The sequence below is a fragment of the Aphelocoma coerulescens genome, chromosome 14 (genome assembly GCF_041296385.1).
Source record: "Aphelocoma coerulescens isolate FSJ_1873_10779 chromosome 14, UR_Acoe_1.0, whole genome shotgun sequence".
In the NCBI taxonomy this organism is placed as follows: Eukaryota; Metazoa; Chordata; class Aves; order Passeriformes; family Corvidae; genus Aphelocoma; species Aphelocoma coerulescens.
The window spans coordinates 16545607-16821306 of NC_091028.1; the positions used below are offsets into that span (position 1 = coordinate 16545607).

The 275700-nt window shown below is 41.8% G+C and overlaps 4 protein-coding genes and 1 long non-coding RNA gene across 22 annotated transcripts; 2 read left to right on the forward strand and 3 right to left on the reverse strand.

Annotated features, from left to right (window-relative positions):
- Nucleotides 1–20896: 20896 nt before the first annotated feature.
- Nucleotides 20897–163705, reverse strand: LOC138118573 (uncharacterized). 4 transcript variants are annotated; one of them, XR_011155216.1, is made up of 5 exons: nt 163361–163705; nt 98568–98700; nt 36386–36487; nt 21983–22751; nt 20897–21873 (listed from the first exon to the last, which is right to left on the reverse strand). It is a non-coding gene; the product is annotated as an uncharacterized lncRNA (long non-coding RNA). The 4 variants fall into 4 exon arrangements; XR_011155214.1 differs by lacking the exons at nt 20897–21873; nt 21983–22751 and adding exons at nt 25235–33398; nt 37933–38121; XR_011155215.1 differs by having other exon boundaries at nt 20897–22751.
- Nucleotides 163706–169029: 5324 nt separating this feature from the next.
- NOMO2 (NODAL modulator 2) lies at nt 169030–193743 on the reverse strand. The gene is made up of 31 exons (XM_069030231.1): nt 193572–193743; nt 193201–193290; nt 191875–191920; nt 191342–191442; nt 191111–191217; nt 190845–190917; nt 190159–190311; nt 189352–189489; nt 188727–188816; nt 188025–188130; nt 187456–187606; nt 186187–186364; nt 185834–185975; nt 184825–184956; nt 183921–184057; nt 183553–183640; nt 183031–183094; nt 182154–182249; nt 179892–180101; nt 179516–179598; nt 178439–178598; nt 178191–178317; nt 177438–177551; nt 176662–176789; nt 175914–176055; nt 175018–175101; nt 174008–174118; nt 172574–172675; nt 172236–172355; nt 171616–171708; nt 169030–170845 (listed from the first exon to the last, which is right to left on the reverse strand). The coding sequence occupies exons 1-31, from the start codon at nt 193701–193703 to the stop codon at nt 170714–170716; spliced, it is 3630 nt and encodes a 1209-aa protein (XP_068886332.1). The 5' UTR covers nt 193704–193743; the 3' UTR covers nt 169030–170713.
- A 566-nt stretch (nt 193744–194309) lies between these two features.
- ABCC6 (ATP binding cassette subfamily C member 6) lies at nt 194310–217387 on the forward strand. 6 transcript variants are annotated; one of them, XR_011155326.1, is made up of 32 exons: nt 194310–194425; nt 194822–194998; nt 195346–195471; nt 196085–196222; nt 196472–196597; nt 197179–197240; nt 198013–198144; nt 198465–198677; nt 199503–199680; nt 200107–200268; nt 201783–201875; nt 202264–202467; nt 202827–202973; nt 203698–203785; nt 204079–204148; nt 204782–204908; nt 205381–205557; nt 206010–206177; nt 207165–207351; nt 207733–207796; nt 208283–208400; nt 209021–209228; nt 209913–210223; nt 210902–211101; nt 211208–211334; nt 211896–211997; nt 212729–212875; nt 213324–213482; nt 213717–213883; nt 214360–214554; nt 215082–216663; nt 216943–217387. XR_011155326.1 is itself a non-coding variant. In XM_069030225.1 (31 exons), exons 1-31 carry the CDS (start codon nt 194393–194395, stop codon nt 215188–215190), a joined length of 4515 nt encoding a protein of 1504 aa, XP_068886326.1. In that variant the 5' UTR covers nt 194310–194392; the 3' UTR covers nt 215191–217387. The 6 variants fall into 6 exon arrangements, 5 of the variants coding, with proteins under 5 accessions (XP_068886326.1, XP_068886327.1, XP_068886328.1 ...); XM_069030225.1 differs by having other exon boundaries at nt 215082–217387; XM_069030226.1 differs by having other exon boundaries at nt 207168–207351; nt 215082–217387.
- Nucleotides 217388–219329: 1942 nt separating this feature from the next.
- Nucleotides 219330–267702, reverse strand: LOC138118903 (multidrug resistance-associated protein 1-like). Its single transcript, XM_069030224.1, is given in 34 exon segments — nt 219330–219968; nt 221152–221346; nt 221905–222071; nt 223268–223426; nt 224387–224533; nt 225543–225644; nt 226019–226145; nt 226636–226835; nt 227690–228000; nt 228826–229033; nt 229953–230091; nt 231242–231326; nt 235547–235724; nt 236084–236251; nt 237318–237494; nt 238593–238719; nt 239547–239616; nt 240110–240197; nt 240570–240716; nt 243181–243384; nt 244665–244757; nt 245424–245585; nt 246322–246499; nt 247171–247398; nt 248409–248540; nt 249374–249435; nt 252410–252535; nt 253628–253765; nt 254162–254287; nt 255072–255248; nt 267373–267480; nt 267482–267556; nt 267558–267623; nt 267625–267702. Coding segments are annotated over 34 exon segments (4857 nt in total). The 3' UTR covers nt 219330–219859.
- A 1257-nt stretch (nt 267703–268959) lies between these two features.
- CEP20 (centrosomal protein 20) lies at nt 268960–275275 on the forward strand. 10 transcript variants are annotated; one of them, XM_069030044.1, is made up of 5 exons: nt 270921–271020; nt 271424–271621; nt 272197–272311; nt 273171–273313; nt 274838–275275. In XM_069030044.1, the coding sequence occupies exons 1-5, from the start codon at nt 270993–270995 to the stop codon at nt 274912–274914; spliced, it is 561 nt and encodes a 186-aa protein (XP_068886145.1). In that variant the 5' UTR covers nt 270921–270992; the 3' UTR covers nt 274915–275275. The 10 variants fall into 10 exon arrangements, with proteins under 10 accessions (XP_068886151.1, XP_068886145.1, XP_068886149.1 ...); XM_069030048.1 differs by having other exon boundaries at nt 272227–272311; XM_069030049.1 differs by having other exon boundaries at nt 272227–272311; nt 273174–273313.
- The last annotated feature ends 425 nt before the right edge of the window (nt 275276–275700 follow it).

The following is a 275700-nucleotide window of genomic DNA, read 5'->3' on the forward strand; positions in this document are numbered from 1 at the left end:
GAAATTTGCACGGAACAGGAAAGGTTTCATATTGCCCTAAATGAGTGAAATGTGCATTGATGATCATGTAGCTCCATCAGCCTTGCTCTGGCAGCACGTCCTGGGAGAGCTGCCAGGTGGCAGAGAAACCTACGGCCACTACCTGCTTCCAAACACCTCACATTGTCAAGGAAGGGCTTCATGGTACACCATTTCTTGGAGATGGGTTATAATGGTGCTTGAGATTAAGTAACATGTAATTGAAAAGAGAGAATAAAATTGTGGAACTTTTAATAAGTTGATGAAAGTTTTAATAAAATGCATGTCAAAAATAAGAACACAAATCTTGTTATAAACAAGAAAGCACAGTATGTCTGAACTTTATGCCCCTTATAAGCTCTTTTTTATTAATGTTTTCTTTACAAAGCTCAGCATGTCTTTAAAGCATCGAGCAAGTCATAGCATTCACAGTGGGCCCATATATTGGCTTAGAATGGCTGGTGAAGTGCTCCCTCTCTGTGATAGAAATCGAGATTTATAAACAAATAAAACAGGCAAAAAAGCTATAAAGTTCAACAAATTCCTGCTCCCTAGTTTATGCAGAGTTGGTTTCTGTGAATGGGCACAGAACACCAGAAAACTCACTCCCATTTATGCACTCAGCCCAGCCCACAGATCTGGCATTGTGCACTGGGAATCCCACCCCATTTCAGCTGGGCAGCACCAGAAATCCCCCTGCACTTCTGCACTCCCCAGAAGCAACTACTGCAGAGCTGCCAGAGGAAGCCTCAGACTGAAGAAACTCTCCCACATCTGGAGAAAAAGATCATAGTCCAGGATCTGTGGCTTTGATGAGCAAAATGCCAACACCACCAATGGAAAGAATTTATCCCCGTGGCACAGAGGGGGAGCGTGGCACGAATGTTAACAGCATTCCAGCACTGCTGGAAGCGTGGAGCTGTCACACACAGCCCTCCCCTCTGCAGCACACACTGACTGAGGTGCAGATACAGCCAGCATCTGAACTGAACTCACACAGAGCTCCAGAAGAGGAACAATTCTTTTAACCTATTGCATCTTGTACCTCACATTTAGTCTTTTCTGCTTCTAGATATATTATTTAATTAATAACATACTAATAGCCAAATTACAAACCTTACTATTTTGCTGAGCTGTCCAGGGTCAAAAACTATCCCTAAAGAAAAGCAACCTCGAGCTGCTCTCTGTATTTGGGGAAAATGGGCAGCAAAATTTAGCAGATGCCATGCACAATCCTTTTCATGTGAAGCTGTAAATTACTTTCCCAGAAACAGAATTCATTTGCTCTCTAGCAATGGCATCCTTTTCATGCCATTTATGAACTCAGTAGAAAAGATTTCAGAGAAACCTAATAGATACTAGATATTCTGTTTTGGGGTTCTCAAATGGAATATTTAAGAATATTGATTTTTGTAGTGCAGTTGCATTGTATTCCCGAACATAAAACATTAAAGTGTTTTTAGGCAGATACCTGAAAACAGACATAAAATTTCCATTAGCTATTTTCTCGTAGAGACCTTGCTTTTAGAAAACTGCTCAAGATAGTGAGGGACAAAAATCCTAAGGACTTTTAATTACATTTATAATCCTGTCTCTGTCTGCCATTTTTGAAAATAAAAAAAGCACAGAAAGACAAACAAAACAGCAACTCAGGAAGGGCAGCCCTGTGGTCAGCACTCTGTCTTGGCTCACTTCCCAAATCTGCCACCAGCTTTGTTTTTAGCTGTGGGCCACTAAATGTGTCTTTCTTCTCTCCTACAGCAGGCGTAACACTCTGATCAGGAAATACTTAATAGGCACATATGGGAAGAGGCCATTGTGCTGGTACAATTGTTATACACTTTAAAGGGTAAGAAAGACTGCTTTAGGAATCAAATAGCATATTTAAAAGTCCAGGTAGGAAAACCAGATAACTCCAAAAGAGAAGGTAGGAAGAACACATAGCCCCTCCAAAGTCAATGGGAGTTTTGCCTTGACTTTACTGCATTCAAGATTTCTGCATTAAACACACATGGATCCTGTATCCAGTCCCTAAACCTGCTCCATCCAATGCAGTATCACAACATTTGCACCTATTTCACAACATGTGTTAAAAGCAGTGTACAAGGGGAACACTGAAACCCTGCAGTCAGTGTGCTCAGAGGAGGACAACGTGCTGGCATGTGTGAATTAGGATTGTTTCAGTTTATAAAATCATCTTTTATAAAGACAGGAGGATGACTCCTACAGCATTCATATTTTTCAACACAGCCAGAATCTTTCAAAGCCCAGCATGCTCAGAATGAGATCCCAAGTTCCATGTATTACATTGATTTTATAATTGATTATCTTCCCAGGGTCAGTATCTGGAAACCTGTAAGACATAATTTTTTTCAACTGATTTGTCTCCCTGGACAGCTGCTGCTTACAACCTCCAACTTTCCAATAGATGATGACAGCACAGTGAAGGATGGCTCAAGTACCGTGATCATTCACTTCCACCCTGTGGGCTGAAATCCAAAACTTTCCTACACCTAATTTTTTTTTCATGCACTAAAACATCATTGGGAAGAAAGTATCTGGATTTCCACTAATGTGAGGGCATTTAGTTGCTCACCAAAATGTTGCGAGGGCTGATTCAAACACTCCTGGTGTGAAGCAATGTGTACACTCCCACTACTGACCCCGGTTCCCTCTGCTCAGCAGAAGCTCACCTGAAGACACGTCTTCCATTTGCAGCTCAATACTTCCAACACCTTGGTATTTTAAAGCCTGTCTTTCCAGGCACTTACTGCCTTGTAACGATATAGCTAAGAATCCAAAGCCCACTAAAATCAATGAGAGTCTTCCACTGACTGTGTGAACTTAGATTTAACCCCAGGAAGATTTGGCAATACCAGGCTTTCATATGGAAGCACTGTCCTTAAACCCTGACAGCCAGTCACTGATCTGTGAGGTCCCTTTATGGGTCACAGACACCAAGGACAATGGTGAGGCTGAGGATTGCCACTACTCCTGGCAGGAACACAATTGCAGGGAGCAAAATCATACATCAGGAGTGAGGGAGTAACTGCCTGCGAGTTGTCACCCATCCCTGCTCATCTCCCAAGGCAACCCGTACGGGCAATTCCTGTGAGGAATTCACTTACACACCCCAGCAAGACATCGCCAGAGCTGTGTGCAAGCAGGGGCCAACACCACTACTTGGGCTGCAGGGAAGGGGAAACAGAAAAACCATCCATGAAACACTGGGGAAAGCTAAGAATGCAAAGAACAACTCCTCTTAGTGGGGGCTGTGCAACAGCAGCATCCGCTCTCCCCTGGCAGCATGCTTGCAGCGGGCTGCAAAAGGAGCTGGCAGTGGCCCCTCTGGCAAGAACACCCGCCTTAGTGAGTCTGACTTGTCCAGAGATCCTGGGGACCCTGCAGACACAGAGTTCACTGGTGGGAGTCCTGCCCTCCAAGCACACCTCTGCAGGCAAGGAGGAACCAGGCTGGTGGTTCCCTTCCAGAGCACGGGCTCCTCCCAAGGAACGGGATTTGTGCCACCAAGTGCAGAGGGACCACGTCGTAATTTTTACTAAACACCACCACCCTAGCTGGCTTTAATTCCTGATTACTTCTTCAGGGGTTACCACCTTGCCTTAGCTGGCAATTATTTGGCTGTGATTAATTAGTGGTTTCAAAAGTACCAACTTCATATTTACCTGGCTGTATTATAAAGAGCATTAAACCTCTGAACCTTTGCATTTTATTCACAGTAGGACAGAAGTCCAGTTGTGGTCCTCTAGTGCAAAATGTATTATACAGACCTACCAGAAACCAATTCCTGCTCCAAAGACTTTACAATTTAAAGCTGTGATTGAACACTTGTTCACATCCTTATCTTGAAGGAGGTAGGTTGTTCCAAAGACTCCAAAGTGATTATTCATCCTATTAATGAATTCAAGAGCATGTGTATGTATTTGCACAACTGGAAAAGGCCACAAGAGTAGGAATAACAGCAGGAGGATATAAAGAGAGATAATTGTGACTAATGCAACAAGCAGTGGTTAGAGAAGAGTAGCTGCCAAGCTGTTGCTGAGTATTTTATTGGCACTGCACTAGTGGCAAAAGTCAAGGAGAGATTTGAAAAAGGACAATGTAGTATTTTGTTGGCTTTTAGGAGAGCTTTCTTGTGCATTATTATAGGAAAAAGCACAAAAATGTCTGATGGAGATTGGATTGATGGCTTCATTTCTAGGGAGTATTAAATTACCTGGCATATTATAGAAACATTTATAATTTATAAGCAAAATTTACATGAAGCTTAGAGAAATAGTCTAGACAAGAATTATTATATTGAAACCCAAGGTTCACACGTCAGGAGCGTGTTTAACACCCATATCCTGTAAGAGGATCCACCACACAGAGGAAGACATCAGTTTTCCTACTTTCCCTGCCTGCACCCTCATGCAGGCAGGAGTCAGGATTGAACAGTGGTGCTGGGAAGGAGCAGCCCAGGGGAGCCACTCTGCTACTGCAGGTGAATGCAATCCCACTCCAGCTGCACCCCTTGTGGATTGCAGAGCACCAGGAGCTGGGCAGGATCCTTCACAACATCATCCATCACTGAAATGCATTACAGAGATGGAGACTAGAAAACAACATAAAAATCTCTTTCTGCTAAATGATGTTATGGATTGTGGGTTTCCTTCACACGTGTCAGCATTTTACTTTTAGAGGGATGCTTCCCTGTTGTGGCTAAAACAAATGTTGCAAGCAATAAAAATAGTACAAGGCTAGAAAGAGCCATTCGTCAGCTTGCAAAGGCCACACAGCTGAGATCTGCAGGCACAGGCATCACAGTTAGCTCAGAATTACCTCAGGCTCAGGGATGGGGGTAGTTTCGTCATTCCCTTCTCTGCTGTATTGCCCATCGAACATTCACATTTTAAAATTCACTTTACTTCCAAGTTATCTAATTTCTAACCTTCCCTATTTTTAGCAATTATTTGAGATTCCCTCATTTTTCAGGCCATCGAGAGGTACAGACAACATTGCCTGCCCTTTGAATAGGCAGTCTGGGATCTGTAGCTGGAACTTTTGCCACAGAAAGCCAGCTCAGGGTGATGAGCATTGCTGATAAGGGGGTCTAACCATCCTACAGAGATAAAGGACAAGCTCCCAAGAGCCTGACTGGCAACAGGCATTATCACATAAAGAGCAGGGTAACTCTTCCTTGGAGGAGTGCAAGGAAGTCACAACCAGCCCCAGCTTCTCTGGGACACCACAGGGCTGCCTGCAGAGTGTGGCACTACTCAAAGCAAAGAGGGGGACAGAGTCTAGATGCAAACCATTTAAACTGAAGTCCTACTGTCAGAACATAAATTGAATCCTGTGCTCTCTCCACGCACAGAACTCTCTGTGACAGGTCAGGGGGCTGTGGAAGCTGGTCGGGTTTGTTGGGAGGTGCCTGTCCTGTGTTTGCTCTCCATCCCGTGCCAGGGAGATGGGGAGCACAAGGACATTTCAGACCTGCAGGTGCTGGAGCCAGACAAAATGCAGCACTGTCACAGAGCTGCTGTGAGTTAGGGCTGAAAGCTAGAAACAACACAGGAGAGAGAAGGAGGTAATAAATATCAGATGGCAAAAAATTTCCAACTGTTGGTTAGCTGGCGAAAAAAGAGATCAAAACTCTTGGGTTTTAACATCTTTATAGATAGCTGTGGCTAGGCAGTGCAGTTCAGGAGTTGCCAATACAGTTTATTTTTAAATATTCTAAATATAATGCTAAAAATAATGGAAAACTGACTTACAAGGAGTGCCCTTTCTAATAATCTTTAAAACACATTCATACAATGTCACTTTTTTCAACTTCTGCAAAATGCACTCAAGCAATGGATTCTGTGCTGCAGGGAGGTATTAATTTAGCATTTTAGTGTGAGTCTGTTTTTGCTCAGTTAACTTTAGGCTATTGATGCTTTATTGAGTGAATAAATTAGTCAGGTCCTATTTATTACATATCTTTATTTGGCTTTACATCTTTCTTGTGAGCACTGAGGGTGAGTGGAGGCAGCTGAGGCCAGAGACTGGTGAGCTGTTGGACACATCAAGACCTTAGACTCTTCTGATACACTGGCCGGAACCATGGGCATCATAAGCTGCATTTTATCCCGTAGGAAGTCTGTAATGTGCAGGGGAGGCCATGAACGTGCCTGATCCCACAGGAACACAGTTCCACTGAGCAGGACCTTACTGCTGGCTTGATAAGGGCTCTTCAGCATGAAGACCAAATCAATGTCCCAAAGGGAAGAAAGTCTCTGGAAGCTCAACATTAAAGAAATGTTGATAACTTTGAAAAAACCACACCTTTAAATGCTGAAAGAGCCAATGACTTTGCTCATTCTTTAAAAACCCTGGAAATTTCAGCAACATTACTTCTCTCTCCCTTGACCTAACAGTGATTTCACTGTCTTTGTTCCACACTGGAGCATTCCAGAAATGGAGGGAGCATTAAAGTGTTTGGGTGCCAGCAGCACACTGGCAGTACTGGGATTCAAGCATCTCCTAGCAACCAAGAGGGGCTGGTTATCCCCAGAACATTGTGTTTGTTTTGAGGAGGAGCCACGCTCTAGCTGAGCTTTAAATAGAAGGCCTAAGTAAATAATTTTACCTGTTTTGTAACTCCTACCATATAACCAAGAAATAAGCCTTCTCCTGTACAAATCCCGAGCTGAAGCAGCTGCTAAATCCCTCTCCTCTAACGACTTCTGCTGTGAAGCAAACTAATTGCTTTTAAATGCTGCTCAATACTTTGCAAAACTAAACTGAAGATTAATAGTTTATAGTTTTCATTTGTATTTCCACTAGAAACAAGAAAAGCAGCCAAGCAAATATCCAATTTCCCCCGTGTACATCTCTGGTACAGTGTGACCAATAAATGAGTTCTGTGTTTTTCAAAGAAAAGGAAAAAATCTGTCCTGCAACAAACTTGCCTTTACCTCTTTGAACCTTGGCTGCTGTGAATTCTCAAGGCAACAGTTTCCCTTTTGAGACTATTTCTGCTTGCAGGAAAAAGATCAAATCCTGGGATGGGGATATTATACACCCATCTTTTCCACAGGGTACAGTAACTGATCATGTTCTTCTGATGCCTCTGTTCAATAAAAGCTAATGACTTATAGATGTAAACAGTATCGGTTTTTTAGCTAAAAGAATTGTAATTCAGTACTGAGCAGAAGGTTTGGTCTCCCTGGCATCCAGCCAGCTTGGATTTGGACAGGGACAGTGTGCCTGAGTCACTCCAAGGTTTAAAGGAAACTTTCAAGACTCCCAATGAAAGAGTGCTTGAAGCACTCACGCTTGAGATGTCTCTGCTTGTGTGACAGGCCTGAGCACAGAGATTTACTTCCAGATGACATTTTGCCACTGTTTTACGTAAGAGACCAAGCTGGAAAAAACACAGTGCACACAGGTGACACTTCCTATATTTTGGGAAGATTTTAATGACTTTTTCTTCACTATATACTATTGGTCATGAAATTCATACAGGGCTTTGCAAGAAGTATTTAACTGCAGCTAACACAATGAGACAGGTGAGGAGATCCCCTCATTTCCATGCGGATGATGCTGAGCAGCTGCTTCACAGAAAGGGGAAATTTCATACAAACATCGTGATGAGAACTGAGCACAAATGGAAGCACCATTTATCCCCCTGCCCTGTAGAAACCTCCAGCAATGTCTGGCCAGAACTGGTGATCAGCTAAGAGCCCAGAGCCCTTGATGGCCCACTCCTACCCAGGACCCTGTGTCACATCTCTGAAACGCACCACGACCTATGGCCAGCACACAAACCCTCCAAGTGGGGGTTCAGGATGGAGGGGAACCTCCAGAGCTCCCTGTGAGGTCTCTGGGTTTCTTTAGGACTCCTGTCCCACAGCTGATGGGATTCAAACTCCAAACCTGGAAGACCTGCTTGGGTAGGTTTAAAGCTGTGAGGCTGCATTTGAACCTGACCAAGGGGAACAGGATGTGACTAAAACACAACAAAATACAAAGCTTTGCGTAAGATTTGCTACCCTCAACCAAAAGGTCACAAGAGAGGTGAGACTTGAATGAAAGCATGGCAGTTGCAGTTCTGTATTATTTCACACCAAAAGAACTCCAACATAACTTTGGGCATCCTTTCGTATCTTTTCCCTCACTATTGGTACTAAACTGCCAGGAACATTGGGACGTTAGGAAAGCGATTTATAAAACACCATCGCTATGGTCAGTGCAGCTGCAGTTACCCCACACAGCTGTGTATAACATACACCTTTACAGTTACCCAAGTGTCCTTCCCTCTTTCAACTCAAGCTGCCCTGCACAGATGACACTGAGAAATCAGAAATGCCTTGCAAAATAGTTGTGCAAGTTCATAGGTTAAAGTCTTCAGTATTTTAAAGCATTTATGGAGTAGAATCTCACGTTTTCATAATTTAAAACAATCTCAAAATATCATTTCTTGGCATTTACATTACATTTGAAAACAGAAACATACTATAAAATCATAATAAGACAGCGTTTTTCACTGAATCCTATGTTACTAAATGCATTGCTTTTAAAACCCTGCACAGACCACAGGTCTGCAAAACCTCCCCTCAAGGAGAGGGGATGCCCCAGGCTCTGTTTCTCTCCAGTTGTTCTCCAGAAGCACAAAATCTCTTCTGCTACTCAAAGAGCTCATTTCAGAGCCATGTCTTGGTGTAGCCATGGTTCCCAACACCTTACACAGTGCTTCTGAGAGAGACTGATAAAGGCAGTGGAAACAAAACAGAAATTGCAGTTTAAGATGAATCAAGGGATCGAGTTTCGGGGCCAGACAGTCTTTTTTTGTCTAGGGGTTGTTTTGGTCCTGACAGCCTCACAAACACCAGCAGAAAAAATTCAGTGAAACTGAAGTTTTGCCTTCAAAAAGAAACAAAGAACTTCTGTACAAATACTGAATTCTGTGAACAGATTCTTTTTTTATTACCTGCTTCAAAAAGTCATTTTACAGCAAGTGTGTTGCAGGAGCTCACAGTACCATTTGTCACACTGGACAATACCAATGCTGGTATCGACTTTGCCCCGCTGCTCACTGTAACTGTAATGAATGAGATGTTAACTTGTCCCATTTGAGTGTTTCTCCTGCTTTTACTCCACAAGCACAAATAGAGTTGTGCATAAATATGAACTTTTTGTTAAATAAAAAAAAACATTTTTCAGGGAGGTGGATCTGAAACACATCAGGGTCTGCTATTGCACCTACCATGAATTAACTGAATCATCTATTGAGACATTCATATTTTCAACACTTCAGCAATTACATCTGTGTATAATTACTATGCAAAGCACACTCATATCTGAGTACTTAAAAAGATCTTGATGCAACCACTTGGGAATCTACTCCCAAATGTGTGTGCAAGGGTAAATGTGAAAACTCCCCTGGCAATGTGTGCACTTTGGAGGCTCTTTTTAGTGGCCAGCCAGGACATGAGGCTCCAAGAAATGCACTCCTGTGACACTGATAGGTGACTCCAGGAAAGGACCAGTTTAGGCTCAGCACTGCAAAACTCCAGTGAAGTCTTTTTCTCAAAACACAGCTCCTAAAGCCCCTGGAACTGTTCTGAGAAAACAACAGAGCTGTAATGGAAGAAATAAGAAAATAATGAAGCCACGAATATGACACCTATTCACAGACAGCTGTAAAAATATTGAGCTATTATTACTGGATACATTTCTAACACAGTAGCAGCGTCTCTCTAACACATTTCAGGATTTCAAAAAGGAGTAGAATAATGTCATGTTAGTGCCTCTTGCAAATATATAACTGGTAAAAGGTGATGTTTCCTCTAAAGAGGGAGCAAGGCACCAGCTGTTGGTAGGTCTCTGAACCCTCCTACCCTGGGGTAATGCATTTTGGGGAAAGAAACTTTAATCGGACATGTAGATAAACTGCCTTTCAATGCAGGAATGTATGAAATTGTTTTATTTCTTTGATGCCAAGCCCTTCTCTGTGGTTATACCTATGCAAGGGATATAGGATGTAACAGCAAGGATATAAGATGCTCTAAGTGGAAATTGAAAGCAGTCTGTGGGTACAGAACAGAAGTTAAGAGCTATAGCAAGGAAGATAAAATCTGATTCAGGTCTGAGTTTTGGTTAAGCATGTAGGTACCACGTAATGGGAAAGGGTCCACTTCAACACATTGTCATCAGGAGTTAGTGAGTCATAAATGATGGAATTTGATAAGGAAAATGAACTTCCCAAAATACAAAGATTTCATTTAAAAAGCCCCAAACACCTCACACTCACTGACACTAAAGTAAAGGTAACTCACTCTGTGCATTAGGCTGGGAGGGAAGGAAGGTTTTAGTAAACTAATAAAGAGATAAAGATGATTAGGCCAATAAAACTAGAAAGATGGAGTTCCATTATCCTATCCTGTACTGCCTACTGTGCACTCAAGTGTGTTAAATGAAACCTTCAGCTGTACAACTTCAGGATGTTAAAAACAACATAATAACAACATGTACTTGGATGCTAATAAATGGCACCATAAATAGACATCAACTTTAGCAATCGAGGGAAATGCTCAGAGGTCTGTAATGGAACTCCCATGGGACTAAACCAAACTCCAGCCCTTAAAATACTGCCTAAAGTAGGACTAGGAAAGTATTTAGATTTAACAAAAGAATTCTGTATTCAAAAAGAAATTAGTTACTATGTGGTTTCACTTACACCATATTAAAATATATGGTGATAGGATTCTGTTATCCAAATGTAACTTCTGATACTAAAAAATTTTCAATACAAAAAAGAAATCTGCAGAATTATCATGCTTGGGAGTCTGTGCTCCTGTGCTCAATTCTTACCAGATTTACAAGGCATCAGGGATGCTACTCTGAATTAAGTACAAGAAAGCTTTGCTTCACTCTGCAGAACACATCACTAATAGAAAATGAGAGGCAGCAACACCACAAAGCCTCATAGAGGAAAATGGAAACACTCCTTTCCTATGATCCTTTGTAAATGGTCTTCTGCATTCTCAATCCAGCTCTGCCACTGACATTTCCAGCTTATTCAAAGTCTGTCACAAAAATTTTTACAGACAGTGCAATGCACCCATGGATGGAGAGAAGAGACAGGCTGTGCTATCTTCCACTGGCAGAGACTGGTAACTCCTCCTCCTAACACAAGCACCTAAGTGTGATAGCAGCTTAGGAGGTGTGAATACCACATCCCTCCCAAGAAGTTAGGACAACTGCTTCAACCTTTTTTTTTTCCTTTTCCCAGAATTGTAAATATATTTGGATATTCAGAAAATGCATTCTCTTACCCCTTCAACTGGAGCACTGGCAATGGCTGGCCACGAGGATGCCCAACAGTCCCTTAGAGGGCCAGCCAAGACCTCTCAGGGTGCCTGTGTAACCTGTATTTACTGCAAAGTGTGTTCTACAGAGAGCACACAGGTCTGGAAACATCAAAATGTGTCACTGAAAATTATGCAGCACAATCTGAGCGTGTAACAGTGGTGAGACCATATGGAGAACTAACAGCAAAGGTTTAAAGACACACAGCCTGAGTCCCCGGCTGCTGCAGGGTCTGACTCCCATATGGAAAGGGCACTCTGCTGCAAGGCATCTTCTCAGGGCACAGCCTCCCGTGGAACATGTCTGAAGTGAGAGTCAGTACTTCGAGCTGCTCTCCAGACTGGCATTTAACAAGCTGTCAGGATGACTTAAAAATAGCACAGGATCTAACTGCAAAACAGAGTTCTGGTTTGCTTGTTCTGCTTTCCCTGCTGTGATTTTATCAGGAATTGGCCGGCTTAATTTAGCTTTGCTAGTTGCCAGGAAATAGCATAATTTTGTCTTAATTTTGCTTCTTGGCTGGGTTTTTCCAAACGAATCCACCACTTATTGCCCCTCCATGAGTGGCTCCGGGAGTTTACAGCAGACCCCAGACCAGGAGTGCTGGGCCCTGTTCTTGCTCCCACTGCTGATGACAATGTGAGCACCAGGCAACCCTTGTGTCCCCTCATGCTTCCATGCCCACATTTACAAAAGAGAGTTACAGCTACTGCCCAGGCTGGAAAGCTGACACATTTATAATGCTCAGAACCAGAAATACCTCATTACAGCATTACTTTGTGAAGGTGTAAGCTTTTGGGTTGACTTGGAAGGAAGTGTGAAATAAAGGAATATAAAGCCCCTGCAACACTGACATTGAAGCTGAGACATCTTCCAGCTGGCTGTGACTTTGCATTGCTTGCAGGACTGAGATCCTCCTCCAGCTCAAGCAAGAGCTGTTTTGTCAGTTTGAAACTAACCCAGCCAAGGTAAAAATCAAGGTTTAACTAGCACAGATAAAATGAGAGTGATCATGCAGCTCTTCAAAAGGTAATCCATTACCTTGCTTAAAGCTTAATATTCAGACATAACAATAACATGCTTTTGAACAGGATTTAAGATTACAAGAAGTAGAGAGGTCATTTGGAAAATGTCGCAGCCTTGGTAAGCAGATCCAGGGATGGCTGAAAGTACCCAGGGGCACATCAAAAGATAAATCTTTCACATTGAGAATTCATCAAAACATAGTATGAAGATCTATTGGATTTCTGGTTTATCTGTCACTATCTTTCAGCTTGCCTTTTTGCATTACGATATTTCAATGTCTTGAACTTGGCTTCCTCCTTCGGATACAGGTGAAAACTATCCCCAAGGAATTTACAAAGTTCCTCTAGTTAAGAAGTGATAACTCTACTATCTGTTTGCAGAAAGACCTCAACACAGCTAGTCCCTGGGTAGCTTCCTTTTTCACTTTCCTTAAGGTGTTCTGTTAGAAAAATACTTTCCAATATTTTTGAGATCAAGTCCTCTTCTAACAATCCTATTTTTACGTTGCTTTTATGAGACTCTGAAGAACATTGCTTGGTCATCATCCAGAAATGTGTTTCTTTTCATGTATCAAATTCCATCTGTAACTGTTATCCAACTGCACTAAGACTATGCTTTAGCTAAGCAATCTAGAAATATTGCTTTTCCACCCATTTTCCTTTTCCAGTCTTTTCAGTTCTGTAACTAAGTCTTCCTTGGTAAAACTAAACCTAAAACTACCCCAGCCCTGGCTTATTTCTTGTCCCATCACACAGATCAAATTAGTAAAGGTATCTTCTACAATCAGAAACCATGAACTTGTGTTGCTGGGTTGTTATGCAAAAACCCAAGCCTGACCTTATTTCCCAGTGAGCAATTCCTCCACCTCCCACCTTCACAGGTGTCTTGCTCCCTGCTAGGCACTTTACTGATCCAGGACTTCCCGGATTCTGGCAGCAGCTTCCTACATTCCCAGTTTCAAAGACAGGAACCAAGATGTCCACGTGTAAGCCCCAAACATGACCTTGCTGCTCTGTCTGGTTCTCTGAAATCTGACCTGCCTAAAATCCCTGCAAGGTTCATAGATCCTGCTCCAGGTAAGCTTCTGCTGTCCCTTCTGCTCACCGTAATATACCTCAAACAGCAAACTTCTATTTGTTTTTGTATATTTGAATAAATCCCTCCCCAAAAAAATTCAAAGTCTTCCTGCATTACTGAAAAATTAATTTACACATGTGGAGGATGCTGCTGCTTTTAGGAGGTGCCTCTTGCATACATTGAAGAGGAATCTGGGAGAGTTGTCAGACATGAGTTTCTCTCTTCTTGTTATTCTCACATAACCCTCCCCAAAAGAAATAATTAGAAAGCAAAATTCTCCAAACTCAAAGTACAGAGAGGAAATGTGGGCAAAAAACCCATTTTTTAAAGGTTCCAAGAAAAAAAATTTGCATATCTTAAATCTGTAGGCAGCCCTGCAAACCATATTTCTTTCTCTTTTGAAAGCAACTACTCCCTGCATTCACAACTCAGCCTAATAAATTCCATAGCAACCCTGTGAAGTGCACGAATAATAGACCTCAGTAAGTCACAACAAGAACTTGAAGAGCCGAGGACAGAAGGAGGACCCAAAGCTGCTTTGAAACACCTGATTTCTCAGGACACATCACCCAGCACTGACACGGCCTCTTCCAATGCTCCAAACCCAGTCTGTGTCTCAGTTGCCTCCAAAGCCCATTCTCCTCTGCAGCAATACCACTCCTGCTCTGCAGGACTGAGCAGGCCCTGGAAGAGCAGGGCCTGAGGTCAGTTCTGGTGTCACAGCATCCTCACAGGCAGCTGTGTGCAGTGACAGGACCAACCAGGGGCAGGGAAGCACCCATCAGGAAGCAGTCCGTTGATGTACATAGTTTGTGGAGTAACACGAATTTGTGAATCCTGCCACAGTAACAAAAGAAATGCGTAAGAAGTTACATAAGATATAAGAAAAGCATTTTTTTTGGTTGCAGTAACTACTGAAATCTTTAGTTAAGAGTTACATGAATATTTATTCTCTCTCAATCTCTAGCAACTCCCCATTTAGCTGTAAGAAAGAAACAGTTAGTTAGATGTGCACATTATCTGGTCCAGCTAAGTCAAAGAAAATGAACATGAATAAAAACATTTCAGGGCTAAAATTATTTCTTAGGACATTCAAATAACTGATGGTTTCCCTAGAAATGCTGGGCATTGACAGTAATAAACCCAGGCAGGAAATTGCTTGGGTTTCCTGAAGAAAAGACCAGGACCTACTGTCCACTTGGGAAATTGCAGCAGCCTGGGTGCATCCATAGACCCTCATCTCATAAGGACTGAGTGTAAGGGGCATGGCAAGCTCTAGTAATGGTTTTGCTGGTGCCAGATTAGGAACAAACTCCACTGGGGATGCAGGTGAGGAGCTGGGAAGCCAGGGAGAGGACACAGCAGCCTGGCAGGCAGCCCTGGAGCCAGCCGGAGGGCACCCACGGCGGGGAGCAGCCTTCAGGGAGACTATGCCACGAGCAGACAGTCCCCAAAGCTGTTTAAATAGAACACAAAATCCTAAACAAGAAAAACACAACTCTCTGAATACAAAACACAAATCTTCTGATTTGAAAACAAATCCTGCCTCCCTTCCCACCACTGTGTCCTTGCAAAGTTGCCCTTCCTTCCCGCTTTGCTTTCAACACAAAAAACTGTGACTCCCCCACTCACGTCTCTTTAGGCCACTCCAGACCTTGTCTGCCTGCAGCAATCCCATTTCCCTTCTCCCATTGCCAGCTGTGCCCCGAGCTCATGCCCTGCGTGTTGCCTGCTCCTGGAGTTTCCCCTGCAGCACTGCGGCCGCGCCTGCTCCGAGGCCAGCGCTCCTGCCATCCCAGGAGGTCTCTGGCCAGACCATGGAGACCCATAAAGCAGTCCTGACACCACAAATGCTTGTCCTTGGAAAATTCAAAAGGGAGGAGCAAGAGCACCTCTCACGCTGTAAAGGACCAACGCAGTGATAAGAAACCCACCAGCCCCTTGCTTTTCCTGTAATGCCAGCACTGGCTCAGTACACCAAGCCAGAGCATTTAGGAAAGAGCAGCAATTAATCTGGAATAATGGCATGCAGGCAGAGACAGCTCAGAGGCAGCTCTGTGCATGCAGATCATCATGTAAAGTGTCCCATCACAGAAATAATCAGGGCTCTGCCCTCACAGGAAAATGCCAAGATGCACCTGCTGGGGAGTTTGCTCACCCTTCCTGCAGCTCCATTCCCACTCCTGCCTGGGGGAGTCCCCCCCACCCATCACCATCAAGGCAGTTGTGATAGCTTCAATGGCTAAACCACTTCTGGTTTACAGGATTTATATTTTTACTTTCTCTATTTATCTGAAAAACTGTCAAGATCCTCCTTCATGCGACCACCAAACATTTAGGAACACACACACATACCTCATGTTGGAAATATCTGAAACTACTGACTGATCTGCTTGAAACCTGATTGCTGATTAGCACTCTCTGAAAAGCAGTCCAGGATTTCTATCACAATCTCACTTTTTCCTACATCTCCTGGCATTACTATTTTAAGTACAGAACAAAGAATGGGAAAACACAAAGACAGAAATGAATATGCTTCCCAGAAAAAAAATCTGCTCTTTGAATTTTGTTCTAGGAGCCAGCAGAAGTCCAATCCTGTTGTGCTTTTATCTGTCATCTTCCCTAGAAGGTGTTATTAGTTCAATTAGCAGAGCTATCCATACTGAAATTTCTCCTTCTGTCATTACTTTACAGCTCTTGAATGTAAAATTCAAGAGGCAGGACTTTGAGACACAATTTATGGCAAGTTTGAGAATCTTTCAGTCTTTTACCTCATTGCCACACACTAAGCAGTGCATTTAACTCCTGTTCCAGGTTGTGGTAACAAACCTGTGCAGAGCTTGTCAGTAACAAGGGGTAGCTGCAGCCAGGCCACCCGACAGCAGAGCCTCCCCAGCGTTCAGGTACTCAGTGTCACTGCAAGGGCTTGGCAGCTCAGCCCCAGCTCCTGTCGGGGACGCAGGACCTGCACAGCTCGACTGGCCAGCGTGGCCACCAGCTGTGGGACTGGGCAGGTGAGGGAGGTACCCACACAAGAGCACACGGGCACAGAGACCACCTTCAAAAACAAGAAGTTAATGATTTGATTGAATGCTAATCCTGCCTTGCTGCAACAAAGTCATCTCAGGCAATAAGGCAGCCTTTTGTGCTTCTACCATTATTATTCTATGAACACGCTCTACCTTTTGTTCTGCCTGAAATAATATTGACTTATACCTTTCCTTAAGGGCAGTTTTAAGATGCGAGTGAAGTGCTATCTCTGCACTATCTGAAACAAAGCAAACCTTTTCTATCAAGTCTTCACCTCTTCAAGAAACACACACCTCCACTTGCGTGCATTCAGTGCTGTGCCTGGGAGGGATGCTCACAGTGTCTGGTTCAGCTGGGGACTCAAGAGAAGCCGATTCCAGGGGCTGCCTGCCATGGTCGGTGCTCAGCAGGAGCCAGGAGCGAGCACCTGACATTTCCAAAAGCTGTGCTTTGTGACTGCAGAAACCACGCACTCCTCACATCTTCCCGTAGGCCCAGCAGCAAAGTCAGAGAGCTGCCACACAGGAAAGAGTATTTGTTTCTTCTCAGTCTCCCTTTCCCTCCAGATCCATTGTCTCATTACTTTGTACCCTGTCCAGAACAGGAGGTTGAAGGATGCAACCCAAAATCTCCCAGTCTTAGGGTAGCCCTACAAACACAACTCCTACAAGAATTACACTTCGAGAATGAGCTTCCAGGAGAATTCCAAATGCTGTCAACAGGGCTGTTCAACCTGTCTGAAAGGGCAAAAATACTAATAAAGGAGTCAAAAGAGATGAATTATATGAGTCAACCTGGCCCTTGCAGAATACATGTGATAATTTTGCAGAAAACAATGCAAGTAGAGGGGAAGCATTCAGTAGCTTGGTGTAATATTGCCAGCAGTTGTTACCATCACAGGATAGTGGTCACCAGCAGGATCTGTAAATTTGTCTATCTTTAGAATAAAGAGGCATTTCAAATATTACAGCTGTATATGCAAACACTGACTTTCAACAACACAAACTAGGTGTTCTTTTTTATTTATTTATATAAATTCTTTATTTAATAAAGTCTAGTCCAAAATACAGTCAAAAGCATCTCTTTATCTGAAGTCTAAAAATCCTTTATTGGTAGACTGACATCACTGCTGTTTCTGTAAACTGTGAATCAACTTCCCACACCTTAAATCGGCAAATTACTGTATCATTTCTCTTACACTTGTCATTCAGAGCACTTCACCTCAAGAGGAAAGAAAGAATTTGTTTCTTTGACAGTGGCTGATAATGAATATATCTGTACAAAGGCATTTTATAAGGGTCAATAGCCTGCTACAGAGGGATTCTTATACAGATTTCATCACAGAGCAAATGAAGAACATGCTTTTGCTGCTATTGAGTCATATCCATTCCTGAAAATTACTGTGGTTCCTCTATTTACAGTGTGATTGAGACAAAGAAGGCAAAATATCAGGTCAGTGCTCACAGCACGGATCAACAAAACGGGTACTACAACAGCACAGAAATTATGAATATGATAAAGCACTAGAAAACATTATGTTACCATGTATCTCCCATTATCACCTGCCCCACTGGACCAGAAGGGAGGCAGGGCAAGGCTTCACGGCACTAAAAACATCAATCCATGGGTATCAGGCAATTTCTGTGGTACTATTCCAGCTCTGTTACAGCTTCCATAGGCTGGTCATGACCTTGTTTGAAAGGCAGGTATACATCTCTATAAAGGTAAGTAGGAATACTAGTCTTTCTTTTATATTTATTTCTTTTGTATTATCCAACATTTGTGGAATGTCTCTCATTAAACCATAATTCTGCATTGAAATAGGATTAGTAACTTTTCTGCTCCGAATCTTCTGGTTTTCCTATCAGCACTTCAACTTTCAGAACTGAATTTCTGCTTCTGAACCACATTTCAGAAGGTTATTTTTGCTAGCAATTTATATTGTATTATTCTTATTACAGAATAGGCTTGAAAAGAGAGCAATATCAAAGGCTTTCAGTTTCCAAAAGCTGAAGAGCTGATGGGAACAGAGGGAGCCCCATTTCTAACCCAGAAGCACAAACCTAAATTGACACAGTATGTTAGCAAAACAAAACAATTCAGAACAGAAATTAGAAAACATAACAGACAGAAATAATTGATTAATCCTATTGATTCAGAGCAGCATTGTGTGCATTTAACTCTATCTAGAAATAAGACTCTTCCTACTTTAGAATTTACACATCTGATGGAAACACCATTACATTAAGGACAATGAATACCAGGAAACAGAGCCACCACCCCCATCTCCAAACAGTACAAAAAACTTTCCAGCTTTAGGCCTAAGACAGCTGAGACCACACACCTCATGATAGAGAAGAATAATAACCTTATATGTAATATGGTGTCAGATGATCAGCTGATCTTTAGAGTCTTTTCCAAGAGTCATCTCCTTCACAACACCTCTGAGATAGATACATCTCCAAGGCAACTTTCTGGCTGTAGATAATAATCATTATGTGTGTAGAAACAGTGGACATTTAGTGCAGATAAGGACAGAACAAGCTCAGTGTTTGGTCCAAAGCTGCCAGGAGAAAAGGGATAATGAGATTCCAGATGACTAAATTGATTTTAAGCTACTTTCACATTTATATCTCTATCCCAAGGGCCCTTTCCTCAGTCACTCCAGCTCATGGCCTAGGATATTTAAACTGCCATTCACATTAAAATGTCAGACTGTGAATTGTAGGGGCAAGACAGATTCAGAGATTTGCCTCCAGCATCTCTGCTGCAGAGGCTGTAACCTCTGGCAACAGGGCAGAGCTGGAACCCAGGAGCAGCAATGGCTGAGTCACTGTTAACTGGGTCAAAACCTATACCCAGAATCATGACTGGTGTAAAGTGAGGATCTTGAGGATAGAGATATCAAAATTTAAGACAACAGGTATTTAAAGAAATAGAACTGAAACTGCAGCATCAATTCTCCACTAAACGTCTTGCTGTGAATAAAAATCAATGATAATCTTGTCTCTAACTTTTTAGGATGTGTTCAACAGATATATTACAAAGACTCTGAAAGCTAATGGAGCCTGGAATATGAGTTTCGTCCTTAAAACGATATGTAACGCAATTATGCATAATGTTTTACTGTGCTACAAATTTACAGGAGAAATTTGACTTCTGTATAATTGCTTATTTGACATTAGTGTCTGTGTAACTGAAATCACATTGAGCTTTCAGATTGTCAAATATTTTGTGCTTTTCCACCTGTGAAACATTAGAATTAGCCTGACTTTTCCACTTTAATCTAGCCCAAGTGAAATGTCCCTTCTGATCTTCTTGGCTTTAGGTATTGTTTGCAGCCACCCACAGCCACCTACAGTGTCCTCATGAGAAGCAAACGTCCTTCTCAAGGACATGAGGCACAATCAGTACACCAGATCCAGAAAAGAGAGAAACATGTTTCTCATGTTTCTCAGCATTTCCTGTGCCGTAGAGGAAACCTGATTACAAGCAGCAGTATTTACCCAATTCTAAGGTAAAATAAAGGTTAAGAGAGTCCCCCCTCTAGGACATAAGGTCATCACTCACATGTGAGTGACCAGCATCCATCCCCCTCTGCACGGGATTTCCACTCCAACACATTCTACTTTCAGTACACGTGTGACTATTTGGATCCAGCCAGCACAAAGAACCTGCAACAGACCCGTGCTAGGCAGAAGCTTGAAGCAAGCTAAAAGAGCAGCCTTGGCCTGCAATTAGCTCCTTCTCACCAAGGCATCTACTTGAAAAAAAAATTTGAGCTGAAGACCAAATAGATTGGCATGTTTAGCTGCAGTCAGAGGTGAACATATCCTCAGCACTTACTACAATTTTCCCTCCCAGTAACAGGTATTATAGCCAAGAGGCTCCAGGCATTGGTATATGAGCCCACTATAACACCAAAATAATCCGGCTGTAAGTATTCTAAATTCTTATTTGAATGCACTGCTACACTGGTAAGGGATTTCTATTTTAAATTAACAACAAGGACAATATGAATAAAGATGATTTTGAATTCATAAAGATGAATTTACTTGGATTAAAGCAATAGGCATGTAAACATCTGACAAAGCTAAGCTTCAGTTATCTTGCAGCAAAAACAAAGGCAACAGCACAAAACCACTAGAAATTAGGTTAAAAAAGACAGTGTGAAAAGAAGGTCGAAAAAGGTGAAAACCAACAGCAATGAAGGTTAAAACCCATTCCACATACTCTGCCTTTTCATACACATAACTCACTGCAAAGAAAAAAATATTATCTCCCACCAGTGGAATGGCTCATTGCCTCAAGGAAATGCAAAACAACTCCTGTTACAGAATAAAAAAAGACCATAGGATATGGGGAAGAATACCACCCCCCCCCCCGAAAAAAAAAAAACCAAAATACAAAAACAACCTTGCTGCATACAAATGAATGAAAACACACAGCAAAATGACATCACAAAACCCAAGGTGAAGTGGTGTAATACAAAGACTGAGTGTTCCCAAGAAAAAAAAAAGGAATATTCTTCCCAGCTTAAGTTTTGCCCACTCAAGCTAGCAGCCCATGCAAAAATCCAAGGAACATCTCATGATGCTCTCTACCTGTGCCTCACACAAAAGAAAATAATTTCATAATGCATGGCAACAAAGGAAGCACTGATTCTGATTTTTCATTGTTATTATAAAGTAGGAACTATTTCACAGAACCCACTGAATTACTGTACTGAGACAGAAACTCTGCAGATGTAAAATGAAGTTCAGGCTCGAGAGCAAATACTGACTCCCTATTTTTTAATCCTCCTGCAGCAGAAGGTCTTTTGTTATTAACACAAGGTAGGAAAACAAAAACAGCAAATCACTTTTGTCCATCTTTTCAGTTTATGATTAACATAAAACAATTTACACATCCTTTTTTTTTTTCCATCACTCTTTTGGTGCTCTTAGCATTTCCGTCACTGATCTAACATCATGGAATGAATATTTTACAGAAAAAACAACACAAGTGGCAGCACAAAGTTTGTTTCTCAGGCAGGCAAGCTGCCATCCCTCAGAAGACAGCTGAGTCACAGGGTATATAAATAACTCTGTCAAGAGAATAACTCAGTCTCACTGTGAAACCACTCAGCAGAGCCAGAAAGATGGGGACACAGAGGATGTTACCAGTGCTCAAGAGGTGCCCTTTCTCCCCACATCATCTGCAACAGCTTTTGCCTCTTTCCAGCAGCATGAAGGCAGACAGGAATGTCTTGTTCCCAAGTGGAGGCATCAGGTTTTGTGAGATTTCCTTAACTCTATGACATTTTACAAATCTTAACGGTGCTGGGAGGTCACTCGAGCGACCACGTGTCAATTAGAAACAGTCCTGTGAGAAAAAAGGGAGCCATACACAAACCTGGTGAGGATAAGTGGAGGGTCAGGTCACATCCCACCCAGCAGGAATTCCCTGCTCTCGGACACAGCCCAGCCTTTACCTGCCCCACCGTGAGCAGCCAGAACACACCGAAGAGAAACTCAAGGTCACTTGCACCGGTGGCAGCAGAGAGGCACGGATTCGCTGGCCCACGTTCATGGAAGCACATAGAAACATTTGCCTGCATCAAATACTGCTTTGGGGAACAGGCTTCTTCTAAATTGATAAAGATATACAAGAATTTTGGTGCATTAAACTATGTAAAACTTAACTCATGATCTCAGCATCTTACACAAAAATTTAGATGTACATACACACATTCTTCAGCTAAGACTTTCCTTGTACCTTAACTCTTTCTTCTTTACATCCAGAAGTAACAAAAAAGCTTTTAGGCCTATCCCTAGCACTTTATTTGGCCAAACCCCTGGTACAAAGTCTAGGGAAATCCACTTCATCACTGAGACAGCCATACCACTGACAACATTAATACAGTATTTTCTCATCTGTTGGCACGCTCAGGGACCCAAGGCTGGATGAAGATCACAATACTTTATATAACCTCATAAAAATATGCAACATAATGCACTAAAGCATCATTTTTCAAACTGCTTGGTCTTCTGTTCTTGATTATGTTTCTTCAGGTCTGCTTGAGTCTCAGAAATTCCAGTCCTCCAAAGAAATTCTGGAAAAAAGCCCCTGGCCTAAATGCAAAGTTATGCCATGCACTTCTGACAGGTAAAATATGAGGACTCCTTTGAGGCCCATCCTGAAGGCTGTGTGCAGTCACCACTTCCACTGACTTCAGGGAGAAGACTGATGGAAAGATGAACCTAAAAAGAAATGTAAAGATTCAAAATAAAGATACAATTCCAGATATACTTCGGCTCTAAAGACATGTTGTGTGACTTGAACAACTTTAACAGAAGAAATGAATTCATTGGTTCCTGGGCTGCCAAATTTTGTTCCAAATCTTGTGATGCAATATGAATAGCTGGAAACATCAAAACATGTTTTACTCTCAATCTGTAACCTGCCCTCCTTGGTAAACACCATTACAGACTTGAGTCCTCAGCTATAGCAATTTCTTATTTTTAGCTGGAGTAAATGTAGACATAAGCATAATTCATGGCCAGATATTATTGTATTTCATTTTCTTTTGACAACTAAGGTCAAGTCATCCATAGCCCAATGCCCTGTCTCAAAACCAAAGCTTTCTCTGGGTAGTAATGCTTATTATTCTTTTTTTACCTACTCCTTTGCCTTCCTCCATCCTCTCCATTTTTGCAGCAGATATTTCTCTATTTTCTATTTTATTTTACACTCATTTTACATCCATGTAATTCACAACCTCAGGTAAGGATCAGAAAAATTATACTGAAGACCTCCACACTGATGACATTTTCTTTCAATTTGATTTCTATAGAATGAAAAACTGAGCTTCTTCCTACTGTCATCACACTATCACAACACAGCAAAACATTTTTAGGCTTGAACTGAAAAATTAACTTCTCTCCTGTATGTTAGGAGTGACTGGTGACCTGGTGACAATCTGAATGCAGAGAGGGGCAGGCTGTGCTGCCAAAGTTGCTCGCTGGCCGTGGGACTGGGAGGTTCCTGGCTGCCACGCTCCAGCAGCAGGCATGATCCCATGCTGATCCCACCGGGAGAGCAGGATGGCCGGCAGCACAACGCGCCTTTCACAGTTATCTCACAGATGCCCAACATCCATGAATACAAATGAAGGGATACGATGAAAATAAGTTTGTTTGTCATTGAGAGTCAACTGTGAATGACTAACAATCAATGAATAACCCAGTGGGTGTTTCATTATATGGCCTGCATGTTAGGTTTTTGAAGACTAACCTCTCAAAACATATTTCCATCCTCTTGGCTCCCTATGAGAGGATAAACATTTCAAAGAAGGCACTGTCTCCTGCAGTATTTGTTTGTACAGTGCTCTAGCACAATGGGGCTCTGTTCTCCAAGCAGTTCTTAATGACAAGTTCAACACCCATTTCCTTTTATAATCACACAATAAACAGTTTGTGTTTAGTCTTCTACTTTCCTGGTAGGCAAAAGCTTTACTGATCAGATCTCCTGTTGGTTAGTTGTTCACCTCAGCAAGAATCCCCTTGCTAGGTAAGAGAGAAACAAGAAATTGTTTTCCTCAGCAGCTACATTCTTGCTTGTGTTCACTTCACACATAATTTCAGCTAAAGACTTTCTTTTTTCCTCTAAGAGAGGCATTTGTTCAAATTCACTTTGAGTGATGAGTTGAACTCAAGTGAAATTCTTAGAGAGCACTTCATCTGTGAATTCCAGTCTCTTTGCTTTGCACCTTTGAAGAGATGTCTTCCTGAGCTGCCAGTGATCAAGATTCCAAACTTACTTACTGTTAGAAGTGAGATGTTGTTCTAAAGAGTGAGCATGTCTGCAGCATTTCACCTTTGTGTCTCTTTATATGAAGCATTCTTAGGCAGGTTGACTCCCAGATGCACCTAGACTGTGCTTTGTCTCATCACAGTTTTTTGTTAACAAAGTGACTTAAGCCCTGCTTGTGTTTCTAGGCTTGGAGACCTGTTTTTGTCTAACAAAAACCCCCAGGAGCAGCTCCACTGCAGCAGCAAACCCCCAGAGAGCCAAGCTCCAGCAGCACCCACCTTTCCTCCGTCACAGGGAGGAACAGGTGATTCTCTCCAGCAGGGCTGGAAGAAGCTGTGCAGTGTTTGCCAGGGCCACCTGTAAACCCACCTCCTCTTCTGCCTTTTTTGCTCCTCCATCATTTTTGTACTGATAATTGGCATGGCCACTTTCATTTCATAGTTCTGCCTCATAATGGCTTAGTGCTAACTGGTGTTGGAAGGCAGATTAAAATCTTTAGATAAACTGTACCACCCTCCTACAAAACTGGGCAGTTATTTATTAATAACAAATGATGTGAGGCAGTAGAGGAATCTGCGAGATTTAAGACTTACGAACTCTGAATTTGTACCCTTTTTTTGACATATTACTGCTGGAAATCCTGCTAAATAGGAAAGAAATTCCCAACATGCACTGAGAAATGTGTAAGTTGAGGAGCAAACCTGAGAAAGTTAACTTTACAGAATGCAATAATGTTAACTTTCACAAACATATGACGGGCGGGGATGATGGACTTCCAGAAACGCTATCGGGCCACTTTTGCAAGTTTGAGAGCCTGGAAAGATTAATAAATGTAACTGGCTTACATGGCTGAAGGTGCTGCTACAAGTGCCAACTGATAATATAAAGGACAAACTACTTGTTCTAAATGCAGCAGAGGCTTTGGAAAAGGAAAAGGGGCTGAACAACATCTAAACAGTAAGGGAAAGGAGGGAGGCAATAGGGCAAAGAAAAAAAGAGAGGACACTCTCTATTTTGGTTTTGCCTTACACTGACTGTAATGTTTTTCTCAAGCTAGACCACTTGTCAATCTATCTCAAGAACAACATGAACAAGGCTTTTCAAACTATGGCAACTCATTGAAGTTGCACCTTTTACGGATGAGCGTCCATTGAAATTCCTCCTGGTGCCCACTGTTACACTTCACACCGGACCCTGCAGGACAGCATTGCCCCAGATGTGTCACAGCAAATTAGGACACCAGTGGAGAGCAATGAGCTCCATGAAACCAACACAACAGAGACAGAAATAGCCCCCTGATAAAGGCAACCTTCACTTCTCATCTGCCTTAGACTCACTGTCGAGCTGAGACAGCTCACAAAAGTATCAGTTTAATCACCTGTAAGGATAGTTTTCATAAAATGGGCAGCTGGTTACTCTCAGTGAGTCTGAACCCACCAATTTATTTCATGCCGCAATCAAACATTAATGGGTTTCTGTTCCAACCTGTTCAGAGCAGAAATGGTGACTGAAAGAGATAAAATTGCATTCCATCATGGGTCTGCAGAGCCAACGAGGTCCTTTCATCTTGCAATCACTTTTTTTCCTTTGTGGTAAAAGGAAAGTTGGGATCTGTAAAACTTCAAACATATTGCATTCTCCAAACAGGAACTTCCCTGTCAATTTATCATAGATTTCAGCCTCTTGATCTTTTCTATGTGTCTCATGATAAGACCCAATGCCAAGAAAGACTTTTCTTAAAGGGCCAGCCTATACAAATAAGCAAGGGGATTTTATTTCATACCTTAAGATTAGAAATGCATTATTGACAGGATCATTAATTATATATTTTGGAATTATAACCAAGATTTGAAAAAAAAGCACAATATTTGAACATACATAATTGCTATCACAGCATACAATCTCTTTTTTTTTATTAAGCACAGATCCCATTTCCTCCTTGTATGAATATTTTATTCTGAATACATGTTCCAGTTATTTGGCAATATCTCCTATTCAATTTCAGCCCTTATTCTGAAAGAAGGAAACTCAGATGTGAAGATTTCTTATTGATGTAATCTAGTTCTACTTCTAAATCAAAATAAATTTGAAGTGTGATGTCTTAAAAAAACCCAAATCCTCCCAACTCTCTCCAGGCCTCAGACCCGCAGGCTGGGGGAACTGCAAGCACTTCAGGCCCTGGATGCATCTTCCCAGACCCCTGTAAGTCACAGGGCAGGACCTGCCTTGCCATGGTTTGCAGAATTGCTGCCAGCACAGAACATCACATTGCTGAACGTTTTTGCGCGGCAGTGAGTTGATCTGCAGCCCTTGGGAGAGCTCTCTCTGCAGCTGTGTGTACATGTGCATCATCTTCTCTCAGAACAGCAGCAGAGAAGGAACCTCTACCAAGTTTTCAGCCACCCTAGGGAAACTGCACTATTTTCTAAGTGAAGGCTTTACCCAAGACTCCAGAGAGATTCATCAAAATATGAACCAGGCTGTTATAAATGACCCCGATCCGATATGGAAATGAGTTATTAAAATTTACTGAGAACTCAATAAAAATGGCAAAGCAAAGAGGGACAGCACTGGGAGCATGTCTGGGTGCCAGAGGCTCGCCCACAGAATGGCCATCCTGCCTTTTATACCCCTGTGACTGCATCAGCCTGATGCATATTTATTTACAGCTTTGCATAGTCTCACCCCCTTGTCAATCTTTTGGGAGCCCGCCCTGTTCTGGTGCTGTGGCCCTCAGGGTCCTCACTGGTTGGAGTCCCATTCCTTTTGTGGTGGTGCCTTCCAAGTCTGGCTGGCAACAGCCCGGCCCTTTGCACACCCCAGAGAACTGATGTTACAGCACAGCAGATCATCCAGCCCCTGTAAAAACCAACCCACAGCCAGAGCACCCCAGCAACCATTGAACATTTCAACATATCCTATCACCTTGATATTTCCCCTGGGAAAATATCATAATATCCAACATCACAACTCATAACTCATAACCCATAATTCATACAACATATGGTGAAAGCCAACTCTCAGTAATTCATCTATAACAATGCCAAGCAATGTAGATGTCCAAAAAGGAAGATTATAAACTTTTGTGGACATATGTCCCACCACGTTCCCCTCGTGTTCCCCTTGTGAACAGCTGTGGCCCAAAGCCTGGCAGGCAGTGACGAGCTGTGTGAGCCAGGGCACAGGAGAGGCAGCAGATCTGCAGGGCCAAGGGGCCGCGATTCCCTCAGCCCCACCAACTTCTTTGTTCTGTGACAAAAGGCAGCTCTCGTACAGTAAGGTGAACAATGGTGTATGTCAGGCTTCCTTCACATAAAATTAGTCTTGCATTAAAGGATCTTTGGGTTATTTTTTTCCTTCCATGGAATAAAGAAGCTGGTTGATTCCCACAAACACAGACACAACTTCCAAGCTTAGGCAAGTACAGCAGAGGTAAGAGATGATGACCCATGCTCTAATCTTGTCATTCATTCAGCAGTGACAAATATATATAAAAGCTTAATTTTCAGAACCACAGCTAAGGGTCCAAGCTCAGCTGACACACCTTGAAGATGCAGGTTCAATACCCCAAGCTACCACATGGGATTTAGAAGTGAAGACCTGATCTTCAGCCTTCCTGTTTCACCTCCCCACTGGTGTAACAGGGAAGCCACCAGATGCTGCACCAGCCTGGTCTGCTCAAACCAGGGCAGTGGAGCCAAAAGCAATTAATGACTATGGGTAACTACAGAAATCAGTTGTAACCAGCTGCTACATTAAGTAACTGAGAGCAGAGAATCTGATATTCTACTATTACCTTGCATTTCATTTCTCTAGGTATGACTACAGTATTTAATAGAAAAACTTTTAAAGTTACTGAGACTGAGAAAACAGGATCTTTGATGTCTTTTATGCTTACTTCATTCATAGCGTAGATGCTAAACCTCCTGCTTTAGAAACTGAAGACTGCTTCATTACTAAATGGCTGTGCATCATGGCCCTTACAAATCTCTATTAAACTGAGGATTAGGCAAAGGCTGGAACAGATAGACAGTATATTTTCATTCAATCTCCTTTAAAATAATGATGCATGGAACTTCATGTCATTACTCTTTAATGGTCTTAAGCCTATTTAATAGCATAGTAATATTCCAAAAAGGAAAAGGGAATTATTTCCACATTTAATTTTCATTGCAAAAGTGAATGTGGTTCTTTCCATGGCAGATAAGCAGCTAAAACTGCTTGGTACCTTAACCAGGGTATGACTGCATTAGCTCTGCTACATTACAGCTGGGCTAATGAAACAAAGCAAAATTATTAGCTTCAGACTCCCTGGAGTATCAGGAAGTAACATCTGCCTTGTTTCTAGGGGTGTCCATAGGGGCAATGGGATGTGCAGGTGATGCACCTGGATGAGATCAAGCTCGGCCTGTGCGACTGAGCTGGCTCCCTACACATCCTCCCGTGGCACAGGTCCTGTGTGGGGCTGCACAGGGAGCCAGGGACTGTTATGGCCCTGGCCACGGCGCCTCTCGTGCAGCAAGAGCTGGGTATTGCCAAGGGAACAGTTACCCTACCAAAGCTTTGTTCTGCCCTTATTTGCACTGATGGAACTCTGTGTGAATGTTGTAGATCCACTCCAGCTGCACCTCTGTAAAAAGGAGTTGATACTTGGGCTTCCCAGTTCCTGCATCTCAAGTGGAAATAACAAGTTTTTTCCTTCTTTAAAAAAAAAAAAAAACAAAAAAAAAACCCAAAAAAACCAATCACAATCCACTAGCTGTTATTCTAGGAGAGTCTCCTACTAGTTAATTTAACTCTAAAAAGATGGAGGTTGTGCGATTCAGAACACAAAGGGTATCTGAGTCAAGGTTCAGAATCTTTCTTTTAATGTAATAATGTGATTGGATTTTCCCCTCCTGAGGGGTGTTACTATATTCGTATTTCAGGTTTAATTATCTTCTCCAGGATTGTTAGTACTTCCACAAGTTCCTTTCCTCTAAGTTCTAATTATACATACTGGATAGATTAGACAGTGTTTGATAACCTTTTATAGCCAAATGACTTCAGCTTCATGTGTACAAAAATCTGAGCTGGGGAAGGAAGAGAAGTTGTATCAAATCACTAAAACCAAGTGAAGCACAGCAGCTCTGCCCCTGTCCTGGTACATGAGCTCCACCAGAGAGAAGACTCACATCACCCAGGCAGCATCAAAAAGCCTGCCTATAAACAGGATCCAAGAGATATTTCATAGATATTTAATATAAAGTTCTACTCTTTAACAGAATAGTTGTCTGTGGACCAAAAATCTAGGGTTATTTGCACTAGGGATATTAATCTAGGGTAAGTGGCACTGTAATCTAAAATATTTAAAGATTTTCCTTGCCAGGCTGCACTAGTCCTTAAAATCTAAGAGCATTTCATTGACTTTTCTCAAGGATTTTTCCCAAGGATTTAAGAATTCATTAATTTTTATCAGATATGCTATTTTCAGCTACGAAAATGCTAAAACACCTTTGAACACAAAAGAAAGATCATAAATGTACATAGAAACAAATAAAACTAGTCAAGGAACTTCACTATGTTAACACACTGTGACTGGTTTAATAAAACATGACTTTGCTCTTCATGCAAATAAAAATAATATTTGCATGAGGAGCAAATAAAATAAAATAAAATAATAGAATAGAATAAAAATCTGTTGGGGATTTTTTCCTTAACCATTAATTAACGAGGTTGCAACAGTATGAATGATTTACAGTGACATGCTCTGAGAGGTTATACATGGTGAGTAATGCCTTGTCAGATGCTTCAGTATTTATGTTGAGATGAATGGCACATAATGTGATGCACATGCTAACAATGAACATCAAAATTTAGTACTCCCAGCAAAGCCACTGGTATGATAAATTTGGCCTTAACTTCGTGTCTATCTGCAGACTTGCCTATCAGCTATTTATGTAAAGAAATATTTCCAGAGAACCCTTATCAAGTATATTTACACCTCCTCACTGCTTTGGCAAGAACTTTTACTTCTCCTTGGAGCTGTGAGCTCCACTCACCTCACTTTATACAAGGCCCTGAAGTCCATTGAGGCCAGCCAGGCTTGCAGCATCCTGATAAGAGCCCAACACACACAGAGTAACCAGCAAGGCTGCTGGGCAGACAGACACCTCTTACATTTATACACCTTGCTCTCCTAGCAGCTCCTCCACGACAGGGAGGGTGGACTTGGCGATCTTGAAAGATCCCTTCCCACCCCAGTCATGTTTTGATTTCCCTCAGGAAAGGCAATGAGACAGCAAATGCAGTTCTGATAAAAGCCATGGAAAAGGTACCACAATGCCAAGCACTATCACACAAATCAAGAGATGAAACATAGCTACATCCCTATCCATATTCTTCCTGCAGTTTTGTGGTGTTGTTTCCTGCCACCCAAGTCCCTTTCATCCTGTGATACATTCATGATGGTGCCATTCTCCGTGACTGGGCTCAAAACCTTACTGCTTTGTAAGGTCTGAACTGATCCTGTGAAGAATTCTTTGAAAACCACTATTAGGATGATGTATGGCCTAATTTTGGTTGCTATAGTATTCAGAGTCAGACTTATGACTGGGCAAACAATCTCCCACTCACTTGAAATGCAGGAAAAGCTTTCAGTGCTGCAAGAAAAGGCTTTCTAGCTGAAAAGTCATATTTTAAAGTTTACAGCTCCTGCTTCTGGCTCATAGCTGCTACAGCAGCACAGAGAGGAGAGCCAGCCTGGCAGGGCTGTGCAGAGCCCTGGCTGACACTACTCCAGAATTCTGCTGTAGCCGCTTTATGGGATGAATGTAGCAGCAGTTTATTACCAGAAGTACCAAGCTGCCATTTGAATTTGTCTACAGTTTTAAAAGCAGCACGTTTTTATTAAGATAGAAATGACTATGAGGAACCAAGTGCATTTTAACACAGGCAGTGAGATGTAATGCAAGAACACTGTGCAGGCCTTTATGGCTGGCAATAGACACCATTGCTATCAACCTTTTCTGCTGCCTTCCATCAAGTTTAACGTGCATAACCTTGGTGGCAGAGCCTCATCTCACACTCTCTGGCCTTGGGGCCATATAAACAAAAAAAAATCAAACTGAAGCCAAATGCCAAAGCAGACAGAAGAACCTCCTTTTCCCTCTTCCTTCTACGTATATCTGTTCATATGACAGAGGGCCTCAAAGCACTACTGAATATATGCATCATACTCTATGAAAACCAATACTCATTTTACAAATGAACATAGGACAACTGAATTTAAAACCTTCCTCCAGTTCTGAATGCTTCAGCTTATACACTTTAGCAGGATTTTACAAGTGTTAAACACCAGTTTCAGAAGCAGCTTATACTTCTACCTAGCTTCACTGCTATTCAAACAGACCTTTAGAAGTCATGAACTAGGTTCTCCAGAATTAGGAAATGGCTTTAAAACATGATTTTCAAGTCAAGCAAAATGCCCTATTATTAATAATGTACCTTAGACAAATCCAACCAAGCAAATCAGAATAACTCTCCATTGCTTGGATATGTGACAAATTCTTTTACATGCAGCCACGACTCTTCAGACTGAGAATACACACGCAAGTCATTTAGTTCAGCTTCACGTCCTTTCAGAACAGAACAGGATCTGGTTTTAAGAGCACACCTACTTATGACATACTAAACTAGCTAATGTGCTTAGCGTTGCTTCTGCAGATTTTCACCATCCTGAAGCATGCGGTACCTGTGCCTTACACAATGCATATGGTTAATGCAGTGATTTTCAGTGAAATCCTTAAATGTTTTCTTCAGAAATCCACAACACATTACCCAGAAGAGACTGTACTGACAGACTTCAACCTTAAGGACATTTTTATTTGTTTTTTTGTTTCTTCCTTGTTCTACTTCAGAGGTTTCCCCAGCAGTTCTAATCTGTAATAGAATATTAAACTGTATCTCCTGTAGCTCTGTTGGTCACAGTTACTGATAAGATTTGATTCCTACTGTTCTTAAAATGCAAGGGACAGGCTTTGCTGGGGTGTGCTTGACCTTTCCAAAGCCATGGCCTGGTAGGAATCACGTTGATTGCTCTAACCTGTCAATGAGCAAGAGCTGCAAAGCCAGCAGGAGATCACGTTCTGATGCCTCTAGTTAAATAACAGCACCTCAGGAGAGCACATTTATGAAATATCTGAAGGGCTGAAAGGTCACTCTCAACGAATCTCCCCTTTCGAGGAAGCAAGAGTTGCCATTTCCCTGCCGCTCCTCTGGCTGGGCAGGTTGTACCACAGCGGCCTGGATCTGAAGGGCTCCAGGTCACTTTAGAAGAGAAAGTATTGTCGTAGATACAAGCTTTTCTCCATTATGTGTCATGCTTAAAGCAACACTAAACTTCTGGCAGAAATTTTAAAAAACACCAAGGGTTGGAACTCTTTAAAGCGGCAGTAAGGCCCACCCGCCTTCTCACACAGGTTCACAGAGGTCTCCCACCCTCTGGGGCCAAGGGTCTCCAAACACCACCCACAGCAATTCAAGCTTTTATCCCTCAAACATCCCATACTTAGAGCTTGAAAACCTTCCAAAACTTATCACAACATGCCAGGAATCAAAGCATCCCTGCAAAGGTTCAACCAAGGCAGCTCTGCACACCCACAGAGCTCTCATCACACCACACTGCTCTGGCCCGAACCTGGCAGCCCCGGGCTCCTGCCCCACTCCCTTTGCTGCCAGTTCCTGCAAATCCTCGGCAGCTCCACGGGTGCTCCATGCAGCGAGTGAGTCTTCATGGAGCAGAATCCGACTTTCAGGAAAAGTGTAAGAGAGCAGAAGTCCCCAGCTGGAGTCATCTCTTGTGCCCCGAGCCCACAGAGCGGGGAGGCGAGCGCAGGAGTAGGAAGAGCTGTCAGACATTTCCGAGGCACCGCTCTGAACTTCCCAACAGCCGTCCCCACACAGGAGCCCTTGTTCAGCACCTTCCCTGCTGCCAGCCCGACAGCTCTCCACACACCCTGAGGGCCAGAGCATGAGTCCTCCTGCCTTTGCTTCTTTCTTTGTGTTTTCTCCCGGTTTCCATGCTGCACTGCTGCTGCTGTTGGGTGCCTCCATACCTGTTCAAATGACAGGTGAAAATCAAATTGATACCGTGCCTCTGTTCATACACACTCTGTTCTTTGGATACTTCAGCTTACTTTTAGAGAAGGTACACTTAGAGTTTCCTATTTTTAGTCCAAGTGAAGGGAGCTGGTATGGGTATCAGTCTCTAAGTCTGGTGTGATGCCTTTAAGACTACCCATCCATGAGCATAACAACAGGCACATCTAAAAGCTAAACAGTATTTTTACCATGAGCTGTTTTGTTGCCAGCTTAAAGAGCAAGTGTCTCAAAACTAGATCTTTTACTACAAACATCATGGGCTTGAAGTAACACAAATGTTTTACTTTTTAATTTTTTTTTCACTTCTTCAAACCTGGCATCTCTTGACACCTTCCCTGCCTTGTTTAAAAGCTTTTCTAATCCAGAATGGTATGAGAAACAGAATGCTGTAAAGTGCATACATTGAAGTCTGACTGGGTAATTTGGCAATAGTCTTACAATAAGTGTTTTTCCAAACCCACTAGTACACTTTCTCAATGTTCCAGTTAGTATATAAAAAATAATGCTTAAACTGTACAGCTTCTATAAAAACCTGGAGCAGGCAATGCACTCCTTGGCACAACTGCACATTTCAAAAATGGGATTTTTATCACAGTATTTCATTTCCAGTCAATCGAGGTCTGCATTCATAGATCATTTTGCACACACATTACTCAGCGACTGCTGCTTCTATCTCCAGTCTGGTAAATATTTTTGCCTTGTGCAAAGGATATATGAGCAACACAGCCAAGATGAATTCTTGCATTAGTCTTGCAGCCCAGATGACAGTGACATACAGCAAGATATTAGAGCACTATGGTATCAGAAATGTACAGTAAGCCTGTGTAAAGGATGCAGCCTAGAGTTTTATAGCGTAAGACCCAGGAAAACAAAGATAAAAGGTACACTTCCACTGTAACATACGGCCAAGTTTAGTCATTCAGAATAACACACCACATCAATTAAATTTAACCTATCAATTCTTCATCTTCCTGGAGCCAGCCCAGGTGCCCTCAATGACAGCTTGCCCTATTTCATGCAGTGCAATAGAGATCAATAAGGAGGTGCTACAGGGTAGTAGATGGTGCCCATGTGTCTAGCTAAGAAAAAAAATATGTAACTTAGTGTTGTTAAACTGTTTTACTGCTTCTAAATGGGCATCAGTACTCTATAACGTAATCCAGTAGTAAAGGAGTGGAGAAGTTTGGCTCTTGAAAGTGTTAAAAGGCTGCTGTGATTTTCTGACGGGCAGCAGGATATTGCTCCCAGCAAGTTCCCAGTTACTGGGAGCAGGCTGGTGTCAGTTTTATGGGCACACCAGAGGCAGTGCATAATCAGTCTGTCAGGAGCAAGGAAAGCTTTGTTCTTTTGTATTGATGGGAAATCTTCGTTTCTCTTTACAGGCATTAATCCACTGAAATCAGGCATAATTAAAAGACAGAGTTCAGGTTAAGCCATTCTTTCTACAGCCCAGCAGTACAGCACGTACAGCATTTATGCCTCCAGCCTTATCAGCATTCAAAGCCACATCAGTTTAGCTAACAGTACTAAGATTTTTAAACAGCTAATGAATTCTGAGCATGGCCAGCACTACTTTAATTCAAATTTGCTTTATATTGAGTTCTCTCAGCTCAGCAAAGAAGGCAGTTTAATGTGCAATTAAGGCTCTCTCTGCTATGTAAGCTGTTTTTATTATATCAAAAATCATAAATGAGAAGAATTAACACATTGGAGAGTCAGTCTAAGGTGATGAAGAAGAGGAAAGTTTATGCAAAATACAGACGGTATCCAAGTTTCAGTCACCTTGAAGACTATGGGAACACCAAACAGCTCATTTAACATCTTATTAGTCAGTTTGCTAAAATGATGCAGAAGGACCATGTCAAGCCATAGAGCTTTAGCCGAGTGACTACTGAAATCCCTTCATAAGTGACCTGTACTATCCTGTTCGTATTTGCAAATTTATATGAGATGTCATAAACATATATATAAAATAACAAAGAAGCAGTCAGGTGATAGTAAGTAATCCATACAAATTCTATCAGAGCAATAAAATCTCTCAGAATTTTATCCTCAGGGCTCCAGATAACCTCATCCAGTGAGGAATTCAGTAACTCCATCAGACAAGAACCAGAAAGCAGGGTGGTAACTGGGTTTGGAAGCAATGCTAATGAAACTCTACAGATGCAGCTTCTCAAACAGAATTAATTTGATGAGAATAGAACACAGAGAATCATTTCAGGCTCATTTTTTGACATCTTTCAAAGTTAGAATACTTCCAAATTTATATGCTTGAAACCCTAGCAACTGCCTCAATTTTCTGGTGCAGTATCTTTGTGGGTAGAATCCTGGAAGACAAAAATTTATTAGCACATGGCAGTATTATTTAATCTAACTTGGTCTGCAGGCTCAAAACACTTAATTTAAATTCCTACAGAATTAACCATATTTAGTGTTACTATGACTGAATTTTAATAACCCAAAATTAAAATAACTTCCAATTAAAATATGAAAAAAAATTAAAAGACCAAACAGAATGAGGCATGAAGAAGCAGCACTGCTTTATAAAAGCTTAGTGGTTTAATGCAAAGCATTCCACATTTTTTTCCCAGCAGAAATATTTTGAGGCACTCCAGTCCTGACAGTGTGATAGGCTTCTGTGGAAGTGGCAACATGGAAAATTTTCAAATAGGTGGCTCTCAGTAACACACTGGGAAGATGGAGAGAAAGGCTGAACGGAGGGAAGGATCTCTTAGAAGCCAAGGAGGTGTGGTGGAAGGACAGCCTGGGTCAGTGTTCAGTGCAAGAGAGGTAAGAAGTCAAGGAAAGCTGAATCCAGAGCAGTAGGAAGATCAAAGAAACTGTCTCAAAAGTTGTCTTAGCAACTGCACACAGTGCAGATCACTTGTGCCAGAAGACTCTCCCGTTTCAAAACTTAGACCACAATTATCTTTGCACTTACAGATTGAGATTAACTGGGACGAAGAGACTTTGTACATCAGGACCAAGGGGGATACAGCTGTCCTGGCTACTGTAATTTCTGCTGATAAGGCTCTAGTCACATCTGGTGAAAAAAAACACATCAGGAAAAAAATTATTGTTTTGGCATGTGATACTAAGAGTAAAGCGTCACAAGTTTGCAAGGGTGTGTTGCCATGCCAAGATGCAGAATCAAACAAAACGCTGTCTCTTAGAGAAGCTGCATCACTTCAGGCATTTATCTTTGTCCCAAATGGCCTGTGGGAAGCACATCTCTCACTTACTTACACAGAAGGACTCAGGCTTCTAAACGGAGAGGGTCTGCATCTCCACATCGACTCATGCTGTCAAACATAACCACAATAAAAAGCACCAACCTATTTGGATTTCTTATTGACCAGTGTTCTACTGTGAATGGCATTATTTTCTTCCTTGACCTCAGTTCAGGGAACAATTTAGAAGCTTTTCAAAATCTGCTTTTCTATTATTCAGAGAAAGATTTGAATTTATTGAACAATAACTGTTTTTACAAATGCTTTTTTTTCCTGAATTTTTTTTTTTCCATCTTACTTTTCTGTTCTCTCCCTCCTGTCCCAGGGTGGATGTGAACCTCAGGCTGCTGGAGTAGCTTTTAAACATTAAACAAAACACATCAGCTTGCCATGTCTGTCTCAGCAGAAAGTCAATATTCACTCCAGGAGCAATCAAGCACCCAAGCACAGAGGCTTTAGCAAAAGGCTGTAAAAAATGTAGTAACAATGCCTGAAAGTGCTTTGAGTAAAGGTTTTCTTGTAAACCTGCAGTTGAAACCAACTTTATCTAAGAAATTACAAAGGCCTTGATCAATCTGAACTAAATTTTGATATTAAAAACTCTATATGTGGCCAAGTGTAATTTTGCGCCACATAACACAGAAGGACCTTCTACCAAGTTTACTGAATTCTAGTAATAAAGTTCTTGTGTAAATTTTGCAATTCTAAACCTTTGATGTGCTCAGAATTTTAGCTAACCCACATCTCAAGATCTTTATTGCTTCTATAAATGCAAATAGCAAGAAAAATACTGGTTTTCTAGCAGTACAGCTTTGAAAATCTTTACCTAATAAATAAACTCATTTTACATGTGTCACTCATCATGCACTGGATGACAAATGCTTTTTATCACTACCAATCTCAAGAAGAGTTTCAATGAAGAAACACCTAAGTCAAGAACAATACACACTATAAATGACCATTTTTTCCCAGAACACCTCAAAAATAATGTAGTTAACCCAGCAAAGATTTTAGCCTTCGTCCTATGAAGGTAGAAGTGTTTTCTTTGTTGTGAAAAATCTGCATCAATAAAATGACTAAAGATTCTATAGACTTCAAAAAGAATTTGCATGTTATTAAATAGTCCAGATAAGTGCTACATTATTTCACCCTTAAATAAGTAATCTTGAGAAACATTTTGAAATCTGGGAATTGGGTGGTCACTGTCAAAGCTACATGCAGAGATGCAAAATGGACAGGAAATTGTTTCTGTGCTTACCCAATTCTTGCCACCGAAGGACACAAGCACCTGTGTTCTCGGGTACATGCCAAGGTACAAAGAAGTGATTTAATTTCTATTTAATAGCATTTTGTTTCTTCAAAGGAAATGGCAGAATTAATTCTACTGTAATTTATCCAACAATTCAGACTTCCTAGAATGCTTTCCATTCTCAGCCATGCAGTGCTCCTGGCAAAATGGGGGGAAAAGAAAAGAAGAAACTCACAGAAAAAACCCAAACATTATGAAGAACTAGGATTTCCTGTAAGGACTAAAAAAGATTTTGTAATAGACTAGCACCTAACAAAGTAATAATTTCCATACATCTAACTTAAAGGCCAAATCCCACCATGACTCATGAGCATTTTCAGCACTCCCAGCAGCTGAACCAAGTCACACCACGAAACAAAACAAGTGCTCATGAGCTTGTAGAGTAAGAGGCTTATATGATCAGATGGAACCTATTCAAATTAAAGTGGTGTGAGGCAGGCACCTGAAATGGGCAGGTAGATCAGTGAACATAACTGGTTTTCATTTTTCTAAAAAAAATAAGTCTTGACATTATAATGCAGTATTCAATAAAAGAGACAGAGACTAATCCTGGGTAACAGGAGTGGGAGGTGAAAACAGAACTTCTACCTGGAATGCAATCAGAATGGCAAGCATTCCGTTTTCCACTTGAAATTTAGAAAATAACTCAGCCTCAAATCTCTGAAGGTTTATTATATCATCTAAAAAGTACTCCCCAACACCTAGCATTACACTTGCTTTCGGAGAGAGCACTATCTTAATTTACAGCCTATTCAATAACAGATGTAAAGGTTAGGATCTACGTTCTTGCAAGACACCATTGAAAATCTGCCTTCGTTCATTTTTAGGAGATGCCTTTTTTCTTTTTTCACCATTTCCTCCAAGTCTGTTCTTTGCACAGAAAAATGAGTAGCATGTTTTAGTTTGATCAGTGGCTCATCCACCCCAGCTTTGCTTTACAGAATCCCCCAGGTTCTGAGTACAGGTGATCTCAAAGGGGAGCCAGGCAGAGCAAGGGATTCATCAAGGGCGTTGTGTGGGTGGTGGAGCTGACAGGACTCCTGGCCAGCTGAATGCCACCTCCAATGGAACTGTGTCACCAGGACTGACTGACGGGCAGATATGATCATGGCAAGAGGCATAACTCTTTTAAATCAACATTTTAAAAGATCACAGAATGAACTGAAGAATCCTCACCCGCCCATCAGCATCCCCAGTGCCACAAAATATATTTTTACTTGATAATGTTAATATAAACATTCTCTTGAAGACTTTTCAAGCTCAAGGTAATTGTGGGAAGTGCTGAAGGCCTCAGAAACACAAATCTCATTAAAATTTCAAGTAGTTGCGAAGAAAGGTTCGTTAATATGAGTTAGACTGTGAGGCAGCAGTGCTGGCATCCCTGCTAACACAACGAGGTGGTCTCAGATCAGAAGACTTAAATGTGGGAGAAAACAGCAGTAGCAGCACACTGGGTCTGCAGTGTAAACATTTATCATCAAGAAAAACTGATACTGTTCCCGACTTTCTGGGCTTTAAGTCTTATTGTTTGCAGCATTTGAACAAAAATGCTGGAAAAAAAAAGTCTAAAATAATGGGTTATGTGTAAACTACAAAGTCAAAACATTTCAGACAAGGAAAGTCATATCAAGGAAACACCAATTCCTCTTGCTTTCAGAATGTGTAAATATTTTACACTTTGCAAAACATTTAAATGCTCATAATTGCAATGGGTACTTATCCCCTGAGAGCTCAGTTAATTCAAGAACAAACATGTCAGCAGACATGCCTGTTCAAATATAGCTTAAAAAAACAAGCGAGAACAGCAGCTATCATGGAAACAGTGTTATTTTACAACAGGTGTCATGGAAACACTCATTAGCCCCAAACAAAGCCACACCAAAGAAGAACTTCAGCATCTTAAATCAGGATTTACAAGCAGTCCCAGGCTCCAAATTATGATTATCTGACCCAGATTTACACAGCCATCTTGCACACAAGCATGACTATTCTGAACTCATGATTTTTTTAAAGCCAAACTTCTGTCTTGGCAGCAGAATTTAATCTCTCTTATTTATGGCTCTCCCAATTCCCCAAACAATGAGGTCGCAGCAGAAAGAGGGAGGCACCGACAGAGGCTGATGTCTCTTCCCACACCAAGCGCGTCGGGCACTCCTCCTTTCTGGCACTCTCGAGTCGGGGCAGCATCGCAAGGTCGTGATGATTTGTAGCACCAGAGGATTGCAGAAGCCTCTGGCAATTGTCAGAAGCCTTGGCTTCCTACTACAGCTCACTGAATTATTTCCAAATTTACTACTACAGCAAACAGCTGCCAAATAATCTCAGTGCCCACAGCCCAGAGAGGCAGAGGGGAGTGAATTAAGTTCAGAGGAGATGCAAAGTTTCTGTCTACACAAGATGTCACCACCACATGCACAGGTTGATTTACTTTTTAGTGACCCAACTGCATCCTTTCAGTGCCTGATCATTCTGAAGGCCATGAGAAAGATGACACTTCTCCAATAACAGGTTAATTATAAACTTATATAGTAGGTGACAGAACACTGATGTTATAGATCAAGATTCTCCCTAATACTTATTCATAAGAAAAGAAAAAGTATTTCTGAAGCTTTAGTTAGCAACTGTTAAATGGGTGCAAAAGCAAAGCCTGAGTTAGAGACTGAGGGGCTGTGTAACAGAGAGTTACAGCACACCTGGAACCACAAACACCAGTGCTCAGTTCATGCTTCCTCTTACCTCTACTTCTCCTTACTCATCTCTAAAGCAGAACTGCCATTTCTTACAATCTTAGCTGATACATTTGGAGAATTTTGATATTTGAGAGATATTACATGGTACCAGCATGAGTTGTGGTTGTGACTGTGACTGAGGAACAGTTTGCCGAGTCAGGGAGTGGATGTGTCACCAGTGTGTATGCAATGGAAGCCAAAATGCCTTACTGTCCTTTCCCAGCTCATTTTGCTGCTGATGTAAGAAGCTGTGGGCAGCAGCCAGGGATGGTCCCAACAGGGGCCTTTGGAGAAGCCAGTGATGACCTGCAGGATGTTGGGGTCGGGGGTACAGGGGACCCAAGGCCCACTAAGACCCCACTGAAAAAGAGGTGTTAGCAGCATATGAAGGGGTTGGAGCTGCTTCAGAAGCAGTCCGTAGAGAAGCACAGCTCCTCTTGGCACCACAATGTTGAATTATTTGTTCCCAACACTTTTGGGAACAAATGGTTTGCTTTTTCCCTTACCTGCTCCACAGCATGCTCCCTTCATTACATCAAACTCACTATTATTTTTAAATAATGATCTACCAAAATTTTAAAAGGCATTTTATTTTATTAGGTATTTTCCACTGATTATGAACAACAAAACCAAAAAAAGATATCTTGAGTAACAATATACGTAATTTGGGTAGGTGATCCATATCTTCAGAAATGACAAACAAATAGAGAGCTTGCTAAAAGCCATGTGTAACTCTAAAAATGTCCATACTAGCATAAAAACAAAAGCAGAATGAAAACCATGTAATTGCTGCTCCTTAAAATTGTATATTTCTTTTAAAAACCTACTCTGAATGTTCATAGTTTTCTCACATTAAATCACTATATTAATATCACATTAAATCACTATATTAAAATATCAGCTTATATATATTTACATGCAGCTCAATGACTAACATGCACATAAAAATGAAAGTGCTTTGGTTTGGATAGGGTTTTTTAGAGAAGATTTTTTTGCATTTGGCAAGCTAAATTAGCAGTCTTCGAGAGAACATAAGAGAGCAGATTTTAATATGTGAAAGAAATTACTACAATTGTTAAGTGCTAAAATTACAGAATTGCCCGAACCCTTGCACCACCACTACTGCATTTCCTTTTGCAGCCTCCCTTTTGCAATAACCTTTTCTACTCTGAGATGGGCCTAATGAAAAAAGCACAAATAAACTCAAGTCCCTTAAGCCAACCAAAGTTCATCTCAGCTAATTCCCTTCCAAGCTTCTCGTATTTACCAAATTCAGCAATGCTGTGTACAGTGCTGCAGGAATAAAAATGTCACCTTTGGCACTTTGCTGCTGGCACACGTGTTATGTCATCCCTTTGATATAACATACTCTCCCTGCCTACAACATATTAAAAGTCTCTCCTACTGTTGCTATGTGCTTTTCCTCTTAAATGACGTGTATGAAACAAAAGACATCACTGATCATTACCTGGTATTTTTGCTTTCTCAGTTATGACAGAAGTTTTCCAATCTAGCTGCAATCTCTCCTCTCAGTAAGCCCAGCTCCACAAGTGAAGAAGCCAAACTCGTCTGTCATTCATTCACACTGAGAATTATCCACAGCAGCCTGGAAACAGCTCCTTCTCCTCCTCCCTCACCCAATTCTCTCCAATAGTGTTTGCCTCTTCCCTTTCCCTACTACTCATTTGGAGAAATTAACTCATTTTTAGCTCCACATAATTTCAAAAACCTTTTCATTTACCACACTCTGCCTGCAACCCAGTTTGTTCTTCTCTGGGAGCAGCAGGGAGCTGCACAGCTACTTAACACATGGGTTTACAGGCTTGGCTGTTTTCTCCTAATCTAAGGCAAAACTACCCAAAACCTTCACATGCTCCATGTGCCCAGCCCAGTTGCTCACTCCCACCACGGACACCAGCCCTGGGAGCCCTTTGCTGTTTTCACTGGCTACTCTGATCTCTGACTTTTCCTTCTAAAAGATAATCCCGCTCAGGACATCTCCCTATGCCTCTCCCTTGCCTCCTCTGAAGTGGTTTTTCCTCAGTTCCCTTCTCTGAGCGATCCAGGTCACTACAGAGCTGCTCCCAGCGTGGAAAAGCCCCACTCACACAACAGCCAGGGTCTGAGCTGGAGGCTTTGGAGCTCGACAGGACAGCACAGGGAGGAGGCACCCACACAGTCCTGGGGCTCTGAGACAGCCTTGCCTGAACTCAGTGACACCGAGGAACTGGACACAGAGCCCAGTGACTGCACATCCTGAACAGCCAGGACACACTCACCTGGTGGGAACACACCTTGAAAAGGCATTATCTGTCTGTAAAACTAAAAGGAAAAAATAAAAAAAAAAAAAAACACATTTTTTCCTCAATTTGTTTCAGTTAGGTGAGTGAACTCTAAATGCATCTGGACATGAGCACGTCTCTATCAGGCAAAATAACCTGAGGGAGATTTTCAAAAATTTATGAACAAAAGGTAGGGAGTATTTGCAGGCACTAAGGATGGCTCTGGACACTTCTGTCTTCAGAAAGAAGAACATTTAAACGGAGTGGGAGAGCAAGGGTCACATCCAGCAAATGAAAATATCTGTAATGATATAATCAGTCTGAACCAGGAGGCTGCAGAAATCCCATGCACAAGAGAACAGTTCTGGTTCAAATGACACCCTGTCAAAAAAGGTGCTGGCCTCCTAAACATACTAGAGAGAGACTTAGCTTTAAAGTTATTGAACAAAAAAAGGAGCCAAGAAGAGGAGAGGAGGCTGCTATGATGGAACACACAAGAACAATGGTCTTAGGGAACAGGTACCAGCTATTCCCAAGGGTTTAACAACTACAGCAGAGCCACAGTGACAGGCAAGGAGCCAGGTATGATAAGGAAGATAGATGGAAAACTTCCAAGGTCTAGTGGTCATGGGTGGTAGTATTAACTTTTAAATTTTCCTGAGGCTGCTATTTCAGAAAAAGCAATTCTAATGTATTAGGAATTCTTAAGAAACCCACACTTGAATGCAAATGATAGAAAACTGATCATAATCAACTGTTTTCTACAACAGTTGGGAATGGAGCAACAAACAAAGCATTTAACTCATGGTTAAAGACTGAGAACTACAATCAGCCCACAAACCACACCTGAGTAATTTTTGAGGAGTTAAATCACACAAACCTTAATCACAATTCACACTGAAATTCTGCAAGCTGAGCTTTGTAGCTCTCAGTACACACCTAAAGCATCATAAAACCTGTGAGAATCAGCAGTGAATAAATGAACATACCAATAATTGTTTGTATTTCTTAAACCAGCCATAAAGGATCAAAATTCTTTCCAAGCATTTAGCCCTTGGGTGGATGAGGCCAACATCTAAGATAGGAATATATAAAAGAAAAGCAGAACTAAACATCAAACTGCAGAACCCTTATAAGGCAGTACTACCTTTCCCCTTCTAAGAGGTCTCTAGAAAGAGAAGCCCATTCCCATCTTGATTCTTTGGGCCTGGTTCACACCACCATCACCCTTCTTTTACTGTGATCAGGTAGATTTAAGGACCTCATCTGAAAGCAGCCTTAATAAGGACCTGTCCTCTGTGCAACTTATCCGTCTACGTTCTCAAAGTTAAGTCATAATATTTAACACCTCATTCACACATAATGTCTGTGAAAAGAGATTAAAATAAACATCACAGAAGTGGAAAGTCTTACTTCTATGGCAGCAGTGATGGTAATAGAAACCTCAGAATGGTAACTTCATTCTCCTCTGCAAGGCCACTCACCAGATTTTGGGCTGCTATCAAGGACAAACAAATAAGGGAAACCAGGAGGAATCCAGTTCCTAAGCAACGCTGTATTTCTGTACCCCACTCAGGCTCTGGCAGAGGTTTATCCTGCTCCAGGCTCTGAAACAGAAAGGTCTGTGGTCTGTCTGGGATGCACAGTCCGGCTTCTGATGGCACCCTATTAAATCACACTCTTCTTGGGCTGTTATTACTAACCCCTGTGATGAAAATCATTGCTTTCCCTTTTTTCAAGCCTTTGTGTTTGTCATCTATCTACCCAACAGAACCATCAGGGCAGTGAGCAGACCCTTCTGTGGCTGCACAACGCCAGGCAACAGGAAGCCCTGAATTCAGAGGGAGGATCTCTGATGCGACTGCAATACGAAACATAACAGCAACAAGCAGCCTGGACACAAACCCAAATTTTCCTCCTGCCAGTTGCTACATTTGGTGTTTGTTAAGGTAAGGAGGGGGGAAAAAAATTACATTTTCATAGTTATCACTACAGTATTTCTTAAACCAGCCACAAAGCAGTGGCATAGACCACCAAAGCATCACTGTTACAGGACAACAAACCAAACAAAAAATCGTTTTTCCCTAGCACACAAACACACACAAAATGCATCCTCTGACTGCATAAAGCTCCATGAGCAATTCTGAAGAAGGATTATTTTGTCTTCGTGCAGTTGCCTAGCAATAATATTTGTCCATCTGTTGCAAGGCATATTTCCATATCCAAAGGCACAGTACACACTGCCGTGTGCTGGGAGGGATGCAGGGCTCTTGCCTTGCAAATCAGCCCATTGATCATAATGAAAAATGGCAAAATGCCAATAGTTCATGCACTGAGACATCTCAAGGATTCACAGCTGAATAGCTATTTAAATAATAAACCCACCCTACTTCAAGTCATACTTGGAGCTAAGTATCACCAGACTAACAACTTTTTCAGCAGTACAATGTTCTTTATAAGTAATAAGCAATGTAAATTTTTGCAAGCTGAAGCTTAAAGCCATAACTATACAAATAATCACTACATATAAAAGTAGACCTTTTGACCTCAGTACAGTTATTTCACTCAGAGGAATACTTCTATTTATGAAGGGTTTATTTGTTCTGGCCCCACTTCTAATGATGGTCTGCTATAATCACAAATGGATGTGGGGTTGATTTGAACCATTTCTTTTGCTCCTAAAATTGGTATTTACATCTAAGCATCAGTGCACAAAGTCTAAGTTGTTCCACTATATGACTTTAACCACAAGGAAAGGAGAAAATGCTCTCCAAACAAAATTTCTCCTATATATTTTATGTTTTCACAGCAGAACCACCCATTAGTAAGTGGAAATTATCACCTTCCTATTAAGCTAACCATTTGCCAATTACAGCAATTGAACAGATGTCATTTCATTAGCGAGCCTGGGTTCACTCTGGGGAAAGCACACCCGCTCCCTGAATCCTAGACACATGGCATTTCCGTGCTCACCCTGGTTTTCAGGAATCCCACCTACTCCTGCCTTTCTAAACTACATCAACAAAATGTTACAAGCATTCGGTTACAAGTGATTAACACCAAAGAAACACAGGATTAACCTTTGTGGAGATGCTTGCATCACAAGCAAAGCACAACACTCTCAGAGTTCACCACTAATGACTTTAACCCAGTCCAGATGAGTCAGTCTTCAAGTGGTTAAAGCTAATTTAGAGTAGATGCTAATTTAGGTCTGGGCCTCTCCTGTGCCAGATTGAATATGGTGCTCTTGTGATATGGGGTTACAGTCAAAAGAATTAAGGAGCAGCTACCTAATTAATTTCAGTTGATGGTATTTAAAGACATGCAGCTGTATGCAAACCAGCTCCCCAGCAGCAAGGAGTGCAATAACATGTCCTGCACAAAGCTACTGAGTTCCCAAAACGTGGCCACATTCCCAGGCATGCATTTGCCTATCTGAGCAGCACAGGCAGGTCCCTCGTCCCCTCTCTGGCACAGCGTGAGAGCCCATCCTGCTCTCTGCCCAGAACACTGCTGCAAGTGAGGAATGTAGGATGGGCAAGAAACAACTGCAACAAAATGTTAAAGATATTAAAAATGCAGTTTTCCAATTGCTTAGTATTTTCCTTCCAACAGCTCTACAGCCCCCTGCCCAGTGCAGGCCTCTGACACAGCCTGGAGGATTTGTTACTGAGCTGCATTTGGTACTTATAAACTTCAGAGAGAGCAGGCAGTGAGGCTCGTGGTTTATTGCTGCTTTAAGCCCATTGTAATCTACAAAATATGATCAGTTATTGTGGCAACTCCCAGTATTTACAGCAAATCCATTTTTCTTTGTCAACCACTTTATGTGATATGAGATGTTAGACACACAGACTGAGTCATTTTCTCATTAGCTCAGCCAAGCATATACATCTTTCCCCATCCACTCCTTGAATTTATGTTATGAAAAGATACATATTTTGAAGCAAACCATTTTCTCTGCATGTTAAAAACAAAACGAAGTTGGAGACTGAGAAGGGGAGAAAGGGAACAGCTGAAAATAATCTGAATCCCAGAACACATTTAAAGGGAAGAATAATGTATACTTCTATTGGGAGATAAGCCATATTGAGCTTATCAAAAAGACAGTCCTTGGATGCCACCGTTTGCATGTGGCTTGAAGATAAAGAAACAATGCTGCTTTCTTCTGCTTTCTAATCCTTCAAATGTGCAGCTTTAAAATATCCCACAATTTAAGTATGGATTTATGATCAGAAATCAGGTACATTCATTTTTTACAGCTAATTACATTCAGAGTGATTAAGAACCAATATATTCCAGTGCTTTTGGAAAATAAGTGGTGAAGTTCTAGGACTATTTCTGCAGTCCTGCTCACCAGGCTCATAGTCAGGATTACTGTACCCAACACAGCTTTGCAAAACTTTACCCATAGAGTTTTGCTGCATTCTATTTATTCAAAATGTTTTAATTTCATTAACTGCAAGAAACAGATAATAAATCAGGAACTACCTTTGTAACATTCAAAGACAGAAAACCCAAGGGTGTCTCAAAAAAGCAAAAGACTGAAATTCCAAATACCAGATTTCCAGCCTCTCCAACACCTAAGCAACTTAAATACACAACTCATCCCACTAAAGCCACAAGACAGCTGTGTTCTTGACTAGGACCACTTTTAGACAAATTGATCTACATGAACAGAGCTCACTCCTCTGACCACAGCCTGGGATGAGACTGGGGTAAGAACTTTTCCATCGAGTCAGTCAGTGCCCAGGTTTTCACTGGAAAATGCAGCACAGGTCTCTCAACCTCGAAGTGTTTTACCCTCAGTAATACACACAGCTGGGTCCCACACAGGCACAGCTCTACCCAGGGAAACACATGTGCCAGTCCAGTCCTTCCTGTCCAAACTGAAACAGGGCAGCCTGGCTGTGTCTTGGCCAAGCTGGAGCCACACCAGCACCCTGCAAAGCGCTGCAGGGACAGGGGGTGCTTTGTAAAACCCTCCTGCACTATAACATTTAGTCTTTGTTGTTCCACTAGACGTATCCCCATGCAAAAATAGTGCAATAGTCCACTCAGATGTACTTCAGATTGTGTTTTGGGGGAACAATAGCTTGTTATTTTTTAACATGTCAGAAGCAATAGAGATTTCAAAGCAAAAAGTGTATAAGCAACAAATATTAATGCCTGCTTGATCTGCTCTGTAATATTTTATCTGAGATCTGCCAAATTCTTTGTCTGAAATTCAGCTAAAGTTTGATGATCACAAGTAGAATGGCTATTTTTGTATCTAACATGCATATTATCAGGAATAAAAAGACAAATTGTCAAGTGAATGGCACTGTTGTTACAAAGGTGGTATTTAAACAATTGGAGAACTTAGAAGCAAATAGAAGGCAACCAGCCAATTCCACATTGCTTCAAAAGACATTTTTACAAAGCTCCATTTTCCAGTTATTTCACATAACGTGCTCTCCTCTATGGGTTTGGATCTCCAGAGCAAAGCTGCAACACGAACTCCACAGAGCGCTGGGAAAAAAGACTTCTCAGGCTATTTTGAAAAATACTTTTCTTTAAAGTAACTAAAGCCAGAAGAACAATTTTCATGCATAAACACAGCTTTCTGGCTGTTTATCACTGCAGTCAGGCAAACATTAGTTGTGCTCAGCATGGCATTTCCCCTCAGCTTTATTTTGTAACTTCCATTGCATACTGGAAACAGGGCTCACCAAGAAGAGTGTTTTTAAAAGGTTTATTGCTAAGGATAAACTAATTCATGAAAATTTCATCCACAACATTAAAACAATTACAATCTCACTTTCAATCCCATCTGCTTCTCCAAGTTTGGAAATGTACATTGTCTCCCACTTTTACATGACACTGCCAATACACACAGACTCCTATCACATCCAGTCCCTCAGGCACCCTGCATTTCCTTTTCTGTATTACAGTTAGCCCAGTATCTCATCTCTTTAAATGATATTTTAGACACCAACTGTCTCTAGATGCCCTATGCCCCTTGTTCTTGCTCCTGTCTCCAGGTGGTAGCAAAGTATAACCTTCTCACCAAACAGACTCACTAGGATAAGCTTCCATCTTCCATCTGGTTCCAACAGGAAATAGAGCAATGGATCAAGAACTCAATGATGATGACCTCCCCAGAATTATTAACTCTTCTAAAGTCCTTTGAAACAAATCAAAACACTCATGTTTCATTTTATTTATTAAATAGTACCTATGGCAATGTATCTTTTGCCTACACATGCTTGCTTTGGGGGTCACCAAATATTGAGAAGTCTCACTTTTCACCTGTGGATATTTTCCCCTCTTGGACTGACCTAAAAGCTGCTGGAGGAGAGAAAAAAGGAATGCCTGAGTTAGCAAAAGATGGTCTCTCTCTTTGTTCCATCATACAGACACACACATTTTGTTAGTAAAAACAAAAAGGTTTAAGTTTTGCTTGCTAAAACAGTGCTGCCACTTCCCCACCATCTCCCAACCATCTCTGCCAGCAGCAGATGGGTTCAGAAGAAACCTCTCCAGAGCAGCCATCAGGAGCATGTGCAAAGATTTGCTCCAGAGGAACACAAAGGGAAGGAGCTCTTCAGCAGCAGCTGTTCTGGGAACAGCCTCACCAGGTGACTGACAACAGCCTTATGTCATCTCAAACTTATCCACCACGATTTGTATTTTCCCTACAGCTAACCTTTTGAAAGAAGATATACACTAACCATGTCTTGTCTTCATTTGCTCACACCTCAACCTCTATTTTTTAAAGCTTAACTCGCTCATCTGTAACGTGCACAGGCTCTTTCATCAGCCACAGACTGCCTAGACAATTGCTGTATGACATGCCCAACCTGAGCACTTCATGCAAATATCCCAAATCCTGGTGTATTGTGGTCCGAGGTCGTTCTGGTTTGCATCTCTGTGCCTTCAGGCATCCCACACTCTGTGTCCCATACCTTAACAGTTTGCACACCAGACGTGAGTTTGAGACAATCTCAAGCATGTTCCTGTCAGAAGCACTGTAAGCTGGAATGCTTCTTCTGGCTTCAGTGACCCGATCTGCCTCAGTATTCCCTGGGAGACCTTCCCCTCCCGCTGTGTGTGCACCCTTTTCTCTTGCCGGGAGCACTGCGACTGAGCTCTTGCATTTCTTGTGCCTCTTTGCTTTATGTCATGAAGACACTGGTTTAATAAACAATATGAAACAGACCTGTGGTCCCAGACAGGTAAATTTCTGGCAGTATAAAAATATAACAAATCATTACATTCACACCACAGTAAGCTATTATGTAAGGTACTTGCAGCATAGAAATTAAATCGACAGATACCAAAATCAGTATTGATAGCAACAGCTTGAAAGAGAAAAAAAAATTAAAGAACGAGAAAAGAAAATCACCCGGAGATTTAGCTTCAAATGTTCCAAAATTTGCAGACACGCCTAGCTGCAGCAAATGGGATGTCCCGGGTGCTCCAGCCTGACGCTGTGACTCACCCAGTTCAAACCACTCTTACACTTTAAAACAGGTGCAATACTTCAAGTCCTTCCCCATGGAGCTGTAACTGCCCTAATACCCTTAAATAAGAATATTCATTTACTGACCAGCATCAGCCAGGGAAACCAAGCTGATAAGCACTGCATGCAGTTGCCATCCACAAACCCCAGCATTCCAGCTCCGTGAGCAATCCTCAACTCCCAGCACTAAAGGGACAAGTTCACTGTAAACACTGAGTTATTCATCCAGCCTGATCAAAGGCCTGCAGGCCACCTCCCTTGCTCATTCACAGAGAGTAGTGTGGTTTGCTGATTAAGTGTATTTCCACTCTCTGAGATGATGATTATGGTGGCTGGAAGTGACGATAGCCTCCCAGGACATTATCGTGATTCAAAGCCTGCTTTGGCAAAGACATTTATTTAATTATCCAAGGGGCATTTAGGAAAATGTTTTTGTTATATATATGTAAGCCCTAATGAATGAGCACTACACTGTGGTTATCCATAAATCAGTCAAGTGTGATTATAGAGGTGACTGCCACATTCTCCAACAATTTTTTAGAAATTAGGAAATGAGAAAAAAAAATCTTTAAAACCTCTTTTTTTCCCACCATCACTTAGGCAGAGGTAATTTTCATTATTCTGTAAATACCAGGTCTCCTCTCCTCTGTGGTCTCATCCTGTCTAATTATTACTATCAGAAGACTCATTTTAGACCCTATACCTAAACATTTCAGCAGAGAACCTAGGAAAAAAAAATACATTGCCAAGCACCAGGCTTATTTTTCTGCTCAAGTATGAGACTGCAGATGAATCAGACCATAAAACAATCATTCTAAGTGGATAGAAGTAAAAATATTGAAATATCTGACTGTGTATTTTAAATAATAGTTTATTATGGTGCCACAGACATATAGCCATAAGGCATATTCAGTAGGATTAGTTCAGAAGTATATTTAAGATCTTTATTCTAAAAATCTACCTTATTTCTCAAAGAGAACACACCACAGCCTCCCTTGCTTGAATACAATGAAATTTATGAATGTGGATGAGGATTCTCAGCAGTAAAGGCTTTTTAACAGGATCAGGTTTTCACCTTCAAAAAATGAGCAATTCATGCCTCCACTGCCAATCCCACATGGCATGGGAGTTATGCTGAATACTTATCAGTCAATGCTTTGATTTACCCTTGTACATATATTGAAGACAGAGCACCTCAAAATTTAATCTCTGGAATATCATGACATACACGGTAATTTAAGAGGTTCAAGCCTTCCACTTACTATCCTTTATTATAAAATATGGTTTTCCTTGTCAAAGGAATTTAGCAGGGTGTAAAAAATAACTATAATATTTAACACTACATTAACAACATGTTGCTACAACTTTAAGCTTAAGTTTTTGCTGTTTCATGCCCACTTCAAAACCCAAACCCAGCCTTTTAGCCATTTTCCAGCACTGACTTCCCCTGAAGGTGCTATGTCACTGGGGAAAAACATTTTTAGATTGCAGTAACTTTCTACCACATCTACTTGGACTGTACTTTACTGTAGTTAGTCCCAGCTTTCTCCTACTGCTTACAGACTGGCCTCAATTTTATTTATTTATATACCTACAGATATAGAAACTCACACATTTACATACCTATCTACATATCAAAAACATAGCTTATTGTTCCTGATTTTAATTATTTAGTTGAAATTCTTAAGGAGGCTTTAAAGGAATTATTTTCTGCAGAACAGAAACACTGAAGGAATCCTGCTCCTGCAGGCACAGAAAATTGCATTTGAGTGCTGAGCATATTCAGTAAGGCTTGAGTGACTCATACAAGGACATGGCTGCAGAATAAATGTTTTTTATTAATTATTCATCAATCTTCAGTGTTTTGGTGCCATACTGAGTTAGCATAACTTTCTGAATAAATTATTCAGCTTTTCACAGTTTGGCCCAAGCACAGCACAGCTCAGAAGAGATGACAAACCTGTGCCATATAGCACATACCCACTAAACCCCTTCCCTCTGTGAGCTCTTGATATTTTAATACATTTCTACTCAGGGATGCACTCCTTAGCATCATGCAGTGTAAATCAGAAGAGCTCAGTCATAAATACTACAGAAATTCAGCAGTCATTCCAGTTGTTGGCACAAAGGAGGAGGAGGTCCCAGCATCCGAGATGCTCCCACAGGCCAGCCAGGCTGGCTCAGGCTCCTGCCTTGCCCTGACCCTCCTGGCAGTCTCACAGGGACTGGGCAGAGCAGCCACTCACACTTCCCACCGGTGGGCAAGTGCTCCCTCATGAACCATTGTCTCGTGACCTGAGGCTATGGCATTTTCGTCATTTGCCAGATTCATGTTTTCCACACTTGCAGCTCTGAAGAATCTTGCACACACACGTGTAAAAGGCCAGTTTAAAATCTCACCAAGTTTATGGCCTAGGTGGTGTTGTACAGCCATGAACTCCAGAAGCTCACTGTGTAGTATGGTGCTTAAAATTAAAAGAGGGAGCCATAAAATGTCAATGCCTGAGGAAAAAAATGACCCATAATGCAATCTAGATGAGAAGGTTTTCGAGCATTTCCTTCTGCAGAGTTACCTTCACTGGAGCAACCTCTCCTGTTCGGTCATGGGGAGAACAAACCATGCCCCACTCGTTCCTGCAGCTCTGCAGATCCTGGCTGCACCCAGAGCAGCTCAGCACAGCACTGCAGCCAGGGCAGAAATTCCAATGCACCCTGCGTTGCTGAGTAAGGCACCTTCATCCACCTCCTGCAAAACTCAATCAATCCCTGATTCAATTTATGTAGGCACAGTCCCCAGGCAGAGGGAGGATTTGGTTCATCATACAAATTACTCCCCACAAAGGGATAAGAGTGTCCTGCTTGAAGCAAACAACAGGCTACACATTACTGGGAAAAGCTGCTGTCTTGGCCTCCTGAGATCTGAGATCCTCAAGAATGTGCCTGCAGCCTGGGATTTCTGTTGTGCCCAAGGAATCTCATGCTTCAGGCACTTTACTCTCCTCGGCTCCATTTCTGTGCCTCTGCCAAACAACCACCCAAACCAACCCCAGCCAACCTCCACTGGCAAAGCACAAAACCCAGATAAAGGGAGAAAGAGGCAACAAAAAAAAACCGAAACCAACTTCCTAATGGATTATAAATTATAGAAAGAACATTCTTTGCTATGTAATTAATGGAAATTTACTATTTTTAAGCTTCCTGAGGGAAATTGTCCATGTCAAATCAATTTGTAGGTAGGACCCAAGAGGCAGAAAATCACAACTACTTCAGTATGCTTCTTCATTACACTGTTGCTGGGGGTTTAATTTTCAGTCACATTCTTTGGTGACTTTGATCTTTGATGACAGTGTTAACTCTATTTGGTTCTCAGTACTGCATTGATTTTAAAAAGCCTTTTGAGATACCCTCACTAATTATTTCAGTGGAAGTTTAATTAAATCTTGTCACACAGGAATAAGCTGCTTCTTGGAATAGCTGCTAAACATTATACAGCATGTAATTGGAGAAAAAGGAGGATGAATAATTATGGTTGGACAGACAAGCACATGAAGAAAAAGCAGAAAGCTATATCTAAATATGAATTTAAGTGCAAGTGTCTGTGAACCTTCTCAGCCTCCTTTGTGCACAGAAGTAGCAGACTTCTTACATCTGTTCTGTTTTCCATCTAGATATTTCTATATCAACACTTCCATTCCCAGACATTTAGTCAAGAGTACCTCAGGAGTGGACATCTTCCTTCAGACAACTGGTCTGCTCATGTTTATTTTAACAGAACAGCAAAAGAAAAGTTGTAAGCATTTCTTTTTAATGAAATTCTTGTGCCCACAATTCCTCCCTGTTGATCCATAACTGCCTTTTATTTTCCATATGGAGTCCCATAAATTCATAAATAAAGGATATTAGATTGTAGCAGAGACTGAATTTATTCCTCAGCCAGATATACACAACAATGGGGTCTGTTATTTCTTTTTGTAAAAGAGTTCACTGTCTTTCTATTTCCTTCTCATTCTTCGATTCCCTAGAGCAATTAATAAGTCTTTTACTACATGTATTTCACCCAGCTCTAATGTTGAATGTCACATGTATATATTTCATACTGAGCCAGCAGCTAGTTAGTATTTTCCATTTGAAAAGCTCAGCAAAAAAAGAAAGAAATCTATATGCCTTAGGTTAAGCACATACTTTTTGCAAGCCAATATATTTTCATATTAACTGGTATAAATATGGCATTCATACATAAATACCATACTTTTATGATGATGCCAATATTTCTTTTTGGGGGAAAAGAAAGGTAACCTGATTCTGAATGAGCTTTAAGAACAGAAGAACCTGTTTAGAAGGTGTATCAACCAAAACAAGACAGCAAAAAGTAAAACTAAAGCTTAATGGTAAATGAAATGACACAGCAAAATATATTAATTTCCTAATCTGAATTTTAATACATGAACTGTGTAAGACTGCAGGATCAGACTTAAAGCTCCCTAGAGATTGAATAAAAGCCTCAAGAGGTTTGTATGATAAACAAAAATGGTCAAACTAGACTCAACAGAAGGAAAGCAACACCATCTGTTTTGAGGGGGAGGGTAACAGCAGTGGCAGCAACCAGCAAAGACAAGAGCTGAACAGGAAAGCCAGGCCTTGGTCTATGTTCTAACAAACCCCCTAAGGGAAATCAAGGACTTGAACAAGGCACTACTTTTAATCTCATTAATACATCTACAATATGGCTGGAACATTCAAGAACAGGAATTTGCTTTCCAGCCCTTCAACAAATGAGTGTGGCCATCTGGAGAGATTGTTCTTCATCCAAACGGGCTGGAAAGTCTCTGAGAATAAACACTCCTGCCTGGAAATTAAGAATAAAACCTCTGTCGTGGGCACTTCTTTGACACCATTCTCAGGTCTAGAAGAACCACCACAGAGCAGAAGTTTCTTTCTTGTTTAAAAAGAAGAGAAAAAAACAGCACTTCCTCATGTTACTTTTGAAGCATTCTAGTAAATGTGATAGGACTTTATCCCCTGTACAAAGATTTGGGGGCTCTCTAAATCTGCCCCCACCAAGGGTTTAATTATCAGGCTCTGCAGAACTACATCACTCTCTTCCTCATCTTCCTGCACAATAGCTTTTCTCTCTGTACATTAACTTTATTCTACTCCTGTTAATTATTATCTTGTGTTCTTACTATGGGCCTCTCACCTCTGAAATAAATCTAATAAATCCTTTACAACTCGCTACCTCTGAAGCAGCATCCAAGCTTTTCTGTCACACTCATCCTACCTGAGAGAGCTTCCAGCAGGATGTATACTATGGCTAAACTCAGTAACAAACCCTTCAGACCAGTTGCCCTCATATCTGATCACACCCAGTGGATTTTCACATCACAATAACAGAATTCAGTTGGTTTATTTCAAAGTAAAGATTCAGACCCCTGATCTCTCCTATGAGAAGTTTACTTTTCCCACATGTTGTTCTCAAGTTCTTGCAGGCAGTGTGAGGCTGATCCCGCAGAACCCAGCTCCCAGCCCAGCTCCAACAGCCACACAAGGCCAAGTCCCCCTGGCCATCACTGCAGCGTAACAGGGATGTTATCAGTGCAGTTGTATTGGAGTTATGGGTGTCAGGGGATGACACATGGACCATCTGCCCTTCTGTCACAGGGATCAGCAGACACGCTGAAGTTACTGATTAGGTCACCACAGCTGCACAGCTCCAGGCTGGGGAATCTATATCCTCCTTCATTCTCTGTGGTTTTGGAGCTTCCCACAGATTAATCTCTTCAGGCTGGGGCTGAAACATCCTCCAAACACATGCTGTAGCTGTACTCACAAGAGTTTTCTTGAACCGTTTTTCCCTAGCTCCCCTTTCCTTTCCAAGAACAGCCGGGCTGATACCAGCGGATCATTGTGTCCGTCAGCTGAGGAATAAATGGATCGGCGGATGCTGTGAAGTATCACTCTCCTAAACTGAAATCTGCCATACTGACAGCGTGACTTCGGGAAAGTCATTCACTGTGTCTCTGCCTAATCACCATTCTACAGAAAGTGCCATCATGTTTCACTCACACACTCAACTCCTGCGGGTAGGAGTCCCATCCTATGCGTTCCTGGGATACCGCCTACGTTTTCAGTTGTGGGTACTGGAGTTCAACTGTGTAGGGGAAATAGTTAAAACAACTGTATAGAAGGACAGAAAAGAGAAAATTGTTTTTATTTCTCTTAGCTATGTTCAACCAAAATAACTTCGGGTGTTGCCTTGTTTAAAAAAAAAAAAAAGCAAAATATTTCAGTATTTGCAGACAGGACGATCCTCAAATTGTGTCTCTCTTGTAGCATAAAGCTTAGCAAAACTACGGAACCAGACATCACTCCTGCTCTGACTGGGAAGTATAGTATAATTTATTTGTTTCTAACCTCCCTAAGACCGGCACTTCTTAATTAAAAAACAACTCAAACCAGAACAGTAATGGGAAGATAAAAATACCCCAAAGTAAACAGTTCAACCAAATCAGATATGAAAGGGAAGAAAAGTCTGCAGAGCTCTATTACGGAGCCTGATTATTAGCAAATCTATATGCACATAGAAAAGCCCTTCATCTTGATCAGCATAGGAAATAACACAGACCTCTGTAGAAATAATGCCAGAAGGGATTTTCCTCCACGGTTCTGTGGGAGCAGCAGGCAGTGACCCTTCACAAACTATTTGTTTGACTTCGCATGTAGTCGAGAACAACAGTCCCTGCAACATAATTTCTGATTTCTGTTAAACTGCTCAAGACCTCCAGAAGGACACTCAGCAATTTGTTCAGCTGAGCAGCAAACAACCCCTGCACACAGCAGGAACATGTGCAAAGCAAACTCCACCTGCATGTTCCTCTCCAAATTGCCAGAGGCTGTTAGAACAACTGCATCTCATTTTTTAAAAGGAGAAAAAAACCCAAACCACCACAGGAATATTGCATCATTTTCCAGAACAAGTTGTTAAAGCTCCCCATTAACAGAAAGTACCATCTGATGTACTGTCAATAGCTAAAATTAAACTCACATTTAACATGGCAATAACAAAGCAGGCAGGCAAGCCTCAGTTTGCTCTTTGCAAACATTTTTATGTTATAAGCTAACACAGGTATTCCAGCCCCTGCTCCTGCCTATGTTGTCCCTACAAGTTCTGATTTGTCACTAATGCATCCCACCAAGAGCAGCCACAGTCATGCCTGAAAATGTTTTATCCAGCATCTGTTGAAGGATTAAGGAAAATGTATAGTGTGTAGTTCACCAAAAATTAAAAAAAAAACAAAAAACAAAAAACAATTTGCATAGCAAAGTGTTCATATTGAGGAATTCTAGGATATTGTAGAGTTGAAAGACAAATTAATAGATTTCACATTGATCAGTTTTATTGTTCACAGAATTGCCCAAAGGTCCTTTGGAGCAATGGATAATAACTTATTCTCCCTTTAAGTGAATTATTTCCTGATGCTTAAGGTAAGTTTTTGCAGGAGATGGCAGGAGTCTGGAATAACCTCTGCGATCTGTGAGAGTGTGATATTATGATATGGAAAACAGGAATCGTGATATATCAATCACCTACATCCTGGATAGTTTGTTGATTTCTGTTAGATAACAGAAGAAATACGCTCAAAGAAATGCAGAGCCAAGAAAGTACTTTAAAAAGTGGTTTTCAATTATCCACTTTGTTACTTAAAAGGCATCTAAGGGGACTTTTCAGTCTACAGTCTCCCTTCTAAAAGAATTTTTTAGGCAAAAATCTGCTAACTATTGTATGGTCACAAACGGTATGATATTAACAAGGGGAAATGTACAGAAGGGCAGTGTTTGTTATCTATATGACTCTCAACAATATGGTTTACAAAAGAGAAGAGAGACCCCTACCTCTGTTACCTGTGAATTTTACTGCATTTCACAGAACCTTGCAGAGACAGATCTTTATGACTAATGACAAAATGAAATTATAGAATCATCTAGGTTGAAAAAGACTTTCAAGATCGTTGAGTCCAACTGTTAACCTATTTTTTAAATTTTTGCAGGCCAGTTGTTGGCCTGCAGCAATAGCAGAGATTATTATGGCAAAGATAAAGAATTCCATCTCAAAACAATTGAGTTGTTGTTCTTAGAAGCATAGAACCATTTAGTTTGAAAAGAGCTCTAAGATGATCAAATCAACCATTAACTGCCACATCCACCACTAAACCATGACCCCTTAAGTGCCTCCAGGGATGGTGACTCCACCACTGCCCTGCCCAGCCTGTTCCAATGCTTGACAATCCTTTGGGGAAGAAATTTTCCCTAATACCCAATCCAATCTACATACACCTACCCCACCCCACTCCAGCACAACTTGAGGCCGTTTGCTCTCATCCTATTGCTTGTTCCTTGGCAGCAAAGCCTGACCCCACCTGGCTCCAGCCTCCTGTCACGGAGCTGGGGAGAGAGGTTAATCCTTTCCTCCAGGATAAACACCCCCAGCTCCCTCAGTCACTGCTCATCAGATTTGTCTTTCCATTTAGAATTATTTTATTACCAATCTTTCTACACATTTGTGTCTACCCCAACCCAAGCACAGCATGGTACGACTCAGGAAAAAGCAAAACCCACAAATCTTTGTAACTGAGATGTTCTGTGGGAAACCAAAGATGCTTTGAAAGAAATATATCTGAGGAATAGTCTCTGCCAGAATCCTTCCCAGGACCATTTCCCTCCCAGGACATTGTAGCTCAGTTGCATCTAGATTTATCTGTGATTAATGAATTAGAAATGCCTGAAATGTATAGATTTACTGCTCATTAGTAGGGTGGTGTTTTAGTCTTTGTTGTTTTGTTTTTTCCAGAAATTGCTTAGCCATAACTTCCACATTTACTGAAATATCAATTTTATGTGGAAAAAAAATCATAGCAGCACCTCACACAGTAAATTTCTTAGGAGAGTCAGATAGTTACTTGCCCAAACACAATTAGAAAGAATACACACCTATTTTATAGAAGCAGAAAAAACATGAAAGAACCTGGTTTATTGTGTCGTAGTGTTAACCTCAGGGTATGCTGAGCTGAGGGACACTTCATGTAAAATCAATGCCTGTTGTGTACACACGGCCTTTTTCAAATATTAGTGTACAGACTGACGTGTTTTAATGGAAATGCCATTTACTGCATGCAGGCAGCCCTAATACTATTGAAAGATGATTATATTTGCACTAATAGTGTTACGATGCTGCAGGTACGGGCTTGTAATCTCAAAGCTGCAATGTCTCAAGAGCAGCAGCCTCCGACAGATGGAATTATATCAATACTCCTCTACCAATTAGGAGTGAGAGACCTGGCACCTCTGTTGTGCTGCAGCCACTGGAGTGTAAATCCTCCGCTCACACAGGCACTGGAGGAATACAAAGGACTTTGCAGCAATAATTAATTGTCCCATTTGTTACTACTTACCTCTATTCAGTAAATTGTGGGCCACACCTAAAGCCACTAAAGACAGCTTGTCCGGTAACACTTCAGAGAAAAGTAGTTGTTACAAGGCTAAATGCCAACACCGAAAGTGTCAAAAAGCTGTTTAAAACCAGCTTACACTCAGAGCTCCACAGCCTGCTGCCCTTACCAATGCAAGAACTCGGTGCTCAACGGCCTTCAGGAAGGATCTGCAGGATAAGCTAAACCCAGTTCAGTACTGAAGAACAATCTTAAATCAGAAAAAAAAGTTGAAGGAGGTTAAGCACAAATTCGAAGATCAATGCTCAGGCTTACAGATCCAGATGTTCCATCGGGACATTAATTAATGCAGCTTTTTTTTTTTTTTTTTTTACACAGCTGTAGAAGCAAACACGTATTTGTTCATAAAGAGACAGGGGCTGGTGCTGAATATTCTCAGGTGCCCTGAAAAGGGTGGTGTTAAAAAGAGATCTGTGATATACTGAGGAAAGCCTATTTTGCAAACCCTGAATTGCCCACAACTCTTTTCAATGTGTATAAACCTCCACGTTTTGTATTAAATAACACAGAGGATCAGTGCAGATCACAAAGATGCGCTTGTGCTGCTATTTCTCCATCTCATTTGCTTATTTGGGGCACACTTAGTCATAATTAACAATACTGATGGGATGTTTAAACAATTTCTGTATGGATTTGCCCACAGGCCTCCCAGCAAACTCTCTCTTCTTGTTCAAACGAGCAAAACATTCACGAGTTTTCACCAGACACACACATTTTAACTGTCTTTTAATGACAGAATAATGAATATTTTATGGTTGCAGCTTCTGCTTTAAATGAGATATTTTTATTGATGTTGGGATTGTCCTGTAACGGTTTCATTTCAAAACTGGTAGGATTATAATTAGGTATTTTTCTAAATATTTGGTACTTTTTCTGATCATTCTGATAGGTACAATTTTCTCACAGCTGAATATGCCAATCATTAAAATGACTCAGTTGTAAAGCAAATAGATCTGTTTGATCAAAAATGCAGTGTAACAGATTATGAATCTTTTAAAAATTGTTTTTCAAATGTGTATTCACATGTTTGAACATACTTTTTAAATTCACATTACAACAGAACCAGCAAACTTAGACTTTGAATAACATGTCCAATTTTTGTTAGTTTTATTCATGAAAACTTAGTTTTATGCCACAGAGAAAAACAAGGGAATTTTATAATGTCAATGTTCAGAAAAGATTCTGCATTAAACAACAGCAGAGCTGGCCATCTGGAAAGAAATGTACAATCTCCATAAATCTATTTAATTCGAGAAATGGGTGAGTTCTAGACACCGATATTTTTCTCTTCAGAATATCATGTTCTAACAATTTTGCAAGTACACACAGACATATGTCTGTCAGGAATTAACAAGAAAGTAGATTGTAACACTGAGATCACTGGACAAGGACAACTCCCTAGTTGGATGGAAATCCATATATACCACACAGGACATGATGGAATTTCTACTTGTAGTGTTAGGGTTTTATGAAAGCAGTATTTGTGCAGGAGAGTAAGGAGCTTGGGGATAGCTCACAAAATTCTGAGCTTTGCTCAGGTAGAGGTTCCCATTGCTATAATCACTGACATGGGAGAACAGTTAAGTCTTGTCTTCCCTTTCCACTTTTCTCAATGTCTCACTGTCTGTGATGTTTCCCCACACCCTATTTCCCATCAAGACAAATAACCAGATTCTTTTGAAATGAAAAAACCCCCCCAAACAACTCAGAATTATTCAGAGGCATAAAAAAGGTAATAATTTTTTTCCTGAATGAGTGATTGCCGGCAGAAAACCTGAGTAGCACACAAATCCTAAAATAGCTGTCTCTTGGCCCCAATCCTCAGCATGTCCCGATTCCTCAGTCTGAATGCCTTTATCCCAGGGAACATCTTGTGGCCATACTGTTTATCTTATTTGGGAAACAAACACAGATCTCCAGAAAAACTTTCCAAATGCCTGGCCATGTACCTTAGAGGTGCTTCAGAGTTGATCTTCATGTGCAAATGGTGAGTCAGGACCTGAGTGCTTAACAGTTCATCTCAACTTCTCTTTACAAAACCAGATTAAATTGATTAAGTGGTACAAACTGCAAACACCCAATACCCAGCATCTAAATTATCTCTTAGTTTAATACTACTTAAGGGGGAAGAAAACTGGCCTGTGGCCCAAGGTCTTAATTTTAAAAGAGCTCTTTGTTATTTTTGTGTCCATCCAAAGCAGTAATTGCAGAATTCCACATAGTAATAACAATCCTTCCTCAGTAACTGCTTAAACATAGAGCCTGCACTGCACTGAATGGAGGCAGCTCTGCAGAGCTCACTGCATCCTCAGCACTTCGTATGCCACTACTGCTCACAGCAGAATCAGTGCTGATCCTCCCCTGGGCCGTTCTTTGCACCCTTAAGTTACAACAATAAAAATATTTTTTAATCGGCATAGTACCGCACAACACACTTCACAAAAAGCAGTTCTCTACTCACAGTAAAGGGCAGGAACGTAAAGGTTTTACAGTCCCCAGCTTTGATCAAGCACGCTGTAATTACAGGCAAACAGAATGAAGACTAGTTAAGTCTCAGTGCAAACAGAATGTGTCAGATGACTCAAGAAAGAAGCCATCCAATTCGAGGTGGTTTTCTCCAGGACTACACTTCCCTGCTTCATTCCAAAGCACAGCTGTAAATCACCACCATGCTCATCCCTGCAGCTGTAAACCAGCACTGTGAGCACTGACAGCTCAGCCTTCAGGGCCTGGCATCGTCAGCATCAAAACCAGTGGCCAAGTTCTGCCCTGTGCTTTAGGAAGAAGTTGAGATAACGGGGTAAGATGGACAAACAAAGTTAAAACTGGGCCTTGAGCAAGAGCACAGCCCCCTCCTCACTCGGGGCAATGGGAGCCCCTGGGCTTAGTCCATTCTCCTTCCCCAGAATCTGTTGTTGCTTTTGACACCAAAGCAAAGCTCTCCAAGTGCCCTGAGCAGGCCATGCAGAGGTGACCAACTCCGAGACTGTGCTAGGAGCACTAAGGCATCAGTAACCCCCAGGGCACTGATGCTGTTAAGCTGGATGTGGTACAGCCCCAGCTGCTATCCCAGAGAGAATGAACCATTTATACCATACCTGAAATCCACAGGATCTTGTGAGAAAAAGATGTGTCACAGAAATGTGATACTAACAGAGGAATTGTTACTACCTGGCCACCAAACTCGATGTGGGAAAGGGTCACCAAGAGGCTCGACCTCAGCACGCCGATGTGGTCACTGAATACCTCTTACAGTAGCAGTCATTTCCTGGACAGCAGCAGAGCAATGTGACCCTTATTAAACCTACCCCAGCAACTGGAAATCACTACTACGGTTATGTGGTTATGATTATTAGGATAATTAAAATAAAACAACTCAGTAAAAGATCCCATCAAGGTTGACCTTGAATAATTAGGTTTCCAATGCATAGTGAGGCTACTCACAACATGAGAAATTCAGAAGTTTTTCTTGCAGGCAGAATTTAAAGGAAACACATTGCTTTTCAGTGCATTTAATTTTCACTATGGAGTCTGCAATGAGCTGCTAATAATCATGCACTATGCCATCGGGTTTTGCACCTATTTACATATAAATAGTTCAGACCCGACTTGGCTCCCAACAGTGGTTAATTTAATTTATTGTCCTTTGGCAAGTAAATAGTCATTGGTTTTCTAGCACTTTTAACCTTAGCAAACCCTTGGGAAATAAAAATTAGATTGAAAGAAAATTACTACTGGTGGAGAACAGCAAGAAAGTGACAGTAGTATATATAAACCTCAGGCAGCAGTGGAATAAAGTGTCATATTATTGTATGCTGTCTTCTAAAGTTCAATATTGCTTTCTTGATTTACACTTCTGTAATTTTTTCCAAGTAAGTCTTCTTGCTTTGGGGACTTTTGCATCTAACGTCATGTTTTTCAGCCAGGAAGAGGGATTAACCTACTTACCATTAAAAAAACAGAACTCATAAGCATAAGCCAGCAATGTGCAACCAACACCAGCTAAATAAGGTGACAGCTATTGAGCACTAATGACTGACTATCAGAGTAAGACTAAATGATCATCTCTCCTGTCCCACTTGTAGGACAACATCTGAAGAGCCAAGATCATGAGGAGCAAGAGTACAGCAATTGGAACAACAGGTACTGCAGCATTCCCACAACACATACTTTGGGGGAAAAAAACCAACATTTTGGAGTTCCTGACAGCGCCTATGTCCATGAAACTGCTGCACAATTCGTTTTCCAGAATTAAAAGAGTGAATGACTTCAGATGGGAAGGAAGTTAGGAGTTTGTTTTATGAAGCTCTGTTGTCAAAGCCAAACATATCTGAACTCCACAAACACGGCAGCAGGTTTAGAAAATGGGAAGTCCTGAAATGTGGAAAAAATTTAATACAGTTTTTTTGTCAATATATTTAAAGTAAAGTATTTTTATGTCAATACATTTTAGGTGAAGTATTTTTATGCCACAAGTGTGTTACCAGCAATGGGTTTTTTTCATCCCACAGGAGATTTTTGTTTTAGAAAAGAAAATCAATAACCATTGTTCAAGAAAATAAGTTCTGTTTTCAGCTTGGAAGTGATTTCCTTTTCTGCACTTCTCCAAAATCATATTTTGCTTCTCAGTCATCTTCAGAGAATAATTTCCAAAAATAAACTTTTATATTCCTGATGTTAAAAGCACAAACATGTTGTACGTACTTGGAAGAAATGAACCAGTATTGTGTGCCTTGACATGATCCTTACTGGTTTGTTTCAGGTGCTGTCAGCTATTTTAGCAGAGGATGAGTCACTGTGTGAAATGCAAATCCTGTTTCATTTCTCATCAGTCATGATTCACCCTAAAATTTATGAGATTTTAGCAAGTTGCTATATTATGCATTAGGTACTTAGGCTATTTGCTTCAATAATGCAGCATCACTTTATCCCTGAAGTTTAAGTGATTAAAACCCTCTGTGAAGCAAGAGAACATTAACAGTTCCCTTTTTGCTGGTGGAACTCAGTGCAAGAGATATTTAGGGTAGGTGCAGGCACTGCACCAGGAGGAAACGTGGGACACGTGACTTCCAAAGCATGGAGACTGCTCCAGGCTCCTCTGATGCAGCCCAGGGCCTTGGGGTCATTTTGCACATTTTCAAATACAGCCCTGCAGGATGGATTATGGCTGCACTGTGAGCCACGTCTCAGCGTGGAGCAGTTTGCTTTGCTTCTCAGCAGGCCCAGCAGGACACCCCAACTGTGCTGCTGCAATTTCACCCTGCCCAGCACCCCAAAAGCTTCACTTTAAAGCCAGCTTGGCAATACCCACACTGGGCTCAAAGCATTGCTTTGACTGTGGCAGTGCCATATTTGACCAGTAAAACCAGTCCAGTTCCTCTCGACGTTTGAACGGTTTTTGACTAAACACTTAATTTTCACTGAATCAACAGCTTTTCAGAAAATAAACATCTTCAACATAAAGAAAATCTTGTTTTGGAAAATCAAATTAAGCCTTTTCACCTGAAGCTAATGTGATGGTGACCTGTCATTGAACTGAACTGATATGCTTAATTCAAGATCAGCAAGTACAGCAAATATGACCCAACATGAGCACCAGGGAATGTGGTACTTTGGGCAACTGAATTTGTGTACTAAACTAACTTAAGAATAACTTTAATTTCATTTAATAAAATAAAATTTTCCTTGAATGGTAAATAGTGCCATTTCCTAATCTATTTTTAAACGTTTTCATTCTATTAGGGAAAAAAAACCATTAATTTTCAATCTTTTCAAACAATTGGGGCTGACATTTTTCACAGAAAAGAAATTGTACATCCTGGCAAACATTTTGAAAAGGAATTCAGGACTCCAATCCTACTGAAATTAGCTGAGATAATTGCCTGTGTTACTTTTGAAAATGGGAAGAAAGCTCCTGTCCATCCTAGACATTTTCTGTACATTTACTGCTATTGTGTACCGTGAGTTACACATTAAAACCAGAGCAAAGTCAACCACTAAAACCAGGTTTCGTGTCCTACCTCTGCTCTGAAATCTCTAATGACATTTCTTTGCTCAGGACCACCCTCTCTTAAAGACTGCATGGAGCTGAGCTGCTGGTGATGACTTCAGTCCCTTTTTGCTGAAGAAGCCATTACATTACATACAGGGGTTTGATTGCACCTTTTGGTCAGCAGACAGGAGTCCTGTTACCAGTCTGGCCTTGATACAAATGGTATGAGCCACAGCAGCTTCCACATGCAAGATTTACTACAAATAAGGATCTGAATGGAGTGAATCAAACAGCAGACAGAGAGGATTATGAGTCTGTGGCTATATTCTGACATGTATTGGATTATTAGGATTTGCATTCATTAGCAAAGTCAGACTGGCATTTGCATGAGCATGATGTATTGTGCAGTTCATGGAAGTCCTATAGGTAATAGGAGAGGGGTAATTATAAGCTGCCTTTTCTGATGAGCAGCTGTAGGGTTTGCACATGTTGCACACTTTGACACTGCTGGTGGCTTGTTCTGCCCAGCAGGGCTCTGCTCCTCCATGCACCCTCTGCTCCCAGAGGACACTGATGGGGTGTAGCTGATGTAGGGGACTCCCTGCACGGTACTTGGTAAAAACTAACCCTGTGTTATGAAAACTAAAAGTTTTCGTAATATATTGAGGGTCAAATCAGAGCTTAAGCTAAACCCCTGTGTAAAATACAATTCATACTGAGGTGCAGGGGTTGCAGCACTGTAATGACAGGCAAGGCTGTAAAGTGGAGATGTGATCTGCACTCTGTTATAGGCAGTTAAATCAGTGACTCAATAAATCAGAATCTATGGGAGAAGAGTCCTACTCTTTATCTATTAATTTGCTTGCTACATATTTGGATAGACCATGAAAGCTACTTAAATGGCCCCTGAAGTCCTTGGCTGTAGGCATCTTTAAGTTTGACTTGCACATAACAGAATTCAACATTGGGACCTCAAATGTGTTAGTCTTCAAATTAAATTCTGATGACAGTGATTTATAGCCTTGAAAATCCTTTCACCCCCACTGAGGGGCATGGCAGGCAGGTAGACTCAGAGTTCCTCAAAGAAACATGAAGTGCTTCCTGAGGAACAGCTGTGCTGTGCGTCCTGCCTGAGCGCTGGAGCAAGTGTGATGGTGCTGAAACAGCTGAGACAGAACAGCACAATGCAGGGGGCAAAGCAAAGGGGAAAGCAGAGAAAACAGAAAACTGGAACCAAGTTCTGGGGAAGGATTAGCACAGAGGATTATACTGCTAAATGCATTTTCAAGACAGGTGAATAATAAGCTCTTATTGGTGAAATGCTGCTCTTTTAGCCTTCAATATTTAAAGGATTTATGAAGGCTTATTATTAGGGACTGCACTAATAAAGTCTTCATGAGTCCACACTCCATCAGTCCATCTCCTGGTGTGGGCATTTTTACTTTCTTTTCATTCAAAGTTAGTAAAATAATAAAATAATAGAATCCCCATTTGCTTTACTGAGCTAAAAGGGTAATTAACTGTGGGAGCAAGAGGCAAGAAGAAAGAAACCTCAAGCTTAAGCTCTTTGATTGCAGAGAGAAGCAGGACTATTATCAGCATTAACAGAGAGAGATCAGAAGCCTCAATATGAAGGTATTAAAAATGCACACAATATTGATCAACAGGTTTACCATAATTATGTAGTAGAAGCCAATTCAGCCAACTGTGCTTTCAGACTTTCTGGGTGATGTATCTCCCAGCTCAGGAAATACAGACTGGTGCTATGAATCCTGACTGACAGCTTCATTTGAGTAATTTATCACAGCACACTGACGTTTTATTAAAGCTCACTAGAAGACACATTGACATTAGTGGGGGAGACTCCTGCTTTCAGCAGGCACTGGATAAAGTAATGTGTTACCTCTGATAAGATGGTGGGAGACCCTGTAAAATCCACAGTAGCAGCTTCCAAATTTCCAGTAAATGAAAATGAGTGGGAGTTGTGCACCTGAGCCTCCCTTTGCACTTTTGAGTGCTCCTCTTCTTTACTACACTAAACACTTGTCAGCACGGGATGTCAGGGGAAAAGGATGCAGGATGCTCTACCTCTGCTCTGATACATCTCCCCCAGTAACTTTGCTCTCTCTTGCTCTCTCTCTTCACTCTCCTACTTTCCTTTCTCAGTCAACAATTTTCCCCAGTCCCTCCTCCCACCTTAATCTCTCTATGGAGCTATTTCCTACTGTTTCCGCCCATGAATCCAGGAGCTATTGCCCTGCGAACCAAGATAAAGTTTCTCTCTCACTGTGATTCTCACTTCCCAGACTCTCCTTCCCAGTCTGTTCAGCTCTTAGGATGTGGTATTGTCTTTTCTGATTTTGAGTCAGAAAGTGAATCCCTGACAGCAAGGGAGACAGGCTCTCATCCAGTGCTTTGTCCACCCATACATCAGCCTAGAGCACCTCAGAAAAAATATTACAGGGAAGAGACTTGGGGTCCCTTAGTCCTGGGCAGTAATTTTCAGAGAAGTTGCATCTTTACTCTGCTAACCTGTAAGAGTCATGAAAGCCTGGAGCAGAGTATCAAGGAACTGAGCAAGCCATGGGGGCTCTTCAACCTCTCCCTTTCCCCGGAGTTTGGCTGCATGTGCTGCAAGCCAGCTTGGATGTGGTGCAGCTGTATAGCTTTGGGTCTGACTGATGTGTGCAGAAAAGCTGAAAGAAGCTTTGGTTGCCACCAGCAGCCCTGCCCTGCTCCTCACCCCGTGGGATGTGTCCCATCCATGTGGGCGAGGACGCTGCCCCAGCCCAGAGAGCCTGAGCAGTGCTGGCCTGAGGAGCAGCTCGGCACAGGTCAGCTCTGTGAAACCTGGCAGCTGAACACCTCATACCAGCACTGCACAAGCACCATTTATCAAAGGCTTAAGACTGAATCCATTCAGGCACTCAGCAAAAGGAACATCCCTAACAGCCTTCAGCCATTCACGCCGGTGTCCCAGAGAGCAAGGCAGCCAGAGAGCTCGAAGTTGTGTCAACAGACCCTTTGCCAAACAATACATTTTTCTCTCCCATTCAATTCTTGTGTCTTAACAGCAGTGACTAAAATAAAACAAAATAAATCAGCCTGTATGGTTCCAGTTTGCACAGTTTAACCATCAGGAGGGGAGCACTTGCCAGGAGGAAACAGAACAACACAGGATGGGCTATATACAAACCCAAGAATCTGTGATCGTTTTCCATTCCTATTTGGTTCACATTTCTGTTTACAGGAATTGCAACTTTTTATGCTTTTTCTTTATAGAGTTATTGGCCAGACTCACCTTTTGTTCCCTTTTATAATGCAGGTATGTGGTCCTGATCTGTACATTCTCCATCTCTTTGTGGCTAACAGTGATGCTGAAGTGCCATGGTTCCTTTCATGTAAAGCAAACTCAAGGCAGAACTTAAGCCCTGAACTGGACCCAGAGGCCACTGAAATCAAAAGAAATATTCTGATTCATCCCAGTGAGATCTGAATCTAGTCTAGTAAAGAACACTTCCCATAGAAGCTAGCATAGGATTGACTCCCTTATCAAAAAGGCACTCCAAAGCACATTTGTTATTAATTCTGCCTCCTCCTTAATCCCACCCTAAGTAGTTCCAGCTTCACTTCATTCTCTCCTTGAAAAGTTAAAACTTCCAGAGGTTTTGAAGACACCCTTTGTCAAAGGATTACTGGAGGCACCAGTGGAAATTTAGGCATCATTAATTAGACCAGGAGAATGAATTCCTATAAAAATTGCCCATCTGTGAGTGTTAATTTAGCAGCAAGTCGTTATTTTTCTCTGCTGGAAAGGTAAATCGAAAGCAAGCTGAGAAAATAAAAGACACATGAAAATAAGACAGGAAAAACAGTATGAAGCTTATCAGTAGAAAATGTTAATTACATTTTAAAGCCTTTAGTCACCTAAGCTTCTGTGTACAATAGAAACAGAACAGTCCAAATTATCTCTGCATTTTTAAAAAAAATGTGATTACAGTTCTATTTCTTCTTTTCTCTCATTATCTTTAACTGGAGAAATATCAAGCACCTCGAATTTCTGGATATTGTTTTGTCACTTTTAACCTAATTTCTTGTGTGTGCATTCTCATGAACACACACCCAGAGGTGTGTGCAGCCATGTGAAACGTGGAACCAGATGGCTGCAAGTCGCTGATGGCTGTTCAGCACTGATCAAAAGAGCTCCCACCAAAGTCTCAAGGCTACAGTACATCAGCAATGAATCCTACAATCACACGTTCCCCAAGACATCATTGCAGACTCCTTCAGAGTCAAGGCTGGTAAGGTGCACAGGGGGCTGAGCCAAAATATCCCTGCAGAGCACAATGGACTTCATTACTGCTGTGGGTTTCACTGACAGACAAACACTGTCTGCCCAGGAGAATAAAGGGAAGTCTCAGCATCATCTCTCTCTGGTTTAATCAACTCGTGTGGGCAGAGTTGCTGGACCCCAAAAAGCTAATACCCATTTGATGATTCTGTATAATAGCCTCAGCAATGAATATTTCTGTGGCAGTGGACAGAAATGTTGCACGCGTTCACTGAGTGAAACCAAGGGCCCTTCTGCCATAGGCTGCTGCAAGGATGTTGCATGAAATATTAAAAAAACCTTCATGCCTGGAGTCCTTACTGGGTCACCTCAGCCTTCAGCTATCCTGCCAGCACAGTCCTCTCCTTGGGATGTCGTTAAATAAGAGCAAAATGGTATGAACCTGCTAATGGCTTCACACTGCCCAGAAGGAACTCACTGGATTACCCTGGGATGCCTGCTCTGATTAGAAATAGCACTGCCTTGACTGAGGCACTTCATTTGGCACAGAGGCTAACAGGGTATGAGCACTGGAACTGAATAGCATTAAAGGGAAACCACCTCAGAATATGCTGCTGCAAAGAAGATTAGTGAAGGGTAAAAGGATCACAGACTCTACACCCATTCCCTCCTGAAAGACCTACAGACAGTCTGATCAGGCTGGCTGCTGTTTTGAGGTGAGCTGAGTGCAGTTACCTGGGGGTCAATCAACAGGGCCCAGAGCATGGACCCAGCTCTCAGGGGTAGAAACTACAGCTTGTTCTATCAACACAATTTGACATATGCTGTGAAGCCACTTTTTAAGTCAAGCTCTAAATATTTGAAAGTTAGCAGAAAAATCTCTCCTTGGGCAAGATTTATTCAACCTCTGCCTGTCTGCATCTTAGTCACAGGATCTCCACCCTCCTCAGGCCAAGCTTCACTGCTTCTGCCTTTGTTTCAAATCTCCATGGAAATCTCTACCAAGTACTGACTGTATGAGGCTGCAGTTTATCCTTAACCTGCACATGACTTCTGTTCCTGGTTTCCAGCATATGATCAGATGTGTTTAGCCCAAGCAGCTGCTCTCCAGAGCCCTGTGCTCCCGCCGTGCTGCTGCACCAGGACCACCACTGGTACCCAATCCCCAGCCAGATGGCTCCCTCCTCACATTTGTCATTCAGCTGTCCCTTTTCCTGACAGCCACAATTGGTTTTCTGGGCTGTTAATGGTGGAATTTGGTAATAAAGTGCATGTTATTTGATTCTGAACAGGCAATTGGACTTCCTCATTTCATTTTCAGGGCTTTAACTGCCTGACTTGACACTAATGTGAATCAACCAGCATCCCACTCTGCTGTGCCACTACCATTAATGCCAGTGCAACGTGCACAATAATTTTGATATAATATATCACTGGCAGCTCATCTCCATATCATTCACCTTTTTTTTTTTTGCCCCAAATTGGTCTTACGGTAGGATCACACATTCCCTAATTAACACCTTCTTTCCATGGTTACTAATGAGTCTGTTGATACCACTTCTTCAGGCTGCCTCTCTAATAATAAAGCCTTGTGGGTATATCCAGCTCCAACTGTCTGCTTTAATTAAGACACAGATGTCACTGACTTTCACTTAACACTTAACAGACACACAGTCCCCTGGATGATAAGTGAGGAAGGAAAATGCTTTGTCTTTTGATTGTTTCTTCACTGTGCATGGCAGGGCTCTGGGAAATGTCTTGGATAAGGGACTGGAAGTGAGACTGATAACTGAAACAGCAGCACCTGGCAAGACGTCAGCCTTGGACTTTTTTTAAAGAAAAATGAAGCGAAGGCAGAACACAGTGAATTTCTGGAGGCAAAAAATTGTTTACAGAGAAGATTTACCCAAATCACAGGAGAAGACAACATTCAGATTCAACAAGACTTGTCAGTTTCACCTGTGGCACTTTCTGCAGGTTCACCAGAAATTAGAAACAGTCAGTTGTGCTCATTGCATGTTTTGAGGAGAATCTGGTTCAAAACCTAACAAAGCAGGGGATCTTATTTAGCTTTCATGAAGTCATGGAATGGTTTGGATTGGAAGAGACCTTACAGATCATCTCATTCCAACCCCTCTGCCATGGCCAGGGACACCTTCCACTGGAAGGTTGCTCAAAGCTCTGTCCAACCTGGCCTTGGACACTTCCAGGGATGGGGCATCTCCCTCAGCCTGCTGGCCGTGGTTCTTTTCATGCAGCCCAAGATATGATTGGTTTTCTGGGCTGCAAGCACACACTGCCAGCACATGTCCAGCCTCTCATCCACCTTCAGGAGTAAAATTGCTCTTCTAGTGATAGTGCAGTAACTGGCTGATAAAAGCAAAGAGGCTCCAGACAATCCCAAAGGACCAGACTGAGATGGTGTCTTCCTAAAGCATTTTCCAGGCAGTTGAAAGAATGCAGATTTCCACACCCCAGGAAAGTTTACTGCCTTCTCTGGAGAGTGCTAAGCCTTTTTGGTATGACTTTTATTCCTATCTCAGGCTACTTCTGAAGATCAGTGTTTTTGCTGCCAGACTATATGGAATGGCAGAGATTTTTAACTTTTTTTCTTCAGATCTTCAAAGGATGAGACATCCTGAGCTCTCCATTGGCTTTATTTCCTCTCTTCCAGTGCCTCCACCAGGGGAAAAAAACAACCCAACCCAAAACACCAAAAAGATGTTCCACATTATCACAGCCCTTTGTGCCCATGCCACAGTCTCTTCACCAGACCAGCCATCCCTTTGGTTACACACTTGCAGGAAGTAACTCCTGGAAAAGGAAAGAAAAAGCTTCACTTTCATAAATAATCATATTTTAAAGGGACAGATCATCACATCTGGACAAGACAGTAAGTGACAGGGGCTATAAATGGGAAAATAAAAGATTTTGTGGCCTTTGTATCCTGTAGGCAGGAGAAATCCTTCAAATTGCACAAGATCCTGGCTAAAGTCATTACTTGCTGTTCAGAAGTCTTACAGCATTTTTCATTCTTTGCTAAATTTATCACACTAAATCCCTTCCCTATGATCAAAGTCTTCTGGGATGCAGAAGCTGAAAGATATAAAAGTGCTTTGATCCAAGGGGACTCTGATGAAAACAGGCTTCAGTAGTACAACCTCTTAATTGTTACCATAACTCAGCGTGATGCTATCTCAATGTCATCAGCAACAAAAGACTTCTCAACAGGAAATACTGATTTGGGGGATCCACCCATTATCTCATATGCGTTCACAGGTGTTGCTGAGAAAAGCAGCCTTGTTCAGAGCTTCCTCAAAATAATTAGTTTTCAAACTACAGATTCTTCTGTATTCCATCTCACCACCTTGACCAGAGAGTAAAAAACACCTGCACGGCAATACTTCACATTTTAAACAGTAAGGCTCACTTCCCAGTGGAGGTCCCGCTCAAAAATCAATTATATCAGTTGTAAACAACAGAGGAGTTAATGTATTTTTTATTTTCTCTGGTGTCCTAGAAACATTTAAGGAATACAATGTCAGCTGAGGAGAGAGAGTAGCAATCAACAATATAAAAATCAGCTTGTCAGTCTAAGATACTTGTCTGTCGATCACTTCCATAGCCAGACAATATATTCAATATCAAATACAAAATGGTAATTCAGATAGGCATTCCTCAGTTGTGCTATTGCTTTCCATTGCATCCCTGGCACTTTTAACAGATATTTTAATTCCCTAAATTTTGCAGGACTTTTCTACATTTCTGTGTGTATTTCAAACAGGAGAGACAGAAACATAGAGAAGTTTTTACTTCATTAGAAGATGGGGCAAATTTCAAGGTGGCCGATTCATTTCTCTATGGAAAAGCTAAAACTTTGCTATGGACCTACCAAACACTTGCTTCCATATCATTCTGCAAAGCTGCTCCCTGCACATCCTCCCCCCTTTCCTCACCAGGTCCCCGGGAGTCGGCACTGCCCATCCCCAGGGCCGCAGGGAGCCCAGAGCCCTGGGATATGAGACTCTCCATCCCCTGGGATGTGCAGCTGGGCCTGTCTCAACCCACCTTGCTCTCCGAGGACCTGCATGCCCCCGGGAGCCAGCCCCAGGGGTTCCTGCTCACAGGCACTGAAGTTTGCTGGGAAGAACGGGCTGAACACATCTCAGCCATGGACTTGCTTCCCTTCAACCCCTAACCTCCTGCCCATGCCAACAGAAGCTTCCTGGAATTCTCCCTGTCTTTTTCACCTGCACCAGCAATCCTTCTGTGCTCAAGTGACACTTTTTTTTTGTTAAAGCAGTATTGCTTTCTGATGGGAATATCAGGAGATGACATTCCCTGTGCCTCTTTCAGGTGCACATACAGAATGTCTCGTGTCAAACCAGCTAATTATGCCACTATTCCCTTGTTGTAGATTAACAGCAAAACTTCAATTAAAGCTTAGCCCCTCTTCATGATATACTTTCAGTGTAATTTCTGAACAACTGCATTACCCCAGTAAATGCCTGAGTTTGATGAGACAGAGGTGGGAATTAAAAAGTTTTTTTTTCCCCTACCACAGTGGGAGGAGGAAGCCAAACCTCTCTGTGCTGTGAAAAATCTGCTCTTCCTTTTCTGAAATGTGATCTCTGGGAATAATGCCCACCTAGTGGTTTCTGGATGCCAGAAGGAAAACAGTGAAGCATTTTATGAACGCAATTAGGGACACACACAGGCAGCACTGCTGAACCTTAAGGGAGGAATCAGAGCCTGCACTCCCAAAGTGCTGCACACCCTTTCAGAAAGGAGCTTCCACCCAGAAGCAGCATGAAAGTACTGAAATTCTTGTGTTTGAACCCATTTTCCTCTCACCAATACTTGTTAAATACTACAACAGAAGTGGAACTTTTGTTTCTTCCATCAGACTAAAGAAGTTTGTCATGACCCACTTCAGTCCCACTTCAGATCTGATTCCAAAGAGTGTGGAGGAGGAACATAGGTGAGATTTGGTAACAAACTTGGGAATGATGGACCAGCTGCAACAGCATTTTGAGCACAGAAACCCTCATAATGCTTCAGTAACAAACAATACTCATTTGTGGCAGCATTTTTCTGTCCTAGCTCTGAAAGCACTGTCAAAGGAATTATTATCCCAGCTTTGATTTTTTGGGAAGAAGTGCACTGAGTACTGAGGACCAGCGTTTCCAAACTGGCTACTGATTTTTGCAGTGCTCCTGTGTTTGCTGTGTTCAAGAGCCCAGCTGGAGCTAACAGACCTCATCTACCAGAAGCACCAATTACACACAAGCCCCACTGAATCATTAGGAGTTGAAGGTTATCAGCATTCCTAAAAAATTAATTAAGGAGAACAAAATGAATTTGCTGCAATAATCTGGACATGCAAAACTAACAGATTGCTTTGGAAAAAGCATGGCCCACCTCTCATCCAAGGTCACATAGTACATTTATTGCACAAGAGGGAACCGAGTCCAGGTTCTCTAACAGTGTACAAAGTGATATATTTATACACACATTTATACAGTAGAACTGTATGGAAACTGGACTAATGATTCAGCCCTGGGCTTTGCAGTATTGTGCCTCTTGTGCATAATTTAAATGACACTGATGAAGCATCATCATCTCTTCATAATCATCCCTACCCCTGTGGACTCTGGAGTACACCAGAGATATTTATGGGGCCAGTAAGGAAATACACATGGGCTCCTTGTCTGGGCTACAAAAATCAAAGTAACCACTACCAGCTCCTTTTTTTTTTTTTTTTTTAATCGTTTCTTTGAAGCATAAAAACATAAAAGGAGAAGAGACAACTTTTAAAGTAGGCTGAAAAGAGATGACAACATAGTTTACATACACAGGTATGGTTTTCTGGTAGCTAGCAAAAAAATCTCAGATTCAAATATCCAATAATCAGATTTCTTCCCCTTTGTGATATTTAAAATATACATAATATTATTTCCTGATGAGTCTACTCCAGGTATAATTGTTTCTACATAAGCAGGGCTTCTGTAAAATAGGATTTGCCAATCAGAACACTGATGAAAAGCAAAGCAAACAGTTACTGATTTTTTAAGTTCCTGAACCTGGCATTTTCAGACAAATATCATGGAAATTTTGAATGAAGAAAAATTAATACTAAAGGTCAGGTGCAATAAAGTAAACACCAGGAAAATGTCTGAAAATCTGAACATCAGTGTTTAGAACCCAAATAACCTTCCTCCAGCTGACACTCAATAGATCCACAAATAGATTTAAAGAGATTTCCTAATTTAGAAACATTGATATATGAGTAAAAAGGAAATGAAGGGGTTAAATGTAATTTTATTTTCCCTTTTCTATTATTCATAGTTCCTTTGCATAAAGCTGTTTACATGCAAGTCCTTATAGATTTTATACTGTCCACCATTAGTATTAAAATTGAAATTAATAACATTTCATCTCAGTTATTTAAGTTTTATCTAGAGTCCTACAATATTTGGGGCAGTTGTTGAAACTTTTTACTGAGACTGATGTAATTAGCTGAGAAATTCAGTTCCTTCCTTCCCAGTTTTTATCCCTCAAGGATGCTGAGAAAAGGTTACAAAGAAAACTCGCGTGCAAGCTAAAAGTTCAGAAGCAGAAAGGCTTATCGCAACCAGGTGAGCACTAATCACTGCCTGTAACAGCCCCCACCCACAGACTGCTCTGCACTCTCAAAACTCTCTGCAACAGGCAGAGCTGCAGAGACCAGAGGTTCCTGATTATTAGAGAGGACAAAGAGTGCCAATGTCTATTTAGCAGAGAAGCTGATTGCAAGTCAGTCTCAGAACTTGCTGGGCTGGAGATTCAGCTGCCCCTTCACTTTCTTTTTGCCTTCAAAGCTAACTCAAGGCTTCTTTTGATGTTTTGACAAAGGTTATTCCCTCTGGAAATCAACTGCTCTGCTGAAGCTGTCTGAGCAATTACCCTGGTCCTGGTGAGGACCGCTGGAAACCGCTGTTACTGAGGCTGCCTCTAAGATGGTTGCTGTGGTTTCCATCCCAAGCAAAGGTCTCGTTCCCTTTTATGTGTTCTATTTGCTCCCTCACCATGTATATCCACTTTTCTTTGCCTGGCAAAGTTGGTTTGTTTCACCACCAGTCCTCTGCCATTTGCACGTGCGTGTGGCTGGGAGAGCCTCCGGCTGTCCCAGAGGAGATGTTCCAAGAGTGATTCTAGTCAACTCTGAACTCACCTAAGGTTACCTATGACAGAAGATCAACATTTATTATTCTTAGAGGGAATTTCTCTTGCTGAAAACTCAGAGGCTTTCAAACTTTATTCTTCTGACCATTTGACCTTTTATATTTATTACACTGTATTTTTCATCTCTCAACCAGAGACATCTCTTTTCAGTCAATTCCTTGCAATACTCTAAAACCAGTAACAAAACACTGTAAATGACCCTTAAAATTACTGCCACACTAACTAACAAACGTTTTTACCTATGTCTGCAGGAGTGAGTGTGTGATCTTGGGAAGCACAGACAAACAGCCATACTCCTCTATTAGTTGGAATAAAAGTTGAAATGGCAATCGAGTCTCAAAATTCCTTACCAAAAAAAACAATCTATTTGCAGCTCCCTACATTCTATCTAATAAGCAAAATGTGTTCAACCATGTTTTAACTAAGTTCTCAGGCCAGAGACTGCTGAGAAATCTCTCATTTTTCACTGTACCATATATCCAAATTACGAGCCAAATGCAACAAGGGCTGGAAGCATCACTGCTGTCATCCGGGCAGCCCCCAGTACCAGAATGGATGTTATTTCAGGAATGTGCTGGCATGTATTTGAAAAAATGCTCCAGAAAGTGTGACCTTCAAAGTCCATCAGGTAAAGAGTCTAGAAAGTGCCAGGTTTTCAGATCCTGAAAGTATCTTCTAATTGCCTTGAGGCCCGTTTCTCTGCCACAAAGCCCAGAGGCCCGTGGCTGTGCAATAACCTGAAGGCAGCAGATGCTGCTGTATCTTGCCAGGTAAATTTTTCCCTTTTACATTAAAAATAGAAAAGGATTTTTTTTCTTGCACATTCTGGTACTATTTCATCCAAATAATTCTTACCATTTGGAATGCAGCCTCATGTGACAGGCTCATTAGCCTGACAGCAAAGCCAGCAAGTTCAGAATAGCACAGTGGAGCATGTGTTGCTTTTTTCTGCAGATGCTTCAAAAAATAAGTGACAAGAGCCCAAATCCTGACCCCAGCATGCATCCAAAATTAACTAAAGAAATCTTTCTCAAAAACAGAAGCTCTCGTATAGCCTCCATTCTAGGAAGAGATCAAAGCAGCAGATCAGTAATTTCCTCTGTTTTTGTTCTTGGTTACAGAGGAGCCCAAAAAAGCCCAGCAGAGGCTCAGAACACCTTTTCTCCTCAGCACCCAGAGGTGGGACTCCTGTGCATGTCCCTCCTGCTGCCACGTGATCCCCAGCAGAAGGGCATTTTTACATTTAAATTGTGGAACACTTTGTCTCCAAACTTGGGCTGTGTTTATCTCCTTAAAAAGTCACAATGGGAATGGCTGCAGCTGTCTGACGGTTTGGGTCGGTGGCATAGAAGACACGAGCTGGCTTGAAGACTGTGGTAAAAAGGGATTAGATGGTGTCTTCATTAATTACAACAGAATTAGTTCAAGGGATCACTGACTCCGCACAGGATAATTTCAGAAGATCAGATATAGAGTTTATCCTTGAGAATTACAAATAACCATAACATCTTTAGGCAGAGATTTTCTGATGCCTTAACCAGAAAAATGAGATGTAATGGTGCCTGGACTTGTGGAGAAACAGGGGTGTTACAGGTAATTATCATAATGTTTTAATCACTGTTTCCATCAGTGAGGTGAGGCTGAGGTTACATCCCTCTTTCTAGCCAATCTGTATTTGACTCCAGAAATAACCTACCAACATTTCCTTGAACATCCATCTAAACTTGCAGTTATGTTGGAGGTGGAAGTAAAGAGGTTTAAGAAAAAAGAAGAGCAAACATGCAAACCAACAGTCTAAGCTGCTGTAACAGGCAGGTTTTGGCAGGAAGTCTCTGCCCTTTCTCCGTGGCCTGAGGAAAGTTAAAAATGCCCAGCCTGGTGTCAGAATTTCGAACTACCACAGAGAGGGCTCACTGGCCAGGCCTAATGACTACAACATTCTTATACAAAACAGACATACAAAACAGTTTCTCCCAAATCCCTCACTGGAATGGAAAAATAAAAAAGGAAAAACCCCACCTGGTAAACTAGACCTGCCAAGAGAAAACACGCACACCTTTTCACTTCTCTGAATTTATTGATCAGCAAAGAATTTTTGAGGAACTGCCAAATTATACCTGCAAAAATAGACAAATTTCAAGATGTCTGAGGTCAAATGAAAGACTCTATATTGGTGGCTTGTGGCTCAGGTTTTTGGGGTATATTGGCCTAAAGTGACACCAGCACAAAAGCAGTAGACAAAAAAAGACAACACACAAAAAAACTCCCCAAACAAACAAAAAACCAAAACCACCAAAGCTCAGAAGTAATGCATTTTCTGCAAGACACTCGATTCAAAAGAGTGATTTGAACTTCTTCAGAACTCCCGTTTGTGAGCTGAGAAAGGAGCAGCCCTTGGACACTGCAGGTGCCAGAGATGCACAGGACCAGTACTTGCACAGCTGAACTCACAGGGTCACTGCACACTGACATGTTGCCAATTTGCAGCTGCTAATAATCGGCTCTATTTGGAGCATCAGTTACACACAACTATATTAAAATTCTCACCTTTTTGTAGAAGGAGACTGCTCTTAAACAAGGACTGTGCATAATATGATGTGTGCATTCCAATACAAAAATAATCACTGTGATTTAACTTCTGTGCTCTCTACCCAGAAATCTATGGCTTCTCATCCATTATATCTTTAATATAAAACAAACTATTTTCATTTTTACTGGCTTCCTCCACAAGGCATTCTATTTAAGAGGCAGTTTTAGACTTATAATTTAATCATATGAACAGATTTTGCCAATTTATGCTCAAGCCCCATGACGATATACTTTTAGACTGGAGCTTTAAACAGCTCCAAGAAATGTTTATCCTGACAATGAAGAGTTTAAGCCATGCACAATTTATTTTTATCTTACTTGTATAACAAGGGCAGGTAAAGGGGCTGCAAACCATTTTCACATTAATTATAAATACTGCATTACACACACAAGGCTGCATCTTCAGCCTTCCAGGGTCCCAAGATCTCCCTATGTGCTTGTAACCCAGAAACTTTAGCTTGCTTTATGTTGCTTCAAACCAATCTTATGAAACTAATCTTTCCTGCTTTCTTCTCTTATATAGGCTCCAATCACTCAAACAAAATTGTTTTCTTTTAGTTTATACTTCATCATTTACTATATTTGGATAAAGCCTATTGGGCTTAAGTCCTACAACTAGGATATATTATCTAACTTTACCAGCCCTTTTCCTCAGACTATTTCACATTGGAAAGAAATACTCTAGTTTAAGCACTCATTTCAGGAAGCTTAAAAAAGGGTATATTATACAATAATAATAAAATGTATCTTAACAGTTTTATGTTGGACAAATACTCAAAGCATTTATTCACTTTTATTATAATCCTAGCAATTTAGTGTTTCTGATTGCACTGGCTTTACTCAAACATGAGTTCTTCTTCTTCAAAAGCACTAGAAAAGGTCACATATCACATGCACCCCATCCATGTGTTCATTGGCTCTGGGAATATGTGGTATGATGGCTTTGAAAACCCAAGGCTCTTCAACAGGCCGTTTTCACAGCTTCTCCAGCATACTGGGACACTCACCAACACACAGATCATACCTGTATCTGCTACACACTGGAAAGTTTGATATCTAGGCAATTTCTCTTCACATTGGTACAACTATTTTTTTAAATCATACCCTCTGCAATTCAGTGTCCAGACTTTACCATCAGATGATGCTTTCACAGAGTTCTTGATGAAACTCTAGATGGTTCATGGCACAGTAATTTCTCCTTGTTAATATTCTATTCCCTTCTAGAAACCAGACAGTGCTTTAAAAAGAAATTAGCAGACCAATTTATAAATTCATGAATTAAAGCAAATCTTATTCTTTGGCACATGGGAAATAAAAGCAGCTGGCTAAAATCAAAGCCTTAATTTCGTATGTTTCCTCACTGTACATTTACCCATTGCATTATCCAGGCAATGCTTGTCTTGTTATAGGCAGGGTCAGAATAAGCTGGAAATCAAGGTGGGATCAGCTGCATGCAGCAGGACTAGTAGCTGTCACTTCAGCAAAAGTCCCCCTTCTGATGACACAGCACTTGAGTAGCTATGAAAACTCCAGTGTAAATGTCAGCCAACCTTCAGTGATTAGTAACTACTGGATTCTGTCATCAGTGACAGGGTTATGTGATAATGTACCAGTTTATCTTAGATGCCACATAAAAGATCAAAAGTCCATGGATTCTGATATTAGCTCATCAGTAAATTGTTATGACAGTGATACTAGGGAAAAAAAAAGATCCCACAAGCTTGCACACATGATAAGCAAGATGTATTTCCTGAAATTACTGTTCCAGTGAAAAATACAAGCAGTGAAGGGGATCTGACCTAAAGACATGTAACATCCAGTTTCTCTAACAAAGCCTTTGTTTTTCTTACTTAGCAGCACTGCATATAATTTCACCTTCGTTCTCCTTTTAAGATGAAGGGTGATGAATAATCACAGTGAGCAAAGAACAAATACATTCAGAGCCATTTCAGCCACTTAAAAGCCCAGAATTTTGCCCCAGCTGTTTGCTTTCAGCAAATATTTATGAGCACTATATTTTCTTCAGACAACTGCTTCTTTAAAGGAAAGCCTGGGACAGTATCTGAGACTCATTTAAACAACAAACTAAATTTGTTTGGGAAAATTTAGGCAGAAATCATTTACAAAATATGTACCGCAAACAAGGCTGCAAAACAGTGGCATTAGTTAGCCCATGCCCAGAGGCATAAGGAGCTCTTAAGGCCATCTGAAATTGAAAGTGATCTTGTGTAACAGGTGATTGTAATCTCGTTTTTGAGACAGAGCAATGAGTTCCACACATCTAATTTACTAGAGCCAGCTCAAGAATTTGGAGAAGCATAAGGAAATCTTTGGAGATACTTCCCCCTTCTCCAAATAGGGATTTACTGGGACTATTGTGCCAGGGAATTGCTCCCACCCTTGGGGCAGAGCAGGGTGGGTGCTGCTCCCCTGCCCTCCTCAGCAGCAGCAAGTGCAGCAAAGGATTTCCAGGAGGAGAGAGGTGATGGGGTCCTGTCTGCCCATCTGCAGGAGATTTGCTGCTCCAGGCAACAGCCCACTGTGCTTAAAGCTAAATATCATCCTGCAAGGAATAACATTTATTGCAGAAGGCAGATGGGATGAAATACCAGGTCACATACTTGCCACTCACCCACGTCTGCGATCAATACCTGAGTCACTGTACCCAAAAAACCTTAAAATCAGGCCTCTTTTCCCAGACATTTGCATACTGGACACTGGACTGAGATTTAGAAATTAGTTTACTGTCAGTCTTCAAAACAGCAACGTGAGATGGGCCTGCAGAGGGTCCCAGCCCCCCACACCAGTGGCCTGAGCAGTTCCTTGCCCCAGCCAAGCACGGCGACAGGCAGGCACTGCTCAGCCTCTGCCACCGCCTGGGCAAAAGCCATGAAGCCACAGAATGTGCCAGTTTGGTGCTGATATTTTCATTAATATCACAAGAGTGTACAAAGCAGCCATGGGTCACGTCTCTACAACACCGGGCTGCAGCTGCTCTGAAGTACAGAGCTGGCTTGGCCCAGAGGAAGGACCAAAAGGCTGAACTAATGCGTGCTTTGGGTTTGCCACTCGGAATTCCTGCACAGCATGTTGAAAAGCAACAGTCAGGAACAACTGCTCCCTCTCCTCTAACAAAAGCCAAAGCCATGCAGGGAGAAATACAAATGGGCTTCCACCACAGCCAGCTGCGCCAAGAGCTTTGCTCCCTGGCACGGCTGCTAGGAGCCCTGCAAGTACTGTCATTATCCCTGCACACAAGCTTTTCATGGGCACCTTGTCAGTTTTGGACACCATGCCCACAGCAGTTTTTTAAAATTTTGTTGGGGATCAAGAGTGAAGGAGTTGTTCAATATCGTTATTAACAAATCATCGATCCGGTTATCTGCCTTTCTATTTCATTTCAAATTTACAGTCTCTTTACTGCTTCTGTGACAGGAATAGATTTTCAGATGATTTCAGAAGTAGTTAGGATGACATTATGACTCAATGCATGTGATCAAATGTCTCTCTGAATGAGTCTGTTGGATTAATGAAGCCGTTTGATGAATTAAATGATATTCCAGCAAAGAACAGATGATGATATTTCAAAATGGCAAAGATTCTTTTCGCACATTCTGGTGTTTTCAGTGTCATTCAGTATTAGGGACAAATTCCAATTATGAGAGGATTTGAAAGTTCAAACACAAGGCTTCTCTGATCATCAGTGGGACTTGAGCCTTAGGGCCACTTTCTGCAGTCACAGCTGACAAGACAAAGATATAGTGCAGGTCAACCAGCACAGCCTTAATCCACACATAAACCAGAGCCAATACATGGAAAAAACCCAATAAACGTAGCAAATTATTCTATAAAAAGGAAGAAAAGATACAGATTCTACATCTCATTCACAATTGCTCCCAGAAGCACCTCCTGAAATGCAGCAGCTCTGAGCATAAGCTGTATCACACCGATAAGATTTGAACTTTGAGTCTTCTGCAGGGCTGGAGGAGGAGGGTGAGCAGTGCTGGGTTTGAGAAAGTTTTTTACCATTTCTTCTCAGCAATTTCCATAGACATATGCTGACAAACATCTTTCAACTCTAAATACCTCTTACTAGCTTTTATATTTTCCCCTAAAAAATGTAAAAAAACAACTAGAGACTGCACTCTAACAAGAAAAGACCAGATCACAATCTTAACACTTAGATAATTTAACACTGAATATCTCCAAGAACAGCCAAGTCGAGTGCATTCCATAATCCTTAGGTTACTTTCCCAACATCAAGCTATATATATATTACCCGAAGTGCTGGCCCCTCAGATTCACTCTCATGTTTTGGGTAGGATTTCTTTCTTATGAAATTAAATCTCCGGAGTTGCACTGTCCCAAATGTGTTGACTGTGTTACTTACACTATCTCATCAAAGCCCTTTACTACGACACGAAATGTATTTCCAAAATAGAATTTGAGATTAACCCCCTCAGATGTCCTTAAAAACACAGTGACAACAGTATGAGCAAGCCTAGGCTACCTACAGGACTTTTAGTAATTCCTATAACCATAAAGTTTGGGAAGATAAGACTGAATTTTAGGTCTGCTACAGAGTAACTCAGGCTCCTTTTGCATTTTGCTCCCCACATAAGCAGACGCTGCTCTCTCAAATAAAAACAAGCCAGACACAAACCTGGCCCAGACAACTAAAGCCTACTGTTTTTACAGGTGAAAACACACACAAATACTGAGATGAAACACACAAGATCCTGAAGCTTGTCCTCACTGCATTGCCCTGGCTGAGGGTGAAAAATGAAATCTGTCAGCACCACAGAGCAGCGTGGAGCCAGGATGCAACACTTCTGCCTTCTTTACACGGCACTATCCCCAAAATTAAAGAAGAATTTAATCCTCAGTGAAGAAAATAGAAGGGGGACAGGTCTTAATGTTCGGTTAAATGGGAAGAGGAAATTCCCCACATTCACACAGATTTGTATCTTTATGCCTCCAAGTACACGCTTTAAAGACCTCATCAGCTTTGCCCTAGTACTGAAAATATCCCAGCACTCAAAGTGATGCTTCAAGGCTGAAATCAGGAGAGACAGAAGGGTGAGACCAGACAGTTCCTTGAGCTTAAACTGGTTTTTTGTAACCCAGAGCATGCAACACAGAGAAATCAAATGAGTTATTGACCTACGTGGTACATCTTGATGGAAAAAGGTTTTGGAAGAGTTTGTACAGAGGTTTCTTGCACAGAGTAAGTCATCTAGCCTTTAACTCTTCTCTTACTGAGACAATCTAACAGAGTTAGGACTGTGATCTCCCATCTTCATGGGAGACAGGCTTTTCCATGGACACCTTCCTCTACATTCTGCCTTCTTTGTAATGCTGTCCTGAGAATATCAAGGAAGAGTTTCATTAATCAAATCACTGGAAATTCATGGTGAATTTTTTTCAAAACAAGCCACAAACTTTTGGAATTCAATAAATTGATTGTGCTCTTTAACTTCCTTTCCTCCCTGCTTTAGCATTTGAAGCACTGTTTTCTTTTGTGTCCGGCTATGTTAGACTAATCAATAAGAAATTATACTTCTGCTTTTTTACATTCCAGCAACATATTTCTCACTCATTCATATCGATTGCAAAACAAACCAGAGAAAACTAATGAAAATTTCTTACAGTGTTCTTAATGCTGCCATCTAGTACTGGAGAACTGCACTGTCAATGCTAACTTAATTTGTAGAGAGCATTATTTTTAAGTGTGTACATCTGGAGTTGTGTGAAGATATTTGTTGTCAGTAAAATTAATTATCATACTATTAATTTTACTTGAAGCCACTTTCTCAATTAAGAGTAAGAACCAGTGTGCTATTTGATTACCCCAGGGGATGACTGGCCAGCTGTGACTGCTTACTGCTGCTTACCTATGGGTGAGATGCATCTTATCTCCTCTTTTAAGTGACAAAAAATATAATTTTTTCCCCTTTAAACAGTGCTGAGCTGTTTGTCTTTTCCCTGCAACTACACATCTTTTACACATGCAAAGACACCTTTGCACTTCCAGTGAGGAACAAAATTCCAATCCCAGGAGGAGGCATGCCACCCTCCTTTAAAGGAAGCATACAGCACCTCCTCTTAATAATTGTTAGGAAAAAAAAACAACCCTGCACAGAAACACTGTCAAATACTTTTCACTTCTTCCCTTTCCTAGACTCCATTTCTTTCTAATCTACTTCTTGGGGAAGCACTTGCAAGTTAAGAAAAAAGTTATGTCTAATTATGCAACCAAGACACCAGCAGGCAACAAGAGCCTGCTAGATAAATAATAGCATTTCTGTTCAGAGTGTTAGCAATATACCACTGGAAAACTGTTTGTCAGTAGAGAGTGGAAGATGGGAGTGGGTGAAATGACAGCCAAACCATATTTTTTGAATGGTTTCCCCAGCAATTAATACATTGTCAAGTTAAGACTGTCCCCCTGAAAGGCTGCACCAAGCTAGAGAATTAAAATTTGAATTGCTTCATTCACATTAACATTACAGAGCAGAATTCATCCAGGGAAAAGGAGAAAATAATGAAAGCAACTGTTTTTTCCCATCATCATCACTTCAGGCTTTTTTATAAAAATAATTGTCTAAAAAATAAGTCAGAAAAAATAGCAACAGCAAATTTGCATCCCAGAGAAAAGTTAACATTTCTACTTGGCTAATTCATCACTGAATAATGAAATGCTGACAACACTGACAGAGCATTTAAAAAGTTTAACTTGCAAATGCACCGGCTCAGATTTCCAATTGAGCTGAGGATACTGAACACTTTTGGAAATCCTCGTGTCCCTTGTTTAGTGCTAATTTGCAGCTCAGCTCTTAGAAGTGCAAATCTGGTCATGGACCATCAGCAAAATTCAACACTGATTTCTTTTCCAAGCTCATTTCTACAGAGTGAACAGAGTAAAGGAAAAAAAAAATGAAAAGGAATCAGGAATTTCCTTCCTATAAAAAATGCACCGAGTAACAAATTCATCACCTTGCCACTTACATTTCCTCCTATCAAATGTCTCCTACATACAACACAAAGGGAAAGTCACCTAAATACCAGAAAGGTTTAAATCAGTGCAGTGAGAGCAATATGAAAATCAGTATGACAGTCCACTGCCTATATCAAAAAAAGATATGAACAGCACAAAAGGGTTTGAAATATGGCTCAAGTAGCATAATACAGATAGGGAATTTCCTGTAAAATTCTACAGTCACCTGGCAAGTTCTGCCTGGAAGAACATGACTGCTATTAGTAAGCCAAAGTACACTTGGACAAAGCTTTCAAATACAAAATAATGATTAACTCTTAGGGGGCAAAATTACAAGTTGCTTTGAAACAATTTTTACAGAAAAGAGTAGGGGGAAAAAGAATTTACAAATAACATGTATGCTTTGCTGCTCTAGGAGGGAAGCAGCAAGAGCCTCCTCTAGGAGAAATCACACAATTAAGACAGAGGCACAGACAACCAGAGGGGTCAGACCCGTGAGAGGGTATGACAGTGGTCACAAAACAAGAAATATATCCTTTATTTTCCTTTTGTGTTCTGTCCTTGGAGGCCAACCTAAAAATTGCTTTTTGTTATCTGAAGATGCAGATATTGATGTACCAAGACTGATCAGACAAGGCAGTAGCTCTCATCACCTCCGTGGCCTTGAGCCAAGCACCAGAGCTCTTGACAAGCCTGACCTCTCCTCCCCATAAAGCTCAAATGACACTGCAAAGTTTGGCAAAATGTTTGTACATTTCCATGCAGCAAGACAGACTTCCAGACTTTTTTCTTCTCTGTTTATTGTAGGTTGGTGTTTTGGAGTCCTTACTGTCCCTCAGACTGCTCAGATTGCATTCATGCATATTATTGTAACAGCAGCTTCTACATGTGCTGGTGAAGTTTTTCAATCCTTCTGCTCCACCTTGGGGCTGCTTGGCTAAAGTCAACTACTTCCTCACAGTGCAGCAGGTCCAAAGGAACCTGTACTGCTTGGGAGGCACACAATTTCCCCCAGTGGCCTAAATAATTCTTAACCAGTGTTTTGCCTTTTTATTTACAGCTGTGCTTGACTAAACTCTTCAGCAATGAGCATAAAAACACCTAAATAATTGCAATGGCATGCAGTGATTGCACACACACACTAATATTTCACCATAGCATTATTTTGTCCCACTAAGCAAAATGAAATTGTGGCAAGACATTATAAAAAAATCTCCAGAGCTCACATCTGCCTCTGGAACTACCACCTTATTCACCACTGAGCAGCCCCAGGCAGTGGTCAGCACAGGGCCACCTTTCTTTGCTATGAGGAGGTTTAGACACCTCTCTCTCCCCATAAACCTCTGATAGTTGCTGAGATGATTTTTTAAAATAGGTACAAACCGAGAAAACCTTCACTTGTGGAAAGTCTTTGAGAGATGATAGACAGGAGAAGTGGAATTCCTGTTCTGAATATTCCACAGCAACGATCAGAACAGCATGCAACCAGCCAAAAATAACTCACATAACTAGACAGCATGCACTTTTTTTAGCTTGTGGAAAAGAACAAATCTGAGGAAGCTGTCCTGCTCAATGTGCTCTGAAGTAACCAGTTGTTTGCCACGGAATTGCTGTCAGTAAGATTCATGCCCAGCCCAGTTTGGTGCATTAGGGTTTCTGCTCTGTACTCAGCCTGACCTAAACACAGCAGGGTCTAACCCCAACATCCAGCATTTCTCTCTTGTGGCAGGGAGTCCCTCATGCTTCTCTGGGAAAGCTTTCCACCAGTGGCAGAAGAAAGGACTGGTGTGGTGGTTTGCTCAGGAGCCAGATCAGCCCTTCCTCTGGCACAAGAGCCTCAGCCACAAGGTACTGAACTGGCAGCTATGAACAAAGATAGCAACACTTGGTCCCAAATCATAGGACACATCCCAGATGTGTCTGGGAACCAGACTTTGCTGTAAGAAATGTTTTTAACCAACTGCTGTAATAGTATTCTGCAGTTAATTTGATTTCCTTTAATATTAATTTACTGTACACATATTTTTATGCTTTTCTGGGTAAGACTTCTCTAAAGCAGAAAATTAAATTATTAGACCAATATATTGGCATGAGCATAGTTGCAGTCCATGTGCAAGTGGTTATAATTAAGCCTGTAACCACAATTATGGTTATAATAACTGTATTTCATGAAAACCAGTAACAGATTAGTATTGCTAAGGCCTTTTACAGTGATTCAAATTATGCATTTTTTAGCTTAGCAGGTATTTTATATTTGGTATAAAGCTTTTCTAACTCTGTATTCCTAAGAAACATGTAATATTTTCATTAACATTAATGTTTACTACAAACATTATCATTTTACAATTACCACTGTTGCCTGAAAGTTTACCTTCTCTATCTGGTTGCACTGCTTGGCCAAAAGATATAACTTCCCTGTGTGAACATTATATTTTTTACATCCTTAGAGCACTGTGACTGCAATGCCATTGCTATTGATTTAAAACACTGCTATTGCAGTCGTGAGCAGAATTCAACCCAGCCTGCGTCCCCATTGTGAATGATGCCATAAAAGCACATAAAAAATGACATTCCCTTCTTCAATCTCTTTTTATGATTAAAAATGAGCTTTAGTTTGGACCACTGGATTTTGAAAACCACCCTGGACTGACAGAATCATTTTGAATAAGGACTTGTCAATAGCTTCATTTCTTTCCAACCAGGTGTGCTAGAACTTACACCATCTTGAGAGAAACATTATGTCATCACTTGGAAAAAATAAATGGTCTTTCAGATATTCAGCACCTAAACCACCATGTATTACTTGAAAACACAAAATCATCCCCCAAAGTTCCACTGGTTTCTTCCAATTCAGATTAAAAAGCACTTATGTAATAAGAGAAGATAAGAAAATCATAGAAAGAATTGTTCTACCATCTTCTGGAATGGCTGTCAGACAGAGTTTAGCACAATGAATGATTCACAGGACAGTGAAGTCAAAGTGCCCATAAACTTTTACAAGAGTGGAATTAGACCAGAACTTGGTGTTACAGAAAATGTCACCCTGTCCACTTAATATTCTCTTGGGAACAACACTATAATAAAAGAAGAAGAGAATTTAGCATGCATGGCAAGGTATGTACAGCAAGTCTATTACTTCCAAGGATCTCCTATCATATTACAAAGATATTTCAGTATCATTACCCTTGGTAATGGGGAGATGTCTGGCAGTCCCAGGAAAGGCTGGAGACTTGCTGAAGGTCACACAGAAGTCAGCAGCAAGGTGGGAGCAGAGCATGTACCAAGTCCCCAGGTCAGCTGCCAGAAGGTGCTGATCCTCCTGTTAATATGGCACAATTGCTGTAAATGGGATTATCACCATTACCACATTAGAGAGATAAATGAACCCTTGAAAGAATTAGAGCTGCTGAAATGGCCATACATCATACAGCAACAGGCTTCTTCTCATCCCTTTTACAGAGGTAGAATCTGATTGTTACGGAGAGAAGTGTATTTAATTCCACACCGGGAAGTGGGAGGGCAAAGTTGAGTGCTTTTACATGCAAATATGAAGAAAACTTATCAGCTAGCATTTCCAAAGCTGTTGTTGCATATGCAAAAGCCATGATGATATTTTCGATTCTGTGTTACTCATCTCTCCCACCTTAATTCTAGGTTGTTAGAAACTCCATGCAGGGGGAGGAGAGAGAAAGCTGTGAACACATACATTTTGCAAAACACCATCCCCAGGAATAGAGAAGGCTTTTCAAAATTTGTCTGATAATGAAATATGTCTTGCAAGATCACAATCAATCACTGAAAGTACCTCATCTGGAAATCCAAGTGAATAGAGCCATGCTGCAAAAACTTCCCACCAACGATGTCCACAACAAACCAGACCACAAAGATTTGTGAGGATGCAAAACAAGTCACAATATGTTTCTTAAATTCCTTCCATCCATCTTTTGATGACATCTAACTCCAAACAGGTGTTGCACCACAAGTCTATCCTTGGCCTGAAAACTGAGTGCAATGCAGCAAGGAAATGTGCTGCACCAGCAGACTTTTGTCCCTTTTCTTGTACAACCCCTCAAAAACACCAGCAAACAGCTCCTCCCAGCACTCTGCTAGGAACAACATAGCACTTCCATACTCTCCAAGATGAGACTGTACAACTTGGGTCCAATACAGCTGCTAAAAGTCAATGGGCAGCTTTATATTGACCAAACTGCATAATTAGATCTGCAGTACACAATCTATTCTTACCAGTTACCATCCCTTGAAACAGAACAGCAGAACAGCATGTCTAGAGCTGTGATGGCAGGAGGCTCAGAACCCCTGGAGCATACCCCAGACAACCAGGGGAGCAATGTGTGAGCACACTCACAGCTAAGGATTGAATGGAAATGTGCCTCCAAAGCAAAATTCCAAAGGGAAAAAAGAGAAAAGAGATTGTAAGAGCATTTGCTGAAGTGCTCATTGTCCAGATGATTCTGCCATGCTGAACCCCATTTCCTCAGAAACTTCAAGAAACATCATAACAGGGCACCATACAGGCATCAGGACTGGTGGGGTTGCATATTTTGCCATGTCAGGTATGAGACCTTTGTGTTGGCTAAGTCTGTATTATACCCTTCTGGTCATACATCATTAACTCCAATAACTTTTGGAGTCGACTTCTAGGGGTAAATGAACCAAAACCTTCTCTTTTATTGCTTGTTAGAGCTCTTAGGAGATGAGAACTAAGAATTTTCTTTGCTGACAAGGTAGTACATCATTTCAACATGAAGTGTAACACTGAATAACCACCATTACTGTTGCCAGTAATCTCTATTTACAGTAATCTCTTATTGATTTAATTTTACTACAGTGTTGAATGTTCCATTTTGTTTTTCAAATTAATTTTTCTAGAGTAAGCATATTTTCTTAATTCCTTATTCAAAATAAGGGTACTTTTTAGTACTTCCAATTAATGAAATGTGAACATTCCTCTGTAAAATTAAGACAAATAATAAAGTCACTAAACCATATGCCTTTGTCAGACAGATATGAATGGTCCAAAATTACTCTACTGAACTCACTGGAGAATGTCTGCTTCTCTAAATAGGTAAAACTCAACACATACTGCAATTATATTCTTCAGAAAGTTAAACCTGTGGCTACTGAGAACATTTGATCAGTAACAAAGATCCAGCCAAAGCTGTGTTTGGTAGCACATTTATATTTAGTTGTATTTACTGGTCCTTCTTGAGTTTCACTTCCTTCTTCATGAGGTCTAAGAAAAGACTTGAGAAGCATGAATCAGCCCTTCTGGATTTCAAGAATAAATTCTGTAAATGATGTGACGTGCCAGTACACTGTCATTCAGGCAGTCTGATGCAACAGTAATTAAAACATTGTGAACCCAGGGTTCTGCATTTCCAGTCCTGGCTGCACTGAAAGAACAGCACGGAGCACAGTGCACGAGGGACACAGGTTTGTGTGGGGCTACAGGAGCAAATGCATCCATTCATGGATCTTGAACTGTTCCTGCAATCACCCACACTCTACCCGAGGCAGATAGGAAAAGTAAACTTTCATAAACACTTGGGACACTGGATTTTCAATTCAGGGAGCTAGTCCTGAACTGCCATGTGTGAAGAGCAAACCAGAAACACCTGTTCAGAAGCTCATAAGGATTAAAACCCATTGCTATCAGTAAATGTACATGTAAAACCACTCTTTGGTTTCTTGTCCATGAGCATTTCTGTATGAAAAGACTTGAAGCTCTTCATTCCCATCCAGGCAGGTAATTAGTAAACTGAGGAAATGGGTCCCAAAGGGAATCTGGTGTGCAAATGACCATCAAAAACAACGGACTGTCCTGTCTCCTCCCACAAAAATACTTATATTAAGTATAAAACACGCAGTGCATGTTCATCGCAGCAACCAAGTGAGAGTTTAAGAAGATGGCCAGACAAGGGAAAGCTTGTCAGGCAGGGCTATGAAACACAAATAAATTAGAGGAAGAAAGAAAATTAAATTACAATAGGCTTTTCCAGGGAGACAGGGGAAGGCTATAGAACCCAGAAAATTATGCAGAGAGATTCATTACAGTCTTCATTAGAGTCAATTAAAAGGGGAAAAATTAACCCCATGGTTCTGGTAGAATCTTGCCCAGTGGAGTTTAAACACCTCTCCAGTCCCTCCTGACAAACAAAGCAATACATTTCCTCGCAGGAGAGCTGACGAACTTGAAGTCTTGGTCTGCTGGAGACACATTTAAGTTTGATTCAGATGAACTTTCTGTTCTGGGTGGGCAGACACCAAGACTAATTCCTGCTAAAGACTAAATCACCCAGAGGACTAACTGCATCCCCTTCACCTCTGTAGGAACCATGGGCCAGGAGCAACCTGTTCCTTCACAAACTGTTTATTTCCTTCCATATTTTACTGTTTTTCAGATTTGCCTCCAAAGATATCAAGTGTAGGATCTGCCTTTTGTTCAAGAAGAAAATACTTAATGCAGAACCTGTGTCACAGATCGTTTCTATTTGCAAAGCACTAAGCAGTATTAATCACCCAGTCCCGCTCCAATTCACTCTCACCAGAATGGGCAGCACAAGGAATTTGGGGAAGAGGATGCTGGAAAAACAATTTCTCCTGGTCCTCATGCATGCCTCCATGTTCAATCTCACTGTTCAGCTCTGATAGACTTTGTCAGAGTCTTCCTAACTGTGCAATTCCTCCATTCTGGAGACAGAGCACTGATCCTGCAAAGATGTCTCCAGGCATTCGCGTGTGTGTAGACTCTGCTCACACTCTGCTGTGCTGATGGTGATGCAGACTGCCCCATCTCTGGGCTTTGCTGAAGTTCACCAAGGGGTAATGACTTCAGCACTAAATATCAAACTACACTGGAATAGGTTTAGAGACAAAATCATAAGCTTAACTGCAGGAAGGCTGGTGGAGCACTGACCTGACCACAGAACTCCTACCACTGGAAATCAGTGTAAAGGAGGCCTGGTCAGCAGCTACAGTGTTAACCTGCTATCAAGTCCTCCATTTCTCCTAATAAACACAAGATCCTGTCATAATTTTCTTTTCACATGTTGGCATTTCAAATGTGTTGCTTACAAAGGTCATCTATGTTTGGGGAAAAACATTTTAATTGATTTTATTATTGCAGAAAAATAGAATAAGCACTTGCAGCTTTGTTTGCAGATTAAAAAAAAAAAAATTAATGGTTGCATACCGCTGAATTAAGCACTTAAAGTTCAGTCTCTACAAAATGCTGACAGTGTAAGCTTAGATCAATACCAAAACAATTTACACTTTAGGAGCACTGACTCTGGCTATTAACTGGTAATTATGCCAAGTTTGCTGTTAAATTGCTTTAACTGTTTCCAAGGTGTAACTGAATTATGGAAAAGCTTGTTAACACTGTCAGAGTGGGAACTCCCAGCACAGTCCCAAGCATATAACACCTTCCACAGTCCCAGCTTTGGCTGGTCACTCCATTTAATCCTCCGCTCCCTTGACCTACTGCTCTCCTGCAAACCTCTTACATTTCAGATTCTGGGTCTTCTACACACTGCAAGTTATTCAGCAGGGCGAAGAAGCTTCTCCTGGATAAGAAACTGCAGCCAGCACAAGCCCCTGCTTACCCACATACTGGCCCTGAAACAGTACAGGAACTGCTAATGCTTTTCCAATATTTGCACAAGTTGTAGGGAATAGCAACTAAACCTTGGACTTCATCTCCAGACTAGAATCACTATCCTTCCCAGAAAACAATGTCTAGAGCTTGGCTTTAGCACACTGCAGGAAAAAATGTTTTCCTCAGCTAGTAAATGAAGTTCCCAAATAATAATGTGAAGATGCAAACATTGCAAGTTTACTCATACACAAAAGCAAGGTTTAAAGCCCCTTCACATCAAATTTCCTTTGTATCCTGCATTTATCCTGCAACGGCTGCTGAAATTAATCTTCTCTGTCATGGAAGGACCAGTTTCTCATTCACATATTACCCATGTGATGATGAAAAATACAAAAAGGAGTTATGCCAAAGACAGATAAAGCAGAGCAATGTATGAGGAAGTCTGCTGTTAATCGAGTTGGACCAGCAAGACTGGGAAAAGGAGAACTAATTGCCTACCCCAGGAACATGCTCTCTGTCCCCTGTGCCTGGCTTTAACAAAAATACATTGTCACACTAATCCTGAAAGTAACTGAGGAGTTTGTTTTAATAATGTATAAATCAATGTGTACCAAGACTCACCTGAGTGTACCACAGCATGTTCACACTATCATCTCCTCTAATTAATGACTCCTGCTGTGGGCTTCACCTCCCTCTACTTTCCACAATACTCCATCCTAAAAAGCAGCCAACACTATCAATAGAGCATGCACACTCAAAAGTCGAAAAACATACTTGCTGATTATCTCTATAGCTACATATTTGGTTTTCTTGTATGAAAAACTGATGAGAAAAAGCAACAACACTACTTTATAGACATCTCCCTCAGTTGATGAGTTACCATTATCCACCACTGCACATGGGGTTTTGACAGCTTATTAAGACCAGCTTTAAACAGAGAGAGGTAGTATAAGACATATTGATTGGGCGAATATGGCTGAATTAGGCCCTACAGAATTTCATCTGCAGTTATTTTTAAGCTATATAAAAAGCCTTGGTCATTTGCTTGCTGAAAAGGGAAAAGAGCTTCAGCCTGTTTGCTGTATTTAATCAGCCTGGCTTGTTGCCAAACAAATTATTTGAAGATGGCGTCAAAAAAAAAAAGACATCACAAGGTGAGCTCTCACAACACAGCATAGCTAATAACATGATCATTTTTTAGAGTGGAATGGTTCTTTAGCTATGGGAAACATGATTTTTGAGGATAAACACATTACCCAGCTGGGTACCTCAACTTAGGTGACTTTCCCTAAAGCATCAACAGCAGGAGGGAGTCACAGACAATGCAACAACAACTGAAGTACTTCTTTGCCAGCCTCTTGCACGCCCTGTCTGCACCAAGCACCAGCAAACAGAGCATTTAGCAGTTTCCTCAGTTGGACAGCATTAGAACAGTTGAGACTGACAGCACTGAAAATTGTAATTCCTCCTTTCGGCTTCTCTTTCTCCATCTCTTCCTTTCCTATGTGACCCTGATCTGCTGAAGGCCTGAGCCCTCCAGACCCCAGCAAGCACTCAGTGCCTTGAAAAGAAGGACCTTTTGCCCATCAAACTCAGAATCTCAAGACACAAACATCAGAAATAATTACAAGTAAAAACTTGCTGGCATGTCTCAAAGTGAAACCATCAATTCTGATTAAATCCCTTCTTTTGCCACAAATTTCTACCTCTCCTGAAAAATATGGTGTCTCCTGGCTCTTGTAAAATATTTTGACTGACAATACAGAAGCCAGAGAAATAAGGAACTTCTCTCACTCAGGACTTTTAAAGTCATTTAGTCTGAGGAAAATTTTAGAATACTGTTATAACCTGATAATTGCAACACACACTTTCCAAGCAGAAATGTCTCAGACATTCAAAAAAAAAAAAAAAAAAGGCAAACCAAATACACTGTCAAAAACATCAATTTCTTAAGCTGATGTTTTTTTTCAGAAACGTGACCAGGAAGTCCAAAACCAATATTGCCAAGTCGATAAGAATCCCAAATCCTATCTACTAAATACTATAAATTGGACACTTACTTGGGCTTCAAAGATAAAAAAAGAGGGTTTAGACAAGACAGATTAGCTTTGCACACTAGAATTCTTCCTTTACATAGAATAAATTATTTGATGAAAGATTAGGTTGTTTACGAAGTAGGAAGCACTTGCCTTCAGCATTTCCTCATCTGCTGAGCGCTGGGACAGCGGTGCAGGGCAGACGCGCTCCAAGGCTGGCGTCCATCTGCACTCCCAGCCACCCCACGAGCTGGGCTTTTGCTCATTCCCAGATTGCTCTGCTGGGGCTGCAAGGTCCCCAGTCTGACCTTACTGTGGCTGCAGCTCTGCTGGCACCAGGGGTGACACAGGGAATGTGATTTAGCAGGACTTCAGTCTTCTCTTTTTTGTTACCAAATGCAGACAGGCACCACACACATAGCTGGCATTTTCCAGCAGCAAACCACTTCTTGCCCCATTCTCACACAGCACTCCTCTCTTTGGAAATTAGGATTTCCCCTTGATGCTTCTTTTAATCCATGCAGTACTTGACTACTGAAAATCAGTAATAATTTAAAAATATCTGCCATGGACAGGGGCAAGGGTTAATATGCAGAACTACCAGCTCCCACCATTTTACCTCAGATTCCCAAAGGCTGGGCAATCTCTGCTATGTCCCAAACCCAGGAACCATGTGACTGAATCCCATTTTTTAAAAAACAAACAAACAAATTTCAAATTATAGCAAGACACTTGCAAACAGAGCTTAGCCTCAAATACTGCTGGGAAAATAACAAGTGCTTTTCAAGACTGGGGAGGAACTTCATTGTTGACCTTTTATTTTTGGAACTGGCAGTGATGAAATCACTTTTTAGTGGCTCCAAACATCACTACAAAGAGCAGAAAATAGGTGCATTTTGCTTGTTTTGCTCAACAAACTTTTCTCCTGGCTGGAAAAACTGTATTTGCCTAGGTCAGTGCTGTTCTGCTTTTTATTATGCCTTTTCCTACTCTTTCTTCACATTATTTTCCATCCACCTTACCAGAACTAGACAGAGGCAGTCCCATGTCTGCATATAATTGCCACGTACCTCTGCACATCAAGGAAAAATCATCCCTAGGCAGAGATGCTCCATAAGGGCCTAGCATGATTAAGTCTCTGTGATGGACAGATATTTTTAGGCGACATTTAGGACCTTGCCTGCATGCTGCAGATTTACAAAATCAGCAAGGCAAGCTCAGGAGGAGGAAGATTGTGCCTGGATCCCCCAGAGGGAAAAATCTTGTGGAGACAGAATAATTCATTTGCACCTCTTTCTCACTCCCTACCATTGACAACTTGCCAAAGTCACAAATCCCAGGGAGCTGCTGCCAAGTTGCTCTTTCTTGGGAACAATTTGCATGGTGGCTGAGGGATAAGCAGCCCTCCTTCCCTGGTGCCAGCCCACCCAGCTGCTTGGAGAAGAGCACAGTATGTGACGAGCCTGAGCAGGGTGCCACAGCCTGCTCTCCAGCAGAGCCGTGGCTGTAGGACAGCCTGTCTCCCTGGGCTTTCTCCAGGGAGCTCCTGGCTCTGTCCCACCTGCCTCTGCACGAGGTTGTTGCCTGTCAGCTGTGGCACTGGCACAGAGACTGGCCTGCTTCTGGCGTGCAGTGTGCCCTGCTGTCCCTCTGCTCCAGACTCCCTCTGCCTCTCTCCTCCCAAAGACCAGGGAGGCTGGAGCACGACACACAGCGCCAGCCTGAAGCTCCTGTACAGGCTGTGCTCCAGCTCACTAGAACATGCAAGGCACCAAACAGGCACCAAACTGCTTCTGCCCACGCAAGCAACACGCCTTACCTGCTCCAGCTCCCAGCTGTTCTTCCCAAAATCGCTTTCATTCAAGTGAGCCACTTACAGCACCAAATGCCTCAGAAACAGTGGGGTCCATCTGCAACACCTCTTCTGTAGGGAAGCGTGACTCCAAAGGTGTCTGGAAAGAAGAGACACAAGGAATGGTAAGAGCTTGTGTGCTTGAGCTGCTCTGGAGACCACCTCTCCCTCCTGGAGAGGAGCCAGCATGGGCAGCAGGAACAAAAGATCGCGCAGAGGGCTGGCAGTGGTCAGCTAGGCTGAATTTAGGGGGCCTCTCAGATGGCACATAATAAATGAACTTCATGAGTGATGTAATGTTCCCAAAGTATTCCAAATTACCCTCAAAGGCAAGGGTGACTGTGCTGAGCTGATCATTTACATCTATGTACATTAACTGCATAACTTAAAAAGTCAAACCTGTGATCAGCTCAGTTCAAAGGTCAGGTACATCAGCTCTTGCACAGAATGTGTCAAGTACCCAAAGCCTAATTTTTTTTTGTTATTTAGCATAAGGGAGGTTTGACTCCAAATGAGTCAAACTCCATTATTCATTAAATACACTTAGAAAACCTTCTTAAAACTTAAAAAAAAAAAAAAAAAAAAAAAAGTCCTGTGCCACATGTCTATTTCTCAGCTGCTTTTCCTGTGTGCTAATAGATAAGGATTGACTTTGTGGAATTGCTGCAGCAAGCTGAGAATGATGCATGAAGTGAGAAATTCTGCCCAATGCACAGAGAATATGGATATGTTACATTAGTTGCTGTGCATTGCACAGATACACAATATTCATCTCAGTCAGAGCAGCAGCCAGTAAAGCCTTCAAATCCCAAACAGTTGTGCACACCTGATGCAAAAGTCCAGCAAAGCTGATGGCTCACTCCTCATGGAGTCCTGCTGTCTCCTGACAGCAAAAGGAGGAGGTGGAAGAATGTGTGCAAATAAACAGGAGGGGAGGGAAAGCAGAGGGTCCCAGGGGGGCAACAGGGGGGAATCAAAAAACAGCATCAAGAGTATAAGCAGCTCTGTAAGAATCAAGTCTCAATCACGAGCACAGTACATATGTGGAGATGCACAGAAGGGATTAAGCTCCACAAGAGCACCACAGTGTGTGGAGAACCTGGGGAGTGGAGAACCTGGGGAATGGAGATCTGAGTAATGGAGATCTGAGTAGAGCACTGCAAAGGCAGGAAGGATGTGTATGTGGCAGGGCCATCAGGCCACACCACCCCAAAGGGCATGCAGGAACATTTGTAGTGACTTTAAAACATATCTAACTCTGGGATTTCCCTCCTAAGCCACTAAGTTGCTGCTTGTTGCTCTCAGATGCTCCCCATACGTTGGGCAGCATACAAGAGAGAACAGTGAAGGCACGAGGAGGATAACAGCTGCGTCCCGTGCTTCATCAAACAGTTAATCCATTTTCCCAGTGCTCCTAGCTGTGTAGGCATCTGAAAAAAAACCCACAACCACCTTTGTGGGAACAACCTCCTCTTCCAAACATGTGCTGCTGCCGGGTGCATCCTTCGTACTCTCCACGTTTCTCTTTTCTGCCACAAGAGCACAGACCACTGAGCTACCAAGCCAGCAGCTCTCCCCTTTTCCCACCAGCTCCATTTGCTCAGGAACAGCACCTGAGGCACCCCTGGCTGGCTCCTCCACCTGACCTGCATCTCTTATTTAAGGAGTTACTGAGCCTTTTGTGAAAACAGTTGGATTTCTACCAGAGAGGGGATTCTGTCTCCATCTGTACTGGGATTTTTAAAGTACATCTACACAAGAGCTCAAAGACATTATTACCTCTTTTTAAGAAGGATGCAGCTGCCCCTCTCTTTGGCCCATTGGTCCCCTGTAGCATCCTAGGTCTTCTTTGATCACTCCTTGCCCCACACCCTGCTGAGGCTCTCAGTCTCCAAAGACCAGACCAGTTTATTTTGCATTAAGAGCGTATTCTGTGAATGCACAGATCTGCTGCATACAAAAAGCAGCTTTGCATGGGAATGGAGGTGTGAAAGAACAGCACTGAATAATAACAGCCTAGAATAAAGTCCATGCTGACCTACAGCTGACCTTCCTGCTCTCAGTCACAGAAGTGAGAAGTCCCTTTGCAAATCCACGCTGAAATACTTCCTTTTCCAGGACCCAAAGAAAACATCAAATGTAGAAAAAGCAAAATCACATCCTTCCTTTCTTGTTCCTGCATATGCAGGACACACCCCGTGTGTCTTTGGGACAGTGTGTAAACGAGTCTTCACGTGCCCCTGGGAGCTTGCTGACCACGTCAGTGGTCCTGTGCTCAGTGCCATAGGCTACCTGACCTGCATTTCAAAGAAACAAAACAGCTTTGTTATTCCAGAAACTCAACTCATCATAGAGCACTGCACTCACAGCAATCTGTGAGCAGCTCAGCTCCTAGGGCAGATGGGAAGTCAGTGGTGCTGTACAAGTGATACGCTGCTTGCTGGTGATGCTAAAATTCTTGTGGAAAACTGAATAGCAAGACACGCTCAGAAGAAAAAGATCAAAACAACCCAACCAGATGAAAATTCTGGGTCTCTGCTCTAAATAATGCTAAAAAGAATTAAAAGATAACATTATGGTTGTTGGTTTTTTTATTGTCATTTTGCTAACAAATTACACTGGGAATTCTCCCCTCCAAAAACCATCTACACCACCCTTCATCTCTGATAAGGATTCCCAGTCCTACAGCTTTTCTCATAAATATCTGTAAGAGCTTTGCAGAAGCATTAGTGTGCAATATGGACCCTTTGGGAGCAGCTTTCCTTCCAGCAGCTCCTTCCCTCCCTCTCCACCAGCACTTGCTGCTGTCTCAGGATGGCATCTGCTCCAAATTCCTGGCCCTGCTGAGCACCCTCGGACACCACAGACAGCTCCATCTCCTGCCCAGCCTCTCCCCATGGCTAAAGATGGAGTGACTGCTTAACACTGCCAAAAAACACTCAAGCTGACAATGTAAACTTCATATCAGTGCTCCTCTAAAGGCATTTAAATATACATTTATTTATCTTTGTAAGGAAAGGAACGTGTCCAAACTTTTCTACACACTCTGTGCACCATCCCCTTTCCCCTGTAGCCCCACCAGGTGCAATTAAGACACTGACTAAAAATTAATCCCACTTTTTTTGGCTTTCAGGGAACAATTGGGGGATTTTTAAAACCTTAAGGCATCATACAAAGGTATCCTTTAATATTTACAGGATAAAAGGAATGTAAGGTAAAATACATTTTCTTTCCATTCATGCACAGTCTCATGGTCTTTATGCCTTTTCTATAGAAGTTGTCACAAACTCCTCTGGAGGAAGAGCACAGCTAAGGGAGTTCCTTGGTAGAAGATTTAGCATTAATTTTGCAGGCATGTTCACTCTAGGATTTGGAGACAGACTTAAAAATCTCTGGTCCAAAAGCAAAACTGAAGCTAGGCATTTAAAATATGAATGTTAGTATTAGGCAATTACTTTTCCTTCAGTTTTCAAAATGTTGCATAAATTGTTAATAACCCCACACTGAGGAAATAATTTCATCATATATGATTAGCTATTTTCTGAAGAAATAGCAGAGTGAAAAGTACAAATTAACAGAATTCTACTATTTTTCCTCTTTAGAGTTTCAGATCGACATATTCATCTCATCTTCTTCCCTCTCTAATTATCATGCAATGGCATGTCTTGAAGAAGAGAAATGGTATGTGCATTTCTGTGACAAGTGAAGCAATTCTCTGACATGTAACTACAAAATACATGGGAATCCATAAAGGACAAAAAATACCCAATACAAAATTTAGATAGCACCAGTTCTTCATGCTGACAGAGCCTAAAATTAAAAACGGAATGTCTAGAATAACTGCACAGAACCTACACATAGAAATGAAAGGCTGAATTGAGCACAGCTTCATCTCATTTTATATAATGGTTACTGCCATCCAGCCACCAGCACCTGTGATAGCCAGAGCCACAAGTTCTCAGACAGAAGTTACTCATTTTGGAATTCTCGTTTTCCTTAAAGGGCTCAGAGGAAGAAGAGTAATTCAACAGTTTACAGCAAACTGGCCACATCGTGAACAAAAGCATGCAAACACCATCTTAATTAACACCACACAGTTACCTCTGCTCATCTAACCTCCCAGAGCCTGATACCAGCCTTGACAGGTTTTCATAACAATAAAATGCAATAAATGAATTTATGTCCTGAAGGACTCTAAGCCACAATGTCACAAAGCCATGAAAGATAAATGATGTCTTAACTAATTTTCTGATTTATTATTCCCCCAATTTTGCTCATTTTGTGATGAGGAGAACTCATTTTTCTATTTGGCAGATAGCTGTGTCAGCCCTGCTAATAGCTACTATTACCATCACATGAGCATGTTTGTGAAAACAACTGTATTTTCATTCTGACACTGACCCCACAGCACTTCAGTTTTATTACAAGCACAAGATCTGTCAGTAACAAAAATTGATGCACTTATCCACAGATTCTGCTTGTCTGCCACTAGCATTTTATTCATTTTTCTTTTGCAGAAGTTCATCTTTAAGCAAGGGCAGATTCATGGTTTAAATTACTGTCTTGACACATCATCTGTTGCTTTGTAAATTCGTACAAAGAACATAATTTCCACAGTCTTTAGGAGATAAAGGATTACTGTTAACCATCACTGCAGGCACTGTACTGATCTGAATTTAACTCAAACTGTAAACCTAAATGGGCTTAAAAGTGGCTACTCAAAAGATTTCCTCATCAAACATTCCAACTGAGAATAATCTGAATTGAGTAACCCCATTCAATGCATAAGATGCTTTTAGGTGTCAGGACTCAACAGATGATTTTCAGGGTGAGACTTTCCAAACATCAACTGTTTTGTTTGAAATTGAGGACTTTTTAGTATTTAATGGGAGTAGGTTTATGCCTGTGGTTAGGAAAATACTGAAATTCTGCCCACTCTGTCACTTGAAGTGTCTATATTTAACTGTATTGTTCTGAACATGATTCTCATTCTAGATATCACTGATTTGGTGCTCCAATAAACACACATGTCCCTTCAAGAATTTTGTACCTGCTTGATGCCTCACAACTGGCTTCTCATATCCTCAAATACAATTATTTGTGGGCGATCTTGGTGATCATTCTTCTTGCCAAGAGGGTGGCTTCTTGAAGCAGCCAACAGAACTGAAGTCAAACAGGCACTTCTGAACTTCTCTGGTGGAATCTCAGTTCAGTGACCAACTAGACCACCCAGATTCAGATTCTTCCTAATTTAGGACTAACACATCAACACCTAGAAATTCTGGCAACTATTGTAATCCCACCTTTTCATGTACTAAAAAAAGATAGGAAGGAAATGAGCTTTTTGTGCATTGTCATTTCTCCACACAAGACTTAACCATCATACCCCACAGGATTCTCCCACAGCAAAGCTCCGTTGTTTTCTCTCGGCAAGAAAGAGCTACTGACTTTTCAAGACCACCAGCAGATTGTGTGGTACAGTTAGAAAGTCTTTGCAGCAGTTGGGTGAGGTTCTTAGAGTATCAGCTGTTAGAACAGTCTGCAGGAGCAGGAACAATCCTGGTTAATCTCCTAATGCAGGGAAACCAAACCTGTGCAAAGTCACCTTCCCCTCCCATCCTACCTTGTGCAACTGTGCTCAGAACTTTGGGCTGCATTATGCATGGGAGAAAATAAAACTTGTTTACTATTATGTAGCTTCTAAGGGAATGAGTTACTTGTGTTGTTCTTGTGGGGTTTTGATGCAACACAGCCATGGCAACTGTAGGGCAGCAGTGCCCTCTTGGAGGATACTGGGTGTTCTACCTCAACTCAATCCATCCCATCTTCCCAGAGGTGTCAGAAGAGGGGAAGAAAAAAAAAAAAAAAAAAAAAAAAAAAAACAAACCAAACTTGCAGTAAATCAGGTTAGTTGCTTTCTCAAGAGACAGTATGTGCCTTTAAAAGCCAGTAAGTTTTATCCCTCAGAGAGAAGGTTTAGTACACTTTTTCCATTTAAATGAGTATAACCAAACCAGCAAACACTACATTGTTCTGCTTAAAGAATTTGCTGTTTTACAAGGTGCACTTTGTTTGGGCTGTATTTTTCATATGTGAACAACTTGCTTGCTTTTTCAAACTAATTTTAAAACGTTTCTAATATTCCACTTTGCTCAAAAGTTGGTGTGAGCTGCCTACCAACAGGAGAGAGACATCAAGAGAAACAAATGAAACACAACAGCCAAAAGTCACTATCATCCCTGCAGGACATTCTCTAAAGCCAAAGGAAGCAGCTAACCATTGGAAACCCTTCTTTTTCCACAAAGGTATATTAAATTCAACATATGCACATGCAGGCCACTGTGGTAAGTGAGTGATTAACTGCCTTGTGCTGGATTCTGAAGTTTGTACAAAGCATTTTGCCTTCCCAGTTGCTTTGCAATCTATCCTGTTTAACTCTGTCATAAACACCTGCTGTTCAGACAACTGCATTTAAGGTGGGCTTAAACATCATAACATTGGGCTAAAACACTGTAATATCAGCCTTAAATTGGAGCCTGAGCTGAGCCCAGGGAAAATGCCATAGCATTGGGAGGCACATCACTGAGGGGCCTGGGGGAGCTGCAGGTGAGGGTGTTCCCAGACTGGGTTTGGAGAAGCTACTCTGCAGTGCGGGGAGCCTGGGAGATGGCAACTGATGTCCCAGCAGGGGACAACAGAATAATGCCTGGAGAGATGTGTGTGTGTTTACCTCTAAAGGAAAGCCAGGAGGAAATTAGGGTGAAAAGCATGACCTGTCTGCATGGCAGTGAATTGCAGAAGTCCTTTTATCCTGCAGGACTTGGGATCTCGGGAGGCAATGTACAGTTTGGCTCTAGCTGCTCAGGGACATCTTTTCTGCATTAGTACTCCCACAGACCCACTCAGGGGCTGTGACAGACAGCTGGTGCCAAGTGCCCAATGCAACAACTTCTCCTCTGAAGCAAAAGGCGTTTTCTCACCTGTCAGGCTCCACAGGGGTTAGTTCTATTAGGTTTGACATCTCCAGTCCCTGTATCACCCTTAGTTTGGACTGAGCAGCACATCTGCTCTGTTCTTATAAGAGATCTTTCGTTGTCTTGCACAGCAGAGATCAGGTTAAGCCTAGACTGACTTTTACTGCAACATCACCTTGCTGGATGACAAATCTTCTATCATGTACAGTATTAAAGATAGCATTAACATCCACGGCAGGAACGTGGGGCTGGGCGACACCTCTGATGTGAAGTTGGTTCATGCTCGTGCTAAGCCTGGGTCTGGTCCAGCTGACACTGTCAGCTAAGTTACTGCACTGCCAGTTTAATGTTTTGCCATCTGCTAACTGAGAGCTCTGCTGCCTGCTGGGTCCCATAAAGACTTTTATTTATTACATTATACATGGCAACATCTGCCACAGGATTTAGCTCAGCTCAGCTCCCTAATTAAACAAACAAACACTACATCTCCCATACATGACTGGGTCTAACTATTATTTATAAAATCTGAGATAGGTATTTAAAAGATATACATTGTCTGTTCCAGATGAATAAATACCCCTCCCACCATTTGGGGATGGACTGTTAGAATAAGCTTAAGGTTCTCAAACACTCCATTTTACTACAACAAAGCAACCAGAAGTTACTGCATTTGTTGTTGTTTTGCTTTTATTCGTAAATTATTCAATTTTACACTAATTAGAAAAATCAGATTATTTCAAATTCTTGTTAGCTCCTCTCCTGAGTACTGTCTGACTGTAAAAGCAGGGGAGAGTACAACAGACTCCCTCTGTGTTTGACTTCAGAGAAGAGAGAGACCCGACCTGAGCAACACTGCAGTGTTCAGCCACCACGAAAGGCACCACGAACGCACTGCCCAAGTGCATCTCAAGCTTAACTGCCAAGGGAGGAGTCACTGAACAACTATCACTGGCTATGCACCTACATCCAGGCTCTGTTCCAGTCACCTGCAGTTAAATCAAACTGGGAGAAAACCTGGATGAAATCCAGGCCTAATGAATTCAGTAGGAAGGTCAAGTTCTTCTTTTTTTTAAATCAGTCCTAAACAAAAGCTTGAATTTTATTTAAGCTTTAATCTTTCTTTGACCACTCTCTATTCTTTTAAAAAATCTCTTACTTTAAAGATTAATGGGAGGGTGTCTACAATTCCAAATATGCCAGCTCTCAAAATTTCCCAGGTTTAACTTTCAAAAATCAAAGGGACAGTATAGCAGAACTACAGTTGCATTTCCCGGTCTTCCACTCTTTCATCTGAGTTCTTGTTTACTACATTCAGTTGCAAAAAAAACAAAAACCACACCCAACTACCTAAACCAAACAAAAAATCAAACCACTACACAAACCTTCTGTAGGGGAAAAATACAAAAAAAAAAAAAAATCCCTGCTTGACTCTAATTCTTTAAAACTACGTTTATCTTGGTTTAATTTTTAACCACGTCCAGTTGCCCCGGTGCCTCTGTCACACCAAAGCAGTTCTTTCATTGTCTTAAAAAATTTTGCCTCATTCCTCCTTTATTCAAGAAAGTCATCCCAGTCAAGAAAGAAAATAATTGTTTCATTTATGAAAGTAGCATTGATTTTTTTCAGTTAAAATCATTGCCTTTACAATATTTTTGCAAAATCACTGATACCCTGGAAATTTTTCATCCCTACACTTGGTGCTCAGGATGGTGGCCACCCTCCCACCCCTCTGCCAGGCCAGGATAGGGGTCCACAGGCTTCCCCAGCAGTGCAGCTCCCTCAGGGGGCTGACTCAAGGCCACAGCTGCTCTCTGACGTGCCAAAATAGGGACCTCGACAGCCATGGCACTGCCACAGAAACAACCAGTACTACATAACACAGGCTGCCCAATCACCAGCTGTTAAATAGCTCCAGTCACTGAGCTATTCAGGAGTGACTTAACAGACTCCCCACCCACCTCAACCTTCCAGCATTACGGACACTCCTCACCTAAGAATATAAAGCTCCAACTGCACAATTCCTTCGCCACAACACAAATAAGACAAGATCATAATAAACAACTTATCAGCTCCATGATCCATAGCACCTATATATGTAACATTTATAAAAGTCTTTTTATTTCCAAGCCTGGAAAAACTGGCAGCTCTACATATTCAGATTAAATAAGATATGCTACAGAACATGTTTGATATAACTGCTTTTATTTAATTTTTGAGTGTAACATTTGGATATTTACAGGCTCAAGGAAATTATGAATCTTTTTTCTGTATCACTGGTACCTGCACAATGAATTATTTATGATTCAATCATCACAAACAGATGACCCCTCCCAACAACATGTGATCTTTATTATCTCTCTTCTCTAGTTCAAATATTGTCTGACATTGCTTTTCTGAAGACCCTGTGTTCCTCTGGCACAAAAAGATATGATGATAAAGAGGCAGAAGCTTAATTACTTGCACATAAAAATATCTGCCAGGTGCTGTCAGAACCAACAAAGATCAGGCTCAAACATAGAAATTGGCCCTTGAGATAACATTTCCCAGGTGCCCAAGGAGCACTGGGGGATATGGGAAAATGGGGACACTGCATACCTTCCCAGGTAGCCTTTTTAATTTAAAATGGCACTTTCCTACTAACCCTGTCCCGTTCTGGCCTCAGCCCTGGTTTTAAGGGAATTCCAGGAGCTCATGGCATTAGGGTGCCAGTGAGACCCTCCTGCCCCACTCCCCATGCCCTGAGTCCTGTACAGAAGCTGCCAAGGCAGAGCCCCCAGTTCACACCAGGAGCTTCCCCTGGTAGCAAATGATGCTCTGGAAAGGGGGGAGAGGACAGAAGAGGCTCCTGATGAGACTTTCTCCCTGTCCCAGGCAGGTGCATGTATCAGTGTCTGGAGGCTCTGTGCACTGAGCCAACTGAGTTGATGCTGGAGGAACAAGTGCCTGTAAGTTTGCAGTGTTACACTGCCTCTTAGCACCTCACACGTTGTGGATGAGCAGGAAATTTCAAATACTTAGGGAGATGTTAATGGAATTGGACAATTTGCATCATCTGTGTGTCCAGCCCTCAGAAGAATCCTGAGAAGAGGTTGTGACCACTCACACCGGTGCCCACAGAGAGCCTCAGCCAGGAGGGGAATTTATCTCAAGGCCTTGCCAATCAGACACACACTTCAGCAGGGGAATTACTGCTCCTGGGTGACACGAGCTGTACAGCAGCATTTGTCAAATTGACAGGCCTCCAGTTCAGTGGAGCTGCTTTTTCTGTGCACATTCCAGCTGTGGCTCCTGCAGCCGCTGAGTTCAGCTGGACCAAATCCCAGCCTTCCTGCGAGAATCAGAAGATTTTCCCACTGACACAGCAAATCCTTCTTTATGCCACATAATCCCTTGGGCTCCTGGGTCAGTTCCCAGTTCAGCTGGGAGCATATCCCTGATGTTTCCTAACTCTGTTAAAGAGAACAGCTCATTTCTGTTCAGAACTATTGTGGTTTAACCTCAGCTGGCAACTAAGCCCCTCACAGCTGCTCACTCACTCTTCCCCCACGGGATGGGGTGAGAGTTGAAGAACTAAAGGGAGAAAACTCATGGCTTGAGATGAAGACAGTTTAACAGGTAAAGCAAGAGCTGTGCACAGAAGCAAAGCAGAAGGAGGAATCCACCAGTGGCCATGGGCAGGCAGGTGTTCAGGAGAGCAGGGCTCCATCACTCCTAATGGCGTCTTGGGAAGAGAAATGCCATCACTCCAAATGGGTGTGTCTTGCCTGTCCTCCTCCTTCCCCCAGCTTTACACACTGAGCATGACATCGTAAGGTCTGGAACACCCCTTGGCTCATTTGGGCTCAGCTGTCCCAGCTGTGTCCCCTCCTGCTCTTCGTGCACCCCCAGGCTCCTCGCTGTGGGCTGGAAGCAGAAAAGGTCTTGGCTCTGTGTAAGTGCTGCCCAGCAGTAACAAAAACACCTCTGTGCTATCAACACTCTTTCCAGCACAAATCCAAAACACAGCCCCCTTATCAGCTATTGTGAAGAAAATCAAACCTGTCCCAGCCAAAACCAGCACAGAGATCATTGCTGGGAGATGTCCTGTTGACAGGATTATCCTCTCCTCACAGGAAGACCATTTCAAGAAGGTACACACACAATTTATTCTAATTATCTCCTACAGAAAGCATAAGAGATTTCTGTGTAACTATACAAAATTCTAGTCACTGCACAAAGAATTTTCTGCATTTAATACATTCCTACTTTTTTGCAGGATGGACAGTTACATTCAGTAGAGCTTTTTCACAGAAAAAGCTGTAGCTCTACTAAGTTCCTTTTGGTTCAAATAATAGAACTCGATTCCCAAACCCCTCTCTGACCCAAGGAGCCTTAAATCTGTATCATTCTGCACTTTTCATCCACAGATTTCCTTGAAAGCACTGACCTAGTTCTTCCTTGCCAAAATACTAAATAAGAATTAAAATAAAAGAAACAATCTATCAAAAAACATACTGAAAGTAACTGCTGGGACTTTCACTTCTGAAGTCACACAAGAATACAAGTCCAAAAAATGACTGAAGTGAAACTTCAGTCTAATTGAAGAGAAAATTGGCAAGAATAATGAAGTTCTCCCTGAAATGGCTGATTCAGTATGCATGGAAAAGCTAGATAAACATCACATGATCTCCCTGGACCCTCTAGACATAAACAATGCAATTAAAAAGAAACATTTACTTCCACTCTTGATGGTATTACCTGAGGGACAGCAGATGCCAGATAGTTCAGTGTTTATTAGAAGCAAGTAGTAAGTCTGGCAACTGGAACTGGCTCAACCCTCTCTCACATTTTTGTAATTTTACAATACCATATGGTCACTACAGATCTCTCTGATAATCTCCTGGTTTAAGTTCAGCTCTTTCACAGAACATATAAACTGAAGTTAAGCATATTGAAGATACAATGGTAAGCAACAAAGATATTTCGGGGAAGGCTGCAAAACCACTGAGAAATGCAGGTTGCTATTTGAATGACTCAGTATTTGTTAATAAAATGCTTAGTACCTTTGGGCTGTGGTGTCTGACAACCAGATTAGGTGTACGCTGAACCCCAACCTCACAAGACCACAAAAAGGCTGCTGGGCTGAAGCAAAGCATGACCCTGAGGTCCTGCTGAACCCCCTGAAGCATGGTGACACACCAGCTTGGAACATGAGCACATAGGTAGATCATATTTAAAGCTTTATAGAACTTAACCCCATCCTGTGCTGGCTTCAGAAGAAACCAGCAGACTAAATTGTGTCTGGTGTCATTCACCTAGGGGAAAAGCAATTGCATTTTGCTAAAGCTTGCAAGGATGAAAAAAGGCAGTACTAGGAGAGTCTCAAAATTCTCCACTGACATCACTTAGATTGGTTTTGTCCCCACGTTCTGCTACACTATGCAGACCAATCCAGTCTTTCCGTACCTCTGCCTTTCTGAGCCATTCCCCTCTCCAGAGCTGGGACAGTGCTAGGTACAGCCGTGCTGCTCCAGCAGCGAGGAAGGGAAAAGCTGCAAATGGGTGTAACAGTCCTTCCACTGGGCAGCAAAGCACCAGTGCAGAGGTGGGGTCGATATCCCCAGCCAGGGGCTGGTGAAGGAGTGCCATTCCCCTAGAGGAGTAGGGCAGGAATGGTATTCACACTACCTCTTACACCCCAGTCACCTCAAATAATTTGGCAGTTAGGAATTTAAAAAGCAATTCTGCCCCCACCTCTTCTCCCAGATACATCCCTCTGAAGTTCCCTTCAACCATGGCTCTGTATAATTTAATTACATGGTGATTCTTCTTAATGCAGAAACATTTGGAATCAGGGTCATAGAGAGATTGCAGGCTGTTGCTCAATTACAGCTGGTCCTACCCTTAGTAAGGTAGCAAAAAAAGCCTCACCTAAGGGCAACAGCCATGGAAGACCTAAAACTCCACAGGGTACAAAAAAATTGGCATAAAACATCTTGGACCTTTTCTAAACCACTTTCAGGTTCTGGGAGTTCAGAGGTTTGTCACTGCTCGTGCCAAAGGAACTACTACTCTCATTTCACTTTCCTATAGGGAGTACTGCTCCTAGAACAGCCCCTGCTAGAATGCTCCAGGTTCAGCTTCAAACATATGAGACTCCTAACCCTGCTGTCAGCTCAGGCCCTGCAACCCTCCTCGACTGAGACAACAGAGGAATGAGTATTGGAACACAGAAGGGCTGCTGTTTTGGGATGTTTTATGAAACTAAAGTGTAACTGTGCCTTCCCCTTCTCTTTTTGTTCTGAAATAAATTTCCATACTGATTTTATGGACTAGGTTTGGGTTTCTGTTTCTACTTCAGAGCTATTCCTTTTAACCTCTCCTCTGCTGCTATAAACAGGCACCTCTTGGCCCCAGAGAAAACCATCAATCTAAAGTTAGTTCAGCCTTTGCAAGTATTTAAACAAATACCCGAGGAATCCAGAACTTAGTTTCTAGCTTTAGTAAATGGCCTCAGCCACACAGTGACAGAAATCAGCCTGACCTCCACTGGCCCCATTTACATTCAGTATTCCAGTTACTGCTTCCAGGGAAATTACCCACACGCTGATGCTTAAAGAGATTGGCCTGCTCATAGCAGAGCCCTGCTCCTAAAACTAAATGTGAGCACTGATGCTGGCAAGAGGACAGGCAGCTCCAGTCACGGTCAATTGGCCTATTAGGTGCCAGTCAAATGCCACTGACTTCCCAGGGAATTGAGGGCAACTAGAGCTCCAGTTAATGAAGTCCTACATTTTACTGGATTATCAACAAAATGTATTTTCTAAAAATGCAATTGGTTTTGCTAACAACTTATTTAACTGTATAATTTATTGATGATATCTACAGCAAGGAAAAGTATTCACAAGTTCTTGCTCCTCCATGGCTGAAAGCATAAATATATAAATCATATGAAACAGAAAACTCAAGAGAGTATTTAAAGCCTGCTCTTATTTTAGCTCCACAGACTTAAACAACTTGACACTATGGTAATGCAATGGGTCTGGGCCTCATTAATTTTTAATCAACCTTTATCCACCATAGCTTTTGAAACGAACTGTTACTAATGACGAGTCATATGTCAGTCTAATGAATGGGATGCAAACTTCCATTAAAATAATGAAATTAGCTTGTTTGACTTCTGTTCCAGTTCCATGGCACACAGCCCCAGGTAATTACAGTTAGCACTACTTGCCCGTACTAAAGTCTGTTTATTTACTTAAGGTCTTTAGTCAGGACATCCCAATTTAGCTCATGTCAGCTGTTTTTTATGAGTCTAAGAGTATTTGTCTTATTAACAAAGAGATAAATACATGCAGGCAGTGCAAAGTGTTAAAACATCCATTATACACACATGGAACAGTGTGAAAAAACAGAATAAGCACACAATCCCTAGTGACATAAACACATCCCAGTGTTTCCCTGTGGCAGCAGCAATTACTTTTGGAAAATGGAACAAGGTCTGAAAGGCATCTTTGCTGAGTATAATTTGGCCTCTTCCAGAAACCTTTGCCCTTTAGGATCCCAAGTATAGGCTAAAATAAAAAAAAAAAACAAACCAAAACTGAATTTCCAAATATTATTATGCTCTAGAGTGCACAAGTCATGACACACTGTAAGGACCTTGTTTTTAAAAGTGCATCACTCTGGCTCCACAACGCGCCCCCGAGGAACAAAGGCCTTTCCAACTAACCTGCAATGAAAAGCTGTTATCAATATGTTGTTACATAAAAATATGTTACAACATCAATAATGTGAGAAGGTCATATTCCAACTTCACAACAGCTTCTTCCAAAGTTCCTTCAGCACTTAATTCAGCCAGTGGGCTGAACTTAGCAGACATGCATAATTACAGATTGCCTCAACAATTGTACAGAAAGATAATTTTGTGTGAAAAGTTGCTTAAGTTTTTGTTGTTTTTTGGGGGTTTTTTTTAGTAGAATACAATAATACATTTATGCATGTCCCTGCTCCATATTTACATGGGGTCCCATGTCAGTTTGAGCAGCTTCAGCAGAGCAGTAAGGCCAGTGCAGATGCACAGACACCCGTGGGGGCAGTGCCCAGCCCATCCCTTGGCTGCAGCTCCCCACTGAAACAGGGAAAATCCACAGGACTGGCCTGAGTTTGCAGGGCTGGCGTAGGCCTGCCTTGGGATTTCTGCCTCACCTTTCTTGCTAGTACTAACTCCCTAAATGCCAACCATAAATTTACTTAACAGGTTGCAAATGTCATGCTCATATTTGCTCAGTCTTCCAGAAGTTCCTGGGAACGCAAACAGTGTCGTTTTTATTGCTGCAACAAATAACAATTGAATTTCCATTGTTCCAAGACTCTGCCCACAACTGCTCCAGGCAGGCAAGCAGGTGCGTGTTCCACAGGCAACCATCCTAAAGCTCACAGCTTTTCCCAGCTGCCATCAGCCCAGGCAGTAATTTCCAAAGGATATTAGAATATTCATAGCCACTTCCAAGCAGATTAGGCATAGGCAGTAAACCATATGAGATTAACTTGGCAAAACATTTTTATCCTTTCATGTGCAGCTGTTCAAATTTCTGTAGCGAAGGAGATTGTTTTGTTCAGCTCTAATATTTGGATTTACCTTTGCAACACAGAGGTGTGAAAAGTATGAAGAGAGATCAAGAAACTCAAAATTTACCCAGTATGAACAGCTTTTTTTTATTAAATCCCTAAAGCACACAGACGTACCTGCATTATAGACATCCTCCCTGAAAAAGCAATGGGAAACTCCAGGATAAGAACAGACCAATAAACACAAGGTTAACAGCAAGAAGCAGTAACAACAACAACAACAAAAAAAGATGCTTTTTTAATTTTAAAACCTACACCAATAAAAAATGAAAAGGCATATGATAAGCAGGTATGGACTCCACCTGCCACATAAACACCAAACAGAAAACAGCAAGCACACTTAAAACTTGGATTCTTCAGATATTTCTTCAACTGGGTTTAACTGGAATAAATTCAACTGAGATTCAAATCCGAATTTTTATGACACTGTATTTTCTTAATTGAATTAGGGATTCACTCTTCTAGCTATTCCTAAATTTAAATACAACCTTCTGTGGACACGTGATGCCAGCTCTGCAGCTGTATGACTTGCACTGGTGTGCTCTGATACAATACAAGCCAATGAGTATCTTCTTAGACACCAACAGAAACATAGAGAATTTTTGCTCATTGATCATCCCATGCTTCCCACTGCACCCAACACAAAACAGACATGAATCTCTGATAGCACATCTCATGACTGCGAGTAACCACATAAAATGAACTCTGCTCTGACAATGAACTCTGATCAGCCCCTGCTGTTCCACAGCATTGACAGGTGCTGGCTGCACACTGCAGCTCTGGCAAAAGGTACTTGCTGCCAAGCTTCTGAATTGTGAAAATACTTGCACAAGCCACAACTCAACCTTCATGAGTCTACAAGGGTAATTCCTGCCCTTCTCACATTTAATGTGAAGGGAGTAATGAGGGACATTAAGGCAACACAAGAGCAGATACCATTTTACTTGGAAAGAATAAAATATGCTTTCAGGTTGCACAATCCCACACAGTACTTCCAGCTTAGCCATCTCAGTTCTCCTCAAACTTTCTGTGTCTGTGCATTAAGCAGTCTCTGTCTGAAGGAGTGTCACATACTCCATAGCTCATTTCAGGTTCAGGATACTCGCATACCTTGTATTAGAGCAGACTGGGCTACACTCCTGAAGAACCCAATTGTTTCATGGTAACATATGAAATCATCATCCTAAAGGCCATTAACACTCCAGCAAGAGCTTTTTCCACTGACTTCAAATATACTTTGGGTTGGGCCCAACAGGTGAATAGTAATTACCAAGATTTCACTAAAATAAAATAATTTCTTATCCTATCATCTCCCAAGTTCTCTTCCTTCTACTCCCTGCTGTCCTGCAGCTATCAGGATTGAAATGTGGTAGCAAACTCTTCCTCCCTTACAGAGACAAGCCCATAAAACAAGCACTTAAATGCTAAAACAAAGCTGTATTATGGTAATTTTTTAGCAGCAAGACGCCGTATTTCAAGTGCAAAAGTGTGCATAAAGATTAGAAAGCTGCTGGCTTTTCTCTACAGAAAAACCAAGATCATTTGCTGAGGCACTTTTTAGAGCAGAGAAACCAACACTTGAGCTCCTTTGCTTCCTCAAATATAATTACCTGGCTTTGTGAGCACAAACAAGATTTGTGCCAGTGAACAGAACAGCTCTTGAAGCCTCCGATTCAGGAGCCAAAGACTAACAGGGTTAATGAACTTGAACTTTGAGTCCAGCCAACATAAAATACAGAAGAATAGCAACATGTCCTGTAATGCCCCATGCAAACAAATTAATATTGTCCTTGTCCCACTTTACATCAGCCCAAGGCCACTTGTTTAGCTCTCCTGGGAAAGGCTGAGCCGGGAAGGCCCAGCAGGTTCGTGCTCACCCGGCTGCCTGGTCAGGGACAGCCTGCATACGAGTTCTGTGCTCAGTCTTTGTTAGCCTGCCTATTGAATTTATTCAAGGAAAAGGAGCTGCTTCCACTTCATTTCCATGACAACAACCCTGAGAATTTTGTCTTCATATAAGTGAGTTATTGCTTTTTGTGCTTCCATAGTCTAGGCAGAAAAATTAACATAATATGGTCTCAAGAAAGACAATCAAATCTTCCTATCCTCCCAACACTCCTACAGGCAGCAAATCCTTAGATTTCATTACCAGAGGTACAAATGGGTTGAAAAACAATCCTCATTGTTTATTATGGAGAGATTTAATTTCAACTAAAAACTTCAGTTAAAGAAGATTCTTTGATGACCGTGTTTGTGTACACATTAGCAGAAGAGAACAGCCTAGTGTACAGATAAGCAATAATAGTCTTTTGAAAGCAGCTTTGGGATGCTTATCCATAAATGTTGGTCGCTGTTCCTCTTCATAAATGATTTCAACTTTTATTTATTGGTGATGAATTCAAAATATTTTCAGTGCTACAAAACAAGTAAATATTTCTAGAACGCAAAGATCAAAATCTATACAAGACAGACATTTAAAGCATAAAAACACTGGTGTGTATCTTTGAAGTACTCAGGCTAAAACCATAGTGTGTGCACTAAAAACCCACAGAGTTAAGTACAAGGCTACAAGAATCATTTCCATTGAAACAGCACTGAAACCGCCCTCCTGTGAAAACTGGATCTGATTTGAGAGATCCTCGTCACAAAACGAGGACACTCCAGAAGAATCTCAAACTGAACAAATTGGTGACTTTGTTAAGAAAACATTTGAGGATATCTGTGAGATATTCTAAGCAGTCCCACCAGCAAGAAGTTGAATGTGTTTGCCTTGATTGTCATCATTCAGCCCACAGTCAAATACTTAAGAGATGTAAAATGAAGATAGAAAACAGCTTTTCAGGGAGGGGGGGAAAAAAAAGAGCATTCTCTTTCCAGTCTTGTCTCCTGATTACAAGAACCACCAGCTCCCCACATCATAGTGCTCTTAGCAAAGGACATAGATCATACCATGAATCAAACTAACACTACAGGAATTTCACAGCACAGCACAAGCAGGACACTTATCTCAAAAACAAGTGACAGGGCGAGACAGATCTCATTGTGTGCTACAAATTGTTGCAATTCCACTGCCTTCCTTGGAAGGCTTATTACACCAGCTGAAAACCTGGGCCCAGCACCAGACATTTTTATGGTTGTGGCTATCCTGGAGCTGACTCGCAAGGAGCAGCTCTGATGGATTCTGGGTTCCTTTCAGCACCTGAAGATAGATGGGTTCACAAGCATGGCATTTATGCTGCTGTCAGTGAGCACGGTAAAGCAGCCACAGAACAATGAATGTTTTAAGGTCAGTTGAGCAGCAGAATCCAACTCTGTAAACAGTAAGGGTACAAAGGTTTTTCTTCAATGAAAAAAGCACGTGTTGACTAAAATATGGTCCAAATATCGAAGACCCAGGTGAAGACACAAATGGAAGCTCTGCCAGGTACAGTGCTTGCAGCAGCTGTTCTGTAAAGTACATGCCTACTTGGCACAGCTGGGCTGGCACCCAGGAGCTGTTTTGGGTCTAACCCCAAACCTGGATGACCCGCAAGATTACCAGGATTATCAGAGCAAGGACACCACCCTAGAGGAACCACCAAGTCTGACCCTTACTCCTACAAGGGAGGGGCATAAGGGTCACTGAGGTAGTTGAGCAAGTCAGACCCACTTCATAAGGCTACACTTTCAAACCCAATGCCTGAATAATCCTGGTTAGCATTGGGAGAAAAGGATTGTTTCCATTTAACCCTCAAGCATGTAGAGTTCAGCACAATCTAGCTTTAAAACACTGATAAATTCTGAATAATACCAATAAATTCAAAAGGCAGTGTGCTCTTAAAAGGAATAGGAGGATACCAGGAATTGGCTGGTAATTTACACAGGAATAATAAATGGAAAAGTCAAACAGGATCTTCATTAGGAATCATTCTAGTCAGAAATGTAAGTGAACAAAGGCATGCAAACTATCACTCTGAAGAGTAAGAACTGATGTCTGTGGGGATAAAAAAGAAGATTAGGAAACCATGAAGTGGCAGGAACAGATGGGCTTTTTTGAACTGAACTTCACTTAGTTCTAATATCTTTCTAATTCCCATTATTATTTTTAAGCAGAAAAAGGATTCAGCTTCCAAACATAATTGCCTTGCTATTTTCTGTGGTATTGCAAGTCTCACATTGTATCCTCCATGTATTATTTTTGCTCCTACATTATTTTCTTTTTTATATAATTTACCAAGGCTGATTCTTCTTTCTAATCTATCTGCAGTCTCCTATTTCACTGTTAAAATGCTGCCTTGAGATGACTGATGACATGTTTGGCATTTACATTTTATTGGAAAGAATATAGATTGCATCTTTCTTATCTGTTCCTAAAACATTTCCTCCATTTTCTCACAACATGTTTTTGGGAACAATAGTTGCATCCCCATCAATTTTCTCCAATTCATTACATACGTCTTCGAATACTGACTTTTCAAAGTTTAATATTTGTGTGCCATTACTCTTTGTACATATTGTAGCCTCATGAATATTTCAAATCCAATAGCAGTATGATCACTCAACCTTATAAAAGCTCACCAGCATCTATCTTATTTATCATACAGGTCCTGCTTCAATTCCTGGGATTACATCCAAAATATCCTCTCAGATTGTTTTCTCTTATAATTTGTATAAGCAAGTGGAAAAACCTTTACACTAACACATGTATCTTTTCTCAAGCATTAAGCAATTATTATTCCAGTCAAACTTGAAGTAATTGAAATCCTCTGTGATCAGTGCTCCATCCTTTTTATGAGTTGCCACAAGTATTTCTTTATTTTCCTGCTTAGGATCACACCTTTAACCACTTCAGGACTCTATTTTAACTCCAGCATCTCAGGATTTTTCTTACCAACTGAAGTCCAAGCATCATACACCCCCTTATCTGCTCTTCCATTTTTCTGTGTACCCCACTGCTGAGCTCCAGCTGTAAAATTCTGCAACATTTTATTGACCAATATTCCTTGAAAACTTCTCAGGCCCCTAATTTACACCAAGATGTTACTTCTAGTGACTTGCAAACAAGAGTGAAAATTTAGAGGATTCTCTTTTCATGGAAGAAAGTAATTTAAGGTCCCACTCACTGCAATAGAATTTGTTTTTAAAGCATCAAAGGGCAGCAGCTCTTACTCAGAGCAGGCTGAAGTAGGTGCTGTTTGCCACAGGGATGTCACTCACTGGGGTGACCTGTGGAGCGTGGGCTGCTTGGTCAGGCCACAGAACTGTCCCTGCCACAGTTGTGGGTGCTGTGGATTCTGGCACAAGTCAAGGGTGCTGCATCCTGACTTTCAACTCACTCCTCAGCTCCAGAAACACAGTTTCCCTCCAGAAGCGGGCTGGGGTTCCTGCCACCCCTGGTGTCTGGCTGGGCTGTGAAGCAGGACCCAGCTGCTCCACACACGTGGTGAAAGGACCTCAAAACCCCATCCTGCAGGCTCAGAACCTCACCACAGCAATCAAGCTTATACCTGAATAAACTTGCTACAGCAAGATCAAGTAGAACATGAGTTATTTCCAAATTATGATGTTATTGTGTCCATCTGCCAAAATCGATGTCTGTTCACCAGAGAGTGCTGGCAAGAACAGATGAAGAACTGGCCAATAAATGAACTTCTCTGCACACATCTGTTGGAAAAGTACTGACTATTTTACCACCCGGATAGAACAGAAGTGGCTCCACTGAGGAGCCAACTTCAGCCATGTGAGCAGCACCTCCCAAGAGATCATCCAATGGATGGGTGCAAAGCCACTCCTGGCTTGAAAATATTTTTCTCAAATTTATTTCTTATAAAAGTCAGTCTTTATGCAAGATCCACAAGCTGCCATAGTATAGACATGTGCCCAGGTCTATATTGCTTCAAAAAGCTGCTCTGCAGCCAGGAGAGACACAAAGCCATACAGAATTTCAGAATATGTTGCTTTTCTATGTCTGTCTGAAGAAACAGCGCAGTAAACTATGACAGGACAAAGCTGTCACCTTGTAGATGAACAAGGCCATGAAAATTCTGAAACTTCCCATTGCATAGTGTGGCATAGGAAGCTAATGAAACAAGGCAAAAAACTTTTTCTTCCTACACACTTTCTTTCAGATAAACTAAGCTTTACTGACACTGAGTAAAAACCTCCAAAACAACCATGATCCTTGTAATAAAGTCAATTGCTGAATAGCACAAACGGAGGGCAAATAAAAACCATTTGGTTAGAGAATTCCACAGCTTCCAATACCTTTATTTAGAATTTTAATCCCACTAGGCTTCTTTAATTAAAATCAGATTAATTTCCAAGTGATGCCAACATCCTCAACAGCTCATATTCCCTGGGGATTGCCATCATTTCCGCACAGGCCCAGATCTGCCAGTCACCTCTTGGTGCCAATCATTTAAAACTATTCATCAAGATCGATCTCTCCAGGTTCACCCACAAAAATTAAGGCCCTTTACTCTCAAAGCTCTTGGATGTTATCCTCTATTATCCAAAGCTCCTCTTCCACAGTACTCCTCTGCTCTGGGATTGAAGAAAGTAGGAGCAGGGAGTAATGTGGGACTGTGTGCAAGTTTTTCATTTTCACACCACAGCCTTTTCAAACCCAGGGTGAATCCTTTCCTGAAGTACCTGGATATGCTCAAATACACAGAATGCACAAGGAAACAGTCACCCAGATGTCCACTTCCAGTTACCACAAGCCTCACAGTTCAAGACTGCCCTCTAAGACTCTCAGCAGATTAAACTGCTTTTCATTTGGTTTCTTTTCTTAAACACAAGGGAACCCCAGACTGCCTGGTGCGTTTTTGCATCTCCTTACGGAGGCAGCTCCATTTCAGCAGCATGTAAATCATCACTGCACATTGTTTGTGAGCTGTTTTCTCATCCTCCAGCATGAAAGTCACTACATGGTAGGCTATTATTAGTAACAATGGGGTGGCTATTTTAATTGTGTTTAAGTATCCCTCTCTTACACTACTCTTGTTTAAAAACTATGATTCAATCATTTAAGTTATTAAGGTAAGATAAAAAAATCAAAATAGTATTTGGGAAAACTAAACCTAAGTACAACACTCACAGGCTAAGGTGGGTATTTTCTGGGCTTTAAACAAAAACCAAAGCAAATCAGAGCTCTAGGAATTCACATTTAACTGAATCTCAGGGTTGAGCAGCCACAAAGTTTTTGAGCATCCTTTGGATTCCAGCCCTCTGAGGAGCACCACAAGAACACACAGCCTGCAGTCACTGTACCACACTGTGTCCTACAAGGTAAAACTGATGGTGGTGCAGTAGAGGCAGTACGACAATGATGCCCCTTAATAGAATTTTAAAATAAACAAATAGTGTTATTAATAGGATTTCAGTGTTTGGGGTCTTGGGCTCGTTCCATGGACAGAAGTTAATTTCTCCATAAGAAAACAAGTAGCATTAAAAAAAAAAAAAAAAAAAAAAAAAAAAAGGGCATCAAGACCGCAAAAAGGTATTTGTTGGCTTGCACCCAGCTGAAACCGGGCTCTGCTTTAGCATACAACATTCACTTTCTGCAAACTACTCAGATAAACAACTACCTTACTCATCCATTCCAGTTCAGGTATCTGTTCTGGGTACATTTGGTCTGGAGGCTCTGTGAAGAATGTTATTGATCCTTTTAATGGGTAAGGACCTTGCTAAGTGATAAACTGTCCACCCACTTTCCCTAATTAAGAAAAATCCAATTACCACACACAGGTGTAAATTGTGAGACTGCAAATACCCCATCAGTCCTGAGGAGTTGGTACAACTGGCAAGATGTTCCCAAACCATCTGTACAGCAAAGAACTCATTAAAAATGGCTTGACAGCTCCTGGACTGGATTGCAGGACAGCAGCTTGACTGAAAAGCATAAGCCTCTGGAAATGGCTCCAAAGCACCTCAGAATCACCTATGCTCTCCTCAGGAGAGTGGCTGTGCTCATAGAGGGTTCCCAGAGTCGGAGGCAGAGAGCTCTCCTCTAAGTTCTGTGAACAGATCTCCCCACACAGAGCAGCCCTGCAGGACACAGAACCCACGGAGCTGCCGGGGCACAGAGCAAACGAGGGCTCCTCCCTGGACGTGATGTGACACCACACCTTGGAAACCAGACTTCTAAAATGACACTTACAGGGGCAGAAGCCATGGGGAAGGAACAGATCTGCAACATAAAAACAAGATTTGGGGGGAAAGGCAGGGATTGCCAGTGCAATGAACAACATAAAAAACCTTGAAAAATAATAACAGTGGAAGAAGAGATCCTCCTAAATTCAAGCAAGCCCTCCACTCCTTGCTACAATGCAAATCAAATTCAGGGCTCCGAGCAGAGCAGGGCCTTCTTTCCGCTCTTACTTCCATTCCTGAAGTTCAAGAACATTGCAATATGATGGTAAAATTATTCTGCATTGATCAAAAGAACCTTCTGAAGGAGGACTACAGAAATTTAGATCCTCCTCACTGAGGATACAGTGAATAAGTGCTGCCATGCCTGTCATAGATTACTCTAAGAAAAATACAAAAATAATTAAAGCCTGCTTTATTAAAGAGGCAGAATTAACATTTATTTTAAAATTTTTCTTTAAACCTTAAGAACAGCATAAAGGAGGAAAATTACACTGAAAGGCAAAACATCCAGTAAGGCAGACAGAGACAGTAATAGCAAGACTAACAAGCAAATCTATAAATGTGAAAGATGATACCAAAGGAAGTATAGGAGTCTTAAGTGATCAAAAAGATTCAGAAGACTGGATAGTAATAGGAAAAAAGGGGAAAGTGGCCATATTTAAAAAAAAAAAAAAAAAAAAAAAAAAAAAAAAAAAAAAAGAAAATTTAAAAATAACTGAAAATTCCAGGGCTAAAAGCAAAGGGTAGGAAAAAGATACATCATAAGGGAATTACAGGTAAAGTTGGGATATGGCCTTCTAGAAAACTGCATTAAACTTGTACCAAAGTAGGAAACCAGAATGCCAGGAGGGAGATGAGGCCTTAGGGAATGAGAACTCCACCAGACAATGTCACTGTAAGGTTGTTACTCAAATGAAGGCTACCATGAACTGCTGTTACAGCCTCACTGCACAGACTGAGACAGAGCAGGGAAGGTCTGGACAAAGGCATGCAAAATAGAGATAAAATGCATCACTCTCTTGGCCAGCTGAAGAAATTGATGAGAGTTAGAAAAGAAACCTATCAACTTCCATACAGGTTCTACATTATAAACCCTTTTCTGAACGTGAATAAATGCTACAATCTATGCCCCAAACTGTGTTTTCCTGTGGTGTGTGAACACACCACAGGGGTGGGTCAGATCTTGTGGGAGTTCGTGGCACCCAGAGGCAAGATCCCCTTGACACACAGCTGTGACCACTGTGTGATCCTCCTAAAAATATTCACATTGTGCCAAATACAAACGTGTTCCCCTTGGTGTTTATCTCCTAGACCACAGGAGTGCTCTGCATGCCGTGGGATTCGCAAAGAACCGAGACACCCAGCAAGGGAAAACACAAAATTAAGAAGAGGCAAGAGAAAGATGCTTCAAACACCAAATTTTCATGTCTTGATTACACAGTGGACAAAAAGTCATTCACCAATACCCTTTAGTCCCTTGTCTGCATAACTCAGTACAAATAATACCAACCGAGGTGATTTGCTAAGCTAATCTGTATCTTGCAATACGGATGGTGGATGCCATGCCTGTCTTACAAGGGTCAGCTTCATTTCCTTTAAACTTTGAACACAATTCACTTCCTTTGAACACTGCAAGTGCATTTCACTGAATGGCTGAATTCTAACCGACTGAAAAAACACCTATGTAAGAACAACTTGTCCTGCACACAGGATTCAGCCCCCCTACACCTGAGCCAGTCCTTACCAGGACAGGGATGAAGGCCAGAGACACAAGGGGGGTCTGGGCAGGGTGTAAGCAGTGGATCAGTCCCCGTGTGTTCCATCCCCAAATTGCCTACACATGGTAAGTTATCAGCATTCCCTGCCCGTGTGCTGCCTGTCAGGGATGGGCTCGGGAGCGTGGCTGGAGGTCAGCGAGACAGGACTCGGAACTGATGGCTGCACCAGGCAGCCTGGATCAGAATTTATTTCCTTTGCTGGCAAGCACTAACTGCTCCTTCTGCTAAAGAAAATAGTAATGGAAATCCTGCCACCACCTTAATTATAACATCTCCAGCTTGGAGCCAGATTAACGAGTAGCTGTAGAATAACATTTTTAAAGTTTGACTAATGATGATGTAGGTAATGGCTGAAGCATGAAGGCATCTGCACCCAGAAATGCTCTGGGTTTGGACAAATCTGTCCTGTTATATCTGACAATACGGCAAAAAAGAAAACAAAAAATTGTCACTTGGGAATTTGGAAACTGATTTAAGGCGTTTTATTTCCTTATGATGATCACATATGGGAAACCACCAACACTTAAAAGAGAATATTTTTAACCTGAAAAATGCTAAACTCACATCTTACTAAGAAAGTGCAAATGGACAATTTAGGACACCAATAACCACGCATAAATGCTCTCTATTTCTGTGCAAACAGTGAAATAAGGAGGAAGCTTCTGACACTACATTACAATTCTATTTAACTTTTTTTTTCAGCAGCACCAACTTCCACCAAAAAATGAAAACTGAATGGGAAAAAAGGCTTCTGCATAAAATGAAGATACACACATGTCTGTGAAGTAAAAACCAGAGGAAAATGACATTAGAATGCTTTCCCATGTTCAAGGGACAAGTCCAGCAAAACTAAGGAAGATTAACTGCTCCAAATACCTCTATGGTCAAGAACCAGGAAAGGAAATAAACAAATGCTTCCAGCTCATCTCCATGCATCATAAAACAAATTAAATTAGGTTTTTGTTCACTGTGTTGTGTAAAAAGTAATTTTATCAAGAGTCATTGTGATCAAGTCAGGCTGCTTCTCAATCACTGCACAAACAACTTTTTTCTCAAAGGTTATCTTCCAAGGATATTTAAAATACAAATATATGTACCTGAAGTTTATGCCTTTCATACCTGGCATGTTTACTTCAAATGTGTGCTGGCATACTAAATCTACCAATATTGTTGATATTGTTCTAGTTTATACATTTTATTAAAACTTAAGCTGCAGGAATTCTCACTGGCATAAGGGAAAGTACACCTTTTATGGCTACCTACTGGCAGCATTAAAAGACATTTTGAAAAACAACCAATAAAGCTACAAATAGGAATTTTGTGTATTAGCCCACAGTTTCATAAATATAACGGAAGAGTAGATATCAAGGTGATATTTACATCTCTTCAGTAAAGCCAGAATGGAAGAGGTAGAGGTAACTCAGGCAGTGCTTAAAAAACTTCAATTACGAGTTTACCAGAGTGACAGACTCCTTATGAACTTGTTCCATGTTCACTTAAGGAAGATGCAAAGTTTTTCCTTTTCTCCAGAAAATAACATTTTCAAATGTTTGCTTTATTCTCTATGTAGATACATTTCATATTTATAAAGTCCACAACTTACCCTGACAAGCTTTAAGTGCTTTTATAGGTGTAGTAAGCGGGTAAAATAGTTGCCATGTTTTCAAAAGAAATGCAACAGTAGATGCAGAAATACAGGACCAATTTTCAAGAGGAAAGCTATGCTGCTAGAAATTAGTTGGCACAGATAGATAGATATGACTAGAAAAGTAAGACTGATATATCTATATTAAGATTTTGCATTTTGACAGTAGGATAGAAATATGCCAAATGATTTAGAATTTATTGGGAAAACATATTTGCAAGAGAAGCTTGCAATAAAAACTTCTCTCCAAGAGAAAATCCTACCAAGCAAAGATGTCTGGGAAAATTTTCAATTACAAAGTTGAGGAGGGGGAAAAAAAAATTATAACATGGAAGTGATTTACTGACTTCAGCACAGGCAATTAATTAACAGAAAGCAAGCTTTCCACCTAATTCAAGCTTCACTTTCAAAAGGATATATAGTCCCATGGCAAGTATTTATTTAACCAAAGTTGCTGCTGAGTTAACAATAGATGTTCTTTAATATGCTCGATGTTACCTCTGCATGTTACACTAACAGCTGTTTTGAACAAGGCAGCTGGAAGGTCAGGGCATGCACACGGGATGGAGGAGCTGCTGGACTCTGCCTGGCACGCAGGTAAAGCTCAGCATTCCCACCAAGGGGTCACGCCCTGGTGGTGATTGCCTGGTCCGCTATCAGCTGAGAGCCTGGGGACCAACCCACACGATAAAGGGCACTGCTTTCTGCAGAAACGGAGATTTGTGCTGTTACCTTACTTCCTCACAAGCAAACAGCACTGGATTGCTTCTCACACTGGCAATAAAGAAGAGTTTCTGGGGACAGAACCTGGTCTGACACTGCAGGCCAACGATCCCCCTCTTGTGATCCCACCAACCTGCAAAGGCGAGCCCAGGTACACACACCACCACTGGAGCACTCCTTCCAGAATTATTAAACTGTTCTTACATTTTACTTTGTTTCAATTATTAAACTGAGCTCATCTACAGCCATGAGTTTTACTTCTTCCACACCCAATTCTCCTCCCCTAGTGGGGTGACAGGAAGGGCAAGAGGAGTGAGTGGCTGCCTGGTATTTGTCATCTGGGGTTAAACCACAACAATATCAATTCCTGAAAAATTTTCAAATAAAAGGTGCACTTTTTGTTGGTTTTTTTTTTTTTTTCTTGGATAGATGGATGGCACAGATTTAGCCAGACAGAATGAAGACCTAATAAATATAAAAAATTGCATTTACAATTACAACCAACATTTCTAACTATAATATTGAAATTATCCTTGGGATACTATGGAGTTGTTTGAGAACGTAACAGGTTTATCCTAATGAGACAAAAATGGACCAACACACATTAATGTCAGCTATAGACAGAGCTGCCTTTGGTTTAGCTTGTATGAATCAGTACAGCTCCAGCTCTCATCCCTTCTGTGCACACCCTGGCTGCAGCTCCCACTTCTGTTAGATGGACTCTGGGAGTGAAGACAAAGCTGCTCCCACTTCAGAGAAGTTCCAGCATATCACAGGTTCCCATTTCCAAGGTCTGCACATACCTTATACTTCTCCTCTCTGCTTCTGCATCCTATTACGGTGCAAACATATCTTTTCCCTCAAACCCAAGTTTGGTGGGAGAGGTTTCACTTCCATGAAAGCACTCCATGTACAGTAGCACACAAATTGCATGTGTGTATTTGATCACCACTAATGGCTAGTCTTGCTACAGAACAGACAAAACAGTAAGTTAAAAATCACTCAGTTTTAAAACAACAACAAATAACCCCACAACCTTAAAAGTTAAAACCTTAAAAACTCATCACTTAAAAGTGAGGATTTCAAAGCACAGGCAGTTATCACACAGTGTCTCAGGGAAATGTGATACACCTTTTTTTCTCTCATGCACACAAAGTGAGAGCTCTGCCTCCACTGCCAAAGCATTTTTGCGACAGCTGAAGCTGGTGAATCCTCTGGGTAACACGCAGCCTGAGTGAAACTGAGTGTCACAGGCTTTGACCTTCAGCAATGTCTCTTCTCTAATTAGAAAGCATGATACTGGGAAATGGAAAGAATTGTTTTGTTTGCAAGAAAAAGACAATTCTGGCTGTCTTTCCTGAAAGAGGAATATTTTTGCACATCTCTTCAGCTGGCAAAATAAGCTGAACAAAGAGCAGTGTTCGTAAGATAATTGAAATTTATGGTTATAGGCAGAGACAGACAAAGGTTAAAGACATAATTTTAACAATAAGTTGTACTTCACATACAGAACCAAGTGTGACACCCTCATCTGTTCACAGCAATCTCTGTCTCATCCCAGACTGAACAAACAACCAAACCCTGTAAATGTATTGCTGCAAAAAGCACAAGAGAACACTACAGCAACACAGTATTTCCACCAGTTAACCACACATTTGCTCTGTGGTGACCCACTTTCAAATCACCTTGGGATATGCAGGAAAGGATTTTAGTTACAGATTGCTAACAAATGAAAAAATAAAGGTTAAATGAAAATTTGAGCCCTATTTTTGTTTGTGCAAAACAGCCATTACCCAGCTGAACAGACAAATGAAACTGTCAAGCATCAGTTAGAGATTCACTTATAACTAATGGAAAAGGTCTAATATTGGAAGCTTTAGTGTTGATTCCCCTTAAAATTTGAGGATAATGGCTTTTAAATTGTTTGTGTATGCAGCCAGTGCTGGAATTCACCAGATGATGGGAGAGCTGTCTAGGTTTTCCCAGCTGAGCACAAGTGAGAGCTAGAAGGTATCTTCAAGGATTACAAAGAATTATTTCAACATTCACAGTATTTAAATTAGTAACAGCTGAAAAAGCCCAGCAATCAGATGCCAAAATTTCTTCCCCTTCTTTTCCCTTGTCTTGCAGTATCATGATAAACAGAGAATGTGCCCTTCACCTGAATTAAAGATAACTTGTTTAACATCAGAAGCAGAACAGGATACAGGTTTAGATTAGTTACAAAACTACCTAAAAGTACAGTCTAAGCTGTGGCAAAAGTCAGTAACCCTGTGAACAAAATGCTCAATTAACATTAAAAACAATGCATGTGTTAAGAGCTTGAGCTAAATTAATCAGCCACTTCTTCCATTTCAAATCTGCATTTACATATGTAAACAGTGCAGCACTCACGGATTTATCTGAAATAAAATGAGAAAATGGGCAATTTCCCTCTAGAGGGGCAGATGTTTAATGTTCTTGTGTTTTTTCACAGATGTTCCCCTCCCAGTATATTTAAAATGGGATTTCTATCTCTGTTCTGAAAATCCATGTTCTCATGCCAAAATGCAGGCAGCTGCTATAGGCTGTGTGCACATTTTGTGATACCTGCACAGCCAGAACCAGAGAGGAAAGGACTTCTGCATCCACATGTACCCACAGCAGGTTCCCAGTGGGATGTGCCCCACCTTGGCTTGTACAGCTTTTCTGTGGTAACTAAGGACACGACTAATTGGTCATCTCCATAAAGACTGAAGATTGTGTGATTTATTACAAATATTACAAAATACCATGAGGTCTCAGAGCACAAGGTCTCCTTGTTCTGAGCATTGCACGGTCCTCAGCAAGGAGCTTGCACCTGCTTCCAGGAGGAGCTTCCAGGATAAAAAGATAAGACTAGAGGCTGGCAGTGTCCCTGCTGGTGTTCCCACACTGGCACAAGGGGAAAATGACACATTCTTGGGGGTTTCAGATTGCTAACAAAAATGCTTAATGCCATTATCAGAGCCACTGCTAATCAGCAACCCTTACTGCTCTTGCACCCTAAAGAAGAAAAGAAAATTAAATTATCAGTTTCAAACATGATAGAACAGAAGGGGTAGAACAACCTTCTTCTGGAAAGTCCAAAATCAAGGAGAGGAAATGAAGGGAGAAGGTGAAAACCTCTCCAAGCCTCCTCTGGAAAAACATTAAATAAGTAAATAAATAAATAAATAAATAAATAAATAAAGTCGAAGGGCAGCCTTGTATGTTTTCCTTAAATTAGCTTCTTCACAGACTGGGGGCAAGATCAGAGGGGGACCACACTCTTCCAGTGTCCAGTTTATCCTGCAGGGCACCTGTCACTCAAACAGTCTTCCTGAAACCACAGACATTCCCCCTGCCAGGCAGGTCAAAAGAACAGAGTGAAATGAAGCAGCAAGAGTATCCTAAGCAACACAAACCACACTTCAAACCTCACTGCAGTTTTAGGGCCTGATTCACCTGCAGAGATGCTAATAAGAAATACCATTACTTAAAGTTAATGGCAGGCAGTGAGCAGAGAACAGGGAGCACAGCTTTCAGGAAAGTGAACCCAAAAGATTGTTTTGTTGGCTTGTCTTTGTCTTAGCAGCTCCCAAGCTCTGCAGGAGTCAGAACAGGAGCCCAGTAAGACATCAAGACAGAGACATGGGCAGGAAAAGCTCCTACAAATCTGAGAGAAATAAAAACGTGCACTTCCTAAGGGGAAGTTCAGGAATGAGAAGTGGGTGTCTGCTGCAATGCATTTCAGACTGTCTGTAACCTCCGTGCAGGCAGAACCAAAGCAGCCAGGACCAGACTGTCCCATCTCATCTCCTGCAGGTTCATTTCGTTCACCAGCAGACAGGTAGGTTTGGTAAGTAGCAACATCCCTCCTTCATTTGCCTTCTCTCCTCCCCAGTCTGAGTGGATCCATCGCAGGGTGCGAGCGGCAGTCGATGGATCTGGCACAGATTCCAGGTGTGAACTCTCCGTGGCACCTCAGGCACCGGGGGTGCCTGGCTCGACAACCATCCTGGGGCAAAGGCTGTTTAAAATACCCACCCTGCTGGGAACCAAAGCGTTGCCATCCTGCTTTTTGCAGGCCCAGGTGTTCATGAGAAGGACAAGCAGGGCTGGGAGGTGTTCAGGAAGGGAGCCCAGGGCTCTCATAAGCAGTCAATGCAAACAGATAAATACGTGAGAACCAAGACTGCAGGAGATTCTTCTCTGGGATTTTACAAAATAATTCAGTTGTAATTGGAGAAACTGGGATTCATGGAACATTTTCCTTTCCACCAGGCAGATGAATCTATGATTTGTATTCTCCGATTTTAAATGAGATTCTCACCCATCTTCAGTGGATTTGATTGATACAGCACATGAGACCACTCAGTAAAATGACACAGTGTAGATCAAAGCATGAAAAATAATTTTCCCTGAAATGTATGTAGCTAAGGGTAAGTTATGAGTCTTTGTTTCACAGTTTATGGAACACAATTTCATTTAAAGCCTAAATCTGTCATTTCAGTATTGTTTATAAAAATGCATCCAATACCCCTCCCCCAGAAGAATGGTGTCAAGTCAAAGGCAGAAAATCAAACCTGTACAAAGACATTATTTCAAATATTTAACCAGCTTGTGATTTGCATAAATATTATCCACATATGATGCATTTGATGGAAGCAAAAGTAATTCATCTGCAAGTTAAATATCCAGAGTGGCAAAAGGTGCTGTAAAATTTATGACAGAAAGACTACCTATATATATATATGTATACCTAAAGATGCTATGAACTGCCTTCACCTGCTTGTATATCTGTATTTCATCACTTGGGTTTTTGTCATGCAGGAACTGAAGAATATTCCCAAAAATGTTCACTTCTAATCTTCTTTCTTCATCACCTGTTTTTTTTTTTGACTCACTGGCACTCTGGGAATAGATTTTTTCTCAAAATTATTTCACTGCCAAATTACTATGTGCAACATAATTAAAGCCACTCAATTTTGGAGGATTTTTTTGTTTGTTTGGGGTTTTTTTATTACAGAAACACGAGGATGGTTGGTTCAAAAACAACCTTGCAAACAACCCTGGCACTTCCAGTCCTCCTAGTAAAGCTGAACCACCTCTTTGAGTAAATGTTTACGAACTTGATAGGCTACAGTGAATTTGGGAGAAATTCCAGAAAGAAAAGAATAATTGTAAGAAAACACATGGAAAGAGGAAGAGAGATGGCAATGAAAACAAAATTCAAGCTATTCTATGCTCATATTTTAATTTTTTTCTCTACTGTAAAATTTTTTGGTGTATATTTAATTAAGGACACCCTTTCTGCAGAGCAGTAAGCTTTTGTCAATCGCTTCAGCCCTGATGCCACCGAGATGGAAATCACATGCCAAGTCTGTCTGCTCTTATCCCTGTGAATCCTTGGATCCTTCAGAATTACATCTGTGCTCAGCCTGGAGCTGTTCCACTAACACGTACACAGGTCACAGATTAAGGATGACTGAAGTCAGTCATGCTTTGATCTTTCCTAAAGAGCAGCCCCAGGGGATACCTCGGCTGTGGTCAGGACGCTTCCATGGCTGTAGGATTTGTTGTGCCTCGGCAGAAGCACATCTGCAGAGCTGTGAGAATATATGATGTCTTCACTTGTTACAGGTACAAACAACAACACCACGACGACGACATATTATCAAAGATGTGCTGCTGTGGTCTGATCCCATCCTGCCAACCATTCAAAAGCCAAAAATCTCTCATTGGATCAACCACCTCCCACGGACAACAGCTAAGGGAGCAGGATCCAGCAGCCCTTCTCTCTGTGAGAAAACCTGGGCTTTCACAATCCAGCTACACTCACAGATGTAACATATTCAGTTAAAACATATTCAAACACACTCGTCCTAAAACATATTCATATTCAGTTAAAACACTTGCTCATGTCTTCAAGCTCAAGAGCTAGACACTGAAGTCGACATTAAGCAATTAAGTTATCATGCAGAACCAGCAGCACTCAGGATATAAAGGGACAGAGGACAGATGCTGCTAAAAAGTGCAAGACACACTTCAGTGCACTCATATCGTTAAGGCTCACAGAAATTCAAGGAGTGTACAGCACATTTTTGAAACATACTGTTTAGCTGCCAGCCTTGGGGGAATCGGCAGGCAAGGGCTCCCAGGACTCTGAACCAGGTCATTGCTTCTCCTCCAGCAGAGGCTGCCCAGGTCTGGGAGCTGGAGAAGGGCAAGGCAGGCGGGGGCTCTCCCTCAGACACGGCTGTCTCGGGTCTGAGCTTCTCCCACACCATCACCTCTGCCACTGTTTCCATTCCCCCTAAAGACTTTCAGTGAGGCTTCCATGAGGAGGGAGGCATTTCAGAAAGTTTAGGCTGAGGCCCCTGAAGAGATGGCCTCCAGAGAGAAGCTCTGCCTGCTCTTTACCTCTTCCCAGCAATGGGCACATGTTCTGGAAGAGCTTTGGGTAAGGGATACACTGAGGTCCCTGTGCAACAACTACCAAGGAACATTGATCCTGTACAGCAAAACTCTTTGCATTTAACACCGGTATCTAGACAGGAACCAGGTGTGCTGGTGCCAGAAGGAAGTACAGACACATACACCAGAGTTTGTGTGCCAGTCAGACAGGTAACACAGCCCTTAGCTGTGACACATGGTGTTCAATTTAGTTAGGCTTTAGGAAAGGTAGAGATAAAGAGAGAAACTCAGTGACCAGCCTGTGTCATTTCCCTCTGCTTCAGCACCATGGCTCTTTCTCCTTTCTGTAAAAAATAAGCAATTCCCTGGCTGAAGCATGAAAAGGCTGAACAAACCCCACACAGAGCCACAAGAAATACACTGCCTTTGCAAGAACTTTTGAGAGGGGAAAAAAAAAAATAAAAGAACAAATTTTAGATCCACTAAAGTACTGTGATTAGTCTATTTGCAGACTCTCTCGCCCTACAAGGCAGCCTGCAGGGGAGTCAGCCAGCCAAGGTATTCAGGCAATATATACCAGAAAACAGGATTTTTTTCTTCTTACATAATTTGTCAATGAAAACAAATTCATGTTATTACCAAGCATAAAACCCTGCACGAAGCTATAAAAGCAGGGCTTTTGTTCTGCTGCACAGGAGGAGAATCGGGTTGCTTACTACCCTGTGAGAAATGCCTACAGGAATCCTGCAGGAGGTTTTGTTAACAATACACTGCTTTAACTGTCAGCAGAGGGACTTCATTTTAAATTTCTACTGAATAGGTTTATCAGATTTCATAATCAGCTAAAAAAAGTCATAAATGGCCATAGCTCTTTCAGCTACTTAAACTAGACAGAAAATTTTCCCTTATCATAGTTTAATAGCAATACATAAATAATTAAATCTAAGTCAAAACAAAATTAAAGCTAGGTAAGAGATGCACATATTTTCACCCTTCTGCCCTATGTCTATAGATGGAAACATCACAAGGGATTCCTGTCTGTGGACAGAAAAGGCAGCCATATTTCCAGACATCACTTATTTTTGGTGTGGAGCCACACCAGGTTGGGGTCTGAAGTGTTGGATAACATTTGACAGTCCCTCCCCCATCGTTTCAGCTAAATCTTAGTTGCTTAGTTATGGTCAACTTCTCACCTGCACCTCTGCTAAACCCCCACCAGCAGGCAGGAGTGGTGGGATCAAAGAGGGGCCCAGAAACACAAAATCTCTGCACAGCCCTGGAGGAAATGCCTGGTGGGATGTTCTCCTCCACAGCAACCCAGTCCTGCAATGGAACAGTAACCCTCCCTCACAGCTTTGGCACCTCCAGTCCTCTACATTATCTGAAGTCTACATGCTAGTTTGAATTTTTTATTTTAACCTCAAAACATTTCTCCTTTCTGCTTTCCTTCAAATATGTCAAAAAAAGGTGGAAGCTTTTTGGGGTCTATACAAAGCCTTTGAGAAAGTCCTTTTTTTTATAGCTGGAAAAGTGTTATGAATGCTTTTGGTTCCTGACCATTTCAAATCTCAGATTAGCCCTATCTACTGAAATGATCATTGCAGTGCTAAAAAGTCAAAAAACCCCAACTCTGTGTTTATTCATCTTCAACACATTCAAGAGGTTCAGGTCCAAGCTGCCTTGCACAAAGGTTAATACTGTTCAGCTGGACATTCCACTTGTATTTGGTCCAAAATCTCTGCTCTATTTCTCATACTACACCATACAAATGTACATCTGCATGGCAAGCATCAATCTATAAAGTCTTTATTATCTGTCACACAGTATCCTTTGATGTTCAAGCAAACATTTACCTTTTCTTCTTACAACAGCAGGCTGTACATGCCAGCATGAGCATCTACATCACACCTGACAATAAATGGGAGCCACTCCTGGGAAATCCAATGGTCTAATTGAAATAAGCAGGCTGTCTTGAAAAGCATTTATTATTCACTGTGGCTCCATCAATACTGTATGGCACAGAAGTGATCATATTGAAAAGGTTACTGTCAGATGAGTAAGGAATCTCTGTGTCAGTACAGGAAGGTCAACATCTAAGACTGGGACTGAGGCAAATAGTCAGTCATTTATACACAGAACGATGAAAAATGACAGACCTGGAGATAGACCCACCACTAGAGCTTCACTTTGAATAATTCAGTAATCCTTCTGTTCTTCTCCATGGAACCTGACAATAGTTTGCATATTTTTAAATTGCCCTGATAGGTCCATGAGAAATGTTCTAGTGATAAAAGTGCAGAATACAAATTGGTGCTGGATTTATTTAACTGCCCACAATAGATCATCCTGACATACTTTTCCCCTTAAGCAACAACATGGAGGAAAAATAAGCAAGCAGAGTTTCGCTTCCAAGGGTGTATCAGAAAAATGTTTCTATTTCAAGATAAAACATGAGACATAAGAGAGGAAAGGACAGTCCTAGAAGGAAACCTTTTACATATGTGCAAATGCATGTATTTAAAAAAAAAGTCTAAAAATTCAAAGTAATTTCATTTCTTACATTAATTCCTGCAATAGTAAGAGATGACAACACACCCTTAAAAATGGTGGGTGAAACTATTTAAGATAGGGAGATAAGAATCTGGATGGAGGATAACTATACCTTCCTTCTCCAAACTCCATTGGGATCCAAATAAATTCTGAGGTCTCTACACAAAATTCTTCTTTCCAGACAGGGCACAATACAGGCTGTGAAGGATCTTTCCTAGAAGCATTCCAGCTCACACTCACTCCCAGTACTCAGGATTACTGCAGGAGGAAGCCAACATACCTTGCAGAGGGTGGGTTTTCAGCATGATGATGTTCCCTCTGTCTCTGGCCTCTCTACCCCATGTCCCATTTTCCCAAAACCATCCTCAGGCTGCATCACCTGCATGAACTGCACGAGGCAGATCCAAGCTGGGAATTCACTGTTTTCACCCTTACCAAATCTGTGAAAATCTTGCCAGTGGTGCATTCACTTTAACTCCCAGGAAAGAGCAGTTTCCCTAGATTAACCTGTGATTCCCCTGGATTAACCTGTGAAAGCAGGGAGTGGAGGGAAGGGAAACCTAACATAAGGGATATGTTAGAGATAACACCTAATCGACTAACTTTCTGATAATTAATTAAAATGTTACCAGTTCTCTAATTGAAAAATGTTGAATGTATTCCCTAGTCCCTTCCATTATTTTTTTCCAGTAGGTGAATCATTAAAGGACACCCACTACAGATTACCCCTTTCAAACACAATCTTCTGCGAGAGAAAGTCAGTAATGCTGCCAAGGTCAAATGCCCAGCTAAACAGAGAGCAGGCAGCCAGTGATTAGAGTGCTTGGTAAGATTTAGAAAATGTCAAACTGATAAATGATGGCTTTCCAGATTTAAGGCAGAACACATGCAGTGTAGTACACAAGTCAATACCTTGCCATGAATAATGTATTTGCCTTGTGGGGTGGTCCACACACAGCCTGATAGCTCTCTACCACCTCAAAGGAATTAACTTAAGCAAACAAGCTTTAGGTAGGATCTGTTTAGACAAAATACAGAAGGAAGGGGGTTTATCTTCTTTAGGTGACAGATGTTCCATAACACCTCAATACTCTTTTTTTTTGTGTGTGTGTTACAAAGATTTTACTGTTTTTTATTAATAGTGGCTTTAAATATACACTTAATATCAGTGCACTTCTACTCCTTTTCAGATGCATAGAAACCATCACAACATGAATTCATAATCACCAGAACCATGAACAAATATTTTTCACAAGCATAAATTATTTGTGTAGATGGTGCAGTACAGGAGTTGCCTGTGATTTGCTCTTAATTGATACCGTAGGAGATCAGGGAGGGGGGAAGAGACTGCTCTGAAGTGTGTTCCATCACACCCAGGAAACAGCTGGCATCGCTGATACCCCTTTCCTTTTTTCTACCTGCTTCATCATTTTATCCAATCAATATGAATGGTCACACTCTGGTAGCATTATATGTACGAGGTATTTCACTCACCCTGAGACACAGGAGTCATTGCAGAGACAGAACAAGTCTACAGCCACAATTTAGGGCAACGCAGCATGTGGGAGGGGTGCTCATGATGGAGCATCCACATGTAGAGATGCAGCCAGTGTGGCATGGAAAATGAGATCTAAGGGAGGAGCACTGGGGGACTGGAGCTCTGGAGGAGCCAGAGATTGATATCACCCTCACCCCTTTATAAAGAAAATTAGGCAGACTGACAGTGAGAAGGTACCTGCTGCAAAATAACATTTAACACTAACATTTTCCCGAGGCAGAGCTTTGTGGGGAAAGCAATAATTAATATCATCCTATGCACAAAGGCAAATGAGGAGCACAGGACTCAGAGCCTGCTGGCAAACATGCTCCTTGAGACAGAGGCTGTCCAGGGCAGAACTGGGCTGTGAGTTCAGCTGAGAGCTCTTGCATGGCCAAGCTAATCATGAACTCCAGCATCTTGTTACAGCAGAGCCTTATTATTTATCGGGCATCCCCTGCTTGGATGAACATAACTAGGCTATGTCTTCTGAGCAAATTATTGCCCATCTTCGTTGTTTTAAAATAATTCTTACCCACAGAGAGATTATTTCAATGAGTCAGAAATTAATAAACAGAAAGAAGTGACAAGCCGTGTTTGCTAATGGCACATCTCCAGGCACAATAGGGACTCAACCCTTGCTGGCACCTTCAGCTGTTAAGCCCTATTTGTTAAAAAAAAACACAACTAAAAATCAGGAAATCAGATGAAGCTTCCTATTGACTAAACAAATTATACTACCTATAAATTTTCTCAAAAATGGGTAATATTTCTGCTACAGGGTGCACAGGAATGGAAAATATTTCCTCGACCAACATGTCATTTTGAAGATACAACAAAACAGAATATAGATATACATCTTTACATCACCAGGTTCAGCCACTGACAGCCTGCCTGTCTGGGCGTTGGCATCTGCTTTGATTTAGCAGTTTGGCACCCTCTAAACCCAAGGCCTAGAGCCTTGGAACAGCTCCATGGGAACAGGAAACAGTGGAAACAGCAGCTTATGGACCCCAGCCTGTGTGGTGGTGAAGGAAGGATAAGCATCAGCAACTTGATTTCCATGAGTAGTTCCAAAGGAGTTCAGGTCTTCAGCTCACTGCTATTCCAAAATAAAACATCAAACATGCTACTTCAACGAACAGTGGATGCAACTTCACAGAACCAATATTAAGTCAGTAAACTGAAAAGAAAAAAACAACCAAACAAAAACCCCACAGTTGTTTGTTTCCTTTCCTAAGCTTTAAGGAGATCGGTCTTACAGCTGTGCTCTGGGTACTGAACATGCTTGTTCAGCAATGGTTTAATGGGAAAACCTGTACAAACTTTTGAACTGTGATTATGGTGGTACTTTAAGGTTTTCAGTCACTGGAGGAGTTTATGGTCCCTGCACATGTCACACAATATATGGCTTGCCTTACACACACAAAGCACACACCATAAGTGCAAACACTTGCCCATGGGACAGACTGCTTTATGGCTTAATATGCTTATGGTTGTAATAAAATTTATTTTAGGAGAAAGCAGTAAAACAAAATTTAGAGAGTAGAATAATGGGATAATTATGCTCTAAAACCAAATGGGCTTTCTTTATGTCACCGTTTCATAAAGTCCCAACAATTTATTACAGCAGTACCTCAATAACCTCACTACCTGTTGGTCAGTTGCCACTTCCATTATAAATTCTGCTTTTCAAGACCTTCATAGAGTGCTGCAGTTCCAGCTTGTATTAAACTAAAACTTGCCATATCAACAAGTTATCAGCACAAATGCAGTTCTCCACACCTCAAATGGCTAAAATCCATTTTTAGGATCAGGATATATTTGGGGGAGACAGTCATGGGTAGAAGGTTTGCTTCCAGGAACACCAGGGAACAATAAGACAATATTAGCTATAGAAATATCACAGCCTTTTTGAGGTTCTCAGTGTTTCTGACATTGCAGGGATAAGGAATGGAACCTAGATCCTTAGGCTGGTTAAAGTAAAGCCCATGGAGCCAAAAGTAGGGGCAGTGGAGAAGAGGGAAGAAGCCCAGCTATTTAAGTACTAGGAATAATGCAGTACCCTGTATTTTACAGCTTCAACAGGGAGGCCATGCCCTCAATTCCCCATATGTGCAAAATTTTTATTCACTACAAGTTGAGGAACCAAGAGCAGTTTCGTAAGTGAAAGAGGAGGCAAATGAGGCAGGGAAAAAAAATAAATTAAAGAACCAATAGGCTCTCAGCTCCATATCAGTATCTTCACATAAACAGTAATCTCATAAAAATTAATATCACATTTTTTCAAGAGAAAGTTAGGAGCATTCTGCGACACTTAGCATGCAAATGAGACAGTAGTAACACATGCATTCAGGCTGAACATTTGATAAGTTCCAAGTTTTTGAAATGAGTCTTACAGAAACAGATACTGTCATTTCTCATTCCTCCAGTTGTTCCTTGCTCCTGCTTCCTTTAGAAGCAGCCGAAGGTTCAAAGTTAGCTCTGGGATGCCTCCCTCAGCACAATCTCTTTCCCTGTGCTCTTCTCTTTTGGGCAGAAGCAGCCCAGCCCAGGGCCAGCCACAGCTCATCAGCCTTGGGATGGCAAAACGCAGATTGCCCCACAGTGCTGGGAAGTCCTGTGCTGGCCCTGGGGCAGGAGGAAGATGCTGCTGGTGATTTCAGCAGTGCCAGTCAGAGTCCAGCCACCAACTGAGCTGCACATCTGAGAGCCAGGAGTGACCCTACAGTCAGGCAGAGCACCCCTTCTCAGGATCCAGCAACACAGCAAATCTTTCAGGCAAGAAGAGATGTCATGATTCCATTTCAGCAAAACAATTTACAAGTCTATTCCACATATTACCTGTAACCTTGTGCATACTTCTTTTGTGTCTGGCTATTAAAATTGAGTTGGCACCCAGCACCTCCAGTATTAGTCAGAAATCAGTAACACTGTCCTGCTGGAGACATGCTACAGAGAAGAATGGTACTACAGGATCATCTAGAAAATCACTACTTCCTTCCCCATACTGTGGCTGCAGGGAAGTCCACTCAGTCTAAACTTCCATATTAACTCTGAAGCTTTCCAATTTACACTTCTTCACATCAACTATAGATTAGTTTCTTTAATTGCCCTGTATAAATTCATAGCTGAAATGTTTGACATGCCCAGAACAAATTGTCTGTCACAATGATGTTTTGCAGCCAAGCAGAGAGCTTAAATGGATATTCAACTTAACTGCAGGCTTTGTTTCTTCATATTTCTAATCTTATTCCTTAGTGTTTGCTGAATTATGCATTCTGAACACATCTTTAGATTGTCTGACTTCAAGTAAACGTTCTGTTATTCTTTGAAAAGAAACACATTTCACTGCTAGCTTCTAGCTCCCTGCCATTCCTACATGATTTTTCCATATTCCAAAAAACCCATGATAGGCAGGTCCCTTCAGGACATGAAACACAAAACAACTCTGCTGTCTCCAGTTAGCAATTGGAGAATTACAATCTAGAAATATTTATTTGCAGATGAGAAATGTCCCCAGCAGTGAAGCAGGGCACATCTGGAGGGAGCACAGATCTGCAGAGGTCCAGCAAGTGCAGGCTAACTCAGCTGACAGAGCAGGATGCTACCTAAATCTGCTGCTGCTTACATAATTCCAGACTTCCTATGTCAAGAAAGTTTATTTATGGCCACAAACTTTAGAGCTCAGTGGCTACATCAGCTCTTCCACCTCCTCACACAGAGCCAGAACCACTGCACACCTACACACACAGGCACGCCCAGCAGGAAGCCAAGCCAGGGAAAAACAGTGGGAGCCAGTATTTCACCCTGTGTCTCTGACTTCCCCATGGAGCTTTCACCAGGAAAAGCAAATTGTCATTACAAATCCCAGCCTCCTTTTCCCTTTGCTGCTATCAGGGTCTAGAGAGTGCAGTTTATTGGCAAACTATGAACCACTCACAGTCCATACAACACACGACCAACCCAAGCTGCCAAACCAGATTCAACAGCCCATGTTATAATCAAAGGAGGAATCTCTGGAATGCCCTTGCTCTCACCAGATCCTTAACATTCCCCTGATGAAGTTTTTCATATTTTTGTGTTATGTTAAGTGCATAAGAGAAAACAGAACATATACTCAGAATTGATATCCCATAGCATATGGCAAATTGGATCAAGAGCTTAGTAAAATGAATAAATTACATAGATTGGGATGCTTCTGATTTTATGATCAACTTTGTCTTTGGGCAGCTGTTGTCTTTGAAAGCTGCACAACTTTTGCTGATAATGGCCTCCCCTCTCGTGCTTAGCACAGTGTATGATTCCATAGTCTAACTGACTGGATGTTTGCTAATGATTTTTCAACATCACTTATTCAGATATTATTGATTTTCAATTGCATCTAATTGCATGACATTCAGAACTCACAGGTAAGAAACTTTGTATTCTGTGAGATGAGGTCAAAATAATAATGTTGAAAGTCCAGCAAGAGTCAGAAAACCCACTCCCATGTCTTATATGCATTTGTAAGTACATAATACTTTTAGTGCCCCAAGTAAAGCCAACCAGCTCACAAGTGTTCTCTGAATGACATCCTAGCATTAGGTCTCACACCGGGATTTACAGTCAAAGCAACACTGGTTCTGCCTAGGACAGTCTACTGAAATCCATCCAGGACTTGAAAGGCATCTGCTATGCTGATTTTTTCATTTTTATACCTTATTATTAGTAATGACCGGATAACCTTCATAACTATTTCATAATTTGCTTTTAAACAAGGTATACCTCATATTTTTATTTTACTTCATTACATGACAGAACTTGGCCTTTTTGAAGAAGTTCATTGCAATTCAATTTCTAATCTCTTCTTCAGGACAGGAATACAGATTTCTGAGAATATAAATCAATGTGGAATGAAACAAATCTGCTCTACAGAACAGGATACACAAGAGGAACTGAATGTTCAGTTTAAGTATGAAGGCAACTTTAATTTAGCTGTAAAGCTGCATTGCATCCTGCTTTGATAAAAGCCTTGCACTGCACATAATACATCACTCGAAATGCCCATGTAGTTAGAAGAGGAGCAGATATGGTCTTATCCGTTCAAAAGCATCTGATGAAGGGAACCACAGTCTTTTGACCAAGTTATGATAAAAATTAATAATGAGCACCTACTGAAACCAAGACAGAGAACATTATATAGAGTAGATGGTGAATGACACTATATATATACACACACACAGAGAGCTGAGATGTTGCTTTTTAAATAGTTAATGAATAATTAATGGTTCAGTTGATGAAATAAATTTGCTTATTTTCATAATTTCCATACTGTCAAACCCTTTGCACCTACATCAAAAAAGGGACAGGAGAAGGAGAAGAAAATGGCAATTTGTGTGAAAGCCTGCTTCATTAATATTCAAGATCATCCATTTTAAAGCAGCCATTTACAAATCAAACAGTCAGTGTGTGCCATTTTGCATACCAACGATATTATAATATGAACAACATCAAATTTCAATTACAAGCACATGAAGCCAAAATCAGCTCTCAAGCAAAAGCAGGATAGATGAACAAAAAAGCTCTAAATTCTTAGTGTAGGACTTGATAGAACTGTTGAGCTTTCTCTCTGCTCAAAGCAAATTATTCCTTTGTCCTGAGCATATCCTGTCTCTCAATCTGGCCACAGAAATACCCATCACAAGTGTTATGTAGAAACACTGGCAATTAGTAAACAGAGAATCACCATAATAAGCTAAGCCTAAGTACAAACTTACTGGTAGCTCTTCATTTAGTTTAACATATTTTCCAGCATTGTCAGTATTTGTTAACGAACCAGCAAAGACAGAGATGCATTCTTAGATATGGGAGCAAGACTAAAGATCTCTCTTTAAATCCAGGTAAGAAAACACAGAGCTTTGCAAGCTGTAAATTGAAGTGAGCTTTCCCTCCCAGCAAGGCTCTGCCAGAGTTTGGCAGGAGTTCCAACTCAGTTATAGTCCTTTCTGAAACTAGAAAAAAATTTATTTGAAATAATTGCAAGCTATCAGAAAGTCACCTAAATTTCAACTACATAACAAAAAAAATGCCTGGTGCTCAAGCATGTTTCCTGAGATTCGGGCTCACTGCCAGTGTTAAAAGTGCTGCCAAAGCACCACAGACAGAAGCCAAAAAAAACAACAAACATCCAGTCTACCTGCTGACATAGGAAACCTTCTTTCCATGTGGGTTTTGCCCCAAATCCATTACTACAGTGTAAAACACATCAGTTTCCAAACAGAGGCTTCGGGAGACTGACTCGGTGCATGTACTTGAGGATCTGCACAGCGCATTCACACCCACGGCCAGGTAGGACAAGGCTGCAGTCAAATGAATCTGAAGAATCAGGAGTTCTGGACACAGCAGTAAGTTTAGTGCCTAAAATGTCAACAGGAGAGGATGGATTAAAACATGCACTCTGTTGGTAAAGGGCAAAAGGAATCTCAGTGGCCTTTGTGGCACAAAGGTGCAGCTGGGATGTGTTTGTGTACCCTGGAAGGGTTGGTGTGGCCAAGAGGCTCTGTTATACTGATGATGCACAAAAGAAGTGACTCACACAGCATTTACAGACTGGAAGCAGCAGGACACAAATGCTAGCAGGTAGATCAGAGGAGATCAGAGGAGATTATTAGGAGGAGAAAAAAAACCAACATTACGATAAAATACCTTCTAACCCAAATACTTCATTGCTGGCAGGAGGGAGATGCCTGGATATCACAACAAAGGACTCTGCTGTAGATGCTCAGGACAGCCACCCACAGAGGCCACTGCAGCAAACTGATGAGCTGGAAGAGCAGAAGGGCAAAACAGTGAAGATCTGAGCTACAGAGCCTAGGCACCCAGCAGGGAAGGCTGAGGGATCAAAGGTGCAATTAAAAGTCTGCAGACAGGAATAGAAATATTGACCAGCAAAGTTACAGAGCTTCAAATGTAGAAACAGCAGGTAATTCCACAGAGGGTGGGAGTTGCATTAAGGTCAACCCAGGCAGGTTTTCAATCAAGAGGAGCAAGGTTACACCTGGTCAGAGGCTGAGAGAGCATGGAAATTAATCTCTGAATGCTGCAGAGGATCTGAGCTGCTGAAAGAGGAAAAGTTGGGTCCAAACTGGACAAGTATAACAGAGCAGAATAGCAGGTACAGTAGACACTCTGCATCAATAGACTTGACTAACCCTGGGTAAATATTTTTATTAGATGAATACCTGATTGCTATTTACTACTTCAGATAAAGACCAGAATATTGTAAGGATGGTAAAGACAGTTTTATTCACTCAGCAAGAACTGCTGACGTGGAAAGCACACAGCCATCACTTGCATACCTGAATCTGGTGTGGGTTAACTCTCATTCCATTAAAAAAGAGCTGCCAACTGATTTTTTGTTACCATTAGCAGAACCCATGTTTTACTAGAATCTCTCCCAGAAAAGTAATTTGGTCCTGTTTTAGCAAAGAATTGAAAAAAAAATACAGTAGTGCCCTGGTTTTTTTCTCCTATGATGCCTCTCTCATGGACACAAATGTGTTTCCTTTCCATCTAATGTGGATTTATTTGACTCTGGTTTCAGCTCCCTTTCCACACTCTGTTACAAACACTGTATCTCTGCACTAATTTCCAGAGCTTTTAAACACCCAGTATTTTATCCCCATGAATGCCTTTTAATCAAGCGACTTTTCAATCTTTTTTTCATAAACTAAGTGGATTGAATTCTTATGTTTTTCACTTGAAGACACATTCTTAAACCTCTGAAGCATTTTTTTATGATCTTTTTCCAAACCCTAGAATTTTGCAACTTCCATTTTAAAAGTCTCCAGGACTACTGCAACAGATATTTGCCTCTTGTTCCTGCTCTTTATTGCCCAGAGTGCCACATGTTCCTGTGGCTCTGGGGTCCACACTTCTTTTGATTGTCCAGGATATTCGCCTTCCAAGAGTCCCTAATAGATTTTTTTTTCCCCAGGATAAACATTTCATTCAGCATCTCTCACAGCCCAGACCGCACTGCATGTAACAAAAACCAAGCTTTGTTTAGCACAACTCACCTGTCACATCCAAACAATATTAAACTTTTACGTTACTTTGTGATCACTGAATAAACATCAGTTGTCAGGTCCTGCAACAGGTCCCACAGAACTCTAGACCAAGCCAATGATGTCCTATTGGCATCTACCTGTGAGATTTGTCAGTTTGCCCATTCCTAATCCATATGCTCCAGAATCAAAACACTGCGGATTTCTAAATCAAGTATCTTCAAACAGTTCACGGAAGTTAAATTAGTGCAATTATATCCAAATTTATAATCTCAGCAGAAAGCTCTAGGCTTGCCTAGGGTTTTTTCCCCAACAAAGACATGTAGATGGACTTTAATTAAATTCTTCTACTTATAGAACTGATATTTCCCAAGAGCCTTTAGGTTTTAAGCTTCCTTATTAAAAGTTACACACATTTCAAAAACTCTGCTTACAACTGTTCCTTTCCTAGAAACAAAAATCATGGGTTTTACCACCCCCCACTCAAGGACTCTCCCATTTTGCTTGTATTTTCCCTTCCACATTCCCCCTTAAATATTTTTAACAGTTTTTTTAACCTTTAATTTACATTTATCAGCTTGAATCTAACTGCTGTACCTAAGCATATTCAGAATTTATCTGTAGTTTCAATTTAAAAAAACCTGAGAGTTGACCTACAAAGGCAGATTTTCTGGAAGAACAGAAATTTCCTTTTTCAACAAAGTTCACTTACAACAGTTTCTTCTTTGGTCATGCAAGCCCTTTCCAGGGTATCATTCTCCACAGGCTGAAACATGAGGAGCCTTTCTTGCTGCATGAGTCACTTCCCTACACCAGCATAAAAACCTCTGATGTTACTCAGGATGTTCCTTATAATTATGTGGAGATGCAGATCTGCATGAATAATGTATATACTGGGTCGGTTACAGAACCAAAATATATATTAGAAATTCATTTGACTCATACGAAAAGTAGAATGTTAAGGCTTTTTAAAGGAATACAAATGTAAATTCCCTTTTTAGATCAACCTCTGAAGGATTTTTGAGGACCAGAAGTTTAAGAACAGCCTAATTGCAAATACCCATTTCAAAGGGTTAACAACCAACATTCCTGAAAATTTTCTGCCACTTTTGGAATACTGGATTATCTCTGAAAAAGATGCAACCCAAGTTTAAGAGATCTGTCTCCTCAAAAAATTCAGCAAATTTCTTCTCCAGAAAAAAAATCCCCCAGTCCTAATTGCACATAGATCTGCTTGAGTCCCTGCTTTTACATTTCAGTGCACAGGTAAAAGATGAAATGGCAGTGTGGACTCCCAGGCTGGCAGGAGCTGTGGGTGTGGGCTGTGACCTCGGGCTTGTGTCTTACTGTGGGACAGATGGGAACAAGTGACCAAACCTTTCTTAAGCAGCAGCCTGGACAAATCCTGAAGCCATGCAACAGGCTGGGAAGTTCTCAGTCTTCATGTACTTTCATAAAATAAGATACAGCTGAATTAGTGCCAGATCAGACTCTTTACACAGGGCATTAAAATCATCTCCAGTCATACAGGGACACTCAATAAAACTCTGCCCGTGCACCCACGTTACAAAGCTCCTCGCGAGTGCACAGCTTCATCTAATCCCACACAAATCTGGTTATCAGCAGAGTCTTCTCTGGTACCCTGTTTCAGTCCATGCAATTTTAATTTTGGATAGCTGGATTTTCTAAGGTGTCTGTTATGAAGAATGCTTACGACAACCATTAGCTTTCAAAGCACATTTAACTAGACAGGGCGGATGCATTTGCTGCCTGTCCACATTCTGTAAAGAACTAAGTACCCAGGGGTAGAAGGACAGTTCAAATGCCACGAACAGAGAAATACATTTTTTACAAATGGGAGGGAACTATGAAAATGCACTGCTTTGGGTCACCAGCTGTACTGCAGGGATGAGACCTGAAACTTTGCTGCCTTCTGCAGTTTCAGCATTGACACACCAAAACTGCCAATCAAATCCTTAAATCTTAAGTGTGCATTTATTTATAGATAAATTATAACACACATAAAATTTAAGAGATGTGGTTCATTACAGAGCTAAATCTGACTGGGCTCCTATGAGCTTCATAGAAGCCACAGTAAAATCTTCTTGGAATAAAAATAAGTAATATAAAATAAATGGCTGAGCAGAGTAGATTTCCTGGTGTTTTATCTAATTAATCCACCTCTTAACTCAAATTGGTTGGCTTTTTAATTACCAGTTAATCTCATCCATACAATAAGGGCTTTTCTGCTCATACCTTTTCTTTAAAGTTTGCTATGATTTCAGTGGGGTCTTTGGGTGTGTGGTGTTATGGGGTTATTGTTTGACTCCTTTTAAATAAAGGGTCTGGCTTGTTTACCTGCATGGGCATAATACTGGAAACAATGACAATATACCCCCCCTGCTTAAAGGTATTACTTTCTGAGAACAGCAAGACCAGACTACATTTCTAATGCCTTGTTCCTGGTGTGAAAGAGCAGCATAGAAATCTTCCAGGTTAGCTATTGACCAACTCTGCTGTAATGCAGAGGATTCTTCATAAAGCTTACACTGGGATGAAATTGCAGATCATCATTTTTGGATATTACACGAAGAATTTTAAAAGCAAACACAACATTTTTTACTTACTTCTAATATTTAAGCCAGAGATTTTAAATAGTATATTTAAAGTGACCAAAATTTAATCTTAAAGCCAGAAAGCTGTTTGAATATGATCTATACCATCCATCTCTAAACACTCAGATTCCAAAATGTTGGTCTGTTGAATTGATGTCTTGCCAATACAAATCACAGTACTATTCTGGGTTATTTATGAACAAAGGGGGAGTGCAAAGCTCATACTTTTAGCAGCCTTCATTCATTTTTAAGTGTCTCACTCTTGCAAGGAAATTGCATTTTGTCACCAGAAACATAATTCACAATGTTGTTCTCCAAATCAACTGCCACCTTGTTTGGTCTAAAATGCTTCAACCAAAAGCAAAAAAAATACAACTTCAAAACTGAAATTTAAGTAGTATAGGGAATTTTCTTGGTCATCCAAGAATGTTTCACAACATGAATTCCCCTGTATTTACACATCTGTATTTCCTGCAGTTAGAGTTTATACCTCCCTTACAGCACACAACCATATCTGTCAAAGTCAGTCAAACACAGAATCCTACTTCTCAAACTTTCCTAACAACACAACCACAAATCACAAATTCTGCAGACAAATGAAATTCATTAAACAGTTTATGCTGCTCTCAAGGAGCTCCCTGTACAACCCCCTCTGTCCTACATGGCTGCAGGTAGAGAAGCAAAGCATATTAACTGCTGTGGGTAGAGTACATTTATTGGGCAACCCAAACATCACACAAAGATCTCACATGTTTTTTCATTTAGAGAAAAAAAAACAGCATTCAACTGGTTTTCCACCAAAAAAAAAAAAAAAAAAAAGGAGGAAAACAAGGTAATTGCTCGATGCATTTAGGTGCCATTGAATTATGTCATTTTATGGCTGAATACCTTATGAGGTGACACTGCACAGACAGCACAGCTGTCTCCTGGCTACATTGCACATCCTGCTCCCCTAAGCCAGCTGCAAGGTGCCACAGGAATCCTGAGCACCTGACATTTCTTGCCTGCCTGTCTCAATCCAGACTGTACCCTGAGCCAGTCTGGGATTTTACACCCAGGGAGGGGCAGCAGGGGTGGCACAAGGGGAGTATTCAGATTTCCAGTTCTTTTATCTCCATCCAGGAGAGTCATGAGGCAGCACTAGAGGGCTAAGCATTATTTATTCTAAACATCTCATGGCAAGAGACAAACACAACCCTTGAAGTGTAATTAAAAAAAAAAAAGGCACAATTTAATATAACCTCAAGATTTCTTGTATTCATCAAAAATTGAGAAGGAGGCACCATTTATCACAGTCTGGAGGCTGGGAAACTTCACTGTATGTGCATTTATCCTGACAGTATCTCTGATATCTTATATTTCACATCTTGAAGGGCTGGAGCTATTTTATACACACAGGCACTCACCAGTAAAATCTGACATCAAAATTAAAATGCAGTTGTGTAAGTGTAAACAACGTCTCAGAGTCAAAAAACAGATGGGGTAGATGTTAGCTCAAGAGCTATATAAAAAGGCAAGGATAGCTTAAACAGGGAGAGACTGACATGAAAAAATCCCTTTAACTACGTTCCTACTTTACCTTAGGAGGCATTTTGACAGGATTATGTAAAACAATCAAGTTTTCCTGGGAAACCATCCCAGCAGATCACAGCAATATGCTCAATCTGATCTTGCCATCTTTTCTGGGCATTTATATGTCAGTCTCCAGAGAGCCATGAGGTGGCAGCAAGATAGATGCAGACATTTCATATATTTTCATAAATTTATTGTAGGCAAAGATTAATCCAACAATGTACAGTCACCAGAGTCTGACACTGTAAAGTCTGCATCAGTGGTTGGGATTTAGATGCACAGTATTTCCATTTTAGTCAAACCCTAAGTGTCCCTGCCCATGGCACAGGTTTGGAACAAGATGCTCTCTGAGCATCACCTTCCAACCCAGATCTTTCTAGAATTCTTCAGCTGTCTCACACTTCAAACCTATCATTCAGATGGGTCTTACATATTCCCTCCCAATTCTCTTCCTCCTGCTCCAACCTCTGAGCCTCTGACATCTGCCACATCTCTGGAGTCACTGCCAGATCCAGACACTGTGAGGCTGAAATGCAGGAGATCAGAGAAGCTGAGTTTCTTTTAAAGGTAGGGTAATGAGAACAGCTGGGTTCTGCTGGATTACATTTCCCTGCATCAGTGACAAGTTTCAGCCAGACGGTTTCACTTGCTGATACAGCAACACCAATAACTTTAATCACACCTCTTCTCCTCAGGGACTGCACAGAAAAAGGCATGGTGTGAGGAAGAGGGAGAACAGGCCAAGCAGAATGGTGTGTGCAGAGCCAGGGTATGTACACAGGGTGCATCATGGAGTAGTATAGGTCATAAAACCTGATCCTCTCAGGATTAACCTGTGATAATCTGTTCCCAGAAGAGTTTCGTGATTAGTATGAAATTATGCAGGGCAGAACTCTTAATCCACATTAAGGACACAAATGCCACAAAACTTGACACTTGAATTACATACACTGAAATCACTGAATGTCGCCTGTGCCTCGGTCATAAAAATCCTGGAAAAGGAGAAGAATTATTTGGTGTGCATTCAGTATGATTCACCTGGGCTTAGACTGCTCCAACAGAAATATCTTCATTCTGAAACTCTCATATATGAGATTTACCATCAGGCCCCTCCCCATTTAGAAGACTCGAGCAGTCCCTTCGCAGCAGCTGTCTCACTAGAACTATACAGAATTTTGTAATGGCTCTGCTGAAGAGGAGTAACATTTGTGTTAATACTCTGCAATATTTCATTTGTCATAAAAATCAATAGAAATTTTCAGAAAGGGCATTTTGTGCTCTGAATGTGCTAATATGACATTCACCAGACCAAATTAATTCTCCAAACAACAACTGGCATTTTGATTCAAAACAAGAGTCCAGTCTTATTTCTCTCTTCCCCCACCATCTGCAACAAGGGAAATTCCACCCTTGGTGATGTGCAGAAGACAGCAAAGAAGTTATGACAGCTCCACTTTAGATTTGACATCTTTGTTTCAGTCACACGAGTTTGAGTGTGACACACGTTTGAGTTTTGACTAAGACACACCAGTTGGTTTCCTATGATTCACTCCCCACCATCCTCTCCGTGCATGCTAGCACCACATCTCCCAGATCCTAGTGGGCGTTTCACACACTTGGGCTGTTATGTCTACAGCCCCATTCAATTTCCATGCTGAAAACTCCGCCCTGGACAAAACCTCAGCCACCCATCAGGGGTTTTCAGGAGTCCCATCCATTGATGGGATCTAGGAGCAGGAAAAGGACCTTTGATTTGGTGAATACAAACAGTTAAGAGAATGGGTTTATCACAAACCCAATGGCCCTGGATCTTCAGGAGAAACACGATGACTTCAGAGCCCTGCCCCTCTGCCAGTGGGCTTTGGCAAGTGAAAAACCTTAACTCCAGAAGACGTGTAGGTTTCCAAAAGGAACAGCAACAACACTATGTCAGAGCTGAAAACAAATATCTTTCAAAAGGCTCAGAGGATGCAGTGACAAGCTAGTAATCACCAGCCGGGCTCTGCTAAACATTGCTCAATACAAACACAATAAAGATCACAGGTGAGCCCTGAACCAACACCTCAGAAAGCCTTTTAGATCTCCTTTTCACACCATTCTGCCCATTTTGTGGGGCCATGTCCTGCCCTCAGAGGGTGCCCACTCCCAGCTGGGTCTCTGGCTGGTCTGTGTCCAGACTCCACCCAGGACCAGTTGACAGCTCCCTGCCTGCCCAGTACAGTTCAGCAGTTGGGTCTCCTCAGGTCCAAAAGCACAAAGAGCATCCAGCTCTTCCCCAGCCAGCCCTGGTTCTGTCTGCAGCCACCACTGGGTTTAGAACCAGAAGCTGGCAGGGACCCCAGCAATCCCTTTCACCTCCAGTGCCCTATAGTGCAGCTCAAGAAGAAAAAAATCCACAAAAGCAGCAAACATCCACTAGCAGCAACGTTTGCTGCAAATCATCCCAGCTCCACTTTCCATCTCCAAATGGACCTGGCCTTTCCTTGGCATTCTCCTTCATACACCCCAAAATCCATGAGCACTGCCTTAGAGGATAAATTACCTGAGGTACAGACAGACCTGAACTGAAGCGAGAATCGGAGAGCACCCTCTGCCAGGGGACAGAGCAAAAGGCTCACCTGGGTCCCCCCAGAGCAGGCTCCTTGGCTGGCCAGAGAGAACAGCCTCCTCCTTGCAGTCTGTCCTCAGACACCAGAGCAGTGCTGGAACACCATGGACATCGGCTCCTGCCCAGAGAGGCAGCAAGGGAGAGGAAACTGCCCTGAAACCAGAGCTCAAGGAACAAGAACATCTTGTTCCCCCCCTCCAAAAGGCAGAAACCCTTGTGTAATACTGTAATACTGTACTGGTGCCCTCCTTTTGACCATGGTTTACTGAAAAAGGACAAGGATTTTGATCTCATGCTACATCATTGTTAGAAAAAGTGAAGGGCTTTGGTTTAGTGTTGAAAAGCTTTTAGAGACTAAATATTTAATTCACCTAAACAGTATCTGCTCCATCAGACACAATTCTGGACAGGTTAATGGCAGCCTGTCACACTTTTCGATGAGCAGCATCCTTACCTTGCCCATATAATTCAAATATCATACATAAAAAGCAGTGAGGAAAAACCTTGAAAGATGGAAGAATGTTAAAATAGAATTAAAATGTATTTCCAGTCAAGAATGCAAGTGCTCAAAAAATGGCACACTACAGCAAAGCTGTACAAGCAAATTGATTATTTTGGTTCACTAACAGAACAAAAAACCCCAGCTTTTACTTTACCCATCTGAAAATAGAGATAGAGACATTTGAAATTAAAAGTCTTCTCAAGCAAAGAAACCTGGCCCCAGGAAAAATGTTCAGTCATTTTAGTTAACCAAAAGTTTTATTAATAAAGCAGTGGATTGAGCACCTTCCCTCCTTTAGGTCTCAGCAGATCCAACTCCACTGCACATTCACAGGTGTCTGTTGCTGCTTCACAGCTGCAGGAGTTCATGTAGGAACACAAGCATCTCACATACAATTTACTGCCTCTGTGGATACATTTTGAGGACAAAGTACATTCATACTTTCCAGGTTTCCTAAAGAGACCTAAGGCTTAGAAATACATTTTTCTTTAAAATGTCTTTATTTAGTGTAAAGAAAATTCTATTGTTGGATGGGGAAAAGAAGTAGCAAATTTAATAATGAAGTTCAGATGTCAAAGCTAATCTGTTATTCTAAATTTTAAATGTGACATTTTCAAATGGGACTAACATCAAACATATTATTTAATTTCAACCTCAGTCTGGAGGTTTTATCTTCCATAACTTTACAAGTGTACTGCAGAACACCTATTTCACATAGAGTCCTTCTGCATCCTTCCTGAGTTACTATAAATAAAACACTCCAAAAAATCTCTATTCCAGTGATTCTCCGTTTTCCATCACAATTTGCCTGCAGTGTTATTAAAAAAAAAAAAATCTATCACACAACAAAACCTAAGTGGAGCTCATGTGTTCAATCAGCACTCCCACCTCACAGGAACAAATTGTTTTCAGTAATGTTAATTACTTTTCTTAGCAGTCCTCCTCTTCTGCATTCTCAGCTCCCATTTTAAGCCACTGTATAAACTTCTGCCAGGGCAACCCCTGTTTGAGACAGATTAACACAATAAAAGTATTTTAAATTGACTGGTTTATGATTTATGAAGAATCAGAGCATTGCTGGCAGTCAGTGAGTGCGTGCCATTTAGGAAGCAATCTGATGTCTTGGTATGTTTCCAGTTAAAACTGTTAATAGTCCATGTTCATGCAGTGGTTTGGGACTCTTCTTCCTCAGTCAAACGCTCAGATTTGTTGGTGGGGTGATAGTGCCTTGCATCTGAGATCCTGCCTAATGCTGCAGCAGCAGCACAGCTCACCCTGGCACCAGCACGGCGCTGGGAGAACACCTGACCCCAGCCCTACTGAAAGTATTGCTGCCATTCCAAGGCAGCCTGGGGTTTATGTATCCTCTAGTACTAAGGCAAACTTTCATGTGAATTTCTAGAACCCAACTGTTTTTGGAGCTCCAGCCCTGCTCTTAGGGACACAGGCTCAATATTGAATCCCCACTCCCAAAATGGGAGAGCTGAGGCTGCTGTGACAGAACCCAGGATTTGGGGGAGCAGCCAGGTTTCAGTTCAGGTCTGTCTCTCACTGCCACAGTGCTCTGTACTGCCAAAGAGAGGAAAAACTAAATGGGCAGACAAAAAAAACAAAAAAAACAAAAAAAAAAAACAAAAAAAAACAAAAAAAAAAAAAAAACCAACCATGATCTAAGAATCTTAAATACTTTTTTTCCCAATGAAATATCCAAATTGTTCTTTTCCTTCACTCCAATTTCACACAAATCCGTTGCAATCAGGAATTTCAGGATATAGAACAACTACATCTGCCACCCACAATGGCGACTGGCTGGCCAGAAGGGGGTAAGACTGACCCAGTCTATATTGCCCAGTAAACATCATGTGCCTTTTGAGCAGCCAGGAGGTTTTTTTATTCTCAACTCTACCAATGAGTACCCTAAAAAGAAATCATGCCCCTTTTTTAGTTGATAATCCCATGTGTTGAGACTGACACTACAGTGATCAATTACTTAGGAAGATCTTATCTCTCCCTGGCTTTATATGCTGAATAGTTACTAACAACTTCTTTTAATTCTCATAACAGATTTAACTGGGAAGGGGGAATAGTTAATCCATACCTTTTAAAGGCCCCCATAGAAATTACAATGTAATCCATAAGGGACTATTTATATGCTGAGAGAAGAGTTTGATATCTAAATGCACTAACGATGAGAAAAGAGGGATATTAACGCTTATTTTATAAGTGTCAAGTTATTTTTCTAGCTTTTAGAATAAAGAAAAAATTGGTGGATCTGAAAACTGAGCCAAGTTGGACTATTTATTTAATTGGAAGAACATCCTTTCGGTATCAAACTTGTGCACAGAAACAACTTTGTCACCACCACATGCTTACCAACTTTTTTTTGCAAAATTAGCCTACTAGCTCCAGAAAACTACCCAGGTGAAACATCCTTCCCATGAAGGGTAACTAAGCAGAATTATGAGCCATCAGCAAAGCTGTCTTTTCTCCTCACATAATCCCACATCCAGAGACGGTGAACACATTTTATTTAGTTCCCTTTTACACCATCCCATTGGCAGCAGCAGACACTGGATTTATGGCTGCACAGCAAAGAAAGGCTGTGTTATAGCCCTCAGCATTATATCCCACTATATCACATCTTTTGCTGTTATTGACAAACTTGGGTGCCTTACTCCGTTTTGTGGTCAATATCATTTCCAGCTGAAGACAGCAAAAAGGTGCTGTTTTTAATAAATAAAAAAGCAGATATTAGATATTGATGTACGCTTTTAACTCTGTAATTCAGTAGATTAGCAAGGGTGGTATTCTCATTTCCATATGCATTCTTTGTAATGTGTTCCAAGTACAGTTATACAAACTGCTTAATATTTCTGAATTAAGCAAAATGAGCCTCTTGTGGCTAGAGATATTATTCCAAGTTGTTGGGGCCCTCCCCCTGCTGTGGGGCCCTGGGAGAGGGGCTCTGGGGGAAGGCACAGAGTTCCCCTGCCCCTGGGCAGCCTCATTCCCCCTTGGTTGGTTTGTGTTCCCTGGGTGGGCAGGGACCCTCGGTCCAGACTGTGAGAGTTCCTTGGCAGAGCTCTGGCCATGTGGCTGGAGAAATAAACATCTCTGAAACATCTACCAAGAATCTGTCCATATCTTTCTTTTCCACGGGCCTCCTTGTCTGATACGTGTGTTGCAGTATCCCCACTGTAACACCAAGTTTAGGTTGTTAGGTTAATTTCATTTGGATTACTGTCCACTGCTTGATGCCCTTAATACTCCTCATTGATATGCCAACACTTTGTGTATCAGCCAAGGAGTTCCTCCCAACTGTGTTTTGCTGGAAGCACCCAGCATTACAGAAGTCAAATCCTTTAACTTTGCTGCTGCATGGGCTGCAGTATTTGTGGTAATAAACATTTGTCACTAAAAAGGTGACTGGGGAAATCACACCTTATTAGCAAAGCAAGCTTCTTGCTCTGCACTCAAAAAAGCATCAGGTCTAATTATGAATTTTACAGGAGCTGTGTGATACAGTAATTGGGATGAATTAGCAGTGCCTTCAGCAAGCTCCATTTAAAGAAAATTAAGATAGTCAAAAGTAATATTCATTATATTTTGCCATTAGTACATATTTTCAACTAATACAGTAATGGGGGAAAAAAAAACAATTCCTAGAAGAAACACTTCTGTGTTTCCTGTAATTATTGAAAATCAAAATATATTTGGTAGAAAGCAAAGTAATTATTTGCTTGCACTGACAAACTTTGCAGCTATGCAGGGTTAGGTTTTTTCCCCAGTTAATGAAACCTTGCTTCAGGAACCAAATTCATTGCTCATTTCTTTTCTCTACTCCTATTCATTCCTTAGACTAACAAGCCATTATTCTAGAACCAAAACATTATTCTACGAGTGTGTAACTCTTAACACTTATTGCAACGATACACTGGCATTTGTAGTGCTGCACACTTGCAGTAATAACTTTGGAATTTGCTGCTCCTGCATCAACAACCAAGGACAAAAAAAAAAAAAAAACCAACACAAGGAACCACCAGTTCCAATAGGAATTGCAATAGGCTACAGCGTGCTCACTGCTCTGGTTTAGCCCTTACTGCTATTTTCATTCAAGAAAAAAACAAAGCCCCCAGCAAAACTAATTCCCACTAGCTCTTTCGATTCAGATTTTTTTAATTGTCATGTCTAGTTTGTATATTAGATGCCAGATAAAGTAGCTGTAGCATCTTGTGATAACATCACATACAACAAATAGCATCATCATAAACCCAAGCATTTCTTTGTCTGTGATATGATTTGTACATGTTGTCCTTTCAAGTGTAAATTACCTTCTTTGCCCCTTTGTTTTTTGCTTTGCAACTCTTATCACTGGAAGGTCATCAGTACCATTCAGAGAATGCCAGGCTACTGATAAGGCACTCAGTGAAGCCTTCCATCTCTCCATCTAAGGACTGGGGGGAAGAGGGGCGCTAGAAGAGGAATTGGCCATTTGAAATCATAATTCAATGGCAAACTGGCTTGTATGCCACAGCATCTCAAACTTGTGGCTCAGGTGTTCACTGTGCCATAGCTGCAGCCCTAGAGACAATCACAGTTTTCATCAGGTTCTAAGAATCCTTTCATTCCATCATGCAAATTTTAATCAAGTATGTTGCTGGGACATCAGATGTGGCTAAAAACAATCTGAGGCAGATTTCTCTGATGGGATTTTCAAGGGCTCCAAGGAGTCAGGCACACACCTTCAAACAGGATTCAGTTTTATTAGAAAAACACCGGCCTCCCTCCCCAGCTCCAAATCCACACCTGCACTCAAAAGTTCCCAGGTGATTGTCTCTATGCTGCCATCCCTTTACAGCAGCTCCTTCTAAGTGGAGTGGTTGCAGGCTTAGCTAGAGGCTGGAAAACTGAAGCTCAGCTTTATTCCTGAGGTTTAGGTTATCTCTACTGAAAATGAAATGAAGGAGCCTGAGAGTGCTAAATGTGCTAGGAAAACATGTACCCAAATAATTATAACATGTGATTAATAAGGATTAAACATTAATAAAATTACTTGCAGAGGGTTCAGCCAGTTGCTGGTATCTTTCATGCTAATTGATACTTGGCACTTTATAAATACTCAGCATACTCCATTACAGTTGTACAAGACAGCTTCCAGAGCAATTTTAGATACCTGCTAATGAGAAAGAATGGTTGTCTGAGCAAAGCACTGGACTCAGCTGAAGTACAGAGCTTTGTTCCAGAGTGTAAGAGGTGCCCATGATTCCCAAGAGCATGTCTTTCACTCCAACAGTTTTGATTCCAACCCATACTTAGTGCAGATTGTCAAGCTTCTCCAGGTACAAGAGCTCCACCATACACATCCCTTTTTTTAGGACAATATCCTGCCTTGGGATTAGCCCCAGAAACATATCAGTGCTGTGTGTTTGAATATATAAATCTCTCTGGTGCACCTTTTCCACGCCTCAGAAAAAGACCGGCTTGATTCATTTTTCAAGATCTAAATACAAATTTGTGCCTTCTCTTCACACTAACGCTGGAATGAGTTTGTCTGGCATCCTCATCTCTCAAGGATCACCACAGCAGTCCCCATTTCAGCACAAATCCTTTCCAGAAGGGACAACTGGTGCCTATTTAGCTTCAGTCTGGCTGTGTGGAATAATTCACTTGGACAGTCAATAATGCTACTCTCTAAAATGCCAACCAAACACTACCAGAGACAGGAGAAAAGGCCTTCAGCCCAGACTAAAACACTGTGCACTTCAGATGCTCATTTAAATAGCAATTAGGCACCCTGCAGTGGGCTTATGGTGGCTGCAGGATTATCTGACCTGTCAGGTGGGAAAAGTTGTCCCGGCTGACCCTGTATCTTCACAGCTCCAGATCTCCCCATCACTTGGGAACACTGCCTGCTTCTGTACATGGAAATCATCCACTGACATTTAGCATTTCATCTGTTCTTTTCCCAGTTACTCTGCAGGTCACCTACTCACTTTACCAAGCTGAAACAAACTGCCAAAGTCACACAATAAACGGGAGAGGGGCAACACCCACTCCTCCCCCTTAAAGCAATAAGGTGTTTGCTGTAGCAGTAAGATTTCTGAAAGAAACTTGATGCTCCAACTCATTGTTATTTTCCCACTAAAAATTTAAGTGTAAAACTCAGGTCAGGTTGGCCTTAGAGGCCAGTCAATGTGCTCCAGCTTTATTTCTGCAAATGCTAAAACAATCGTTCATGCTGTAAGAAAACAACCATTCCTTGGTAAAGTAGAAAAAAATCACAGCTTTTCCATATCCTCTCTAGATCATCAGGATTTTTTCTGGTCCTGCTGAGCTCAAATGATGACAGTACTAGACAGGTTATCATCACACTGTCAGAGATTCTTCAAGCTGTCAGCTGCTGCTACTTCAGCCTATTTTTCAATAGCCACAGCTCAGCCTGCTGCCTGCCAAAGCTCCCATTGCTGGAACAGCCACTGCCAACTGGCAGGATTGCTTCAGGGAGGAGAAAGGCTTTGTTAATATCTGCTTCCTCCCCCCCCCCCCCCCCCCCAAGAGGAAGTGTCACTTAGTGACAGGTCCCTGTCAGCCAGGAATGACTGGCAGGTTACTGGCATTCCTCTTGAGAACACATTTGGTTAATATGTGCTTAAAACTTCTAAAAGCCCACAGGTCAAAAAAGCTTAACAGTAGTTCTCTCCAAGCAGAAGGACGACTTAAGGTTAACTGCTTCCTTAATGTGCAATAGTAAAATAGATTTACATAGATAAAGTCCCTTGATTTTAGAGTAGCTCTTTTTCCTAAGATGGCTCCACCACGGAGGAGACATGACCTTGTTCAAGCATCCCTTTGAACCAACAGCACAGGAAACCTTTCAGGTACTGCTGCTCCCAGGGGCACAGTGCGAATTGGCAGCCTCCAAACCTGTCTTTGCTGAAGGGCCTCGGTGATTCTCTCAAGGGCTTTTTCAGCCAAGTACCAGTTTCCCAGATTCAGCTCACTGAAGGAACTTTCTCCCTGCAGCAGGGAGGAATATCAAACATTTTGTTACAGGGTTTTGCTCAGTGATGAACAGGTTTGATGAGCAAGCACAGAAATCTTGGCTGGGACTAGACTGCACTGGTACAGCCCACAAGGAAAGGAATGGAAGGAAAAACACCACAAACTTGCAGCAAGCAGGACAGCCCATCTTAAGCAAAACTCCATGAGACAGAAACACTTGCAAGGATGTGGTTTACTCACAAACACCAATACTCACCAGGCAAAGCAATATATCAGGTAAATGTCTGCAGTCTGGCAGGACACACTGGATGCTGCAGAATAAATGCCAGGATAAAACAGGAATCCCCAACCAATTTAAGTATTCTTAGCAATAAAAGCATCATTTTAGGAATAGGTTAAGGAAAATATCACACAATAGCCCTATTTGCAAAGCCCGAAGGGTCAGCAAATGCCTTAACAGGTATGTACACTGCACAGAGGGCTGGCAGCCACATCTGCCCAAGGACAACAGCAGGGACATCCCAGGCATCTTGTGGAAAGCAGCAGCCACACTGCAGGGAGGGTATAAACCTGAGCAGAATATGCTTGGGGATGTCCTGTGCAGGGCTAAGAGTTGGATTCTGTGTTCCCTGTCAGTCCCCTCCAACTCAGAATATTCTGCAATTCTGTCCTTTCATGAGAGGGGAAAGCTCACATAACCTGGAGCTTGCTGCTTCACCTGCTGGTGTAGTAAGAGCTATCATCTCTCCCTACAAACCTCACTTGAAACCAAACCAGGCTGTCGTTCTGATCTGTGGGTCCCCGACCCCACCCTGCTGCCACCCTCCTCTGGCAAGGGCTCTGTGCTGGTGTCCCCACCCGGTGTGTGACACTGGGACATTCACAAGGCACCCTCTAAGTGCTTTAGACTAAACCATTAATTATTATAGTCATTAAGATCCCACTTCAAGATTTATCTTCTTCCCATGTCTCCATTAAAGAAATTTGGTGTTAGTTTCCAGTTATTTATTTTGCAGAAGCAAATCCATCAGGGAACTAACACAGTAATTTTACACATTAACTCCACTCCTACAAGACAGATTTTTTTTCTTTTCTCTCTCTCCAGTTTTCACAAAGAAGGGCTGCTCAGCCATGCAGAGGCACTGCTGCCCAGGCACTGGCGTGGAAAGCAGACCCACACCAGGAGCAGTGTGGTTTGAGATCAGATCCTGCACCACAGCAGGAGATGCATCACCAGCCAGCTGAAAGTAAAAGTGACCTAGAGCCACTTTTAGGAATCAACTCTTTGCTCAAAAGCAGGGACCTCTGAATGGGTTTTCTCACACTCTGAGCCAGAGGAGAATGTGTCTTAGAAAAACCTGATCTGTACAACAGGTGGAAGTTCCACCCTGCCCTCAAATGCTTCAAACATTATTTCCAGCTGAGTATGACGATCATGATGGGTGGGGGAGTACACTGGACATTCAAATTTCCAGTTTTTTCATCAATTTTCCATACAATTAATAATTTACTTTTAATAAACTGAATACATTTTTGTTTATGCTTCTGATTAAAGACTGCAATATTCAAGTGCCTCAGAGCAGTTAAAAAAAAAGAAAAAAAAGAACATTATCCAACATAGTGAGACAAAACTCAGGGAGGGTAAAGCATAGGAAGGGAAAACAGCAGACAGAAGTCAAGGTGCCAGTTGAGGTTATATGGGAGAGCAGAAATAAAAGCAAAGATCTTTCCAAAAATCTGTGTCCCTATCCTAAACTCCTAATGAACCTGCCTCCCTTTTTTCAAGCCAACTCCTTCCTCCACTCCTAGAAGAGGAGGAAAACACCACCAAGTGGCAGCTCTGAACTCTTTTCCTGTTTGTTTCCTTTATTTAAAAGGATGCATTCCAGTAACTCTGCATTATTTCCGATTGCACTATTTGCCTCTCTTCAAAAGTGCATGAGTAGGAGAAATTCTACCGGCTCCGAAAAAAATTAAAAGCCACATTTATCATCCTCTAAAGGTTCAGAGCTTTCAGTCCAGAACATCCAGAGTAATGAGATCTTGGTATCTCACTCCTTTAAAAGCTCTCCAGCAGAATCAGGGAGGGGAGAGCCAGTGGCTCCCCATGCCTGTCAAGTCAATGCCCCTCCTGAGCTGATGCACACTGAGGTTATACTCAAGGAACTCTACTCTTCAACAGAAAGAGAATTGCATCTCCATTAGGATGAATTTCCAGACTAAAGGATGTGTCTAATTTTAATTTGCTACACACAGATAATTGACTTTATACTGAAATTGCTGTCATTTAATGTTCCTCATATTCAGATCTGATGAGCCACCTGAGGAGCAGGAATTAATCTTCTCAGGTTTGATTTATTTATGTTCTCTTTTCTCCTTACTACAAAGAAAAGAGAAAAATGTTTGGTCCATTCCCAGGATGCACACTGAGTCTGTTTCATGTGTGACACAGCAGGAAGTCACATGTTTGTACATTACATATCTGCAGAGATATTACATTATTGCTGCAATGGGTACTTTAAACAGGAATTCAGTGATGCAGTTTTTTGCTTTGCCTCCAAATTAATCCATTCTTTGGCTCTTCACTGTAGCTCATTACACTGATCTACTGCTCTTCATCTTTCTGCTCTGCACACATCAACACTGAGTCATCAAAAGCCTGCACAGCGCCAATCTGTGCTCCAGCACAGTCACACTCCAATATCCCACAGCTCTTCCTCCTGCTTCAGGAAAGATCAGATGGGTTTTGATACTTCAGTTCCCATTGTATCAGCAAGGCTTTACTTGAGAGCATCCAACCCCAAATACCCTGCTTGGCTCCCAGCCACACCTTCTCAGACTGCAGTCCTGAGAGGGAACATACACACTAAGGATTATCCAAAGCAACAACAGAGAGAAGAGTTGCTCTAGCTCACGTGTGACACACAGGAGATGATCTTTCTTTAGATCACAGCAGGTCAAGATGAAATATTAACTTTCATGTAGAAGTTAGTTTTAATGCTTGTGTGCTGCCTGGGATCCATCCATAATTATATCCTACCAGGAGTCCTCTATATTATCAAATAGACCTAGTTTTGTTTTCTGTTTTGAGGCACATATTATTGGTGTGCCTATTAAAACAGCTCTTCTGCTGTTTTAAAAGAAGAGGGAGGAGGTAGAAGGCAGAACATCTAAGAGATGTCACAAAAAATCCTGAAGTTATTGCATAGCAATTTTGAATAGTAATATTTACAAAGACCTACGGAGTACCTATACATGCTGCAGAAAACACACAGGGTTTTGGGAATGGCACCGTGGCTCAATGCAAATTGAGAGCCACTTGTTAGTACTTCCTGCTGGAGGGCATATGTCATCACCACATGGCAACTCATGGAAGTGTGAAATAGGATCATTATCCACTCCTGCCCCCCATTCTGAAATAATGATAATGAAAACAATCTATTCCTCAGTCCTCCCAGGAACAGAAAGACTTGGAGAGGAGCAAGAATATTAAAACAAAAAATACCAGGGGAGAAAAGTGCTTTTTCAAAGTTAACTCCAAAGCAGTCTACAAGCTCAAGCACTTCCCTTGCAAGTGCATTTTCAGTTTAGTAATAATTAGATACCCAGCCAAAAGAAGCAGTGCTCAGAGCAGCACTCATTTACAGCAACTGCAGCACAGTGCAAAATAGCGCCTGAAGAGCCCAAACTGAGCAGTGAGTTCAGAGCTGAGCAGAGGAGACCTCAGAACACGTTAACCATGAGCAAGCTTTCCTAGTCTTACACAGCCCAGGAGTTTGCTACAGGCTCTTCCTCGCTTTCCAAGGAATCTCCAAACAGACACAGCAGACTCCTGGAACAGGGCAAGTAAGACATGCAAGACTGCAAGCCTGTACTTCGCTATCCACAGAAGAAAGAACCCGGTACCAGCGAACACCATCACAGCAGCTGCAGCAGCTGGAAGCCAACCCTGCCCCTGCTGGCAGCTGCGCCTGCTCCCACACACAGGAGCGCTGAGGCACAATGGTATCCCCAAAAATGATGAAGCTCCTCGTGGGAGAGCTTACCTTGCTGTGCAGGAGAAAGGTTTGTAGGTTTGTCTCCTCACTGCCTCCTCCTCTGCAATCTCAGTTTGCATTCCAGCCTTCCAAGGTAAAGCCTTTCTTCAGGAGACGCAGATGGAAAACATCTCATCTCACAAGATTTACTGCTTGGCTGTAAGGGGTTGGTTTTTTTTTTTTGGTCTATAGCTTTATGTTCCTAGGGATGTAAGCATAGTCTCCTGCCATAACAGGGGAGCTTCTCAGCACCTCTTTCTGCAGGGACTTTAGTCATAGCTGGGTCCCTCCAGTGCAGCAGACCCCAGCCATGCCTCCTATCAGCCTTTCCCCTGCAGGCTTCTCTCAGCAGCTGACCCTAATCCTGGCCTTCACCCCTCTGGGCTGGGCCTTTTATCCCAGCCCCCAGCAATCATCTCACTAATGAGCCAAGCCTGGGAGCCTCCTGCCCTGAGCCACCCCCAGGGCTGCTCAAACCTGAACTGTCCGGCAAAGCTGCTGCTGCCAGCATCGGTTTAAACTGTAAAGCCATATATAAGAGAGGTTATTTTAAAAGTGAGGAAGAGGAGGGTACAGGGGATGGTTCTCTGAGATAATCAGGGCAACTCTTCTGAAGCAGGGAAGGTGTATTGTCCTTGCAATGCTGACACTGGCAGCCAGATCTCCCTGCTGCCTCACCTGCACTGCGCACACCCTGTCACAACTTCCCAGAAGCTACAAGCACCCACGCACTCAGGAGCAGCCTGTCTGCTACGTACATGTTTTGAGCTGCAATAAATCTGTCTGGCTACTTACTTCTTTCCCTGGTTAAGACATCCTTGTGGCTCCAACTGGTTGGGCCGTTCAGAGATTTGGAGTTTGCTGGTCCTACCCCCAGCTGCAAATACTGCCTGGGATTATTGTCACCTGCAGAAGATATTATTGTTGTCAGCTGAGGGAATGCTCACAGCCAGCTGACTCCAGTGTGCCTCAGCTCCCTAAAACTACTTCCCTTCAGTGCTGGTAGCTTTTTAATAGGGTGCTGTGAAGCTCCCATCCCCAGTTTATTTATTTAGGTTTTTCTGTGCTGAGTTAAATGCTGCAGCAGCCGATTTACAGCCCAGATCACTGTGTCTCCTACCCTTATGTTTAAAACACCTTCTTGAGATGCTGAGATCCCCTTCACATAGTCTAGCAGGGAGGAGTGACTGGAATCTGAGTGATGTCCTTCTCTCCAAATAAGTGCTTCAAGTGACAAAGGGGACTGAATGTAAAGGAGTGGAAAAGATTTCAGGGAAAAACTGAGAAAGGTCTCATTTATGTCCTAGCCTGGAAAAGGAATAAAAAAAAATTCTAAGCTTCAAACCACTTCTGGGATCTGAAAAATTCCACGGGTGGGGCAGCCACAGCTTCTCTGAGCAACCTGTGCCAGGGCCTCACCACACTCACAGGGAAGAATTTTTTTGCTAATATTTAATCTAAACCTACCCTCTGTCAGTTTAAACTCATTCCCACTTGTCTTGTCACGTTGCCAAAAGCTGCAGGATTCTTGTAGCCCCTTTAGGCACTGGAAGATGCTGCAAGGTCAGTCCAGAGCCTTTTCTTCTCCAGGCTGAACCCCCCCAGCTCTGTCAGCCTGGCCTCACAGGGGAGGCTGATCCCTCCAGCCCTGGGATCAGCCCAGTGGCCTCCTCTGGACTTGTTTCAACAGATCCACGTCTTTCTTGTTTCTTTTAGATTTTTTTCTGTTATGAAATGAAATGAAATAACCATAAAAATCAATTAAAATAATTTAAAACCAGCAATTTACAGAAGTCATTTTAATAAATTGAAAGTTCTTGTTCCTTTTTTTAACATTATAGTATGAAATTTACTACAGAAGATATAATCAAAATTATTTATAAGAAAAATATTATCAGTATGTTTCTGTATTTCTAATCTTTTAAAATGTGTTTTTATTGAAATCAACACTTCTTTATTATTTTAATTCATCACCAATTTTTTTAGATTATTATTATTCCCAGTGATAACCAGAGTACTCAGCTTCTGGAGTAAAAATGTGATTACATGCTATAAAGTCACCAAGTATTTTCATCTGGAATATAAATGGAAGTAACCTTTCCAAACAGAATATATTAACATATGCCAGAGAATCCATTGGTTATTCTGAGACCTCTTTCTTTCAGTCTTTAATCGCTAATGCTATAATTTTAAAGTCAGTTTTACAAATGACAAAAGGACCAATAGCTCTCCTGAGAATGTGAGATTTTTCTCAATCCAGACAAAGTCTCACAAGTGTGTTATGTTCTAGTAACTAATTTTTAAGCAGAAATGTTGTCCCATTCCCTAAAATGATAAACAAAGCTGATTCTTCAGAACTGTATTAAGCTCCTTGCAAATGAAATAATCCTCATCTGAGAAGTATAAATATGCAGATGGCCTCTTATGTCTCATTCTTTCAAGCAGAAGGAAATTAGAAGGAACCAGAAACTAACAAATATCCCCCGGCAAGGTTTGCAAGACCCTGAAGAAAATGGAGAAGCACATCTGTTGCTCTTCATCTCTTGCAGTATAGAAAACAAAACTGATACAATACACCTGAAACAGGGTCATGAGAGGAGAAAGGAAACAGAGTAAGTTGTCAGATGCTCAGGAACTGTATGGTCATGTTGTCTCAGAGACCAAATCTCTCTGATCTATCTTCTGTCAATAAAGCTCATGTTCCTGGCTTTAGGAGAAGATGCAAAACTAAGGATTTCAGTGGCTATATATGGTTTCTGTCAGTTCCTTTTTCCAAGAGGCCAGAAGCACCACGCTGTCTCCTCGAAGGTACATCCAGAGCCCCTGGTAGGGAATGGAGCACATGAACACACAGGAAGGCTTGGAATGGGAATTGTTTTACCACAACCCTATGCTCAAAAAAAGTAACTGGATTTGCTGTGATGAGAGAGCTGTGAAGAAACTGGTCTTAGTGATGGGGATTTAATTATTCTGGTATTGACAAAAATGAGAATTAAAGGAGGAATCAACCTGCTGACTTCCACAGGCAGTAAAAAACAAGTTTATCTTTCACTGTGTATTGAGCTCGTAGCTATGATAAATTCAATGATGGTCTGGTGGGTGTTTAGTGCTTTATGATAACATATCATTTGGCTTCATACAATCATGGTCTTGGGCTATGAAGCTAACAAATAAGACTTCAGACAGCATCATGTTGCTAAGCTCAAATATTCCCAGAAATGTGGCATGAGAGGAGGGGGGAGAACAAGGAAGAAGTGATATTTAAAGCAAACAGAGTAAGTAATGCAATCAGGTTGATCCCAGCAACAGCAAAACTAAAAGTGATAATGGAAGTTACTGGAGTAAAGCAACAACATATCAAATATAGACAGAAAGCAATTACAAAAGGTATAATAGAAAATTGAAAGTACAAGCTGACTGATGTAAAAAGCTCACAAAAGCTTTGTAAACATTCAAGGGGGAAAAGTTGCTAATAATAACCCATGAAGGCTCAGGGAATACTAATCAGCCTTGAGCTGTTCTTCATTTGTACAAGGACATATGGGCCCATTCCAGGTTTAAATAAATGACTGAATGACAGAGATTAAACACACTGATGTTCTTTTAAATGTTTAAAAAAAAAAAAAGAAAAAGGTAAGAATTCTGGCATCAGTCCATGACTTACCACACATAAGGTGAACCCACCACTGGGTGTGATGTGGGCCAATGCTGTTGTGCTCAGCTCAGGAAATTTGCTGCCTTTCAGGCCTTTTCTACATCGCTCATTTTACTGCATTTACCTTTGCAAGAAGTCCAATTTAAATTACTTTCAGTGTGGACAAAAATAGAAATACAGATGCTGTACAAAGCAAGGAATACTGAATAGCAGGGAAATTTTCATCTCAGGGTTCAATTCCACATTCTACCTTAGCTTTCCTGGACAAGTCAGTTACTTAGATTCTGGCAGGATTTCTAAAGCCACCTCACCTTCAAAAGCATCACTGCTTAGTCCATATTTCCTCAGCACAGGGCTCAGAGGGGTACTCATCATTTATTAGAATTGCTAATTTTACAATTGTACTTCCAGTATCTGAGGAACAAAATTCACATGAAGAAGAAGAGCAGCAGGAATCAAATTGCTGTCTCAGATGGGCAATGCTGAAGGCCCACAGCTTTGCCTATTTATTTTCCCAGTATGGACATTTGCTGATACAAAGGAAAATACATAAGGGTAACACCACAGCACTGAAGTGCCGTGTCAGAGGATGGCCTGTTTGCTGTCAGCCTCCACTGACTTAAAACCCATCTCTTTCTTTCCCTGCTGGGTTCAAGAAGCTGGCAAGGTTCATATTCTGCTGAGTAAAAAGTAACCTGGTAGGAGGTGGGGAGCCTCAGTCACCTCAACAGCACAGAAAGAAGCAACTTGAGATATTTCCTCCTGAAATCCTACCCTCAGTAGGAAGGGAAGCACTGAGCTCTCTATTTTAAGTATTTGTTTTCTTGCTTTTAAATCACATTTGGGTTTTTTTTAATTGCTGTATCTTTAACACTGTTGCTCATGCTAATCAAAAACACTTGTTCTTGGAGTGTGACAGCGATCTAATAAAGAGAGAAATTTAGAAATTAAGCTGAACCATCTATAAAGAAATTGTAAAACTCAGTATTAATGATCCATTTCAATCTTAAACAATAGTTTTGTGCATCATTGATTAATCAAATATATGTAATATTCATTGTTACTTTTGACAGAAAAAATAAGTAACATGCAATGCTATCTTTATCCAGAGGGCCTTACTCTCATTTCCCACAGAATTCAGTCATTTGCCCATATTTAGCTCATCAAGCAAATGAATTAATCATTTTTTATTGTGCCTGCAAAAAAGAATAATAAACACTGAGTCTTGAGAGATTTCCAGTAAGTCAACATATTATGTTAGTCCCATCCTGCATTTATTCTCTGCATTAACATAAATTAATGAAAGATGCAACAAGCAGCTTTAACTGACATTTTCAGTAATTTGGACAGGGCCAGTCCAACGAGTACTGAAGTCTTAAGAGCACAAACTCAAACCTTAGATGTGCAGAGTAAGTGATACCTAAGCATTCCCCCCAGGAGAGAACAGCAGGCAGTCCTGGCCTGAATGCACCATTTCTGCACTGAGTGATGCTGTCCAAAGGAGAACCTCTCTATCCTGCAGAGCTCTGCTCACCAGCAGGGCAGAGCCATCTCCCCAGGGCTGTGGGGAAGGGCTGGGAGCACTGCAGAGGTGCCAGGTACAGCCCCTGAACAGTCTCTACAAACCCTCTGGGCAGTGCCCATGGACACAGACCTGTCTCCCTGTCCTGCCTCATGCTCCTGGCTCTGGGCATTGCAGAGACCACACTCGTTTTTCTGCTTGGGCCTGTGTATCTGATTATTGGTTTCTATAAACAATTGAGGATACTGATTTCTTGGCACTCAGTTCTGCTTTAGAAAATTCTGTCATGCTTTAGTTTTCCCTGTTTTCTCAAAGAGCACAACTTCCCTGCCAAGTGAGAAACTTCAAGCTGCAGTTTTGTTAGGAATTAACACTTCAACAGTAGAATAAACCTCAAAACATGGGACTCATAGTCACAAGTGTGATGCAGAAGGCAAAGAAAAGACAATCTTGAGAAGAGACACTGGGCAAATCCTAGATTTAGAAGCAAATTAGCAAGAATTAACACTTTTCTTTTTTTCTTTTTATTAACAGCAGTTCCAATGTTTAAGTTCAATCATCAGTCAGCCTCACAGTTCAGAGATGAGAGTATCTGGAACTCCTTTGAGGCACATGGATATGTGCATTTCTTCCTCATACATTCCCCAAAGTAGCAATAACTTTCTTAACATTCACTAGCTTAAAATAAAAATGTACTGAAAATGTACAATTTATTGTAAGTCTTAGAACACCTTGTCTTTTCCCCATATATTTCATCACAGCAGTATCAAATTCAAAGTCATTAAGTAGAGAGCATGATAATTTATTAGAGCTTCATCTCAAGCTCTATACATAATGCCTTTTCAACATTCTACATTCTTATTACGGTCCTGACAAAATTTCCCTCTGAGACATTAGAATCATCACTGAATTAAGTTATAAGTATTTAGGCCCAAACTCTTGCAAAGCGCAACAAAAACAGTGTAAAACCTTCAGCATCCAAATTTCTAAGAATAGTAGGGTTTGTAAGCTTAAACATTTAAATCTAAGGGGACTTTTATTTCAAGTACTGTAAAAGAGAAACATTGCCACTTACTGGCAGTACCAATGTCTTTGCAATATTTGTAGGCATTTAAGTGCATCTTCAAATGCTCTGTTAACCTTTATAGTATTTGTCAATAAAAAGCCCCATTAACATTTAAACTGTGTTAAGTCCAACTACCTACTTCAAGCAGGAATCAAAAGATAGCCTGTAAGAAACAGTTATTTATTACAGACTACATTATTGGGACTGCACACATTGGAGATTTAAAAAAGGTCACATTCCTTATAGTTAAAAAAACCAAAAGGTAAAAAATGGTAAAAAAAAAATCAGTCATTAATTGGGAAAAAGGCTGAGCATGGCCTGAGCTGGAGATGTGACCATCATGGCTGAATGGGTATCACCAAAAACACAGAACAGCTTCGGAAAGAGTAGCGCAGCCAGCTGGAGCCACCTCAGGAATTCTGGAGGTCTACAGAGATCACACTGGATAGGAAACTAAACTTGAAACACTGCTTTTGCAGTAGGAACATCAGAACTTACCTGATACTAACAACTAACCTTACATGACATTGAGAATTTGTCTTCATCAGACAAAAACTTAATCAAAGATAACATTATCACTGGACAAGAACTGAAATCAGACAGATTCTTCAATCAAACTGCTGAACTGGAAGTGGCAATGATATAATTCACCAGTCCAGCTATGTACCCTAAAATTTTATTTCAAGCAACACTGATTTAGTAGAATCCCTGTGTGCTACTTCTGTGAAGTGAATATTTCAAAAAGTAAGGAAAAATAATCCCAGAATCTAGAGACTGAAACTGAAATCAAGTAGTCTACTACCACTGCTTTAAAAATCATTAATAAGGACAGCATGACCTGCTCCAATGAAAAGAAAAAAAAATCATTAATTGTCTTCAAGTATGAGAGATGCACTCACAGTGACAGTGGAGGCATTAATTTAATCACTTTACAACAAGGAAATCTATAGACTCCATAGAAAATTTACAACCAAAATGGAGCTAAGGTGACAAATGGTGCTCATGTAGCAAAAATGAAAATGTCAAGTCTGCAAATTCAACAAAAACGTGTTTTAGTGGCTTTGCCTCCTCAGGCTCCAGTTTGACAGAGCACCACTTCATACAATCCTTCCTTTCATCTCATGTCCGTCTCGCCTTCTGTTTCTTTGTTTGCCTCTTTGCATCCTCTGAGCCCCCAGTGTCAGAGCCTGTCTGTCCAAGAGCACGGACACCTTGCAGTCGAGCTGTCAGCTGGAGCAGTAAGGGAATAAGCTGGGGAAAAATAAAAGGGGAGCAAGTTGTGCTTACAATGGTATGTAAGGTCTGAATGGTATCGTTCTTTAGACATGTAGCCCCTAACAAACAGATTCTATTGCATAGATGGCACATCTACAAAGACATCAGAATATGGCAGCAAATCTCAGGGAGGAATCAAACCAAACTTCTGGGAATTTCTGATAATCAAAACCTAAAGTGATTGTTTGAGAGGAAATCAAACTGCACACACAAATTTCATTTCTCTTCTTGGTAGAACAGAAATCCAGTCATATGAGGAAAGACTACAAGAGCACAGCTTGTTAACAAAGACAGAGGGATTTATACAGCAGGTATTTGTATTCCTCTTGAGAGCTTTTGAATGAGGGAGGGTATAAAGCTAAAGAGACCAGACTTGAAGACTTGCAAAACTTTTTCTAGTCTGATTGCTCCTGAAGCCAAAAAAATAATTATTTTCATTCCTATTATCACTGAATCTGGTTATCTGAATTTTAATGATGCTGTATTGTTTTTTTTCTCAGACCGATCAAATGAGAAGCCAAAATTCCACCACGGCACAGGAACTCACCTTCATGCTAAGCTTTTTTTAAAGGTAATTGTCCAAAACCATGGATACATTTTGGCTTTTCTTACAATATGTCACATAAGGGGATTGTGACTGCATCCCTCCCTGGATAACAACCCAACAAAGCCTCACTTAGCACAGTACAGCATATTCATTGATAGGACAATAATATTTGGGTAAGAGCAAAGCCACCCTGACCCACCTTATCGTGGTTGTAACCAGCCAACAGCAGGAGCAGCGTCAGCGGTAACGCGATGTAAGAGCCTTGGGCAATATCTTGTTCAGGCAGCTTTCTCTGAAAACAGTGCACATCATGGATTTTATTTTTTTTAAACAGTTGACTATGAAATCCCTCAGCTCTAAGGGATCTCTAAGGGAACTCTAAGGATCATGAGGCACATCCAGCTCTTCTCATCTGACTTCCTTCCAAGTGCTGTTCTAGGATTTACTTTACCTTCCACTTCAAAGCCATCCTCTGGGTCACTCATGCATGCCCCCTTCCTGAGGCGTGCTGCTTTGTAAAGCCAATTCACTGATGGTCAGTCTCCACTGACAGTCAGCCTGGTGTGCTTTGCTTTACCTGTCCCACACCACTATGACCCCACTACAGCAGCCAGCACAGAACCTTTCAGGCACATCTGCACCCTTCATTTCCAACTGCTGTTTCATGTTTCCCTCCTGTTCCACTGGCAACTGAACACACAGCAAATCCAAATTAATTGTCACTTTAATGCCACTCATAAACCTCTTTATATTTACACTGATAGAAAGCTTGGCCAAGAGCACAAAATACATGCAGGTTGTAAAGTATTTAGTACTTACAGTGGGACTGAAGACCAGTGTAATGTGTTTATGATATCCAATGGCAGTGAAAGAAACTTGAGGCAGGGTGTAGTCATACTGTGATTTAGACAATGTAGAATCCAGAAGCACCATGTAATTCTGTGGGTAAAAAATACGCTCAGGCTACAGCATCAGGAGCAGTCTGAGACAAAATCACATTTAAGGGCAAAGGTCAGTCAAACATGCTTCAAATCTTCCAAGACACTGGTTAGTCCAGCATGAATACAGCTCTGCAGGCACACCACAAATTACACTTCAGTGTCCTTAGAGGAAAAAAAATGAAGTGATCTAAGCTAATTTTCCAGCAATATTCTTACCTCTCCATCTCGCAGTAGTGGTGGGAAATGAAAAAACAGGGATAGGCCTAAGTTGACTGTGTGAATTGGGTTGTCAAGATTTTCACTTTTGTAGAGCTTCACCTGTAAATGAAGGAAGAAAGCACAAACCAGGTATTTCCAAGCCTGCACCACAATAGGTATTGCAGATATCCCACATCTTCAGGGATAAAAGCACTTCAAAATTCATCATGTGTTTATAAAAACAGAAAGTTGTCAAGTAAGAACACCTGGAAATGTCCTAATCTGGGATGTGAAAAGTCACAGAAACTGTCTTTTTATAGAACTTGAAATAACTTAGGAACGACTGTTGTCTGACATTTTCACATACCTAGTGTATGAGAAGCAGTCTGTGCTGTGGATCACAAAACTGCTCTCACTTGTGTCTGTATCCAGCCTTAGCACATCTTAGCACACTGGAGGCCAGGGTGACGACGGGCACCCATCAACAGCTCACGTGTAGTACATGCAACACAAGACCCTACCTAATATGAAGCAAGCACAGGCTTGGATAACTTCCACATAATCAAATTTTGACATCAATTCCTATTGCTTAGGCTGAACTGCAAGGGTATAAATCTCCCCAGAAAGATGGGACGCATGCCCAGGGGCTCTTCAGTAAGGTGACACATTTTGCCTTCACACCTGCTCTGAGTGTTGGATCCTTTGGATGTCTCCCAAAAAACCCAACAGCACAGCACTGAGATCTTGACAGGTGAGATGCATAACGAGCCAGTGTGAAAGAAATCCAAGCACTGCATTTATATTTGTAGGTAACATTTCAAGGAGCTTTTAAATCTGCAAAATGATACTGTAACTCCTACTCCGTCAACACCTCTTGCAGACACTTCAGCATTTGCACCCTAAGCCAAAAGGATCAGAGGTTTTTAGCAAGTTTTTGCAGATCATAGTGCAATGTTTTGAATTTTGAAAATTTCAGCTTTCCTATTTGTCGCATACTGTCTATTATTATGTACTTTTAAATTCACATGTCCTGTGGTATCACTGCATTCACATGGTATCTTCAGGTTTTGACATATAGGACAAAAATTTCAGGTGTTTCAGGAATTAATGCAGTCTCTAATACAAAGGACTCATTTCACCCTTGCTGCCTTGATCCCTCTACAGACAGAGCATCCCTAATCAGGGAAGCAGATCCCAAAATGCACAGGCCAACCAGAGAAGGTGTTTCTTAAACATATTCCCATGAACAATGGAGACATTAAAGCAAAGCAGTCAGGAACACTGTAATCTTCAATTTATCTGGAATTCAAATTCACCTTCACTAAACTATTAGTTCTAATTTGAATTAAAAGTGTGCTCTGGATACTGAACCACTTCCAGTGACCCCGCAAAAAAAATCATTGTGAAAGCAGTAACAAATACACTTGACCAAGATGAAAGGCTTGAACTTACACATAATGTGGAGAGATATTCAGAAGCTGTAATTACATTTCCACTTAAATCAAATTGATTAATTTGCCGGAACGCTATAATATTAACGTCATCAATGTCACCGTTCCCAACCTGCAATGGAAAACAGACTCGGGTTTTTACCAGGAGAGGAACAGTTAACAAAGGACAGTAACACAACCATTAACACAACACAAATATTGCTGATCATTTTTAAAAAAAAGTGAATTTTGTTCTGTACTAAACACATGGAAACTTGAAAGCTTTCCCATTGCAAGTTCCTGTTCTCCAGAGTGCACCGCTTGCAATTGCAGACTTGTGCATTATCAGCATGAGGCTCATGACATTAAGCTAAACTAAAAATGGAAGTATCAAAAGCACACACTATTCTAGAAAAGGCTGAGGTACATCCACAGGGCTGCCTGATCTCAGAACACTGGTCTCAGTATTTTGCATCTGTGCTGAGAGATGCACAGAGATGTTTCTACAGTTGATTAATGTGGAATATTTAACAAGATTCCACCAGTTTTCAATCCAAAATTATTACATTTTATAAAAATAAAACTGCTAGTCCAAATTACAATTTCACCAACATCAAGACTGCATGATTTGGACCCAATAACACATAACAGTATCTCTCAGTCCATAACTAAATATAACAATAGGAGAATATGACAATTTATGATATCCTGAAGTTACTACTGCGTTGTTCCATATTGTAAAGAAATGTTGAAAGGTATTCCATACATTTATTCTCTTGTTTCTGGATGCATAGTTTTCATGACTGTGAAAGAATCCTTTTCACTTGTTTACTGTTTGGGCTTTATCTCACTTCAGTTTTGAGCTATGGTGCTAACACACAATATGGGACCTGTTTTTAAGGAGATGACTTGCTGAAAGGCACTTGTCTAAACAGAATGCATTCACTACATTGCTGCTGATAGAACAGACAGAATGCCTAGACAGATCCATTTCATATTTAAGTGATGCTACAAAAAAAGAGAAAAAATTACCTCAATTGCCCGATGCTGTGGTAAAGCTCTTTCAATGTGATCATTGCCTTCAGCTTTGAGTTGGACATGATACACACAGCCAGGCTGAAAGCAACATTCAGATGATCAATCCCAACACTGAATAATACATACTTTAATTTTAGAGAGCAATAAGAGAATTTTCTAACACTCCATTCAAGATATGCCACCCAAACAGATTTAACTCTATGCAGTTACATAAAGTTTTACTTATCTCAAATACAAAATTCAACTCAATAGCACTATTAGGAGTGTTTACTGTCAGAAAATAAGAAAAGGCTATACAGAACTTTCATTAGTTTGTTACATCACAGTATTAAAAGAAATCATCTGCTGTGATGAAGGAAAACACAGGATTAAAACCTGATCAAACATTGCCTTCTACTTCAGCAAATTGTTGACTCTTTACACAATGGTGCCATAAATTCAGCTTCCCCATTCCCTGAAGAACAGCTTACTTCACATACATGCTGTGCAATCAACATCATACCCACAGCCAGTATCCTGCTAAAAATAGGCTGTTGATATCTTCACAAGAGAAACTAAACACTTCCCCGAATTCTTTTGCCTATGAAAATTCCCTGCTGGTCACCCAAGCACTGACCAGGGGCTGTGTCATGTCACAGCAACTGCTCAGTGTTTGTGGAGGCCATCACAGTATGCTGCCAGCAAGTTCACAGACATACACAAGTTTTCCCCTTTTTATCAGACTGAATGTTCACTACATGACCATGTCTCTTCACACAGAGACTCAAGGGAGTCTCAGTTAGCAAACATGATGGGAAAACAGAAACCAGTGGCTACTGAAAAGAACCCATTTCATTGCTCCATCATCAACTGACAGAAAAGTAAACGACAGAAAGCCTCCTACTCCTTACCCGAAGGCCACGGAGCCTGAATTTGCCCTCTTCATCAGTTATTGTGTCCTCTCCATAGATGCTGCAATCCTTCTGTCCCACAGCTTCCACTGAGACTCCCTGCTCAGGCTCTCCATTTAAAGAGGAAACTGTGCCGTAACAGCTAGAGGTATAAAGAGAACCAGTAGCTACAGAGGTGCAGATGCTGTTTTAATGCCATATTTTGAAGACATTTTATTCTTACAACTGATGAAAAAAGTACTTACTGTATTTACCATAGCATGGAGAAGAAAAGGGGTGTTTATAATGTGTGTGTAAAACAGTTTAAATCATCAGAATTCGCTGCAGTTCAGAGTACAACTTTAAGAATCCAAGTTCCCTAAACTCCATGGACAGCAGCTCACTCTTACCCCTCAGGGTAAGGAAAGCAAGGATCTTCAAGTCAGATATCTGAATTGGTCTACCATACCTAGAATAGTCCACTCCTCTCCCACAGGAGGCAGCACAAGCCACTTCCAGTGCCACTGAGACAGTGCTTTCATAGCCATGTTTCCTCCTATAGCTCTGCCATCTGGGCTTAGCTATATATCCACATCCATGAAAAAAAGGCCAAAAGTACTTACACACAGCATAATTAAGTTAAACTGAGACTTGAAAAGTCTTCTCCAAACCTGCAAGAACAGAGGTGTGCTGGGAGGAAACACGTATTTGGCACAATACATCCTGATATAGCCCATAGCATTTTCCATGGCATTCCAGCTCCACTGACCTGTAAGCTGTTCTGTAACCAGTTATCTGGATTTTCAGATTTTGTCCTTCCTGCACTTCAATCATTTGTGATGACGGTTCAAAGCGAAATTCTTTCATCATGGGTTTAAAATAATACTGCCCTGGGCTCTGCAAAGAGGCACAAAATAAGATGTTTACTCATAGTGGTGCAAAAACTCACCAACTCCAAACAAATATGTTTTGCAAGAGCCCTCTGAAGAGCTGAAGTCCTCTGTTCCAACCACAGGTTAAACTGGTCAGAAAACACGAGCAGTGAAAAACAGGGAGCACATTAGACAATAAACCAATGGAATTCCACCTGGTGACAAAGTGTTAAGAGAGGAAGGAAACTGCAGCCCTAAAACCTTACCACAAGCCCTCAAGGACAGGAAAGTGACCACAAAAGAAGGATGTCTGCAAGGAAACTACTCAAGCATGTCAACACACATACAGATCAATAATGTAATTAGATTTCCTTCCCCTAAAGACTCTCCAATGATCATCAACAAATTGGCTTGTTTCATGTTTACAGACTGCAAATTAGTAACTGAGATCAATCAACATCATCTACGACCTGTTGGGGAGAAATCTCTTGCCATGTTAGATTTCCCATTTTTCACTTGCTAAGATTTTAGTGCCGTTTATTCTCAGGGATCCACATCTCTCATCGTGGGTTAGGTTTCAAAGGACACCTGCCACTCAAGAGAGCCCTATTTGGGAGGGCAAAGTAACACAGCCCTGCACAGAACCACATTCAGATGAATCATTCCAACTTACCAGATTGGAAAAAGTCAACATGCCATTATCCTGTGTGAGGAGGTTGGACCGAAACACCCCTCCACTGAGAGACAAGAGAACTCCAGCAAGAGCCTGGTCATCCTCTGACTTGATCTGTTTTTGAAAAAACAGGAATTTTAAGTGTAAGTGAGGGTTTCTTTATGGAGAAGGGTTCAGTTGAGAAGCCCCTTGCAGAGTCCAGGTGGGCCGGCTCTGAGCACTCAGCTGCAAGCAGAACTAACCTCATCTGTACTGCCCCTCCTGCCAGACCACAGGGCTGCAGAACCCTCTGCTCCCAATCCCAGTCACAGCCCATGGCACATCATGTGCCACCACAGCTGCCATTCTCTACCACTTCATAGAACACACTGGAGGGCCAGAACAAAGAATCCCAAAGTCTGGAACCAGGCACTAGTTGAACTAGACTACACCTACACCTTGAGGGATAAAATTCATCAAAAGAGGGTGGTCCAACTCCACAAAAGCAAATAAAGCCAGTCTTTTGGACTGCAGGTTCTAACTTTTACTCTATAAACCTTGCAAAGTTATCTTCTGCATGGCAAGTCATGGTCTACAACTGAGCTCATCCACTGAGATTTGTCTCCTCACAACAAAGATTATTATCCAAGTAATAATAAATTATCCCAAAATCCCACACCCACTTGTCTTTGCAAGACATGGATTAACTTTTTGCCTGTCCAGCTCTAACTGCACACACTATTCATTTAGAACCCAAAGTGTTCAGAACATTACCTCAAATGTCACCCCAGCAAGAGCAAAAGCTTTGAAGTCTCCAACTGTTCCTTCTACTGCAGTCAAAACAAAACCTTCCTTCTGAGCAGTGATTGTGTATTCCAAGTCACTGTGGAGTGGCCCAACACTTCAAATAAAAGGAAAACAGAACTTGTTTCAGAAAAAACACTTGGATACACACACACTGTCAAGTAACCACTGCATTTTAACTAAAGAATCCAAAGGTTCAAAACAAATCTGTTCATTACCTGTAAGTGCCTTTGTCATCAGTGAAAACTGTGATAAGTGGGGAAGTTGCTCCCTTCTCATTAATGACAATCTCAACACCTTCTAGTTCAGGATGAATTCGCCCTTCCAGAAATAAGCCTGCTTTTCCATGAATCTCTATCAGCTTCCCAGGACAACTCTCTTGGTCATTGTGAAGGGGATTTAAGACAAAGAAAAAAGTCAAAAATACACTTGACACTGTGATTTACAACAGGAGTTTAACTACTTCCAAAGTGATCAGCTGGTGGCCTTTTACCTTAGAACAAGAGATCAATCCACACAATTGCATGGCCTCTCAACACCTCTTAAAACATCTGAACAGTACCAAAATGAGTAACTACATTCCGAAGCTATAAGCACATCCCCAAAAAAACCTTATGGATTTCTGAAGTGGTTGGAGGTCTCAGTGAGGTACAAATACTGCAGCCACATGGAGATGATGGCAATGATACTTCCTTCAAGCCAGATTACACTGAGCTTTGACCACATTTTTTGAGTTCAAATTCAGGTCAGCATATGTCATGTTTAATGACATTAAGCAAAAATTTATTTCCTTCCCTCAAATGCATTTAGAATATGCAAACAAAGAGGCACATGAAAAGAGGCACTTAACATTTCCCAGTGATCTCAAACAAAGTTTGTTCACTTAAGAACCTGAGGACAAGATGGACACTGAACCTAACAAGTAGCATCATTAACTGATGATAACCCTGACAGTTTGCTAACAAATTCAAAATAGAAAGCTTGTTTTTGCACAACTCTTTTTCTAGGTGATGGTACTATGAACAATTCTGAGAATCTGATGTAATACCCAGAAACCTAGCCCTCCTCTTGTGCCAGGTGATTTTTCAGCACTTCGAAGAATATTCTGATGATAACTATACTTGCATCATCTATCAAATAGCTTCCAAATTTCAGAATGAAACTGGCCCAAAGAAATAGCTGCAACTGAAACTTTCCTAACATTACCTTTTTGAGTTATTCATGTGTTTATCTACACAGATACATTTCTACCTTAAAAATCTACTCCTTTCAAACCATAAATTATTTATATTTACCTCCACTAACAACTGCTTCCACATAAGGTGGGTAGAAAAGCAGCTCTTTTGATGATGGTGTTACAGTAATCTTCTCTCCAGACCTGTAAAACACAAGATATAATTAGAAGAAAATTGAATTAGCAGCTCTCATGTAGAACAGAGTACGGCATATTGACGCAAGAATGCATCTAAATACTCCAAGAAAAAAGTATCAACAACCTAAGCAAAATTCTTACTATGTGGTACTAGGTTTCCATGCAGCTCAGAGTCACCAAAGGCATGGGCACCCAGCCAGCAGCTCTGTCCTATCTGGAGCTGTATCACTATTCTGCTTGGCAGAAACACCACACAATAGCACAAAGAATACACCTTGCCCACGGGAGCTTGGTATTACCTTGCCCAGTAGGAAAATTCATATAAGAATGGTCCTTGGAGCTCCTCCACCATTTCTTGCACTGGTGGCTTTGTTCCCTCCTCCTCTTGACCCTTCTTTTCTCTCTCCTGCCGGCGGCTCTCAATTTCTGCCAGCTGCTGCTCCCGACGGAGCTCCTGAACAGATTTCAGGGGCCCCAAAACTAAAGCAGGTTCACTGTCAATGGATGACCTGAAAATATGGAGAAAAAACAAAAATCATCTCCTTCCATATGGAGGGATAAGAGCTTGTCGTATCTGTTAATTACTGCCTTTATAACACCACAGACAAATCCCACCATATTTTTTAAACCCATTTCTTTTCAACTGCCGTGTTCATTCTGGCAAGAGCACAGGAGTGATAAATTTTTAGGCCAAAGGATCAGTTTGCAAGAGTACCTTTAACAAAGCCCTAAACTAAAAAAGAAAGGCTGGAATATCAAACCTGAGAACAAGCTTAATACAGAAAGGATGAGTTATACAAAAGAAAGACTGCTAAGCTTGCTTTTTTTCCTGAACTATAAACTTCTGCCTCAGAACCTACCTCCCAGAAGCAGAGAATACAAGGAGAAAATAATTTCTATCACACATAAATACTTCCAAGAGCCAGCAATTCCCAGGAAAAGCTGTGAGTTCTCACCTCTCTGCCCTATACATTTGAACTACTCAGCCATCTTGTCACTGTCCACTGAACAGATTGCTAGATAAGTTCAACCAAGTTCTTAGAATCAGCACAGAACTATGCATTTTGTTTCACTCTCCCTGATCTTGCATCCTCTCTTTTCTAGCATTTTCTTCTAGACTCCAATCATCCCTTGTATCTTATCATCTGTCTCTTCTCCAACAGGCTGAATTCTCAGTGAGGACAGAACCGAAATGATCACGATTACTTTTCCTACAACCACTTTAGATTACCAGGGTAGTTCTGTCTCCTGCTTCAATCTTCACATACATTCTAGTTTGTCTTTTTTAAGACAAAAACATAGTTACTATTGCTCTATCACACTAAGTTTCATCAAGGCTTTATATTCCTTCTCTGCAGTCCAGACAATACAGAAATATATAAAGGTTTTTTTGGCTGAAAGCCTATTAAAAATCCGTACAGGCACACACAATCTCAAGATATTCATAAAAATTACTACAGTCTTATTTTTAAAACATACCAAGCCATTATCAAAAACTGGTGAGAATCAGCCTTGCTTTTGGTTGAGGTTGTTTGGGGTTTTGTGTTAACTGAAAGTTAATGGGTCACAGCCATGGATCTGGCACACAGACTTGTAAAACCCAGAGTTGTCCCCTTTATGTTGATGGCACTTCACAAATTGGACTTCAGCCAAAAAGCTTGAGGCAGAATTGATCAGAGATATCTGTGGCAACTGAGCTGCCTTCAAAGCACTTGCCAACTCTCAAAAAACCCAATAAGCTGAGAATGTTGGTACAATATTCACCTCCTCACTAAGTTGTTTTTAAAATCCTAATGGCTCTCTGCTGTCTCAATGTCTCCTTTCCAGCTGCTGGAGTTGCCCAGCAGTTGCAGTGATAGGGTCATTAATCTTTGAGAACTCGAGGCAATGCTCTGTAGGTAATGTTCTCTGAAAAGATCTTTTCTGCACTCAAAAAAGTTTGAGAACTCATAGTCTAGAACAAGTAGACACCGGCAGAGTATCAGTAAAACACTCATCATTATCAGACACTTTCAGGCAGATTTGGCACCTCATACAATTAAAGCTGTTCACAAATCAGTGCTCCCTAGTGAGCTGTCTGTTCAGCTAAACACAAATTGGTGCATTAGTATGTAATCACTCTGCATGCTTTTCCTTTTATAACCCTCTTCACACCAGTAACAATGCTCTAAAGCAGCAGATTCTCATTCTGGGGAAAGAGAAAAGGAAAAAAATAGATGCCAGTGCCTAAAGAGCTCAGACCTAAGCTAAAACAACACCCTCTCAATTCTGAAACATCAGCTCATTAAAGTATACAAAAACTCAGAAAATAATTTCTTTTTACCATGACACAAAAGGAGGGGCAATGTTGAAATGATGAGACAATGCTCAAAATGAGGGCTGGATTTAGCTCTCTCCAAAGAACTCAAAGCACATCTTAGCATAAAAACCTCTTGCAGCCTAGGCTAGGATGCCATCCCCTTAGAAAGCAGCCACTGCAGCAGTAAAACTGGAGTAAAGCTTTATGAGAGAAATGTCTTTTTCTTCCACTTTTTATAGCCTCACAATTTCTTTGTCCTTACTTAATGGTAACAGTCACATCCATCAGTTTATCAGTTACAATCGTGCCAAGGACATGGTGTCGAACTGCAGTGAGTGTCAGGATACTGGGAGATGACCTGAAAATCAAAGGAACAGAGACATGAATTCAAGGTCCCCTTCCTAAATAAGCAACTCTTATTTAGCAGAGTCTGCGCTCCCACCCCTGAGATTAAAATGCTTCATAAAAGACAATACAGGAATTGCTCAGCAAAGCTGTAGTGCTGGGATGGTCATCTACTGGAAAGGGAGCTTTTCCCAGTTTGAGCCCCAAAGCAATTCCTTCCTTGGTGCCTTCTGCTTCCTCTCAAGCTAAAGCTGATTTGGTTGATTTCGTATGTCGAAGTGTCATTAAACATGTCACCAGACCATAATCTATAAATAATTAATTAAACTTGGCTGACTGAGGAAGATCAGCATTACTTACTTGTGATAAGGGTGAACATTTATTCAGCTTGCAGGAAATGGGGTGAGCAGAATCACCAGAAGGTCATGGCACCAGTGACATGCAATAGTGGTAAGTGCCTCTTAGTAATCTTACTATCCTATCTTTTGCATTTCAGCTCTCAGAAGTGACCAATGGTTTTCAGTGAAACAACTCTTCTCTGTTACAAAGCAAACCCAACGCTAAACAGACAGAAGGCTGACAAAAATACCCATCTAAGTAACTAGAGCATCTTTAAAGCCTATCATTATTTGATTGTTATTATTTTTAAGATAAAAAGGGCAAGAAAACACATGTGATACACCTTGCTAGAGCTTCCCTCTACGCCTCCTGTCCTGCTGAAAGCAAGCAGGAGAAGGAAGCTTTGTGGAAAACCATGCTGGTAGGTGTAAGGTCAGGAACAGTGGCACTCTTACGTGTCGTAGGTGTAATAGTCGTGTTCAAATTGGTGGCAGGAGCGCGGGGTCACTTCATACACACCTACAAACATTAAGGCAAAGAATGACCTGCTGAAAAAATTTAAGTTGGCTGAATTCTCAAGATCACATGAGAGCAGAGGTATAGAAACAACTGAAAAATTTGACTATGTATCTGCTGTCTTTCACACAGACACTTTCTGATGTGTCTGACAAATAGAACCCATATAAATGACATTATTTTAACATGATCTTCATTCATCAAAGATGGAATACTTCCATGACCAAGAAAAAAAATAGTAATATTTTATTTCTGGAATCTAGATTTGATGAAGGACTAAATAGCAGAAGAAATGGAGAGTTCTAAAAACTTGGAACAGATCATTTATATACAGATGTAATTAAAACAATGCCTTTCGGAAGCCTCAGAAACCACAACAGATTTATGGTTTTTTTAGTTCCCAGCAGTATTAGCTAACTGGTTATTTTTCATTTTTAAAACTAATATTCTACAGCCATTACCTGGCTTTGAAAGACAGAATCTATTAACTCCTTTGGACAGGTTATAAACACCAACATTCTCTGGTCCATTTCCATCCTGATAAAATTCCTGTGAACACATAGCACAATTCACTATTAGTAACTACCAAACAATAAAATGAAAAGGGTATTTACCTAAAGATACATCAATGCCCCATGTCTTTTATAACAGCTAGTATCACAAGACCATTTTACCAAATTTAAAAGACAAATCTCAAAGCACTCTGAACATCAATGCTCCCATGCTCTGTGACCCTCCAGAGACAGGAGAAAGCCTTGACTCCAAGCATAATCCAACCAGCCTCCACAAGGTCATTAAAAACATACAAGAAGATTTATTTCCTACGTACCAGTGTGATTGCATGAGAAAGAGAACACCTCAGCATATATCCAGTCTGCCTGAATTCTACTCCTGACACATCTTCCTCCAAGACTTCCAATTCCAAAGACTTATTCTTCCAGCACCAGTCTTCATGTACAATGCTTACTAGAATATACACCACACAAAGCATTTTAGTAAGGTAAAAATGAGTAAATAAGGGCAGGTTTTGTGATATAAAAAGCCTGGATTACTCTAACTTCCCTGACAATAATCTTCGAAGATAAATACCCAACAATGCCTGTAATAACAGACCTGGCTCACAGCACTGCAGCATCACCAGGAACCCAACACATCTATCAGGAAAGCTGTACTATGAAAAGGAATAATGAAGCCTGGCCACCCTGGAAGGCTCCTCAGTGGGCACTATCACTGTGACAGGCAAAGCAGCCTAGAGGCACCACAACCTAACCCCAATTTAACCTGGTGGAAAGATATTCCCTGTACTCCTGTACAGAGTGCCATCTAATATACTCCTTCTACACCTTTCCCTGGAAAACAATTTATTTTCACAGGCCACGGCAGGCTGGGCAAAATACATATTGCTCTTAGGAGCAGCACTCTGGAAGCAGAACTACAGTGTGTTCCTGTTCTTAGGCTTGGGACAAGCCAGTTCATGATAAAGCCCACTTCCCCCACACCAGCCATGCAGACCCTGAAACTCAGAGCAGCAGTAACCTTTGGGCTGACACAGGGTTAAACATCCACCATTAAGAAAAACCTGATGCACTGTTGTAAGGTATTTTTCCAGATTCTCTCAAGTTTCACAACTGTGTTGGGCATACTGTAAAAGGCATCCATGCTAACAGAAGTGCTCAGATTAGGTCACAAACTGAGCTCCCAAGGTGCCCCACAAGCAGCTCCCCTGGTCCTACCTTTGTACTTCCCCGGGAGCACCCCCTCGAAGGTGAAGGGCACCGAGTCCCTGCTCCCTGCCAGCTGCAGGCTGCGCTTCTCTCCCTGCCGGTTCACGGACTGCAGCGTCACCACCAGCTCACCACACGCGTCTGGGAGGCAACACAGCTCGTCAGGCTGCACCCCAAAACCCCTCCAGCCACGCCTCACGGGTACTAGCATTCAAATGATTGCTCCCTCCCAGTATGTTTCCAATTAAAACTTCTTTCTCAGGCACACATCTACCAGTGGTTTTTTGCATTCTGCAGGACTTCGAGACTGTTAATCATAGTCTTCCATCTAATGGCAAGAAAAAACCTGAGATCAACATTAAGTCCCTGGGTCCATCTCACTCTGCAGACACTAAAGAGCCCAGTAAACACCTGAGAGACAGAACAAAAAGTGCAGGGAGGATTCAGAGAGAAAAAAAGGAAGGGTAAAAAATGACAAAAATCAGCCTCCAATCATCATCTGCTGAAATCAGTGGGTAATCAAGGAAAATAGCAGGAGAGAGGAACCTCAAGGCTAAAATAAAGACAAAAAGCTTATGAAAAGAACAGAGGTTGAAAGCTTCTGCCAACAGCTTGAGCATCTATCCTACAGTTTTTACACTCACTGCTTTTTTCCCTTTTTCTTTGTAAACTTCTTTTTCACCTCCAGTACTTCTCTGATGGATGTACAGTATCCCAAATGGCAGTCAGGACCATTTCCTTCCAGAACCTACCCATCCTCTGAGGAAGGAATACTTGCTTATCGCTAGCAAGTATTAAAAGTAGGTGCATAACTTTATTCCAAACTTTGGTAAGGTACCTTACTAGGCCACAACGTCCCCCAAAAAGAGCTGCTTTTTCCATGTGCTGGAAGTTACGTTTACACATCTGCTGACGGGACTAACCACAGCAAGTGTCTTGGTCTCAACAACACTCACTCACACATGCAGTGCTAAAGTTCTCCATTCCCACTGCCATTTCACCTTCACAATGGACTTACCTAAACAAGAGATCTTCCCTGAGACAGATGCCAGAAACTGAGAGAAGGTCACATCCATCACTGGTCTGTCAGTAACAGTGACAGGGAACATTCTGGGTTTCAAAGCCAATCCTGCTCTGGTTTCAGCCTCTGGAATAATTACCTGTAAAGTATATGACGTCAAGACACCGCCAGCTTCCAGATACCAGTCCAAATACACTCACTCTGCTGTCTTCAACGCATTTATCAGAAATAAGAAAATGGAAATTTACTGGAAATCCCAGGCAAAGCAAAACCAGCCTCTCCAACATGCTTTCCAAAATATAAAATCTTCTAGAACACCATGACAGTCCTACAGTGAAGCTCATTCTTACCTGAACATTGTATGTACCCGATTTTGCCTTGAAACAAAATGCTCCATGAGGGTCTGTTTCTGTTGTAACCAGTGATGCTTTGTCTTTGTCTTCAGGTATCATGGTTATCTTGTATTTACTAATCTGTTTGACTGTGTCAGGGAAACGAGTTACTGAGATGTGGCCACACACACTGAACCTGTTAAATAAAAGCCAGTCATCAGAACAAATAGTTTGATTTGACAAAGATCATACAAAACCACTTGTTTTAGAACTTCCTTAAAAAGTAAACCGCATTATTCTGAGGTAATAACACCTAAATTGAAAATGATTTCTCCTGAAAGAGAGATTTGCAAACAATTTGCTTTACTCTTCCCTGCCACTTCAAGCCTTTTTTTTTTTTTTTTTGTGCTAGGCAATGGATTTAGGACTTTCTCCCCACAGGTTTTAAATAATTTCAAATGTTTTGTGTCAAAAACCTCGAATATGATAGGTAATCCACTGGAACACAACCTTGGTACACCTACACTTGTGAAAGCACAAGACAAGATGACAAATTAGAAGCTGGTAAGTTTTGCTTAATGCCTTCAACAGCACAACATAGCTAGTTATTGAATAAATTACACCCCATCATTTAGCAGCACAGAGGGTTTTTTCTAATTGCCTGGCTATGTCTGTAGGAGCTGACTGCTATTTGACTCAGTAAATTCCAAGTTTTCATTTCTTCAGAACACTGCCACTATTTTCTTCTCTGAAGTCCTGGACACAGAACCATGACTCTTTCATCTTCCTCAGCTCACACTGTATCTCCCACCACCACCCAGCCTTAGACTCACAGTCAAGGCATCAAACAAGAAAAAGACAATTCACGTAAGGCAACGATGACCTTGAGAGAGAGGAGTAAAATGCAGAGGTTTGGTACAACACTGCACTACTCAGCTGTGTGACTCCAGATACCCTCCTCCTGTGCAAGAGTGAAGTGGCAGGAAGCTTCTCTGACGCTTTCTCGGTTCACATACCATTCTAAAATTCTTAATTTGCCCATGTCTTAGTGTCTTCGTTTGCAAGGGAGAGCTTATTAAGAGGCTGCTCTAAACCTTAACTATTATTGAGCAAAATACTGTGCAAAAAACATGCACTCATGCTGCCCTATTTACCTTGAACTTCTTCAGCAACATTTAGCTCCTGACAATACTACACAAGTCTGGGCATGGCATGGGAAAGGATCACCCATTTTCACAGCCTCATCCACACATCAAATTGCATTTTCATCCTGATGCCAGTCCTTACCCTGTTGCAATGATGTTTGCCAGCTGAGGTGTATTTGGTGCAATCTTCACAGTAATAGTATCAAAAAACAGGTGTTCTTTCCTCGCATGAATTGTGTATGTACCTGTTGTTATGTTCTCAAGGCGGAAAGAGCCATCAGCTTTTGTCTTCACTGTAACAAATAACAAGAGTTAAAAACCAGGGCACATGTTGACTGTCTGTCCTTATGTATCAACAGATCCAGAGGGCATGCACTGCTTTAGGCTATCTTTAATTCATATTACACAACAAAGAAATAGTATTATGCTTTTTTACTAGATGAACCTTCATTTCTGGATTTCAAAGTACAATCTGGCATATGGTTGAAAGAAATTAAGAAATTTTCAACTGCCAAGCAAATGAACACTTAATGCTCTCATCTAAACCAGTAAATGCAAAATTTATCAACTGCATGAAATCCACTTTAATATTTCAAATAAATTGCAACAAAAGCAGTGTATTATGCTTAAGGGTTAATTCCACATCATACACTAGCCCTGTACTTGCATTTCATAAATGCTTCCCTGTAGCAACAAAGATCAATTGCATACCTTTAATCTGATTGTTCAGAGTCACAGTGGCATCAGCAACTCCTTCTCCTTCAGGACGATTCAACACCCTGCCTGTGACAGAGAAACCCATCACATGGAAAACAGGCTGAAATGGGAAAAAATTAACATCAGTCTTTACTCAGGAAATGCAAACACACACCTACAGCAATCAATGCCAACTGTTCTCTCTCCACACACATACAAAAGAAACTTATTTCCAGCTCTAGGAAAAAAATGTACCAGGATAATCACAGTGAAAGTACCAACTGATCTCCAGGCATACTGTTCCTGTAAGTACAGAACACACATTCTCCATTTATCTCCACTGGGCCCCAGTCACAGATCATAATGCCAGACACAAGGAACTCTGCAAACCAGAAAAACCTACAGGCCCTTCTCCAGAGATGTGACAATCTCAACGAGGAAATTTAAGCAACCTGGAAGATTACTGCCAGTTTGCAACATGGACATGAGGGTGAACATAGCAGACAGCTTTGCCCTATTTTGTTTCTTCCTAGTAATAGGGACCGAAGTATAGAAACACAGCACGGTACTAGAAACTGTCTTCTACCTGCTGTGCATAAACACGTGTCTTCAACTTCTTACAAAGCTTTTCCACAATACAGCTGCTTTCTGCTAAAATCACTTAGACTTTTACAAGAATGAGTGGCACAAAAGGATTATTCCCTCTGAAGGCCCTACCTCGATCTGTAAACTGTCATGCTCTATAAGGAAGTCCAATCTAGATGGAGCAACATCAAAGGTGATTCTCTCTCCCCTGTAGAATGGTATCTGAAAAGAAGACACATGGCTTTGACTCCTAAATTGTGATGACAAAATGGTTTTCCTTTACCATTTTCCATGTTCTTACCACCACCAGACACCTCTACCAAGGGTCAAATGAGCTGCAAACCTCCTGGAAAAAATAGCTCAGAGGGATGGAGACACAAATATGGGCAGTATTTCAAGACTGATGGAAACCATTAAATTATCAGAAAAGGTGGAAAACTAACCCCCTACTCAGAATACAGCAAAGGTATTTGGATGTGCAAGAGCTTACAGATAGGAGACTATATGCCTGCTAGAAGTACTAAAGGAATGAGAGAAGCCTGAATCCGATGCGTAGAGCACACAGACTGAGAATGCAGGACCATCACTCCAGGCAGTGGCCAGAGAACATGCTCCCACACCATCCAGATGTAAGAAAGAGAATGGGAAAAAAAGGAAACAGCTTAAAGGAGAGAAGGGGGCAACACCACACTCTGGTTTAGAAAATGAAAGTTAACAATGCACTGAATAGACAAGCAATGAATTTCTAGTCACTTACCACAGTGTATTTCCCACTTGGCAGAGAAAGAAAGCTAAAAGATCCATCTTCTTTTGATACAACATTGCACAAATAGGATAAAGACTCATCTCTTGATTGGAACCCATCCACAGGAGAAATATTGCAGCCTACAACATCCTGTGGTAATAAATGCAATACAACCTTTTGTCTCAAAGAAAAAGAGAAAATCATTTGGGAGGGGGATACAGGAGGGTTCAAAATGCTCAACTGTGAATGAATGATGGGAAATTTAAAACCATTTTAGAGGCAAAGTTTGACAACATGGCTTAAAATTCAGGTATGGGTAAAACAGGAAAAAACAGCAAATAATCAACTTTATGGTAAACAAGGACAGAACATCCAACGTCCCCAAAACTCCAGCAGGTGTCTTAACTGACTTCAGTTCTGTGGACAGGGTTAACATTACAGAACAGAGCTCAACTCTGCATGACCAGATGTCTCTCTCATTTCTTAACACACTTGTAAGGTGGCAATAGAAGCTGTTGAACTTTGTCTTCCCATCAAGCAGGCAAAGAGTAATTGAGATCTCATGCTGAAGACAAATTACAGCCACTGTACAATGAATCGTGAAATAATTCCATGGAGGTCATGTTAGATTTCAAGGGCCTTGTTGGGAAAGAGAAAAAAAAGAAATCACACAAAAGAACCAAACACAAAAATACAGTTTGAGGGGTTGTACAAACCAGTGAAGGACAGAGATGAGTATCAGGGCAATATGAACCTAGAAGCTATTTAGTTCTTATTTATAGCCATACTCATATTGAAAAGGTACTGATCAACCATTACCTCTTTAGAGACTGAAGAAGAGAAAAGGAGAAACATGACCCCTTTCATGGGTTCTCCATCACTCCTCACAGACCCAGAGACGTTGTAGCCTGCAACAATCAGGGGGCTGGCAGCATAAGCATTGGAACTTGTCACCCGCACCACTGTCTTCGACTGAAATACAGAAACAAATATTTTCATCAAAAGCAGGCATTAAATCTCATTTACAGCACCTAAGTAACAGTCAGAGGCTGTGCATTCAACAACAGGAACAGAGGCCAGAGCAGCAGCACTCAAAGAGGGTCCCCAGGCTACTCAAGACACAAAGACACTAAAGCAAAGATACCTTCTAGAACAGTATTTTTCCTGCTTTAGTGATTTAGGAAATGGTCAGGATATCAGAGCTCCTCAGAAAACAAGCAGTCTGGGAGGGAAGAATTAGAGCATCTGCTACAATTTTCTTGCAAAATGTACAGGATCAGAAGATGGAAAGCAAGAGCTCATTTGCCAGTCCTTCCCTGGCTGGCTTCACTATCCCCAAACTGGGTCTGTACGAGGCAATTTCTTGACTACCTGAATTAGATGTAGAAAAGCTCCAGTAATCCTGTCCACCCACAAAGCCCCTTCCTCACACTAACTGATCCAGACAAGGTCTAACAGATCCATCCTCCCTAAACAGGCAAACCCGAACTTCTGTAGGTTCTAACCTCTTTCAACATCCAGGTAGGATGAGATGCAAAGATTTCATATTCGCCTGGAAGCACTTTAAAGAAAGCAAACCTGCAAGGCAAGAAAGGGATTATGTCTCTTCAGAAACAGCCACTGACATTTGTTCACAGAAAAACAATTCACACTCTATTCACATGTTAGAAAAAATATTTCAAAACTCTTTACAGTCCCAGTCAGTATGGCAGAATTGAAAAGATTTTGCGGAAATGAACAGGTAAATTAAGTATATACCACCCACACTCACTTTCCTCCAGGTTGTGTAATAGTTGTTTGTATGTTTATGTCACTGCCAGCATTTCTCAATACAACCTGAACTCCAGCAGGACCTAATGTCTGACCTTTGCTGAGAACCTGTCAAAATAAAAAAGAAACCAAAATATAAACAAATAAAAATAACTTGTAGAGTAGAATTTGAATGTTTTTATGAAGGTTGAATTAGCATAAGGTGGAATAAATAAAGATAAAGGAGTCTAACCTTTCCATTCACAGAAAATCCCGTGAACACAAAGTTAATATCACCTCCCTTTGTGCAAATGTCATTAATGCCATCCACGTGGATGTCTACACTGGTTGGTTCTGGAAGAGAAGAAGATGAAACAGCATGGTAGTTAGTGAGAGAGCAATCACAAAGAAACTGCTTCAGCTTTACAAAACTATCACAGAAATTTATTAATTCAAGCATGCCAAGTGTTGCTCTGGAAGTCTTTCTTCAGCAAATTTAAAGCACCCCCAAATCCCAATGGTGAAAATCCTCTTTCCCTCCTCCTGCTGCAGCCATTTTTGTCAAAACCCCACATTCCTTCAAATCAGTTCAAGAGTTATTTTGTCAGTGTCTAGCACATAGCTTTACCTTCCCCTGGTACAGTAAGTACATTTCAGTTACTAAACCATGCAGTATGGTTTATAGGTTTTGAAAAGTGCTCCATTTTCCCTGCCAGCTGCAAGTTAGAGATAAGTCTGACACTGCAGATACAGTGTCCTATTGTAATAAGGCATACAAGCACTTACCAAAACTCCACCCTAGGGGAGGCTCAATTTTAAGAATGAAATCCCCCTAAAAAATAAAAAGCAGTAACTGTCTTCATTGATCTAAATTCAATTTAGCTAAAGGATGAAAAAGAAAGTCAGAACACAAGCATCATGCTGCGGAGAGGAACACAAGACTCCAGTGTACCATTCTCCTTTCCTCCTGCTTATGATACTCTGTTCAAAGCAGCAATATCTACCCAGACAGGCTGGGATGCTGGGCTCACATCCAGCCAAGAGCAGAAATTAAGTATCACCATGTTTATACTGCTTCCAGCACAAACCTGGCTCACAGTCGAGCAGCTCAGTGCTAGAAACTGTTCAAATCTATCTCTATTCAAATCAAATCTACCTGCCCCAACAGATGGGCTCTAAATCAGCCTTTGATATTTCCACTGGGTTGTATTCAACCATTCTGCCCAAACACAGGATAACAAAATTCCAATCCTTTTAAAAGCTCTGATCCAAAAGGGTATTAATCAATACAGGGATCCTCTTTATATCAGAGAGCACCACGTGTTCTGCCACATACATTCTGGAGTTCATCGTGGAAAGGCTCAAAGGCCTAAGAATGAAATCACCAGGATCAGAAAGCATGTTACAGTTTTAGACTGGGAAGGGAAGGAATTATTTGGTGGCTGGACTAGATGACCTCTAAAGGTGCTTTCCAACCCAAACCATTTTGTGTTTCTACTTCTGATCCCTAAGTTAACTAGCTCCTTAAAAGAGCAAACCATTTTGACCATCCAAGGGCAACTTGTATTTGATTTGAAACACCTTTCCAGTCTAGTAGACATCAAATTACTGATACATTCTGAGCTTCCTTGATCATTATTTCCTTAAGACATTTTTAATATCTGCAATTAACCACTCAGGTTATTTTCAATTCAGTCATACCAAAACACCGTCTCATATACATTTATTTCCATTTCTATGGGTAAAAAACTGAAAGCTTTGTCTGTACTCTGTAGGAGCCTGTACTTTTCATGCAGTACCTGTACAGCTACAGCACACAGCTGCTGGCAGTAATTCAGGTTCCCAGTGCTGCAGTCATTCCAATAAACAGCACAAATGCAACTCTGCAGCTACAGTTACCTGGCTTTTCTCTTAAGAATTAGCACTGGGAAATGAAGTAGTTGCACTATAAAAAGAAACAGTTTGAAACTTTGATCCAAGCCGAACTAAATTATATCCTGTTTCAAATGTTTCATGGTGGGTGTTGTTCTGAGATTTAATCTGCCGGCAGATCGAGGTGGAGGCAGCTGCTGCCTCCAGCACAGAGAGACAGCACAGATATTTGTGTCTTACCTTGTCATAGAGGGGAATCATGAAATACCCATTGTTCGGAGCACAGTCTGTCTGGTATTTCAGAGTACCATGTTTTGTATATAACTTAATCTAAAAGAAGCAAACAAAACAGACACAAAGATATCTTAAAACAGGGCGAGGAGCGCTGGAACCAGGCACTCTCTAACCCAGTGCTGTCACACAGCAGCAGCAGCAGCAGCAGCAGCCGTGCCCAGGCAGCAGCGGCACACGGTTTATGGCAAGCAGGCTGCAGAGTGCCAGGGTGAAGAAGAGCCGCACTTCCACCGCCACCTGGGACCGCGGCCCGGGGCAGCGCTCGGTACGCCCGGCAGGCACGCGGGGCCGGCGGCGGGCGGGGCGGCGGCGCCCACCTCGATCAGGGAGTAGTTGATCTCCACGTCGGACTTGACGAAGCCGCCGCAGCCCACGACGATGTCCTCGGAGCCCCGCGCCAGGGCGCAGCACAGCGCGCAGAGCAGCGCGGCCGCCGCCCGGGGCCGCATCCCCGCACCGCCGCCACCGCCCGCAGCCAGCGCCGCCGGAAGGGCCGCGCCGCGCCCGCCACAGCGCCCCCTGCCGCCGCGGAGGGGCCCGGCCGCTGCCCGGGGCCGCCCCGCCGGACGCGCCCCGGCCCGGGGCTGCCGCCAGCCGGGATTCTCCGGCCCCGGCTGCGCCCTCGGCCCCTTTGTAAGCGTAGCTGATGCCAGGTCACTTCAACAAAAAAGACTGTCGTCTTCAACCTGTATGTTCTGGCCATTCGTGAACGTAACTAAGGTCAGATAATTTCTACAACGGAAGTTGCTCAATAAAGAAAAGAATTTTGTGTTTCAAGCAGCGCGTTAAATTACGCCAGATATATAAATATGCATCAGATAGGTGGAGAATATGTCTTAGATGGGCGCGTACCAGAAAATGTTATTTTTACCCCCTTGGCGTGCTGGATTTGTGGAAAGAATAAACAATGTCTCCTTTCTATACTAGACCCTGTGCTTAGAGAGCGCCTAAAGCCGGCAATCCCGAGGGCTCCGCCTCGGAGCGCGCTGCTGCTGCCGCCGTGGCCGCGGCCGGACTTTGGCCGCAGCGGTTCGGGGCGGGCCGGGGCTCTGCGCAGTCGCTCCCGCGGCCGGCGGGATCGGAGCTCTGCCCAGCGAGGAAGCGCCGCCGGGCACCGGGCCGGGGGTCCCGGCGCTCCATGGGCACGGGCACGGCGCTGTGCGGGCCCCGGGTGAGTGAGCGATGGAGCCCCGCGGGGCCGGAGTGCGGGGGCGGCCGGCAGGGGAGGCGGCCGGCGCTCCGCGATGCGGGAAGCCGTGTTCCCGTCGGGGGCTGCTGGGTGGCGCGGACTTTGCCTCCCCGGGACGAGTGTTCGCCCGGACAGACTATTCAGCTACAGTAAACGTGATGAGCTGCGAGCTGCGGGCCCGGACCCACTACAGAAATCCCTTTAAAAGAGTTCTAGTGAGTCGGTCAGTCCGGATTCACACAGATTTCCATCCCTAAGGTTGATAAACTCCCGTAATGGTTTGCGAGCCATTATCTGCTTCCTCTTTCTGTCATGGGATTCCTTTCCCCAGCCTTGCTCTGCATCATGTCCTTCACTTCTGCATTGTTTCTGTTTCAGGACTGGAACCAGACATGGCCTGCAAACGCCCCACGACTGACCTGGTGCTTCGAGAGCTCCATCATTGCCTGGATCCCTTGTGCCTATCTTTGGATCTGTTTTCCTTTCTACTACTTGTATCTTCGACACAGAAACAAAGGCTACATCAGGATGTCCCACATCTTCAAAGCCAAAATGGTAAGGGTGAAGCATGGGATTTGGTCCTAACATTGTCACAACCTTGATGCAGAACTTAACTTTTTAAAATCATTAATTCTTTCCTGATGATCCATCTCTGTGGGTTTTTTTTTACTTTTACCAGCTCAGGTCAGTATAAATCAAGTAGTGTTTTAGGAAGATCTGTCATAAGATCTTCTCCCCTGTACTTGCATTTGATTCCCTGACACTTCCCATAACATTCTCTGTCCCAAACCTGATCTTCCACCTCTCCAGTCTTACTGCCCAGGCAGCTTGGATCATTCAGTTTGGTTGATTGTCCCAGCATTTCAGTTCATTCCAGTGTGTGTTTTCTGTCTCTGCCCCAGGTCCTTGGATTCATCCTGGTAATACTGTGTTTTTCTAATGTCTTCTTCATGGTGTGGGAGAAAAGCCAAGGGATCCCACGGACCTCAGCATTCTTCATTAGCCCTGCTGTGACGGGAATCACAATGGTAATTCTTCCCTTGTTTGTCTGCACATAGCCAAGCTTAGCCCTCCTGGGACTGATTTTGTATTTCCTGTGGTTCTCGCTATCTCTCACTACAAGTTTGGCTGATGGGGAGTAGAACGCTGGGGATGCACTTTGTGCACCACTGCTGTGTGACACATCAGGGTGTTGGAGTTGGGGCAGACCTGTGGGCAGAGCACACCTGGCAGGAGGTTTCAGTCGGGTTTAGAAAGAGGTCTCACAACAATGAGACAAGATTTCATTTCTCATAATCATAGTATGTGATTTAGTGTGGTTTAGAGTGAAATGCGATTTCTGTTCAATAAATAAGTGCCTATTCTCCCCTTCTGTCATTGCATCTGCATAACCTAAATCCTCCCAGCCTGTTGGCCCCATTGTAATTTTCTTATTTGCCTTCTCTGGAGACATTCTTGACTGAAAAATTGCACATAAAGCTTTTCAGTTTTAGCCTCTTAGGAACAATACTGCAACTCTGAACATCTTGAAATGTTTGGGCAAGAAGCTAACTGATTTTTTCTCTATTGTATTCATTGATTTGATAACACTGACATTCCAGTACCATGTATTTATTTGGACTAATCTGTACTTCCTCACAGGTCCTTGCCTTGTTCCTTACCCAAGCAGAAAGAATGATGGGCATCCAGTCTTCAGGGGTCCTATTGATTTATTGGCTGCTCTCATTTGTGGCTGCACTTGTGATGTTTAGTTCCAAAATTCAGCATGCCCTGGAAAAAGTAAGTGAGATCACATTCCTTCAATGTGCAGTGCTACAAAGTCTCTAAACAACAGGGATATTTTTGTCTCGTTGACTGCAAGGGGGAGAATCAAATTCCTCTTTTAAAATATGTGCTGAGAAAAACGATTGACGACACTTTATATTTGTGATGGATGTTTATTTGCAGAGGTAGAACATGAGAGGCTCTTTCTCTGCTGGTTAAACATGAAGGTTCCTGCCTCATTTTCACCAGTGTTCTCTTCCTTAGGGCTTTCTGGAAGACCATTTCCACCATGTTACAACTTACCTTTATGCTGGCCTGGTGCTAGGAGAATTTGTGTTATTCTGCTTAGTTGATCACCCTCCCTTCTTCTCTGAAGCTGACAACAATCCTGTAAGTAGAACACAGCTTTTCCTAATGATTTGCTTCATTGCTGCAACAGGATTTTAAATTTATGGGGATACACAGGCACATGAGTATCTGGGTGATGTAAGACGCATCATTCTGTAAGAAAGCTGACAGTTGTAAAAGGTAACTGGCAGAATTTGGGATAGCAGTGAACTGTCTCTCTATGTAAGTTTTTCAAAACTAAAAACCTTCTATCCATACTCATGTTTCTTGTCACTGAAACCAGTGGATAGGGCTCCTATTACTTCCCCTGGTGCTCCTCTCCTGTGCTGCAGTACTCTGTTGGTGGTATGAGTATAGAGAAGCTCTGTGCTTAAGAAAATAAATGTCTTTGGGTATGAAGAATTACATTCTTTTTTCTTACATCTGAGACATAATGCAAAGTCAAATTCTCCAAAATCTCCCAATCCCATTGAGCCTCCACAATACACTTACTCTGGTTCAATGAATAGGGAGAGGGGATAACTCTGATTGCTTTTCCTGGGGAAGCACAGAAGGGAACTATCTTCATCTGATGCATGCCCTTTTCTATATATAAATATCACACATGTTTTCTCTCCCATCAGAATCAGTGCCCAGAAGCCAGCAGCTCTTTTCTTTCCAAAATCACATACTGGTGGTTATCTGGGTAAGAAAACAGAAGATGTGGTTTTGCTACAATATCAGAAAAAACCAACAGCATCAGAGATGAGAGAGGATGTAGATGGTAGCCAGGAAATATCTCAGCCCCTGAGTTAGCTTATGGAGTGAGGATTTAAATTATTTCTCTAGGGGCTTGAGGTATTCTCATAAAATCAAATTATAAAAATTTAACTTACTTTTCTCAAAAGAGTTTAAAATGCAGATTTGTGATTGTGGATAATTCTCTGTCTCCCAACTACCCATCCAGTGCCCTCCCAATCTTGAAATAGATCTCATCAATTTCAAAAGATCACTGTACACCAACCACAGCCCTCTCTGCCTGCCAGACCTTGCTGTAACAAATGCTGGGAAAGGGGAAAATAGTGAAGAGGGCATAGGGCCAGCGTGCTGCTGAGCATTCAGAAGTAGAACAATCACATTCTTTGGGCCTACTGTCACTGTGATCAGGTCTCATCTGCATTTCATGGAGCCCAGAGAAAGTTAAACTGAATTTTGTCCTCCACTACCCAAGGCTCTCAGTATGGACTAGAAATTAAAGCTGACTTGCAAATCCCCATTGTGCTGACAGAAGGTAGCCTAGGGATTCAAAGCAAAACTGCTGTTCCTGGACATTCCTGTTTATTCTGGGACAGGACAGCCCTGAGTACTGTCAGGCTGTCAGTGCCTGTGTGCACTGCCTTAATGCCCCCATGTTCCGAAAGTGTTACGCACACCACAGATCCTGCTGTGCTCCCCTGACTGCACTCTGTGTCCTCCAGGCTCCTCTGGAAAGGCTCTCAGCAGGCCTTGGGGGTGCATGACTTGTGGCCAGTGAGGAAACAGGATTCCTCTGAAGAAATTGTTGCCTGGGCAGAAAGAGAGTGGAAGAAGTGTCACAGCAGAACCCAGCAGTGAGTATTTGCTCTGGAGAGCACACCATGGGCTCATCTGGGTAGTTCTAGATGATCTAAGCAAATACACTCACAGGTACTGGTGTGTGAGTGCCTTTGTGCAAAATCTGATTTTAAGGTGTGTTAAAATCTGCTAGAGAACATCCTTCCATTCTTGGAACCATAGAACTAACTTTCTGTGAGAGGAATCAGTTTTTGATGAGCATTTATACTGGACATGGTATGAGACCCAGTGTGAGATATTTAGTGATTTTTTGAAAGTACAAAATTCCCAAGCTTTCTCCAGTTGTAGGTAGCTTTCCCATTGTTTCTTCCTTCAGGAAAATGGAGTCTGCTACATTTAAAAAGGGTCAGAAAACTGAAACTGGCATAGCAGAAGCTGAAGAGACAGAGGCTCTACTGCAATCAAAGCACAGTCAGAGCGGGCCCTTACTGAAAATGTTTTGGAGCATGTTTGGAACTTACTTCCTTCTCAGCACTGTCTGCTTAGTTATCTGTGATGTCTTCCTGTTCTCCACCCCGAAGTTACTGAGGTATGTGCACATTTATAATGTATTTCTATCACATGTACAAGATTGCCGTGTCCACGAGCTCAAAGATATGTATGTCAGCACCCACAGACACACAAACACTGACCTTTCAAAATCTTCTCTTGCTGATGGAAGGAGCTCAGGTGTCATTCGTGCTGAGCCCTTTGTCAAGGCAGGAGGAAAAGACACAAAGCCACTGTGTGAAGCTGTACACACTGTCTGCACTGCTGTACTCCAACAGTGGGAAGGACAGGATGCACCAAGCCATTTGACAACTTTACTAGAACAGGAGTTATTTGATGGTTCTGTATATCACACCACTTGCCACTTGCTGTAGTCTTAAGACTCTATATTCCCTGACTAATAAAGAACACAGCTGTGCATCCTACACATCTTAAATAGCTTTGTTAGTTGATAAAATGCTTTGTGGGCTCTGTTGGTACAACACCAACCTGTAGTACATTATATTTTCAAGGGCAAAATCTCTTCTCAGTCATTAAGATTAGAAGTAGTTCTGGAAATGTCAATGACTCCCTTAGATTACAGCTACCACTTTGCATATTTCTGACAAATTCATGAAAATCAGGCGCCATCCTTAACACTGAAAATGAGGTTTACCCTGAAAGGATGCTGAGATCAGAGATTGCTTCAAAACCAAGAGTGGCTAGATTTCAAAAATCGGGATATTATATGTTCCAGTTCTTCTGCTATCTACTGATAAACCTCAGCCAGAGAGAATACAGAAAGATCTCCAGTATTTCTGCCAGTTTATTTTTTGTGTCTGATAATTCTGTGTGGATTCAGCAACATTTTACTCCTGTCTTGCAGCCTTTTCCTGAAGTTCATTGAAGATCAGGCAGCACCGAGCTGGCTTGGTTATTTCTATGCCTTCAGCCTGTTCCTGCTGGGTTGTCTCCAGACTGTGTTTGAGCAACGTTATATGTACATGTGCCTTGTTCTGGGGCTGAGGCTGAGAACTGTAGTAACAGGGCTTGTGTATAGGAAGGTGAGGGTGCAGATCCTTTTTTTACTTTTGCTTTTTTTCTAGCTCTATATTAGTAGTTATGATGTACATTGTTCATAGCAATATCAGGGGAGATGTCACTAGAAACTAGTTTTAGGCTGTAGCTGTCCTGTATTCATTTCTGAACAGTACATGGCAGATACATTTTTCAGAGCTTCCCTCTGAAGGAAAAGCCAAGAAAAGGAAAGCAAAAATCAACATAAACTTTCTTATGCTGTATATGATGGTCGGGGAAAAGGAGTAGATGCTTCATCTCAAAGTGAAGTCACATGGCCCAGGCAGCAGCATGGTTTCAATACCTGGGATTTGATATTTTTCTCCCTCTTTGTTCTCTATGAGGATAAGAAAGTTGTTTGACTTTTGGACCAAAGCTGTTGTTTGATGATGTCTTTTCTTTGCCCTGTCTAGATCCTAGTTATGTCAAATGCCTCAAGGAAAGCAGCAACCATCGGTGAAACTGTTAATCTGGTATCTGTTGATGTGCAGAAGCTAATGGATCTGATTATCTATTTTAATGGGACCTGGCTGGCCCCTATTCGGATTATCACCTGCTTTATCTTCTTGTGGCAGGTAAAATATGACAGTATTTATCAATCCCTTTCTATTCTAAATATGAAAGGAAAAAGGAGATTTCAAAATTCTATTTACTGGCTTGAATTACATGAAATTGCCATATTTTTTGCAGCTCTGTAGCGTGGTGCATTCACTTTTCTTTCTGAAAAATATTTTTATTGGTATAGAATCCTTGCCTGATCCTTCAGTTCATCTTCTCACCTGTGTATTCAGCATTCACTCCCTTTTAGGAGACTGTGAGTATAGTTAAATGAATATGACTGATAAAACTTCTGCTTCAGATTTTCCTCTGTCACCTCTTGGTGGCCCAGTGCACGCTGAAAGTCCAGTGCCAGCTCCTTGGCATAGTTCCAGGACATAATGGGAAATGCTCTGAAATAGCAACTTGACATACTTCATCCTGAAGCCTGATTACCACAAGATCACTGAAACAGCTTGAAAAGCAAAGTTACATGACATTCAAAAAGGGTATTGGATACTTTGAATTTCATCGGTATTAAGGAATTTAGCAAGGAGAGAGCAAAACCTGAATTAGAAGTAGTGGATGGTAATCTAAAAGATCCATTTTTAATCAATGTGTGGCATTTTCTCAGCAGTACAGAGCCCTATTTCTTAGTCCCTGTTTTTGGTAAATGGAAGAATGAGCAGTGTAGAGACAGGTGATTCACAGGAGCTTTCCAGAGGCCTTTGAGACTTTCCTGTATTACCCAGGATGGACTGTGCCTCGTGCCTGGCAGGATGCTGTGACTGTGAAAACCAGTAGCCATGGTGCAGACTGTTGAGAAGTCATCATCCCTTTCCTAGTGACGGTGACAAGTTGAATGTGGTTGGAGCATAACTACACTTTGTTTGCTGGTGTTCACAGACCGTTTGTGTAGACAATACCTGTAATGCTCTGTGTACACCAGCATTCCCCTCTCCAGCCATCCCTAGGGAGACGTAACCAACCCATGAGAAACAAATTTTGATACACGATTATTGTGAACCGTGGGATCCAAGAGCTGTCCCAAGTTAATGGCACAGGATAATGCCACCATTTCATCTCACCTTGGTGTAAATGCAGACAAGCTGGGTTATTTATGCTGCAAGAATATTTTGTTGAGGGTTTGGGTTTGTTTTTTAAGGAAAACCTGATATTGTCCAGGGTCACTTACTCAGGGCAGCCACAAGATGTCCTGAACGCATCCAAGGACGGTTGGGAAGAGCCGGGAATGGCTTGAATTGCCAGCGTGCCTCTGGATTGCCTTCAGCACTGATCTAGTTCCTAACAAGGGAGCAAATAAATTCAGCACAGCCTGATGACAGGCGTTATCCTGCCTGGAGAGTTAACAATCCACAGTGCTTAGGGAGCACAACTCCCAGGAAAGGCAAAGGCAAGATCGGGGAAAGGCTTAGCCAGAGGGATGTTATGCACAAGCTCAAATAGGAGGGAAGGTAAGCACGGGGAATGAAAAACAGTTTTTCCTAGTCATCACCAGAAGTTTCTTCTCTTTCCATTTCTCTCCTGGCAGCTTCTAGGACCATCTGCCTTGACTGCAATTGCTGTATTCCTTTTTCTTTTGCCTCTGAATTTCGTGATCACCAAGAAGAGGAGTCAGTTTCAGGTACATTTTGCTTTGTGAAAATTAAGTGGGTTTACTGAGTTATGTGATGGCTTATATTTATTATTCATGCTTGACTGAAGTAACATAGGAGGATTTGAAGCTTGCTAAGTTTCTTGAAATTTAGAGCAAGGTCTTCCATGTTCAGCCTTTTACCATGTTTGCCCTACTTTTCTGTTGTTTTTATGTACTGCCAGTAAAAATAAAGCTCTGAAGATGAAAAGTAAAATATTTCCCAGCCTGAAGATTCCTAAGCAAAACAGTATACACAGCTCAACTGCAGGGAAATTTATTCAGGATTTGGAGGCAGGAATAAGGTATTTTTCTTCAGAATAATTGCACCATTAAACATTCAACCTATTAAATGGTAAAACTCAAACATTTGTTACAGGAAACCCAGATGAAGCATAAGGATGAGAGGGCCAAACTCACCAATGCCATTCTCAGTGACATCAAAGTAATCAAACTGCATGGCTGGGAGAAAACCTTCATGGAGAAAGTGCTTGGAATCCGAAAGCAAGAACTTCAGGCCTTAAAAAGATCTCAGATTCTCTTCTCAGCATCCCTAGTTTCTTTTCATTCATCAACTTTCCTGGTGAGCAGATCACCTTCCTACATAAAACACATGCTGTTACTTCTATTTCTCTTTGTACTTCTGCCTGGACAGATTTTTCCTATGGACAGCTAAAGATTTTATCTGCCTGGAGGAGCTGGAGGTCACAGGAGTTGCTGTGGCTGCCACACCAAAACCTCCTTAAAGCAGAGCAAACATCAAATGATGAGACTTGGTTCTGTCAGCAACATGCCAGACCTCTGCCTGTGGTACCTGCAGGACAGGCACCTAGAGGTGATAGCCTGGATTTGACCAAATGGGCCCCAGAGTCTTGAGGAAGGGCCTGTCACCCTTAGACCATTTTGAAGCAAATGGTTTTCTTTTCCTTTGCTCCCTTTCAGATCACATTTATCATGTTTGCTGTCTACACCCTGGTGGACAACACACACGTGCTGGATGCTGAGAAGGCCTTCGTGTCCTTAACACTGATCAACATCCTCAACACTGCCCACTCCTTCCTGCCCTTCTCCATCAATGCTGCTGTCCAGGTTAGCTGCAGGCCCTGTTTCTCTTCCTTTGGGCATAGAGATTTCTTTACATATCCCCATTAACAGGTAAAAGTAGGGATTTCTTAGGGCTCTGTACACCAGCTATTTAATTGCCACTGTGAAACAGTGAAGTCCAAAGGCTTGCAGCTAAAGGTACTTTGTGGCATTGCTTTTCAGAAGGGCTCCTTTATATTGACAACTTAGTCAACAAGAATTACTCCTAAGTCTTTTCTAGCTCAGCACAAGCACCATTCGATCTCAGAGGGGCTTCCAGTTCTGTTTTTAATCACAGAAATCAGAATAGATGGAGCAAAATCTCCATAGGGGATCAATGGAAACCCTGTTAGTCCAAGCCAGAAAGAAAAGCACTTCATTGTTCAGTAAGAAATTAGGAAATTTATTTCCCTCTTACACTCCAAGACTGTCACAGATTTTCATGTACAGAAGCAATCACTGGAAAGCCTGCAGGAAGAATTGGATGAAAAACTACCAATTTCACTGAACCAGAAGCACAGGGAAGGATATGGGGTTTTTGCTAAGCTAAGTGGAAATAAAGGCAGGTGACATAAGGAAGAGCTGCCTTTGGCCCATCTAAGCCTACAGCATCTGCAGCATAGCACCTACTCAATATTCTAAGTGAGTCTTCAAGTTGAGCCTTCACTTTGGGTTTTTGCTCCCTTTCTACTCTAAATCTTACTTTCTTCTATGTGCTGCTTCATTTCAGGCCAAAGTTTCCTTAAACCGCTTAGCAGCTTTTCTGAATCTGGAAGAACTGAGTCCTGAGAGCTCTCGCAGGAGCACTTCTGGCAGTGGTGAGCTTTTATGTTAGTGCTCTTGTCTAATAAGAGGAGTAGCTTCCATTGTTCAGCCTCTACTCAGGGTGTCTACCATAGTCAAGAGAAAAATATTTGCCCCTTACTGTCACTATCTCTCTAGCCTCATTATTTCTAACAATGAAATCTAGTCTGGTAATTTACCCCTCCTTTTCATAATAAAGGTTCATTTTATGTAACAAATACACACTGAAACATAAAATCACATAAATTCGGACATTTCTGTAGCTACCTTTGCATTTACAAGTGGTCTGTCTTTCTTCATGTTTTAGCACAGACAAGTATCACCATAAGAAATGGGACTTTCTGCTGGAGCAAAGAAACTTCTCCTTGTCTTAGAAGGTACAGACTTACCCTTAGTCATCTGTCAATTCTGTAGGTCAGGGGATGCTGAATGAACTAATTCCTCAGAGCCTAAGTGAAACCAGGGTGGAATATCTGGAGGCTTCTGAGTTTGCTTCTTATTCAATGTTGAATTCTGAAAATTATAAAATCAGACAAAACATAATCTTGCTTTTATGTGGAGGAGCACATAAATGGGAAGGTGCCTGTATCTGGATGTTGCTGTAATACATGGAGACTGTTTTCTTTATACAGTTTTCTTGCCCAAATATGAAATTACAGTAATTTAAGTGAAAAAAGTAGATGGAATGCAGATGTTATATATGACATCACTACATGCTTATTTCAAAAGGCATTGACATTTTAGAAAAGAAAAGCTTTGAAAAGTTCTGGTGTTCAGGAATGTTCTACATCCAATGCTTTGGGCTAGCCTGTCTCCAGAGTGGGGATCTGGGTATGAAACTCAGATGGGAATGTGGATGAAGAAGTCTTTCTGTTTGGAGGTGTCTTTGAAGGGATGAAATTAGGGTATTTACTTGATACATACCTGACAATAGCAAGAATTTTGATAATAATTACATTTATTTTCAGGAAGTGTATCTAACATGTAAGAGCCTGATCTTCTCCCCACAGCATAGATCTCACCGTGCCCCAGGGCTCTTTGCTGGCTGTGGTTGGGCAGGTGGGTGCTGGCAAGTCCTCCCTGCTGGCAGCATTACTGGGCGAGCTGGAGACCACAGATGGCTGCGTGACCATGAAGGTGAATTTTGCCCTCAGCATTTGCTTCTCTAATTAGGTTGTTTTCAGGAACTGTAAGGTATTAAACACAGCATCAGGTACCTGAGGAAAACCCATTTACTGCTGAATTTTAACACAGGCTGTATGTATCAGTCCACATTTAATTATCTCAAGGTGCTGCAGACCTCTCAGATGTACCTGAACTTTGAGAATAGGAGCTGGAACAGTACTCCATAGATGCAGTTCTGTTTCCCATTCTGATAGTGAGCTGAAGTGTCATCCTGGTAAATTGCATCCTGTACTTGTACCTCTGTTTACTCCCCTGTAAGGCAGTAACAGTGTAGACTCACATTTTGCAAAGCCTTCTGAGAACTGTCAGTGGTGATGATTATTCCAGATTTCCATAACTGAGAGAGCTTTTCTTCAAAGATGGATTCCCACAGTGTCAAGTTGACCTTATGGAAAAGTTTGCTAACATTCTTCCACTTCTATAGGACACTGCAGCTTATGTCCCGCAGCAAGCTTGGGTTCTAAATGCTTCAGTGGAAGATAATATTCTATTTGGGAAAGAGATGGATGAAACATGGTTCAATAGAGTGACAGAGGCTTGTGCACTGCACCCTGATTTTGAGACCTTCCCTGCAGGGCAGAAGAGTGAAATAGGAGAAAAGGTATTGGCTTGGGTTTATGTTTTCGCCAACTTTTCCCTGAGTAGCTACAAGTTCAGGTGTCCTGCTTAAAACATCTACCTCTGAGTAGCTACAACTTTGGGAGCCCTGATTAAAACACAAAAAACCTAAATTCGCAAGAGGCAGGTGCTCAGGAATTTCTGGGAAGTTGGGCCATGATTTAATTTAGTTTAAGTCCACCTTCTGACAGTTAGCCTAATCAGAGACATGAGAGATGTTTAAAATCAACACATCCAGGTCATTCTTGGGTGCTCTTTTGCAGGAGAGAGGAGCTGTTCAAGAGACTCTGCCTCTGCAAGAGCCCTATTTGGAGGGAGGGAGGGAGATGCACTGATTTAAAAATAAGGAAGTCATAAAGCCTCAGTGTAAAAGGGAGTCAGGAGTTGGGAAATATGCTGTACCTTTGGAATAAATAGAGTCAATACATTTTCCAGGGAATCAATCTATCTGGAGGGCAGAAGCAGAGAGTGAACCTTGCTCGGGCCGTGTACCAGAAGGCTTCGATTTACCTGCTTGACGATCCCCTGTCAGCTGTTGATGCCCATGTGGGGCAGCACATTTTTGAACATGTTCTTGGACCCAATGGTTTACTAAAGGACAAGGTGTGCTATAAACATCAACTGTAAACAATTGCACAGTGTTGCTAATTAGCAGAGCCCTGAAATGTTTTCAGCAGGGTGGGTTGCTCAAAGGCTCACAAATGCTTTTTTACAGTGGCAGCAGGGCACTGGGGAGGCCACACACCTCCTCTGCAGGCCACACAGCACCTGCAAGTCCTGCAGGGATGCTCACCCAGGAGAAGGAAGGCTGGCTTTATCTTCATGCAAACTACATGCCTAGTGCCAGCCTTACTTTCACAGCAAGTTTACTGTTCTTTGGTCTTCTGTTGACATCATCCTTCCCTCCTTTTGAGATTTACTTCTAGCACAGTTCAGAAGACCTGCCTGATCTCTTCCAAATTCTATCACCATGATGTCTAATCCTATCACTTTTGAATAGGTCAGTTGCACCTTTACAGTTCTCATCACCCAAATGTTCATCATTTAAACACTTCTCCATTCTTTTTGCATTGGTTGCATTTTGTTATTCCTTGATATTTCTCTGCTGTCAAGCAATCTGGAGAAGAAAAACAGTTACATGAGAAGGGATGCTAGGGCAGCTCTACTGGATTCATAATATAAATTCAGTTTCACATTACAGAAGGAAAACAGGAAGCAGGTAATTCCTTGCATTAGAAAGTCCAGTTAAAACAAATGTATCTGATTATAACCTTTCTCTCCATGAGGATTGGCTGCAAGTATCAGAATATAATTATGTATTGAAACACAATGACTGGCTAAGAAGAATGTAAGGTGTACTCAAAGGCCTGATTGTATATTAGAAATGCAGAATATGCCAATTTATCTAGGGAAAAATTACTTTAATGTCCTTTCCTCCAGTTATCTGTGCAAATATGCCCAGAAATGTAAATGAAAGGAAATGCCCTCTAATTCCATTCAGGCTGATGAATTTTTGAGGCCTAAATTTAATCCCGAAATACTGATACCAGTACTGACAGAACAATTTTAACTGATGCCTTTTTATTCAAGCAGACTCGTGTGCTGGTGACCCACACAATTAACATTTTGCCTCAAGTGGACAGCATTGTTTTTCTGGTGAATGGAATGATCTCAGAAGCTGGTTCCTACCAAGAACTTCTACAGAGAAACGGGGCCTTTGCAGAGTTTCTTCATTCGCACATTACTGCGGAAGAGAAGCCATGTGCTGGGTTTCCAGGTAACCCAGATGGGTTGCAATCATTCTTCCTAGGTCTATCAAGTCAATTGTTTCCTTCATTTCCCATTTGTTTTATTATGGACGTTTAAAGCAGAGACCAAATCACAGTAAGGTGTTGTTTTGTGTGGGGAAAAATATGCCTGTCAAATTATCTGACTCATCACCTCAAAATTGGTTCTTGAATCCATGTTAGGAGACACTAATCCTGCAGTAAACTATTACCCACTATTATGTGCTATTCTTCAAGCCTAACCTTGATATTTCTACCTTTAGAAACAATATTTTTAAAGAATCTTTCCTCTGTATTACCTGTCTTTCAAAGGCTATACAGGACAAAACAGGATTCTAAAGCATTTAGAAAAAACTACATTTGTTTCACAGCTTTGGGACACACCAAAGGCACTATCACCACTGGAAATGGTCCACCTCAGGAGAAACCCCTTAGGTAAGCTTAAAGCAGTCTCAGACACTGAAGAACTTACTCCAAAAGCCCCTACAAGCCTACATGGAGGCTCTTACTGCGTATGATACAGGTTTGGGATTGATCTGTAAATTAATAACGAGCAAACAGGCAAAACTCAAGAATAGGTAAAAACCTGCTCTTGGATGTGGAAGTTGACTGATATTCCTTCTGTGTTTCACAAGAAGCCAGACTAGAGCTCAAGTACAGGCACACCCTGATGCATTTGGTTGCTGATGACTTTCCAGTGGGGCTGTAAGGTCAGACTCATCCCAAACCAGCCTCAGAGTGTGAATGCTTTTAAGCCTCTGCTCCTCAGTGGCTTGACAGAGGCCAGTCACTGTGACAAACATGGACAAATGGTTGGGGTCACTCTGGAGGGCCCTGAAAACTGCAGCCCTCAAAAAAGGCATGAATTTAGGGATGGATAGGTGACTAAAAATTGAAAGGATTTTTGTTTTCTTAATGAAGTGGTGGTTCAGTAAAATCTGCTGTGGGAAGGGAGACTATTGCTGTGAGTCAAGACTGTACCAGTGCTGCAGCCACCAGTGGAGGATTAACCAAGGCAGAGACAACTCAGCATGGCAGGGTAAGCACAGCACCTTCCTGTAGAGGCAAGGACACATTCCATGGGGATATCACACATGACAGGCAGGTCAGCTCCCTGCCTAAGCTAAACCACGGCCAGGGAGTTGTTCAGCTGAGCTGTACAAGTTTGCCCTATAACTCAGACAAGGACATATTATACTGAGAAGAAATGAGAGTAAGAAGTTAGAAACCCCAAAAGGAGCAGCTTTTCCTCTAGGGAAGCACAGCACTAGCCAGACAAGGGTCTCCTCACCTCTCCTGACCAGCAGGCCCCCACACAAGCACCCCGTGTGAACATGAGAGTTCTCTCTCACACCAGGAACACAGAAAAACCTCTGCCTAACATAAGGAAAGCCTTATGTGCATTCCAGAAGTAACATGAGCCTACTGCATAACATTCAACAGTTGATTAATGAAATCATTCATTAATGATTTCTTTAAGTATGCCTTTGTTACTCACCCGTGACAAAAACAAAGCATCGAAATGGTTGCTATGGCTGTGACATATAACCAAGAAATGCCATAATAAATTATTCCTTGCTTTAGAGCTGCTTTTTTTTTGCTAGCAAGCTTGATCCTCCCAACCTCTCGTCCTCTTTTTGCCGCCTTGCCTCGCTGCAGGTCGGTGCTGGGGTGCATGGAGCCTACCTGAAGGCCACGGGCCCGGCGCTGTGCGCGTGCGCTGTCCTGTCCTTCGCGTGCCACCAGGCCGTGGCCTTCTCGCGGGGCTACTGGCTCAGCCTCTGGACAGATGACCCTGTGCACAATGGGACACAGCAGCTCACAGAGCTCAGAGTTGGAGTCTTTGGTGCATTAGCAGTGGTTCAAGGTTCGTTTCAGTTGCTCACCTAATTCTTCTCTGTATTCCCACCTCCCTTCCCCATATCCAGGATGTTTTCTCAGAATATAAACAAGTGCATACCCTTGGGCTTCAGCCTCCTGGGCTTTTGGCATCAACCCTAAAGGTTTTTCTTCCTTCTTCTTATCTCTTTCCATCCTTCCAGCATAAATTAATTGTATAAAAGTGCAAGTGGGGGCTCTTCTCCATGCTGAATTAAATCTTGGCTTAGGTCACGTAAAACAGAGAGAAAAGAAGATAAACTCGTGGACTTGTACATTTCTTTATCTTTTTCTTTTAGAATAGCCACAATTCTTTTGGTCACTCTATTTAAAAAGAAAAAATATCACTGAGCAATTTAAAGTAATCCCAGTCAAGCTTATTTTGTGATGAATGAATAATTTGTCCCACATATTTAAGTTGCTGAATCCATGGCCCCATCAAGCTGGTTTAGAAGGTCTTTGGCCACTCTGTAACTAGCCTACAGAAAGAGTAGCTTACTCTGCAACTCTGAGGCTTGGTTTAATTCCTGCTAAAGAGAGGTTTAATTCCCATTGCACCTTCCTGAATGCACACTGGTGCAGCATTCACAGGACTAAGTGTAGATCACAATCTTGCAAAGGAGAACTCCAGGGTGGGTTTGTTCAGACCTAGTAATAAGAGTTTCTTTTACAGCCCTGGGCAGGTTTGCCTGCACAGCAGCAGTCCTCCTGGGGGGCGTGTTAGCTTCACACCAGCTCTTCCTGCAGCTGCTGAGCAGTGTCACGAGATCCCCAATGCTCTTCTTTGAGCAAACACCCACTGGACACCTGCTGAACCGCTTCTCCAGAGACATGGATGCTGTTGATTCTGTCATCCCTGACAAGCTGAAGTCTGTGCTGGGATTCTTGTTCAACTTACTGGAGATCTACCTGGTGATTGTGGTGGCTACACCATGGGCAGCAATGGCCATAGTGCCCTTAACTGTTCTTTATGCAGCATTCCAGGTAGGAGCTCACAGATACACACGCAGGAGAGGCTGAAGCAGCACAGCCATGTCCTTGGAGAAAGCCTCCTTCCATTTCTTAGGAGTGAAGGCATGCAGAAATTAGTTTCATCATCTCAAATTGCATTTGAGCAAGAGTAATGTCAGTCCCTTTCCCTCAGCACCTCAGCTTTCCAAAGCACCCCAGCGCCCTCTCAGAGGCTTGTGCTTTTCTGATGTCTAAATCAAATCCTACCTAAAGCTGTATCCCTTGTCACCATTAGTGTCAATCCCATGAAGACCAAAAGCATTTTTCCTTTCCTGCAGAATTCCTACACTACTTTTCATATATCCATGTTTGCCAGCTATGACTGAGCATGAGGGAAGGGCAAGTTCACCTCTGTTTTCCATCAAGCAAAGGGCTTAGCTACAGGAGAAACTGCGTGTAGAGGTTTTGTGGGGTCAGCACCCTGGCTCCTTTGCCCCAACCACAGGGTTATTCCTAATAAAGATAGGACATAACCAAGGTAGGAACACTACCTCATCTTTTAAGGGCATCTCCTACCTGCACATAAGGTTTCGTAACACGAGGATAGTACATACTGTTACACTTGTTGAGCCCGCCCAAATTTCCTGTGGAGCACCTCCTGAGTGGCATGAGCCCTCTAATGTCTCTCCCTTCCATTTTCCCTTGTACCAGCACTTCTATGTCACCACCTCCTGCCAGTTGAGACGCATGGAGGCTGCCAGCAGGTCTCCCATCTACTCCCACATCTCAGAAACTTTCCAAGGCAGCAGTGTGATCCGTGCTCACAAGGACCAGCAGAGGTTTATTTCAAAGAGCAATTTCCTAGTGGATGAGAATCAGCGAATTTGCTTCCCTGGAGCTGTTGCTGACAGGTACAAATCTGCCCAGCAGCTCCATGAGTGTTCTGTAAAGTAATCATGTGTTGGGAGAAAGGGAGAGGGCACCCAGCAACAGCCCTGTGCTCTTCTCCTCCTGCAGGTGGCTTGCTACAAACCTGGAGTTCCTGGGCAATGGCATCGTGCTGGTTGCAGCCCTGTTTGCAGCCATGGGCAGGACACAGCTCAGCCCAGGAACTGCTGGCTTCTCCATTTCCTGTGCTCTCCAGGTAACCCAGTGTGGAAATAATACCATGCTTGCCTCTATCAAAAGCAACTGCATTTTAATTTCTAAGAAATTATGAACTATTTCTGTGCCTTTCTAGATGCCTTTTCCTACCAAATACTGCTGTCATTGCTAAAATCCAGAGCATCTGGAGCATGTGGCCCCTTAGAGAATGAACCTCATAAATGCACACACGGGCCATCTTCCTCCTGCACCTGAACTTATACTTAAGTCAAAGCAAGCCCTGGGCAGCTGAAGCAAGGTCTCTAGCACCTGTCTTACGTGCTTGTAGACCAGATGCACAAGAACCTAAGAAACAGCTACACCATGTTTTAGCATCCAAGTCAGTAGCACTTAACTCTCTATAAACTTGCTGAAGGGGGCTATGGCAGGAGCTGGCTTTCACTTCAGCATTTTAAGGTTTTCTGATGTAATCTAATTTCTGATATAATTAGCTGCTGAGGAGATCTTTAGAAATAAACACTAACACAAAGTACCGGGTAACTCGCAAGCACAGGTCAGGGCTCATTTTATCTGCCCCAATGCTTCTCTTTCCTTGTGGCAGATAACTGGTGTTCTGAACTGGATGGTTCGCTCCTGGACAGAAATAGAGAACAACATTGTTTCTGTGGAGAGAGTGACAGAATACCTGAGGACTCCTAAGGAGGTAGCTAATCCACTACTGACCTTATTAGAAGGGGCTGAACATCTCTGCAAACTCAATGAGTAACTTTCCTCTTCCACCTGAAAAACCTCTAGTTTTCCCCTTCTAAAAGGCCAGTCATGTTTCCTTTAAAGAACTGCAGCATTTGGCTTTTATCCAACTGACTAGACTTGTTTTATAACCTCTGATCATTATTTTCTCAAGAGAGTTATGCATTGGATTGCCATTAAAATAGCTTCACTTGGTAACACTCGTGGAATGAGACATTTTCTGCCCATATTTGGAGTATTTATTATGTGACTTCAGATGCAACTCTCTGATAACTGCTGGCTCCTAGATAGCCTTTTAGCTGCTAAAAGTCTCCAGTGCAAAAATTTTTGTTCTGTAATCATTAAAATTATATCTCCATATGCTGCCCTGAGAGAGGAGGCTTTCACAGTCCTGTTTATAGGGGCATATAATTTTTTTTTATTGAACCACTCAATGTCAGAACTCTGACTTGCAAGCAAATATCCCCATTTTCAGTAAAGAAAATGTGATCGGCATCTTTGGATAAAGTAAAAAGCCAGCATCTGCAGCATGAAAGTTAGAGGCCTTTTTCTGGTTTGGAAATAGCAAAGACATTGGGAGGGAGTTGGCACAGATGTCTTCATGAGCTTCCCATTCCAGTATGGCCACTTGATTGGGTAATTTAAATCAGCCTTAAACACTGCTGTTTGCTTCCATCTCTTCAGGCACCCTGGACTCTGAATGGCAAACTCCAAGGGCAAGTTTGGCTCACTGAAGGAAGGATTGAATTTAAAAACTACAGCCTGTGCTACAGGCCAGGTTTGGAGTTAGCACTGAGGCATATCAGTGTGACCATCAGTGGGCACGAGAAGGTAGGAGAACCACTCCTTTAGCAGTGTGAGCAGTGCTGGGCAGTGACCAGATCCAGGGGGATACACCCCCCACCTGCACCCAGCTAAGCAGCCTGGCAGCTGCAGGAAAGCAGGAGCCCATCTCCCCCACTGCACACCTTGTCCAGCTTATTACAGCAAAGAAATTCCACTTTTTCATTCTAGGTCCACATCAAGGCCCTGTTCGAACTGTTAAGTCTTGTAATTATTCTTCCCATCAAAGGTTTTCGTGATTCCTTTTCACACAAAACAATTGTGAACTATAAATGCTTCCCTTTAAGAGAGCATTGCCAGGCTATGCCAATCATGAGCAGCCCTAAAGATCTGATCCATGCAAAGCTGTCTCTCATCAAAAGACCAAGAGCAGCTACATGACATGTTTGTCCAACTGTGGGAAAACCATCAACATCAAAACCATTGCACTTTACAGATTGGCATAACTGGCAGAACAGGAGCTGGGAAATCCACCCTTGCAGTGGGATTGCTGCGACTGGTGGAAGCTGCAGAAGGAGCCATTCTAATTGATGGACAGGATATTGCCCAACTAGGCCTCCACGACCTCAGATCCAAGATAACTGTCGTACCCCAGGTATGAAACTCATTTCCAAAATCCTTGAGCAGGATCTTGAACAGCTGGGAAGGGTTTATAAAGATTCAGTGACAGGAGGAACATTGAGCAATTTCCATGTTGGAAGTAACCTCTTTGCCATGTTCATCTGCCATTCAAGATAACATCAGTCACAGATTCCCACCCAGCAGGCAGGACCCAAAAGCTCATTTTTATATTCATTTCAGGAGTTGTTTGTACTGTCTCTGTGCTCAGGATCCAGTTTTGTTTTCTGGCTCCCTAAGAATGAATCTCGACCCATTAAACCAATACACTGATGCAGACATCTGGACAGCTTTGGAACTGACTCAGCTCAAGAACTTTGTTGCAGATTTGCCAGAGCAGCTGGAATATAAGTGCACTGACCAAGGGGAAAACCTAAGGTACCTTTATCTGCAGAAAGAGAGTGGCAGGGCAGTGCCAGCCCCTGGGCTAGGAGAACAGAGCTGGTTGGATAAGGAAACTAATTCCTTTTAAAATATAATCAGTTTTTTTAATGGCATCCAGACAGCAAATTGCTGCATTACTGTCCTGTTTAGCAGCATGAAATCAAATCAGGAGACACCAAGGAAGACTTCTGAGATGTAATCATTGTGGTGGTTTGCATTTGTGAAGTACTTAGAATCCCACAATCCCGTTCCAAGTACCCTAATTTTCTGGGTGCCATAGCAATGCCTCCCCTTCACTTCCTTAGGCTGTTTGATGCTGTTACCTACCTGCAGTGCCACCAGCCTCAATCACCTTTTCAGAGAAAGGGAACAATCACCTTTTCATTATTAATGTCAAATGAATCATTTGATCTGACCCCCAGGAAAAGTGACTACCAGCCTCAGTTTACCAGCCCTCTTCTTACTTGCAGCACTGGTCAGAAACAGCTGGTTTGTCTGGCCAGAGCACTCCTGCGGAAAGCCAAAATCCTCGTTCTGGATGAGGCCACAGCAGCAGTGGATTTAGAAACTGATGTCCAGATTCAGTCCATGCTGAGGACTCAGTTCAGAGACAGCACCGTGTTAACAATCACTCACCGGGTGAACACCCTCCTGGATTGTGACAGGTACAGACATTTCTGAGCAGGAGGGAACACACAGGCAGCTGATGTGACTGACACACCAGAGTGGTGCTGAACAGCAATTTCGTTTCTGTCCTCTTTGTGTTTAACCCTCCAAGCTTTGCTTTAGAGTTTGGTGGATCTCTCTTAAACCAGCTGGAAACCAACAGGTTAATCAGAGATCCTTTACTCCCACACAATGCCTTTCATGCTGTGTCACAGCCCTTTCCCCGCCACTGACAGCAAAACCATGACCACAGCTCGTGTCACCTGAGAGTTAGGAAACTAAAACACCCAGTACCCATTCACAAATCTCACTCCAGTCTCAATTGCCAAAAACCCCTCCTCCCAAACTCAGTACTTGAACAGTCACTCAACAGAAACTCTTTCTATCCCAGCGCTGTTTCCCAGCTGAAAAGCTGTTGGAAAGCTTGGCTGAATAAGCAGCAAGTACTGAAATTTATTTTAAAACTAAGTAGAAATTACAGCTGCTGTGTGTCCCCAAACTTACACCTCTGTTTTAATGTTCACAGGATTTTAGTCTTGGAAAATGGTTGGATAGCAGAATTTGATACTCCAGAACATCTAATAGCTCAGAAGGGACTGTTCTACAGACTGATGGAAGAATCAGGCCTTGCATGACTCACTCATGGAGTATCCCATAGCACCACCACTATCAGGAGTAATTGATCTCATAATTGAGTTGTTTTGGTTTCTCTCCAAAATGCCTGACATTCAACCAAAGCTTGTATGAACCAGACCTGCAGTGAGTAGATGGAAAGGGGTAACTTGGGATACACATTATTTCTATAGGAAACTTTGCAATTCCACTTTCATTGTATTTCCAGATACCAAAACCTCACTTGACTGCTGAAAACGAGCCAGTCAGGACTTAAACACTTTTCTGGTATAAAAGCAAACAAAACAAAAGGGAAAGACCACAGCATTCCTTATTTATACTATAAATGGAGCCCAAATATCCCTCATACGTAAAGATTACACAGATTATTTTTAAAAGCCAACAAGATTTTATGGACAGCAAGGAAGAGTTTAACTGGTAGCAAGGAAACTTAACTGTTTGCAGTTTATCCTCAGCTCCAGGCAGAACAAATGAAGTGTTTTGTCAGTGTCTTAAGGACTGCTCACCTGGGCGCTGTTCTTTATACAGTTGTGGACTCCAAGGCAGCAGCTGGAGCTCATCATCCAAAGTGCACAAACACTGGGGGAGGAGGGAAGAGGAGGCAGGATGTCCCTTAGCAGGAGAGCACAGGCTGCCTATTGTCACAGCTGGGGATCAGATCCACTCCCTCCCTCTGCAGGAGCAGAGCCAGCTCTGGCAGGGGCTCAGCAGTGCAGGACAGGAGCATGGTTGGGCGTGGCACCAGAGCATCCATTGCTCCTTCTGCCCAAGGCCTGCAGCATTCCCACTGCCAAGGGCCAGGTGCTCACAGTAGGGCATGTGCAAACGTTGACACCAACATTTCCAAATTGAATTTGGCCACGAGGAATTTGCATGGTTGGAAATGTCCTCCTCCCTGATCCCTGCAGCACATGAGGAAAGCAGCAGGATCTCACCTGTTGACCTGATGGTTCATCCCTGGTTTCCTTGCTGAGTGCAAGTTGACTCTTGGATGTGCCACCCTGGTGCTGCAGAGCCTCTGGCATGGTCACCTGTTAGATGCTGCTTTAACAAACCAAAGCAGAAGTAAAGCCTTCCTGGGCTTCCTGCAGTGTCTGCAGCCAGAGCTGTCCCCAAGTTTCTCCTCAGGAATCACAAGATGACAATGTGACAGACAAACACACGCTGTGAGATACTGCTCTTTACTGTGACTTTTGTCATTACCTCATTTTCTAGAGAGCTAAAATAAAAATAGAATCAGGTATTGAAGTGAGTCTCTTCAGTAAACTAAAGCAAATGTAACACAAAAAGGGGAAATGGGGAGGGGATGGGAGAGTTCCAGCTGCAAGAATTGGCAGCTGATTGGCAAACCCCAGCAATTCCTTCTCCAACAGCTGCTCAGTGGCTTCTACACACAAGTCAAGAACAGTTTACAGTTCCTGCTGCACAAGTCCCGAAGATATCAAGGTCCAGTGCCTGCTGTCACAGGTGCTCAGGTACCAGGAAAGAATTTTTTTCCCTCTACTTTCTCCAAATCTCGTACTTGAGGGCACAGACAAAACAATTCCAAAACCAGATATGAGTTATGAGCACTCCAAAGGTTTATCAATGGACCTCAAAAATAGGAGCATTTAGAAATACTGAGATGGGTATTTTTCCTTTTTAACTGAGGTCAAAGAATTGCCCATGCTGCTGGGTAATTCTGAAACAGACATCTTTTAGCATTCCATAATCTCCAATATAAATATCTTCAAATGCTTGTTTTCTGTTCCTAGGTTGGTAATGAAGAGGGAAGGCAACAGGAGACAATAATCAAAACATACTTTCACACTGGTGACCTTTGAAAGGGCACAGCTCTGCTGTCAGCTAACCCAAACTAAGAACAAGCAAAAATACCATCAGCTTTCACACATCAAGTTGTGCTGAAAGGGGAAAAGAAAAGCAATGCCCAAAATGACATGTGAAAATCCCACCATGTTTCAGATGTGCGGGAGTCCCCAGAGATATGTCCAAGTACTGTGATGAATCTGGAGCTCAAGTCTCACAGAAGTTATCTGGAAGTTGGTTAAAGCAAAATATATAAAACAGTTAACACTTGGAGATAGCATGTAGGAGAGAAATGCTGCCTTAAAAAAATCCTTGTCCCGTGATTCCAAGTTTAAGGCAATACTGAAACTGCTAAAGCCAGAAAATAAATCAAAGGTGTCGTGCGTTGATTTACACCAAGTTGATGCCAAACACAAACTATGCAAGTCGCACTCCCAGTGCCCCAGATGGTCACAAGATGCACAGGAATGCCAAAATGTTAAAGGTGTCAGTGACCCAAAGCACAGTTGTTGCTGTGCCACATCGTCGTCACACCGCGAAAGGATCTTCTGTGGGTCAGGACTGGGAACACTTATAGAAGTAGCTCTGTTGACACACATGAAACAGGGTGGTTTTTTCAGGTCTCCTAAAAATTCTGAGCTGGTTTTTTGGCAGAATCAGCTTTTCCAGATGTGAGAAATCTTCCATGTTGCAGTAAACAATGTCAGGCAAGATACATCAACATGCACTGAAATCAGATACAGTAAATTCAACTGTACAGCAGCTCCTTTCCCTGTTCCTTGCCAGGGGTCTCCCAAGGATGGGGTGGAAGGGGAGGATCACAAAGTGTTCCTGGAGGATGCCTGTTCCCAAGCAGGAGAAGTGTCTCAGTGGTATTCAGTTTCTCCTCTGGGTCTCTGCAGGGAGCTTCATCTCCACCTTAATGTACAACACCAGCCACATCCCTTACCCACAGACCCCCTGCTCTGCCCTGTACTCTGTTCCTATAAAACACACGCTCCAATCATTCCACCCTTCTGTCCATCACAGTGCTGCACAAGTGTTCCAGGATTTGAAAAACTAAAACCCACAGCTCCTCCCCAAACTCCCCAATCAGCCCCTGCCATTCAATTTCCAGACAGAAAATTCACACCAAGCTCAGGAGTCGTGGCAGACACGGGCCATGGACACCACTGGGGATGACAAAGGTCCACAGCACTGTGACTCCTGCTCCCTGCTCTGCTAATCCATCATGATGACCTGGGCTACTCAGCAAACCACAAAATGAGCCAGCTCTACCACAGCACAGTTACCTGCACTCATGGCTTCTTACCCACCACCCTAACAACCCCAGACATCAGGCCGAGCAGAATGATTAGTCTAAGCAGGACCAGCAATTTCTATTTTCAAGGCAAAAAGCTAAACTGACAAAGAAAACCCTTTGTCAAACACAAGGCAAGAAATAACACATTTTCTTTCAAACAATTTTTTACTGCAAGTTCTTTGCAAATATTTGCATTGTCATTACAAAAAATACCAAAGAAATTTCCAGTCTATTCAATTTCAGAGAGTCATAATTTACAAAAAAATAAATAGCTTTACTCTAAGGACAACAATTGTCTAGTATTAAGGTCAGCAATATCAACCACAGAAGTCCACATTCTCAGTGCTGTGTATTTGGATCCATCTGACTTAGTTTGCTTTCTTCCAGCATTTTCCTTTAAAATAAGACTAATCAGAACATTAGAAAAGTAACTTTTTTCTTACCACAGAAAGATGAAAACTCAGCATGGCTCTTGAAAACCAGACTCCATTGCTAGTTTAATTGTTAGACCCTTCCGACACACAACTTTAAAAACACTAATTTTTTTTTTAAACAACTGTAACAGAACATTTTCCCACAAAATTTAAGAGTCAACAGCAGCAGCATGAAGGGCATGTTTCTTTGATATAAGGCTAATGGTCCTTGATGTGGCAGAGCTGCTATGAAAGCACAGAACTGCCAAAGCCAAGGGTGTTAGAATCAACGTCACCCTGAGCCTGCAGCCTCTGCTCAGGCGAATCCTCACTCTCAGCCTCATCCCCACGGGTGTCACCAGCATTGGGCACCCCAGTCGGAATTCCTGAGTGAGCTGGGTATAAGATCAGGGACTGCACACAGCAACGCACCAACTGCTGCACCAATTTGGTTTTGGAGTGATTGTCATTCTAGACATGCTTAAATACTGCTTTGAAGTTGACTGTGCTTTTTCACATCAGCACTACTGACATTACAGTGAACTTGCTGCTCTATGCTGTAAACACATGAAACCTTTAGGACAATGCATAAAGCATTAACCATGTACAGTAAATGCCATAATGAGAAAGTCTGGCACACATTTTATTTCACAAGAAGAAAAATCTTTGGACTATAGTACTATATGCCACAAAATGTTCCAAGTGCATCCCACAATAGATGGCTCATGAAATGAGGAATCCACAAACAAGCAAATAACTAGAATTTGCAAAAATGTTTAAAAAAAAAATAAAAGGGAGGGAACTTCAGAACGTAAGAGTAGATGAGAAGAAAAAGCTTTTCTGAACTTCTCTGATGAATCGCTCAGCCGTACATCTGAGCATATAATGACAGATTTCAGGCAAAAAATAGGAGTCTCTGAAGTGTCTTGCACCGTGTATGTGCTTCTCCTAAAGGTGGCTAAAATCAATACTAAGGAGAAATAAAGTGTAAGAAAAAATTGCATCTTTATGTTTCTTCCATTGCCATGCTCTGGCTAACTTCACTGTGTCTGAAACTCAGCTGTGTGGTTCAGTCCAGCTCAGGGGAAGTTACAGTTCTCCAAATCTATCACCTCCCTCTTCCCCACAGTAAATAGCCAAGTTCAAATGCTACACCAAGCCTGAATCTTTGGCCATGCTATAGAAAATGCCTTTTTCCTGAAGTAGTTGGTCTGGGGTACCACACTCCACCACTTCTCCTCTCTCCAGGACTAACACTCTGTAAAACAAGGAGACGAAAAGAAAAAAAAAAAAACAAAAAAAGAAAAAATGGTCACAAAAAGATCCAGAAAGCCAGTGAACATGGATATATGTGTGCAGACAGAGACTGCAGCATAGCCATTATTTGCAAGTGAAGACAGTGCTGACTGTATGAACAGGCAAGGTTCTCACTGCAGATGGTCTGTGTGCTGCATTGTTTATGTAGCACATGGTTACCCAGCCATCTGCAGACAGCCAGGAGACTCTGGACTGCACTCTGAGCCAGCCAGAAACAAGCTGGCAGCACTTCTTGTCAAGGTGTGAGAGGGCCTGTAAGACCTTGCAAGAGCTGGGATAAATAACCTTCCCATAACACCTCTCCACACCAACTGCTGTTACACAGCTTCTGTGACAAAACAAAAACATGCAACTGGGACCAGGAAGTGCACGAAGTCAGTGGTCAGCTCACTGCTAAACACTGTTGCAGCTCCCTCCATGGATGGCCAGGCACTGCAGAGATGGTCACCAAGCCCTGGCAGGGGCTGCTGCCTGGTGTCACCACTGCCGTGGCTGAACTGGGTGCTCGCCTGCTGGCAGCACTGCTGGGGCTGTGGCTGGCACGGGCAGTGCTCCTCCCTCTGATCTGTCACTGCTGACAGCACAAAGAGAGGGCTACAAAAGTACACTGAAATCCTACCACTGGTCACTTTGCCATTCTGTGATAAAAGGGACAAGAGAGCTAAAACTGAAATATGAGACAACAACTTGGCCCTCAACCACACCTTAGCAAGGCAGCTGAACTTGAGGGAGGCTGTATGAACTATAACCAGCAGTGGTGGAAAGTGAAAACACCAAATAAACTTCAGAGGGCAGGATCTGCCCCTTTAGATTCCCCATGCTGTCTGTGCCTAAATTAGGGCAAGACCCAAGAACAGACTCCTGTCCTTGCCTCTCTCCCCTTCCCAGTTTGCCCAGGCAGGAACAGCACAACAGCAGTGTGACAGAGGGACAAGAGGAGCTCCCCAGGCCAAGCACAGCCACCACAAGCCAGAACATGCACACCCTAGCCATCAAACCAGGGATTCCAGCAGCCCTGTGCAGAGGCAGCTAGAAATGAACCAGTAAACATCCAACTAACACAAAGATTTTTTGAGCACAGTGCAGGTCACACAGTCAGCAAGATAAAAGCAGTATCACCTTACCTCGTGTAGTCCATGATTGTGTTCAGACGATGTGCTATAGTTAATACAGTACATTCTTCAAATTGAGACTTTATAGTTGACTGTATGAGCTTATCTGTTTCAAGATCAACAGCAGCAGTGGCTTCGTCCAGAACCAGGATTTTGGACTTCCTGAGCAGAGCTCGTGCCAAGCACACCAGCTGGCGCTGTCCCACACTGCACAGATGGGATGGGGTGGGGAGAAAAGTCAGAACAAGTTTGCAGCATTAATTGGTATTCATTTTGAAACCTGGCAATTCCTTGTTCTAAAGATAAGGTCAGTCTTACTATTTCCCTGCAGAATATCTAACAGCTTCTGAAACTACATCCCCCTCAAATGAAGTCCTCGCAATGTAGTAAGAGAATACAAGTGGTTTCAGCATAACTGCATCAGGCTGATTCACTGAATTAGTGCAGTGTTGGGGACTGGACTTAAGTGGTTTCTACAAACTGAACATATAAAACCCTGTTAAGGTGCAAATAGCAAGTGAACAGCTTCCTTAGAATAACTGCTGCTGCTAAAATGCTTTCTAAGAGAACTGACAAACCTCAGAGCATTCCAAATATTCCTTAAATTATTTGAAATCCCCAAACTCAAGAGCTAAAAACATGTTGAATAAAACCTAGTTGGTTGATTGCCTGGTCACACATTAAGAATTCTCCAGCTGCCTCCCCAGATTCTCACACAGGCCTGGGAGGTATTAGAATTTTCACAAGCACAGTTCTTTGACCTACCTGAGGTTCTCACCACCCTCAGCACACTCATGATTCAGTTTATCAGGAAGGGATGATACAAAGTTCTTCAGGTGAGCCAGTTCCAAAGACCTCCAAATGTCTTCATCAGAGTGTTGGTCAAAAGGATCAAGATTCATACGCAGAGAGCCAGAAAACAATATTGGATCCTGGTCATGGAAAGAGGTAATTGACAATGTACAAAGAACATGGCAAGTGCTCCAAAAATATTTCTTAGATAACAAAAGGAAACAACATGTACAGATGCAGCTGCAAGCATGCTAATGTAATGAATTTAGGAGTGAGGGCTTGTTTTCTTCCAGTGACAGATTATTCTCCCTCACTCTTATTCCTTACTCCTCTTGGGGGCCTGACCTCTGCCCTCTGCAGATTCTTTCAGTCCAGACCTTTCCATTAGTTAGGAACTCGTGAATTCAGAAGAAAACCCCAACAAAACAAACAAACAAACAAACCAAAATACCCAAACCCCAGCCAACTTTCTTTTTACTGGACCACTAGGCAACAAAAGAGGCCCTCCCTGCTCAACCTTCTGTCAGCAGGGACTACTAGGTCAACTCTTCACTTCTTAGGGAATTAACCATCTGTAAATATTTCAAAACTCTTCAGCTGCAGTATGAATGAAATTACACCTCTTTTTCTCTTGGATAGGAAGAAATACTACTTTGGAAATACTGATGCAAAGCAATCAAAAGGAGAAAGTGAGGTCCCCTCCAGATTTCCAAAAGAAGTGGTGCAGAAAACCTTTTACAGTGAGCTCACTTGTTTTTGCCAGTCTGCTGCAATGATAATTATTAACATCACATTTTATAGTCTTACTTTGAATCAGAACAGGCAATAAAGGCTACACAGTAAGAACAAAAAGACTTGAGACTAAATCCAATGCTCATAAAGCTGTATTTCTAAATGTTTAGGACTATCAAATCCACAGTTGCTGGGCTAGACTGGGATGGTTATGTACAGGTTTCTGTGAAAGAACAGCACTGATAGCACACACTGTGCCCAGTTCACAAAGGGATCCCAAGCAGGTATTCAGCTGGGATCAGCCCTTCCCATTCAGGCTAAGCTGTCTGTAGTATGTAAGTGAACAGCTCCTGAGTCCAGAGGCCAAGGTTTTGCTTCCACAACATGGCTCAGCCACAGCCAAGCTCCTACTTGTTAGCTGGCACAGGCAAACTGAAACCAGCCTAGGGAGAAAAACTCGGTTTCAAGTCCATGAAAGAGCAATTTGAAGGGACTGAATTTCATAGCACACATCAGAGCAGAAGTAACAATTTTCTCCTCAGTACTTTATGGAAACATCACTGTTACCCAAGGAGTTCTGGTAGTGGCAGGATTTTGCACCTACCTGGGGGATGATGGTGATCTTGAACCGCAGGTCATGGAGCCCTATCTTTGCGATATTAATCCCATCAATAATAATTTCACCTTCGGCTGCTTCATTAATGCGAAACAAACCCAAAGTAAGTGAGGATTTTCCAGCTCCTGTTCTTCCAACTATTCCAATCTGTTGGGAAGAAATACAAGAACAACTTACTGAGTTAAAGCATTTCCAAGCATTTCCACCTGAAACCAACACATTTTCTGAAGGCTGTCTTACTTTTGGGGTTACCCGCACACCAAAAGCTCTCAGTTTCACACTGTACATTTTACTTCCCAGTTAGACCGAAGTCTTGATCAATTCTTCTCTTTTTTAAAAACAAATATAAAAGATTGCTACTTTGGTGGGCTGATACACTTCTTGCCATCTGCCCATTCCTACCTCTTGAGGTAGCATTCTGCTACCTATACCTATTTGTAGGTAGAAAGTGTGCACTCAGGAGAAAACAAATGCCCAGCTGGCTACCACAAATAAGGAAGCTGGATAGTAGATCTGTCACAGCTACCTTTTATTCTGCTGTGCAAGATCACACTATTAACAGACATCAGAGAATCCACACGGGACTGGGGTAGGACACGTGTGAGTGCACGGGCAAGGAAGAAGGAGGAGAAACACACAGATCAGCTTGGCCAGATCCAGAGAATCTGCTCTGAAGTCCCATTTTTTCCTGCAGTCTCACCTTGCAACTTCTGCCTCACTAGATCAGGCTTCCCCCCTCTGCAGGCTATTTTCCTGAGATTATAATTAAATTAATCTCTTTGCAACCTACTTCTCTTTGCTTACAGCAAAGAAATTAGCAAAATTCCCTGGGAAGGGGAGAGAAGACAGGATAAACCTCATCTCCCAGTGAAACCAGGCCAAGTGATACTTGGCAGCCCCACACAACAGAGTCTCTTTATCCATGATGCAAAACACACCTTGCAAAGGCTGAGAGCCCACGACATCTGCAGTTTCAACAGGGCTGATTCCGCAGAAGCTTTTCTAGTTCTTAAGAACCCCAGACACACAACAGGGTTAAACCTCTCTTTTGCTTTTGCATGCAGACCTGTGAACTGCAACGCTCTATTATGAATTCAGAGTCATTACCTTTTCACCCCCATTGATGGTAACATTTATGTTTTTCAGAACCAGATCCAAGTCCTCGCGGTAGCGCAAACCGTAGCCTCGGAACTCCACCTTCCCTTCCTCGGGCCAGCTACTGGCTGGGGACGTTTGTTCAATGCTCCACTCAGCCTGAAAGAGCCACACAGACACCTCTGATCAGCTCCTGCTTCAACCAACACAGGCTCAGAGGACTCACAGAATGCAATTAAGAAAAATCCTTCTTAGTGTGTAATTTGCAAAAGGAACTGTGATGAGAAGAGAGGGAGAGAATTACCTCAAGACAGATGAAATGGTGTGTGTAGCCAAGGGCTTGGCTACCTCAAGGCCCACTTGCTGGAGAAATTTTCCTCTTGCCAATGGCAGAATCATGCAGGCAGCACACATTCAGGGAACCTGTCTGTACACCCCACCACAGCAAGGAAACCTCTGGGGCAGCCACATGTGCAACTACAAGCAGTTTAGCTGGGACTGGGCACTAGAACATTAATAAGCTAGTAAAAAGCTGCTGCCTCAGCCTCCCACAGAGGAGAGAAAGGAAAGAACACACCCCACTGCATTCACTGCCACTGCCAAATGAAAAGGCTTTTAAATGTATAAACACTGGTCTGCTACCAGAACTCAAGAAAAAATTCTAGGAAGGGTCTTCATAATGTTTGGTTGCAAAAATAGTGACCCAGGTCAGGTTCAAGTGATAAGCAAGGCAAAGAGAAGCCCCAGGGAACTCTGTAACCATAAAGGGAACAACTGCAGATGAAATGAGTTATGTGATTTAAATCAAAAGAAAAAAAAGTAAAACCTTTTTTATTCCCCATACTGAGTGCAAAAAGAGAAACAAATAAGAATGTGATGTTTAAAGACTTAGGAAACCAAAACATCTGTACAAACCTACTGCTTAGCCCAGGATGTAAGAGCACATTTCCTAAACAGCACTCTGTAAATACCAGTGGATGCACCACAAAAGCACCAACAGGAACTCCCCACTGAGACCCAGCCTGTCCCTGGCAGGCACTCACAGCCCTGAGCTCTGTCCCACCCCTCAGCTCAGAGCACAGGCCCACCCTCCAACCCATTCAGTGGGCAGCTGGGACCTCAGAATAGGGCAGTGACTTCCACAAGTGCGGTGGACAACTCAGCGTACCTCCTTCTCCATTTCAGCGTATTCTTTGACTCTTTCAACAGCAACAATGTTGGTTTCCAGCTCCGATGACATGCGAACCAGCCAGTTCAAGTAAGCTGTAATCTGCAAGAAGGAAAGAAGTCAGAGAGCAGTTTACACTAAATAGGTTACCTGCAATAAATGAAAAGCATGGAACGACCAAAGCATTGCAATTTCATGGAATGCATAAACACAGGCAAGATCTTGACTAATCAATGCTGGACAGAACGAAAGCCTAAATGCCTTTAAGATGCAGGGGATGAGACACCTTGGCCACATCCTCTCCCACAGGGAAGGCACAGAGGGAACTTCCCAGCATCTTCTCAGACACTATTCGTAATTATTATTTTCTATGTTCCTTGTATTAGTTTTCCATCCAAAGCCATATCAAGGTTCTGACTTTCTGATGCAGTCTAACAATTCAGAGGTTTTGCTCTTTTTAAAAAAGGCCAACTTACCTGCAGTGAGTAGGACACTGAGAGGCCAACCAGCCCTGCACTGAGTTTGTTGCGTGCAATCACTGCAAATAGTGCTGCAAACAGGACAATGCAGTTCCCTACGTACTCCAGACGCACAGCCAGCCATCTGCAAGGCACAAAAACATCTTTCCAGTACTTCACCCACAGAGATCAGGGATGTGGACAACAAATGGTCTGTCACACATCTTTTTTATGTAAGATTAATAACATGGCATGTGTGTCCTGCTAGTAACACAGGCACTGCAAGATATGTGAGGTTCTGCTTCAGCAGCATGTGAACCTAGAGGCATCCAAAATGAATGAATGTTTCAGGTGAATAAATTCCTGTCTTAACTACAACTGCTTTCTGGACACTGGGATCAATAAATCAAAACTTTTAAAAGAATATAAGCCAGCAGTAAGGCAGGAACTCTCAGAAAGGTGAGAGATTCAGAAGTAATTTTAATTTCATCACAGAATTTAAACAAAACATCTCTGAAACTGATTTATCCACACAGGCCACCCTCCCCTGGACAAGTATGCCAAGAGCTGTGACTGATAAGGAGCACAGCCAGCAGATCCATGTCCTCCCCAGATAACTGCTGTTCTGCTGTTACCTGTTAGCAACAATGCTTGGATAATAAGCTTTCTGATTCTCATCCACCTTCATGTCATTCTGCTTGATGAAACGTTTCTGCTCCTCAAAGGCTCGGATAACACTGACTCCCAGGAGAGTCTCATTGAAGTGGGAATACACAGGAGAACGACTGACGGACTCAAGGCGCTTGAGCTGCCTCGAAGTGGCCACATAAAATCTCTGCAAATCAGAGTATGAGAATTATGGTTATATCCAGACTGTGTCTGGAAAAACAAGGGGAATCATAAACAGTTCCCTGCCATCTGGGCTGTTAGTGACAGAGATTCAACTTACACATGGAAATACACACTGTCTCCAACACCTTTAGGCCTAAAAGACCATTGCATACATTCTGCTGCCTTTAAACAACTGTCAATCAAACCATCTCATGCCAGAGCCATTTTCTCCTCTTTCTTTTATCAGAAAGTTTAGTTCAACCATTTAAAACACACACATCACCACCTTTAAGGTTAACTCATGGAGCCAAATGGGTTTACTAATTCAAGAGCCAAACCCCAGCTGTTCTCTTCTATCTGTGCAGGCTCTACCAGTTTCTAGGAGTAAAGCCACAGTGAAGCAAGCACACCCTGCCCACTCAGGACAGGAGTGAAAGGCTGCCATCCACTCTCTTGCTCTGTAGACAATAGTCTGATGAAACAGGCACATGAGCAATACAGACACACACCCCTCTAAAGACTACTCTCATATTTGAAAAGAGGTTTTTGGAAAAGCCCATATGTTTTCCATATTTGGGCTCTGAGCATCAAGCTGTACAATATTTGCCACAAAATCTAATGGCATTTTTATAAAGTAGGTATTAAAGGATTTACTTCTGCACAGAGGTCATTTTACACTTGACAAAGGAAGGAAAGGCTGTGCTAACGTCAGGTTATCAGTAAACCATGCAAAGCACAGTCAGTCAAGCATGACTCAAATCCAACACATTGAAATCCTTCCTAGTGCAGAGTAAGAGCTGTCTTAAATAACAGAAGATGTGACAGCTGGTCCTGGTTCCCCCAGGTAACACTCTTTACCTGCACAAACAAGTAGACAAGTCCCAGGGGTGGAATGATGACAGCAGCTATAGGTGTGGCCAGCAGAATGATGATACAAGCCCCAATCACGTTAAATGTGGAGCCCATGAACATCTTGATGATGGGTGGAATGGTGGAGTCAATGGTGTCTATCTCCTTGGAGAAACGGTTCACCAGATTCCCACTGGGAGTGCGTTCGAAGAAACTCATTGGAGACCTGAGCACATTGTGCAGCAGGTTAAGGTGCAGGTGTCGTGATGCAAATATTCCTCCTATTGACACAACCATGGAGTAGCCAAACACAGCAATACCTAGAAAAGGAGACCCATTTTTAACTGCTGCCACCTCTCACACAAAACATTTTCCTCATTTTGTTATCACTGAGCATTAGCATGTCTCTAGTACAATAATCCTGAGAACTAGGGTTCATTTCAGGTAGACTCAGCAAATACACCAAGTAATTAAAAAAAAAAAAAAAATCAGTGAAAACATCACATTCCTTTCATGGAAGAAGTTGCTTCTCCATTACAAAAATTTGTGTAATATTTGAACACTTTCCCTGAGTAAAAATCACTGAATTTTTCACTTGGCATTTGTTTTTTATTGTGGGATTTTCATACCAATTCTGAAGTGGGGTACTTGGGGCATTGGGTTTCATGGCAAACAAACTCTAAACCACAAAGAGGACACAAAACAAAACATGACTGAAGCAGCCTCTTCACAGTGCCCTGGATGGAGCCACAAGCAGCCAGAGCAAAGCCCAGCCAGGGCAGCTGAGCCAGGCTGGGGCTGCAGGGAGGCAGCACAGCCACTGTCTCTGGTGACAAACTGCCCCTGCACACCAGGCCAGCATAGTCTGCTGACAGGCCAAGGAGCCACTTCTCAGATCAGACATTTTGCTACAATTCTGGTTCATCAACCAGCAAAACACTTCTCACTTTGTACAAATGAAAGAAAAACCACATTTACTAACTGAATAATTTTATAGGTTGGTTTTCTTGGTGTTTTTTAAATTCAGGTTTTTCATCTTTCTACAAAAACCCACACTCAAATCCTTAGCAAAATGCTGCTGCAGGCACCAAGAGTATTAGAAACACTGAATCAGCAAATCTTAAAATACACAAGACCAAGCAAACCTTGAGAAATTCCCAGTGCTCCATATACTCCCAGTCTGAGAGTTGTGTTCTGCTGTGTCCCATTGATAACAGGATCATCTGTCCATAAACTCAGCCAGTAGTTGGAAGCCAAGGAGGCTATATGATTACACATAAAGAGGAAAATGGCCAAGAAAGACATAAAGAGTCCAATTGCTTTCATGTAGTCCCAGTACACTGTTGCCTTTACCTAAAGACAAGACAAAAAAGAAATACTCATTTTGCAGCTAAGTTTCAAAAGCAGCAACTCCCCCTTCTCCAACACCTATTTGAAGTCAGTATCCCTCCATCAGGCCATGAAAACACAGCAGCTGCACTCTGGAGAGCCACTGCTTGGGAACATGTGCTGCAAAGCATTCTATGGAGACATGCCAAATCCAACATTCCCTCAGGGGAGGCACACATCATCCTTCCCTTGTCATCCAAGGGAAGGGAGGAGTAGGGAGGGAGCTGCCTGAAGTAACACAGAGCATCAGTAGCAGAGCCAAAAACTTCACTGAGGAGCTCCAGTTTCTGGCTCTCTCTTTGTACCACAAGATTAAAAAGCCTTCAAACCAACCCTTACTCCACATGGCTTCTATCCTATGATCTATCTTTAACCAACAACAAGCAATCCAAGCTTGGATTCAAGCAACATTGCTAGGAGGTGTAACTGCCACTTTCCCAGTCTCAGGTTTCCCAAAAAGCCCTGGGTACCCTGGGATTAGATACTTATGTCTACAGTGGAAATTTGCCTTAAATTCATCTGACTCAATTGCAGCTCCTTACACTGAAGGGCAGTTTTCATTAGGTCACCTAATTTGTCACAACCTCTCCAAGAAATAGCTGCAAGGTTTTCATTTCTCCTTCTAAACTTTGATGTGGTCAGGCCCATCATCTCACACAGAAGTTTTGTGTCGACATTCTTTCCACAGGCAAACATGGGGCTCAAGTTTGGGAGCAGAGGGCACAGCAACACTTCCATCAGGTATTACACACAAGCAGCAAGTTCAAGAATTCACTCAGCCTGTTCTCACACCAGTTACATGGTCTTCAGAAGTTACTTTCTTCTGAAACAGATTTTTCCAAAACTGAAAGAGGGCACAGGAAGTGGCAACTGGAGACCTTACCCTCCCAGTCTTTGCTGTGTCAGCCTCCATCAGTTTCCAGGAATTCTTCTCAGCAAGTGGCTTCTGCAGCTCTGCTGTGCTGCTCTGGTGTTGTGGCTTCCCAGTGTCTCTGCTGTATGTTGAAGAGTTACTGAGTTGCCTGTTTGAAGACATTTATTTTTTAGTCTTAGCTTGACATAGGACAGGTGTTTATCTCACAACTGGGCTTTGACAGTGCACAGCTCCAAGTCAGTGGTTTACACTCCTATGGAGATGTCCTAACCAGCCATCACAGGGCCAGAGTTTACTCGGACCTCCCTCCTCCCCTCAGTGCACTCTCCCAACCCTCCCTGACAGCATTCAGGTCCCAAGTACTCATGTTCAGGTGCAAGTAACAGATAAAGTCGACAGATAAAGAAGTCTTGGTTGCACAATCCCACGCCAGAAAGAAAAATGCTCTGTGACATCAAGACCAGCCTTTCCAAACCTCATCATCAGCACAGCAGCAGCTGGAGTGCAAAAAGGGTACCTGCACTCGCCTCAAAACATGCCATTTAACTCCCAGGCACTCATTAGCTTCCAGAAATACAGTGTCTCTAAAGCACCGTAAGAATAAGGCATAGACTAGGAGATGATTTTGGAAAGGTATCATCAGAGTGATTTGCAAGCACAATAGCAGCTGCTATTAGGTCAGACTAAAGGTCCACCTGGCACTTCATCCCATCTGACAGCAGTCAAATGCAGAAGCCTTGGGAACACACACAAAAGCTGGACCAGCCAATAAAACACTCTCCCTTTTATGCAAGCCAAGCCCACAATATCTTGCTACAACACAAGAGTTTCTTCACATGGAAAGAGTATTGTGAGAGCTGTGTGTGCAGACACAAATGTGCAACAGCCTGTACCAGCCCGGAGTGGGGCTGCAGCCCCAGAGGTTCAACTGCCACGTGCCAGGGGCAGCTCCCACGCAGAGACTGAGCCACCCACTGCAGAGATCCACCTTGTATGGACACGAGTAATGTATTCCCACCAGCAAACCTTGTCCTGCTTGGCCAGAGAGGGGCCTGGATGAGGCCACGTGCTGCTGTGCTTACGTGGGTGCTCCAGGTGCCTGCTGGAGCATTTCCTACTGCTGGACCTGGAACCACAGAGCAGCAGCAGCTTCGCCTTTCTCATGCTGCTGGATCCAGCATGATATATTTTCTTCGAACAAATACCATGACCATCAAATTACTGTTTATCCACATCTGAGTGACTGGTTTGAAAGGATGCAGGGCAAGAGGAAGAAAAAAATAAAGGAGAACACACACCTATGCATCAGCTTTCCAGGGGCTTCATTCACAAGGACTCCATTTTCTATAGGCTTGCCTTCCTTTGCAGATGGACTATTTGTATCTGAGAGGGTGAAAAAGTAAAAGTAAACATGAAAATGGTTAGGCAAAGAGACACAAGCATTTCACTTCAATCTGAATTGCCAGTTGCAATCTTAATATGCAAACAAAGCAGGGAACACAAGTATTTACAAATAATAACAGAAAATTGACCAGGTGTACAAATCAGTTTAGTTCAACCCGCAACAGGGTTAAGTGCCAAGACAGGGAACATTTATTTTTCTAGAAAATGTAGGTCAGTAATGATAACGTAATACAATAATGAGGACATACTTTATGTTCAAGCATGCAACACCAAGTCACATGTGACCCACTCCATGGAAACAAACCCAACACTCCAGCCACTCCTTTTCAAACCACAGCTCCTACATAGTTAGTTAAAAATTATTTTTATTTTAAAATGCAATGAGAAGACATTCTGTAAATGATGGAGTGAAGCTGTAAGAACAGCAGGCACGTGTTAGTAACTTTGAGTCCTCCTGCAAAGCTGAGCAGGAAGAAATGTGCAAAAGCCCGGTGTTTTAGGCAACTGTAATCAGGTGACTTTAAGCAAGAGATCTTTCCATGAATTGTTATCCCACAACATCCCGCCTGTACCAAGATGCAGCACACTCCAGAAAACCTGTCAGCTTGAAATAGCACCCTTTTTTGAACAATTTAATTCAGTGTAATATAGTGCCATGAGTAAAACTTCTAGGTTCAGGTTATGACACTTTTCCTTATAAAAACCAAATGTCTGACTCCTAAAATGTTAGCCGTCAGTAAATGGAACTCTATTTTCATGTGTAAAAGTTAATTTGGAATTTGCAACAAGGAGTTTTGCATTTTTAAAGGCTCTATGCATAGTTTATGCAAAGATACCCACCTGAAAATATTCAAAAGATATTCAGGAAAATTTGTGTAGGTCTAGAGTCTGACATTTTCATGTTTTTATACTAAAGCACATATATGCATAAAAACAGATCATCAGCACATTAACTGTGGACTGCTTTCCCTTCCAGTCTGCAAACTGAATATTGGTTCATTACTCTAAAAACCCAAAGATAAATTGTTCAGCATAGTCTTAACAAAGACAAAATCCAGAGAATGTGAAAAAGTTCAGTAACTTAGTTCTTATTTATATGAATAAGGACCAACCAAGATGGGACTGCTAGTTATTTTAAGCACTTGACAGCATTTGTTTTGAAAGGCTCCCATATGAAAAACAGCAAGCATTCCAGTGACATACTGCTTTAGAACATTGCTGAAGAAAACAAAACCACAAATAAACCATCCTCCCCTAAAAGCTCAAATTTAATTTCATGTTGTAGGCCACAAAGATTTCTTGCTTATACCATATTTAGCTCTGAGAACAAAAAATGCTCAAGACTGCCATAGTAAATCTGACACGTGCACTTAGGATATAACCCCACTAATGAGGGTTTTGCAGAAAAATGTACCCAGAAATTATAAAAAGGAACAGCTGTGAGTACTGAGTATACATTTGAGAACAAAAGGGACCCTCAGGGCTCAATTCTGAACGACGCTTCTCTTGGTACGCTCACTACATTTCTAGGTCCAGGGTGCATCTTTAAAGTTTCCTCATGGAAGCCTTTGAGATACAGAATTGCTGCTGCTGAGTTACCTACAAGCTGCCACACCAAATGCTGCAGCTCACACAAACAAGGACATGCAAACCATGCAAATACCTTCCACTGTGCAGATAAAATTCTTCTAATAATGACTCAGTCTCTTGTAAATAAACTGCAGTTACTCATATTACTCTCCAAGGCAAGCACTAATATAAAGCCACATGGCAAACAGTTACCTGTTTCCAGAGGTTGAATCGTTCCTTCTAATGAAGGATCTGACTCTAAAAGCATATATAATTAACTTTTTTCCAGAACACACTCTACCATTTTCAATCTTTACAACCACACATCCACGTAGAATAACCTAAACCACAAAACTCAAGGCAGAATCAAATTTGATGAAATTGACCTATTTTTAATCCCAAGCCACAAACACAGTTTTCCCACACAGAGAAGAAACCCCATGAAGCTGAGGATGGGAAAGGCAGCAGTAGAGCACAGGTAACCCTCAGGAATCCCAAAGCGAGAAAAAAAGTCTGGGAGGCAACAGGGACCAGAGCTGCAGTCAAACCTCAGGGGCTGGGTAGGAGGAGAGGCTTTCCCACCCTTGGAGAGCAGATGCATTCCAGCCAGAAAGCACCAAACCACAGTGTTCTCAGGCTGCCAACACAGAGCTTCACACATGAGGGAGCCTCCCTTTAAAAGTGGGTGTTCAGCCAACTCAGTCTGACTCCTGTCACAGACTCCTGTGTCCATCCAAAAGCCTGTGATTCTTAGTAATAGTGACCTTTACACAGGCAATAAACATGAATATTATCCCTATGAATCAGACAAGAAATGACTCTACTTTTCACTTTTTACCATTGGCAGAAGATCACTTGAGTAGAACTGATGAACAAATTTGCTGCAAATAGGCCAACCCTGTGATACAGCAATCCTCTCCAGATCACCAGGGTCGTACTGAAGTTAGAAGTGCTTCTTATTAGAAAACTGCAGAGAACCATGGCAAAAAAGATAAAGCACTGGCTCACTTTCCAAAAGAAAATTCAGTAATTAAATGGAAAAATAATTTAGTTTAATGAAAAGGATTTCAAAACCTACTTTTCCACATTTGAAAATGGGAGGAGACCAAGACTAAAAGAACAAGACTATTAAATGAGGCAAATCTTCATATTAAAGTCAACTGGTTAACTGCCTAGGGAAGCACAGAGAAAGTTAATTTGCCTACGAATTTCACATACACTGAAGACAGCAACAAGTCTGACTGTGCCCAAAGTAGCTACAGAAGCACCTACAGAACATACACAGAAGTTAACCTGATCCTGCTTCCACAGAACCTCTTCCCACAAGCTCTCCACAGTGAGACACCCACCCATGCAGCACCTGCTGTTTAGAGCATCCACCCAAACCAGCATCCCAGTCTGCAGAGCAACAGCTGGGACTACCACAAGAACTTTCCAAGAGGAATGCTAGCACACAGCAGGGCAGCCTGAGCTTGAGCCTCGAGATGACAGACCATCCCCAAATCCAGTTCCTTGGAAGAGGGAGCCGGGAGAAGATGCCACCTTGCACAGGCACAAAACAAACCCTGCCCACTCCTGACTCCAGGGGCAACCTGGTGCCAGCCTGGATCGTAGAGAGCTGCCCCAGGGGCACAATGCAAATTGGTAGCCTGGAACAATCAGTGGAGGTTTCAGAGGTAGAGCTTCGGAGAGCAAGGCAGACCATCACAGCCCTCTCACAGGCAACGCTGACATGAGCACCAGGAGCAGCTCCTTGCCAAAGGAAGCCCTTCAACACCTCTTTAACACTTCCCAGCTGCATCAGTGCAGGTAAATGTGGCACCATTTCCATTTTGCCCATGATGGACATGTGAGGAGTACACCAAAACACACCTCTGTGTTCCCTCTAGGGAATGGGAAGGGACCAACAGTTTTCCAAATGGAAGACAAAGCAAAAAGCAGCCTCAGGCCCCTCCTTGTTCCCCAAGTCTTGTCTGCAGCACTCAGCATGTGCTACCAAACACGTGTCCACAACTTATCCCCAGCCAGCATAGTGCAGGGGTTGCTTGCTCTTCTCAGCAGGAGCGTCAGGAAATCACCACAGGCAAGAGAGTGAAGAAAACAGGCTGGAGGCAAAGACTAAGTTCCCCTATTAAAATCCAATACTGCAACTGTCTGTAGATAAAAGAAAAATAAATCTAAAGTATATTCCTGTACCAGTGCAGCTCTACAGCTGTTTTGTAAAGAAGAAGCAGGAGTCAAGGACAGCAGCTAGAGCACTGAGCTGCTGCTTCCTCCTCCCCATCCCCAAAGGAATTAGCTGCATAAAGAAGATACATCTTAACAGAGACAGGAAGGGTGTACAAACCCCAGCTGGCCTTCATGCAGTCTCACTACCATCTGAATTTTGCACTGAGAGGAAATTTTACTACAGATCTGTAACACATTTTCCTATTTTTAAGAAAGAATGTGTGTTTAACCTCACAGTCTTCAACATCCTCACAAAATAAGCACCTCTACCTATACAGGCAATCACAAGAAATAGTAATTTCTTTAAACTTTCCTACCTACAGAAAGTAGTACGGTTTTTCCTTTAACAGGACTCCCTTACTAAGACAACAGACATCAAGAGAGTTTATTTGTGAGCTTACCACTGTTCTCCATGGTTTGTTCAGCATTAGCATATGTACGAAGAAACTCAGCAAAAGCCCCATCCTGCTGCAGCAGCTCCTGGTAGGAGCCCATCTCAGAGATTTCTCCATCAGTCATTACCAGAATTGTATCCATTTGAGGCAAATAGTTGACTGCATGGGTTACCAAAACCCGAGTCTAAAAGGCAAAAGGGAAATAAAGGGTTTATATCATCTCAGATTAGTGAATACTATGGTTGGGCTACTGCTCTTTATTGCTTGAATTCTGCGTATAATAGAATAGTAATGAGGGACAGGCATGCAGCATTTTTAAGAGAAAATTGTCTTGATTTTTCCATTAAATAATTTTGAATTACAGAAACCAAAGCACCTTTCACAACAAAAATCTCAGTGCTTTATAAAGTCCTCTAAAAATTGCAGAAGGATCCTTTCATTCTTCAGATGTTAGAAACAAAAGCCTAAATATGCAACCTGACAAACTTGTAATCATTTGAACTCAGCCAAGAAAAAGCATTCTCTAGAGGCATTATAACATACTTTATTTTTCAGGATTCCTTTCGGTCCAATAACTTTTTCAAAAATATGTTTCCCAACATGAGCATCAACAGCTGATAAAGGATCATCAAGTAAATAGACATCTGCATTGCAGTAAACTGCCCGAGCAAGACTGACTCGCTGTTTCTGTCCTCCAGACAAATTCACACCCTGGGGAAACAAGAAAACATGATCCTTTATTTACAGCTGAAAGAAGATGTCTTGATACAGTTCAGGAAAGACACAAGTCATAGGTGATTTATTTAAATTAGAGGAATTTCAACATTGCATGAAACAGATCTCCACAAATAATTTCATTACCACAACAGCATAAGCAATCAGTCACAATCCTCTTGGAAGGAAGCACATCTATTCTGTTCTCACTGACAGTGAAGGGCTAGTCAAAAAAAAGTTTGCTAGTCTTGTAAAGCAATTAACCCTGACTGACCTACCTAACTGTACATTCAGAAGCTACTTTTCTTCTCAGCTGTATTTCTGCACTGCTGCCTCTGATTTAAGAAGCAAACTCTGTTCACGCTCTACAATGTGACTGGCCTGCTGACCAATGAGGAAGATAAAGCTGCACCTTTACTGCATGTGGGGCTGCCAGTTCTATGGACAGCTGGGAGCTACAGCCCACCTGGACCCAGTCAGCAGGCAGAGCCCATGTCCCAGTACCTGAGAGCAGCAGCTCAGAGAACCCCCAGCAGCCACACACACACCCCTGCCAGCTCCTGGTACAGGGCACCGGGTCCTGCTTCCACAGCACAGCACTACAACATCCATGCAAGTTTCCAAACCCCACACCACCCTTGCTTCAGTAACCAAGGGCCAGATTCGGGGTGATGGTTGTTTGTGTGAATTGTGGTTTGGATTTTCTGGGGGGAGGTTGGGGTTGGAGGGGTGTTTGCTTGTTTTTAATGAAACTGAAGTGTTCAGAAGATTTTTCTCTTCCTGTTTCTATATATTTTTCTGCTTTATGACCATAGCAGCTTAGAGACAATTCAAAACTGTCACTACAAGACGGTTTTACATTTCTAACTGAGGACAGGTTTCCTTCCTCCCCTTTGAGGCTTAAAGAGAAGGAAAACACACTTCAAATCTGCATCTTATTCTAGAGCATTTCTGCTCTGAATGTTTTAAATTCAATACAACTTTGAGATAAAGTAAAATAGAAGTCACACATCCTTAACTACAAGCAATAGCACTGTTAATGGTGGAGGGGGTATTGAAATACCTTTTCTCCTATTTCAGTTTTGTCTCCTGAAGGAAGAATCTCTACATCAGGCAGCAGTGCACAAGCCTCGATCACACGCTTGTACCGGCTCTCACTCATCTCCCTTCCAAAGATAATGTTATCTTCCAGAGTTGCATTTTGGACCCAGGCCTGCTGAGGAACATAGGCTACAGAGCCCTGCAAGAAAAGTAAAGTTCAGTACTTTAGACTAAGAGTCTGCACAGAGAGTCAAAGCACAGCAGGGCTTTGTGAGGCAGGCAGTGCTAATCACCACACAAATTACCTACAGTCATTTCCAAACAAAGTACTTCTTGGGCTACCTCCTCCTCCAAAATGTTATTTTTATAATCCTCTCTACAAGTGAATGTAACAAAGTGCATTGGTGGAAAATAAAGGACTTCAAACAAAATATGATTAACATAAACCTGGAGGAAACATTTGTTTAGAGAACGTTTGCACAATTACTGCATGTCAAAAGTCATTACTTCTTTCATATAATTATAAATTATGTTCTGCACAAAAGAGTTTAATCTGGAATGCAAGTGTTTAACAAATGCACCCCTGCCAAGAGATTTCTGTAGAAAGCAGAGGAAGTGGTTTTCATATAAAAGTCACTTCAAAGGAAGAGACTGAGATAATGCAGAGTATTTTGCTTTGAGTATCAGTTCTGCCTTCTCTTTCTGCACTAATAATTAGTGATTCAGATCTCAACTACTTTATTTTTCCACAACAATTTTAGAGGTGGCCAAACCTACAGACTTTCAAATGCAACATATTTGTTTTGCTCTTAAAGTAATTTTCTTTCCAGGTCATTTTTTTTCTGTTAGCTCTGTGCAGCTCTGATGTCCAAGAACAAACAAACTGCAACAGCAGCTTTTCCCACATTCAGGTATCTGGGTGCACCCTCTCTCTTTGTAATTCTCTGATGTCTAAGAAGGTAGAGCCCAATACTGCTCTTCCTCAGAGAATACCTAACAGGGTATCCCCATCTCATACCCAGCTGCTAACAAGACTCACCAGAACACTCATCTTTGACACCTCCATTGTTTTATGTGGCTAAATCTGACACCAACAGATTTGGATGCTGTGGGGTCAAGGCTTAACAAGCAATTACACAGAGTGCAAGCTAAGGCATATACATGGTTTGCCAGGAAATCAGGCTAAAAAGTGCATTCATTTGAAATGCTCTCTCTTCCCTCTTCACACTACTTGGAAATCTAGAAACCCTCAGGCACTACCCACAAACAGCTGAACAATTCTTCAGACATGTCACACCTTGACAACCACGTAGCCTTCCTTTTTGTCCATCTCCCCCAGTAATGCAGACAGCAGTGAAGACTTTCCACAGCCAACTTGACCAACAACAGCCACCAAGGAGCCTTCAGGAACAGTGAAATTAATGCTGAAATAAAGTGCACATAATTCAGCCTTGCTTGCTGGCACACCCCAGTAGTTAAACAGTCAATTGAACTGCCCAACTAAAACCAGCTGCAGTGTGAACACCCACTGCAAATACTGACTCAGTGCTGAAACTGCAACTGCTTGAAAATCCAAACCTCTCATTCAGAAAGCACCCAGTTCTCCTCATATTTAGAACACAGCATCTTAATATGTAATTAGTCAAAAGGGGAAGAAAAAAGAAAGAAAAAAAAGCACTGTGACCCAGCCTTGCCAAAATTTCTCTCAAGTGTTCTATGAACATATACGTAAACACAGCATTTTTGTCCCAAAGAATTTGCCATTTAAGGCCCAAGAAAAAGCAGCCAAGTTAAGAAAGGGAACAGGGCACAGGGAAGACACAGCTTGTGGCTGCATCACTGTTTGCTTTCTGCAGCCCGGGATCAGGGATAGCAGAGTACAGTGAGAATCAGGCTGTAAAATGGAGCCTGGGGATACGGGCAAACAGGAGGGACATGAGCTGGCTGCATCCTCTAGCTGTGCTCATCCCACCTGCAGCACACAGCAAGAGCCCAGAATGCCCTGCAGCTCTCTCTTCCTCAATCCCTACATCTCTTGCTACCACCCTTTATGCATTCCATAAATGCAATAAAATGCAAATCCCTCTAGTTCATGAAGCCCCAATAAAAAAAAAAAATATACAGAACTGATGTTATTTGTTCTCTTTCTCTATGGCAACAAACTCTTCTCCATATGTACTTTATAATTCAAATATAGATAATTTGTGATGCGGAAAGATTATGGAGTGGAATGAAGGGTACCAATCCCTACCTATTCAGCAAAGGAGGATCAGTTTTGGCCCAGCTAAACGTTGCATTCTTCACAACAATGCATCCTTCAGCTGCAAAGAGAAAACTCATATTTATAAAAGCACCAGTGCAAGCAGCTAAACTGTGTGCTCTGGATCCTGCCACAGAAGTTAATCCAAACACACATGGGCAGAGGTATAAAGCTACTTTTTCAGAACAACAATAACCCAGTGCTTACCAAAAACTTGTGTTCTGCTTTTACTGAATTTAGCAGAGGTTCCAAGCTTACCCTTACTCAGGAACCAAGAGGTACATGAATGCCAGCTACACAGAGATACCAACTAAACCAGACTAAATCAGCTGCATCTCCAGCACTGCAAAATCAGTTGTGGAGAGGAGAGGAAAGAAACTATCTGAGAAGGAAGAAGAACCTTTACATAATTTTCATTTTACAAACTCCCGTCTCTGTTTTCTGGCTCAAATTTATCAGTAAAACCCACCAAAAATGCAATAAATTTGTTACAGAATGCAAAAGAAACCACCCAAACCTGTACACAATGATTTGCAACAGGCAAAGAAACTCACCCTCTTTGATGGGACCCCTGACTATGCTGTCAGGATCTAACTCTTCATGAGACAGGAACACCCTGAGGCGCTTCAAGGAGACACTGGCCTGCATGGAAAAAGGATGCAGAATGATTTATACTCTGCTTGTTACATTTAAGTGCTCACTGTTTTGTGCCACATACACATTGTATCACTATTATGCACTCCTAATCCCTCCTTAAATCCACTGCATAGTTGCTTGGATAGTCATCAAACTTTCACTTCCCGAACCACAAGAAATATGGGTGATGTCAGGAACACCCATCCACCATAACTGGGATTATTTCACTTGCACAGCACTTAACACACAGGAACTGCAAGGCCCCTTCCAGAGGTGGCCAAATTTCCCCAGTGGTCATTCTCTAAGCAGGGGAATGTAATCTCTCCACCCAGGGCCTTCCTTCTGCACAGGAACACCTGTTAATGACTGAAGTCTTACTTCTACTATGCTGCTGATGACCATAGGAAGCATGTTCAGTGGAAACCTGAGGATGTTGAATAATGCCAGAGAAACAAAGGCCTTCTGAGCATCCAAGATGTTGTTCTTATTTATCGTGACATACACAGCAAATGTGGACAGGGCGACCTGAAACAAAATGTAAGGGTTACAGTGAGGGTAACATGCCTTAAAGCCACCAAGTCAGGAGTACACAGTCTGACAACTGGAATCAGAAGACTATAAATCAAACAAAGAAGAATGTTCTGGTAACTTTCTTGTTCCTGACAACACTTTTTGCAAAAGGAACACATGATTTAAATCTGCTGTTGTAAAAAGAAGTAGATGGCTCGTCTTGGAAAAGTGGTTAAGTGCTCACTTTCTTCACGTAGCAAAGGCGAAACCACAAATGTCCCAGGTCACACAGTAGGAGAAGATAAGTAGAGAAATGATCACTGGTCTTTTTTCCTGATCTCTTTCAGTTTTAAGGCACTCCTCATAGTATCAGATATTGGATCAGTAACATATATAGACAGAAGAGTTAGAAGCGTCCCAATACAAACCTATTTTATATTTTGTAGAGACTACCACAACCCTAGATTTCCAAATACAGCCCACTTTATTATGGACAGACCATTTTCCAAGAAACCTGAAATGTTATTGCATTACAAAGATGAAGCCTTTTAGTAACTACAATTTTCTGCTGTGAACTGTTCCATACTGAAACAAGAAAATTACATGGAACCATTTTTATCATGAGTCCTAAGCTATAAAAATAATTCCAAACATCCATATATACTTTTTTTTAATGTGTTGAATAAATTATAGTAAAATTAAACCAAACTAAGTAAAACCAGACGTTTACTTTCAGAACTATTCCCTTCATAGTGTTTTCTTCTGTGATAATACCACTCATACCTCAGTATGTCACAAGATCCAGCAGCTTTTTCCCACAGACTGCCACTTAAAACAAGAAATCAAAGTAGATAAACCTCTGGCATTGCCCCTCCTAAAAGACTTGAAATAATGAGCTCTCCACCGAAGGAACAGTCTTATCTAAGCACAGCATCCATTGAAGACATCAGTTATTTCTGTTAAAAAAATCTGACTGCTGTGAGGACATGTATTGTTCTTGGTGCAGCAGCTGTCTCAGCTGTGCCTTGTACAGGGGCTTGTTTGTACATCCCTTAGTTTGGACAACCACATCCCAGGGAGAAAGCCCTCCCATGGAGATCAGAAACAAGACAGGGTCCAAAGAATAACCTCACAAGCAGCATGTCTGCGCTTGTGTTACCAGCAATTAGTCTGAAATACACCCTTATCAGCACACACAGCAGCAGGGGAGGTACTGCAAAACGAGTACCCTGGCACTGTTATTAAACAATGTTTTTAAAAACCCTGGCCATGAAAAGAGGGGAAAGAGTAGAGGAAATAAAAGTTTTGAATGTCAAAAGTGCTTTCAAGTAGGCATTTGCAATAATTTTTTAAAATCAAAATATACAAAAAAAACCCCCCAAACATCCAAGAAACAAGATGCTGAAGAGCAGCCTTGCACTTCGGGTTGTGCCCCAGTGGCAAAGCTCCCGTGGAGCCACAGCCACACATCCCCCGTGTGTGCTGGAGCAGAGCTACACATTACACCAATCTGTCTTCTCAGGCTCCACAGAACAGCATCAGGGACTCCACCTGCAGAGTTTTATTTAGAAATTTCATTTAATAATGTATTTATACTAAGATAATCTCAGACTTCTTTTAGAAAAGCATTCACTTAAGAATGCAGCTGATGCTTCCTACCCAGGGCACTGCTTCTCTGCCTTTCATCATGCCTAGAGCATAATGTAAACTCTATAAATGTTTGCAGGGAAGGAATCTGAGACTGGAAAGTACACTTAAACACCTTCAACTGGAACAGCACATATTTTATCCTAATGTAGTCATGGCTTTTAATTGCTTCTGCAGACAAGAGTAATGGCTCCTTGTTCTAATAGGGTCTGAAGCAATTTTGATGTGATCTCACTCTTCTCTCCCTTGTACTAGTTGAAATGCAAGCTAACCACAAGCACAGGAAGGATGTTTCACGTATTGTGGATTTTTTTCTTTTTTTTTTTTTTTTTTAAGAATTTGAAGCCATCTCAGGCTACACAATGGCTTTGCCTCTTCCACATTGTTCTTAAACAGATGCTGGAGAACCAGCAGTGGCCAGAGTCACTCCTGGAGCACAACATCCCATTTAACCAGGAACTCTTATGTAAGGGCCTGATGCTCTCAGAAACACATTGAAGTAAGGGATTTTTTTACTCTCCTAAATCTGACCATACATTTCATCTTAGGTTCCTCAAGTACTCAACCAAAAATAGGAGGGGATGCAGAGGAGGCTTTTATTTCCGATACTTAGGCCATTAACTTCTAGAATACATCCAACCTGAACATTACTGAGTTTCAGAGATAACAGTAGTGCCTTTCCATAGAGAAGTGGACCCCTAAGTGACCCACAGCTCTGTAGGGCATTTTGACTCAACTCAGTAAAACACAAAACCAAAAGAAGTCCTCAAGTGCTGCCTTGGAAACCACAATCCCAAAAAGGAGAGAAGACTTCTAGATTTGTTTCACTTACCAAAAACGGAGCACAAACCCAAGTGAAGGTTGCCATTGCAGCAAGGTAAGCAGATTTTTTTAGGACTTGGAGTTCTTTCTGTCTGATCTCTAATACCTTCTCTCTGAAGGCTAATTCCCAAGCATAAAGTTTCAGAACTTTAATCCCATTGAGAATTTCATTCATCAGCTTAATTCTGTTGTCTTTGCTCTTCATTTGAGCCACCTAAAAACAACATTGCAAAAAATAATTAACAGAGCACAATACTTGGCAGAACCTCAAAGTTCTGAGCTTTCTATTTTGCAATGGCAAATTTACCTCATTATCATCAAATGCTTACTAGCTTCCCAAGCAGGAAATCTGAGATACTATCTGACCAAACAAATATGCAGAATTAACAAGACGTTTTAAACCAATTAAAAGAATGCTTCATGTAACTACAAATTCAAACCAAGATCAAAACAATTGTGGCACTGGTTAAAGTATGATTAACCCTGCATTAGGGAGCCCTGGGACTCAGGTACAATATGCAGTTAAAAAATAAACCACTAAGATGTGCAGCTTGCATCTAACCTTAGACCAAACTTGATTTTGCTTCATTTTCAGCAGTATCAATGGATTTCTGACGGTGCACTAAGGCAAAAAGCTTTCCATTCAGCCATTCTTAAGTTTCCATCTTCCTAAAATATTTTAACGAGGGCAGTGCAAAGCTGAACTGCTGCTGACTCAGCACAGGCAGCCAGCAGAATGCACTGGTACAGCCATCCCAGACCAGTGACAACGTGGCTGTGGCAGGCCAGGTGTCCCTACTTCTCCCCTATGGGAATCAAATGCTGTAGCATGCTTTAATGAACTTCTAACTAGGGTTTCACTTAAGCATATCAATCTTCTCTGACATTCAGCAAAGTCAGTCAGTAGTGAAGTCTGTACCACAAAGCATGTGGTGGGGCTGTTGGAAGTAGTTTTTGCAGGAGAAAACTTGAATTTGAGTCTATGCTTATTTATGTGCACTCTCTGTAACAAACTGATCCCCACTAAATAAAATCAACAAGGGATCAAAAACACCCAACAACTAAGACTTCCCCTTCTTCATCTCTCCAGGAAACAAACAAACAAAAAAAAAAAAAGGACAAGCTACACATCCTGGAAATATGAATATTTCATTCATTCAGGTTCATTAGGCAGACAGTAGTTCACATTTGCACTTTCGTTCTTAGGCAATTTAAAAACTGAACTAATTCCAATTCAATCACTGGACATCTCATGAAGCTGCCTAAAGTGCTACCTTGGTCCTCACTAGTGCAAATTTTTAGACCATTATGTACAGATCAGCTATAAGGCTGAAAAATGCATGAGTTTATTTATCCTGAATACACAACACCTCTGACCTTTCTTTCCCTTCCCTTAAGGGATAGACAGAGGGATGCAAAAAAATAAAAGGAAAAACCTACAGGAGCAAGTCAAAGAACAGATGTTTCTTAAAAGCACTATATAGAGGTGCTAACCTGATAGGTTTTTGTCTTCATTGCCATCACGGCGTTTACTGGAACCAGAAGGATCATGACAGCAACCCCTGCCAGCACTGAAGGACCTAAATTCTGGAAAGTACGTAATTGCAAGCATTTATTCAAACTATTTTTTCAAAATCTTGACTCAAACCACTGCATACACTACAGAAAATCATTCTGAAATAGGTTTTCAGCTTGGGGGAAGAAGAGGAGGATCAAGTAGGGGCTTAGGTTAATATCTATATACTTTGACTTTTGAAACAAACATACATATATTGCCCCCATTTAGAGGTACATATAGACCAATCTTTCTCCAAATAGCTCGCTATACACACACACACAACTGTGTTTTAACACTTTCCACTTTTTGCTGATTTGTCTGTTCTTCTGAAGAAGAATCAGCCCAGCGCTATGTGAACCAGAAATAGCAGACATCTTACATGGTGACTCTAGAACCAAGACCACTTTTAGTTAAATCACGGGGCATATAAGATACTCTAGGTGCTGCAGTGCCTCAAAAGATAATAGCTCCCCTCTGCATCCTCCCCGTACGAACTCAGATGTGAATTCAGAACCTCCTGCCTTCCTTCTTGATGGCAGTGACAAAAGCAGCTCTGAATGGCTTCCTAATAAACAGCACTTTCCCCTCACTGCTGCAAACCCTCCAGTGATCTGAACAACAGCTGTGTGTAGTCACAGAATCATGGAAGCAGCACATTGCCAAAATCAAAACAGGAAAAAACACACAATGCTCACCTGCCACAGTAAGTACAGCGCTAGTATCACCTGGAGAGGTGCAGACCAAATCATGTTTATATAGGTAGCCAAGTCCATGAATCTCTGAGCATCCACAGACATCAGATTCACAATCTCACCCACAGTAGAAGTCTTCCTAGCAGAATTTGTGATAACAAGTGCCTACATGTAAGTAAAAAATAAAAAACAATTAAAACAACATGAGGGCAGACTTAGTCATTTGCATTTTCTCCACAGAATTCAATTGCTTTACAGAACTGCTTCTTTAAAATTACAAGCAACAATTTTCCTCCTTCATATTCTGTTTACCATATACGCCTCACAAAATGCAAGTTGAACAGTTTGAATCAATCAGCTGGGCTTAAGCTAATACAGAATTAAAGTCAATAAGCAAACTTTGGGGTTAGGGCTGGTGGTTTGATTGTTTGGGGATACCATTTACTAGATTTGTTTTGTGTTTTTGTTCTAGTGTAAGAAGTGGAATCTTAATTTCTTGTGACACATTTCTCTAACACAGAGCTATTGGTCCTCAGCTGTCAAAAATGTTCCATCCTATTCTAAGGTAAGGTGGCACTGCTGGTAAATCCCAAATGAAGCTGTAAATGTAGATGCACCTTAATTTCTGCACCAACTGAAGCACTGCACACCCCTAATCTAATGAGGCAAGGTTTCTTATTTGACAGTGAGAAGCAGCATATTAACTAGTAAATTAGAAAACTGCCCTAGCTTAAAGGCTTTTATTTATAAATTAGACATGCTCTTATTTCTATTAAGAGCTAGGAATCAGCATACCAGAGTCTCCTAACTTATTATTCAGACTTTAGTGATGCATTCTCCCAGTCACAGATACTGCATATTTGCAGTCACAGCATTGTTGTACACTTAAAGAAACACCTACCTTTCGATAAATTACACCAACAATGGCTGTTTTGAGCCTCATTCCAGTTACAAAGCAAATATGAAAATACTGGTGAAGAATCAGTGTCTGAAGACAGGCACAAACAAACAGCAGCACCGTATAAAAGTAGCCTTGCCAGTTTGGGGCAGCTTTGTTACTTACAAAGTTGAGCAGCAATCTGTGGAGAGAGAAATGAGTTCTCTTGATAGATGGAAAACAAAACCAAATGTCATGGTTAGAGCCTTAGGTTATTCCAAACATTGTATGGGTCATGCAAGCACCTAAGTACCAAACTTAGATAAAACACTTAAGCAAACTTCTTAGAAACTGGAGATCATTTTCTATGAGCATACATCACTCCCTCCTTAAATACCACTCAAACACGGAGTAACACATAGCTAACATGCACAGCATTCTCTTGGAGCTACACTGAAAAGTTTCACATCCCCTCCAGCTGAAATACAACCACTTGCACTTGCTTTACTTCTCAGCTCAAAGCAATACAAGCTCTCCCAGCCCCTCAGCTCTCTGCTGCATCACATACTGTGATGTGTAGGCACAGAATATTACAGGTTAGAACTGAGTAAACTCTCCTGCTATTGTTGATTATGTTCCTGCCCTGCCTTCCTGGTGTCAAAAAGGAAAATAAGAAGTCAAACATTTATTGCATGATGTTGCAATTTGAAAACCAATGGACCAAAATCATCTTTGTCCATGGTTTCTCCCTTGTATGACACCTCTTCCTCATTGCATCAGCTGAAGGCAAAGCAGCTTGGGGAGTGAAATACCAGCATGTTTTAAATCTTGTTCACATACTTTTAATACAATAATAAAGTATATAGGTCTTACTTCAGAATTTCTGGGCCTGAAAACATCAAGAGATCATGTGCAGCTTTAAAAAGGAAGCTCATGAGAAAATAGGGTCCAAAGGTTTTGTATAAAACCTTGAATAAAGATGCTTCAGAGCTCTTCTGAGATGGTTTTATAATCAAAGCTTCAACCTCTTCTGTCACATCACCATTTGAGTCTCCTGATTTTTGCTGCTTTTTGGGCACATATAACATGTTTAGTGGTTGCCTGGAAAAACATGAGGTATAGAATGTAGCCTTTATTCAAGCATAAAGCCAACTGGAAAAATGTACACTATACAAATAAGATGTAAATGACCTCATTATGATTCTTAATAGTTTAACTGGGTTTTACTGTCAAACATTTTAAATCATACAACATAACTACATGAACTGGTCATTCAGAAATGGCTTTCTTTGCTTGGATAAGTAACATTCCTGTAAATCTCTCCTGTAAGTCTTCCCTGGGGAATGAGGAATACGGCTCAGAGCAGAGGACATTCTTATTCTAGAACCCAGTATGCTGAACTTCCATCAAAATCAAGGCTTCACTGTACCACCAGAGTTAAAAGACTGAAGTCAGATTTATGCCAAGATATCCCCAATGGACTGAACACATTCTTTTCTTACATCTGGCTTACACTAAACTACATGCTCTGAACTGAGGACAAGCTGTATGTAAAACACACTGTGTAAGCAAACGCACAATTTTCCTTCAATGAAAAGGTGCTCCTATTTGCTGCAGCCAAGGATGATGAAAGTAGAATGGAGACTGCAGGCATGCAGTCTTTCTAATTTTAGTCATCTGGCTTAGATGCTCAGACTCCCTATATAGTCAAAAGAAAGGAATAAGCTGCTCACTTTTACACCCTGAACTACCCTCCTGAGGCTTTGCCAATTACAGAGGGAGCCCAAGCTCCTAAATTACATGACAGAAGTTTGTGTCCAAACATTCCCTCCCCAGGGAAAAAAAACTCATACATCAAAAGTCACAGTAATAAGTTTTGGATCATGAAAGACTAAGGGAAAGTCAATGCAGCTCTTTCATAAAGAAGGAACACAGTGCCCTACTTGGTTCCTGCTCTGTGTGCACTTCAGGACAAACACAGGCAGCTACATGGGCCTTACAAAAGCAGGTTTGGTAACAAATGACAAATACCTCTAAGTAGAGGCTGAGTAACTTGAGCTTTTAAACCTTTGTATCTTGGCAGAACTGGAAGCCAGGATAACTGAACTTACCTCTTGGTCTTTGACCACTCTTTTGCCCAATTTCTAGCCAAACCTGGCACTATTTCCTCTGATTTGTCCTCTTTATTTAATGACCACAAATCCTTGGCTTCCAAAGGACTCCGATAACCCTGAATCATCAACCTGCATTAGAAAGAATTAGCAAATAAATTTAAGAACACTAGAAATGTTTGCATGTATATACAGACACAGATACATAGACACAGTTGCATCTGGCCCCAGAACAGAGCCAGCTCTCCACAAAGATACAGCAAGCACTAGTGCCTGCAGCAACACAGGTCCAGATGCTAAAACGACATCCTCCTGTCTTTACTGGGAGAATTAGACACCAAAACATCTAAGGATCCAGGATATGCCACTGAATTCAAATTTCAGGGAAAATAAAAGAAAGGATGAAGTGATCTCACTTGAAAATCAGCCAGGCACTTAATATTCCCATGCCTGGCAAGCTTCAAAATCATTATTAGCCTTTAATTTCACAAAGTAATTCCTTTCATCTAGTTTTCTGTTGGAACTCTGGCCAAGTACCAGCCACAACTATATACCAGTATTATTTTACATGTTTCTGTGTGTTAATTCACAAATAATATAGCATTACTAAAATTAAGTTAATGGGGAAAAAAGAGCCCATTGGACAAAAAGAGGTAATGGTTTTCAATGTCTTAACCTCTAAATACAGTAAATAATTTCTACCTTCTTGTATTTCCCAAAGAATATTTTTTACAATATTCTTTCATCCAACACACTAAATATATACTGTCAAAATTTAAAGACCCTACAAAGGAAATAAAAAAATATTAATCAAATTTCAAGAAAAAATTGATTTAATCTATGACACAACCAACCAAAACAACCAAAATTACTGTTGCATGATTATTGCCAATTTCACTCTAAAAGCAGGATCCCAAAGTGCCATCTAACTTGAACTGGTGCTTTATGCAGCAGCTTGATCTTACCCAGTGATCCACCAGAATGTGATTCTGGAGAGGAAAGAAGCACTGAACTCTGGACATGGATTCTAAAGGAGAGAAAAAGAAATCAATCCACATACAAAGTAACTAATGCAGGGCCTAAAGAAACAAGCAATGCAGAGAAGATGTTTTTGAAATTCCTTTTGTTCACAGTATTTTTCTCACATTACTAAAACTTTTTTTATTTATGCTGCTGGGAGCTTGTTCAGAAAACACAAGCACAGCGTCAGGGCTGACAGCAGGCTCAACCACTGGGACACAGGAATAGCAGTGCTCCATATCAACAACACAACAAACAGCTGAAGGAATTCTAGAGGCCAGTGCAGGCCAGACAGTCTCTCCAGGTGTCATGTTCAGTGCCTATGTCAATGCAAGGTACGCTACCATATGAGGGCACAAATATGTTAATTGGGTAGTTAATCATGAATGAAAAATTCAGTTCTCCTGTTCTAGCAGTGAAGTGCTAGGACTCCATTGACACAGATGCACAAATAAAAAAAAATGTAAACTCCATAAAAGCACCCCAGAACACCCTTTAGGAGCCCTGCATCTCATTCATCAAATATGTATGGGAAACTAAAGTATCTATACTTAAGTAGCTCAGCACAGCTCCTTCAGTGCACAGCTTGCTCAGGTCCTACACCCAGCACAAAGGCTGGCTCGCTCAGCTGCTCTCCAGGTTCACATCTTCTCCTAATCTGGCTGGGTTAAAAGAGCATTAAGAAAGGCTGGGAGAATTTCAGTGGTATGAAAAATTAATTTACTTGCAGAATTTCTGTGCACATTTCTCTCTTCCCTCTTTCAGAGCTCTGAACAGCATCTAAGGAATGCTAACACCACTCCTTAGGCACAACAAACCACTGGTTTTACCATCAACTATAACTGGAGCAACTCAGATATTCTATCTACAGAAGTTACCAAACATCACTAGAGTATTGCAACTAAAAGAGCCAGAGCCAAGTGTTTCAACCATATGCATTTTTAACTCATGTCTCTGTGGCCTGGCTTCTCCTGTTCTGTGCTGTCGTGCACCGTGTTATAATCCAACTACACAAAACAGAGTGTTGCATTTTCTCTTCTTCATATAACCTTTTCTGCAACTTTTACAAGGAATAATAAAAGTATGTATCAGACAGATGCTTTTGTTTTTTGAAAGGGGATAAGAGTTTCACATCTCCAAAGTATTCAAACACCTGCAGTAAAATGATTGCAAACAAATCCAATACCATCAATTAGTGAATAAATAAAAGTTTTTAAAGTTAGAGAAGGGGAAGGGGACAAAACTTTGAGAGTTCAGCCACTCCTGTTTTCCTGACAGACAGACTTCTACTTCAGCAAATACAGGGAATACTTTCAACTACATCAAATTTTTAAAATATTCAGAACTTTACATAAAATGCTGTATTGCTTTTTTTCCTTTGTATTTTTTTAAATCTACTTGCTGGTGGAAACTCTGAATTTAAGAGCCCACTAGATCTTGTACTACCAAAAACTCGCCTTGGTTTGCATAAAGTGAAAGTTTAAAACATTAAAACATGTTAGATTACTTTTTAAATAATACTACTTTTGATAAAATTAAATACTTATCACACAAATAATTAATAATCCTACTGACTTTCATGCCAGATAGAATGAAGAAAAGTTTTAATGAGTCTGGATTTATGTAATGTAAACAAGATACAAAACACATTGTCTGACTTCTACATACATCAGCATCTACATCTTAAAAATTTCACTGTAGTTTGTTGGCTTAAGTAAACATACACTAAAATTTTACTGAAGACTTACAGACATTTCTGGTTTGGAAATATTTGGCAAAAGGGAATAAAGCAGAATTTAAGACTGACTAACATGATTTCTTTGCTCTTTTCCCCAACAAAATGGAAGGTTAAAATTTGAAGTCTGCCCCGTTTCCTAAAGACACTCCTAGAAATACTCAGAAAAATAAACCACTGTGGTCTCAAAGCACCTTGTAATTACTACAACCATGATCAAAGAAGAAAAGGTTTCCTTACACCCACAGTATCCTGGTCAAATATATTTAACCCCTGAATGAGATGAAAAGAACCAAAAGACAAAGAGGATCCAAAGACTCAGCAATATGCTCCACCTTCCAGGCACACACACACAGACAGTCTGCCATGGCCAAGCAGAGCACCCCTGGCATCCTGGAGACTGGTGGAGAATGTAACTGTGGGATTCAGTAAGTGCAATGGTCATGAACCCTTTCCACAGTTACAAAGGCAGTATTTATTTCCCCCCTCACATATTTCACACTTTCCTTCACCAGTCAGCGTCACTTAACTGCCATCAAACCAGAATTAGACCTTGTATGGAACTGAACTTCCTAAACTCAGCACATCCAAACTCCAGGCAGTGGCGAGTGCCACCCCACCGTGACTCAACATCTAACCCAGAGGTGGTGCAAGGATGATCCAGCACCCCTTGGGTCACTTTAGATCCACACCATAGAGCCGGTATAATTAAGAACACATGCAGAAAAGATCATGTCAATGTAAAATTAGATGTCTACATCCAAACCACCCTCTAACATCAGCTGCTCTTGAATCTGAGCTGATTAAATTTTTACTTGACACAAGAGAGATAGAAACAGAACTCTGATAAAAACAGAAATTTGAACCTGCCCAGGTTCAAAAGCTTTCCCGGTCTAAATTCTTCCCCATGTTCAAATAAAGTGAATCCACATGCTACTGCCTACTGAACATATCAGATAACCAGGAGCACAGCATTTCAAATCACTATTTCCCACCAACTGCCAGCAGCACTACTGAATATAAATACATATAACTTATCCTTCAGGAATGCTATTCAGCAATGAGTGCAACAGTATTTTTGTGCTTTTTTCTTACATACAGCCCTTCCCTTCCCCCAGTTTTGCATGTTATGGGCTTCTTTTGCATCACCAAATAAAAAGCAGAATTTTAATTACTTGTCATCTGGGAGATTATGGCCCTGGAGCTCATTACACAGAATATTACACATGTGATACTACAGACTCACAGGATCATTCACTGTTTCAGAAAACAAAGGTGGTTGCTCTGGAAAACAACACAGGATGAGCTCTACTAATACCAGGACAAAGTAGATGCAGAAGGTGACATAACGAAATGCATCCTCATCAGCACCCTACAAAGGAAGGTAATATTCCAATTAGAATGCTTGAGGAATTTACTTTAAATAACATGTTACGATTAAACAGAAAACAGCTCCTTACTGTAAATTCTGCAAACTAAGTGCTACACTATTCACCCCCCCCATGCAAATTAAAGTCAGTGTCTATTTTGGTAAAGGGAAGGTAATGCGAGGGGAGAGGATGTTAAAGACATATTTATTTTTATTCAGTCACTACCATAAAAATACAAGCATGGATTTCTTATGTAAAAAGTTCTCTTTAACACATGGTTTGTGCCAACACAGCCCCAATTTGAAGTCAGTGCATTCCTTACAGGAGCAAGACATTTATGCACTGGGTAGCAAAGAGTATTGAAAGCAAGTTCTTTAATTAGTATGCACACAGAAGATAAGAATTAGAGGAACAGAATTTAGATTACACTTTGTTCCACTGTGTGCAAAATTCAGAGGTTCTTTCAGTTTTTTGACTGGGACTGATGCTAACACATAAGCCACAGAAATCAAAGCACAGGGATAGATGGACACCCACTCTCAGTAAAATCCCATTCCCAACAGCTGAAGATAAAAGTTGGCTGAAAGTTCCCAAAATTCCCAATGCATCTTAAAGGTTCAAGAAGCAGCTCCACAATTAGTCTGTTATTTGAGGTGGCCTTACTACAGGGCAAATTAGCATAAAAATATTTCATTTTGATTTTGTCCAAGCAGGTGAGATCACACCAGCACTGAACAAAGTGTTTCAGGAAATCCACTGTATAATCAACAGGAAGATGATGTAAACTCCCAGCCAGAGCAGTTTGATATCAAAGATTACACACTTTGAGTGTACTTGAGCAGACACATCCGCTTTCTCCACCAGCCAACCCAATTTTCTTGGCAACTGTTACTACAGTTAAAATCACTATGAATTTCATGAGCATTTCAAAACAGAAGTCATTAATTCTTGCTGCTTTTGCTGTTACAACCCAAGGAATGAAGGTACACTAAATGAATCATTAACTGATTTGACTGGCATAATTACCAAGCAACTACTTTATCACTGCAGCATTTGGGATTATTTTCAACTGAATGAGGCTAAAAAACACTTACCATATTTAAGGCATGTTTTACTTTGGATATAAAAACCACTGTGGCACATAACAATGAGATGAACCAGAAAATTGTCATTACACCTGAAGACTGGACCCCTTTTATTCTTTCATATTGTATTAAAAATGTGGCCAGCAACTGTAGACAAATAAGATGAAAACATATTCACAAATTTTAAGTTTTACAATAGGTTATGCACATATAAAAGGTACTGTGCTAAAGTCTGCTTATTTAACATTTCTAATCCAGTATCTCCCAGATCTTCTAAACCCCTGAAATTTTAAGTGTAATTCAAAAATACATTTAAATAGGAAATTCTCTGTATCAGTAAAGATAAGGAGTGGACAAAAAAGGGAAAAGAATATACATTACATAGAAATAAACAGTCACATACACAAAAGTACTGTCAAAAGCTGCCAATCTTTTACTTCTTTACTTTTCTGGTAATTAAAGAATTACAGCACTGTGAATAATACCAAAATGGTGTTATTGCTTAAACCTTTGCACGGACAATGGCTGTGCAGAAGAACTTACCATTGTTATACCCAATACTGTAGGGCTAATGAGAAAAAATGGAGCTCGAAAAATATTTTGACTTCTTTCCCAGAAAGAGTAGAAAAGGTCTGCCCAGCAGACTATCCACAGTACTAAGCCCAAAGCCTGCAAGAAAAAAGTGTCTTTAATACATCAGTTCACAAAGATAATGCAGCACAATATACAGATGAACACTAGATGTTACATGTTAGCAGGAGTCATAATCAGATCCTATCGTTTGGGCAATTCTACCATATGCACAAAAGAAAAGCAATTTGGCTTTAATTATTGAATTCCAGCTAGAAGAAAAAAAATTACTGATTTTTAATACCATGTAATTCAGTCTATCATGAAGCAGAAAGCTGGTCAATCTCACTCCTGAATAACAGATTGCAGAGCCAAAAACCTCTCTAATACACTATGTTATTCTTCTTAATAAAAGAAGAATAAAAGTCCTTCTTAAAACTTTGCACTTATTCTACAGGGAAGAAAAAATCCAAAACCATTAAGTACCTGTTTCACAACTGAAGTGGAATAGAACACCTGCAGCAGCTCTAGAAATGTATACTGTGTAATTTAAGAAGCTGGCAGGATAATAAATTCTTTTTATGATAGAAATATGGGCTTTGAGATTGAGTTGCCTTAAAATAGTCTTCTCCAACTGGTCTTTAAAAGGATTTGCATGTTTGTTGCAATGCCAGGGTAGATTTCAGAAAGCCTGATAAAAGGGCAATGGAAACAGGAAAGGCTGGGAAATCAAGCACAAGCAGAACAAATAAGTTATACCTGAAGTGTGCACATGGGTCAGGACTGAGGCTCAAAAAAATACAGCGCTAAAACATAGCTGAAAATAGATTCCAATTTCAAAACAAGCCTGATAAGTTCTGATTTTGTTCAAAGACTCACGTACCGTTTTGGCTTTGTTAAGGTTTGACACTTGAATATACCCCCTGTCGTGACGGCGAAGGTACAGGGAGTACACTGGGAAGCAGAGCCACAGGTAAATGCAAGGAATCCAGACCAGGACTGTGTTCTGAAAGCATGGGGTGAAGTCTGGATCTTCTGTGTGCCATGTCAAATTCCAATCCTGGGGCAAGAAAACAGGCTAAGTTACAGACAAAGCCAACACTGAACTTCAGTATTTGAAAATCAGAAATAGGGACTCAGAATAAAAAAATCCACAACAAGGCACAGAACCAAGTTAAAGGCTTACCCTTGCAGCTCATTTCCTACTCAACAAGAGAATGTAAATTGACATAACTCAATGTTTTCCTACTTCTCTCAACACAATTCTCAAACCCAAGATAAATCACCATATAATCGAACCAAAACTGATGCTCACAGTAATAAAAACGTAACTGTTTTAATTACTGGCACAAGGACTATTCACAATGACAGACTATTTAGTAGTAACGTGAGTTTTCATACCATATTTACAATTGCTCTGAGTTAGGAAAATCTCTTGCAGCAAATTTTACCTTAAAATCACTGACCTTGCCGAAAAATTATCACATGCAACACATTCTCTCAAGTGCCATAGATTTTTGACTCTCCAATCGAATAATCCAATGCACAATATTGCAGCTGCAGATGGACTGCAATATTCAACAGCCAAAGCTTTGCTCCCTGGCTTCTGTTTAAAAGTCACTGAGCCAAGAGCAGCAGTCCCATGCCCAAAGGCTTGTTGACTATAGTGTTAACTTTTCAGTGGCAAAGCATTTTTTCAGACAGTTGCACAGCTTACACTACACAAAACACCAGTACCACTACTGGGACATAATGACAGCCAGTAATCCTACTCCTCTGTAAAAGCCTGAGCTGGTCACTGAAACAGGTGCCATTGTCCACATTTTATAGATGAGGAAACAGAACCAAAAGGAGCTGTAGTGCCTGTTCCCTCTATTCCAACATCAAAGCCGAATGCAGATCCCACTGCCCAGAATCACCACTTTGATCCTTGTTTATCCCCATCTTCCACTGAATAAACAGCTTCAAACACAATGACAAAGAGAACATAGATCTAAAGAGCAATGGAAGATACATTTTCCTTCCCCATTTCCCTCGATTTCTTTCAGAATCTAGGATTTCTTTCTCAGCTAGATACAACAGACAGTACACACAGGACACTCAGCTGTTATTTTTCTCCTCTAATTCCACAGCATTCTAAAAATTCTTCTCACTTTGTATCATTTTTAATTTTTCATTTTTAGAAAATCTCTGAGCTTACTACAGCCAATTCAAGGGAATTAACACTGGTTGAACATAAGAATGCCCAATTATGTTTGAATGTATCTGTGTAGGGGTCACACAAGTAGTTCGTGACAAGGCAGCGGCTGTGAGACGCTGTGAGCAAGCCACACGCTTATTAAGTTTCCTGACTGCATAACTCATCAGAAATTTCAGCTGAGTCATCCTTACATTTAGCCACCACACAAATGTTTTTGGCTTTCTAAGTCCCAGCTGCTCTACTCCAGCACAACAGCCAAGAAGAAGTCTCATGACTCTGCAGAACAGTTTACAATTCACAAATTAAGACAGTGTAAGATTATACAAGTAAATCAACAGGATGTAATCAGCTTTACAAGAAACAAACAAAAGCATTGACATCTTTTTATTGAGTAAACTTTTGGAGATCTATACACAGTTTAGAAAGTTGTTAACTTCTTTTTCAGTGTTTTTAAATGCTTGTTATAAAATGAATCTAGCAAATACCAGCAAGGTCAGAGAGCAGGTAACACACATCACTGACATGTGGCAAAATAAAAGCAAGAAGTGCTGTATGCACGACTACTATGCATATTGGCTGGAGGATATTCTAAAAACATGTGCAACCTTTCATTTGACGCTCATATTTACAAGTTATCTGGAGGTGTTTGTTTCTGCATAAAAGGCAAGAGTGTACAATGCAATGGTACTTCAGGGTTCAGAACAGAAAGATGGGACAAATGGATAATTTTGGGCAAGACTACTGCTAGAATTTAACAGCAACATCAGTTCTTTCATATGTTTCCAGGATTTCATCCAGAGGCTGTTGCTATCAAGTAGGAGCATGCTTAGCTTTAAAAACACTTCTCTGTACAAAAGAAATGGCAACACAGAGGTGAGACACAGAAGTCCCTTCCATTTTACATTCATTTCAGGTGGCAAAAGGCAAGGAACACATGAAGAGAAGAGACAGCAGTGTTTTTCCTGCTGCTTCCCCAAGTGCAATTCCCTCAGGCGGCATCTACACAAGGCAGTAACAGACAGGAACAGAGCTGCAGACCAATAATTGCTGCTGAGTACCCAATGTCCTCACAGGACCCTTCCACTCAGGTTCACACGTGCTGGGTCACGGCTGCCCTGCAGACTGACCAGCAGCTACTGGAGTTTCCCAGTTAACACCAGCCCAAAAGGCACTGGGGCCACCGGAGTGACTCCCCCAGCAGGCCATGGACTGTCTGTAGGACACATTAGCAGCAGACTCTCAGTCTGAACTGAGCTGTGATAGCCCTCAGTGGACAGCGTCAAGAGGAACTCGATCCATTACAAAAGGCAGGCATACCCCAAGTTCTGCATGGAGGACACCACAGCTTCAGAAGACTCCACTGCAGTTAGAAAACACGTGACTCTCATCACGAAACCAGCATGCATTCACATTTAAATTACGGGTTCACTTACACAAGTCTAGACTACTTCTGCCAGTGGAAAATACATGCTTCTCCTTTGCTTTATTTAAACCCAGTTTCAGTTGTTTTTTTCCATCACAAACAAAAATTCTTCATGGAAAAATGCAGAAACATTCACTGAAGCAGACCTTTGTATTTAACAGACATTAATTAACAAATTAATGACATTTTTTCTGACTCAAGTTTTAGAAACACTATTTTAGCAAGTTCTATTACAACATGAAGTTACTCCATTTTTCTCAGTTCAAAGATTAACAATTTTCACTCTGACTGATCAGTTAACTCTTCTACTTTGCAAAGTCACATCAAATGACAGAGATACAACTACTGAAAACCTACCCAAGCTAGCAGCCTCCTGCCATAAAGGACGAGGAGGAAAAAAGGGGTAAGGTCTATAGCTATTAGAATGTATAATTTGGAAGCAGCCTTTATTTTAAGCTGTGACTGCAGGAACCCACTGGAGAAGAATCAGCCCAATCCTTGTTCCTTCCTTGGTAGATGCTGGGAGAGTAGAGATACACTGTTGGCTTAGTTTTAGTGTAGTCCAGAAGAACCCTATCTCAGATGTTAAATAGTTGCAGATTAGTTTTTCTTTTCAGAAGTTCCTTAACAGTTTTAAAGTTTCCCAGAATAGCAGATGGGTATTTTTAAATTTACCTGACCTATTTCTCAGTTTTCATTTCTATCATCAGCAGTATGGTTCAAAAATACCAGTCCACAGTTTTAGTGCCCTGTAGCATGTTTTCTCTCATGGCACAAAAAAGCTTCCTATCACATCTGAAATGAAACCGTCTGTCTACAAGAAGGGCACAAAAAATGCTTGGCATTCCCCAGAATCAAGTGGATCTATTCACAGGTAAACCACTATTTAACAGTGCATAAACCCTAGGAAAATTAATAATTATACTAATTCCTGTCTAAAATTTCAGGAACAGGCAAGATAAAAACATTGGCAGAAGAACTGTAAGACAAAGTTGCAACACAAAAGACCAGTTATTCTGCCTTTGCTGAGGGAAGACAGACCAAGGGCAATTGCATGCCTCCAGTATGGCTAATCTGAGGAATAACAGTATTTGATGCTGGCTGCCTCTCCTGGCAGCCAGGAAAGGCTGTCAAGCGAGCAGCCAGGGGTTGCTTGTTCTCACATCAATAATCCCACTTGACCAACAGCACATTTTAAAATTCTCATTGGCAGAAATGGAGAGACCCAAATTGCTCAGTTTCATGCCTGCTGTGTGCAAGTGTGCTGGACGTGCAGGCTGCTAGCCACACTGTTAAACCCACCTGCACGAACCAAATTGTGATTCAGAAGTGACTTAAAACATTACCACACACCTGTGTAAAAAATGAAATTACAAAACCACACTGGAATCTTAACATCATGGTCAACACTTACTCCTTCAAATGGAGTTTGACACTGACATTGTGTACCCACTACTTCAATATCACCCACAGAAGAAGCACCTCCCTTGTAATACCAAGATAAAGCTTCTCAATCTTATCTCCCTAACAGTAAAAAGGACTTTTTGTTTAATGCAATGTTTACATTTAGTTGAGTGAAAGTAATTAGCTCTCTCAGGCACTAATACTGTAATTGCAGCTGACAACTTTCATTATAATAGTATCATCACTTTCCCACTGAAATAGGAAGTCTTACAATCTGCCAGCTCTCTAGATACAGGATTGAAAAATTCCCCAGTGTGGCACCTATAAACCCATGACCTGACTGAACCACTCTCTCTCAGTGTAGGATAAAAGCCAATAGCTTCATGGCATTTATCTAGGACAGCAAATTTCCTGCCTCTCCCCAGATAGGAGATTTGGCAGATCTGGCTGAGCATACATCTTCAGAGGAGCTGCATCAGTGCACAACAGGGAGGGGGGTAGAGTGCAGAAAAGGACCTCTTTTTTAAAGCTGCTTTAAAGGAACTCTGACCTTGCTTTAAAAGTCCCTCATACCTGATATGGCATCTTTGTTCTGCCATTCATATTTTGGAGTCAGATCATGAAACCTGTATTGAAGCTCACCATTTGTCTAAGAGCATATTTAGAATGGAGCCTAAACAAGCATGATCATGGCACAATCTTCACCAGCATCACATTTTCTCTGCTGTGCTTACTGTTCAGGCTACATCACAGGGAGTGACAAGTTCATAAGACAAGCAACAGATATTTGTACAAGAAAAGTACTCAAGAACCCCTAAAAAAGCAGCAGGAACACCCACACCTGCAGCTCTCCTGTCTCCTCACAGCAATATTCAGAGAAACAAGCAGTAGACAGTAACAAAATCCATAAAAGTGGTAAACAAATCACAAAAGGAGACATATGACATTCAAATAACCATCACAAACTTTCTATTTATGTGTTTTTAAGTCCTTTGAAAATATTATACCTATTATATTGAAATTATTTTGAAAGAAAGTACTACTTCCATTAAAGGATCCACTGGCTTTAGAATCAAGTCCAGATGAAGTAGCACAATATATGTGGACAAATATCTTTCCACATTAGCTGACATTTATTTCCTCTAGCTTTTTTCCTTAAAAAATAGGAAGTCACCCAAAAGGCACAGACCTCTCCTGTGACACAATGTAGCTGTTTTTCCTGCAACTAAGGTTAGTGCAGAAAATAAAATGGTACCTTTGTGGTGGTGCATACACTGACCCCGTGCTGTACTTATATAAAACTTTCAATACACTGCCAATTCCTTTAGAGTCTGTGCTAACTACATAAAATTAAAGTTTTACTGTAGCATCTAATGGTGTACTCTGCAAAACAGGAGGCAGAAGAAAAATTTAAGACACTTATACAGGTTTTACAATAATACTTTTCTAACAGTTTTTTTTTACACACTTGATGAAAGAAAGGCAGCAGTGATATTTTTTTTATTTTTGGAAAACATAAACCCAGGATTCTACTAAAAAAGTAAAAGCCACACAACCAAATACTTGATCTCATTCCCAGATCTCCACAGACTCTAGAAACTACTTCTGCCAGGAGAAATTGTGGAATTATGCTTCTGCATAGAACTATACCACTTACCACAGGCAACGGAACAAATGAACAGTGTGAGCCTGACTGCCAGTTTGGGAAGAGACTTCAGCACTTCCCTGCATGGGCTCATGTGAGGATAGGTGCTCATATCCCCACACAGTCCTCAGACCTTTCTTCGGGCCAGTAACAGCCCAATTAGATCAATAAGTTTCTGCCTTTTTGTTATTCTACTGCCACAAAGGTGAAATAAGAAATGTTAATGGTAACTACCACATTGAGTTTTAAGAATTAGATTCAGATTTCCAACCCTCATGGAGATCATATTCACCCACAAAAAAAAGCATAGTTTGGAGTTTTCTTTATTACTACAGGAGAACTGAACTTACCAAGCAATTCTGGACTTATCACAAAACCATGAATGGAACAAAACTCCTGCTACTAAACATGAAGCTCATTGGTTAAAATGCTAGTAGGAGTCAGGGAAGGAAAGAACAAATAACTGTTTAGCAAAAGCTCAAAAAATACAGGTCTCCAATTGAGGTTTTGACATGCAAGTCCTGGGTCTGAATGAAGAGGCTTAAATCATTCATAAGCAAGTCTTTTAGCCCAGCTTCCCAAAATAATACATGAAGCTTGAGACCTCAGAAAAGGGAAGACACCATGGCCCTCCTTCATTTCAAATTCTGAAATCTAAGCTTTATTCTTAAAATCTCTTAATGTTGTCAAAGACAAGATTGTTAGAGCAAGAGGTAGAAAAGTGACAAAAAATAATAACCATGTAATAAACAAGAGTCCTAAATTTCTTAATTGTTTATATTAAGAAGAATTAGGGCGGAAAACACCAGTAAGTGTTTGCAGTGACAATAAAATGCCCTTAATTTCTCATATTGTTTTCTATTAGAAATGCTTTTAGCAAGTTATAAATGGTTTTAGTTCTCAACAGTAATGACTTACATAATGCAGATTTGACTTGTTAACACACCCAACAAAAAGCCTCTACCTTCCAATAACTGGTCCTGAACTTAAATCAGGTGTCTGTACCTCCTTGTCCCAAACCAAAACATCAGTATTTCCAAACGTTTACAAAGAGTTGAGATCCTTTATTATAGAATGCACCACATCAGCTGGAGCTGTGTGTAAAATTCCAAGGAAAAAAAGCATGTTTCACTTTTTTTCCCCTTTAGCCTAAAATAAGAAGCAGGTGCTAACAAATTACCAGAGAAAGGAGCACCTGCAGCATTTACAAGAGCTGAGCTTTGTAATCCAGGAAGCTAAAAGCCACCAAACTATGGCTATTTTTTTGTGTGTGTGTCAGAGAAACATCTAACAGATTATATTAGCTCTTGCAAAATTAAAATTTAGCCTCTCTCTACTAACGTTGCACTTCTGTACCCTGCCGTATCTGCAAGTACCATGACAAAACATTTGGCCATTTGACAACAAAATATTTACCACTACTAGTTTCAGAACCAAAGGATGGAGCTTACCCTTCTGCAAAGTTTTTCACTGAAATCACTGTTACCTAAAAGGATACAAGAAAAAGATTCCTGCTCTCCATCTCCTTTTTGCACCAAAAACAGGGCTTCTGCTTAATAATGCAACAGCCTGTACCTTGAGTTCAAATCACTGAGAAGTTTGAACACACCTGGGTAACAATCTTACCTAGGGACTAAGATAAGAACTTAAGTTGGGATAAACTGTATCTGAACCTACCACAGATGCAAAGAGTGAGAAAACAGTAAGGCAAGGAATTCTGACTATTAAAAGTAAGCAAAAGGTCAGTACCCGGCAGTACGCTTTTTAGAGATGTGACCCAGAGTGACTTCAGCACAACCCGGACTGACCTTCACTGGGTCCCAGTATAGCACAGTGTTTCAATGTAAACTGCATTGTAATTGCATGAAACAGCATGAGTTATTCAGGCATTTTGCCGCATTTTTTCCCTCATTTAACTTTTCTGAGCAACTTTGAATTGCCAGCTGTAGAACTACAGATCATCTGTTCAGAAAATCCCCATCAACAACAGATTATCAGGCTTAATTTCCCTGTATTTCCCTTAATTTTATCTATTCTGGATCAAGGGATACCAGTTTCATTTCTAATCTAAGTTTTATTTTTCTATGCACATTTAGACCCTTGTTCATAAATGGAAGAAAGCTGACAAATAAGCCTCTGGCTTTCATCGCCAAAAAACACAACAGCCAAGGCATGAAAATCATGCAGTATACTGTTAATTACAATAAAGCACCATTTTGTGTAAAGGTTTCCGTGTTTAACACTCTGCTACTCCTCTGTTCCAAATGCTGTGCACATATGACCTTCCTGTGTCAGCAAATATAAGCAATTTCCTGATCTGCATACTCTTTAGAAGAGACTAAACTCAGCTGTTATCAAGCTCACCCAGTACTCTCCCACAGCACCTCCAAGTCCCTCCCTCCCGCAGCTTTGCCACAAACACACTGAAAAAGCACTAAAGACATATCCTACAGTGCAAAAAGCTGCAGGGTTCCAAGAGACATGCCAATTTACTGCCTATCTGATGTGTGACAGCATAAGCCACAGATCTTCAGAATATGAAATTGCTCCGTACATAAGAAGACTGCTTTTTCTTCAGAAGTCTATTTCAGTAAAACTACTGGTGTCCTCATGAACAACGTAAGCACAGCAGCTGTTTATGTCACACAGTATCACTTCACAAATGTCAGTAAATAACTGTAATGCATTAAAGAACATTAATACCTTTTTTTAAAATAAAATTCTATCAAGCTACATTATGGATCTCTCCTGCTACAGCAATGTCAACCAAATACAAAATATAATGTCTTTGGACAAACACTAAAAAAATACATTTATTTAGGCAGACAAACATGCCTGAAAGCCTCAGACAGAACTCTACGTAATAGCAAAGGAACCAAAGCCCAGTCCCTCCAAGTTGGTCCCCAGATTTTGCACACGAGGCTCTGCCTCATCTTCACTCATCCAGTCTGTTTTTCTTCTGTAGTTTGTTTTCATACAAAGTGCTAAACCTGGAACAGTATGTGGATACCACTTCTTTACTAACAGTGAAGAGGCTTCACAAAAGCTTTCTGAACCAACAGGGAAGAAATGGGCCACAGTTTACGCAGCCAGAGATACAGCTTGAATCATTACAGGACTCTGGTTTACAAAACAAAACAGAGAAGCTGAAAACTTGCTTTTCTCCTAGAAGTGAATGCAATTACTTGCTTTCAATCATTTCTCAACAACAAAAAGCCCAACTAGAAAACTATGGAAAAAAATTCTGCTAAATTCCCACTGAAATAAAGAAGTTAACTTCTATCTAAATTAACTTTAAAATAAACAGTGTCTGCCTATGAACGACATGACAGGAACTTATACAAATATAAACCATTTATCTCACGTTCCCTTAAGTATAAGCAAGAACCTCAAAAGTTTCAGATGCATATTTGCCACTTCTTTTTCATAAAAGCCCTATTGAAAGCTTTGAAATCTCAGTGTCACAAAAACTGTTAACCTCTTCCTTTAGCAACTTCAAACATGAAAAAACTTCTCTAAACATGGTACTGCGGGCTTTACAAGCTCTGAAAAAAACTGAAACCAAGATTTTATTCAAAGCAAAAACAGCATATTATTTCAAAATGTACACGCACTGAGACCACCAACTGTGCCTGTGCAGATATCTCCAGACATCCAGGTCAGGAGGCCAAAGTGTACAGTGAGTTCTACATCTGCTGTGACACTTATCCTGCTTACCTGGAATCACAGTGTTCCTCACCCTGTTTTACCTCTGGGTTTTTGTGTGCTGGTATTGAAATAAGGTAGACTGCAGTGATACTCTAGCCAAAGCTATCTCAATGTGTAAGGTCACAAAGTTTTACAGCTTGAACGGGCCCTTAAATTCACTGAACTGGAATGCAAGTAGTGCAAAACGTTACCCCAAGTCCACTACAGTTTTTGAAGCTTTTATTGTCATCAACAGCTATCAGTAAATAGTAACTTTATGGTGCACAGCTGGACCTTTCTTTATATTATGGATGGAATATTCATTCCAAGACACTCGGCGATGCTACAGCAAGCAAGGGTTAACAGTATTCATCTAATAAAGGAGTCTGGTTCAAAGGAAGCAAGATGCAGTAAAGTTCTATAAAATAACTACATGCAGTAAAATCTGATTGCAGTGAAGTTAACACAGAGTAGGGGCACAGAGATAGATTAGACAGTGAGAAAGAAAAAAAAGTAATGGAGTGAAGAAGATGGCAATCTTCCTTGGGTTCCTGACCTTTCAAAGTAAGTATTAAATAAAACCAATCTGTTTAATTCTCAGACAAGAACTTTCAACAATAACATTCCTTGGGTGTGCAAACAAGAAAAATCCTGGCCAGCAAAGCCTAAGAAGATTAGTATAGAGTTTTAAGGGTCCATTAGGTCCTTTCAACCACAGTCTCCCCCACAATTTAAAACTGAGTTGTCCACAACTCAGAATCCCCTTTAACAGAAAACACATCTTCTCCTTGAAGCAGAGCTTGCCAGAAATCCCTCTGCTCCACTACCAAAGCTTCAGGACCAACCAAAACAGCCAATGCAACCACCACATGAGCGCAGTAACATGTGCCACTGTGTATCCAGCTATCACCCAGCTCTGACAAGTACAAGAGTGAAGTCCAGAAGCCAGGAAGAACCGCAGCACAATCGCAGGACATATCTAAAAGCCCAGTAAACACAGCATATACATAGACAATTTCTGAAAATCCAGTACAGCTTCAGCTTTAAATAGCAGCAATAATGGAAATGCCAGAAAAAGCAGCAGCAAGAGTACCCATAAGCACCCAAACTGGCATTACTACTCTCCCCTACTGAGAATGATGCAACAACAAAGTGGAAACAGAGTGTTACTTATGAATACAAGTTCAGCATGAAGGAAGATTTTTGCAAGCACATCTAACTCCAACTCAAGTGCACAATTGTTCTTCTCCAGGATCAGAAGAATCCAGAAATCAAACCACACCCATAGGATCTTTAGCTGGAAGAAATTAAAGGCAGAGTCCATGTGATCTGGAGAAGGACGACAAATCGCAAACCATTGGGAATCAGTGCAACTAGTGGAAAAAATGTATGGAGTAGTTTTTACAAAAAAACCAGAAATGGCTGTAATAGACATGAGAACAGTTTTCCTAATAAAGGAATCTGCTGTCAGAAATCCTATATAAACTAGTTGCTTCCAACATCCTAAGTGTAGTTCTTGTGTCTACCTGATGTTACAATTCCACAGCTCAAAGGATGAGCTGGCAGCTCTTTTTCACAATCCTACTACTCTCTCAAGTCAGTTTTTCCATAGACTAATTCTGAAACATGTATTTTCTTAGCCCTTCAAATGAAAAGTCTCATTCCAGGGGAGAGAAAAAAATATGCATAATGACAACTCATCATATAGCCAGTTCTGAAAAAGCTGAGAAATAGGAGAAAAGTGATATTAGTATAAGCAATGTAAAAGTAAGTCAGCCGAGTCACTTTTGATCAGTTGGAAAAAACTAATTGTCTTAGTCTCGATAATTTTAAAAATATCTGTTCAGTAATACCCTAATGGTTCTTGAGACAAACAGTACAGTGGTATTTGTTGAGATATCTATTTTATTTTTTAACTAGTAAGGCAGCTCATTAGCTCAAAACTATTTTGCAAATATCTGATGAATACACAAGTAGCTCTTTCCCCTCTGCTGCCTTCAGTTTTCCCAACTTCCAGCTCTTCCCTTCCTCCACACAACCTCCTTCTACATACAACCAGTTTGCTCCTGAGATGTATTTTCCCTCCGGTCCTGCTCTCCCAGGTGCCTCGCTGCTGCCAGGACCCGCGTGCACCGCACAGGAACCCGCGTCTCAGCTGAGCAAGACCCCATCGCAACGTCCCCACATCGCTCACCTGGGCTCAGCTGGCTTTCAGTTCACACACAGCACCTGCGCTCACCACTCTTCGTGAAGGAAGAGCGAAAATACTGCTGTACAAGCATGCGATAAAGCTGCATAAAGCGTGTCTGTGGCCTCCTTCAGAGCGGGCACCGCTCTCGTGTGACGGCAGCCGTCAGGCACCGTTATTGTTGTTACCCGCACGGCCCCGAGCAACGCAGCCAAGCGGCCAAACGCGTGGGCAGAGACCTGCTCCGGCCACTCGGGAACTCGTTCCCAGTCTCCCGGGCAGGCACCCCCTCGCCAGTTTTCCCCTCCAAGCATCTCCCTGCCGGAAACCCCGCGCACGAGGGGCGCCAGCACCCGCCGCGACCCGGCCGGAGGGACATCGCGCCCAGGCGGCGACCACGAGCCGCCGGCACGGCCCGGCCCCTCCGCCGGCCCGGGGCCGCTCCGCGGCGCACCGCAGCCGCCGTGCCCTGCCCGGGGGAGCGCCTGCACCGCAGGCTCCCGCTTCCCCGCTGCCGGGCGCAGCCCCCTCGGGCTCCGCCACCATCCCCGTCCCATCCGGCTCCTCGCCATCCCTCCGTGCCGACACCGGCAGCCGTCGCCGAGCCGCGCCGCCGCGGCCCCATCCCGTCGCTCACCCAGAAGGGCTCAGAAGCGCCCACACTGCAGAAGCTCTCGATCCCCATGGGGCGCGGCGACGCGACCGCGAGCTCCCGCAGCAGCGCTTCCCCGTCCGCAGCTCTCCGTGCCCGGGCGGCGGCGGACGGGGCCGGGCCGGCAGCGCCAGCTCGGAGCCCTGATTGGCTCCGCGTCACGGGGATGCCGAGCCCGTCGCCGCCGCCGCCCGCGCTGCGCGGCCCCGCCTCGGTGCGGCGGGGGCGGGCGGGCGGTGCCGCGTGCGGGTACCGGGGCTGCGCCCGCGAGGCCGGGGGTGAGCGCGTCCCGCGGGGCCAGCAACGCCTCCCCATCCGGGGCGGACGACGGGCCCAGGGGCCTCGGCCAGAGCCCAACGCGTACCTTTGTTCAACGCAGAAATGCCCCGTACTCGGGGCGAAATCGCTGCCCTCGGAGCACCGCAGCCGCGCCCGCCTGCCCGGCAGCCCCAGCAGCCTCCAGGGTCCTGCGCCTCCCACCCGCACCGGACCTGCCCGCCGAGCCGGGCCGGACCGGAGCCAGCGGCGGGCATGACGGCATCCCCCTCCCCGTGGCACTGCTCCGGCCCCTGGGTGCAGGGTCCCCACGTATCCCCCGAGGAGAGGTACCGCAGTGCCCCGCTGGCACCCGGGCCCCGCGGCACTGAGCCAAGGCACCGTCCTCGGGGAAGGCCCCAGGGAAAGCCTAAGCTCACCTTCAAATAGCTCACTTCTCAGCGTGAACCAGTTACACTGGTTTCATGCCCTAAACTAGTTCAAGTTGACTAGCATGAACAGAACCAAACAACTACATCCACAGCCAGGTTCGCATCAAAATATGTACTAGTTGAGCTAACTGCACAGCCCTGTGGTTGCGCTGGGTTGTGTCTCACGCTGCACTCTTCACATCCTATTTAAAATGCATCAGTTAAATCCAGTCAGCTCGCCTGACTACTGCACCAGAATAGACCAGCTGGAGTATGGTGGTACGTATGTAGGAATGGCATCATATGCTGCAGGAAATAGCAGGGTGGTTACATAGTACTCTACAGTAACATCAGAAATCTTTAATCACACAAATGTCAATTTAAAATGCTTTTGTCCATCCAGGGCAATTACGGTAATGGACAAAGTTGTTAAAAAGAGGTCTCATTTGTTTAACAGATAACTTAAAAGCAGGCATCACACATACCAAAAGTGTATCACAGACTGCTTCTTCACTCACCTGCACTTTCAGAGCTGCAGTTTCAGAGCTGTGCTGGTAGTGGCCAGATTGTCCATCCAACTGCAGTATTTCTGGTCTGTCCCCCTGGATCCCACATTCTCAGGGTGTCAGGTTGAAGAGCAGCAGCAGCTGCATCCAGCCCAACCCTGGGCACATCTGCATTGATGAATGGAGCAGAATCATCACAGAAAGATCAAGCCACACACATTGGGTGTCAGAAGTTCGACGAGTTTGTCAGTTTAGCCCATACCTTAGTTCATAACATGTTAAAATCTTTATAGTATTGCAAGAGAACAGCTGAATGTTCAAGTATGAGTCCCTTTATTTTTATATGCAGAAGACAGTAAATAAGCATGAAGTGAGGAGTTTCTAGAAAACTACATTTTTACCTACATGTGTTTTTCTCAAGATATTATTGTAAGCTAAAAGACTAACAAAATTTAAGTTACACATCCTAAATACTTTTCTCTCAGCTTCAGACTGTCCCAATGTCACCAGTCGTCATGCTCCATGTTAATGATGTTTCTCCTCAAATAATGATCCTTGGATCTCCACCTTAAACTAGTTCTCTTGCAATTAATTCTATTTCCTTGTAAACCAAAGCAAAGTCAAAATACAGAGTAAATAATTAATGTGAGAGGAAGCAGAAGAGTTCAGAAGAAAAATGTAATGGACTCAAAATATTTATTGTGGAGGAGAAAAACCAGAGCTGACACAAGGCCAAACTTGCAGAGATACAGAACCAAGGTCTCAGAGTACCAGGAAGTCACTGAACACGGATTTCACAAACCATTGTTGTAACAGCATCTTTTAAAACACAGATTAATACAAGAAATAGAAACTGAAATCTTGTTTTAAAAGGGGATTCCCTTGCAAGCAGAAAAAAGAACCACACAAAATTCTATATGAACCTTTTTTTGTAGGATACAAATTGAAGCAGGACAGAAAATACAGTGTGGAAAACTGCAACAACTTATCAATGGGAAATCAGGTGTGATAGAAGAGTGACTCACAACGTCATGGAGAAGTTTGGAAGGATACGGAGAAACATGTTTAGACTATGAATATGCCGTAACATTAAACATAAGCAGCTGTTTGTCCCCAGAGTCGCCCTGGGGATCCGGGCAGCAGGCTCAGGGTGGTCGGGGCACGCACTGCTCTGACTCACTGACAGCGACTGCTGGGCTAAGGAAACACATTGACTTCACCATCACTTCTGCTCTTCCTAAATTTTATTTATCGACCTCTACCAGAGATGCTTTGGAAGATTGTCATATAAACATTGCTTTGAGAGGAAATGTAAAAAACAAACAAAACACAACAATCCTGACAACCTCCCCACCCTCCACACTTAAGTCTTGTGAGTCTTGGGCTTTACTGCCTAAGACGACTCACATTTTCCTACAAGCCCCAGCAGGCTGCTCTATCTAGACCATGGCAAACCCAGTTTGTTCACCCACGCCGGCTGCATTTCCTTTGGGAAATACTTAATGCATTGACAAAATAAACACTCTTGACTCATCCCAGCAACACGGAGCACACACACAAGCCTCCAGACACGCCAGGGATCCTCAAGTTTGCAAAACATGCCATATACAGTTACATTTTGGCAAGTCCTTTTCATTAGAAGCTCATCTTTGCCGAGTCCTTTTAATCGACGGTACATCTGTCGGTACAAAACTCCTCCGCCACACAGACGGGAGAAATTCTCTCTCATTTTCCATGTTTCCTTCTCCAATCGTTGACAACTTCTGAAATTACAGAGGGAGAAAGCACGGCAACCCTGGCACTCCGCCCAGCTGGCAGGGCTGGACTGCGGGCGGGCACAGCAGGACACCGAGCGGTAGCTCCATGGGCAGCACGGAGACGCTGCTGATGCTGGTTATTCTATCCGGCACGACCTTGCCCGCTGGCAGCAGAGGGATCCCCTGGGGCTCCCGTTCCCTGAGGGGCCGGGCGGAAGCTCCGGCAGCGGACAGCGCGGATCCCCCGCCCGGCCTCGCGGTGTCCCCTGAAGGAGCTCCCGCCGCCCGGCCCCGCGCTGTTCCCTGCCGGGGTTCCCTGCGGGAGCTCCCGCCCCGGCCCCGCGGTGTTCCCTGCCGGGGTTCCCTGCGGGAGCTCCCGCCCCGGCCCCGCGCTGTTCCCTGCCGGGGTTCCCTGCGGGAGCTCCCGCCCCGGCCCCGCGCTGTTCCCTGCCGGGGTTCCCTGCGGGAGCTCCCACCCGCCCCGCGCTGTTCCCTGCCGGGGTTCCCTGCGGGAGCTCCCGCCCCGGCCCCGCGCTGTTCCCTGCCGGGGTTCCCTGCGGGAGCTCCCACCCGCCCCGCGCTGCCGCCTCAGGGCTCTCCCGCCCGGTCCCGCGCCTGCGCAGTCTGCGCGGCGCCATCCGGGTCCCGGCGCGGTCATGGCGACGGTGGCGGAGCTCAAAGCAGGTCGGGGCCGGGGCTGGGGCCGGGGCCGGCGGCGTCCCGCGGCCACCTGGATGGGTCTCAGAGCTGCCGCGGGCGCAAATGGCGACTGCCGTCCCTCGTGTACTGTGGGCTGTATTCCACTGTACTTAAATATTAAACACATCTTGGTGCAGTAACATCCTACTTCTTAAATTGCCAGAACGTATGCTTGCGATTTAAAAGAAATGTATTTGTGGCTTCTCCGAAGGCTTGCCTTGTATGTGTGACGTGCCTGGCCTGGTGGGTGCTGACACGTGCACAGGTGTGAGTGATACCTTATCGCTGTTGCACTGGGGTTCGCCACAGCTCTCTTTGTATCGGGGTAATTAATGCTGCTGCTTGAATGCGTTTGGCTTTAAATTAACGCGTCTTTTTATGGTGATAGTTTTAAAGGACACCCTGGAAAAAAGAGGAGCTCTTGCCCAAATCAGAGCGAGGATCAGAGCTGAAGTGTTTAATGCCCTGGACGACCAGAGCGAGCCGCGGCCGACGCTGTCCCGGGAGAACCTCCTGATCAATGAACTCATTCGGGAGTACCTGCAGTACAACAAGTACAAATACACAGCATCTGTTCTGACAGCAGGTATTGGCAATGAATTTGTGTCATCACCGTAATAGTAATCAGTGATTATTTGGTTGAATAATTCCATTATATTATGGAATTAGTAAGCGTGACAAGCTACATAATCTTGTCTTCCCTTGGCAATTAATAGGGTACAAATGACCTTTCCACAGTTCTACTTGCAGCATTAAGCCGAATCATTCCATTAGTTTTCAAGAAAACTTACTCTCTGCTCCTTTGCCCTTGAGGTACATTGTTTGACAGAGTAGTTGATGCAAGAGCAAGAAAACTTGATAACAGCCTGCAGACTCAAATTTCTTGAAATGTCTGAGAGTAGTAGTTTAGAGAAAGAGTTGTTTGCCTGATGAATTTATCTTTCTGCTGTAAGACTTCTTTAGTATTTTCCTTAGATTCTTTTAGGGTGAAGATAAAAATTGTAATGTCCTATTGTAAATTTTACGAGTAGGAATCACTAATGCTTAAGTGAGTTCCCTAGAATTACAATACACTGTTAGTTATTAATAGTCTAAAGGGGAGGTGTGTGCTCTTATGCTCTTTTGAAGTTTTCTGTTAATTGGTGACATTTTTCTTACCAGTCTTAAGAATTTCAGGGATTTTTTTCCCAGAATCCGGCCAGCCTGAAGTGCCCTTGGATAGAGAATTTCTTGCCAAAGAGCTGAATATAGTTGAAGATGCAAGTGGAAAATCAGTGTAAGGAGGAATTTTGGAATGTACTGTATATTCTGTATACCAGTATATTTTTCTCTTTAGCGTTATTATAAATCACATATAAATGTTCTCACCAATTGAAATGTGGCTGATCCCATTCCTGCTCTGATGTGCTGGATTCAGCTTCATGATGCCAAACATGGGGCCATTTTCAGACATACTCCAGACTAACACTGAATTCTGCCAACACGGTGGCATTCTCCAGATAGTGTCCTTGCACGCCAGAACACAACTCTCTTACCAGTATGTTCTGCTTTCTACAGAAAGTAGATCTGCTCTTTGCATATCTGTGAGTTGCTGTGTGGAGCAATAAAAAGATTACTGTGAGATTAGATAAAAAGTCACAGTGCTTCAGTACAACTGCATTAAAGAACTGAGGGCTGAAGCAGGTTCAGACATTCAGCATTCTCTGTAGCTTATGCTGTCTGAATCTGTCAGGTGCTTAGGAAGAGCCAGGTTTTAGATGTACCGTGGTGGACTGGCCTATAGCCCACCAAAGTCTGATCTTTTGTGAGTGTGTGGGTCCTTCTGATCCATAGGTGAGAATGTGGATCTCTGCTCTTGTGCATAACACGCTCCATTTCTTCACCTGGAGCTGGAGTTCAGTGGAGAGTGTATCTTAGTCTGAGATTTTTAGGGGACTGCTGGTGTTCAGTGGGAGCTTAGGTCTGTGCTTGTTTATGTCATGATACTTGGCATAATGTGTTTTAAATCATTAAAGACATCTGAACATATTGTAGAAGTAAATATTAAGATCTAAGAATTCCTGGGTAAAGGATGTATTTTTAATGCTCAGTATTTCATAGACTTTACAGACTACTTTTGTAATTTTTCCCTTAAGCAGACCTCTCCTGTATGGAATTCTCTCTCATTTCTTACATGGTGGTAAAGAAGAAAGTACCCAGAATATCCTTCCAAAAGTGTCTTTGATGAATTGTCCAAAGCAGAACCTTGGCAAACCACCTACTGAGAGAAATCAAAAAGGTGGGTGCAATGTCATTTTGCAGAACTTTTATCTGTGACTAGATTTCCTATACCATGCATATGCTTATAAAAGCACAAACATGCAGCTGGACACAGTGTACCTCCTCCTCTGTGCAAGGAATGCTTTCATCTGACACCAAATAGCTGTGCCATTTCCCTAAAGGTTCAACAGGCCAAATTCTACTCCCTTATACTACTGCAAATCTGAAAAGGGTCAGCTAAAGACAGTCTCACTACATTGGCAATTTAATACAAGATTTTAACCAAAAGTCTCAATAAAATATATTAAATAGTTGGCATATCTCTGTTTCTTATCTGGGCTAACCTAATTTCTTTAGAAAGTTCTTAATTCTTTAGCTGTCAGTTCTTTATATGGGCATAAACCTTTTCTGAGAACCTAATTCATATCCCATTTCCCACAAAAGCTTAAGCCCAAAGTTCATTGCTCTGTAGTAAACACTGCTAAATGTTATTTGCCCTTTCTGGTCTGCTTTCAGACTGGTTACAATTAATACCACCTAAGGTAGAGAATGAAAAGGTTAATTGGTCCAGTTTTTTCCTTCAAAGAGTCTGCTTGGCATATTGCTTCATTTTTTACTGTGAAAATTTATTACTGTCCTGTTAATACTATGAACTATTTGGTTTGTATCCAAAAATTTCAAAAGTATGAGGCCTGGGATGTTACTGACATCTAAAAAGTGTGAGAATTACTAACAGTTTTTAACAGTTAATTCATTGAGACAATGCTGTTTTTCTTCTGCCAGAAGAGGGGGCTGAAGAAACAAAATTTCCATACCAAAACTCTATAAATTACCTCTTTGTTAGAAAACAATTATTCCTATCAGAAATTTCTCCATGTTTTAAAACAAACTGAGTATATAGGAAAATTGTTTTTAAAGTATACTTTTGTTTCTACTGACTGCAGGATCACCCTGCCCTGTTGACTCCAATGTAACTTCACATGGAGATTTAATTGGTTACTGTTAGTTACAGAAGTCAGGATTAATCATAAGACACAATAGCATATTGCTTTTAAAACACAAAAAACCATGCAAGTTTTAAGGCTTTGAACCTTAAGTCAATATATTCTGAAATTACTTTCTGCATGTGTTTGTGGAGTATATTAGTGGAGACCTAAAGGCAGTGGGTTTAAAATACTAATTATCCAGCTCTTTTAATTAGGCTGCATATTCAGGTAGTCAAGTCCATTCATAAACTCAACCTGCCAAGTCTCCTATTTAACATCTAACTTGCTTTTGCTTATTTAGGTGTATGAGTATTCCAGCAGGCTGGGGATCCTGATAAAAGGTGTGGAATATGGTGTTTCTTTAGCTCATTCAGTACAGCTGAGTTGGAAGTTGTCTGAAATCTAGTGATTCAAAGCTTCATGGAAACATTCATTTGTAAAATTGCCTGGGTTCTCTATGATGATATGGTGTATCAAAGTTGATAATAGTAGAAGATAGTACTCACACCTTGGACCTCCAGATGCATGAGAATATTTTTGTCTGTGTTCGTTTTCAGACAGAATTCCAGAACCAGGAAGGATGGCTGGCACGAGCATCGAAGAGCCTCTTATTTTACGAAGTATAAAGAGATGATATCTTTCATTTGCTAATTTCTCCTATCAGGGTCTGTCGGATTTAATTTAGGACATTCTTCATTGCATAAATTTCTCCAATAAATCCAATGGGACCATTTTAGTTTGTAACATCTACTCATGAGACAGGATCACAAGGTCATACTTACTGTCAATTTAAAAAATGTTGGCAAGGCTCTTTCTTTCCTCAGTGCTGATAGAAGGAAAACTGTCTAGGGAGTCACATCAGTGAATCCTGTGTCTAGAATTGCACCTGAATATACTGGGTTTGTCCAATAATTTTTTATATAATAACTTATAATTTCTGCACTTGTATCCTTGTGTGTTTTTCCTGTGCTTTTGAATAAAATTTTTCTATTTTATTCTGTGTGGTAGTTTGAGAGTGTTCAAACTAAACATTTTAATAATTCATTTTAAAAAGAAGCTGCAACTTTAAGATAATAAGGGAAAAATAAATTTTTAATAGAAGATTGAAGTGATTTAGAGGGATAGTTGTTTTTAATTCTCTGGAAATGAGGACTATATTTATCTTCATGCCAGCAAACAAACGAGAGTAAGTTTTTTCCATCTGGAGTTGCTATAAATTGTACAGTGTAACACTGGGTATATGGGAGGGGAAGGAACTTCTGGGGTTTTTTCCCAAACAACATGAAACTCAGTCAGGCAAAGCTAAAAATAAAGTTGATAGTAGATTACAGATTCCCAGAACTCTTTTTTAGCTAAGGTATTTACATCGTTTTGAAATGGTAATTTATTTTAAAAGCCAAACTTGCAGGGGTACATAAGA

Coding starts and splice junctions, on each gene's coding strand:
- NOMO2 (XM_069030231.1), bottom strand. CDS start 193,703: ATGCGGCCCCGGGCGGCGGCCGCGCTGCTCTGCGCGCTGTGCTGCGCC. Junction 177,552..178,190: donor TTGCTGGGGTGACATTTGAG/GTAATGTTCTGA, acceptor TTTCAAAAACAG/ATCAAGTCAGAGGATGACCA. Junction 172,356..172,573: donor CACTACTGCGAGATGGAGAG/GTAAGAATATTG, acceptor TTTTACCCACAG/AATTACATGGTGCTTCTGGA.
- ABCC6 (XM_069030225.1), top strand. CDS start 194,393: ATGGGCACGGGCACGGCGCTGTGCGGGCCCCGG. Junction 198,678..199,502: donor TCCACCCCGAAGTTACTGAG/GTATGTGCACAT, acceptor CCTGTCTTGCAG/CCTTTTCCTGAAGTTCATTG. Junction 201,876..202,263: donor AGAAGAGGAGTCAGTTTCAG/GTACATTTTGCT, acceptor CATTTGTTACAG/GAAACCCAGATGAAGCATAA.
- CEP20 (XM_069030040.1), top strand. CDS start 271,071: ATGGGTCTCAGAGCTGCCGCGGGCGCAAATGGCGACTGCCGTCCCTCG. Junction 271,120..271,423: donor TGGCGACTGCCGTCCCTCGT/GTACTGTGGGCT, acceptor TTATGGTGATAG/TTTTAAAGGACACCCTGGAA. Junction 273,314..274,837: donor TACTGAGAGAAATCAAAAAG/GTGGGTGCAATG, acceptor GTTCGTTTTCAG/ACAGAATTCCAGAACCAGGA.